Source organism: Antechinus flavipes, chromosome 4 (genome assembly GCF_016432865.1).
Source record: "Antechinus flavipes isolate AdamAnt ecotype Samford, QLD, Australia chromosome 4, AdamAnt_v2, whole genome shotgun sequence".
NCBI lineage: Eukaryota > Metazoa > Chordata > Mammalia > Dasyuromorphia > Dasyuridae > Antechinus > Antechinus flavipes.
Genome location: NC_067401.1, coordinates 464,202,189 through 464,456,092, shown reverse-complemented (window position 1 = coordinate 464,456,092; position 253,904 = coordinate 464,202,189). Strand labels below are relative to the sequence as shown.

The following is a 253,904-nucleotide window of genomic DNA, read 5'->3' as shown; positions in this document are numbered from 1 at the left end:
CTTATTTCACTTGGTATCAGTTCCTGTCAGTCTCTCCAGGACTTTCTGAAATCATCCTGCTGATCCTTTCTTACAGAACAATAATATTCCATGATATTCATGTGCCATAACTTATTCAGCCATTCTATAACCGATGGGCATCCACTCAGTTTCCAGTTTCTTGCCACAAACATTTTTGCACATGTGGGTCCCTTTCCTTCCTTTAAGATCTCTTTGGGATACGGACCCAGTAGAGACACTGCTGGAACAAAGGGTGTGCACAGTTTTACAGCCCTTTGGGCTTCAGAATGGTTGTAGCAGTTCACAACTCCACCAACAATGTATCAGTGTCCCAGTTTTCCCACATCCCCATCTTTTCCTGTCATCTTACCTCATCTGAGAGGTGTGTGGTGGTACCTCAGAGTTGTCTTAATTTTACCTGCCATAGTGTTGGCAGAACAGATCCAGGTACAGAGTGTCTATATATATTCCAAAGTCTCTGAGTTTCAATGATTCATAATGCATCATCAAAATTATCCTAAAAATGGCTTCCATCCTCTTCCGTGTAGGCTCTGTATCAGATGTGCTCTGCCCGTGGGATGGTCCCTGGCACACTTCCACTCAACACCCATGTCACCTGCCTTCTAGTGATGTAGACCCCACTGTCATTCTCTGCCTTCCTCATCAGTCACAGGGCCTTCCTCTAATCTGCTCATTCTAGGGGTCCATCTGTCTGCTGTCTCGTCCTTTCTGCCTGACTGACTCACTTCCTTTGACAGTTGTACATCTCAATTAAATGCCAGCTTCATTAGAGAGAAGGACCAGAAGGTATGAATGAGATAAATATTCTTCTGGACACGTTTTTTTTTAATTAAAAAAATTCAACTATTAAATAGTTATTTTTTCCATCTCTTCTCCACTGGTAAAGAAAAAGAAAAAATTTAAAAATAAGTAAATAGAATCAAGCAAAACAAATTTCTCTATTGGTCATGACTAGAAACGTGTCATATTCTACATGTTTAGGTCAGGTGATGGAGAGCATTCTTCACCATCGATCCCCTGGAATCTCTGTTGGGCTTTGATCAGTTCATAAGTCTTTCAAATTTGTTCATTTTTCTGAAATTGATGCAATAGTAGAAATGCTCAGTATAAATACCCTGATGACATCTGTCACAATATGGCAAGTGAAGACCAATGAGTGAAGAGCTTCAGGTTGACATCTCCCCATATTTTTTCCTCTCAGTGATATCTTTGAAGGCTCCAGATATATTTTTGTTCATTCTTTCTTTTGGCTCTACTTCTCTTCTTCTTGACTCAGAGCTCCGGGAAGCTGGGTTTTCAGCGGCGGCTGTGATAAAGAGCAAATTCTGTGTGAAAATGAGGATGGCCATGTCCAATCTGATTCTAAGGTTCGAGAAGCTGTCTTGCCAATCACACACATCTCATTAGTATGCCACTGGGGTTGTTTAAGAATGGAGTAAAAAGTCTTTGTCTACCCAGCTTTACCTATTCCCCCAGGTAGTTCTCTCAAATGATTTTATATTAACTTTATTATTTTTATTAACTAGTGATCTTCCTAAATTACAGATGTGCAGATCACTCCCCTCCTCAGAAAACCAGTGGCTCCCTCCTCCCTCAGACACAAACTGCACACTACGGTTTGGCAGTGAAAACTTACGATGTACCTTTCCAGGCTTATTGCACCTTTCTGCCCCTCATGCACTATTCTGTGGGCCAGCCAAACTGGCCTTCCTGCTCTTCCGAGTATTCCATAGTCATTACACTATCTTTCCTGCAAGAATATGTATCCTCCTGACCTCTGAGAGGAATTCTATGTTTCTTTAGAAGCATCTAAATGTATAGAGTGCTGGACGCAGAGTCAGGAAGCTGTAAGATTGGATTCTGCCCCGGCTTCTCTGTGCCTCAGTTTACGCATCTGTAAATGGAGATAATAACAGCAGCTTTCTCCTAGAGTTATGAGGATCAAATGAGATAATAGCTAATAATAATAGATAAAGCACTTTACAAACATTAAAGCATCATTTAAGTATTAGCTATTATTATAATACCATTAATATAATTATATAAAATAGAATATTATCACGACCAAATAATAAATTAATCTAATTGTTATTAACAATAACTAGCCTCTCTAGCACTTGAAGGTTTGCACTGTACAGATATTACTGCACTGGAGCCTTGTGATGACACTGGAAGGTACGGGCTATTAGCCTTGAAGATGGCCAACCTATGGGGCTTGGCTGGCAAAGTCGCAGGCTAATGCGCAGTTCTTCTTCCCCATGCCCACCCCCTAGCTCATTCCTGTACAGCTCCATCCCTGCCCTCTGGGATCCTTCATGCTGAAATGCCCTGGAGGGAGGAGGGAGGCCAGCTGTGGTTTACCTACTGTCCTGCAGGTTCAGCAGTGGTAGGCAAAATGCTATATTTAAACTGCAAACATCTGCATTTTTTATGTTGCCCGGAAGAGGGAAGACATTAATAAACTTTGCAGGCTGATACAGGGTGCAGATAATTAATATGGGCTGAACCTCCAGGGCTTGTTCAACAGAAAACTAGAATATTGAGAGCTGGGTTAATCCAGGACAGCATTAAAGGAAAAGGGCAATCAGACTTTATCAATAGAGGTACTTCTGCACCCAGGCTAGCTTTTCGCTTTCTGATAATTGTAATAATGGCTAGCATTTATACAGTGCCTTCATCTTATTGAATTCTCACAACAATCTTGGGAGAAAGTGCTATTATTATCTCCATTTTACAGATGGGGAAACTAAAGCAAATAGATGAAGTCAATTACCCAGGGTCACATGATTAGTAAGCATGGGAGACCAGATTTAAATTGCCTGCTATGAGCTGGGGCACTTAACTTCTCAGCAAACATTTATTCACTAGAGGAGGGGAGAGAGAGAAAGGAAGGAAGGAAAGAGGGAGGGAAGGAAGGAAGAAAGGGAAAAGAAAGAAAAAAGAAAGGAGGGAAGGAGAGAGAGAAAGTCCTTGTTCTGAGGAAACTTAGAAATAAATCATTATAAAACTATTTGAGGGAAGCCCCTGGGGGAATAAATAAAGGCCAGCAGAGGAGGTGGACCTGAGTTAAGTCTTCAAAGATGAAGAGGATTTGGAGAGGGATTCCAGACACAGAAAAGAATTTGAACAAAAGCTTGGAGGTGAGAGATGGGGTATTGAGCTCAGGAAAGAGCAAGTAGTCTGTTATGACCCAAACATAAAATATGTGGTAGAGTGACATGAAATAAGGCTGGAACAGTCAATGGGCACAGGTTTCAAGGGCAAGTTGAAGAGTCTATATGTTGTTCTAGTACAATAGTTAGCAAAAGGTCACTCAATCAGTAATAAGCACATAGTAGGCCCAATAAAAGTCTTTAAATTGAAGGCAGTCCCAGCCCTCAAGGAGCTTACAAACTAATGGGACAGACAAGAAACAAACAAATATGAATGAACAAGTTTTATGCAGGTTAAATTGGGCATAATCAATAGAGGAAAGGCACTAGTATTAAGGAGGTGGGTGAGTGGGGAAAAGCTTCTTATAGAAGGAAAAACCTTCGTTGGGAGCTGAAGGAAACTAGATAGAAAGTGCCTTACTTCTGCTTCTTAGAATTTGGGGATTCCCTCGAGATTCAGTTCCAGTATCCATCAGCTAGCATTTATTAAGCATCTACTATATACCAGATGCCATGCTAAGAGCAAGGATACAAAAAAGGAAAAACCGGTCCCTGCCCTCAAGGAGCTTCCATTCCAATATGGCACCTTCAGCATGACCCCATTCCAGATGGTCTTCCCTCCCCAACCACTGGTGCCCTCCCTCTGGAAGTTAGCTAGTCTTCATTTTGTATTTATAACCACCGGGGGCTCTCACAGCAGGTTGGCTTTATAATAAAGATGAGGGAGTGGTCCCCACTTGTGGAATTTTGGGATTTGGCCACTCCCCAAACCATCCCTTTCCCTTCTCAGTGGGTCCAGTGGAAAATAAAGGAGTGGGGTGTAGTGTGCTTTCTAGAGCCCCCATTGGAGCATCAAAATGCACTATACTTTTAGAGCCCCACACTGGGCACCAAAATGTCGTGTGCTTTCTAGAGCCCCAAGTTGGGGTGCCAAATTGTACCATCTGGACTAGCTCCCTGGAGGCTTCCGGACCAGCCTAAGTGCTTGGTCTTAGTGAAGGAGTGAAGAAGCAGGGACCCATGAGGATGGTCAGAGATGGAGTCTGTTCATTTCAAGTTCTCTCAGCCCCTACACATCTTAGTACCATTACATCACCACAGCACACTGAGCATGTGCTAACTATAAGCACCCTGATATTAATATGTAAATGCATCTTGACTGCAAGTATCTCAGCTTCAAATAGAACAGAAGTTGTCACACATCCCTGACTTCTCAGGAAGGCTGAGACGCCCCCAAGGGGAGATGAGAGCTGAACCAGACATTGTAAGACCATTGTCTGGGCTGAGGGGGTCTTATTCCTCACCGAGAGTTCCCCCACTGTCTGGGGCTCTCCACAGTGGGGAGTGGCAAGGAAAGAGTGAGTGAGAGCAGATACTCCTCCCTCTCTCTGACCCCCACCTTGGCTACCTGGTGGCTGCCTGGGCAGCTAGTTTGTAACGTGATTACGATACTGGTCCCAGAGTCAGAAAGACTTGTGTTCAAATCTAACCTCGGTCATTATGTGACCTTGGGCAAGTCACTGCCTCAATTTCCTCAAGTGTAAAATGTAGATGACAATAGCACCTCCTTCCCAAGGCCTTTGGAAGAACCAAATGAGATAATATTTGTAAAGCACCCTATGAATTTTTAAGCACAATATAGATGCGGCTTTTGTTATTATTACCTATTAACTGGGGATAGAAGGAAGGGGAAAAAATTGAGATCCCAATTTACTGTGCCTTTGGGGAAGTTTATAAAACATAATTAATAATCTAAATTAAAGATTGTTTTATCTTTTCTTCAGAGCCCCAAATCTAGATGAAATACAACTATTTTAGACCAAGGTCTAGATCTTTGTCCCTTTTAACATTATTTGTATTTCCTGCTGTTACCAGCAGCTGGCGATTCTACTGGCATCCTCCATCCTTCTCTACTGATCGGATTTAATACATATGCAAAATCATCACAAAGAAGGTATGGTTAGTCAGAGTTCTTGAATAACAAACTTAAGAAACAGAAACAAAGAAAAAGAGAGAAGAAAGTTCCCATTAGTGAGAGAGGAGGGGTTCAGAGAAGTTAAACTTTTTGCAGCCCTCGAAAAATAGTCACAGTCAGTGACTTTCTAGTGATACAGTCAGTAGTTTCTAATGTGTTCCAGTCATCACCCACAGAGGTGTTTCTGCATGAGTGGAAGTTTAGCCATAGAACCAAGCATGCAATACTTGGCTTTTCTTTCTCTCTTCCTTCTCTAGCTCTCTCTCTCTCTCTCTTTTTGTCTCTGTGTCTTTCTCTCTTTTGCACTCTGTTTCTCTATCTCTCTCCCTTTGTTTCTTTGTCTCTGTCTGTCTGTCTGTCTGTCTCTATCTCTCTCTTGCCCTTGTCTTCCTTTTCTATCTCTGTATGTCTGTCTGTGTCTCTGGATCTCTTTCTCTTTGTTTCACTTTTTCTTTCTCTACCTCTGCCTCTTTCTCTCTATTTCTCTTTTCTCTTTCTTCTCTATTCCTTTCTATATCTCCTTTGTCTCTCAAAATCTGTCTGTCTCTGTTTCTCCCTTTAATAATCTCTGCCATTGTACTATCCTCAGCTAGTGCTACCAGCTGCTCCCCTTTCTTATATCACAGTTCCAGTTCCAAAGTTCTGCCGTGACAAAAACTACACTTCTGGCAATAATAATTAAAAAATAGTAATAATAATTACTGTTATGTGACACTTCAAATTTGCAAAACACTTAACACACAGTGTCTTCCTTAATAAAAGAATTAACTGAATCTTAAAGAAATCTTGATTCACAGGCAGGAGTCAAACTTTGGTCTTTCTGACTTCATTCAGATAGTTTCATTCCCTTTCAGGCTCATAAGAAAAAGCTGCTTGTCTAAGACTTCATTTCCCAACATTCAAAGTTCAGTTTGAGACCTTGCCCTGGCCCATTGGAGAAATTAGTGTCTACATTTATAAATATTGTCTCCCTATTAAAGTATAACATTCTCGATGCTTTCCACTGTATTCCCAAGTTTTAGTGCAATGCCCACCTAGTACAGGCTTGGTTGCTGTCCTTCATCTTGAAAAAGATCACTATTCTGGGATCAAGATAATGTGCCCAACTGTGGCTGATCAGACCAATATGAGCTCAGGAAGCTCTACCAAGGGTTGGGCACAAATAGTCCATGTGAACATTGAAGTAGACCCTCTAAATTTGTGTACCCTCAGTTTCTTTTGAACGGCTTCAGTTCTGCTCATAGAGCACAGTGCTGCAGGCTGGGCAGTCCTAGGCCATTGTCTTCCACCTCACTCGATCATTTCCAAAGTTCTTTAAAGAATGTCCTGGTATCATGTCTTCTGACCTCCATGTGAGTGCTTGGTTGTGTGAATTCTCCATAAAATGGTCTTGAGATAAATCTATGTTTGACATTTGAACAAAGTGGCCAATGGAGCTGGGCTCTCTGCAGTAGAGTATGAATGTTTGGCAGTTTGGCTTGAGAAAGGCTCTCAGTGTCTGGAAGGTGCCAGGTGATTTTCAGAATCTTCCTCAGAAAATTAAAATGGAATTTTCTCTCAAGACACTGGTAGACTGTCCAAGTTTCACAGACGTACAATAGTGAGGTGAGCCCAATGGTCTGTAGACCTTCAGTTTGGTAAACTCTAAATTAGCTCTAGCAATAGGTGTCAACTTCATCATCTATGTATACATCTCTAGAAAGTACTGCCTGTTTCTATTGGGCCTGTATCCTAAAGAGATCTTAAAGGACAGAAAGGGATCCACATATGCAAAAATGTCTGTGGCAGCTCTTTGTGTAGTGGCAAGAAATTGGAAATTGAGTGGATGCCCATCAGTTGGGAAATGGCTGAATAAATTGTAGTATTTGAATGTTATGAAATATTATTGTTCTGTAAGAAACGACCAGCAGGAGGATTTCAGAGCAGTCTGGAGAGAATTAGAGGAACTGATGCTGAGTGAAAATGAGCAGGACCAGGAGGTCATTGTACACAGTAGCGACAAGTTTATAAGATAATCAATTCTGATGGATGTGGCTCTTTCCAACAATGAGATGATTAAGAACATTTCCAATGACCTTGTAATGAAGAGAGCCATCTGCAACCAGAGAGAGGACTGTAGGAACTGAGGATGGATCACAACATAGCATTTTCACTCTTTTTGTACTTATTTGCTTGAATTTTGTTTTCTTACTCTTTTATTTTCCTTTTTGATTTAATTTTTCTTGTGCAGCAAGTGAATTGTATAAATATGTTTACATATATTGGATTTAATATAAATTTTAACATGAATAACATATATAGTATTGTTTGCCATCTAGGAGAGGGAGGGAAGAAAGGGAAAATCTGAACCACAAGGCTATGCAAGGGTCAATGTTAAAAAATTATTCATGCATATGTTTTGAAAATAAAAAGCTTTTTAAAATGAAAAAAATAAAAGAAGAAAAAGAAGAAGAAAAAGAAAGTATACTATCAAAGTAAGTGAACTTGTCTACAATATTCAAAACTTCTACGTCTGTTGTCAATGGTTGCTAGAGGAGAACCTTTGTTTTCTTGGGTATTAATTGTTAGGCCAAAATTAGCACAAGCAGAAGAGAATCAACCCATATTTTATTGCAACTCAGCTTCAGAGGCAGCATTGAATGCACAATTATCTACAAAAGTCACACTCCAACAGTCCCTCCATTTTAGTCTTAGTTTGTAGCCTTTTCTAATTAAATAATTTACCTTCAGTGTGATAGCTGACTTTAATACCATATTTGTCCTCATTGAAAGTGTCCAATAACCTTGCTGAAAATATGCTTAAAAATATGGGAGCAAGTGCACAATCCTGCTTCACTCCACTGGTGCCTGGGAAAATGCAGGAACATTGTCCATTTTCCATTATCCACTCATGCCATCATGGAACTGATATATAATACTTATAAACTTCTCTGAGCAACCAAATTTTGCCATAATTGTCCATGAGCCCTCATGACTGACAGTATCAAAGATCTTGGTCAGATCCACACACACTGTACACAGACCTTGGTTCTGCTGTTTCTCCTGGATTGGGGGGCAGCAAACACCATATTAATCACTCCTTAACTCTTTCTGGAGCCACACGGGTTCTCAGGTAAATGAGCATCTTCCGGGGAAGGATCAATCTATTAAGAAAGATTGGTGAGAATCTTGTCAGCAATGACTGAGAGGGAAGTTCCCCATCCCCAAGTGCCCGTGACAGGATAATCTCTTTCCTTTTCCTCTATGGAGATGAACAATGGAGACATCCTTGAACTCCTGAGAGTTCACCTCCTCTTGCCATAAAACCTGGAAAATTTCAGTCAACTTTTGTAAGAGCAGTGGATCCCCTGCTTTGTAACTCTCAGCTGGAATAGAATCAGCCACAGGCACAAAAATGGGGTATGATGGCCCTCAAAACCTCTCCTTCGGTCGGAAATTTGGATAGAGAAGGACTGACTTCAACCTGAGGTGAGCAGTCAATGGCCTCAGCCTTGACTGACGATGGTCTGTGGAGAACACAGGGAAATGTTTGACCATCTCCCTAGGATCGGGTCCTTCTCACTAATCAACGTGGCTCCATTAGCACGGAATAGCTGAGATTCACTAAAAGTCTTTGGCCCATAAAGAGGCTTCAGGGCATCAGAAACTTGCTTTAGATTGTTACTGTCAGTGTAAAACAATCTCACCTGCTCTTCTTACTGAGCCAAGAATCCTACATCTCTCTAAGCTTTGCTTGCACTTTACATTGGATGGAGTCAAACACTGTCTTCTTGGAAAAAAGCAACTATCTTGGTGGGAAGCGCTGTGGAGCTCTTGTTTTTCATTTAGCGGCTTCCGAATTTCCCCATCAGTTCTGTCAAACTAAGCTTGCTGTCTGAGTGTTCTGGCCTAGATGGCAAACGCAGTGCTGTGCACCCCATCTCTGAATCCCTCCTTCTCTGTCCTCTGTTGCCAACCATTAAGGAGTTGGCTCAGCTCTCTCCAAACGAGCAGCGGCCCGTCCCCTCTCAGAGAAGTTCTCCGGTCTGGCGGCATTCATTCTTCCGGCGGCCGTCTCGCTCTGGAGATGCTCGGTTGTTGACTGTGGTTGTTTAGCTTGGAGAGTTTATGACGCTGCACCCCACTTTGCCTTTGTTGCTCTCCCATCCTTTCTGTCTCTTCTCCTTACAACTATTAAACCCCAAAGTTTGCTGCATGACGCATCCACCAAGTTTTATTGCCCTCAGATAAACAGAAGACAGTCTGGTCCTGAGAAGGTCATGAGATGCACAGGGGATCGCTGCCGTGGGTCTTTCCCGCTCCAGTCCTGCCAAGGACCCCTCCTGGGTCTGGCCGCCTGCGCCCACTCTAGTCGCCCAGAATGACAAACGAGCCCTTTTGGACACAGGGATGATGGAGGTCTCCAGATCCTTCCAACGTTTTCCTTGGACCTCCTCCCAGTGCATCGTGGGGCAGGAAGCCGGGAGCTTTCCTGTTGGGGCAGTCTCGCTGTCTGAGCCTCCTCTGGGCAGGCGTACCAGCTCCTTGGCTGCCTCACACCGCGAAGCCCCCGCCGGCCTCCGGCACTAGGCGAGCACGCGCCCAGTCCGGCTGCAGTGAGCTGCCCGCCGGGTCTCATTCAGGGCCGCCGTGGGGCGGGGGCTTGCCGAGCTCCCTCACGGGAGCCATGTGCCTTTCAGGTCTGGACTTCACCTCATCCAGATGCCCGTCTGCGCGCCACGCATGGAGGGTGAGTGTCTCCTGGGAAAGCGAGCGTCGGGTCTTTGTCCGATACCTCGGATGGCGCGGGATGAAGGGGCTCCGGCACGGCAGCCCCGGCTCCTGGCGCCCACACGGCGGCTTTCTAGAGGTGGGCACAGGGCCGGAGGGTGATCCGGAGACCGGCAGAACCTTGAGGGTTGACTTGGTGTGGTTGCTATAATGGTACCGACACCATGGATGTGTGTGTGTGTTTGTAGATATATTTTGTACAATATATCTACAAACACACATAGATGTACAATCACACATACATATATACAAACACACACACACATATATGTACAATCACACACACATATATATCAAGGTTTGAGACTCAGGGGCTTGACCTCCCTCGATGCTCAGAGAAGGGGCGGCGGGAGCAGTCAGTGCTTTGTGGCCCTGAGGCTTGGGGACAAGCCTGTCACTTTTGGCTGCAGCCCCCGGGCCAAAGGGCGGTTCACCACAAGGGATTGGCAGAGACAGGCCCAGCGTGGGGCTATGAGGATTATCAGGGCTTATGCGTTTGGATAAATCTGGAGTCTAGACAGATGAATCCAAGATGTTCCAAGTATGTTTCCCTTTCTCAGAGCCCGGGCTGGTGCCCTGAGGACTTGGATTTGGGCGCAAAATGCCTTCGAGCCGCTGTCTTATTTACTCTTGCGCCATGGTTGGATTTAGCTGATGTGGTTTTGCCTTCCTATTTAAGCCCAGTGTTCCTGAGATGCTAGAGAGGGAGATGTCCTTTAACAAGGCATCTCTTTCCCTCTCAGCACATAACTAACCCACCTTTTGTACAGACGCACGTTACTGAAAGAGCCCCAGACCATTCCTCTCTGCACTTGTCCCTTCTGATTAACCAGGAGAAACTAAATAGAATCTGTGGGTGGGGGAAGACTTTGATGGGGAGCCAGTCACCTCCAGAAACAGTCTCCCCATTCTTCCTCTGGACAGCTCTCATCATTAGGAACCATTTCTTCTTGTCAAACCCAAGTATTTTTTTTTAATACATCTGTCCTCTGGGAGCCAAGCAGAAAAAGCCACTTCATGGAGCCCTTTGTCTGGCCCCCCTTCGCCTCAGTTTCCTGATCTGTAACCCAAAGAGTGGAACCAGGTGAGCTCTGGGGTAAACGGTAGGGCTCTCGGTCTGGGCTTCTGTGAAGCCTCAAGGGCAGGGAAGCCTGCGGGTGAGAGCCTGGGGGGACCAGAATCTGAAGATCTGCCCCCAGGCAGGCAGGAAGACAAACAAAAGGGCCCAAGCACTCTTCCACAGTGGGGGATCCCTCCTGGGTCCTAGGGGTCTTTAAAAACTGGAGAGTGCTTAAAGATCTGGGTTAGGAAAGAGAATGGCCCTCCCTGCCTCGGCAGCTCCCGGGCTACCACCCCCCAAAACTACAAGCCCCAAGCTACTATCCCTCCCCCACACCCTCACCCCTATCCTGAGAATCTTGTCCTTGTGCTTGCAGAGGTCCCTGAAGAACTGAGTAAGCCCTGAGTACCCTGAGATCCCTGAGGGAGACCCACTGGGTGCCCTGAGATCTCTGAGGGAGACCCACTGAGTGCCCTGACATCCCTGAGGGAGACCCACTGAGTGCCCTGAGATCCCTGAGGGAGACCCACTGGGTGCCCCTAAGATCCCTGAGGGAGACCCACTGGGTGCCCCTGAGATCCCTGAGGGAGACCCACTGGGTGCCCTGAGATCCCTGAGGGAGACCCACTGGGTGCCCTTGAGATCCCTGAGGGAGACCCACTGGGTGCCCTGAGATCCTGAGGGACCCAAGTTGGAATATAGCCTCAGACATCCACTAGCTACTAGTCCCTGGACAAAGAAGTCTCTTCACGTCCATCTGCCTCACTTTTTTCACCTGTAAAATGGATATAATCCTAGGATTATTGTGAGGATCAAAATGAAATTATATTTCTAAAGCTCTTGGCAAACTTAAAAATACCAAATAAATGCTAATTATGATTTTTTAAATTATTATTATTATTTGGTCTGAAAACCTCTTTGCAACCTTAAAAATTATTAAAGATACCTTCCCCAAAGAGCTTTTTAAAATGTTAGTTATAGCAATATTTATGGCATCGGCCATTAAAATATCTTGGTTTTATCATCAGAACCTCAGTCTCAGACGCACTTTGAGAATCACGGCTCTAAAGCTTTGATGGGGAGAGTGCTGGGCTTGGCATCAGGAAGTCCTAAATTCGAATCCAATTGAATTCTTGGACACTTTCCAGCTCTCTGAGCAAGTCACTTTATTTTTGCCTCAATTTCTTCATCTATATAATGGGGATAAAAACAGCATTTACCTCCCAAGTTTGTTGTGAGGATCAAATAAGGCAACATTTGTCATTAGCATAGTATGGGTAATAGCAGGGATTGTATAGATGCTATCATTATTATTTTTATTACTTTTTGCAAGACAGTTAAGGTTCTTAGAGTTAATCATGGATTTAAGCTGGAAGGAGCCCCATAGGCCACAGACTTCAATCTCCTTATTTTGCAGGTGGGGAAGTTGAGACCTGGAGAATTTAAATGAATTTACCCACAGTCACCTGACATTTGAGCTACCCACTTCTTTTTTTTTTTTTAATAGTATTTTATTTTACCAAATACATACAAAGGTAGTTTTTGAATATTCACCATTGCGAAACCTTGTGTTCCAAAATTTTCTCTCCCTGCTCCCTTCTCCCCCCTCCCGAGACAGCCAGCAATCTGCTATAGATTAAACGTGTGCGATTCTTGTTTGTATTTCCATATTCATCATGCTTGAACAACACATTTCTCACTGCAATCCTCTGTCTCCTTCCTTCCTTTTCCCAGATTTTTCCCCCTCCCAGTGAGAATCTTGTGGTGGGAAACTTCGTTCTTTGACCTAAATTATCTAGATTAGGAAAATTAGCTTGGAAAGAACTTCTAAGTTCTTTTTACTTGTCTACGGACAAAATCTTGGGGTTTTTTGTCTTGTGTGTGTCATTTTAGAAACACAATTTGAGAAATCTTGTCCATACGGACAAAATCTTGTTTTTTGTTTGTTTTGTTTTGTTTTTTTGTCTTGTGCTATTTTAGAAACACAATTTGAGAAATCTGGTCCATCCCAGGAAAGCCCCTCTCTGAGCCTGTCGGAGTTTATTTTAGGACAGCTGGGAGGGGGCAAAAGAGGGGTGGAGGATGGGGACCATGTTCTTCCAGAGAGTGCGGTCGAATCTCTTTGTGCATCTTTTTGCCTTGGTCCGTGGTCCCACCAGGTGACAGAGTGATAAATACCCTGGGTCACATTTCTATTACAACTCAATGTGCCCGGACATTTAATTGATGAGGAAAGCTGCAGAACAGGGGAAGAGATGGACCGGCAGGGCCCCTCATGATGGCTGATTGGGCAGAGGGTCACCTAGAGGAAGGAAGTGGGAAGGAGGGCACTGAGCGGACCCCTCATCTCAATGGCTGGTGCGGCTTGGACAAGAGCCCCACAGGGTGGGCAGGCGAGGGCCGGTGAGGATCCCAGATCCTCTGGAGTAGTGACTTTTACTGGACATTTGCATAAGAGTCCTTTTGACTGGCTATAGGAATCTCCAAGGACCCTGGGAAGTGTGCTTCTTCCCTGCCTGGGAAGAGACAAAGCTACCAGGGGAGGAGAATGAGAGGCGGTTTTCTCTCACAGTGGCAATTTCCCCATTTCTCTAGAGAAGGAGTAGGGGAGAAGTGGCAGTGATTGACACTGCCTGCACATAGTAGGCACTTAATCAATGCGTGTTGACTGAGTAAATGACCTCCTCGATTTCCATTTCATTGCTCTCTCAAAAAGAGATCCTATAAATATTTTTATGCACTAGTGCCTTATCCCTCTGTTTTTTATCTTTGGGGGATCATATAGTTGAGTCAAAAGTTCTCTATTATTATTCTGTAGAACAATTTGGGGTTTTTTTTCCTGAAAAGTCACTAGAACTTTTCTATATCCTGGGGCATCAAAGTCGAAAGAGCAGGTGGGAAGTGAGGGGGAAACTCCAGTTGTCTCAATGGTCATCTTTTCCCCCCCAGAGTTATTGATCCCTTGCCTTTCTCCTTCCCAGAACTCCCTGTCCCGAACCACTGACAGTTTTCCCCTTAGGCTAGATGGGTTCTTGGACCCTGGACATTAGACCCTGGACTTTGGACATCGGACTTTTTCTGAGGGGGGCTGGTTTGGTGGGGAATTTTGTGGGATGCTGGGATGAAGGAGCATCCTCGGGGTACGGGTTTGGATCCGGCATCCACAAGCCATGGAAAGATTTCAGAGTATGTGTGAACTTTGTCCGGGAAAAATCCCATCTTTATTTTCCTTTCCTTATGCACACAGACAAGGAAACCTGATGGGGAGGGGTCTTCACCAGCCCTCCAGGGGAGGCGGGAGGCAAAGCAGCTTCCGCTGGGCCCTGTTGCTGCAGGAATGCTGAGGGCAAATGGCGGGACCTCCAACGAGCAGCCTTTAGATTGTTGTTGTTTAGTCACTCGGTGGTCTCCGACTCTTCATGACCCCAAATGGGGTTTTCTTGGCAAAGATACTGGATTGTTTTGCCATTTCTTTCTCCATTTACACTCGAGGAACTGAGGCGAACAGGACTGGGGCCCTGCCCAGGGTCACGCAGCTTGGAAATGTCCGAGGTAGGGCTTGAGCTCGGGGGCTCCTGACTCCACACCTAGGAGGATACCTGACTGAGATTTCCAACAGAGAAGACCCAGACCCAGTGTCTCGAGGGGGTCTACTATGCTCAGGGCAGGAAGGAGGCTCACCAGCGACATCCCCACCGAGGGGCTCTGAATCCTAACCTGCCCAGGAGATGTTTATTTTGGCCAAGGAGAGAGCAGCTGGGAATGAGTTACTGCGTTTGTAAAGTAGGTTAATTTTTTTTTTGGGGGGGGCAAACATTTCCAAGAATCAAACACTGAAAAAGGTTAAAGTTTAATTTGTTATCCCTCCCCCCACAACCATTGCCCAGAGGGAAGGAGGCTGCCAGATGCCCAGGCTCAGCTACTTTGTGCTTCCCCATGTCATGGGGGGAGCTTCCTCCAGGCTGCTGGAGGAAGGGTCAAACTGACCTCCCCATCACCGGTCACGTGAACATCTGTGAACATCTGTGAACTTTTCAACCAACATTCCTTCCTCCTCCTCCCTTTGACCGGGCGATACCCTGGCTCTTCCCAGAGGACACCGCAGACCTCACAATCAGCTCCTGGGGGGCCGCTCCTTTTCCCACTCCCCTGCCTCAGGCTGAGAGGAGAGGGGGCCCATCCCCTTCCCCACCAGCCCCCCCAACTCTCCTACCATTGTCCTTAAATGACTCTTCCTCTCCCGTCTTTTCCAGTGACTTCACACCTGGTCTTCCCTCTGCCCCATTCCTTGACATCAGCTTTGGGGCCGTCAGTATTCCTGATCACACAACTCCCCAAACTTTGAGCAGCCACCTCATTCTCCAGCCTTCATCAATCAGTGATACCCACCCTCCGGCCTCCCCACTGCTCACATAGGCTCCCTCCAAGAGCCAGACTTTGGAAAGCCCCCCTCCCAGAACCCCAGAACAGAGGCATGGGAAGGGGACTCAAGAGCCCCCCTAGGCCAAAGGCTCCGGACCGATTTTGTGACTTGGTCCCCTTTGGTTGTCACTCTTACAGATCCCTTCTGAGTCATGTTTTTCAATGCGAAAAATAAAATGAAGGAAGCCGATATTATTGAAATTCTGCTATTAAAATACTGCAAGCCCGGCGTTTCTGATGTACCAAGAGTCCCCCTTTCACCCGATCCAGCCAGTGAGCCTCCCGCCTTCAGAGTGGGCGGACCATGACTTCCTGAGTTTTCCTTCCCACTTTGCCATCACTGTGAGAAGCGTCCCCTTACATCATGCTTACATTTGCCGTTTTGTGGCCCCCACTCTCTGACCGCAGCCTCTTAGCCCTCTGCTCCTTCCCTCTCTCAGAACATAAATCTGCTTTTTGGAACCTCATGATGTAACCTCAGTCACCCAAGTCATCTCGGCTATTTTAATTTCACGGGTTCCCACAGGGCTCCCGTGACCCACGGTTCCCACTTCGGTCAGAAGAAACTGCCCTCTCATCCCCGGCCCATGAACCTTCAGACCCTTATCCGGTCCCTCTATCACTGTTCCAGCGCTCCTGCGAATGTCACGGAGGGAAGATGGTTTCATCCTCTGCCCATTCATGGTGCCAAAGCCTGGTTTGGTCTTCTTGGCTCCTGGGCACCTTGTACTCTGTCCATCCCTCCTTGCTCCTGCCAGAGCTTTTCACCTTTCCTCTATGACCTCAATTCTGATATCCCTCCCCTCCCTGTCCCCCACCTGTCGTGCTCTAGCCCTGAGAAGCTCAGGGTTATCTGAGGTGAACTGGACCTTATCCCACCAGGTCATCTTCCACATCACATCCCACCATGGACTCCCCATCTGGGCCAGCATCCATCTGCCCCTTTGCCCTGGTGGTGGCTTCCACCCAAAATGTTCTTCTTCTGCCTGGCAGCCTCTCGGACCCGCGTTTCTTCAAAGCTCAGCCCAAGCTCCCACTTCCACAGGAAAACTCTCTTAATCCCCCAGCTGACCTGGGTGCCTCCCTCCTAAAAGATCCATCTTCATTGTGTATGTGATCATGCAGTAGAGTAGAGTCGAGAAGACCAGAAATCGGATCTTCCCTCACTAGCCCGGCTTCCCGGGCAAGTCACTGAAGCGCTCTCAGCCTCAGGTTCCTGGCTTGTCAACTGAGGATTAACTATAAGACCAAGATGACTCACACGATTATTGTGAGAATCAACTGAAATAACATCTGTAAAGTGCCTTGAAAACCATACAATGATAGTTAAATATTTAGATTATTATATTAAATACTTAGATATTTATATTTATGTATTTATGTTATATAAAATTATCTATTATGTGACATAGTATATATTATGTAACATTAAGTAATATTTATATAACACTTGAAAGCTTGCAGTGTCTTTGAATCTTTTATTTCATTTGAGCCTTACATCAACCCTATGAAACAGGGGTTATTGTTGTTGTGTCCATTTTACAGATGAAGTCACTGAGGCTGAGTGTGCCTAAGAGACTTATTATCTCAGGATCATACATCTAGGAAGTGTAACACATCTATGCTATCCCCAGTTGCTACCTCTAGGTATAATGTTGTATCCCGGAGGGCAGCCATTCTTCCCATTCTGCCCTTGTCTCTCAGTGTCTAGCACAGTGCCTGGCGCTTAGTAGGTGCTTAATAAATGCTTGTTGGTTATTGATCCAGTAAGGTCCCTCCCCCATCTTTCACTCTTGATTCTATCCTTTCCCACTTCCTCCAAGACCATCCTGTGGGATCATCCCGGCTCTTTTTTGCATCTTCAGTCTTTCCTTCTCTTTCACTGACCTTGTCTCACCTTCCTGGTACCTTATCCCGCAGGGATGATCTTCAGAATCTTCCTCAGATAATTCAAATGGAAGCGATTCAGCTTGGCGCTGGTAGGCTGGGAAAGGGATTCTTCTTCTCTCTTTTTTTTTTTTTCCTGAGGCAACTGGGGCTAAGTGACTTGCCCAGGGTCCCACAGCCAGGAAGTGTCTGAGGCCAGATTTGAACTCAGGTCCTCCTGACTTCAGGGCTGGTGCCCTATCTACCTGCCCCAAAGGGAAACGGATTCTTCCACAGGCTGGAGCAATGAGGTCAGCCCAAGGGCTCTGGAGACCTTCAGTCTGGTGGCCAGTCTAACCCCTCTGCTCTTTACTCCTTCCTTCAGGGCCTCCCAAACACTGAGCCGGCTCTGGCAATGAGGGGACCAGCCTCGTTCTCAGTGAGGACATCCCTGGAAAGCCTCCTGCCAAGGTAAGCGGCCTCACCCACAGACTTCTCCATTTGGGGAAACCGATGGTTCCCCACAGGGCCCGTGCGGTGCTGGCTGATGGAGGACGGTGTTTTCTTGGTGTTAATTAGCACAGGCAGCAGAGAATGGCCCAGAAGAAATGTGAGATGAGCAGAGTCAGAGAGTACATCCCAATGTTCGTAGGGATGGGATGGAATGGCGCGCGTTTTCCCCCCTTCCCCATGTTTACTCACAGCTATGTCGTCAGAATTAAGATTTTTAGTGTTTCCCTATTTCTCCAGAGTTGGATTTTCTCCAAGAGTCTGTGGCCATGGAAGAATCTCTACCTTTCTCTCAGCTCCCTGAAATTTGATTTCTTAAAGTCCAGGCTTCCTTTCAGTTAGACCCAAGAAGCATTTGTTGAGCAGCTACTTCATTCTGGACCCTGGGGATAAAAAGGAAACAGGGTCTCCCTCAAGGAGAGTATTCAATGAGGGGAGAGCGCAGAGACACCAGTAAGTACGTGCGAAGCATGTTCAGGTCACGTTATTTCCATGCTGCGGTGGGGAAGCCCGTGGATGGGGTCGCAGAAGGTCTCCCGTAGAACGTGGCACCTGAGTCGGGCTTTGAATGAAGGTAGCAGTGAGGAAGAGGTGGGTTCTGGGCTGGGCAGGACCCGGAAGGTAATACAACAGCAAGGAAATGTGGATAATGGCCGGGAAAATGGCTCAGAGCTAGAAATGCCAGGCAGGGAAGCTTTTGTTTCCTCCTAAAGGTGATGAGGAGCCTTGAAAAGCCTGAACCAGTTCTGGCAAAGGAGGCCCCCTGGCTGTTGAGAAGAGAGCCGGTTAGCAAGGAGGGCCCAGCTCTCAAGAGGGCTTCGCTCGGACCCTTTCCCAAATGGGAGGTCCCATGGGGGATGGTCTTGTTCCATCCCCTGAGAGCGACCGCATGCTGCAGCACAGCGGCTTGTCCCATCGGTCGCCCGGCAGGGACCTGCAGAGAGCAAGCCCCCTCTGGAGCTGGGGGTCCCGGGCTGAGGGCACAGGACGGAGCCCATTTCCTGGGTCTCGTTCCAAGCCTTTTTTCTGAGACACTGCCTCTTCCAAGATGCCCTCCTCATAGGAAGTCTGACTGATTCATGAGAGCAGGGACCGAAGAGCCAGGCAGGTTCTCATGGGCCTCCCCAGGAGCTGAGAGAGGGGACCTCAGCCATTCCACAGACAGGACCCAAATGCGCAGCTACCAAGGGCTTCCCAGAGGAGCTCCCTTCATCCCGGAATTCAAAGGGTGACAGGTAAACTCGAGGGCTTCCAACCTCCCATAATCCTTCCTTCTTCCCATTAATCCCATTTATTGTCTTTCCTCTTGGTACAGGCTGGGCTTCTGTCAATAAGGGGAGCTCTCAGGAAGGAAACAATAGGAGCCCGGCTTTGTAGCTTCAAGTCTTAGGGAGCGGTCCTGAGATCCAGGACACACAGCTCGGTGGTGCAGTGGATAGGGCACTGGCCCTAAAATCAGGAGTTCAAATCCTGCCTCAAACACGTACTAACTGTGTGACCCTGGACATGTCACTTTGCCCTGTCTGCCTCAGTTTCCTTATCTGTAAAATGAGCTGGAAGAAGGAAATGACAAACCTCTCCGGTGTCTTCGCCAAGACATAGCTAACATGGGCTGGAGCGAGGACTCGAACCAGAGATCCCTGACCCTGAAACCAGTAGGTCTGTGACGTAGATCATGTTTTTAAATCTATTTTCTATCACCAAAATGGAGATTAAAGTTTCCCACAAATAACTGCAAGCAGTCACACAGCTGCATTAAATGCTTACAGCTTTAAAACTGCCATTGCTGGAAGAAGCTCCAGAACCTTAGAACGTTCTCCGGGAGGGCAGCAGCCTCCTTGGGGAGAGGGCTGGGGGGTCCCCTCTGCGTCTCTGATGCCATTTGCAATCCCAGGAAGAAATACCCACTCGGCCCTAGTACTGACCACCCTAATTGCTGTAATTTCCTGTCTCCTCTCTTTGGAGGTCCCCACTGGGTCTTGGCAAGTCCCAGAGCTAGAATTTTTAGAACATCTAAAAAGCTGGAAATTTGAGCTGCTTTTCTATACCCGTCGTAGCTGGTTTGCAATGGAAATCAGCCCTTTTTTCCGCCTGGGCTGTGGCAAGCAGCCATCACAGCAGCTCCGCTAGGTGACCTTAAAAAGGACTCACCCCTGCCTCAGACACGTTTCTGCCGAGCCAGGCCCCAGGGAGCCACAGTGTCCACAGAAGTTCCTCTCTGAGACAGGGCCAGAGGCAGGGTTCTGGAAGAACGTGGCCCCAGAAATCATTCTGGGGTACACACACAAAGGTAAGTGCTGGGTAAGGGAGAACCTCCCGGCTGCTCCCTAAAGGGAGATGCCCCCATCTGGGCAGTCCTGGGCTCCTTAACGAGGAAGAGGGATAAGGTCTCCCCAACCAGCTGACCAGAGGAGCTAAAGGGGTGGCCCGGGTATAGTGGACCTGAAGTCGGGAAGTCCTGAATCCGAACCCAGCCCTAGACACTCACTGCATAAGGAGGTCACTTAACCTTCTCTCTACCTCAGCTTCCTCATCTGTAAAGTGGAAATAGTAATAGAACCTATTCCCAGGGTTATTAAGAGGAGAGAACGAGATGATATTCATAAAATACAAACCTTAAAATACTGCATCCGTGCTAGTTATAGTCGTTACTGTGATTATCACAGTTCTAATCTGTGATTCCTTTGTAATATCAAGCAGACCGCTCCCTGTAGACAATGAGGGGAATGGTGTGGGCTTGGTCCCACAGCCAGCGAGCAGGACAGTCACGCCTTAAACCATGTCCCTGACTCCCAGAATCCTCTCTGCCTGCACTAAATCCAAAAATATATTAGCGACCACACATTCCACAGAGGAATGACTAGGAATTTTCACTTCTGGGAAAACATAGTGGAAGGTAAAGGGAAGGGAATCAAAGCAAAGAGCCAGAGCATGGGCAAAGGGGGTGGTCTGTCCCTTCTCTTTCACTGAACATCCTGCACTTCTGAGCTTCTGGCCCATCCTGTGAGCCATCCTGAACCCTAACCTCTATTGGGGCTCGGGAATAGAAGCCATAGTACATATTTCCATGGGAGAAACCTAGCCCCACCTAGAGGAAGACAACGGAACCTGAAGAAACTCCCTATTTATATGAGTCTGTGTGAAGAAAACAGAAAAAAAGGGCAACAAACACTGAGAATGCTCACTTTCCTAGCCCTTTTATTCAATTGTGTTCTATTCAATTTAACGGACATTTATTGAAGTAAATAGTTTTTGACGAGAGAACAAACATTAAATTCTTACCATGCTAAGAAATCATGTAAATAACTAGGTACCAATAAGATATATGGAGCAAATGGCAGGTAATCTTAGAGGGGAATTCCCCAGCAGCTGATTGGACTGTGGAAATGATAAACCACTTGGCCCGGCCAAAGATGGATACGTTCCAGTTGCATATCAGAACACTAGTACCAGTCGAATAGAGATACCATGACCTGTGGGTCATAACGGCAAAAATAGGAAACTCGATGAAGGGAGCAAAGGATTTACAGGGCCAGGAGTTAGGAGGTTCCCATTGGACTGACACTCTGCCCACAAGTATGTCTCACTATAACAATACTTTGGGATTTGGTCCACACTACTCATATCGAGGAAAAGAAAAATGTTTTGTACTAAATGTTCTACTATTCCTTTAAAAATAAATCCATTTTCTTTGTCAATTGTATCTAGAGAGAGAATTATGGGGACTGAATGTAGACTGAATGTAGATCAAAGCATAATACCTTTTGGGTTGTTTGTTTTTTTTTTTTTTCTTTTTCATCGTTTCCCTCCCCTTTGATCTAATTTTTCTTGTACAACATGACAAATGTGGAGATATGTTTAAAAGGATTGCACATATTTGACCTAGTTCAGAGTATTTGCTATCTTGGGAGAAGGAAGAGATAAAGTAGGGAAGGAGAAAAATTTGGAACACAAAGTCTTACCAAAAAATGGATGTTGCAAACTATCTTTACATGTATTTGGAAAAAATAAAATACTATTGAAAAAATACATTAATCCATTTCCTAAAAGTTAAGGCATTCTATTGATTGAGGAACACACTGGTGGGGGCCTCAAAAAGAAAGTGTTAGAAACCACAAATTTCTTGTAATCACTCCTATAAGTCTGAGGAGAAGAGTAGACAGCAGAACTCCTCAGGGATCCCAACCTGTGAGTATGAGTGGGGGAAGGGACTCTACAGGGGTGCTAGATTCTAATACTATCAAGGATTGCAATCAATCTCACTGTCTATAGATTCTTTTCTCCTTTAAAAAACTAGGATATTTGTCTATTTTACTTCCTCTTGCATCTGTCCCATTGTCCATAGAGATTCTGAGATCACGAGTGCAAGTTCTTTCAGTAACCTAAGTCAGATTTATCTAGGTCTGGAGACTTTCATCACAATTGAATTTAGTACTTTCCTGATGCCATGGGAGATGATGGAGTATACTTTTATCTTATAGACTCGGAGGATGTTGGAGTTTGTGAAGGACGTTAGAGGACAGAATTATTATTTTTATAAAGGATAATAATAATAATTATTAGAGGAGAGTTAAAAGTAGGAGGGCCCATAGAACATGGGATGTCAGAGCTGGGACAGCCCTTAGAATTTACGAGTTAGAGCTGGTGGGATGTGGTCCACAGAATATCAGAGCTGGGATGGACTTCAGAACATGGAATGTCAGAGCCAAGAAAGGCCCTGAAAGTCACCTAATCCAACTCTTGAGTCAGCAGGCAGGAAACTGAGGTGCAGGGAAGCTAACGCTTGGCCAAGAACGGCATGAGGAATTGTCTCCAAATCCCATTGCAAGCTGGTCCGCTCCTTCTGGACAGTAAAGTCCACTTGTGGCATATAAAGGGATTCATTTGTGTCGATTCTCCGGCCCAATAGCTGCATGTCTGTTAACTGCACAAATGCGGGGACCTTTTGGTCCATAGATCAAAGCTGGGCTTTGTCTTTGTCCATTTTGTGGTGCAAGGAGCAAGAGGAGAAATTTCTAATATATTTATTAGTGAAACACACGCATACACACACATACACACACCAATAAACACAGTAAGTTCTGACCAAGTTCCTCAGTTTATCAATAGAAAGTCTTGTCCAATCAATGGATGAAGATGACCGTCTAAGGATCAGCTGACTCCTCGGTAGCCTTAAAGAAAGGAAGCTGGCCAGCTCCAGGCTCTCCCAAGTCCATTCTTAGGTTCTTTGCCGAGTTCAGCAAGTGCAGATACAGGAGGTATCTCTCCTCTGACTTCCTTTGCAGGGTCAAGCTTCAGAGCCCTGGGACGGCCCAGAAGGAGACTGGGGATCCTACTTAGCAAGTTAACCAGCAAGACAGAGAGAACCCATCACCTTGCAAGGAACAGCTTCAGGTTCTCTGTGGGGCCCCATCCTAAGCCGAAGCTGACCGGCCCCCTCTGGTGTTCAGTCTGCAGTAGCTTGCCACTGATGTGTCTCTGCCTTCCCCTTAAGGAGTCCTCCAAGGTCTTTTGGCTCCTAGGCGCAGGGAGGTACCTTGATGATTGGGATGTTAAACTTGGGAGGACCTAGAAGATCTAGAACATTAGAACTGGGTGCTTTTTAGGATACACCACGTCTGGGAGGGACTTTAGACCACAGAACACCAGGGCTGGCAGGGACATAAGCACAGGGTAAGACAGAGCCAGCTCAGACCTTCGAAGAGACAATGCAAGGGGCTCTCTGCCCCCTCTGGTGAGTCCCACCTGGGGGCTGCAGCCTGGAGAACTGGCCTTCAAGCTCCCAGTGCCAGCCAGCGGGCATTAAATACAATTTTTAAAATGCTTTCCTTTAGCTGTGTTCTTTGAAATTTGTCTACTCTTCGAATAAAAGTGAGAACATTTTTCAACTCTCTTAAATTTTGATGCTGTCCCTTGTTTCATGGCATCTTTCATACATATATCCAGCTCATTTGGTATTCCTGAAAAGATGTAACTGCAGAAATGATCCTTTTTGATGATCCTCTAATAAAAAAGATCAGGCTGAGCTTAGTCGTTCATGCTGCACACAGCCCAGAGGGCTCACCGCAGTGGTGAGGGAGGAGACGCGGGATCTGGGTCAGCGCCATCTCTCCTTCCAGTGCTCCTGTTTGTGTGCGACATTATGTTGGCCGTGTCGAGTCCCGGAGAATCCTGTGGTCATCCAGGCCTGTTCATCTCCACAGAAATGACCAAGTAGATGGAAAGTACCTGTTGTCCAGAATTCAACCCTGATCTAAATGATCCCTAGAGGCACTGTCCAAACAATATGTTTACAAGTGGTCAACAGGCTTGGCTTAGAGTTGAAAAGGAAGATGAAACAAATACAGGGAGTTTATTTACTGTGTATACTTATTGGAAGAGCTTTTGCTTTGGTTTTTTTTTTTTTTTAATGAGGAGAAAATAGTTTTTGTTCATTAAAAAATTAATATTTGATCATATGATGATCAATTCTGATGAATGTGACTCTTTCCAACAATGAGATGACTCAGGCCAGTTCTTGTGATGGAGAGAGCCACCTGCACCCAAAGAGAGGATTGTGGGAACTGAGTGTGGACCACAACACAGCATTTTCACTCCTTTTGTTGTTCATTTGTATTTTGTTTTCTTACTCATTTTCTTTCCTTTTTGATCTGATTTTTCTTGTGCAGCCTGATAATTGTGGAAATATGTTTACACATATTGGATTTAACATATATTTTAACGTAATTGGATTACTTGCCATCCAGGGGAAGGAGTGAGAGGAAGGAGGGGAAATTTGGAACACAAGGCTATGCAAGGGTCAATGTTGACAAATTATCCGGGCATATGTTTTGAAAATAAAAAGCTTTAAAAATTAATATTTGTAAAAGGAAGAGAAAAGTGGGCTGGATTAATTTGTGAGAAAGATCAAGACACTTCCCTGCCCCTGACCTTCCCATAAGAATCAAGTTCTTATCTTTTCAGTACAAACATTTTACCCATGTTACGAAATCTGAGGCTGGAACCCCGCCACCTCTGAAGAGCTCAGGATGAACATCACACAGAGGGAGATGGAAGGTGGGGCTGGGGTGAGCTCAGTGAGGAGCTATGAAAAAAGACAGGAGTAAGGGCATGTTATCAAGGAAGGTAAGAGGCAGAAAAGTTGCATTAATTGTGAGAGGGCCATCTCTTCCTAATTTGAGTTTTATGTTTCATAAATCTCTTTTCTAAAAGTGACATTTATTGTTTTGCATTATGTGTCCTTTGGAGGCACCGTAATGGAGGGAAGAGTTCAAGTTTTCAAGTGAAGGATCTGGATTCAAATGCTGCCTCTGACATTTACTTCCTATGTGCCTTCAGCTTCCTCCTCTCTGAAATCAGTCAAATGGCCTCTGAGGGTCTGTGTTCTAAATCTGAGCTTCCTGGTGGGAGGTCCCCAGAAAAGCGACTCATAGTCCCTGGGATCATCCCCGCCTCCACCAAACCAGAGGTCTGATTAGAGAGCTCTCCCTCCATCCCCTGGGAACACTGTGGCCCTCATTTAGAGGCTACCATCCCTGCTCCCAGGACCCCTCTGGCTGCAAACTCACAGCAGCACTTCTTGAAAGCTCTCCCAAGGACAGGAAAACGGCTTCCTTATGGAAATAAAAGCGCTGTTACCTTTCCAGCCTCAGACTATTCTGATGACCTGTTCCCAGGCCCCAGGAGCCCAGAACTTCCTCACCACTGACCTACCCTTTCACTGTGCCTAAGGTTAGGGTAGAGAGAGCAAGGAGAGGGTTCAAAGAAAGAAGTGGGCTTTGGGCAAACCCAGCTGTGGCGAGGCTGCTCGGGATGACAAGGAAGTTTGCTGCAGGACTCAGCCCTCTGCGCACTTACCCTCAAGCATCACCTCCACTTTATCTTTTTTTTTGCTGAGGCAATTGGGGTTAAGTGACTAGCCCAGGGTCACACAGCTAGATCTCCACTTTATCCAGAGGAGCCTCCGGCTTTCTTGAGTCCATGGATTCCCACTAGATTTTCCTTTAACCCTAAACAGAAATTAGATTTAGTGGAAGACCAGCACCTTAGCTCCTGATTAAGTGAGAAGCCATAGGAGACAGAACAGGCAGTGCTGGGCTGGGATCCAAGGCCCTGGATTCAAATTCTGACCCTGCCAATGACTAGCTGTTCAACTTTGGAAATGACATTATAGCTCAGTGGGCCTCAGTTTTTGTTTCTGAGGGGTTTGGACTCTAGGACCCTGAGGGCTTCCTTTATTTCTAAAATCTATAATTCTGTGCCTAGAACCAAAGGAGACAATATATGGAAAGTGCTCAGCAAACCTTCAAGCTTTCTGTAGATACTAGTTACTATTACTGTTATTTTAGCATTTCTTTTAAACCATCTGGACCTTGGCTTTCCAGTCTCCCGACATCCACCATCAGAAACATCCCTAATGAGTCGCCTGGGACACAAAGACATTCAGAGACCTGTCCCAGCTACTGTATCAAAGGCAGAGCCTTCCTGACTGGGAGAGCCTGGTCTCCCCGGGTGCGCGGATTAACACGAGCATAGCGGCTGCCCCTCCGTCAGGGAATGGCTGGATAAATTACAACATATGAATGTTATGGAATATTATTGTTCTGTATGAAACAGTTGCGAGAGACTTATGACGGAGAGAGCCGTCTGCATCCAGAGAGAGGACTATGGGGACTGAGTGTGGATCCCAACGTAGCATTTTCCCTTTGTTGTTGTTGTTTGTTTGCTATTTTTTTTCTTTCTTGTGTTTCCCCCCTTTTGATCTGATTTTTCTTGAGCAACATGCTGTACATGAATACCTGTAGAATAACTGAAGATCCAAGGCTGAGAGTGGTCTGATAGAGCTGGAAGTGGTCTGAGTTCTCTGTCCAAGGGTACAGGATGATGGGTGATATTAAGCCTTTATTGGAAAGGCATTTAAGTTCTGAACCCTGACCCTTTGGGGAGAAAGAGAGGGCCAAATGACCATCCTTTTTACTGATAACCTAATGGCCTTATTAATAAAATATTAAATTACCCAGAATATTTTTGATCTCAATATCTCACATGCTTGAAAGTCCCAGATGCACTTATATGTGCATCACAGAAGGCGTGTTTGTCTGTTTATCTTGCTGAACTAATTAAAAGGAAGGAGGAAAAGGACTGGGCTTGGTGTGGAGATGGATTCAGAAAAACCGAGCAATAACTACTGCCATCCTTCAGGTCTTCAGTCCACAGGATAGAAAATGAGATTCTGTAATCCCCTTCCCGATTAATTTTCAGATCATCCACATAAAATAGGCAAATGATCAACACCACCAAGGAAAAACTTAATGGGCTAGAATTTGTTGTTCAATTGTGCCCATTTAAGGTTTTCTTGGCAAGTCTAGGGGAGGGGATGGGAAGCATGGAGGGGAAAAAAATTTGGAGCACAAGGTTTCACAAGGGTGAATGTTGAAAATTATCTATGCAGCAACATATCTAACATATATAGGACTGCTTGCCATCTAGGGGAGGAGGTGGAGGGAGGAAGGGGAAAAATCGGAACAGAAGCGAGTGCAAGGGATAATGTTGTAAAAAAATTACCCTGGCACGGATTCTGTCAATATAAAGTTATTATTAAATTTAAAAAAAGAAAATAATCTATGCATATGTTTTGAAAATAAAAAGCTCTAATAAAAAATACAAAAAAGGTTTTCTTGGCAAAGATGTTGGAATGCTTTGTCGTTTCCTTCTCCAGCTCATTTTGCAAATGGGGAAACTGAGGCAAACAGGGTGAAGTGATTTGCCCAGGATCACAGAACTAATAGGTATCTGAAGCCAGATTTGAACTCAGAAAGATGAGTGCTCCTGACTCCAGGCCTAGTGCTCTATCCATGTACCACTTAGCTATCTTTCAGTCAGTATTGTGTTTAATTTAATGTCATGGGTCTGTCAGGATGGAAGAAGAAACTCTGGCTGATGTCCAAAGTAAAGGAAGAATAATCCCAGAGATGTGCTTTTGTTTACCTTTGTGTTTTCAAGGCTAATCATGTGTTTAAACAAAGGCCTCAGCTGCCTCTTAGTACTACAAAGCTTGTTTGTGTTTCTCAAATTATAGATTTAAAAATAGATGGTCAAGATCTGAAAACAATTTGGGGATGAGAAAGGTCTTAATTAAGGAAAACTTCTCAATTAAATAAAGAATTCGCTTTGGGATGGGAAAGCAAATAATTGGTTGCTGTCCTCTGAAGACATTGGCCAGAATTTGTTCTTCAGTCATGGCAGATACATACTTGTCTGCTATATATAAGTAGCCTGTTACATAGGCTCCTTAGCCTGCGTAACAACTATGCAGAGACTGATGAAATTTTAGCTGCTGCCCCAGCCCCAATAATCCTGTCTCCCTGGGTGTCTCTGTCTCTTTCTCTCCCTCCTCCCTTTCCCTCTCTCCTTCCCTCCTCCCCTTTCTCCCCCCCTCCCTCTTTCTTCCCTTTCCTCCCTCTCCCTCTTTCCCTTGCTGCTCCCCTCCTCCTGCTCCTCCTTATTTTTCTTCTTCTTTCTTCGTTTTTCTTCTTCTTTCTTCATTTTTCTTGTTGTTGTTGTTGTTGTTGTTGTTGTTGTTGTTGTTGTTGTTGTTGTTCTTCTTCTTCTTCTTCTTCTTCTTCTTTCTTCTTCTTCTCTCTCTCTCTCTCTCTCTCTCTCTCTCTCTCTCTCTCTCTCATTTCTAGAACAAAGGACCTTTTCCAAACATACCTTATCTGAAAAAAATCCAATCACACAGAATTTTTCTGTACTTACCATATCCATGATTACCCAATTTCCTACTTTGCTCAAGTCTCCTGTTTTTTTTTTTTTTCTTTCTCACTCCTTCTTCTCTATACAAACCCTTACCCTGCTCTAGTGGGCTGCTACTCCTTCAAAGAGTACCTCCTTGACCATGTAAATCTCATCAAATGTCTTTACTTGATTTAGAGATTGGCTGAGACTTCATTCTATAGAAATCACATCAGCACACACACCCTGGTACCCCGACATTTTTGGCACATTGCACCATGGCCCTTCCTCATTGGACAGAAAGCTCCCTAAGAGGAACTACATTTATTTGTGTCTTTATACCAGTACCTGCCACGTAGTAAGTCCTTAATAAATCCCTGCTGTTAGACTGCTTGAGCTTAGATAAACCTGTGCTTGATTCACCTGTCCATGTGTGCATGTCTGAGGTTAGAGAGCCATGGTCCCCGGATTGCTGTGTTCCCCCCACTTGAAAGCTAATGTTCCATTAGCTCTTCCACCTGAGATGGATCCCTTCACTTCTTAAGAGCCCTGATTGCCTCCTCCATAAAATGAATGAGTGAGTTTTCTTCCCAGCATCAAATAATAGTCATAACTAACACTGATATAGCCCTTACTATGTGCACATGGGCCATTCGGACTCCAGGACATCATTTTACCTAACTGCTTCCTGTGGGGAAGTTTGATGATCCCCTGAAGGGAAAGATAAGATTCTGGTGAAGAAAAGTTACTATCCAGCATGCTTCTGGATGAAGTTTTAATGAAATTAAAAACCATTTCCTTAGATTAAAAGATGCCACTTTAATATTTCATCAACTCCATGAACCCTGTCAATGTGAGCGTAACAGGCCAGAAAGGTCTCACCCAGACTATCACCTTCTCATCCAGGGGATTCCTGACCCCTAGACTTCACCTACTCATCCCTGGTGATTCACCTGACTCTTCACGTGCATCTATCCTCTTTCTGGGACTGCCCCCTCCACTGGCAGCCCTATATCCATAGGTGGCCATCATAAGCAGTGAGAGAAGTTCTCTAAAGCCCCAATTTCTTTTTTTGTAAAATGAGGATCCCAATAGCATCTATTTCATTAGATTCTGGTAAGAATCAAGAGACATTTGCAAGCCCTAATCTCAGAAGGCAGCTGTGTGGAGAAGAGAAGGAGGAAGCCACAGCCTGGGGCTGCTCTTCATCCTCTATCTCCTGGTCTTTAGGTCCCTGTCTCCTGTCAGGAGCACCAGACAGGGAGGATGCTCCAAAGATCAGAAGGATGGAGAGGTGGTTCCTGCTAAAGAGAAGGATCAGTCTTCTCTGCCCTGTCTGGCTCAACTTGCTGATCGTTGGAAAGCAGGAGGAAGTGTGGAGTAATGGAAAGAACACATTTGGGATGTAGCGAGGGGGCTCTGCACTCTGACAGTCAGCAGAGTTTGTCATAAAGAAAAGAAGGTGGCAGACTTAACTCTTCCTTCAGTTTGCTGTCCTTCCAGTTTTGTCCTTAGGTGCCCTGTTCCATCTCTCACTAACTTTTCTTAAAAATGGCTCTACCCTTCTCTCTGCTTTATGAGGAATGTTGTGTGTAATCTTCCCATCATCCTTCATCAGAAGATTTAATAAATTAATTTATATTCTAAACCAGTGTCTCCCTAGGCTGTCATCTTTCTCCACTTGGCAAATAAGTCAAGTCTGCTGACTAAAGCATGGCACAGACTGCTCTTGTGGCGGTTAATTTCCATTGATTTTACTTCATTAGGAAATTATTGTAATTGGTGTTGATGTCTATTTCCTAAAGAACTAAAGCCATGTTAAAATATAACTATTAGTATTTTATTCTATATTTATAGTTTCATTGGTCTAGGGAGTTAATAACCTTTACTAAAATAGCTCAGCAACTGTTTCATACATTATAGATTTAAAGAATGGCCCAAACAGAAAATGACAAGTCCAGGGTTGTACCTTTTCAGAAGCTGGACTTGAACTTTAGCTTTGACCTCAGGCTACCTCTTCCATTAAAAATCCATCCATTACTTTATAGAGCTAAGAAAAGAAAAAAGAGAGTGATTCATTTGAAGGAATATTTTCTTTTTTTCAGGTGTAGAGGCAGCTAAGATGGTATCATTGCCACAGTGGGAGACAAGATTGAGGAAAGTCTGAGTTCACTTTTGCTCTGGATGTCAGTGTGATTCTGAACAAGTTACTTGACCTGTCTCAATTCCACTTTCCTCATCTGTAAAATGGTGACAATAATGAGCGTCATTATATAAATTATATATATATATATTTAAATTATGTAAATTTATAGTATACATATAATAAATATAAAATAAGATGAAATTATAAGTACATTATGTAAATTATAAATAAACGTACTATGTATTAAAACACTGTGGTATGGTTAAAAGACATAGAGATGGATTAAAAAGTTTAGGGACTATGAAACTTGGCAGGCCAATGTGGTGGTCCAGTCCAGGGTGATGCATAGTAAAAGACAGGTATAAATACCAGGTGTACACCTGACTCTCTTAGACTTAGAAGTCTCACAAAGCGGCTCCCCTGCTGGAGATCTGTCTCCTCGGGTGGAAAGCCACAAGTACTCAAGGCCAAGTCATGCCTTGGGTTGAGTCAAGTGGACTTCTTTTCCCATTCTCCCAGTTAATTGGGCCCAGTGATCAATGTGGTGATTAAAGAGGTTTGAGAGGAGAAAAAGGTCACTTCTTGATAACTTCATCATTTTATGAATAATACCAGCTTTTAATAAAAGGATGGTCATTTGGTTGTCTCTCTCTTGGACAAAGACAATCATGGTGGCAGATGCTTGGCTTATATGTTTTTCTGGAAGATGAGCGTTCAAAATGATGTTAATCAACTCTGGCTAATGATTAATGAGATGAGTTTTACAAAGAGAATCGAGCTCTAATGAGGGACAGAGAGTGACAGAGACCACCACCCCAGCCTTGGACAAAAGGGTCTATCTCCACCCAAGCTTGATTGAATGGATCTAGGCTGGAGATTTTTGGTAAGGTAGATGGAGTCAGATGGAGGAGGAGCTTAGTTCTTCCTTCAGAGACTGAGGTCTTGAAATGAGGATAGAAAAAGGGGGGATTCTGAATCTCCCCCAATCACTAGTTATTAATTGTAATGGGCTGAGGCTTGAGTTGATGCACTGAGGTCCCAAGCACATGAGGCTAAATAGTAATTGGACCATACTCTATTAATATATAAGCTTGGAGAAAGAATGGCCCCCGCCCACTCTTTATGCAAGTCCTGATGTGTTGTATAGGAAATGACGATTTTGGTGGGTGGAGGCAGGGGAGTAGAAAAGGAAGGGGAAGGAGAGACTTTTTGCATTTCGATTGGGATGGTTTGCGCAGCTCAGATCTCTCTCTGTTAGCTGGCTTCCTGTCTCAGCTGCCCATATTGCTATCGCAATCTTTCTTGCCCATATTGCTATCGCAATCCTTATTCATCTCTTCACTTCAATAAAGATTGAAGATTTTTCCCTTAACCTGAATTCCTGACTCCGGCTGATTTTAAATACGTGGTCATTACAATTAATAATTCTCTCACTAAGCTGGCTGTTATGTTCTGGCTAAGGTTGGCTAACCAGTGGACAAAATCTTGTGTTCTTGTTTTTTTTTTTTGGCTGAGGCAATTGGGGTTAAGTGACTTGTCCAGGGTCACACAGCTAGTACATGTTAAGTGTCTGAGGCAGATTTGAATTCATATCCTCCTGACTTCAGGGCTGGTGCTCTATCCTATATACCAACTAGATGCCCCAAACCTTGTGTTTTTAATAGGGTCTTTAGATGGGTGTAACCGTGTGTAAGAGATGGGATAGGAGGTTTCTTGGGGTACACTCACAGGATGAGTTCAGGTGTTCATCAGGTAGCCTTGGGGTCAGCTAAGCTTATCTCTATAAAGCTTATGCTTAAAGGTTGGAACCAGTGGGGTGTCTATGACTATGCTAACTTACACACTTCTTTATATTAAGAGTAATTTTGCTAAGCAGGTTAGGGAAGGGAAGCATCTGTCTTGCAGTTACATTCACACATAATATTGGGGTTTTAGCAATTTAATTAAGTTGTAGAAACAGCTGACAGGGTAACATCCTTGGCTTTATCCCTTCTGCTCTCTATCACTATAGTCCAGACTTTAGGGATGTTTTTTCCCTCACACCTGCTTGTCAATTCTTTTAGGGAAAAGGGGTAGGCGTTAAATTTCATGGGACTCAATCTCCAGAAGCACAGGAACCTGGTAGCCAAATGTTTAATAAACCCCAAACTGCCAGCTCCTGGGGAGAAGAATTCACTATTTGATAAAAACTGCTATTAAAAAATGGAAAACATTCTGGCAGAAATTGGGTTCTGGTCGATACCTCGCACCATAAACTAAGATAAGCTTCAAATATATACATTGCTCAAAATTAAAAGATCACATCAAAAATAAGCTAGAGGATCAAGGAAGAAATTACTTTTCTGATGCTATAGACAGGGAAGAATTCATGACCAAAAAAGGAATGGAGAGCATCACAGAAGATAAAATGGACACTTTTGATTACATGAAATTTTAAAGTTTTTACAGAAACCAATGCAGTTAAAATTTGGAGAGAAACAGTTGAATAAAAATGGAAAATCTTTGTGTAGCAAGTTTCTCTGACAAAGGTCTTATCCAGGATCTATAAGGAATGGATTTAAATTGATAAGAATTAGAAGGGGGGGAGGAACTTGTGCTTCAGGATAGGAAATAAAATGTTGTCTTTGGAGTTTCAGAGGTGTTTCTACTGATGTAGGCAACCATCCTTGCAAGAATGATTTAAAAAAAAAAGAATAAAATAAAAATGTAAAAATAAATGTAAAAAAGGAACCAGTGGAGTTCTTGGTAAGTTTCTTAAAATGCCTACAGCAATCTCATCATCTGGAAGTAGAAATTGCTCTCCTGAACCACCTCAATAGGATTATATTCTCTCTCTCTCTGTCTCTGTCTCTGTCTCTCTCTCTCTCTCTCTCTCTCTCTCTCTCTCTCTCTCTCCCTCTGTCTTCTCTCTCCCTTTTTCTCTTTCTCTGTCTCTGTCTTTTTTTCTTTTTTTTTTGGGGGGGGGGAAGGTGAGAGGGAAAGAAAATACATGTTAACTGAAAAAAATTTTTTTAAAATGTAAAATGATGAAAACAAGTTTCCAGCCATGGTAACAATTTGTTCAGAGTGCAATCTGTCCTCTCTTCATCTTCCTCTCTGCGAGGAAGGCAGGCTTCTTCCCTTCCTCGCCTTTCACTGTACAGGAAAACACGATGTACTCTCGAGACCAATATTGTTTTCAAGCTTTCCCGGTCGCCAGAGCTGCCTCCCGCCTTCGGAAGCCCCAGTTTGGTTTGCTTTGGTTTGGTTTTCCATCCGAAACCGAATGTAGCCGGTTCTGGACAAAGCCGGGCTGCTGCCGGGCCCTCTGACTCCCTTCACTTCCTAACGAGATCGCCCGATTAAAGCGCGGGGCGCGGCTTGGTCTGGAACACGTCACAGTCTGGGATACATTGTATCCCGCTGTAGCACGTGGCAGCTGCCCGCAATTCCAAGGTCAAAGCCGTCGTCCCCGCCCCTCTCGCCTTTCCTCCCACAACTTGGGCTCTGGGATTCCGCGGGCTTAACAGGCGAACGAACCCAGAGCCAGTCTCTGTGCCTTTCTGAGGGGAAATAAAGCGTTTTCGGGAACAAAAGGGACGCAGGGAAACAAAAGCTTCCTCTCCCCCACCCCGCGACGGATCTCCTTTCTCAGGAGACAAACGAACGTGGCTTTCTAAGCGACGGAGGGACGAGCACGTCCATCCAATCGTGGATCTGCTCTGAAAGTTTTATTCTCCCTCCCTTCTGGGCCTTCTCTCCACCCAGGATGGGACGAGGGCAAAGAAAAGGAAAGGAATTGGCTCCCACCTGACAGTTCAAAGCACAAACCTACCGGGCATTTTGGGCACAGATGAGCCATTTTTGGGGGGAAGGGAGTGGGGCAAGACAAGGTTCTGAGCTTTACCAGTGTAAGATTTAGCGTTTAAAAGAACCCCAAGCCATCTCTCTTATCTCTCTACCCTGTGTCCAGATGGAGTGCAGGGTCTGGAATCAGGAAGACTCACCACCCCGAGTTCAAGTCCGAACCCAGATTCTTATTAGATGTGTGAGCCTGGGCAAGTCACTTAATGTCTCAGTTTCCTCCACTTAAAAATGGCACCTACCTGGTGTAAGGATCGAATGAGGTATTTGCAAAGTGCTTAGCTTGGCTCATAGCATGTTAATGAATATTAATATAGGCTTCTTGTTTTTCCTTTAAAATCAAATACCCATATGTCTCCATCAGTGAGAAAGGCAAGGCACTTTTCTAATTTCATATATTTATCGTCAGTCTGAGATGAGTCCTCTTGCAATTCACTGCCACTTTTTTTTGCACTTCATATTTCTTTATAATTACATGCAAAGAAAGTTGTCAGCATTCACTTGATTGTTTTTTAAATTTATTTTAATACACATTGTTTTATGAATTATGTTGGGAGAGAAAAATTAGAGCAAAAGGGAAAAACCATGGGAGAAGGAAAAAAAAAAGAAATGAACATGTGTTGATTTTCATTCAGTCTCCTTAGTTTTGTTTTGTTTTGTTTTGTTCTGGTTGCAGACGGCATTTTCTGCCCAAAGTCTATTGGGATTGTTTTGGATCATTGAACTACTAAGATGAACCAAGCCTTTCATAGTTGATCATCACACATTCTTGCTGTTGTGTACAATGTATTCCTGGTTCTACTCGTTTCTCAGCATTCACTTAAGATTTTGAGTCCCAAATTTTTATTCTTCCCTTCCTTCCCTTGCCCCCCCCCAAAAAAAAAAAAAAAACCCAGCAATTTGCTGTAGGTTAGACGTGTACAATCATGTTAAACATATTTACACACCAGTCATGTTGTGAAAGAAGAAGCAGAACAGAAGGGGAAATCCCATGAAAGAAAAAATAAACAAAAAAAGTAAAAATAGTCTGCTTCTATTTGCATGCAGACTCCTTCGTTCTTTTTCTGGATGTGGATAGCATTTTCCATGACACGTCTCTCCAAATTGTTTTGGATCACTGTATTGCTGAAAAGAGCGTCTATCACAGATCATTGAACAATGTTGCTGTTACTGTATATACAGATCTGGTTCTGCTCACTTCACTCGGCATCAGTTCATGTAAGTCTTTCCAGGTTTTTCTGAAATTTGCTTGGTCATCGTTTCTTATAGAACAATGGTATTCCATCACAATCTATACCACAACTTATTCAGTCACTCCCCAATTTCCAATTCTATGTCACCATGCACACACACACATGTGCATCCTTTTCCCTTTTTTATGATCTCTTTTGGATACAGACCTAGTATCTATTCCCACTTCTTGCAGAAATTACATCTCACACCCCTTCCCTGAAAGACACTTGTATTATGCCCATGTGCCCTTTACCCTGCCCAGATCTCACTAGTCTTTGATTACACTTCCCAGGAGTCCAAGTGGCTGATAAAGGACTATACTAGGGAAAGTCAGAGAACTCACTTGCAGTCTTTTAGACTGTAAGCTTTATGAATGTAGAAACTAGGACTTAAATTTTCAGAGTCTTCCAAATAACTAACCCACTGTTTTGTACACAATAGATCCATATCTCACTTCCTTGTGAATTTGTTGCCTGAAACATTCTAGGAATTTCATCCTTCAAAAGGAAGAAAAGGAGGAAATACCCCAGGGGACATTCTATTCTGGATATGACCTCTGTCTGGATCCATCCTATGCACTGCTGCCAAAGGGATTTTTTCTTTCTTTTTTAACTGTTAGAAGCTTCATATTTCTCATTTTCTTCCTTCCTTTCTTTCTTTTTTTGGATTTTTAAAATTTTATTTTTTATTTAAAAAACAGAATAGAAAAACAGAAAAGGAAACTGAAACAAAACAGAATATTGTCATGTGTCCAGTAGAACATCAGGAAGATTCAAAATATATAACAATAACTTATAAGTTTAAGAAAGACTATATAATGGTAGAAAAAGTTATATTCATGAGTGTTCATCTTTTATTTGCTTCCTTGTAGGTTATTCTGTTCTCTACTGTGTACTTTTTTTTACTTTGTTCTTTTTTTCCCATTTCACCCCCCCCCCAACTTCCTTCAAGCAGGCTATAATTACGTACAGATATATTTATATATACATATATAGATATAGCCATATAGACACAAATACACATCTACAAACACACATACACACACACATACATATATATTCACATCATGTACTCATACATATATCTATATACACACATCCATAGAGCAACACACACACATATCTATGTATATTCAGCCACACACACACATACAAACACACACACACACATATACATATATACACACATGCATTTACTCATATGTAAACATGCATCTAAAATAATGTTAGTATGGCTGACATATAATGTAGATTTCTCTTTTGCTTGAATCTTTAAGTCTGACTTTGTCTAAAATTATTAGCCATACTTTTTTTTCCTAATAAATTCTATTTCTGATCCTTGTTGTAGTGTTTGTGTATATCTCTTCTTTCCTATCCCTGCTAACTCTTCTGCTTTATTTCTGCTCCTTAACTTACTTTGCTATTACTTAACCTCTCCCCACTCATGGATAAATCCCTTGTCTTTTTCCTCTACCCTTTGCTTCCCCCTCTGCCCATCCCTTCCTCCTCCTTATTTCTTTATAGATTTTGGAGGATGCTATACCCTTCATGGTATATATGTAGTGTTGCATATTTAACCTATTCCTGGTGTGAGTAGGGTTTCAGAACTATAAGCCCTCCTCCCCCCTCTAATGCCCCGTGTCTATTCTTCTTCTGCACCTCATTTGTATAATATAATTGCTATCTTACCTTTTGCTAGGTGGTTATGATTTTTAGAATCCTATCATACTCAACTCTGCCCCATTCTTTCTTTTGAGATACCTAGTTGCTAATGTCAATCTTAAACATTTCCAATTTCATGTAAAAAATATAAACAATTTGTTCATGCTAAGTTCCTTGAAACTGATCTTTGATATTGGCTCTTTTAAAATGTTAAATTTTCTATTGAATTTGAGTTTGGTTGAAAGAAAGTCCTGAAAATTTGCAAGTTTGTTGAATGTTCCTTATTTTTCATTCAATATTATGGATAATTTTGCTGGATATAATATTTTTGGTCGCAGGTCTAGTTCTTTTGGTTGCTGGTATATATGATTCCAGGACCTGTGATCTTTTATTGTGGCTGCTAACTCCTGTGTTGCTCTAATTGCAGCTCCAGCATATTTGAATTATTTTTCTCATTCCTTGCGAAATTTTCTTTTTGCTCTGGGGATTTCAAAATTTGGCAATAAAATTTCTATATGTTTTCCACAAAGGGTCTCTTTGAGGAGGTGATAGATGGATTTTTTTTTTCCTATTTTTACTTTCCCCTCGTGTTGTATCCTTCCAAGACAATTTTCTAATATTATTTCTTGCATTATTATGTCAAGGTTCTTTTTTTTTTGGTCACAGGTATCATTTTGTATTTTCTCTTTTTGATCTGTTCTCCAGGTCTGTTGTTTTTCTTATGTTTCACATTCTGACCTATTTTTTCATTCATTATATTCTGTTTTGTTATTTTTTGGATTCTTATAGCTTCACTGGCTTCCCTTTGCCCAATTCTAATTTTCAAGGAGTTATTTTTGTTTTTAAGACTCTGTTTCTTGTTTTATAATTAGTTAACTTTCTTTGCATAATCTTTTTGTGTTTCTTGGTGGTTTTTATCTATTTAGTTAGTTTTTCCTCAATATCTCTCACTTGATTTTTAAATTCTTTTTTGAGTTTTATAAATTCTCTCTGGATGGGGAACCATTTACTTTTTAAGGTAGAGACTTTTTTTTACTTCAGTGTTCTCCTCTGAAGATGGTACCCCGGTGTTCCCTATTCCTATAGTAAGTTTCTATGCTAGGGTTCTTTCTTCTTTGCCAGGTCTCTCTTTCTCTCTTTTTTTCACATGAAGTCTATTAGGGTAAGCATCTCTAATCATGGGGTTGGGAATGATGCCTCTAGCTTCACTTGAGTGCTCCCCTATGACCTGGAACCCTAATCCAAGAGTTCCCCCCTCCTTCAAGTGCTGGTAGCCAGAAGCATCCCTGCCCCCTGCTCTTACACTTCTGTTGTATTGATTCCTTTTCACCCAGGACCACATCTCAGAAACACAGCTGGACCTAGTGTTTCTGCTCAACCAAGTTTCTCTCATTATTCCTAGACTCAGACCCCCCAACTCCTCAAGCTGTCTGGGAGGTGAAAGTCTTTGTGTTTTCTGCTGCCACCAAATGCAAGTAGCCCCAGCGATCCCTACTTGGTGTTTCTGTGGAGTTAGCCCAGAGATTCTTCTATGAACAAGACACTTTAGCACTCAAGTCCCAGAGGTTTTACTGGCTGTTTCCCCCCAAACTTAGAATTCTTTCACTCCCTATTTCTACTTCTCAACTTCCTTCAAGTGTCAACTAAAATTTTATCTTCTACAGGAAGCTTTTCCTGTCCCTATTAATCAGAATCTAGCTATTCCTTTACACCATCTTGATAAAGATCTAGAGAATGCACGAGATTGAACTCTGATTGGGAAAGCTGAGAATTAACAATAAGCCATGTTTCCCTGTGCCTAGAAGTCTATATTCTATTCCCTCTTTATTGCTGTATTTTAGAATCCTTTCCTTCTTTCAAGTCATCTCATGCCCATCAATTGGGGAATGGCTGAATACGCTGTGGTATATGAAGGTAATGGAATATTATTGTTCTATAAAAATGATTTTTCTATAAATTCTATAAATGTTCTATAAAAAAGCCGATTTTAGAAAAGCCTGGAAAGATTTACATGAACTGATACTGAGGGAAACCTGCAGAACCAGGAATACATTGTACATAATAATAGCAAGAATGTGCGATGACAACTATGAAAGACTTGGTTCTTCTCAGTGGTTCACTGATCCAAGGCAATCCCAAGAGACTTTGAACAGAAAATGCCATCTGCAGCCAGAAAAAGAACTATAGAGATCAAATGTAAATCAACACATGCTATATTCACTTCTTTTTTCTGTTTTTTTCCTCTTCCATTTTTTCCTTCTGTTCTGATTTTTCTCTTCCAACATGTTTCATAAAGCAATGTGCATTAAAAATAAAAAAAAAAAAAAGAAAACTAAAAACAAGTCATTTCAAATGTCACTGCTTGAACCAAGCCTCTCCTGATCCCCTCCTACCCTTACTATGTTTATTCTTCTTTCTATTCTGATACTACTCTAGAATTTCTCTAAATTACATATGTAGATTACTCTAGATACATATCTAGAATTTCTCCTTAGAAGTATGTAATCTCTGTGAGGGAGGGTTTTTTTTTTTAATTTTCTTCTTTGCACCCCTAGTACCCACTCTCATGCTTGGCACAGAAAGGTCCTTAATGCTTTGTGATTAAAGCACTTTGAAATAACATTTCATCTCTACAGTTTTCCAAATAACTGGTCCTCCCTTAGAAGTAAAGACAACTTTTAGTGTGCAGTCACTTCTTCTAGATTATGGTTCCAGAAGTGACACTTTCTTCTTTTGGGAGACTGGCCTGGTATAAAATGAGGAACAGTCAATTTGTATTTTTACTTGCAAGTCCAGTCCTGTCAATACTCAGAAATAATAATTATTAAAATGTGCCAGTTGATATTCCTGAAATGCAGTCTCTGCAGAACCTTTTGGAAAGGAAGCTGAGGATATTTAATTAAATGCACTCTCTTTGAAGAGTTTTACACAATTGCACTTTTCACATAATAATAATGGCTATTGTTGAGATAGCAATATAAAGTTTGCAACTATTTCATTTGATCCTTCCTACAATTCTGGGAGGTAAGTGCTATCATTTTCCCCATTTTACAGATGAAGAAAACTTGAGGCAGACAAAGTCAACTAACTTGCTTAGGGGTCACACCACTGCTCACTGTCTCAGGCCATATTTGAACTCAAGTGTTTCTGACCCCTCCTATTACTTTGTTGCTTCAAGTTTTGCCGCTGAAGAAGCCATTAAAAAAATGATGGCTTTGTAGACTAATTTCTCTAATGAATATTGATGTAAAAATCTTAAATGAAATATTAGCAAAGAGATTACAGCAAGTTATCCCCAGGATAATACACCATAACCAAATAGAATTTATACCAGGAATGCAAGCTTGGTTCAATATCAGGGAAACCATTAGCATAAGTGACAATATCAATAACCAAACTAACAAAAATTATATTATCTTAAAAGATGCAGAAAAAGCATTTGACAAAATTTAACACCCATTCTATTAAAAACACTAGAGAGTACAGGAATAAGTGGAGTTTTCCTTAAAATGATCTAAATAGCATCTATTTAAAGCCATCAACAAGCAACAGATGTAATGGGGATAAACTAGAACCATTCCCAATCAGATCAGGGGTGAAACAAGATTGCCCTCTATCACCATTACTATTTAACATTGTATTAGAAATGCTAGCTTTGCCAATAAGAGAAAAAGAGAGATTAAAGGAATTAGAGTAGGTAATGAAACCAAGTGATAACTCTTTGCAGATGAAATGATATACTAGAATCCTGGAAAATCAACTAAAAAACTACTAGAAACAATTCACAATTTCAGCAAAGTTGCAGAATATAAAATAAATCCACACAAATCATCAGCATTTTTATATGTTATCAACAAACCCCAAATTCCATTTAAAATAACTGTAGCTAAGATAAAATATTTGAGTATCTACCTGCCAAGGCAGACAGGAACTATATGAACACAACTACAAAACAATTTCTGTAATGGGCCAGAACTCTGTACTTGAAAAAAAGATTCTTACAAGGTGCTAACTCAGTGGAATTGATGAAACAATGGTTATCTAGTTTAGCATGGTGATTAATAGTTCTCTAGTTCAGTATGATTGAATTAATCTTACAACAATAATGATTCCCTAGTGATATAATGATTGGCTTATACTCAGTATGATGAATGGATTTAACTGTAATAGGGCATATAAACTGGGACAAACTCAGTTAGAGACATTCATTCCATCTCTCACCACCATGGAGGACTAGAACAGACTTGGAGAAGACAGAGGATTGGAGACAGGAACACAAGCTCCCTGACTGAGACAGACTTCAAGACAAGAAACCATGGTGATCCTCCTGCTTCCCCCACAGAAACCAAGGCCCATCTGAAGGGCCTCCAGAAAGCTAGTCCTGGATTTTATTCCAAGCTATTCTCATGGTCATTACTCTGCTGAAACAAAGGCTGGTTCCAAAGATCTCTAGAAAACCAACCAGAACACTACAGATTTCCACACAAAGTTAGATCTAATTTCTTGGGGAAATATCTAGTTATCATGGGTAGGCTGAGCTAATATAATAAAAATGACAATACTGCCTAAATCAATCTACTTATTCAGTGCCATACCAATCAAACTTCCAAAAAATTATTTCACAGATGTAGAAAAAAATAATAACAAAGTTAATCTGGAAAAATAAAAGGTCAAGAATTTCAAGGGAATTGATGAAACAAAATGCAAATGAAGGTGGCCTAGCTGTACCAGACCTAAAACTATATTATAAAGCAGCAGTCATCAAAACCATTTGGTACTGGCTAAGAAACAGAATAGTCAGTCAATGGAATAAGTTAGGTACACAGGACAAAAGAGTCAACAACTATAGTAAGCTAGTGTTTGAAAAACCCCAAACCCCCAGATTTTGGAATAAGAACTCACTATTTGACAAAAACTGCTTGAAGAATTGGAAATTAGTATGGCAGAAACTAGGCATTGACCCACACCTTATACCCTGTACCAAGATAACATTGAAATGGGTTCCTGATTTAGACATAAAGAGCGATATTATATGCAAATTAGAACACAAGATAGTTTACCTCTAGATCTGTGGAGAAGGAAGGAATTTGTGGCCAAAGAAAAACTTGAGTACATTATTGATTGCAAAATGGATAATTTTGATTATATAAAGTTTTAAAATTTGTGTATAAACAAAACCAATGCAGACAAAATTAGAAGGAAAGCAATATACTGGAAAAAAATTACATTGAAGGGTTCTGATAAGGGCCTCATTTCTAAAATATATAGAGAATTAACTTAAATTTATAAGACTGCAAGCCATTCTCTAATTGATAAATGGTCAAAGGATATGAACAGGCAATTTTCAGATGAAGAAATTAAAATCATTTCTAGTCATAGGTGCTCTAAATCATTATTGATCAGAAAAATGCGAATTAAGACAACTCTGAGATACCACTATACACCTCTCAGATTGGCTAAAATGATAGGAAAAGATAATGATGAAAATTGGAAGAGATGTGGGAAAACTGGGACACTAATACATTGTTGATGGAGTTGTGAACTGATTCAATCATTCTGGAGAGCAATTTGGAACTATGCTCCAAACTATCAAACTGTGCATACCCTTTGACCCAGCAGTGTTTCTATTGGGATTATAACCCAAAAAGATCTTAAAGGAGGGAAGGGGACCCACATATGCAAAAATGTTTGTGGCAGCCCCTTTTGTAGTGGCTAAAAACTGGAAACTGAGTGGGTGCTCACCAGGTGGAGAATGACTGAATAAATTGTGAATGTTATGGAACATTATTGTTCTGTAAGAAATGATCAGCAGGGTGATGTAAAAGAGATCTGGGGAGACTTACATGAATTGATGCTGAGTGAAATGAGCAGAACCAGGGGATCATTATATACAGCAATAGCAAGATTATATGATGATCAATTCTGATAGACGTGGTTCTCTTCAACAATGAGATAATTCAGATCAGTTCCAATGGTCTTGTGATAAAGACAGCCATCTGCACCCAGAGAAAGGAAAGTAAGAACTTAATGTGGACTATAACCTAATATTTTTACTTTTTGTTGTTGTTTGTTTTGTTTGCACTTTGTTTTCTTACTTTTTTTCCCTTTTTGATCTGATTTTTCTTGTGCAGCAAGATATTTGTGGAAATATGTATAGAGGAATCGCACAAGTTTAACCTATATTGGATCACTTGCCAACGGGGAGAGAGGATGAGGGGAAGGGAGGGAAAAAATAGAATACAGGTTTTATAGGGGGAATGTCAAAAATTATCCATGTATATATTTTGAAAATAAAAATCTTTAATTTAAAAAATGTAAGCTTCTTGTGGGTAAAGACCATCTTGTTTTCTTATATTTGCAACTTCAGTGCTTAGCATAGTACCTGGCACAAAATCAATGTTCTCCTTGCTGTCTCTCTTCTCTCTTGTCTCTCTCTTATTTCTGTCTTTCTCTTTCTCTCTGTCTCCTCTCTCTCCTCTGTTTCTGTTTCTTTCTGTCTCTGTCCATCTCTATGTTTCTATGTCTCTCTATTTTTGTCTTTCTCTGTGTGGGCCTCTGTCTCTCTCCCCTTCTCTGTCTCTGTCTCTCCTTCTCTTTTTCTGCTTCTCTCTGTCTCTATGTCTCTCTGTATATGTATATGAAACTGTGAGTTTCTCTTATTGTACAACTTTTGAGGTAGCTCAGTGGATAAGCTTGGAGTTGGAAAGGCCTGAGTTCAAATCCAGCCTCAGACATCCAGTAGGTGTGTGATGTTGGGCAAGGCATTTCATGTTGCTCAGGCTTAGTTTCCTCATCTGTAAAATGGAGACAATAGCACCTTCCTCAATGGGTTGCTATGATCAAATGAGATAATATATGTAGAATGCTTTGCAAATCTTAAAGTGTTATAGAAACAACCCTCACTGGCTCCTTGGAAGGGCCCAACTCACATACCATATAAAGTGCTAAATAAATACCAACCATGTCATTGTTTGTCTTAAAAAAAAAAACCCTTTGATAAAAGGTTCATTAAGGGGAAAACATGTTAGTGCCAGCTAAGGCTTGATCCTATCACAGTCTTAAAAATGAGTGCAGTTGGAAACAAAAGTCCTTTGTGCATGTGAGGTTGCTGGTTTTTTTTTTTTGGATCCAAGACTTGACATGAGAATGTTCGGTGGAAACTCAAGACTTTGGAGGTGAATGTCCTTAAAAGAATAGTGACCTTTTTTGTTAAAGGGCCAATCCAGAGACCCGGTGACTAACTTGCTAGCAATCTCCCCAGTCCTAAGTTTCCTCCAATGTAAAATGGGAAGGTTGTTCTCCTTGACCATCGGGGTCCCTTCCAGTTGTAGATCTATAATCCTACAAAATGCACATCAGCACAGATATAGGATCTCACTTTGGCTTATATGAATGAGACACAGAATAGGAAGGAAAAATCATCCCCAGGTAAGCATCAAAAGTAGCTGCTTTCGCTACAACTTGGCAGTGAAGCTGTTCTTGTCATCCTGATGCTTCCATTTTTCTAGCGCTCACAATCGAGCACAGAAAGAAATCCCGGATAATTTTAAGGATGGGGAACAGCAGGGGTTGGATGGGATGGATGCTAGAAGTTGTAGAAGGAAGCAGATGAATGATCCTTGGAAATACCCTGAGAATTCCAAGAGAGGGACGGGAGCAGCTCTAAGGTCTGTGTGCTTTAAGGACGAGGGCTGGCTGGATTGTCCAGAGGAAGGCCACCAGGATGGTGAGGGGCCTGGAGTCCACGATGGTGGACGACTTGAAGAGAGTGGACATGTTAATCTGGAAAACCTTGGGAGGAGATATGGCAGCTGTGCTCCAATACAGTATCTGAGGGACTGGTCTGGTGAAGATGGTTGAACTTTGTGCTATTTGATCCCAAAGGAGGAAGAATGGGAGTCGGGGTGGGGGTGGGGATGGCCCAGGGTGAAATGGGAGGAGAACTGGGAAGAGGTCACTTGCACTTAGCTTCCATCAAAAATGTCCTGACAATAGGAACTGCTCTGCCCTAGGAGCCGATGCCAGGGTCTCCAGTCTTGAAGGTCTTGAAGGAGAAAAACTGAAGGCTCAGTTTTCCTGTATGGTATAGCGGGGATTGCTTTGGTGGATCTGTTAGACGAGCTGCACCTGGTGGTATCTTCAGGTGTTGAAATTCTGTGACTTTCTGAAGTGTCTTCAACACAAGAATAATCTAAGGGAAGGCAAAGACAAAGAAGGGGAAGGAAGGAAGGAAGGAAGGAAGGAAGGAAGGAAGGAAGGAAGGAAGGAAGGAAGGAAGGAAGGAAGGAAGGAAGGAAGGAAGGAAGGAAGGAAGGAAGGAAGGAAGGAAGGAAGGAAGGAAAGGAAGGAAGGAAGGAAGGAGGGAGGAAGGAAGGAAGGAAGGAAGGAAGGAAGGAAGGAAGGAAGAAGGAAGGAAGGAAGGAAAGGAAGGAAGGAAGGAAGGAAAAGGAAGGAAGAAGGAAGGAAGAAGGAAGGAAGAAGGAAGGAGGAAGGAAGGAAGGAAGGAAGGAAGGAAGGAAGGAAGGAAGGAAGGAAGGAAGGAAGGAAGGAAGGAAGGAAGGAAAGGAGAGGAAGGGAAGGAAAGAGAGGGAAGGAAAGGGAGGGAGGGAGGGAAAAAGAAAGTCAGGGAGAGAAGAAAGGAGGAAGAAAACAAGCATTTATAAAGCATCTACTATATTAATCAATATATCCAATTTTAATTCGTTCTGTTGTGGTTTGAGAACCAGAATGATGTGGTGATGTAGACACCAGATGATGGAAGGCACCAAAAGTTGGGGTCCGGTCATGTGAAGAATGCAGTGTCATTCCCCTGGCAAAAGTAGATTTATTTAGGGGAACGGGTTACGGACAAAATGAAGGGACTCAGTAGACACTGGATGGTGAATGTGAAATAGAGGGAAGAGGCTAGAAAGAGGTTTTCCTGACAGGGACAGAGCTCCTGAAAGAGCTCCCCTGTAAGGAGGAGTGGGCTTGAGCAGCCTCGTGGAGTCAGGGGAGAACACATGACTTGTTGGGGGAGTTAGGAGAGACACTTCCCGACTGAAAGGACCGAACAGACCGGACTGCGTGGGCCCGCCAGGGCCTCCCGGCTCTCGAAGTCTTGGATCCCACCGAGTCCCAGCCTTAGGGGCGACCTTGTCCAAACCCATCCGCGGCTGAGGGAGCTGGTCCAGGCGCGCTGCGAGCCCGGCTTGGAGGGGAGCCCGCGGAAGGCCTCTCCCGCAGACTTCTGTAGGGCTGCCAAAGCCTGGGGGGCCGGAGTGGGGGGAGTTCTGGTTCTGCTCTACGTCGGGGAAGGGGGAAAGGGGGGAAGGGCTTGGAGGGTTCCGAAAAGGAAATCGGGTTCAGAGAAAATAGGAGAAGGGGGCTCCGCAGCCACAGGGGAGCCGCCATTATTTAAAAAACAAAACAGCCCCCCCCCAAAAAAAAAACTTCGGAAAGCTGACCAAGTCTGTGGTGCGGGCGCCACCTAGTGTCGGCAAAGTCCGATGCAGCCCCGTGCAGGGCGAGGGACGGCACGCAGAGCAAAATGAAACGACCCCTACCCTCAAGAAGCTCACTTTTTTTTTTTTTTTTTTTTTTTTGGCTGGGAAAGAGGGGCCTCCGTTCTCCAGCCTGAATCACTGAATGGGTGTTGCCCCGGTCACTTTAAAAGGTCAGGGTCTCCCACTGCGTCGGGTCCTGCTCTCTCTCCGGCCACCGGGCCCAGAGGGCTCTGGAGGGGGAGGCCGGCGACCTTGCCCAGCCCCCCCCCAACCCATCCATGGCATCACCTCCCCGATGTCTGGGCCCTCTTCGAGCCGAGCACAAAGCGCAGCCCTCATCTGTTAAATGGGGCCGGGGATAATCCCACCCACCTCCCAGGTCATTCGGGGAAGTTCTTCGCGAATCTGAAAACCTGGTGGGCGCTGCGAGGATTTCCGAGTGTGGGGAAGCGACGCTAATAGAGAGGGGGGGCAGGGGATGCCCTCAGCCCGGAGTCCAACGCGGCCTCTGACACTTCCCAGCCCGAGACCCGGGGCTTCCACCGCTCCCCGCTTGCCTCAGTTTCCTCATCTGTCAAGTAAACTGGAGAAGGAAACAGCTTTCTGCCCAGAACGCCCCAAAGGCGGCACAAAGTGAGCCACAACTGAAAAATGACCGCGGAGCCCGACAAGCAGCATAGGGAGTTTGTAGGGCAAGGAAATCCCTCTAAAAACGCGCCCAGCACTTGGTCAGCCACCTGGGGGAGGCCTGGGCCCCCGCTCTGCAGCACTGGAAAGCCGGGTCTTCCTGTCTCCCTCCCCAGGACACAAGCCAGTGTGGGAGGGGGCGAGCCCCCGCATCCTGCTTGGGACTTGAAAGCTCTGTCAGGGACAGCTGCAAAGGAGAAAAGCATTCAACCAATACGGGGTCTGAGACTGCCAGAAAAGTTGCTTCCTGAAGCACCGGAGGCTAAACATTTATGATCAAAGATAAAAACAAACCAATTAAATAAAGGCCGGCCAAAGTACACAGGGCAAAGGAAGGCAAGCCACTTAAGCCAGGGAGGCTCAGAGGTCAAGGGCCATTTTTGTAATATTGGTGAAAAAGGTAAAATATTAACAGACAATTTATTACAAATTACATGAGAAGCTTCACCGTCGGCCTGGAGGCCGCAAGGCTTCCCACAGTCCTTCAGAAGAGCAGTATATAATCTAGCCCTTTGGGAGAAGGGAAACAAGCTTTTATTTAGTGCCCACTGTGTGCCAGACACTGTGCTAAATGCCTTACAAATATCTCATTTGATCCCGACAGAAACCCTGACAGGTAATTACTATTATTATCCCCATTTTGCATTTGGGGAAATCGAGGCCAATAGTTTGATTTGTTTTTTTAAATGACTTATCCAAAGTCACGATTAAATATGAGTTCACATTTGAACTCAGGTGTTCCTGACTCCATGCCCACTGCTCTATCTACTGTATCATCTTGCTGCCTCAACTAAAACCTTTTCCAATAATGCGGAATTTTTCAAAGAAGAAAAATAGTAGATCTGAATTCCAGTTCCACAAAATCAAGTGGCCCCAAAGACAAAGATTCAAAGGGATAACTTAAAGCTCAGAGGTCTTCTGGAAGATGCAGTTTAAAACCCCAAATAACATAAAGCAAGAAATAAGAAAATAATCTGGAACTATTGAATACAGATAAAAGAATAGATTGAGAGAATCCATATATAAATACCAAGAAAAACTAATACTTAATACTCTAAGACATGTAGTTATTAGATTGAGTGTGTGTGTGTGTGTGTGTGTAGCAAAATATTGCAAATGGCCTAGGGAAAGAACTTCAGATATGAAGGAAAAGCCATGTTAATACTCTAAACAGGACTATTCCATATTTATAAGAAATTGTCAAAGGATGAAAGAGCATATTCTTTTTTTGTTGTTGTTGTTGAAGCTTTTTATTTACAAAGCATATGCATGGGTAATTTTTCCAATATTGACCCTTGCATAACCTTTTATTGCAAATTTTCCCTTCCTTCCCTCTCCCCTCTCCCCTAGCTGGCAGGTAATCTAATACATGTTAAATATATTGAAATATATGTTATATCCAATATGTGTATACATATTTATACAGTTACCTTGTTGCACAAGAAAATTCAGATCAAGAAGAAAAAGAAAAACTGAGAAAGAAAACAAAATGCAAGCAAACAACAACAAAGTGAGAATGCTATGTTGTGGTTCACACTTGGTTCCCATAGGCCTCTTTTCACTGAACAATTGGAACTGGTTTGAATCATCTCATTGTTGAAGAGAGCCACGTCCATCAGAATTGATCATCATATAATCTTGTTGTTGCCATGTATAATGATCTGGTTCTGCTCATTTCACTCAGCATCAGTTCATGTAAGTCTCTCCAAGTATTCATCCTGCTGGATATTTCTTACAGAACAATAATATTCCTTAACATTCATATACTACAACTTATTCAGCCATTCCCCAACTGATGGGCAAACACTCAGTTTCCAGTTTCTCGCCACTACAAACAGGGCTGCCACAAATATTTTTGCACATGTGGGTCCCTTTCCCTCCTTTATGATCTCTTTGGGATATAAGACCAGTAGAAATACTGCTGGGTCAAAGGGTATGCACAATTTGGTAACTTTTTGAGCCTAGTTCCAAATTGCTGAAAAAGCATATTCTTAAAAGAAAAGGAACTCACACGTCAATAAAAGATGCCAAGTTGCAACTTGAGATACCTGAAAACTAGAGACTAATCAGGGAAAAGTGAAAGAAAAAGATAGAGATAGAGAGACAGAAAGGGAGAGGACAGGATGGAAAGAGGAAAAAGGAAGAAGAGAAAGATAGAAGAGAGAAGAGAGAAGAGAGGAGAGAGAGAGAGAGAGAGAGAGGGGAAGGATATTTAATAGGTGCATTTATAGTATTCTTGCTCTCAGATACACTGTCCCTTTTAGTCCTTTTCAGATTGAGCAGTTTAGTGGGGAAAGAGGCAAAAAAAATTTTGTTCAAAAGAAAAAAATTTTTATTAACTATCAAGGTTGTAAGATATTACTGTTAGAAATGAACATTTTAATACTTTAAAGGAATAGGAAATTTAACTTTGGGCTTGATTTTAAAAGTTAAAATAAATGTATGAAAAAACATAGTTTTCACAAATTCACAAAATACCTGAGCAGCTTTGGGCAGAAAATTAACTGTAGATACAAGAACTCAAATGACTTTGTGAACAATGTAGAATGGGGCCTCCCTTGTGTGTGCACAGTTAGATGGTTTAAGGAGATAACAAACTTTTATTTTTTTTTAAAAAAAACTGGAGAAATATGAATGCAAGGAAGTGCTTTCAAGATCACCACAAGGAAGTAAAGGACCCTGTTCCAGGCTTATAAGTGCAGGAGAGCTCCTGACCACATAGTCTAACTGCCGCACTCCTCCCTCCCCATTCACTGGTTGAGTCGGAGCATCCCTTGTGCCTCGTTGCCATTTACAGGCTTTTTCCTCAGCTACAAGATTCAGCAACCGTTCTTCTTTTGAAGTCCATTCAATCCAATCAAACTGGTGGGTTTTGTCTACAACCTCCAAAATGCTCTTCCTTCCTCAGTGCCTTTCTTATAGTCTTTCCCTCCTCTCCAACTCTTGCCCTGATCCCAGAGCATTTCAACATACATGCTGATATGCCTTCAAACTCCTTACTTTCCAGTTCCTCATCTTATTTCCCATGATCTACTCCTTCACCCAGCAGCAGATCCTTGAAGAGATGTTCATGCCCTTGACTTTGCCATTTCCACACGTTGCACATCTATGTGAATTCTGAATTCTTTTATCTGACCCTAATGTACTGTCATCCCACCTCTCCCTCTGTCTTTTCTCCTTCAAACACTATTCTTCATTCTCACTGGGAACTCCAATCCCTCTTTCATCTCTCAGTTCTTTTCCAGGCTATATATTGGCCACATTCTCTTTCCTTCCCAGTTTTGATCTTTGATGACCCAGTTCAAATCTCCACTATCTTTGTCTTGTCCTTTGTTCCTCTATCCCATCAAAAATTCTGACCTGACGAGCCTCAGCCTTGGAATACTCCCATTAACTGCTGCCTTTGCTTCTACTTACATGCTGCCCAAGAAAGGTGGAGAAAATTACAAAACACTGCTGACTAGTCCAATGTAGTTGTTCTTTTTCCCAATCCAAATTGTATCTACCTTTCTTTTTTTAAAATTTATTTTATTTTTAAAAAATGAATAGAAAAAAGAATGACAGAAAAGGAAAACAACATAGAACATTGTCATGTGTCCAGCAAGAACAGGGAGGATTCAAAATATATAATAATAAATGACTAGTTCAAGAAAGGATATATAACAGTAGAAGAAATTATATTCATGAATGTCCATCTTTTCTTTGCTTTCTTGTAGGTTATCCTTTTGTTCACTGCTGCATACTTTTCTAACTTTATTCTTTTTTCTCCCTTTCATCCTCCCCCGGGGAAAGAAAGCAAAGATTCAGCTTTCTTAAAAATATGTTTCATAAACAATCATAGTAATTCAAATTGCTGGACTATGACTGACAATAGTATACAACAACTTTCCAAGTTCCTTCTTCTATGGACTACCAAAGAGTCATCATAAAACTCTATAAGGATCTTCTTTTTTTAATTTCATATTAAGCATATGTTAACAACCCCTTTATGAGATGACTTTTACGCTAACGAAACTAAATGAAAACTACAGATTCTTTTAAAATACTATTTTTTTTCAATTACATGTAAAGGCAATTTTAACATTTTTAAAAATTTTGAGTTTCAAATTTTCTCCTTCCCTTCCCTCTCTCCTCCCTATAATTGTAAGCAATTTGATATAGATTATCAATGTACGATCTTATATTTCCCTATTAGTCATATTGTGAGAGAACAGATCAAAAAGGAAAAAACCACCACCAAAAAATAAAATTAAAATAATATATTTTGATCAGTATTCAGATTCCATCAGTTCTTTCTCTGGATGTGGATAGCATTTTCTATCATGAATCTTTTGGGATTGTCTTGGATCACTGTATTGCTGAGAAGAGCTAAGACATTCATATTTGATCATCATACACTAGTGTTATTATAGACAATTTTCTCTTGGTTCTGATCACTTTGCTTTGCAAATAGTTCACATAAGTCTTTCCAGGTTTTTCTGAAATCTGCCTGGTCGTCATTTCTTATAACAAGATATTTAATTACATTCATATACCACAACTTGTTTTACCATTCTCCAAATGATGGCTATCTTCTCAATTTCCATTTCTTTGCTACCACAAAAAGAGCTGCTATACATATTTTTGTACATGTAGATCCTTTTCCCTTTTTTATGATCTTTGGGATACAGACCTAGTAGTGGTTATTGCCGAATTAATGGGTATGCAGTTTGGTTGCCCCTTAGGCAAAGTTCCAAATAGCTCTCCAGAATGACTGGACCAGTGTAAAACTCTACCAATGGTGCATTAATGTACCAATTTCCCCATATCTTCCCCAACATTTTTCATTTTCCTTTTCTGTCATATTAGCCAATCTGATAGATGTGAGGAAGTACCTTAGAGTTGTTCATAGTGATTTAGGACATTTTTTCTTATGACTGCAGATGGCTTTAATTTCTTCACCAGAAAACTATCTATTTATATCCTTTGACCATTTTATCAATTGGGAATGACCTAAATTTGGCTCAGTAATCTATATATTTGAAGAATAAGGTCTTTATCAGACATTTGCTGTAAAAATTGTTTCCTAGCTTTCTGTTTTTCTCCTAATCTTGATTGTATTGGTTTTGTTTGTGTAAAACTTTTCAAATTCAAGATAATAAAATTAACCATTTTACTTCCCATAAAGATTTTTATTTGATGTTGGAGGTGATGGAGCAAGATTCTCAGCTGAGAGGGAAGGGATGGGAAGCTATAGGATGGTTGGTGCCTCCTTTCAGACTAAACACATATAACACAGACAAGTTATGAATCTTAATAGAGCTTTAGAAAAGGAGTCTATGGTAGACTTCTGGAAACTACAAAAGGGGAATGGAAAGGAGGAGCCCTTTCTCAGCTGCACATGGCTCCTATATAAAAACTGACCATGTGCCAGGTTTGGGATCCCAGGGATCCAACTTGAGGATGAAGAATAGTGTTTGAAGGTGAAAAGACAGAGGAAGAGGTGGGATGATAGCACATTAGCACCAGATAAAAGAATGTCAGAATTCACATTGATGTGGAATGCGTGGAAAGGGCAAAGTCAAGGGCATGAACATCTATCTCTTTAGGGATCCGCTCCTGGATGAAGGAGTAAATCATGGGAAATAATGAGATGAGGAACTGGAAAGTAGGGGGTTTGAAGGCTTCAGTATGTTTTCATAACTTTGGTCACAGGACCCTTTTACACTCTTAAAATAATTAAGGATCCCCAAAGAGCTCTTGTTTCTGTGGCTTAAAATTATCAATGTAACCTAGCTTGGCCTTTTGAGCACGCCCGGTCTGGCTAACATGGAGCCACTCTACTATATTAAAAATGCTTCTCTCCTTCCTTCCCTTGCTTCTCTCTGCTGCACCCAGCATTATGGGCACAAGATAGCATTTTCACTCTTTGTTGTTGTTCGCTTGCATTTTGTTTTCTTACTCATTTTCTTTCCTTTTTAATCTGATTTTTCTTGTGCAGAAAGAGAACTGTATAAATATGTTTACATATATTGGATTTAACATTTGTTTTAACATGAATATGGATACCTGAGCAGGTGAGAGGTGACCTTGAAGCCAGGAGTGCAGACTGGAAGAAGCCTGAGACATAAGAGAGAGGGGGATCCCACTTATCCCACTTATCATAGGGAGCTAAGACTGCTTATTTTGTGATTTTATCTCCTGAAGTAAATATTCCTGTACTGTAACACAGTAGTTACACCATCATTTACTGTATTAGAAACTAAATTTAAAACCAGCATTGTCATTCAGTCACTTTTCAGGGGTGTTTGATTCTTTGTGATCCCATTTAAAGTTTCCTGGCAGAGATACTGCAGTGGTTTGGCATTTCTTTTTCTAGCTCATTTTACAGATGAGGAAACTGAGGCAAATAGAGTAAAGTGACTTGTCCAGATCTGAACTTAGGAAGATAAGTCTTCTGATTCCAGACCCAGCACATTGTCCATTATACCAACTAGCTGCCCTATAAAACAAACTTATGAAAATAGTTTTCATCTCTCAGGTGTCTTGAAAGGATTTTGGGGACTTCTGAAGATCTCCAGACTACACTTTGATAATCACTGTGCTAGGACATAAAAACTTCAAATAACTGTGGAAATCAGAAATATTAAATACATTCTTGACTGACCACAATTCAATAAAAATGACAATACTTTTGAAAAAGGAATTCAGATTTAAGTGGAGATTAAACAATTTAATTTTTTTTTTTGGTTTTAGTATTTTATTTTCCCCCAATTATATGAAAAAAACAATTTTCAACATTTATTTTTAAAAATTGAATTCAAAATTCTCTCTCCCTCATTGAGAAGGCAAGCAATTTAATACAGGTTATACATGTGTAGTCATATAAAACATATTTCCATATTATGATGTTATTTAAAAAAATAGACCAATATAAAAACCCAAGAAAAATAAATAAAAATATTAAAATTCGGAATCTGTATTCAGACACCATCAATTCTTTCTGTAAGGATAGATAACATTTTTTCATCAGAAGTCTTTCAGAGAACAATTTAATTTTAAAGAACCGATTGGTCAAAAAACAAATCAAAGAAAACAAATGAGAATAATGTTTAAAAAATTAACAAACCTTTGGGATTCAGTCCCATTAGTTTTTAAGAGGAAAGTTTATACTGCTACATGTTCAACAAGAATCAATAAATTGGGCAGACAACTAAAAAAGAAAAAAAAACCCAACTCTACAAATTTTTAAAAAACCTAAATACAAAAATAAAAATTCTGAAAAATTAAAGGGAAAATAAAGATAAAAATATGTATCAAGTGCTTACTATGTTCCAGAAACTGTGCTGAATTTACGGGGAGAATACAAATATATAGAAGAGACAGTTCCTGCCCACAAGGAATTTAGGTTCTAATATAGAAACAAAGCACGTAAAAGGGAGCTGGAAATTGAAGGATTCTAGGCAAGATAAAACAAAATCTGAATGACCAATTCACATAGACCCAGGCATATAGTAGATGCTTAATAAGAGATTGTTGAAAGATTGATAGCATACAGCACTTGCCAGAAATTTCCAGAGAAAGGTGATAATGGTAGTAATTGGCCATTGAATGCCAGGCAGGAGGAGGGGGCTTGTCTAGAATAAAGGCTGCCATTCTGGAAAGCAATTTGGAACTATTCCCAAAGGGCTAGCAAATTGTGCATACCCTTTGACCCAGCAGTGTTTCTACTGGGCTTGTATCCCAAGGAGATCTTAAAGGAGGGAAAGGGACCCACATGTGCAGAAATGTTTGTGGCAGTCCGGCTTGTAGTGGCAAGAAACTGGAAATTGAGTGGATGCCCATTAGCTGGGGAATGAATGAATAAGTTATGGTTTATGGATGTCATGGAATAGTATTGTTCAGTAAGAAATGATTAGCAGGATGATTTCTCCAGAGACCTGGAGAGATTTACATGAACCGATGCTAAGTGAAATGAGCAGAACCAGATCATTGTACTCAGCAACAAGATTATACATGACTCTTTGCAACAATGAGATGATTCAGACCAGTTCCAATGATCTTGTGATGGATAGAGCCATCTACATTCAGAGAGAGGCTTTGGGGAACTGAGTGTAGCTCACAAGATAGCATTTTCACTCTTTTTGTGGTTGTTCCCTTGCATTTTGTTTTCTTACTCATTTTCTTTTCCTTTTTAATCTGATTTTTCTTGTGCAGAAAGAGAACTGTATAAATATGTTTACATATATTGGATTTAACATTTATTTTAATTAACATGTATAACATATATTGGATTGCTTGCCATCTAGGGGAGGGGGGTGGGAGAAAGGAGGAGAAAATCTGAGACACAAGGCTATGCAAGAGTCAATATTGAAAATTTATCCTTGCATATGTTTTGAAAATAAGAAGCTTTAAAATAAAAAAAATAGAATAGAGGTTACCACCTTCAAGAGAGACCAGGACCCCCCCCCCAAAAAAAAAAAACCAGAGAAACCTTTTGGATGACCACATTCCATTTAATTCAATAAAAAATATTAAAAGTCTATTATATGAATAGCACTGTCTATTACCTCTTTGCTAAACTTCTCTTCCTTACTATTTCTCTTCTAATTCCCATCCGAAAGAAACATTTTTAGAAGAAGAAAACTGAATTTCCAAACTCGGCAATCTAGTAATTTTTGCAATGATCAGTCATTGTTTATTTAATGTCTACTGGTTGAAGTGTCTATGAGGATGAATCTTGTCTGTGAAGAAGGTCTGTAAGCCTCTTTCAACCAATCAAAGCCACTGTGTTAGACTTTCATACACAACTAGTTGCATCTGTTATTCCCTCTTTAATCCAGTTCTGATCCTGAGCTGGTTAACTGATTTGCTGATTTGTGTGTTTTTCCTTAAAATCAATTTGCATATTAAAAATTGCTATGGCCATCTCACTATTTCATTTAAATATTCATTTCACTGCCATAAAACTGTATGTAATGTATATGTACAAATGGGAGACTCTATGGGGCAAGATTCTAAGCATCTGGACCAGAAAGGTTGGAACAAAGGGAGGACTGAGATGTTCCTGAGAAAGGGGAGGTCAAAGAGAATCACTGGCTCTACAGGTATGTTGGAGAGAAGAACAGAGGCTAAGTTCCAAGAAACAAAGCATTCTCCCCCCCCAATTATGCCTTTCCATTCACATATTTTACATCAGCTGCTGTTTCATTATCCAAATGTTTCAAGTTAAAGGAATTTTGCCTCAGCCACAAAAAGGGCAAATTTCTAATATTTAAAGAATGTAGGATTAGGAAGAGAATTTTCCTAACTGGGGGTTTCGAGCAAAAATAACTAACTTCAGATGTTTTCATGCAAAATAAACTCCCTAAAGCTTAAGAAGGGAAAGCAAGTGAATCTTAAAGTGCTTTAAATTGCACTTTAGCTTAAAATGAGTTGATCATTGTAATCTGAAATTTCCAATCCTTCATCTGGCCCAGGATTCCTTATCTTGGAAGCATAGAGAACATGAATAAAAAGCCGAAGCAGGGATCTGCTTTGTCTCCTGAAGTATACATGCATCTAAAGGTTCTGGCATGGACACAGAAATGAATATTGGAATATTACACCACTTCTCCACATTTCATTTTAACTCCCACAGTGACCTAGGCCTGGAGCCCTTTGAAAATTGAAGCTTATAGACTCTTTCTCAGAATCAGATTATTAAATGACTTTTTAAAAATGCATAACATTACAAAGGAAACCAATTATATGGAAATAAGTTATCAAAATAATATGCTTTTTTCCATGATGGCTTTTTATTTTTAAAACACATGAAAAAATAGTTCCCGGCATTCAGCTCTGCAAAACAGTATTCCAAACCTTTTTCCAAATTGTCATTCTTTTCACTGTAACTTCTGAATGGCCTCTCACATTTCACCAAAACTAGAATGTCAATCAGTTGCTTGATTTCATGTGGATTACAGCATTGTTCTCTTTTAAATAGGTAAGCCTGTTTGCTCACATCCAGGGTGGGCAATTGGTGCCTGTGATGCTCAGGTAAGCAGGGATCTCAGTGACATTTGTATTAGCCAAGTGATCCTTCTCCAGATATGTCCCGGGCTCTTCCCCTCCCAAGTCCAGTGAAGTACTTCTCTCTCAATTTTTGAAGAGTTTACATAGCATTGTGACTAATTATTCTCTAAATACCATATATTCTTAAGAGTAGTTTCTTAGTTTCTGCCATACTATTTTCCAATTTTCCCAGTAATTTTAGTCAAATAGCGAGTTCTTATCCCCAAAGCCGGGATCTTTGGTTTTATCAAACACTAAATAACTATAGTTATTGACTATTATGTCTGGTGAACCTAACCTATTCCATCGATGGACTATTCTATTTTTTTTTTTTGGTGTATGTTTTCTTTTGCAACATGGCTAATATGGACATGCATTTTGTATGACTTCACATGTATAATCAGTAACATATTGCTTGCCTTCTCAAAAGGTACAGAAGGAACAGGCACAAAGGAGAGAATTTGGAATTCAAAATTTTAAAAAACGTTTAAAAAATTTTCAACATATAATAGGGAACTATTTAACAAAGTAAAAAATATATATTTAATAAACAAATGTTTATACTTTATTGGTGACTTTTCCTCTGGTAGCTACTTCACTTATCTCCTATTTAATTTCTTTTTCTGATCCTGAGCTGGTTAACTGATTTGTTGATTTGTGTGTTTTTCCTTAAAATCAATTTGCATATTAAAAATTGCTGTAGCCATCTCTCCATTTCATTCAAATATTCATTTCACTGCCATAAAACTGTGTATAAGTTTTTGATCACTTTATTTCCTCTTTTGCCATTATGATTTTCCCTTCCATGCTTTTGATTTTCACAATCAATTTTACTGGTCTTTGCAAAAACAATTTTGTTTTTGCGGAAGCATGAAGTGCTGCTAGTCAGTAAATGTTTATTTAATGCCCCACTATGAAGCAGACACTGTACTAAGCTTTGAGCGTATTTTCAAATATAGAGAGGGGCAGCTAGGTGGTGCACCAGCCCTGAAGTCAAGAGGACCTCAGTTCAAATCTGACCTCAGACATTTAACACTTCTTAGCTATGTGACCCTGGCCAAGTCATTAACCCCAATTGTCTCAGCAAATTTATATAGATAGATATAGATATATTTATATCTATCTATCTATCTATCTATACTATATATATATATATACAGAGAGAGACAGAGACAATTCCTGTCCTCAAAACACTTTAACTGGGGGAAGATAAAACACACACATACATACACTGCTAAAAAGGGGCAAGGGAAGAAAGGCACCCGATGTGAGAGCATAGTGGAGAAATCACAGAATAGTACAGGTAAATAAAGATTTGGAGAAGCAGAGGGGAGTGGTGAGGTAGCATACCAAGATTGAGGTCACCATTCTGAGGGACATGGGGACAATCTTTCTCAGGAAAGACCTAAAGTAGTGCAGCCAAGTGAGAGATAAGTAAAAGGTCTCTTTAGATGTTATTTTAAAAACAACAACAACAACATTTTCCTCAGTTATTAAGCATTTGTTTTTTCTCTTTCCCATCTCATGTCCTTTTCATTCCACTTCCACCCTCCATTCCCGCGGTTGGGGGGAGCGAGAAGGGGAGTTCGGAGAAACAACCTTATGACTCCCATATCAGCTACATACCTCGAGAGGTAGATTGCATTTTCTTTTAAAGTCCTTCATAGTTGATTTAAATATTCTTATTACTCAGAATAGCTTAGTCCTCTACAATTACTCTTCAAATAATATTGCTGTACATAATGTTCTCTTTGTTCTGCTCCTTTGCCTCTGCATTATTTTCTGCAAGTCTTTCCCTGTTTTGTGGAACCTGTAGGTCATTTCTTAAAACTGTAGTATTCCATCACAATCACATGTCAGAACTGATTCAGCCATTCTCCAACTGATGGGCATCTCCTCAATTTCCAGTTCATTGCCACCACAAAAAGAGCAGCTGTGAATATTTTAGAATATAAATTATTTTCCGTTTTTCCTGATCATCTCGGGAAACAGACCTAATAATGATATTTGCCGAGCCAAAAGATATAGTCTTATAACTGCACTCCAAAATAGTTGGATAAGTTCACAATTTTACCAATAATGTATTAATGTGTCATTTTTTCCACAATCCCTCCAATATTTATCTTCCCTTTATAACATTTTAGTTAATCTGTATACAGTACTTTTAAAAATAGAAGTTTCCTTATCTCTTTATTAAATCTATTTTAACTTTAACTTTTTCTGAGATGATTGCTATTTCTACTTTTTTTTTAACATTAGCCAAAGCATAACAAATTCTACTCTAGCCCTTTATTTTTGCTCTGTGTGTACCTTTCATTTTAAAACGTGTTTCCTATGAACATCCTGTCAGGTTCTGGGTTTTAATCTATTTATGCTGCTTTTATTTTATGGGTGAATTCATTTTATTTACATTCAAATTCATACTAGTTGTATATTTTCCTCCATCCTCTTTCTTCCACTGTTTAGCCTCATTTTTTTCTCTTTGTACCTGATCCTGCCTCGAGAGTCTGGTTTACTTCTGACCATTGCTTTCTTAATCCACATCCTTCTAAGAATCCTTCCCTTATCTTATTCCTATACTCTCTTATTTCTATATAAAGACTTTCATACATAACTAGTTGTATATGTTATTCCCTCTTTAACCCAGTTCTGATGACAGTTAAGATTCCCCTATTGTCTGCTCTCTACCCTAGCCTCCCCTTCACTATAAAAGTTTTTTCATTCATGCCTGTTTGGTATAAGAATGATAACATCTTCAAAACTTACAAATATAATTTTCTCTTATTAGATACTAAATGGTTCAACCTTATTAATCCCTTATGATTAATCTTTCATGCTTATGTTTTTTTTTGGATTCCTCAATTTTAAAGTCAAAATTTCCTCTTCAGTTTTGGTCTTTTCTTCAAAATGTCTGAAAACCCTTTAATTCATCAAATATACATTTTCCCCCTTGGATATTTGGCTTTGCTGGGTAGATTATTCTTGATTGCAAACCTAGCACCTTTGCTTTTCAGAATATCCTATACCCTTGGTCTTTAATGTCGAAGTTGTTAAATCTTTTATTATCCTGACTGTAGCTCTACAATATTTGCATTGTTTCTTTCTAGTTGCTAGTAAAATTCTCTCCTTGACTTCAGAAATTTGAAACTTAACTATAACATTCCTCTGAGTTTCCACTTTGGAATCTTTTTCAAATTTTTCATTTTCTATTTTATTCTCTAGACTTAAAACTTGAGGGCAATTTTCCTTAATAATTTCTTGAAGTATGTGTTGACTCTTTTTTTTTAAATCATGAATTTCATGTAGCCCAACAATTCTTATATAATCTCTCCTCTATTTGTTTTCCAAGTCAGTTGTTTTTCTAATGCTATTTCACATTCTCTTCTATTGTTTGCATGTTGATTTTATTATTTCTTGATATCTTATGAGGTCATTAGCTTCTCTTCAATTCTAAGTGTGGTGTTCTTGTTCTTTTTTATAATATAAGATGGTTCTCTCTGAGAGCAAGTTTCTGGGGGAAGTTTTCTGGAGGCAGTCTTAGTTTCAGCTCAGAGTAATAATCACTCCAAATGCAGCCAGCTGATAAAATCCAAATTTTTATTTTCTCCTTCCTTGGGCCCACATAGCTTTCTTAGAGGCCTCAGCTTTCCTTGGTTCTGAGAACTCTCGTTGCTAGTCTTTTGCCTTTAGCTCAACTCCGAATGTCTCCAGCGCTCTGAGGTGAAAGTTGGAATGAATCTGACTCCACCTCCGAGAGTGGGCTTGTGAGTTCCCTCCCACAAGTGCTCTGTCACTCTGTCAATCTTCCGAAGTGACTTCTGGTTCTAACTCAACTCGGACTCGTGGCTTCTTCTGAACTTCCTGAAGCTCTAAGAGCTTCTTATATATGATCTCTTAAAGGTGTGAATCCAAAGGTTGACTCTTCTTCTGAGAGAGTGGGATTGTGGGTTTCTGACTTGTGAATCTCCCAAAAGTGTGAACTCCAATGAGTATTTAGATACATTAGTGAGCTAGAGAATTTGCTAAGTACCATGCTAAATTAGGCAACTGACTTATCACTTTGTAAGGATTTGCTCTAAGGTGTGAACCAATAAGCATTGTATCAATTCCACTGAGTTAACACTAGGACTCTAACATCTCCCTTGAGTTATCACCTTGCTTCAAGTTCTGGCTCATAACTAAGGAGTTATTTTCTTCAGTAAATTTTTGGATCTCTTTTTTTTTCAATTGTTCACAATTTTCTAGCATTACTCTTTCTTTCTCCAATTTTTCCTCTCTTATTTGATTGTTAAAGAATTTTTAAAGCTTTTCCAAGAATCATTTTTGAGCTTGTAACCAGTTTACATTTTTCTTTGAAGCTTTACATGTAGCTGTTTTAACTTCATTATCTCCTTTAGAATTTGAATCCTTATCTTCCCTATCACCATAATATCTCCAGTGAAATTCTTTTTCTATTATTTATTGTTTATAGCCTATTTTTTTAGCTGTTAACTTTGTTAGGTGTTGGGCTAAGTTATACTCCCAGGGTGTGGGAGATAACATTTTAGGCTTCATGTTTTTCATGTTATTTTTAGAGCTCTTTTTGGGGTTTTTTGACTGATAAGTTTTTCCAATGTTCCAAGGCCAATTGTGGTCTCTGCTCTTTGGGCCTCTTAGTTTATGAGTGACTTCAGGGACTTATTTCAGGGTTGCCAACACTGCTGCCACCATGAACACTATTGCTCCTCACAATCTCAGAAATGTACCATCGGCCTCCCTACTACCTCTGCCAAAGCATCAGTTCACCCTTCTATCCTGGAACTGAAACCAAGGATTCCATTTTGCAACTGACCACACCTGTCTATCCCAGAGCCATGAGGAGGACACTGCCTCTCTGCAAGCTCATTCATTTGCTCCTCCCCACTTGGGTGGACAGTCAGGAATGAAAATCTCCAAAGCCTTGACTTCCCCAACACAGCTGCCCCCGAGGCTTGCTATTTGTTGCCATGGTAGTACCCCTCCTCACTCCTTGTCAAACTACTGCCCCAGAGCTCAGATTCCTAACAGCCATCAAAGTTTATCTTAGACTAGATAACTGTTTTCCCAGACTTTGCATTATTTCTGCCACTCTAAATTTCAATTTAAGGGGTTGTTTTAAGTTATTTGGAAAGGAATTGAGGGGAGCCAGATAATTTCCTAGCATTCTGCCGTTTTCTTACAAGCCCTCTGTATGCTTAGTTTTAAATTTTCTTTTGCTGTTGGTCTGGCTATTTTTGGTGGGGTTCCTTTATTGTTTGATGCACAATATTTTCTCCATTTTTATTATAAGACTCTTCCTTCTGATTTATGTCTAAGGTACAACACTTATAACTGTCATAATCTCTTGATAATTGTGTTTGACTTTGTTGTTACTGCTCCTATTTTGTATTGTTTGAAATGATTAAACTGTTGAAAATATTCTGGCATTATAGGTAGCAACATTTTGGGATGGAAGAATTTATTTTGAAAAACACTGTCAGTTTATGGGAAAAAAAATACCCTCAACAGTCTACTGACATTTGTAACAGAGCATCTGTTTAATGAGGAGAATATCATAGACTTCATGAAGATCAGAGTAACAGAATTGAGGAATCATAGAAACATATAAGAGATCATGGTCAAAAGCATCCCATAAAGACGTGGTCTGTGAGTTATTATTACTCATTTGAACATTCAAGAATACTTGGAAAAAATCTAGATGGATTGCTGTACTTGAGTACTATTTGGGTACTATATTTGCAGCACTCCATTTAAGAGTCAGTAGTTATATAGTAGTTACATTAATGAATAAAGGCAGCTCAGCAAATGAAATATGGGTTTGGGGCTTTGACCAACATGGAATGACCTTTTCTGGCAGAAATGTTTAAGTGATGTTGAGTCTCGGTTCCATAGGGCAAGGCTGCTTCTTCTATCGCCACCTAGATGTCCATGGGAGCTGAGCTTCCCCAATTCAAACAGCAATAGAGCTGCAGAGAAAAATACCCAGGAGCCCACCATGGTGGACCAAGCCACCTCATAGTATGTTAAACGATGCCGAAGGCTCCAGAAATGGACAAGGGAACTTGACCAAGTTCTAAGATAGCATCTTCCTTTTATAGTCTCACACACAATGGCTTTGGTTGATTCAAAGAAATGTACAGATTCTGTTTATAATCAGTTCTGATTGATTCAGCGAAAAAAGTTCTCTTCCTTGCCAGGCACCAGAGTCAAAATGGGATGACTTCTTCCAGACCCTCCCAGTTAGCCAGAGCCAGGAGAGGGGACACTGCGAGCAGCCAGGATTCAGCTGAGCATAGCAGAGGTTTTCTCTTGTACTGAAAGCATAAGGTAGAGCCAGGTGGTTGCTGAGGCCTGGGCATTTGTACTAAGGGCAGCAGGAAACTAATCAATCGCCCTAGTCTTTATTCCCTTGAGGAGCCAGATCCTGGTCGCCATTATTTCTCAGCCTCCAAGGCATTCTCCTTCCTTCCTCTATGAATTTAGGGCTTAGCCCAATCTTTCTACCACAGCTGCTGCCAAGAAACTCAAGGACTTTGACAGAGATGCTGGGATTTCCTAAATACCCTAACTTCCTAATTCTTCAAACTACTCAAGCTGTATGACCTACTCCTTAACTCCACCCCAGTCCTTAACCTTGCTATGACCCAAGTGTTCCACATTCACTTATTTTATCTGGTCACAAAAGAGTAAGTTTTTTTTTTTTTTTGACTTTTTCATTCCATATTCATTACAATCCCTCTAACACTGTCCTTCAACCTCCTTATAACCTTCACTCCTCCTACCTCTCAGATCTTTTGCAGTTCATTACCCTTTGAACCAAATGCACTTTCCTTGTCTTGGTCAGTTAAATTTCACACTAACCTATACAATTGAATTCCTTTTACCTTTGTTTTAATGCCAACGAGGCCTTGCCAAACCCTGAACTTTGGATTACTTCCACGGTCTCTCTTTTGCTCCTATTTTTGTGCTGAATAGAGCGGGAGAAAAATTACACAACTGTGCTGACTGAATCCACTACACAATTGTTAAGATTTATCTCAACTGAAACTAGTCATTAGTATTCCAAACCTTTTTGCTTTTATACGTGCTAAATCTTGTTTTTGTGCATGCTAAAATCGTTTTTGTATACCTCTTCTCCCCTTTTCTCAGTCATTTCATGTAATAAAGGATACATGTTTTTAACAGAAAAAAAAAAAAAAAAAGCAAAACCTATTAGTACCTTGAAAAGAACCTGAAAACATCTGCAGTGTTCCACTACTGTAGACTCCTACCTTTACAAGAGTAGAGTGGAGGGAGGGGGGAGGGGAGATCTTTCAAAAGCTCTCCTTTGGAGCCATGTTTCTTTTTTTTTTTTTTTTGTCAATTTTGCAAAGTTCAGTTTCAAACTTTTTGCAGTAGTTGTTATTTCCATTTATATCCCATATAAGTTTTCTTGGCACTGCTCATTTAATGCTGTTTCAGTTTATGCACTTCTTTGTTCTGTATTTATCGTATTTTACAACACAGTAATTATTAATGTGGGACAATTTGCTCAGTCATTCCTGCCTTGATGGGCATCAACTTTGTTTCCAGTTCTGTGCTAGGTCACAATGTATTGCTATGTGTTGGCGTGTCTATAGGGACTTCCTTTTTATCAGTGACTCTTTGGGGTATAAACCTAAACTTTTTGTCACTTCATACTGCTTTCCAAAATGGTTGCACTATCAGTTCCACTACTGTCCCACAGATCCATTCAACTGGGACTCTTCCCGATAGTAGGACTGGAAAGTTCTGAATCCTTCCGTTCCCGGTTACTGTCATTTCTCTCATTTGCTTCCAAACTCCGTGGTTTGCCTTCTGATAACGGGAATTACTTTGCCTATGCAGTAGCCCCTTGTGAGCCCCAGTTATTCTCGACCTCTGGCCTCCCCTCCTCCAAGGGGGATCCAATCTAATGCCGCTTGCAGCGCAGGGATGAGCCCCGGGCTGCTCTTCCCTCATCGGTCAGCCCACAAGCATTTATTAGGCGCCTGCTTGCACTTGATTCCGGAAGAGGACTGGAATGACGTCACTATGTGGGGTCCGGCGCAGCGGATCGTCCAGTGGCCGATCAAACCCAAGGGACTCGGAAGACTCCACCACAGCCGGGTAGCCCGCAGTTCGGGTACAGGCGCGGGGTGTTCCCAGAGACGCCTGCTCTCGGCAAGCTTACAATCTAACGGGGACCGACAAGCTGCCGGTGGGGTTCGCGTGAGGGGACGAGATAATTTCATTGCTCCCCGCTTAGGTCCTGTGACCGCCAGACTAGCAGCGGAGCCGGCGTTTTACCCCCGAGGAAGAGGTAGTTGCAGCAGCTTCCGGGGCAGAGGGAAGCAGGCAGGCGCCGTAGGGGAGAAGCCGGAATCGTCAAAAAGAGCCCGGCCGCCTCACCCATTTCCGCTTCCGCACAGGCCAAGCCCCGCCCCTGTTCGGCCACCGTCCTTTAGGGGGCGCGCGGCCCCAGCTGCCGTTTTATTTGAAATCTGGTTTCCCCGGTAACGGAGCGGAGGGATCGCGGAGGGGACTACAAGGCCAGCCCTCCCGCGCCTCTTCAGTCCGAGGCTCGTCGCTCGGAACGAGGCACTCCCAGCTCGCGCCCACAAAAAGGCACCGCCCCCAGAACCCGCCCCCGGCACGAAGAAAGCGCGGAGAGAGAACGTGAGGGGGCGGGGCGCGCGCCGCGTCCTTTGGAATATTTCTCAGGCTCTCCCTTCCGATTGGCGGACTGTGGGCCGCACCGCCTTTGCTCCCGCCCTCCCACCTTTAGGATTGGCTGCTCGGATCCCGCGGGGAGGTGCCGAAGCCTGTCTTCCGTCGAGGATTGGCCTATTTGATTAACTGGCGGCAGTCTTCGTCCACTGGGGAGCTCCTGCCCGCCTCTCCGCGCTCTACGCTGTCTCCCGACCCGTACGTTTCGCCTTCTGCCCGCGCGCTCAGGGCCGGTGGGGGCGGGGAGAGAGAGCGCCCGCGAGAGCTTCGGCTGCTCGACCCCGGCGGCCAGGCCTCGGCCGGCACGCGCGCGCCCGCCCAGCGAGGACCCCGCGAGCTGCCCGCGCCGCCGCCTGCGCCCTTCGAAACCGCCCAGCCGCCCGTTAGGTGCCCGGGGGCAGCCGCCGTTCGAGCCGGCCCCGGAGCCTGGGCGCGCCGCGGGGGCTAGCGGCGGCGGCAGCGCTGCGCTCGGCCTGCCGGGGCCCGAGGCCGCGGAGCCCGCCCCGGCGTTTCCGAGCGGCGCCCGGCAGGGTCGCGGCGCCCGGCGCGGGGGTCCTGGCGCCGCGGAAAACGCGCCAAGTCTGCGCCGGCGGCGGCTGCGTCCGGACCCCCTGAACTCCCCGATCCGCGGATCCCCGCCCGGCCCCGCCCCGGGGATGGAGCCGCGCCGGCGGCCGCTGCCATGAACAGGTAAGGAAACTGAGGCCGGCCGCCCGCCCCTCCCCCCTAGCGGGGATGGGAAGGGGCGCGGCACCCCTCCCCCATCCTTGTACGCCGGGAGTAGCCGGGATGGGGGCGGGGGGCGTTGCCGGAGAGCGCTCGCGCTCCGCCCCGCCCCCTGCGGGGGTCGGGGGGGGCGGCGGGGTCGTGACCTTTGGGGCGCTCGGCAGGTGCCGCCGGTGACGGGAAGATGCCCGGGGTCGTGCCCAGCGAGAGCCAGGGGCCGCCGGCCAGGGGAAGCCCCAAGAAGGGCCGCTTGAGCCTCAAGTTCTTCCAAAAGAAAGAGACGAAGCGAGCCCTGGACTTCGCCGACTCGCAGGACGACGAGGAGCGCGACGCGGAGCCCGCGGGGCCGGACGTGTGGGTGCCCGCACGCGTGGGGTGGGTGGAGGCGGGGGGGGGGGGGGCCCGGGAGGAACACGGCGAGGGGCGGGGGCACGGCGTGGGCGAGGGGGGCCGGGCCCCGGGGCTCACCCGCCCCTTTATCTCCTCAGCGATCAGGTGGTGCCCGCGGCTGCGGCGCAGTCCTCTCCGCCCGGCGGCGATAAGAGGGACAACCTGCTGCCCTTCGTGGGGCTCAATAACCTGGGCAACACCTGCTACCTGAACAGCGTGCTGCAGGTGAGCGTGGCCACGCCCTCCGGGGGGGGGTGACGGGGAGGAATGGGAGGGCGGGAGGGCGGCCCCGCCGACACCCCTGCTCCTCCCCCGCAGGTGTTGTACTTCTGTCCGGGCTTTAAGACTGGGGTCAAGCATCTGTTCAACGTAATCACGAGGAAGCGGGAAGCCCTGCAGGAAGTGGGGGGGCCGCCCACAGACGACCAGGTAAGGGGGCAGCTCCCTCCGGGGGGAGGGGGGCGGCCCAAGGAATCCTTTGGTTTTTCAAGCGGCTCCTTTGTTGTGCTGAGCCTGGGCTTCCACAGCCAGAGGTCCCTGCTTAAGATGCTGAAACTTAGTTATTTTTAGAGCATCATAGAAAGTTACTTTATTTAGGAAGAAATAAAGAGAACACCCCGGGTTCAGAAAGGTCAGATCGGTGGGTTTGTTTCTCGCAGGGAAATTGCAAAGAGGACAACCTGGCCAGCTATGAGCTCATCTGCAGCTTGCAGTCTCTGATCATCTCCGTGGAGCAACTTCAGGCCAATTTTCTTTTGAATCCAGAGAAATACACAGATGAACTCGCCACCCAGCCCAGGCGGCTCCTCAACACTCTCAGGTAGGGGCCCGAGGGGGGCGGGGCCTCACCCCCTTCCCAGCCGGGTGACCCCTGGCAAGCCCCTCCAGTAGGCCCGCCAAGACAGCTCCATGTGGGGTCGTGCAGTGTTGGGGGAACAACAATAACTGCTGGGTTTTCTGAACAGTAGAGGGGGAACCCCAGGCCCGGTGCTATTCTACACTGGTTAGACAAAAGGGCCCCTACTGTTTAACATAAGCATCTGAATCTTGTTGTTGTCCTCATTTCATAGCAAACTACTGATGGAGGTGCTTGGCCACCGTGTTTGGTACTTAGGAGTGTTGACTGTGGTGTTCTGGGCAAGGGGAGAGATGTGGGTTTGTGGCCATTGGAAGGGGATGCAATTTGTTGGGAGGGGGTTGTTTAAGAATATCGTCCCCGTCGCTGGATAATTGTGCTAACTTTAAATTGAAAGAATTTTGTTTAGAGAAATATACATGCCTTTTAAGAGACTCAGTAGTTTCAGTGAAAACTTATTATTTACAGGGAACTGAACCCTATGTATGAAGGATACCTGCAGCACGATGCTCAGGAGGTGTTGCAGTGCATCTTGGGAAATATTCAGGAAACATGTCAGCTCTTAAAGAAGGAAGAACTGAAGAATGCGCCAGGAGGCCGGCTCCCTCCCCAGCCAGAGGAGAGAGAAGGCAGGGAAACGCACACCGCGCAGGATGATGACTCAGAGGAAGGGAAAGACAAGTTCCCCAAGGGAAACGTGAAAAGGAAAAGTGACAATGACGCCGGGAATCCCAAGAAGAAGTCGAAGCTGTCCAAGGAGCTGGTGGCGTCTGAGGAAAACCAGAGGCAGACCCGGTCCAAGAGAAAAGCCGCCGGTGACTCTCGCTTGGAGAGTTCCCCCGAAGCCGTCCCCAAAGGGGCCGCCGATGGGGACGGCGCCCGGCCAAGCCACAAGAAATCGAGACTCAAACTCAACTGGCTGAAGCCCACCAGCAAACAGCCCAGCATCCTCTCCAAGTTCTGCAGTCTGGGGAAAATCACCACCCACTTGGGACCCAAAGGGCCTTCGAAAGAAGCCGACAGCGATCACGAGGAGGACTTGAAAGGGGAGCCCAGGGGTGCGCTAAAGGAGGACCCCGAGGAAGCTGCACCCCCAGGGATGAGCATGGAGGACAAAGAAGGGCAGTCTTTGAGAAACAAAGGTCAGTGTTGACACCTTCCCCTATCCCCCAGATGAAGAAAGGAATTTGAATTTCTTTGGGGGTTCAGCCTCAGGCACTTGGGGTGGGTGAGGGGTGTTCAGGCAGGAAGTTTTAGAGGCAGTGTTTAAAGGCAGGCTCACATCATGGGCTCCCGTTGTAACTTTATCTAAGCATCTCCTACTACAAATAAAATCCTGTGAGAAAACTCAATTTTAAAACAGTCATCCTCGACTGAAGGAGAGGAGTGCTGTGGTGGAGGGGGGCTGGCCCCTGTGCTCTGCTGCCCGGCATGGTACAGAGGACATTCCCGATTTTCTGTAGAGCTTGTCTTAAAGACGGAGGCTGAGCCTTTGGGGTCTCTTCCTCTTAAAAGAGTAGAGAGAATTGTTTGTAGAGACATAGCATTTCCTCCCAGGCTGTGCCCTGTCCCTCATTTTATCCTGCTACTAACTCTGGGCTGAGAGAGATTGAGCCTGAACAAGAACAGCCCCAGTTTGCTCATGCGTTGTTCATTAGGACACTTAGTAACACAGCAGGCAGGGGCCGAGGAGCAGTTCTCAGCGGCCGTTTGACTCTGAGTAACCCTTCTTTGTAGGCATGGAACAAGTTTGTTTTGAGTTGGTGGAGAAATTATTCCAAGGTCAACTGGTTTTGAGAACTCGGTGCTTGGAGTGTGAAAGCTTAACAGAGAGGAGAGAAGACTTCCAGGACATCAGCGTCCCAGTCCAGGAGGAGGAGTTCTCCAAAGTGCAGGAGAGTTCAGAAAGTGAGTGTGCTAATGGCAGCGGAGCGGGCCCCCGGCCATCCTCCGAGCTAAAAAAAGGTGGCTCCAGCAATGTGGAATGCAAAACAATTCAGTTGTTACAGGATACATATAAATAATAACGATTCATAAAACCAGCCTCCCACTTTAGGGGGCTCCTCTGGGGGGCATCTCTACTTACGATCATCTCCTAAGAGCATTTTTCACTATAATGTATATCGGCAAAGTTTCCAGCCTGGAAAGACACTCTTGTCTGTGTTTGTAAAGTGGGGTATATTCCTAAAAGCATTAATTTGGAGGAAGTAAAAGATTTTTGATCATTGTCTAGAAGAGCGAATACGGTTGACTTTGGGGGGGATTCCTTGCTTTCAGTTCTTTTTAGGTTTCTCCCAGATGGCGAGTTACTTTTTTCAAGCTGTTCCCTGTTTTAATAGCATTGAGCCGCCTTGCATTTTTAAGAGCACATTGAGCATCTTGCTTTTTTGAGTTTGGAAATATATAAAATGTAATGTTCTATGTTATGCTACTATGTTATGCTACATGTGAGAAAGTACAGATTTCCTCTCTTCTTTTAAGAGTCATTCACTATTTTCAACAAAAACATTTAGCTTAGGCAAGATGTAGCATGCTGTTTACAGCTGGAGGCAGAGAGCTTCTGAAAGTGACCACGTTAGCCTTAGGAAATCCTTGAGCCCCAGAAACATATTCATGTGAGTGACAGAAGGCTGTTTCCTGCAGTTTCTCCCGAGCCCAAGACGGAGCTGAAGAGCCTGAAGTGGGCCATCTCGCAGTTCGCCTCTGTGGAGAGGATCGTGGGCGAGGACAAATACTTCTGTGAGAACTGCCATCATTACACGGAGGCGGAAAGGAGCCTCCTTTTTGACAAGATGCCCGAGGTGATAACCATCCATTTGAAGTGCTTTGCGGCCACTGGCTTGGAGTGAGTATCAGTGTCGTTTTGGTTGCTGTTCCTGATCCTTCTAGCATGTTGTTTAGCGGGCGCTTTTCCAGGGGGAGGGGCGAGGAGTGGATATCAGTCAGGCTGCCAGCCCGTGGGAGGCAGATGGGATTCGTCTGGCCTTGGACGTTTCCGTCACGAATCCGTCGGTCCTTTGGTGTCCTGCAGGTGGGAAGGGGAGGTGTTTTGGGGCTCCAGCACGGGTCTTCACGGTGCCGGGACCCTTGTTCTCCGGCAGGTTCGACTGCTACGGCGGCGGGCTCTCCAAGATCAACACGCCCCTGCTGACGCCCCTCAAGTTGTCCCTGGAGGAGTGGAGCACCAAGCCGACCAACGACAGCTACGGGCTGTTTGCCGTGGTGATGCACAGCGGGATCACCATCAGCAGCGGGCACTACACCGCCTCGGTCAAAGTCACCGACCTCAACAGTCTGGAACTGGACACGGAGAACTTTGTGGTGGACCAAATGTACGAGATGGCCAAGGCCGACCCGCTGAACGAGGAGGACGCCAAGGCCCTGGCCGAAGAGTACGACGACGAAGTGGCCTTCCGAGTCAACGGGGGCGCCCAGCCCAGCAAGGTCCTGAGCAAAAAGAACGTCGAAGCCGTCGGGCTTCTCGGGGGGCAGAAGAGCCGGCCCGACTACGAGTTCTGCAGCGGCCACCGAGCGTCCGGCGCGGACAAGGTCATCGGGGCCTTGGCTGAAAACCGAAGTGCCGAGGCGAGTGGCGCCAGCGGGGCCCAGGAGCTGGACAGAACCAAGGAGCCCGGGGGCCCGGCGGACCTTGGCGCAAACGGGCTGGAAAGCAAAGTGTCCGACGTGATACAGAGCTTGAAAGAGTACGAGGGGAAGTGGCTGCTCTTTGATGATTCCGAAGTGAAGGTGACAGAAGAAAAAGACTTTCTGAATTCTCTTTCCCCTGCGACATCTTCCACGTCCACTCCTTATTTACTGTTTTATAAGAAAATTATAGAGTGAGTGTATTTTCGTTGTGTATATAAAACAGATTTGGATAATCTTATAAATAGAGATTACAGCAAAGACTCCTTGAGGTAGAGGCTCATTGGCTTTTGGAAGCTCCTGGCTTATTACTGGTCTCTAGTTTTTGTATGAATAGTGAATTTGAATGACTGCAAACCCTTGTTAATTTTTAGAATTCATTTTCCATGTTCACTAACCACTCTGCTGGAGACTAGCAATATGTTAGCTTCTGAGGACAAACTTGTGTAGGTTCTGGAACAATTTGTCCAATTAGAGTTCTTTAAAAAACACTTTTTAAAGAAAGTTTTACACCTGTCTCTTGTATTGGCTTTTAAAAATAAAGTGCTGTTATTTGTATTTTCCATATTTTGGAATACTTATATCTACTGCCAAAATGTTTATAGATCGTGTGGATTTTGTAAATTAGGAGGCAGCCACCTCATTGCATTTAGTTTTGTAACAGTTATGAAGCAAAATCCATGAAGGCTGTTAAGACACACAGATTCTAGAACTTGCATGTTCACACTGGCGTGAATTCTGTGCCTTGGATCGCTTTGGAAAGGGGTATTTCAGAAGCCTTTGGATAGCATCCTTTGCCCATCACTACCTTAGGAAGGATTTTATAGATATATATACATATATATATATATTTATGATTATGATTTTGTACTTTAGCAGATCAGTCTAGGTTTGGACAGAGTAGTCTGTATTTCTTCATAGTCATATTGCTATATAATTTGTAAATAGGATATAAAAATTTAGAGCTATGACCTTTAGGGTTGTGTTTTGTTTTGTTTTGTTTTGTTTTTTTTAAAGCAGGGAGGGCATTCAATTTAAAATGCTTAGCAACTATGTATACAAACGCACTAAAGTTTTGTACTTAAACAGCTTTCTACCCTAAAGCATCTGGTTTCTTTTCAAGAACAGAATTTGTGTATATATGTGGAATAAACATTCATAATTACCTTTACAATATTATTTTCTTGTATGAAAAATAACGTGCTAGTTCTACCAGCCCTCCAGAGTCACCGTTTGAAAGGGAACATGGGAAAAGGGGAGGCTCTAGGCAGTAGCGTTCGGAATGAGCCAGTTCTTCGATTCAGAATTACTTGATCATTTGATGCAATAAGCAAACCCAAGAATTTCAAACCAGGTACTTGACCCACAACTAAACTTTATCTACCTATTTAATCTGTGCGGAAATTTTAAATGTATTAAACGTAAAGCTCACTAATTGGGGCAGACCGCTGTAAATGGTCAAATCTTTAAGACTTTATTTGGACATTGCTTAGTAATACCTGAGAAAACGAATTTTTATTCTAAGGAAATATTTTAAAGAAATAATTGGAACCACAGCACAATTTCAGGAGGACTATATTAACATGCAAGGAAAAAAATGGGGAATTGAGTCTTCCTTCATTAAGAAAAACATGATTAAAAGACCATTCAGATAGTTTTACACATGAGAGGAGAGTGAAACAGTTTCTGGGAGGTCACTGCTTCCCTGAAAGAACCCTAGAGACCTGGCCCCCACTTCAGTGGTTCTGATCTAGGGCAGGGGCGCTGAGCTTGGTCCCCCAGATGTGTTGCCCCCTCCACCTCTGGCCAAACCTTAATCCCCCCCTGCTCCCCCTGCTCCCCTCGCCATCCTCCCCACCCCCCAGGCAAAGCCAGCTTTTGTTCGGGCCCACAGATCCCATCGGGTGCTTCTGGCCAGCTGAGCCTGTCCGGACCCGGCCTCCCTCCAGAGTCCCCTCCCCGGCCGGGTGCTTGCCTGTGTGACACTGAGACAGCCTAGTAAAAGAGCCCGATGAGTGGGAAGTGTTCCAAGACCTTGGCATTTGTTCAATGATAATAACTGGGAAGAGCCCGGCTGGGCTAGGGTGTGGGGAGGGGGGTCATTTTCCCTTGAGGCAGAGGCCCCGCAGTGAGAGTCCAAAGGGACCTCAGAGGCCTGGACTGTTCCCGTGGCAACTCCGGGCTCGGACGCCGTGATCCCAAAGGACGGTCTGAGTGCCCAAGGACTCCTTCACCCGTGGGGGGCTCCACTTGCAGCGTGCCGGAGGGGGTTAAAAGTGGGGCTGGCCCAATCTCGGAGAATACGGACTGCGGGGAGGTGGACGTCCCAGAAGAGCTTCCACTCAGACCGGCTCAGAGATGGCCCAAGAGCCAACCGGACCTGGCGGGAACAGAGCCACAGGAAGCTGCAGCTCGGGGTGGGAAGGCTCAAGGGGGGTGGGCGTCCCCTCCCCGGCCTCTCCATTACAAATGCCGGTTCTCAGCGGCACTGGGGGACCCGGGCCTGGGGCGTCCTTCCCTCCTGCTGCCGGCAGAGGGGCTTCCACCCAGACCCTACGGCAGTCCCTCACCTGCCCTGAGTCACCAAAGGCAGCTGGTGGGGCAGCGGAGGGAGGGTCGGGCCTGCGGGCAGCAAGATCCGAGTTAGAATCCAGCCTCAGGTGCTCCAGAGCAAGGGCATTCACTTCTGCCTCAGCTTCCTCATCTGTAAAATGGGTAAAGTAGCACCTCCCTCAGTACTCGTGAAGAGTAACTGCACACAGCTTAGCTCAGTGCTGGCCCACGGCAAGCAGCTCAGCAGTGTTGGCTGCTGGGGACCACTGTCTTCTCCATCTCCACCTTCACCTTCATCACCATCATCTTCATCTCCATCACCGTCATCTTCACCTCCACCATCATCGCCATCGTCACCGTCACCACCTTCCTCCTCCCCCGGGCCCCACTTTGCCCGTTTCCTCTCTCCTCCCTGAGCCCGGGCCTGGGTGATGCTGACGGGCCGGAGCCCCCAGGAGGGGACGGGCGAGGCTCTTTCTGGGGCGGCCATCGGTGCCAGCCTCGGGCTGCCCATCCACGGCCAGGCCTGGAAGCCGCTCTCTCCTCTGCGTCAGTCGGACCGGCCACCACAGAGCCCAGGCCCAAATGGTTCTGTCCCCTGGACGCTGCTGCAGAATCTGGCTCCTTGCTGGGGGTCCCGGTGGAAAGCGGTCATGTGGAAACTTGCTCATTTCCAGACTGAAGAGCTTCCCCGGGCCCAACGAACGTCGTCATTCACGGGGACGAGAGGACGATCCAGAACGCCATCGGGCGCCTGCGGGTTCTCGGGGCAGACTCCCCAGGGTTTCTCCCCTGCGGGAGGGCTGAGGACCCACCTGCTGGACTTGGGGAGCCCCCGGTCCCCCCCAGAACTCCTTCCCCAAGGCCAACATGCCCGGAGGAGCGTTCTTCACTCTGAACGAGCCCAGCTGCCTCACGGTTTGTCCCCGAGGACCGACCAGAAGAGGCTTCGGACCCTCCCTCCCGGGGCTCGAGGCCGACGGTTTGGCCTCCGTCCCGTGGCCGGGAAGGGGAGCCCCGGGATTCTGCCTTCAAGCCCTTGCCTCAGGGGCGAGCGGCCCGTGTGCGACGGCGGGTCACTCCTGTCACGCGCAGGGGCCGGGGAACCCCCCTCACTTCCTCCACCTGACAATTTAACAAGCTCCAGCCTTCCGTCTCCAGCGTCTGGCCCTACGCGGTCATCGGGCGGGCCCTTCACTTCAGTAACTTTGGGAGCAACGGCCCTCGCCTGGCTTCCCGGCAGCCTCTGCCCCCACCAACAGATGGGAACGTTCACACGGGAATAAAATAAGTGAAAACATCCACATATTTAATAAGTACCTTTAAAATAAACATTACTACATTAAAATGGTTCAAAAATGCATCTGGAAAAGCTAATATAAATTAAATCTAGGAACTGGATGTAAATAAATTTAACATTAGGTATGCTATAAATAATAGTAAATGTATTTAGTGTACCTTGGAATCATAGAAATGGCTTTGAAAAAGCTCCCAGCATCTCCCAGGACGCTGGGAAGCCACAGCCATGATTCTTACGCAGTAACAGTCTACACTGGACAAGGGACGCGCATTCTGGCCCCTCAACTCTTCCCTAAGAGGGACTGGAGGCATCTGTCCAAACGAGGTCCCGGGCCTGGGGTCTCCGTGCGAGTCTCTGTGGACACGGCCACGGCCGGCTCTCCCGCCTGCAGCTGACGGGCTAGTCTCGCGCTCCTAGAGGTCCACCTTGCGAAGACTCATTCTGCTGAAGGAATCTCTGGGGGAAAAGGACGGGGGATGATCAGAAGCATCTTGTCTCTGGCCCGGTCCTTCCCATACACGTGCTCCGAGGTTCTCCCAACCCGGCAAAGGGCGTCGCGAGGTCCTCCCGAGCCGCGCAGGCTCCCACCAGCGGGGCCTTGCGCTGGCGTCCTGTCCCGCCGGGGGTCCTGCCCCCCTCCCCCTCGCTCACGTCGCTGTCCGGCCATTCCGACCGCAGCCTCCCCTACTTCCGGCCTTCTCCCCCACACCCGGTCAGTCTCCTCGCTTCCAGCCTCCCCCTCTCAGCTCTCCAAGGGGACCTTGAGGACGACCAGGACAGCTTTCTAGGGGAAACCCTGCAGACACCTCAGGGCTGCTCCTTTCCCAGATGGCAGAGGAGGGCTGGGGGCCCAGGCAGGCCCAGGGGCCCCCCTTAAAGACCAGAGGTTTACAGTAGCTTTTGGGGGCTTTTTGGACTCTATAGTAGGAGGCGCCTGTCGTAAGAGGCCCTGGGGTGACGATGCCGTGGAGGGCGAGAAGAGCAGGAAGGGGTCCAGTCCTTCCTTGGCTCAAAGATCTCCAGGATGGGGCTCGCCATTCCCCGTCTCCCACCGAGAACCTCCCTTCCTCCAGCTCACTGAGCCTCTGATTCCGCACTCCCTTGCTCTGTGTTGGAGCCCCCCAGGAGCCCCCAGCCCTATGGGGGCCCATCCCCGGTACCTGTGGCCGGCGCTGGGCAGCAGGGCCTTGTACAGTTGAGGGATCTTCCTGCTGATGAGCGGCTGCAGGGCCTCCTTGAGCCGGTGGTAGTTCCTCTCTAGCTCCCGCTGGTACTCCTTCTGGTCCGGCCCGATCAAGCTCTTGTTCTTCCTTAAGGCGTCCTCACACCTACGAGACAAGCCCCGCTGGTGGCCTCCTCCACGGCCGGCCAGACTCACACCCACCCTGCCCCCAGCCCCGGGTCCGGCCGCCCGCCCACAACCCACCTTTTGGTAAAGTCCTTGAAGCACAGACGCAGCTTGTTGTGGTGTCTGAAGAGCTTGGGGTCATGGGGTATCTCCGACAGGAACACCTGGGCGACTTCCAGCGGTCCCTGAAGGACACAAAGTTCCTGAGTGAGGGGCGTGTGAGGGACCCGGGGACCCAAACAGGGCCTGGTGGCCTAAGGGGGACGTGGAGGCCCAAGGGGGACACGGTGGCCTAAGGGGGACCTGATAGCCCAAGAGGACCTGTCTGTGCTTCTCTCCAAACAGCACCATAGGATGGGGAAGACCACTCCCAAGATCCATGATCTCACAGGGTCCTCACAACAACCCCAGGAGGGGAGATGGGGAAACTGAGGCAGCCTTGGAGCTTTCCGACCCTGGACCCAGGCTCTGTGCACTCTGGTGCTCCCGAGGTGCCACACGATCTGGGAGACACATACATTTGGTATATGGTCACAAAACTACTTTTTTATCAATGGACGTTTGATTTGTATGCCTATTTCCTCCATGCAAAAACCTGAGATCACAGAAATTCTTGGGCAAAAAGGGATCATAGAAGGAGAACTCTTTAAGTTTTGCTGGGCTGGATCAAAGGGCTTTGGGTCATGTGACTGTGAAATGGTGGTGGTGGGGTGTTTCCCTAGTCTGTCTAGCCTGTCACTTTTAGAAAAACCTGCGCCTCCGGTCACAGTGCCGCCCTGCATCCAGTCCCAGGGAGTGGGGCAGAAACCTCAGTCCCTGATTTGAGGAGCCTGTGCCCTTGCCCACCTGAGCAGCATCCGGCTCGGAGCAGAGTCTGAACAGGGGGAACCCCCATTTTGTAGCCCAGGCTCTTCAATCCCCTTGCCCCTGGACCTCCCCCTGCTTATCCACCACAAGCTTGCCAGACTTTGTCTCAGACAGAGCAAACGCTGTTCCATTTCAGAGGTCTGGACGCTGCAGACCACCCAGACCGGGGGTGGGGTGCTTGGGGAAGGGGGCCCTGTCTCTAGGGGAGAAGGTCTCCCCCGGTGCTCGCAGTCAGGCCGGCGCAGGGGTCCCTCTGTTTGGGAAGGCAGGCGGGAGGAGGGCGCTGGGCAGGTCACGTTGCTCCCACTCCAGCCCCCGCTCCCCGATTCCTTTGCATCCCAGTTGCATTTCCTTGTTCATGCAGCTGTGGTCTCTGTCTACTGAACTATTAGCTCCCTGAAGGGAGGGGCTGCCTGGCTCCTGGCAGGTGCTTAGGGAGATCGGGCTCCTGGATGGTCTGCAGCGGGGCCCTGAACAGCACCCATACCCTAAACAGCATCCATACCCTGAACAGCACCGGCACTCTGAAAAGCCCCCGTCCCTGAACAGCATCTGCCCCATAATAGCACCCATACCCTAAACAGCATCCATACCCTGAACAGCATCAGCACCCTAAACAGCACCCATAACCTGGACAGCACCGGCACTCTGAAAAGCCCCCGTCCCTGAACAGCATCCGCCCCAGAACAGCATCAGCACCCTGAACAGCATCCATACCCTAAACAGCACCCATAACCTGGACAGCACCGGCACTCTGAAAAGCCCCCGTCCCTGAACAGCATCTGCCCCAGAACAGCACCCATAACCTGGACAGCACCCATATCCTAAATAGCACCCATACCCTAAACAGCACCGGCACTCTGAAAAGCACCCATACCCTGAACAGCATCCATACCCTGAACAGCATCCATACACTGAACAGCACCAATAACCTGAACAGCATCAGCGCCCTGAACAGCACTCGCCCCTGAACAGAATCCATACCCTGAACAGCATCAGCACCCTGAACAGCACCATTACCCTAAACAGCACCGGCACTCTGAACAGCACTCGCCCCTGAACAGAACCCATACCCTGAACAGCACCCGCACTCTGAAAAGCACCCGCCCCTGAACAGCATCTGCCCCAGAACAGCATCCATACACTGAACAGCATCAGCGCCCTGAACAGCACCCACCCCTGAACAGTACCCGCCCCTGAACAGCACCTGCCCCTGAACAGCACCCGCCCCTGAACAGTACCAGCACCTTTTGGCTGACATTCTCTGTCCTGATGTGTGGTTGGAGGCGGCCGCAGCCAGAGCCAACAAGGGCCCTGGGAAAGCGGGCCCGGACCCGCCCAAGGCGATGGGGGTGGGTGAGTTGGCTACACGCAGGCCACAGACTCCAGCCTGGAGAGGTCCAGGGGAGTGCGCACCAGGCAACAAAGGGGCTGCAATCTGCCCCTCTGCAAGGACGGTCTAGTGACGGACTAAGATCCATCAACACCTTGTAACAACAGACTCTTCCTGCCCTTGCAGCCCTTACCTGGTTCACTGTTGTGCCCACGGACCCCTGGAGGACCATCTGAAGCATCTTGGGGTCTGCCGGGTCCTGGTGGGTGGCAAATGCCAGCTCCTGGGTCTTTTTTTGCATGTCTTCAATGGCAACTTCAATGGGGGTCAATATGATCTAAGAGAAACAACAACCATAAGATCAGCACTGAGCCAATTCACGAATTTTATTGGAAAGGACTGAATTAATGAAGTTAATGAAAATTAATGAATTTCACTTGGAACTGTTATGGATGGATTATCCCCGTCCATATCCAGTGTGGACGTAGCCTTCATCATAGGCAGGCTCCCAGCCAGGCCCTGGTCTCACCTCCTCCTTGTGGATGACGTTGATCCTGGTCTTAATGTAGGGAAAGGCGTGTGACGTAGTGAGGATGGTCTTCCGCTTGAACTGCTCGTGGAGCTCGCCGTGGGCCCGGCCATCTAAAGTGAAGGGCGTGCAGTACATGAAGCGGCGCAGGTTGTAGTTTTTGTCAAAGTAGGTGATCCTGTCCTTCATCTCATACGTGTCGAAGTAGGGCTCCACGTACGTGATCTGGATATATGCCTACGAGAACAAAGACCCCTCAGTCTCTCCCACCCTGGGGAGCATATCAAAGGGATCATTCTATCTCGCGACTATCGATTGTCACCGTACCTTATTAGGGTCTAATTTGCACTTGTCCACAGGGTTAGAGTCTTTGATTACTTCAACTACATCCTCTCCAAATCTTTCTCCATAAAACCCCTAAAATAAAGAGAAAAACATTTCACGTGAAGGCTCTATTTAACTCAAAATTAAAAGGGAAGAAAGCCATGTTGGAAGGAGCTTAGAGAACATGAGCATTTAGATGCTTTAATGTGTCAAACGGCCACGGGAAGCATTTGAAGAAATCATTTGTTCACATGGCAACAAAACAGGCTCTTAAAACTTAGTATTAGCTCTGTTCAAATGTTCAAATTTCCTCTTTCCCTCCAACTTATAAATAGTAAAAAAACGCAAGCAGAGGTATTTAGAAAATACACAATCCTCGATATGAACTTTCAAGAAAAACAAACAATAAAAGGACAGGAAAGAAGTGGCGTTCACATTTAATTTCTCTGAAGCCTGAGATCTGATTTTTATTGGAGACCATGTTAGAAGTAGAGGAAAAATTTGAAAGGAGATATTAGCCAAATTAGCCAAATACTGACTACTTATTAATCAATAAGCCAGACTTGTCCAGATGAGCTACTTTCCAGGTAAAATGAAGTGCTTTCAATGGTATACTTGGGGGCGGGGGGGGGGGGGGGAGAGGGGATCTAGCTGTATTTAACAGAAAGAGTACTGCTCCAGGAATCGCCAGAATTGGATCAAAAATCCCAGTTTTGTTAAGAGTGGTCATTAATTTCTTTGGCCTTCATTACCTGTTACACCTACAAAATGCACGATACACACCCCCTAACTTCCTTACTGGGATCCTGAGGGGCAAATGAAATGCCACAGGGAAAACTGGTTTGAATACTTTTGGGAAAATGGAATTATTAGCATTATTATGTCAGTATTGTAAGCGGGACTTGAAGGAGGCCCTGCCGAAGCCCCCGAGTAGCAGTTTGGCCTTTGCCACCGTTGCCTCGGTGGCAACGAGCGACCCAACCAGGAACACCACATACTGAGCACTCACCTCCAGTCGGTGCGAGATCTCGGCAAGTTTGGTTATCGCGGGCTCCTTATACACGAACTCCTGCTCATCCAAGTCCCCGAACTTGGTCCCATAAAAACCCACACGAAAATAGGTCCCGAACATCCGCTTGCCATCCTAGGCGAAGACAACGAAACAGTCTCAACACCAAGCTGTTTTCAGGCACGTACCACGTCCGCATCATGGTTAACTGATTTCTAGTTGCATCAGCACAAGTTTACAAAATGAAACATCCTATAGGCAAAATGACTGGGTGTTTTTTTAAATTAAGATTTAAAATAAAGACCGTTTATATTGTGCCCAAATTGCTACATGACTACGCATTTGTAAGGTTAGTACACAGAGATCACAGATGATGTCCTGGTTTAAATTTGGGCAACTGAACTCCATCCTCTCCTGGGTTACAGAAAAGGTGCACGTTGGACACATGCTTCTCAGGTGTGTGTCACATCAGTGACATCGGTGTTTAAAACGACAGTGACCCACGTGTCTGACAACAGCAAAAGCCATTCAGGGGGCCGCTCCGCCAGCACAAATGGGAGAGTCTGACTTAATGTTTGAAAGAGAAATGGGAAATAAGATGCCAAGAAGGAAAATCACTTTCTTAGGGGGAACTTAATTTATTTTCCTAAGGACCAAAAACTGTTCAACATGTGCACCCACCACAGGTTTATTTTTGGAAGAAATTATGACAAGCTCCCTTCTACTTTCACAAAAACCATGGAAAATGCAAAAGCAAAGTAGCTTAAAAAATCATCACTGAGGTACGTTCTCTCCCCCAGAAACCCATCCACCGTTCAGCTGCACTGCCGCATCGGCAGGCGATGGAGCCTCCACAGGGACACCAGCCGAGTTATTTCGCACCGCATCCATGTCTCATTTTTACGCTCTCGTTCGTATTTCCTCAATACCCATTCTCGGAGCTTGATACCGCCAGTTGTGAAAAATGGCGTACAAAGAATGGACGGGAGGTGAAGAAAATGTGGGCAGCCTGCAGGACCCTGCACTAACATCCCGCCCACCCAGAGGGAGCAGGGATTGTGACCTGGGTCCATGGCTAGGCTTATGGATATTCCATGAACCTGAATGGGAGGGGGAATTACATCTTCTTTTTCCCTCCAACTTATAAATAGTAAAAAAACGCAAGCAGAGGTATTTAGAAAATACACAATCCTCGATATGAACTTTCAAGAAAAACAAACAATAAAAGGACAGGAAAGAAGTGGCGTTCACATTTAATTTCTCTGAAGCCTGAGATCTGATTTTTATTGGAGACCATGTTAGAAGTAGAGGAAAAATTTGAAAGGAGATATTAGCCAAATTAGCCAAATACTGACTACTTATTAATCAATAAGCCAGACTTGTCCAGATGAGCTACTTTCTAGGTAAAATGAAGTGCTTTCAATGGTATACTTGGGGGCGGGGGGGGGGGGGGAGAGGGGATCTAGCTGTATTTAACAGAAAGAGTACTGCTCCAGGAATCGCCAGAATTGGATCAAAAATCCCAGTTTTGTTAAGAGTGGTCATTAATTTCTTTGGCCTTCATTACCTGTTACACCTACAAAATGCACGATACACACCCCCTAACTTCCTTACTGGGATCCTGAGGGGCAAATGAAATGCCACAGGGAAAACTGGTTTGAATACTTTTGGGAAAATGGAATTATTAGCATTATTATGTCAGTATTGTAAGCGGGACTTGAAGGAGGCCCTGCCGAAGCCCCCGAGTAGCAGTTTGGCCTTTGCCACCGTTGCCTCGGTGGCAACGAGCGACCCAACCAGGAACACCACATACTGAGCACTCACCTCCAGTCGGTGCGAGATCTCGGCAAGTTTGGTTATCGCGGGCTCCTTATACACGAACTCCTGCTCATCCAAGTCCCCGAACTTGGTCCCATAAAAACCCACACGAAAATAGGTCCCGAACATCCGCTTGCCATCCTAGGCGAAGACAACGAAACAGTCTCAACACCAAGCTGTTTTCAGGCACGTACCACGTCCGCATCATGGTTAACTGATTTCTAGTTGCATCAGCACAAGTTTACAAAATGAAACATCCTATAGGCAAAATGACTGGGTGTTTTTTTAAATTAAGATTTAAAATAAAGACCGTTTATATTGTGCCCAAATTGCTACATGACTACGCATTTGTAAGGTTAGTACACAGAGATCACAGATGATGTCCTGGTTTAAATTTGGGCAACTGAACTCCATCCTCTCCTGGGTTACAGAAAAGGTGCACGTTGGACACATGCTTCTCAGGTGTGTGTCACATCAGTGACATCGGTGTTTAAAACGACAGTGACCCACGTGTCTGACAACAGCAAAAGCCATTCAGGGGGCCGCTCCGCCAGCACAAATGGGAGAGTCTGACTTATGCTTGAAAGAGAAATGGGAAATAAGATGCCAAGAAGGAAAATCACTTTCTTAGGGGGAACTTAATTTATTTTCCTAAAGACCAAAAACTGTTCAACATGTGCACCCACCACAGGTTTATTTTTGGAAGAAATTATGACAAGCTCCCTTCTACTTTCACAAAAACCATGGAGAATCCAAAAGCAAAGTAGCTTAAAAAATCATCACTGGGGTACGTTCTCTCCCCCAGAAACCCATCCACCGTTCAGCTGCACTGCCGCATCGGCAGGCGATCGAGACTCCACAGGGACACCAGCCGAGTTATTTCGCACCGCATCCATGTCTCATTTTTACGCTCTCGTTCGTATTTCCTCAATACCCATTCTCGGAGCTTGATACCGCCAGTTGTGAAAAATGGCGTACAAAGAATGGACGGGAGGTGAAGAAAATGTGGGCAGCCTGCAGGACCCTGCACTAACATCCCGCCCACCCAGAGGGAGCAGGGATTGTGACCTGGGTCCATGGCTAGGCTTATGGATATTCCATGAACCTGAATGGGAGGGGGAATTACATCTTCTTTTTCACTAACTGAAACTGAGCATTTCTTTCAATTATAAAAGTGAACATCATCTCCTTCTTCTTCAGAAAAGGGGCTCTAGGTTTTAGCAGTCAGCCAAGGCTTTACCCAAGGCACCTGCCACAAAGGTGGCCCGGTGTACCTTCCAATGGCGCCGAATTAGGAGCCGAGACCTGGCTGCCCTTCTGCCTACCCCAGGGATCCTCGTTCTGACATCAGAACTGGTCTAGACCAGAAGCCGTCCAAGAAAACCCTTGATCTGTTTTGTACTGTCTAAGATTTCAGGGACAGGAGTGGCCACAAACACATAGAGAGCGAGTCTGAGTTGGATTTATCCCCTCACCTCTTCCTCCTCCAGGAAGTCTTTCCTAGCAGCCCAAGGAGCTTCCCACGGCCCACTTCTGTAAGTACTTCGTGTTTACTATGCATGCACGTGCTACTTCCCCAGACAGAACGTAAGCCCTCGAGGCTGAAACAGCTCATCTTGGCTGCTGGGTCACCCAGCACAGGGATTGGAAATGCTCGGGGAAGTGACCATAACCTCACATTCCCTCCTACAAAGGGATGTGTCATAAACGTGTCTTTGGGTTAAAAGAATCTAATTATAAATTAAATATAAAAATAAATATAAATTAATTAAATGAATAAAAATAAACTGACTTTCCCGATTAAAAAACCAAAAAACCTGTTGTCAATATGACAACAAGCTTGTCAGTGTTGACAATGTGTTGTCAATCTCAAAATTTAAGAGAATTCAGTCATGTAAAAACTCTCTTCCATTCTAATATGTGTTTGATGTTGGAATCTTTACAAACTGTTAAGCCATTAGAGTTGATAGAGACAATAATTATCTAATTTAGCACGGTTCAGTATGATTGATCTGATGCTACAAGAAGATGGTTTGGGCCAGAACCTAGAACAAGGTACTAAGTAGAACTAATCTCCCATACTTGTGAACTCCAGTGAGTACTGGTGTGAACACAAGCACTGTATCAATTAGTTCTACTATGTGAAGCATACGTGTGTGTGCACACACACACACACACACACACACACACACACACACTCCTACTCTACACACATATTTACAACAGTCCTTGGCAAATAACTGGAAACTAAGAGGGTGTCCCTTAACTGGGGAATGGCTGAGCCCAAAGGTAACAGAACACAGTTGAAGGAAAGAAGGGTCTCAGAGAAGACGCATATCAACGAAGGAACGCAGAGGGAAGCGAGCAGAAATGAGAGAACAAAACTAGCAATAATGCGAGAAGGAAACTTTTTTGAAAAGGCTGAAGATCTCTAATCCATATAATGATTAATCTTGATACCACCAAAGCATCAAGCATAAAGTGAGCTGCCCTTCCTGACAGAGACGATGACTTAAGATCCAGGGTGAGAAAGCGGCCATACAGGAAGTGCTTTTGCTCGATTATGCTCATTTGTTAAAATACTTTGCTTTTTCTTTTCCTTTTTTTATGTCAGGGGGCAGGTAGATGGAAAGAACAATAAATGTTTGATCAGGGGGAAAAATAGTCAAATGCAATAAAAGCCAATTTGGACAATCTGACCGAGGAGAAGAAAGCCTCTCCTCTCATTTAGATTGAAGCAAATTCATTCAACATGTTAAAAATGGAGGCCAGAAAATGGCCACAGACATTAGTCTGGTACAATCTGCAACTCACTGCCGGAATCGCTTCATCAGCATCCCCGAGCGATTCGCCGAGTACTGATTAGGAGCCTGTGCACTGGGTGTTGCAGGTAAAGACACAAATCAAACTCCCTGCCCTCCAGGAGCCTGCATTCTGCTGGGGAGGCAACATGCACGCAGACAAGTCAATACCAAATAATGGTGTTCAATCATGACCCCATTTCAGGTTTTCTTGGCAGAGATACTGGAGTCATTTGCTATTTCCTTTTCCATCTCATTTTACAGATGAGGAAACTGAGGCAGAGAGAGGGAAGGGACAAGTTCAGGGTCACACAATTAGGAAGCATCTGAGGTCTGAACTCAGGCCTTCCTAACTCTGAGCCTGGTGCTCTAACGATTGGGCCACCTAACGAGCTCCAATACAAAATATATACGAGATAACTAGGGGGAAGGAAAACCAGGGAGAAGGGTGCGGGCCAAGAAAGGTCTGGTGAAAGCTCTTGAGATGAGGATGTCCAAGGAGACAGAGGGAAGGAAGGAGAGTCTACTCGGTTTTCTTGTCACAGAGCAGGGCACGGCTGTCACTCTGCCCCATCTGTCGTCTCTGAGGTCCAGCTCTGCTCCCTAAAGCCCCAAACGAGAAGCTTCCCTGCACATCACCTTGTCCTTCAAGTGCCTAAAAAGAACGTCTCTGGTTCCACCTTGTCTCTCTCTGTTAATGTGAATATGCACACACAGTTCTGTTAACAGAGAGGAAGAGAAAAAGGAGAGACAGAGGCAGAGAATGAGATGCACACTAAGACAGAAAGTGAGAGAAACAGGGAGACAGACACACAGAGAGAGAGACAGGGACACAGAGACAGAAAGAGACATAGATAGAGAGAGACAGAGACAGACAGAAAGAGACAGAGAAAGAGAGAGACAGAGACAGAGAGAGACAGAGAGAGAGACAGGGACACAGAGACAGACAGAAAGAGACAGAGATAGAGAGAGACAGAGAGAGACAGGGACACAGAGACAGACAGAGACAGAGATAGAGAAAGAGAGACAGAGAGAGAGAGAGACAGAGACAGAGATAGAGAGAGACAGAGAGAGAGAGACAGGGACACAGAGACAGACAGAAAGAGACAGAGATAGAGAGAGACAGAGAGGGAGACAGGGACACGAAACAGATAGAAAGAGACAGAGATAGAGAAAGAGAGACAGAGAGAGAGAGACAGAGACAGAGAGAGACAGAGAGAGAGACAAAGAGAGAGAGAGAGACACACACAGAGACAGACAGAAATAGAGAAAGAGAGACAGAGAGAGACAGAGACAGAGACAGACAGAAAGAGACAGAGGCAGAGAATGAGATACACACACACACACAAAGACAGAAAATGAGAAATAAGCAGATAGACTGAAAGAGACAGAAAGACAGAGTCAGAGACAGAGCACGAGAGTAAGCACAAGGTTCTGTTCTCTCTGGAGCTTTGGGCTCCTTCTGCCACAGGATTTCCAGGTCTCCCACCTTCTGGGGCGTAACTCCCCTGGTCAGTCTTTCAGGGCCTCCTAAAACTGGCTGCGAATCGGCTGCTGCGCCAGGTGATGAAAGGACGTAACTGTCCCTCGTCCTGCATTGTGGGAAGACGACTGGGGCCAGCAGGGTGACGCGAGCTGGGTTTCAGGGAGGCAGAGCTGCGCCGAGCGGTCAGCCGCGCTCTCCCGCAGAAGGACCCAGGGCCGGCGGCAGCACAAGCGCCGGGATGGCCGGCGGTGACCGGGGTCCGGTGGCTGCGCCCTCGGCGTCTCCGGGCACTCCCCAGGCCCGCTCGGCCGCCGCCGTTCCCATCTGCCCGTTCCGCCTGGCGCAGGCCCCCCTCCTCTGCCACAATGGGGGGATCTTGTGCGGAGCGAGCCGTCTGCACCCAGAGAGAGGATGTGGGAGCCGAGTGGGGAGCGCCTCGCAGCATCTTCCCTTTTGTTGTTCATTTGCTTGGTTTTTTCCTTTCCCCTTTTGAGCTGATCTTTCTTGCGCGCTGGGACAAATGTGGGAATCGGCTCAGAACTGCACGGTTAACTTTTGTTGCTTTGCTTGCTGTCCGGGAGGGGCCGGGGAGGAGGGAGAGGAGCACTCTGGAGCACCAGCTTCTGCAGAGGCACACGCTGAAAACTGCCTTTCCGTGTTTGGGGCAGCGGCGGCGTGGGCGCGCACAAGCTCCGGGTGGGGCTGGGCGACGGCCGCGCTGTCTTCCCCACCTTCCCTTGGGCTCTGGGTGCCCCCGCCCACGGACGCTGCTGCGGTTTCGGCGGCGCGCGGCGTCTGTCCCGCCGGATCTGGGAGGGCCCGGAGCCCTGAGACGATGCCCGGCCCTGCCCCTCGGGCGCACACACCTCCAAAGGCCGTTTCTACTTCCCTTCTCACAGAGCTGAGGATGACCGGGTCCGTTCCCCTGCAACGCCGGCGCTGGCGAACTCCTGCTGCGAGCGTTCCCCTTCTGCTCTTGCACCGGCCCCCGACGCGGCCTGGCTGGGCCCTCGTGCGGGCCGGGGGCATTCCCCCACGGAAGAACGTCCGCTTCTCTCCTGGCCGAGGATCTCCTCGTCCTGGCTACAATCCCGGGCCCAGCCTCTCTCCCGATTCAGTTTCTAAGGCAGCAGAAAAAGGCGACTCCGAGAAAGCTGCTTTGGGCGTTTCCGAGCCCGGGCTCCTGCTTCCGGCTTTGTGGCACAGTTCCCATCACCCCCATGTACAGATGGGGAAACTGAGGCGAGAGCAGGGACGCGCCCGGGGCCAGGTCAGAGACTCGGCTCTTTCTGAGGATCTCACAGACCCAGGCCCGGTGTGGGCGCCACAAAAAGCATCTGCGACCATGGAAGAGTGGGAGGAAATGCTGGGGACGGGCCCGGTCAGGGTGGGGCAGGCGAAGGCAGGGAGATGCTGAGGTACGGAGAAAGGAGGGCACCCAAGCGGGCGCTCAGCTCTCTCTGGATCCCCCTGACCCAGCGACCCTGGGCCCCCTCCCGCCTCCGCTCATCGGCTGTCCTCGCGCCACTGCATCCCCCTACACGGCGGCTCTGGGGGCAGTCCCTGCCCGGCGCAGCAGTCAGCGCGCAGCAGGGGCCAGTAATTCTGACCGGACGGGGCGGCTGCCCGGGAACGTCACGGCCCAGAGTAGCCGAGTGACCCCGGAGCCGACCCAGGCCTTTCTGTCCGGAACTATTCCGTCTCCTCATTTTAGGACACTTAGGACACTCTCCAAAGGGAGTCACAGCCCCCGTGGGTGCGCGCCGCGAGGGGGGAACAGCCCGCAGGCAGGGGCAGAAGCTCGCCCGGGGTCCCCTCGCCCCCAGCCCCGGGTCAGGGCAGCCTGGCACCCGGGCCTCCGCCCACAGAGCCTGCGCCGCTCTCTGGACTCGTGACTGAGGTGGGGGGAGGAAGTCGGCTCGCTCGGAGGCAAGCGCACGGGCTCTCACTCAGAGAGACCCGGATTCCAGCCTCGGCCCCAGGGGCCGGGCGAAGCTCTTTTCAGTTACTAATCGGGCAAGGAAACAGGTAAGCCTGCCTCGGCCAGGGTCACAGGCCATCCTCTGCCAGCTGAGCCCCCCAATGCCCCCAAGCTCCTCAACCTCTGCCTCGGTCTCCTTAGCTACAAAGTGAGGCAATCATCATAACACTTACCTGGCAGCGTCGTCCTAAGGATTAAATGAGGCAGAATGTGGCCCCAGCTAGTGCCGGCACACAGTCGGCACTACATACATGCTATTCCCTTTCCTACACCAACGAAACCCCAGCGGTGATGTCTGTTAGCTCTCCTGTCTTATCCTCGTGATTTAGAGGAGAAACCACAACCAGCCTGCCCCCTGCTCCGGGAGATGCCCAGAAAGCACCAACACCAGGCCTGCGGATGTGTGGGGGTCTCCCAGGGGAGCCAGAGCAGGGGCTGAGGCTGGGAAGCTGGGAGGCGGAGGAGGAAGAAGGGAGGAGGAAGAGGAGAGAGGAAAAAGGGGGGGGGGAGGTACAGGCAGGAAGAGGAGAAGGAGGGAAAGAAAGGTGGAGGAAGAAACAGAAGTGGAGGGAGGGAGAGGAGCAGGCCAGGAGAGCAGCACCCTGGAGAGCGCCGAGGGCTGCACTGGGGCCAGATCTCACTCCGAGGAGCTGACCACTGCCTTTCCAAGGGGAGCTCCCCTCAGACATAGCAACCTGCTGATCAAAGGTTCCTGGAGAGCTCCGCTGACCTAAGCTAGGTACCCCCAGAGTCCACGTGCCTCCACTGGGCCTTGTTCCACACAAGGGCACAGGGAGGCTGGGGCATGAAGGCAGCCCCAAGCCGAGGCTGGCAAGCACCTGGAGGTCGCCCCTCAAGCCAGGCTGGGTTGGGGCTTGACCCCTGTGGAAGCTCAGGAGCCCCCGACAAGAGTCCGGCCTGAGGGAGCCCACAGCTCATCACAAACGTTTTAGGGAGAAGGAAGAAGAGGATTTGCTCTAAAAGACGGAGAGGGAATTTAAATGTGTTTCTTTCTGTCTTTAAAATCAACTCTGACTCCAAATGCTGCCAGACCAGCCAGGGCTTGGGCACCTGCCCCATGCGGACATGGCAGACCAGGGATTTATTAATCAGTCTCAGGCCAGAGCAGGGCCCCCGGTTACAGACGGGGATCCCAGATCCACTCCGCTGGGCCCACAGGAAAGACGAGGGTCTCCATCACTGACCCCCTCCCCTGGGGGCCTTAGGGGATCTGCCGATCCCAGAAGTAAATGCCGTAAGCAGTCTACCGAGAGATAGAGGCGACTCTGCATGCGGGGATGGAGGAGCTTTCTTGAACTGGACAAGACTCCACAGAGACAAGTTTGTCCGGCCAGAGAGGGGCTGCAGCCGGAGTCCTCTGATAAAGGGGCAGCGGGCAGCGACACTTTGGGCCAGGAAGCTTGGATCACACAATAAAACAGGAGAGAGAACCCAAATTTAAGAACAGCCTTGAAAACAAAGTACCTTGCGGGCACTTTTCAGGGGAGACAGGACCTCCTGTTTTGGCCACAAGCATCAGGTCTCCCTGCCGCCATTTGTCCCAAAGCTAACATTACTTTACTAGCATAGTAAATAGTAATAGCTGTAGCATATTAGCTGGAAGGCCAGGTGCCACCTTTCCAGGTCCAGGCCAGGTTTGATGAGGAGACGGCTGGCCGTAGAACCTCCACATCAAAGATCAGCCATCCACAGCCAGAGCCACCCTTTCCCCTGGTTACCCCTGGGCCAAGCAGGTACCAACCGGGCCTCCCGTTGCCTCTTGCAAAGGTAAGAGCATTCTCTTCCAAGAAATTGTTATGGGCCAGAACTCTGAACTTGAAACAAAGATTGAAACAAGGTGCTAAGTCAGGGGAATTGCTAGAGATGATGGTTATTTAGCACGGTCTTTAACAGTTCTCTAGTTCAGTACACGTACTTAGTACTTAGACTAGTTCTACAAGATTCACACCTTTGATAAGAGACCAGATAAGCTCGGACAAACTCAGCCAGAAGGAGAACTAAGGAAGACAGAGAAGTGGTGGCAGGCTCTCCTCCTTCGCTTCTCCACTAACCAAGATCTGGAAGGCCTCCAGAAAAACTAGCCGAGCCCCAAGTGAAGGAGACAAGACTTTGAAGGAGACAATAAAGGATTTGGACTTTAATCCCTGGCTGCATTTGTAGTGATTACTGAACTGAAATGAAGGCTGCCTCCAGAGACCCCAAGAAAACCCCAACAAGAGAAGATTACATTTTAGAGAGAATGTTACATTTTGGCGCCCAATGTGGGGCCAAGAACCTTCATCTGTGACCCGGAAATTAGGGTGAGTACAAAAATAGACAAGGAAACTTTGTTAAGGGTTCAAGTAGCATTTCAGCTAAAATGGGACAGATGTTTAGAAAACAGGCTTCTTTTCCAATTCAAGGAAATGAGAAAAAGCATCCTGCTGAACACTGGCTGTCAATATGTGGGGCTTCCGCTCTCTAAAAATGAGGGTAGTTTAGAAATCCAGACATGGGCTTAATCCTGTTAGATTCTACCAGGCACAGGAGAAAGAGATGAACCCCCACACTTTTTCCACTAGAAAATGGGGCCAGTTCACAGTGATTAACAACTGAAAGAGTCCCACTGGGAAGCACATTACCCACAAGTTATTCAGAAAGAACCCAAACGCCTTGGAAACATATGTTTCTGAACCAAAGCCACAAAGGCGTCACGAGAAAGGGAAGGTTTCAAATGGCATTTTCTTTTCTAGTATTTTGAGAAAAATAAGTGGGCTCAGGAGAGGAGAGGGTGAAGGCAGAGAGAACAGGAAGAGCACGCTGCAGCCGCCGGGATTCACGGAGAGCACGGGATCTGTTATCAGGTACGGCAAACCCCCTTCCCAAACTTTAGAGCAGGTCTTAGGGTTATCTCGGATACAGACACACACAGAGCCAAAAAGCCGTGCCAATCCAGGAAGCGATTTGGACCAATTCTGAGGATGGGGGAAGAGAAGCCTCCGACAAGGAGACGGGAGCTTCTCCGGCTCGAGTCGGCCCGGGAAGGGGTGAAAATGATTGTCCCTGGGCCTCGATCCGGGGGAAAATCTGGCCTTTAGAGCATCCGATTGGCACAGCTCTTTGATAAAATAGGGATTACTGGGGCTTCCACAGAGTCAAAAAGAAAAATATTCACAAAGTACGAACTTACCAAAACAGACAATAGTAAAAGTGGGGAGGAGGGTCAGCAACCAGGGGCAAGAGAAGAGAAAACAGAAAGTATTTTAATTAGGGAAATCTCAAAACAAATAAGCAGCAAATGGTAGCAAACAAACGTTGAAAATGCAAGCATCCACTAAAGTGTTTGTAAAAGAAAAGCAAAAACCAAACATGCAACAAACTGGGCAGCTACGAAGCCAGAGGTCCGGCAGAAGTGGACACGCGCTGGGCTCGGACAGGACAGGACAGGGAGGTGTCTCCGAACATGCAGGAGCACGCGATGACCGAGTGACACAGACGCTCTAGCTAACGAGAGGGTCGAGTTCAGGGGTCGATTTAGTGTCATGCCCATGAGAAACAATGGCGGCTCAGAGGCTCTCATTTTCGCCCTTTGAGATCCAATTTCTAGCTGCTCGATTAAGCCGAGTGCTCTGGGGGAAGAATATCAGAGGACTAAAGACTTCCCGGAAGCAAAGAAATGGGTTTCTTTTCGGGCTGGCGGTAACAATCCGCTTTTCGGCATCAGGCTACTGAATTTATGTCAGCAACAATTTAGTGGCTTCCTAAGGAAGAAAAATAAAGGGCAGCTCCCAATTTCAGTGGTGGAAGAAGTCTGTCCGCCACAGATTTTTCTGTTTGGACCCACGAATCAGGGTTATTCCATAAGGTCAGAGAAAAATCGAAGTCGCTCTATGATAATCCTGGGCGTACGAGTGGCAAAGTGAATGAAATGTCTCCAGCTGTCTCCAGCTCACTTTACTGGTAAAATCCAGAGTGGATTTAAATTTTTTTCTGGAGTAACTGGGGTTAAGTGACTTGCCCAGGGTCACACAGCCAGGAGCGTTAAGCGTCTGAGGCCAGATTTGAACTCGGGTCCTCCTGACTCCAGGGCTGGTGCTCTACCCACTGCGCCATCCAGCTGCCCGGATTTAGCTACTTTAAGGTATGTGGGAGGCCCCTGAAACGGAAAGGAAGTGCGGCTGAATTCCTTTAAAGCGCCCGCCTCTCCAGCATCTAAGACACGCTTCCCGCGCAGGGAGCTTTTCCCTAACCTGGATCCGTGTAAGGAAAGCATTTTGCCGGGAGCCCCGTCGGCCTCCGTCTCCCGCGCCCCCCCCCCCCCCCCCCCCCCCGAGACCTCTGAACGCCGGGCCCAAATCGACCTCTGGGGGTGGGGAAGCACCACGTGGCCTTAACGGAGGAGGGATTCTGGTAGGGCGACAACGCTGGGAGGATGCAGACGGATGAGGGATGGGCGGGCGGGGCTCATTCGCCAGGGATCTCATTAGTGAAACATCTCCTCCTCCATGCAGGCCCCGGCCGCCCTCCCGCTCAGGGTCCACCACGAGGACGGTGCTCCCGACAAGTCTCTGGTTAATGGTCAGGGGCAGACAGCGACACGGGGCCCAGCTAGCACAGGGGGCCAAGCAGGCGCGATCGCATCCACCTGGGAGCGGCTTTACCTCGCTCAGCCGGTACCTACCTCCCAGCCCGTGCTCTGTGGTAAAAAGCAGAAAAGGCCACGTCACACGCGCCGGCTCGGGCCCCACGCGTTGGGAACCACACAGACCGCGCCGCCGCGCTCCCCGAGACCCTGCCCCCCACCCCGGCCCCGGGGTCCTTCCGGCCGCTGCTGCGTCCGCTCCCAGCCCCTCCCTCTCCGAGTCTCACGTGAAGCTGGGGGGTTCTTAGGAGCATCCAAGACTCGCACACAGGCCGGCTCTGACCCGGGGTCTGCTTGGGGAGCCCTTCGGCCCCTGGCAGAGGTGGGACGAGCCAGTTACGAGATAGGATCAGGGTGGGCCGGGCCTGGGGAGCAACCGCTGGGGAAGGAGGGCGGGGGGATCCTGGGCCCATCCTGTGCTAAGGGCTGGGGGGCTTCACGGGGGGCTTCTCCAGAATAGACCCCAGAGTGAAGCACAAGTCTGGGCCCAAGGCCACGCCCGTGGGGACGACCCAGGGGCTCTAAGTCACGCCCTGGCACGGGGGTAAGGAAGCTCCCGGGGGCTCGCCCGAACCAGAAGGAGCTTTGTGTGTGCCGGGACGCCCAGCTCAGCGCCCACGTCCTGCCCCCTCCGGCCGCCACGCGGCAGACCGTGAGCTCTGTCCCCCGAGCTACTAAGCTGCCGAAAGGACCGGGGGGTCTGAAGGCCAAGTCGCGCCAGCTCGCGGCAGGCCCTGCGCCCACCCCGTGCCCTCCGCTGGCCCCGGGCTCGGATGCTGACCGGCTTCCTCTGTAACCCCATCACAAGGGTCAGCGCGGAGGCCGCGCTCTGGCCCGGGGGCGAAGGCCGCCGCACTCACGCCGCTCTCCCTCTTACCTGGTGAACAATTTTGCTGAAGGCCTCTTGGAGTTTACCATGAATGATGGACAGCTTCTTGGCGTCCCGGTTCGCTTCATGAATGGGAATGAGCACTTTGTAAACTTCGTTAACCGCCTCGTACATGCCGGCCTGAAGGGGAAGCACGAGGCTGGTCAGGACCCCAAAGACAGAGGAGGGAGCCGGTCAGGGCCCCAGAGATGGCCAGAGGGGGGAGCCGGTCAGGGGCCCAGGGGTGGCCAGAGGGGGGAGCCGGTCAGGGGCCCAGGGGTGGCCAGAGGGGGGAGCCGGTCAGGGGCCCAGAGACAGCCAGAGGGGGGAGCTGGGGGGGACGGTCAGGGCCCCAGAGACTGCGAGCTGGGGGAGGAGCTGGCCAGGGTCCTGACGGCCCGGCTGTGCTCCTGGAGAACACTCCCAACAGGGAGGGACATCCATCCGCCCCATCCCACTGCCCAGCCCGCGCTTCCCACAAGGCCCATTTATGCCCGGGCCCCCGGGGGGGCTCGGGGAGGGCAGGAAGCCCGGCCTACCATGGAGAAGGAGGCCGCCGCCTGCTCCAGCAGCCCCACCAGCCCGGCCTCCGTGAAGTACTTTCCCGAGCAGATGCCCTCTTCGTCGGGGGACACGACGTCGTCCGACACGGCCGACTCCTCCAGGACGTTGGACGAGATGTTCTGTGGAGGGGGGCTCGGTGAGAGGCATCCGCCCCTCCCCCCCTCATGGGACAGGGGAGAAACTGAGGGGCAGGGCAGCTGAGGGGGCGCTCCAGGTCACACGGGAGGCAGGAGCCCCCGGGATCCCCCCAGAGGCAGGTGGCCAGGAAGGGATCCCCGGGCTCCCAGCACCCACAGCAGCCTCCGGACAAGGAGAAAGGGCTTTCCTCCCGCTCTGAACTCCTGGCTCCCACTCGGGCTCAGCCCCAAAGTGCCTCCCACTGAAGGAAGCGCTGGCTCCAGTCCCGCCCCCGCTACCGGACCCTCCAGGAGGGGAGGTTCGGCCTTGGCTCGGCCATCTCTTCCTGCGGGCGGGACCCAGCACGGAGGGAGAGTGGCCGGAGCAGGCCCGCGTCACTCCGGGGGAAGGCAGAGGCAGAGGCAGAACCCGCCCCCCGCGCCCAGGGCCCCACCTGGAAGGTCACGCAGCCCACGGGCAGGTACTTCCGGTCCTCCAGCATGCTCAGGTACTCGGCCACCAGCGCGGCCGAGTGCACCAAGCACTGGGCGGCCTCGGCGTGGTTGCTCCTCTCCGAGTGCTTGCCGGCCATGTTCTGCAGCCAGGTCAGGCGCAGGTCCGGGGACGTCTGGTAGCCCTTGGCGATCCTAGGGGACGGGGCAGCCGCGGAGCTGGAGGGGGCCCTTCTCCCGCCCCCCTCACGCGGGGCGGGCTCACACCCCCCTGACCGTAAGCTAAGGGCGTCCTGGGGGCGGGGCCGAGACCCTGCTGGCCGGGGGTCCCCGCGGCGGCCCTACCTGTACATGAGGTCGATGAGCATCTCGGGGTCCTCCTGGTGCTCCTTCATCTTCACCGTGTCAGAGAGGATCATGTGGAGGTTGAAGACGAGGTCCTGCACCTGCGGCCACAGAGCGGTCAGGGAGGCCCCCCCGCCCCTGCCCCCGCCCCCAGGACCCTCCGGGCACCGACCTGGTCCGGGAACGTGGTCTCCCGCAGCTCCAGGTCCTCCTCGGCGTAGGTCAGGATGGTCTTCAGGGAGCGGCGCAGGAACTCCTCGTTAAAGCTCTGCGAGGTGCCCACCAGCGACGAGAGCGACATGGTCACCTGCATCTTGACGCGGGCAAAGTTCTGCGGGGGGAGGGGCAGCTTAGAGCGGGGGCTGGGCGGGGCCCGAGGGGCACATGACTGTGCCCCCCCACACCTCCCCCACATACACTCCCCCCCACAAACACTCCCCCCCACCCCTTCCCTCACGCGCCCACCCGACTTTCTTAGATCTCCTGAGCACCGTGGCCCTCCCGGCCCCCCAAAGGCCCATCTGTGAGCCCCCTCCCCACAACACGCTAGTTAAGCCACAGACACGTCCTTCCAGTCACGGGCAGCTCCGGTGCCTCTCCCGGAGCCACGCGGAGTCGGCCTAGCCCAGCGCAGGGCGGCCAGGGGCTCCACACGCCCTCAGCGCCGGGCCTGGCTCAGGAGGCCTCGGACCCTTCCGAGGGGACCCTGGGCAAGCCCCGCCCCCGTCTGCCTCCCCGTGCTCGTCTGCAAAAGGAGCCCCCAAAATCCCCCAATGGGGCCACAAAGGGCGGACACGCGGAGCAACTGAAATGAGTCCCTGAGCGCAGAGCCTGGGTGACCCCGCGCCTCCGTGTCACTGATGGGCGCACAGAGCACTGCCTGCCCGCCTCCTTCCCTCAGGCTGCACCCTCCTTGTAGAGTACGCAGTAGGCCCCTGGGGCCTGAGAGCACGCAGTAGGTCCCTGGGGCCCGAGAGCACGCAGTAGGTCCCTGGGGCCCGAGAGCACGCAGTAGGACCTTAGGGCCCGAGAGCACGCAGTAGGTCCCTGGGGCCTGAGAGCACGCAGTAGGTCCCTGGGGCCTGAGAGCACGCAGTAGGTCCCTGGGGCCTGAGAGCACGCAGTAGGTCCCTGGGGCCTGAGAGCACGCAGTAGGTCCCTGGGGCCCGAGAGCACGCAGTAGGACCTTAGGGCCCGAGAGCACGCAGTAGGTCCCTGGGGCCTGAGAGCACGCAGTAGGTCCCTGGGGCCCGAGAGCACACAGTAGGACCTTAGGGCCCGAGAGCACGCAGTAGGTCCCTGGGGCCTGAGAGCTGGGGCTGCCCCCAGTCAGTGGGGCTTACGTTGCCGATCTCGAAGTTCTGCCTCATCAGGAGGTAAAGGGAGGCGCTGGCGTGGGAGCGGATGGAGCTGACGCTGCTGCTGCAGTGGCGCAGGAGGCGCAGGCAGAGGTCGGCGCACTGCTCCGTCTCCTCCTCGAAGAGCAGCTCGGGGAACTGTGAGAAATGGAGACCGTCATGGGGCAGGGGGCGGCCACGTGCCCCCCAGCTTAGGGCAAGGGGAGAGATACATCCCGGGGGCAGCGGACCGGCCCGGCTGCTGCTGGTCTGGCAGGGTGCTGGCGCCCAGGGGCCACAGACCGTCTAGGTGAGGGAGCCAGTGCCAGTCTGACAGGATACTGATGCCCAGGGGCTACGGACCATCCTGGGGGGGGTCACAGACCATCCCAGTGGGGGTGCTGGTGCCAGTCTGGCAGGGTGCTGGTGCCCGGGGCCCTTCTCGAAGGCTGCATTTCAGCTGGATGCGGGGATGTGAGGAAGATGCCATCTTTTGCCCGGCCCTGTGGCCACCCCGGCCCTGGACGACCCTGGAAGCTCGGTCTCCTCGGCCCTGACCCCCTCAACGTGGGGCTGGCCGGTCTTCTCGGCTACCGCCCCACCATCGCCCACTGGGGGACCCCCTGTTGCTCGGCAGTGACTCGGTGACCCGGCTGGGAACGGCCCAGGGGGACCACGGGGGCAGCGGAGCAAAGCCACAAGGCCCCGGGCTGCGGGACACCCACCTTGGAGACCAGGGCCCGCTGCGTGGCAAAGCAGTGCTGCAGGTAGAGGGCGCTCTGGTGGCAGGCCATGCTGTGCAGGAGCACCTTGAGCACCCCGCCCAGGATGCTCTCCTTGGATTCCGCCAGGGACACGGTCTGAAACACAGAAGGCCCAGTGGGGGGCGCCCGTCAGGAGGGGCCCGTCCCGATAGAGCCGGAGGGACCCATCCCCACAGAGCTGGAGGGGCCGTCCCTGCCGAGCCGCAGGGGCCCGTTCCGATAGAACCGGAGGGACCCATCCCCGCAGAGCTGCAGGGGCCCGTCCCCAGAGAGCCGGAGGGGCCCGTCCCGATAGAGCCCGAGGGGCCCGTCCCGATAGAGCCGGAGGGGCCCGTCCCCGCAGAGCCGCAGGGGCCCGTCCCCAGAGAGCCGGAGGGGCCCGTCCCGATAGAGCCCAAGGGACCCGTCCCCGCCGAGCTGCAGGGGCCCGTCCCCAGAGAGCCGCAGGGGCCCGTCCCGATAGAGCCCGAGGGGCCTGTCCCGATAGAGCCGCAGGGGCCCGTCCCGATAGAGCCGCGGGGGCCCATCCCGATAGAGCCCGAGGGGCCCGTCCCGATAGAGCCGGAGGGGCCCGTCCCGCAGAGCCGCAGGGGCCCGTCCCCAGAGAGCCGGAGGGGCCCGTCCCGATAGAGCCCAAGGGACCCGTCCCCGCCGAGCTGCAGGGGCCCGTCCCCAGAGAGCCGCAGGGGCCCGTCCCGATAGAGCCCGAGGGGCCCGTCCCGATAGAGCCGCAGGGGGTCCCGATAGAGCCGCGGGGGCCCATCCCGATAGAGCCGCGGGGGCCCGTCCCGATAGAGCCCGAGGGGCCCGTCCCGATAGAGCCGGAGGGGCTGTCCCCGCAGAGCCGCAGGGGCTCGTCCCCACAGAGCCGGAGGGGCCCGTCCCCACAGAGCCGGAGGGGCCCGTCCCCACAGAGCCGGAGGGGCCGTCCCCGCAGAGCCGCAGGGGCTCATCCCCACAGAGCCGCAGGGGCCCGTCCCCACTGAGCCGCAGGGGCCCGTCCCGATAGAGCCGGAGGGGCCTGGGAGGAGCCTCGGAAGCAGGGCTGAGCCTCCCTCGCCACCGGCTGGATTCCGCCCGGGGACTGCACCTTCCTTCTCGCCGCAGCGACATTTACCTGCACGATGATCTCCAACGTATCCAGGATGATCAGGTTGGCTTCGGTCGCCAGGTTTCCATCAATAAGGGCTTCGTGTTCGATCTCTGCCCTTGACCTGACAAAACACGGGATTAAAGAGGGTTCTCTCCAAGTGTTTCCCAAAGCCAACGAAAAGGCGCTCCGACGTCCAGAGAAAGGACAACCCCAATGCAAAATGCACAGAAAGGGGGGACCCAAGGAGAAAAGGCCTGCGGGGGACCCCGCCACATTCCCTGTTGCACACAGAGGCCCAGGGAGGCAGCGGGCCGCGCCACCGCGAGCAGGGCCTGGCATCGGGCACCCAGAGGGCATCAGCCCCGCGTGCCCTGCCTGCTAAGAGGCTTATTACTGTTCCAAAGATTTTCAACCCTTCTTGGGGATAAAAGTGCTCGTCTTCCCTGAAGTTGCATCTATTTTCTCAGAAAACCCGATTCTCTGCTCACCGGTGAGCGGACTGGACGTACCCAGAGTGCCACGAAGGCACTTTTCGTTTTCATCCTCACAAATGATTCACAAAAGCTCTAAAGATCCTGAGATACTTTTATGTGCCCCGATGACGAGTGCTAGAGGCTGTTCCTGCGACAAGTCCAAGAGACGCGGCCCCGCCCCCAGTCCCCCTTCTCACAGCCCCCTCGTCACTGCTCCGTCCACACTTCCTCAGCGGGGGAAGGAAAGCAGAGCAACTCTTAGCGCTGAGGCGCCTTAATGATCCTGGCGGCGTGAGGCAGTACACCGCCCATCACGGCAATTTGTAAACTTTTCCCCCAAGTTTGGAGCCTCGAGAAAAAGTGCAAAACCAGCAGATGCAAGACTCGCAGCCTGAAGTTAAAAACCCAGCAAAGAAATGCTGAAATTAAGCAATGGGGCACCGAGGCCGGGGCCTGGGGGGTCTCCACGAAGCGCAGCCCCCCGTGGAGAAGCCATCCAGGATCAGGACAGAGGGGGGGAGGGAGAGCTCCCGGGCTTTGAGGATGTAAGAAATGAACAGAGAGGGGAGGAGTACGGCTTGTAGCTTCCACTCCTTCCTTCCCTCCTGCAGGCCTGACATGGAGCGCCTCCTTCGATGCTCTCCTTCCTCCTGGAACAGGGCGGACACGTCGGGATTAATTAGCTTATAACTGTGGGGTTTGGGGGGAGCCCAACCCGCCGTAGCAGATTCACGTCTTTTAACAGTTTTTGACGCCATTAACAAGCCGCGGCATCCCATCGACGGCAGCCCAGTCGACACAACTCCAAGCTCGTGGTGGAAAGCCCAGCCAAGTTCTTTGTGACCCAGAGTTAGAGACTGTAATCTCCAATGAAGGGAGACTTCTTGCCCTTCCCAGCTTAGGTTTGTGGTTGGGAAAAGCCTCCCGGCAGCCAGAGCTGTTTCCCTGGGGTGGGGCTGGGATTCCCCCCGCTGGGGGTCTCCCCAGGTACTCCAGGTGATGTCCGTCAGGCGAGCCATGCGAGGGAGCCTAATGACACGGCCCTTGGGCTTCCTCCCAATTCTAAGCTCCACGATTCTGTAAACACTCGCCTTCTCTGCGTTGGGTTTGGGGATAAGTTCCTTCCCCCAGGACTGGTGACTCAGTTAGACTCTATGCACTGGACAGAAAAGGAACTGCTCTGGGTAACTACGGGGGGTCCCTTCCCTCCTAATCCAAAGGCTCTGCTCTGAGCAAGCCTGCGCGCTGGATCCTACGAAAGCTTGGACTCTGCCTGGAGGACCCGAAATTCTGTGGTTGTGGGGCTGCCATCCCGCATTTTCCAAAGTGGGGGCTTCCAATCCTTCATCTCTGTCGCACTGCAGACGGAGCTCCGGTCCCCGAAGAGGCCCTTCAGCTTTTTAAGGCGCTCTGGGCCCAATCCCCACCCCCTCAAGCCCCAGGTCACGATGCTCTTGCTAAAAATGCTCCTTATGAAGTCGGATCCAGAAGCTGTGGCCCTCTTTGTCTCCCTTCTGTTACGTCTTTTTCTTGCTCTCCTTCCACTCTCAGAGGACACGGTATCGCTCTTCCCCCTGCCGTCCTCTACGTCCCGCTCCTTGTTGCTCTTCCCCCTGCCGTCCTCTACGTCCCGCTCCTTGCTGCTCTTCCCCCTGCCGTCCTCTACGTCCCGCTCCTTGCTGCTCTTCCCCCTGCCGTCCTCTACGTCCCGCTCCTTGCTGCTCTTCCCCCTGCCGTCCTCTACGTCCCGCTCCTTGCTGCTCTTCCCCCTGCCGTCCTCTACGTCCTGCTCCTTGCTGCTCTTCCCCCTGCCGTTCTCTACGTCCCGCTCCTTGCTGCTCTTCCCCCTGCCGTCCTCTACGTCCCGCTCCTTGCTGCTTTTCCCCCTGCCGTCCTCTACGTCCTGCTCCTTGCTGCTCTTCCCCCTGCCGTTCTCTACGTCCCGCTCCTTGCTGCTTTTTACGGGCTCTTGTTCCCGCAATGATTCCCTTCCCTTCCAGCTTCTCTACAGCATCTGTCCTGAATTCAGTCCTCAAACAGGCACAAGTTTAAGAGAACCGACCCCGGCCTGTTTTTCTCCTTCCTTCCACGACCAGGGTTCTCGTTTTCGCCTCCTACTCTGCAGTAAATTCTTCCGGCCTCCGGCTTCATGTTCTTGACTTGTAAAACGCTGCATCCAACGAGATCTACTGAACTGAAGCGCAAAAACACAGCAGGGAAGAACCCTTTGGAGCAAAAACTGGATTGGAGGGAAAAGCGGCCCCCAAAGATAAGGACAACTGCCCCGTGGGGCCGGCCTGATACCGAAGCGAGCAGGGAGCACGGGGATGTGGAAAAATCACAGAAAAAGGAGGCGAGGAATTTGGGTGAGACTCCGAGAAGACGGCCATCAAGAAGCGGATGACACTGTACTGGGGGCAAACGTGCCTTTGCCGTCGCTCCTGACCCTTCTCAGGGCTGGGACAAGGCTTTGAAAGGACGGCCCCTCCACAGGAAGGGGCTACCGGAAGCTATGAGGAAGCTGTTCTCCAGATTCGAGGAAGTGACTTGAACCAAGGAGCATTTCCCGGGCTGAGCATCTCCGTACCAGGACGGTCCTCGGGCAGCAGGACGACCGGCGTGGAGCCTCCCCGACCATTGGGGCCGAGCATCTCCGTACTAAGATGGTCTTTGGAGCAATAGGGATGATTTGTTTGGAGCCTTCCTGGCCTCTGGGGCTGAGGATCTCTGTGCCAGGATGGTCCTTGGGCAGCAGGATGACCAGGTTGGAGCCTTTCCGGCCTCTGGGGCTGAGGATCTCTGTGCCAGAATGGACTTTGGGGCAACAGGGATGACGTATTTGGAACCTTCTTGGCCCCTGGGGCCGAGCATCTCCGTACCAGGACGGTCCTCGGGCAGCAGGACGACCGGCGTGGAGGCTTCCAAACTGGAAGGACCTGTTCTGTGCCAGCAGAGGCTTGAGAAAGGTAACAATACCTATGCTGTAACGGGGCATCCGAGGGGGCCTAAGATGGACGTGAGCTTCCATTTCTCTTAGCACTGTTCAAGTTAGCAGAGTCGTGTGTGATTAGTATTGAAGCAATAAATATACTCCTGTTTTTGTTTTGTTTTTTCAGACAACAGCCCTCTCTGATTTCATTCTACACTAGCTGGGTGATCTTCTCTAAGCAAACACCTCTGGTAACAGGGAGGTTTGGGGGCCCAAGTGCCGAGTTCAATTAAATTGGCGCAGCTAAAACTCTGGAATCCCCCGGTGACCCCCCAAGGCTGCTCCCTACAGCAGACCCCTCAGCCACCCCCTTCCCAGGGAGCCCCTCCCATGTGGGCTCGCTCTCAGGATCTGGCGCACACGGTCGCCCTTGTAGGGAAAGGCTTCCCCCTCTCTCTGTGCCTTCAGATCTCCCCTCGCCCCAAGACTCAGCTCAATCGCCGCCGTGCCCGTGAGTCCGCCATCGCCCAGGAGTCTTGTTCTTTGACCGTGAGTCTCCCCCTGAATTACCCCGTGTGCGGGTGCCCTCCCTCCCGGGCAGATCTCGAAGTCCCAGAGGTCTGGGGGCCCTGCCATTCCCGCAATCACTTCCCGGATCACTTCGGCGCCCCGAGGAGAGCGAGGGTTATGGCCCACTTAGTTAATGGGTTTTGAAGGAGAGTCAATCCCCTCCCCCGAGAGACCCGGCCATTCCCTGGGGTTTGGCTATGGGGGCGGGGAGAACAAGAGCCGGGATTTCAGGACCAGCCCTCCAGTCGTGGGGAGCTGCCCGGGCCCACAGAGGCCAGAACCACGGCCGGCTCTCTCCACCATCCCCCACACCCCACAGCGGGGCCCTTAGGAGCAAAGCCCCTTTTCTCCCCGCCCCGCCAGGCCCCCGGAGGGAATCCCAGGCCTCTCTGAGGAGGGCCGGCCGGCCCGGAGCCGGGGCTCTCTTACTTGTCCAGTTTCTCCGTGTTCTGGCGCCAGTGGGTCATGTCCTTTCTCCACCGCAGGTTTTCTTGGCTTCCGAAGGCGCTTCCCGATGGGCTTCTCTCTGCCAAGCGAGGCGGAGAACAAGAAGGTCCGTGTCATTTCCCTGTGGCTCACCTACCCAGCCACTGCACCGGGAAGCCCCCTTCCCTCCTCCCCTCACTCCGGAGCTCTGCTGAAACCTGTGACCCCGCTGCAGGTAACCGCGCCCCCCGGGACCCCTGAAACGTCGCTCTACAAAGGGCATCGAGGAGGACGTCAGATCCCTGCGTTCAGCTGCCAGAGTCACAAGCAGGTTCTGACAGACGTCTCCCTTTCTAAAGGAGCTTGGTCAGATGGGCCGGGGCGGGCGGCCAGTCACGGAGGATCAGCTTTAGGTTCTCAGCGGGAGGGCACCACAGGGCCGGTGACCTCGAGCAGCTTTGGGGAATGAAGGCCCCGAGGCAACCTCCCGAGCGCGCCCTCCTTCAGACCAAGGGGAACGTCTTTGGGGGATTTTACCTTTTCTTCTCAGAATTTTAAAAAAAAAGAGGAAGCGCGCACCAGGGAAGAGAGACGCTTCCCCGCTCCTCGCCACTATCGCCTTCGCGCCCGCCCGCTGCCCGGGCAGACCCTCCCACCTCCCACCCGGACCGGGCAGGGTCTGGCAGCCTCGTCTCTCCGCACCCCGTCCTTCCCCGCTCAGTCACTAACGCTCGGCTCTGATGGCACCGCCCCTGCTCCATCACCTCCTGGGGCTCCCTATCGCCTGCAGAGCCAAGGCAAAGTGCGCTCTTGTCCCAAGCCCTTCCAGGCCCCTCGCACCTCCCGCCCGGCGACTCCGGCTGGCGAAGGCCCCAGAGCGCTCCCCTTCTCCTCTGCCCCCGGCTCCGCCTGGGACCCCGAGCTCCTTGAGGCGCCAGCCGGGTACGAGGCCGGTCCCTCCGAGACCTCAAGGAGCCGAAGGGACCAACCCGAGCCTCAGCTTCCAGAGGCAGCCTCGCCACAGGGCACCGGGCCTGCGGGCGGGAGGGCCGCAGACCCTTCCTAGCGGGTGACCCCGGGCAGGTCACCGACCCCTGCCTGCCTCAGTTTCCTCATCTGTAAAATGAAGCCCCTCCCGCAGCCTAACCAAGAAAGCCCCCGGTGGGTCACGAAGGGTGGGCACGACTAAACACGGCGTCTCCCCGTTCACCCCCGTCAGCTCGGTCTGGGGGGAGCCCCTGCTCCAGGCAGACGGAGGCCCCTGACCCGGGCGGGCCCTTGGGGTGCCCGGCTTCCCGCCTGTCCAAGCCGCATCCTGCCGTCCGCCCCAGGCTGAGTCTCTTCGAGGAGGGCTTCCCTCCCAGCATACAGTCAGCACTTCATAAATGCTTTTCTCCTTCACCCGCAACGGCTACACATACATACATGAGGGCCGTATGTTTACAACGTCTGAGTCCCTGCTCTGCTGCAGTCCAGGGTTGGAGCTGGGCTACCGGGGAAAGCTGACCCCGCGGGAGAGAAGCTCGCCCCCGCACGGGAGCTCTGGGCTACCTACCCAGCTGCCCACGGCTCCGGCGCACCATTTCTTGCCTGGCTCCGATGCTTCCGAGGATGGCTTCTTCGAGTTTGGCTCTCATGTCCTTCGATTTCTTAAAGGTCAGACTATTCATCCTTTCAAAGACTTTCTTCCCCTAAAATTGAAATATAAGCAATGGGGACCCTTGGAGGAAGAACTTCCTTCCTCTCTTCCTCTTCTCCCCACTCTTCTCCTCCCTCCTCTTCCCTTCCTCCTCCTTCCTCCTCCCCCCCCTCTTCTTCTCTCCCCTCATCTCCCCCTCCTCCCTCCTTTCCCCTCCTCCCTCCTCTCCCCCCTCTTTCCTCTCCCCCTCCCTCCTCCTCCTCCCTCCTCCCTCCTCTCCCCTCTCTTCTTCCCCTCCCTCCTCCTCTCCCCCCTCGTCTCCTCCTCCTCCCTCTTCTCCTCTCCCCCCTCCCTCCTCTCCCTCCTCTCCCCCTCCTCCTCCTCTCCCCCCTCGTCTCCTCCTCCTCCCTCTTCTCCTCTCCCCCCTCCCTCCTCTCCCTCCTCTCCCCCTCCCTCCTCCTCTCCCCCCTCTTTTCCCCTTCCTCCCTCTTCTCCTTCCCCCTCCTCCTCCTCCCTCCTCCTCTCCCCCTCCTCCTCTCCCTCCTCCTTCTCCTCCCCCTTCCTCCCTCCTCTCCCCCCTCCTCCCCCTTTCTCCTCTCCCCCCTCCTTCCTCTCCCCTCTCCTCTCCCCTCTCCCCCTCCTCCCCCTTTCTCCTCTCCCCTCCTCCCTCCTCTCCCCTCTCCCCCTCCTCCCTCCCTCCCCAGCTCTCTCTCTCTGGCCCCGCCCAGGGCCGCCACGCACTTTGTACTCGAAGCAGGACACGCAGAGGTAGAGCAGGTCCAGCAGCCGGTTGAGCTGCAGCACAGACAGGTCCGTGAACCACTTCTGCAGGACCGTCTCGTCCGCGTTCTTGAGGACCCACAGGAGGCAGATCAGGAGGCTCCGGCTCGATTCCGCCGAGAACATGGAGTGCTGGCGGCCGGTCTGGGGGAGAAACGGAGGCCGTGACGGCGCCGCCCGCGCGGGGTTTCCTGTCCCCAGCCACGCGGGCTCAGCTAAGAACGTTAACACAAATGCATCCGGGGCCCCTGATTCCCACGGCGGGGGCTTCCTCTGCTAAGCACAAATGGCGACCCAAGTCAGCGTCCGCTGGGGAGAGCCGCCCGGCGCCCAGGGAGCGACCTCAGCTCAGGCTTCGAGGCAGCAAAAAGCGAAATGGCACCGGGGGCTCCGCGACCCCCCCGGGGTCTCCCAGCTGGGGCCGGGTCTTCTGGTGGCCGAGCCAGCCCCCTGGCCCTGCGCCCCGGCTCCTGGAAAAAGCCTCACGCCCTTCACTTTTATTTGCTGCCATCAGAGGCAATGTCCGAGGGGCCTGGCCACGGACCTCCTGTCCCTGTGGGGGCCACCCAAGAGTGAAACCTCTTACAAAACGTGCGTTAGAACCCACGCCGCGGCCCAGAGCCTTGTCTTCTCTCCCCGAGGCAACAGGCCACGACAGCTAACCAGGGAGGGGAGCCCAAGGACGGAGCCCCGGGAAGCATCACGCTCCCTCCAGCCCCAAGGGGCGAAGGCGAAGCCCCGATTCCTGCGGGCCGCCCCCTGTCCTCTTCTCCCAAAGGGTCTGACGGCCGAGCCCCTGCTCCCCTTCCACAGTCGGGACCGGAAGGCGCCGGTAACACAAACTCATTTCCCACTGTGCTTCTAAGCACCGAGGGCGCCTTTGGGCCGGCCGTGAAACGAGCTTCCACCTCAGAGCCAAGAACCCGGGGGTGTCCTCGTTATCACAGGTCACAGCGGCTAAGCGGGGGAAGAGAAACCCACGCCCGGCCCCACCAATGCCCTAACGGGGGAGAGGGGAGGGAGGGCCCTTCTGGGAGGTGTCCGGGCAGGGGCTCCGGGCCTGCTCTTACTGCGAGCCTTGGTGTTCACGGCGGCCGTAAAATACCCACGGCGTGAACGAGCGAAGAACCTTTTTTGTTTGACAGGAAATCCCTAACCTAGCAAGTCTGGAGCTTTCTTCTCTTGGTGGGGTTTTATCTAGATCAATGGCAGGACAGTTTCCAGAAAACATTTACTTTTAGTAAATTCAATTACATTCTCTATAAGGGAAAAATGGTTTACAAATTTGCTTTAGTCCTCTTTTAAAGAGCAGGGAAAACACTACCTGGAGTGAATATATTGCTTTTTAAAAAAACATAAAAAAGTTATTTCTTTATACAACACTTCCCTCACTCAGACCTTCTCTTCCCAAAAAGGAATCTCAAAGCTGATAAAGACTAGGCCCTGCCAGGAGGTCATTATACACTTCGACAACAATACTATATGAGGATCAGTTCTGATGGATGTGACTCTTCAACAATGAGAGGAACCAAATCAGTTCCAATGGAGCAGGAATGAACTGAACCAGTTTCACCCAGGGAAAGAACTCTGGAGATGACTAAGAACCATTACATTGAATTCCCAATCCCTATACTTTTGTCCACCTGCATTTTTTATTTCCTTCACAGGCTAAATGTTCACTATTTCAGAGTCCGATTCTTTTTGTGCAGCAAAATAACAGCTTGATCATATATACTTATGGTGTATCTAATTTAAACTTTAATATATTTACTATCTACTGGTCATCCTGCCATCTAGGGGAGGGAGTGGGGAGAAGGAGGGGAAAAATTGGAACAAAAAAAAATTGTCAATGCTAAAAAATTACCCATGCATATAACTTATAAATAAAAAGCTATTATTAAAAAAAGAATAGGCCCTAACCAAGTATTTTTAGACACTAAGTTACTGAAAAAGGGCTGCACAGTATCAAGGCTCGGTCTAAATCTGACTATGGGACCCTGCACCAGGCCCCCCTGCGCCCCCCCGGCTCCCGGCAGAGCTGCCGTGTCCCCCGGGTATTTATTCCACTTAATAAATGTTTTTATACCGATGAAGTGAGGAGAAAGCTGCTGGGTCTCGCGAGCTGGGGGACCGGGGCGCCTGCGATCGCCATGGCCACCGTCTGGCTTATCATGTTTCCGCCCTCACTTTCATAATCCTCGATGGCCACACAGCTGGGCCGTCCTCGCTGGTTGTGCGTTTCTGGAGAGAATCCAAAAGGAGACAGCACCGGGAGTTACCTCCCATCCTCCTCTTCCTCACCCTGCTACCACCTTCAGGACGCTGAATGCTGACCCTCAGGGTATTTATTGATACCACACGTGCATTAATTACTGCGGAGCCTCAAATTCAAAGCTAAAATCACTGAGGAAAAAAGGAAACTCGCAGGAAGTCTGCCACAAGTCCTGCGCAGGGGTCAGCAGGCCCAAGGGGAGGTCCGGCACCACGGGCGCTGCTCCCTCCAGACGTCCCTCAGGCGGCAGTGGCCGGCAGGGCGCAGGCTGGAAAGCCCTGGGCAGCAGCTCCTGGGCCCTCACAGTCTCGGAGGTTAGGGCTGGGCTCCCGGTCTAGGCCAGTGAGCTCCTTGTCGGGAGCGGCCTCTGACTCTGACCTCTGCGGAGGTCACCAAGCCTCCGGGGCAGCTGGGGACAGGCCATGGAAATCCACTGATAAAGTACAATGCAAAAGCAGCGACACTGGGAGGTTCCTTGGAAAACCCCCAGCAATAAACCAGAGGAGGAATGAGCCTTGAGATCTACTTTTCTGGCCGTCATTTAAGGCCAGGGTCAGAACAACTTTGTTTGACTCTTTTGTAGAACTCGCTGCCCAACCTAAGAGAGGGGAGATGACCTGGATCACTTTTCTTTCTGCCTTTCTTCGGGCAACACAAATACAAGTATTCTGGAGCGCTGGTACAAAAGGGGGCTTTAAAATTTAAATTTAATAAAAATTAAATGCTATTTGAAGAAACTCCACGTGACGACGCTCACCAACACATGAAAAATCACCTCCTAACTTACGACTTGGGCGATTGTAGTTTTTACAAAGGATTCCTCTAAACTAAGGCACACCTGTACACGTGACCAGAACAACCTTAAATTGCAAAGCGCAATTTCAAGTGAAAGGTTGAACTGACAGCTTCACCACCGAGAAACAATAGGTTAACGGGCCACGGAACAGAAAGGTTTAATTTGGGGGGAAAAATGAACAAACTGCTTTCCTGCAGGGGAGGGATAGATACCTGTAAAATCATACAGCTGAGGCACAGTCTCCATGATGATGCCGATCAAAGGGAGATAGAGCATGGCCACCCGAGCCTTTACCTGAGGGTCAGAGTACCGTGGGTCGGAATCATGACTGGACAATAAATTGTGTACCATGTTGATGACCTTCTTATGCAATCCAAACAAACTATTAAAGAAAGCGAGGTCAGAGAGATTAGTGAACGGTCTGAAAACAAACAATACTCTGTCACAGAAGCACGCTTCAAAAGACCAGAAATAAATCTCTTTTCTCTCTAGTTAATATTCCACATACACGCGTGTGTGTCTAGATATATAATGCACACATATATAAATACATTACATATACAGATATATAATGCACATATATAAATACGTTATAGATACAGATATATAAGGTCATACATATCCATCATATATACAGACACACATCTATTACCCTTTTATGTGTCATTTCTAATAAAGAATGAAAACGGGCCCATTTACAAAAAAATAGAAGAAAACTAAAACAAAGGCATTTAACCCCAAGCATTTACACCGAGTGCTCATAAAAGGGCCGAGAGAGACCCCACGAGATCACCAGCTGGCCTGTGACCCTAAAAAGGAAGAAAGAGTTCCAATTAAGGGAAAATCACAGAAGCTTCTCGCTCGTAGACTTTGCCACATTAACCCAGAGTGACTCAGCCTGAACTCGGATGACCAAGCCCGGCCACGACAAAGGCTATCCGGGCCCAGCTCAGCTGCTCTGGACTCCTGGCCCAGTCGCCAAGTTGGGGCGGCTCCTGCTCCCACCCAGAGTCCCGAGGCCCCTCCATCGGGACCCCTGCTCTGAGGCCACACGAGCAGTACTCTGTTCTTGTCCTTGTCTACTGAAAGTAAAAAGGGGGAACAGCAAGTCCATCATGTCCACATCCAGACGCCATCTTTGAAAAAAGGCCCCCGTCCGCACAACAGGTTGCAGATCAGCTGAGCCTCAGAGGCAATCTCTTTTTGATTGGTTGGTTTTTTAAAATTATTTTTTAAAACTTGGGTTCCAAATTCTTTCCCTTCCCCGTGTCTCTTCCCTCTGCTTGAGATGGCAAGCACTTTGATTCTGATTATATACGGACAGTCACACCGAATCTATTACCACATACTATCAAAAAAGCCCCAGTAAACATAAAGTTGAAAAAAGTATGCTCCAAGTTGCATTCTCTCTGGAGGTGGACAGGATCGTTCATCGTGGGTCTTTGAAAATTGTCCTGGATCATTGTCTTGATTGGAGCAGCTCAGGCTTTCATAGCTGATAGCTTATACGATTGCTGTTATTATACACAATGTTTACTGGTCTGCTCACTTTACTGTGCATCAGTTTTTAATCACTCTTCTGAGGTTTTTTCTGAAACTATCCTGCTTGTCAACTTTTTTAAAATTAAGCATTAATTTATTAATTGGGACTGAAACTCTGAAATAGCAATGTACTACATGTAATATATGAGTTATCTTTTTAAAATTTGATTTCTATTTTATTTTCTCTCTATTTCATGTAAACAAAGATTTGTAACATTCATTTTTAAATTTTGAGTACCATATTCTTGCCCTGTCTTTCTCCCCGTCGTCCTTCCTTGAGAGTGCAAGCAATTTGATATAGAATCTATATACAAAATTGCATATTAGCCACGTCACAAAAAAACAAACAAACAAAAAGGGACCAAAAGAAAAAAACAAAACTCTAAAACAAAAAACAAACCAAGAATAATAAAGTAAAAAAAGTATGCTTCAATCTGCATTCAGACTCTAGCAGTTTTTCCCTTGGAGGGAGATAATTTTTTTTCATCATAAGTCCTTCAAAATGTCTTAGATCATTATATTTCTGAGAATATGATTGACATCTATTTGATACAGTTTCAATCACAGTTGATCATCATACAATATTGTTGCTACTGTCTATAAGGTTCTTCTAATTCTGCTCAATTCACTTAGCATGTAAGTTCACAAAAGTCCTTAGGTTTATCTTTGTTCATCATTTCTTACTGCACAATAGTATTCCATCATATTCCTATACCATAGATTGTTAGACATTCCTCTTATGGTCTGATGGGCATTCCCTTAATTTCAAATTCTTTGCCACTGCAAAAATAATGCTAAAAATATTTTTGTAAAAATGGATTTTCCCTTACTTTGGGTGATATTGCTGAGTCAAAAGGTATGCACAGTTTTAGAGTTATTTTATGGTTAAAGAGTGGCTGCATCCATTCCCAATTCTACCAACAGTATCTCCTCCAACATTTATCATTTTCTTTTTTGGCACAATAATCAATTTGATACTTGTAAAGTGAGATCTCAGAGCTGTTTTATTTTATACTTCTTTAATCAGTAGTGATTTAGAGCACTTTTTTTTGTGATCACTGATAACTTTGATTTCTTCTTCTGAAAACTGTCTATTTATATTCTTTGACTATTTATCAACTGGGAAATGACTTATTTATTTATTTATTTTTTTTTACAAATTTGCCATTCTTTCCTATATATTTAAGAAACGAGATCTTTATCAGAAAAACCTGTGCAATTAAAAAAATCTATTTGCTGTTTTTCTTCTAATTTTGGCTACATTAGTTTTGTTTGTGCAAAAGCCTCTTAATGTAAAAAAAATTATCTCCCTTACTTCTTGTAATTTCATCTATTTCTTGTTTGGTCATAAAATCTTCCTTCTCCTCTCCATAGAGCAGACTAGCATATTTTTTTTCATGCAAATTTATTTATGACATCATCCTCTATGTCTAAATCATTTATCAATTTTAATCTTATCTTGGTATATAGTTTGAGAAATAGGTCTGTGCCTAGTTTCTGCCAAACTGCTTTCCAATTTTCCCAGTAAGGTTTGTCAAGTGTTGAGTTCTTATCCCAAAAGTTTGGATCTACAAATTTATCAACACTAGATTATTATGGTCATTTACTACCATGTATCCTGTACTAATCTATTCCAGTGATCTACTTCTCTCTAGTTCTTAGTCAATACCAAATTGTTCTGATGATTACCACTTTATAATACAGTTTGAAATCTAGAGTTGCTAGGCTGCCTTCTTTCACAATTTTTTTTCATTGATTCTGTTGGTATTCTTGATCTATTCCCCCAGATGAATTGTTATTATTTTTTCTAATTCTTTAATTCTTTATACTCTGTTATGACACTGAATAAGTAAATTAACTTAGGTAGAATTGGCATTTTTGTGATATTGGTTTGGCCTATTCTGAGCAAATAAGATTCTCTATTTGTTTAGATCTGTCTTTATTTGCATAAAAAGTTTTGTAATTGTGTTCATATGATCCCTAGGTTTATTGTTGAAGGTAGACTGCCAAAGTAGTTTATATTGTCTGAAGTTATGAAATTTCTCTTTCTATTGCTTCCTGCCAGATTCTGTTGTTATTATTTCTGATATGGAAAATCATGCTGATAGTTTTCCTAATATTGAAGCAGTCCTGTATTCCTGGTATAAATCTTTTTGTCATAATATATGATCTTTGTGATATATTGCTGTTAGAATCCTTACAAAGTGGTAAGTCAGTTGCCTAATTTAGCATGGTACTTAGGAAATCCTCTAGCTCACTAATGTATTTAAGTACTCATTGGAGTTCACACTTTTGGGAAATTCACAAGAGTGGGTTTGTGGGCTTCTGTATCTCCCAGAGTGCTCTTTGGCCCTGAGAGCTTCTTGCTTATATGCTGTTCACTGAGTGCACATCAATCATTATATCACTGGGAAATCATTATTTGTTGTATGATTAAATTAATGATAAACTAGATTTAAATACTGTCTCAATTCCACTTAATACCTTGTTTCAAGTTCTGGCCCATAACATCTTCTCGTAAGGATTCCAACATATTGCTATAACCTCCTTGCTAGTATTTCATTAAAAATTTTTGCACTGATAGTCATTCAAGGAAAATGGTCCATAGTTTTCATTTTCTTCTTTTGATCTCCCTGATTGGTATCAGCACCACATTCATGTCATAAAAGAAATTTGATAGAACTCTACCTATTTTTTTCAAATGGTTTGAATAGCCTTGGGGTTGTTCCTTAAATGTTCAGTAGGATTCACATTTGAATCCATCTGGTCTTGGGGATTTTTTTCTTGAGAAGCTCAATTATGGCTTGTTCATTTTTTTTTTTTCTGAGGAAGTTACTTAAGTATTATATTTCCACTTTTGCTGATCTAGGCAATTTGTACTTCTGTTAATTTTCATCTATTTCACTCAGATTGTTAAATTTATTGGCATATGGTTTAGTATCGGCAATCTAACAATTGCTTTATTTTCATCTTCATTAGTGATACTTTCACTCTTTTCATTTTTGATACTAGTAATTTGGTTTCCTCTTTTTTCCTGTTAACCAAACTAACCAATAGATTATTTTGTGAATTTTTTCCCAATTTATTGGACTTTTCATAAAACCAATTGCTAGCTTTATTTTTTTTTTTTTTAATTTTTATTTTGCCGAGGCAATTGGGGTTAAGTGACTTGCCCAGGATTCCACAGCTAGGAATTGTTAAGTATCTGAGGCCAGATTAGAACTCAGGTCCTCCTGACTTCAGGACTGGTACTCTATCCACTGTGCCACCTAGCTGCCCCACTAGCTTTATTTTTAATTCAATAGTTTTTTTTTTCTTTTCTTTTACTTTCAATTTTATTAAAGTCTCCTTTGATTCTCAGGATTTTCTTTTGGTATTTAATTAGGGATTTATTCTTTTTCTAATTATTTTAGACTGAAAAAGTCAAAATTAATATTCCCTTGAGTTTTTCCTACAATTTAACTAATTTTATGTTGTACTGATTTTTATAATTGAGTCTACATCTACTTAATGTCCCTTTCTTTGTCTCTCAAGAGTTGAACCCAAGAATTGAGTTTTTGCCTTAATAGTTACAATTAAAAGAAGTTTTAATTAAAAGTTATAATCAAAAATAAAGTTATTAGGTTTTATGCCAGTAGTCTTGTGGATAATTACAGGACATCTATTTGTTATCTTTAAATCGCTCAAATTAACCTGTACCACCCTCAAAACATATGTTATGTGTCCTTGTCTATCCTTGTCCAACTAAGGTAGTTTTTAATCTCTTCCAAGGAGATTGTAAGTCTGGTAGTTTTGATTGCCTAGCAAATATTACAAAATCTAGATTGGTCCCATAAAACAATTAACATTCTTTAATTGTTTAAAAAAAAAGGTGTAATTAGCCTCACCTGAGACAATCATAATGTTTCATGCCTTTGCAAGACCCTTTCTTTCTTATATGTCAATAAAGATGGTCCCTCCTTCTCAATGAGGAAGCTGGCTTTACTAATGTTTCTAGTCTGATCTGCTCTGTTAACAGTTATACATTTCACTGTTAATAAAATGATTTTTTTCAGTCATGTACTTTGGTTTACCTGTATAGAGTTTATTTGCCACAAGTTACCTTAAATGCCCAATTCATTAATCTACTCTCTTTTATTGATATATGTATATCAATATATATATATCTATATATCTATATATATATCAATATATATATATATATGTATTTAGAGTTAAAATTTTCCCTAATTTGTCCCTAAATACTACTCTGGGTAAATCCCACAAATTTTGGAATGCAGTTTCATCATCATGCTCTTTAAACTATTGACAGCTTCTATGAGTTATTCTTTGATGCACTCGTTCTTTAGGATTAGACTATTTTTCAATCAGCTTTTTATCTACGCTCCTATGGCCTTTAATTAAATGTAATTTTTATTGCATTATGGTCTGAAAAAGTTACATCCAATATTTCTGCTTTTTTGCGTTTGGTTGTGAAGTTTCTATAGGCTGATACATGGTCAATTTTTGTGAAGTACCATGTAAAGCTGAGAAAAAGGTATACTCTTTTCTATTCCCTTTCAGTTTTTTCCAGAGGGCCATCATATCTCTATGATAATATTTCTATTCATTTCCTTGGCTTCTTTATTATTTGTTTTATGGTTAGATTTATCAGTTCTGAAAGGGGAAAGTTGAGGTCCCCCACGAGTATAGTATTTCTTTCTGCATTTCCTTTAAGAATATGGACATCATGTCATTTGCTGCATATATGTTTAGTACTGACATTAATTCATAGTCTGTGATTCCTTTTAGTAAGATGTTTTCCTGGTTATTGTTTTTCTGTTTAGTAGTTTCAGTTCTGTTTGACTCTTTAGGATTTTCTTGGCAAAAATCCTCAAGTGGTTCGCCATTTCCTTCTCCAGCTCATTCTACAGATGAGAAACTGAGGCAAACAGAGTAAAGTGACATTCTCAAGTTCATACAGATAATATGTGTCTGAAGCTAGATTTAAATTCAGGAAGTTGAGTCTTCCTGATTTCAGGCCCAGTACCCAATACACTGTGCTATCTAGCTGCCACTCATCCCTTTTAATTAAATCTTTTTTTTTTTTTTTTTTTTTTTGCTTTTATTTTGTCTGAGATCATAATCATTACCCCTGTCTTTTTTGCTTTGGCTAGAGCATAACAGATTCTGCTCCAGTCTCTTACTTTTACTCTGGATGTATCTCCTGTTTCAAGTGTGTTTCTTGTAAATAACATTGTTGGACTCTAGTTTCTAATAAATTCTGCTATACTGTTCTATTTAATGGGTGAATTCATTCCATTCACATTCACAGTTATGATTACTAATTATACATTTCCTCCATCTTCTTTTCTATTTATCCTTCTCTCTCTCTTTTTATCCCATCCCTCCTCTAATCAGTTTTGCTTCTGGCAATTGTCTTCTTTGTAAATATTCTCCCTTTCTCTTATACCCTCTCTTTCTCTCCCACTTCCTTATTGGGTAAGACAGGTTTCTATTACCAACTGAGTATACTTAGAGGTGGGTATATGTATGATATGTACACATAGACAACCAAGCATACTTATATATTTCTTCCCTTTTTGAACCAATTTAGATGAGAATGGGGTTCAAGCATTGCCCATCTCCTATTTTCCCCTCTATTACAAAAGCTCTTCCTTATGTATTTCTTTTATGTAAGATAATTTCCCCCATTCTTTTTCTCCCTTCCCTCTTCTCCCAGAGTATCCTTCTTTCTCATCTATCCATTTTTTTATATTATCCCAACATATTTTACTCACTGCTGCAGCCTATAGTTATAAACAATCTTTGTATCTGCCCTAACATTGATAAGATTCTTAGAAGATATATGTATCACCTTTCTATACAGAAAGGTTTACAATTTAATCATAGTGAATCTCTTATGATTTCGCTTTCATGTTTACCTTTTTATGCTCCTCTTGAGTCTTACATCTAAAAGTTAATTTTTTATTCAACTCTAGTCTTTCCATCAGGAATGCTTGAAATTTAAAGCCCTCTGTTTCATTAAATACCCATTTTTTCTTCTTGAAGCATTATACTCAGTTTTGCTGGGTAGGTGATTCTTGGTTGCAATCCCAGCTCTTTTGCCTTCTGGGACATCAGATTTCAAGTCATCTGCTCCTTTCATTACAGTTGTTGCCAAACCTTGTGTGATCTTGTCTGTGGCACCATGGTATATGAATGGTTTCTTTCTTGCTTCTTTAAGTATTTTTTCTTAGACACCCTTGGAATTTGGCTATAATATTCCTGGGGGTTCTCATTTTGGGATCTCTTTCAGGGTGATCAGTAGATTCTTTCAATTTCTACTATACTAATTCTAGGATACAGGGATGACTTTCTTTGATAATTTCTTGAAATATGACGTCTAGGCTCTTTCTTCCATCAAAGCTTTCAGACAATCTAATAATTCTTAAGTTATTTTTTCCATGATCTACCTTCTGGGTCAGTTATTTTTCCAATGAGATATTTCACATTTTCTTTTATTTTCGCATTCTTTTTGGCTTTGTTTTTAATTGTTTCTTGATGGCTCCTCAAGTCATTAGTTTCTATTTGTCTAATTTTAATTTTTAAGGTATTGTTTTCTTCAGTGAGCTTTTGTATCTCTTTTTTCCATTTGGCCAATTCCGGTTTTTAAGTTTTGTTTTTTTTTTTTAAGTATTTTTAAGTGAATTTTTTAAACCAATATATAGTTTTTTCATAATTTTCTTCCTTTGATTTCATTTTTTTACCTTATTTTCCCTTTATCGCTCTTATCTGATTTCAAAAATCATTTTTTAACTCTTCTAGAAATTCATGTTGAGTTTATGTCACATAACGTAGCTGTTTTGATTTCACAGTCCTTTTATGAGCTTCCCTATTACCACAATAACCTTTTATGTCAGGTCCTTTGTTGCTGTGTTGTTTGCTCACTCCCTGCCCTAGTCTTGATTTGGAACTTTATGCCAGTGTTGGACTCGGTTCCCAGCCTGGGGGTGGAAGGGCACTGTTCCAAGCTTCAGGCTTTTTCACACTGCTGCTTTCAGAGCTACTTGTATGGGTCTGGAAGTTTTCAGAGCTTCCAAAGCAGTGTGATCTGTGAAGAGGTGTGGTCCCTGTTCTCCTGATTCCTCAGGGCCAGAAATGATACTCCCTTGAGGGCTTCTCCTCCTTTGGAATAAAAGCGCTTCTCCTTTCTGCCCTTGAGAGGTGGCCCACAAGTGGGTACTAGCAATGGAGTTGCCAAACCTCCAGTGCTAGCACAGAGGTCCCATAGAATCCCCTTCCGACCATCTGTCAGACCTCCTTCCGCCTCTTGCTTGAAGATCCAGGAAGCTGCTGCTGTTATGTCTCTACAGCTTCGTCCCGCCACAGGTGTTTCACCCAAGCAGGCTCCCGGGCAGTCTCCTCGCCAGATCCCAGACTCTCTCGTTCTGACCTGCTCTGGTCTTGGGTCGGAACCATGTCTTCCTCTGCTCCATGTCTGCCTCTCCAGAACTAGACTTGAGGCGTTATTTTAAAGTTCTGAAGAGACGGGTCCAATGTTCAGCACCTCAACATTCAAGGAGAACCCTCATGCAATAGAGAAGTGTGGAGATGTTGGGGTTCACGCTGAGTCCCAGCATCCTCACAGAGGGCGTCTGACATTCTACTCGAGGAGGGCCCCTGCGTAATACATGCTCCCCCGTTTTTAGAAAGAAGTTTCTTCTGTTGGGCCTGAAAAAGACCCTGACTGGAAGGCAGAAGGGAGGGAGGGCTCAGTCTTCACCAAAGGCAGCCTAGAACCAATGGATGCTTTGTGGGCTGCAGAGATGAAGACCAAGTGCCAGGAGCAAGCTCTTGGCAATTCTTCCAGCATAGGACGGCTTTGACCCCGGGCTTCGGTCTCTGTGGCTCCTTCCTGACTGGCTGGCTTCTCCATTTTAGGGAGAGTGGGTCCCTGTATCTCCAGCCTCTCCTCTGACTCCCTGGAGAATCTCCATAACACTCACTACATGGGGGACCCTCACTGCTCTCCTTCCCCTCGGGCTCCCCTTTTACGCTTTCTCTTCGGCCCGATGAGTGGGACCTCCTTGAGGGCAGGGTCCGCCTGCCTCTGTTTCTCTTTGTCTTCTCTGTGTTTACCCTTGTACCTGGCACACAGCGGGCAGAGCCAGAATTCAAACTCAGAGCTGGACTAAAGAGAGAAGGGACATTTCTTTGGCCCCATGCCGCCAAACCCAAGGTGCCTGCAAAGAAGGACTTACCCATCTGCATCAGGGTCTAAAATGATGGCCAGCTCAGTCAACACGAGTCCTGCCAGGTAATGCTGCTGGCGAAAGGGCAGAGACAGCTCGAACATGTTTGCCGTCTTCTGGTCTTGGACGTTGGTGGAAAATCCAGAGCTCTGTGGAAAAAGCCCAAGGGGTGGTATTAAGAAATGACAGCACAAAGAACAGGGACCCTCAGAATTCTTCATTTGTTCTTTACCTTCTGAGTCTCAAGGTGAGTAAAAATAATAAGGAATGATAAAAAATAATAATAAATGAGGAAAAATAAGTTTGAGCTAACCACATCTCCAATATTCTCTTATTCTTAGAACATTTTTCACTTAAAAAAAAAAAAAAAAACTTTTTAAAGAGCAATATAACACACCCAAAAAGTTTTTTTAAAAAATCACAAACACCAAAACCCTTTTTGTCCCAGATTTGCTTATTGGTTTTCCTCAGAGAGCAAAAGAAATACCTGTGAAGACTGTGGTCATTTCCAGAAAAAAACTGTACCGTTTAACAGGAACCTCATTAACTAAAAAATCTGTTCGCTTCCTGATCTCTTCAGAGCACGTCAGTGAGACATCAAGAAATCTCATGATGTTTTTTGGTTGGTAAATAAGTTACAAATATGTTCAAGGAGTTTTACCTTCATTTGCAAAAACTTTTTATGGCTAATAAACATATTATTATTGTGTCACTAGAAGATTACTGGGTTCTCGATGGTAAATCCTTGAATAACTCCATCACTGGGTGTTCACGTCAGAAAACTGTCATACTGAATTTGCCATTTTCAACAAGTCAACACTTCTGCATTCCTAATTAAAATTAAAATGCAGTTTGGGTTTTGGTGCCTCCTGAAATTCAAATTTGCAAGGGGGTTTATGTGAAAGTTTAATTGGAGTCAATAAGGGGCATCTAGTTAGCACAGTGGATAGAGCACCAGCCCTGAGATCAGGAGGACTTGAGTTCAAATCTGAGCTCAGATATTTAACACTTGCTAGCTGTGTGACCCTGAGCAAGTCGCTTAACCCCAATTGCCTCAGGAAAAAAAATTTGTAGTCAATAAAAGGGAAAGGCTACCTAGACCCGTAAAATGTTAACTTTTATTTAAGTGAGGCTATGGGAATTTTCAATGATTCTCCAAGTTCCTTCTTTTAAATATTGCTCAGTTATTTGTATGAATTAAATATGGCTTGTTTCGTTTAGCAATTAAAAAACAACTATAGTAGTTTATAGCTACATATGTGAAATAAAAATAGCTGAGAAGTACAATAAGATTATTAGGCCTTCTCAATCTCCTAGGCAGCTGTCATTTCTCCTGTTTACTTCTGTGATCTCAACACTATCCTGAAAGACATAATGACAAAACTGGTTGCAGGGCTGCCAGGCAGACACATATTCACTAGCCAAATGGGTTAGAAAAGAAAATGCCATTTTATTAAACAATTCAAAGAAACACACAGGAAAGTGACCCTCTGTCAAGGAGTGGTTTCCAATGTGTGGGAGGTCTAAGCAAAGCCAATTGAATACATTTTCTCTCTTTTTTTTTCTTTTCTTTTCTTTTTTGCTAAGACAATTGGGGTTAAGTGACTTGCCCAGAATCAGACAGTGAAGAAGTGTTAAGTGTCTGAGGGCAGATTTGAACTCAGGTGCTCTTGACTTCAGGGCTGGTGCTCTATCCATTGCATCACCTAGCTGCCCCTATTTTTTCCTTAAAAAAAAAAAACCCACAAGTATATTTTCTTTTTCTTCGAATTCCTCCCCACCTGGAGAAAAAAATCATTGTAACAAATATTCCCAGTTAAGCAAAACAGACTCTCACACTGACCACGTCCAAAAATATACCAACATACATTTTAAAAACCCAGTTCTTGTGAGCAAGGAACTCCCAGACGCTGAGGATACAATCTCAAGGTTTAACATAACCAGTCCCTGTCCTCAAGGAGCTTCCGTTTGGGAGGACACGGCAGGTAAACAGACAAGCACGTCCTGGAGGTGTGGGAGGGTGTGGGCACTAACCTCCAGGGCAAGGACAATGCAACAGTCAGGGGGGGGGTTTCACAGGGGATGGCACAGACTGCCCGTCCAGGGTCAAAAACCAACAGGAGGTGGAGCTGGCCAGACTCTCCTGTCTGAAGTGGGGTCCTGGGCAATCAGCCTCTCTGGGAAGGGCTGGCTTTTTAACTCCAAGGCCAAAGTTTGCCATTGAGCTTCTTGAGGGGTCAGGCCTGGCCAGATTTTTACCTTAAAGGACTATTCTGGCAGAACATCAGAGAATGCAACTTGCTGGACGTGGGATCAGAGGGAGAGGGGAGATGAGGAGGACTGAGTTTGTGACCCCCTAGAATACCGAAGTTCAGAGGGGTCTGAGTGCCATCTTGAGTGGGGAATGCCTGCGGCACATCATCCAGCTGCAGAAGTGGTGCTGGAAATGGGGAGCGGACTCAGCAGAGAGGGGAGGAGTCAGTGCCCAGCTCTGGGAGTCTCCGGCATGGGGACAGTGACTGGGGACAGTGACTGGATCCGTGGTCACTGTTGAGGGAATGGAGAGACGCTGGGGGAGAGATGAAGACTCAAGCAGAGATGTGGCCGCCCAGGTAGGAAGCAGACCACGAGCGCTATCCCAGGGTGGAGGCTGGGTATATGCGACATCCTTAGGCAGAACATGCTCAGTAAAGCTGCGAGGCAAGGCGGATTAAGGAGCCCCGCCCACTGTAACTAGGGAACCAGTGAGGAGCCAGTACATGCGCAGGTAGAATAGAGGCAGGCGCACATGTACAGATAAAGCATTAATTGAGCACCTCTTGTATCCCAAGCACTGTGAGAGCCCGGGCACGATGCTTGGCACACAGCGGGCAGGTGATAAAGGTTCCCTGACTGACCCCTCCTCCAGGCCGGCAGCAGTGCCCTTCACTTGCCTGAGATGTTGCCGAAGATACAGACGGGGACGGCGAGGCTGGCGGCGTGAGCAAGCTGCAGGGCAGGTTGAGGGTGACGTAATGTTCGTGACTGCAAATGACCCTCAGGAAGTCCAGCCTCAAGGACACCAGGAGGCTCGGGTTTGGGAGCGAGTAGAGCTTCGAAGACACCTGGGGAGCCGAAGATGACCCGGCATTAGCGGGAGGGCCGGGAGACCGGTGGGCCAGCCGGCAGCAAGGGGCCGGGCAGGCTGGGGGGAGGGGAGGATGTCCCCCCGCGCTCCCCATTCTCATCCCCAGCCGTGCCCTCACATCTCACCTGTTTGTAGCAGGCCTTGATGAGGCTAAACACGAATCCTCGGTCCATGACGGACAAGAGATCGTTGAGGAAGAAAGCGAGACTCATGTTGAGCCGTTCCACCATTTCCGTGTCCTGGAGAAGAGAAGACCAGAAAAGAGAGGGGAGGTGGGGCACGTGGCGAAGCCCGGTTCGTCCCCTCGGAGCCGGGTCCGAAGGCCAGCGAGGCCGTCCTCACCTTCTGAAAGCGACCCACGATGTCGCCCGCGATGGTGCTGACCAGAGCCGCGATGTCGTCCATGAAGCGCTCCGGGAAGCGGCTCTTGCGCGGCGCCTCGAGTTTATCCGTAAAATATAAATGGTGCACCATGCTTTTCACCTGAGGAGAAGGACCCGCGCTCTGATACACTCCTCCCCAGCCTGCGTTCCCTTCCCTCCCGACTCTGCCCTACCCAAGCCCCGCCCAGTGCCCTGCCCCGGGGGATGCGAAGCCTTTCCCGGAAAGCCCCCGCGCTCACCATCAGCTCGAAGAAGAACCAGGCCTGCTGCAGAGCCGCCTCCCGCACGCTGCCGCTGCAGACCACCCACTGCAGAGCCAGCTCCTCGTGGAAAAGCTGCCCGGGAGGGAAGGCAGAGTTAGCGGGCACGGCCCCAGCAGGCGGCTGGGGGCCATGCCGACATGAGGACACAAGTAGGAAGGGAATAATGAAAAGAAGCAGGGGAGCGGTGACCCACGGGGTGCAGCGATGACATCCATTAACGAAACGACTGGTAGCCGCGTGAGACAATGGGCTGCCGGGAACTACGGGCGTCGGGGCATAAAATGGAACAGTACTGGCCGGATGGGCAAGGGCCTTAAATTGTGCCTGCAAACAGACAGCAGGACCAGCAACGAAAAGGCACAAGCTCTTGTTTGTGGCTTCAAACGGGGATGGCGGGAGCTTCTCACAAACTTTGCTGGTACAATATAAGTAGCACCTCTGAAAAGGCAGCCTCGATTTTTCACGTGATCGGGAGCATAAGTTCTTTTAAAAAAAAAAATATTCCATACTCCTTCCTCATTCTTAGAGCAAAATGGATATGTATACAAAGCAATTTGCAAATCGGTGCATATTTAATATGAGAAGGGACTAACAAAAAAACTGTGCACGAGGGAAGCAAATTAACATATCTTACTAAGAGTGATAATTTTTCTAACTCATCTTCCTTTCCCTGGAGATTTAAACACAAAACAGAAGGAGTTACAGAAGCAGTATTAAGGGCTGATACATTTTTTTTTTTTTTTTGCAGTGAAATTAAACAATTAAGCTTTAATTCACCAGACCAGAAAACCATCAACCCTAGTGCATCATGTATTCTATGTTCGACTGGGCCAGCAGAGTGGCTCCCCCGAGGGAAGGGGTCCTCTGGCGTGGAGGTGGCCGAGGCACTGCTGAAAACATTTCCCATCGGCCGGCTACAGAACACTGACAAATCGGATGGATTTCTCCCCCAAAGATCGATTGTCTCCACTTGAATCTACCTTTTTAGTTGGTAAACGTCCCGTTAATGTTTGTAAGAAACTTGACGTCTCTGTGTGCGAAGACATGCGATTACAACTCCGATCCATCGCCTATGGGGTGAAGATGAATGAATGAGGACAAAACATTAAAGTGGGCTGTGGGTGACTCTGCAGCTCAAGGACAATGCACAACTTGAAATACTTGTCAGTAATATGGTTTAATTTTTGTTGTCAAAAACCAGCCTTTTTTTTTTTTTTTCTTCCCAGTCTGCTATCCACCATCTTGAGCTGCTTCAAACAGACTGACAACAATGTATAAAAAAAAAGTTCAAATGTCTCCAATGGATTAAAAAAAGGTTTAAGGAGATGTGGGTATTTTTATGAAACTACATAGAGCTGTTGCTGCAAAGAATGAAACTTTCATAGTTGTAGTCTGTAAACATGCACATATCCAGTAAGAAAAAAACAAAACAAAACAAAAAACTTTTTGAAAGCAACATACTTCTCAATGGTCACAGGAAAAAAATGATTCTGCCCAATCAAAACCGAAGTTTATAGGGTTTTGCTTTTTTTTTTTTAATTTTTTTTGGGGGGCACAGTCAATAATCTACAAATTTTCGCATTGGGAATAGCATGCATTATTGCTTAGGCCATTTGTAATGCAAACCAAGAGGCAGGATTTGAGAATATTAAGTTAACTTTTCTTCCTAGATCGAAGACGGTTGAGATGTATGTTCCATGTCATGCAGTATCTAAAAGCAGCAGGCAACTAGGATTAAATAAGTGATTTCAACTATTTCAACTAAGTTACTACCAATTTCATCCTTTGCAACATATTCCAAATTAAAATATATCTTTGCTCTGGGTTCTTAATCTTTCGGGGTTTAACTTTCGGTTTAAATTCGGCTTTAGCCTATCACCATTTTTACTAGTCGGTGTTCCGGAGAGATGACGAGATACTAAATATTTATGGAAGTGGTAAGATGATCAGAGACTTGAAATCACAATGGAAAAGCGTGGTTTTGCAGATCGGAGTGAGAGCAAGCCCGCCGGACAGGCGCTAACCCTAACGACCACCCAGACTCCAGAAGCAGCATCCACGGAAATGTAGGCAGGAGTGGGGGAGGGGAGCGGTGGAGAGGGACATCACTGGGACGTTTGGCGGTATTCATGCATGCAGGTGGGGGAGGGGGGAATGTGCTAATTAAAAAAAATCATGAACTTTCCAAAATTGAGAAAAGCAAGCCACTGAAACCATAGTATGGACTAAAAAGTAACGTTCTAGAGGGAAATATCAGCAGCCAATAAAGAAACCTCCGATGCCGTAGACACCACCTGTGTTGACTCTGCACTTGGACTGGGGTTGGATCCCCATGGGGCAGCCTTTGGACCACCAGTGTTAACCCAGGAATTGGAGCGGTCTAAGCCCTAAGCATATAATAGAAAGCAGTTGGGAAAGGAAAGAAAGATTACATGTTGCATGCTGTAGAGTATTCTTAAAGAAATCCAGTCTTTTAAGAATTAATGTGCTCAATGCAAACATGTCTTTCATTAGTACTGTTAAAGGAACCCACATTTTAGGCACTTGTCAAGTATTTTATTATTTACATCCTACTATTACATAAGATACTATTAAAATTTTTTTCAACACCATCCTGGAATAATATTTTTTAAAAGTTCTCAATTTCTCTTTATGAAAAAAAAACAATCTGAGACACCAGTGACCGAAGCTTGATTTTTCAAAGGGGAGGGACCTAAGCAGTATAAAATGAGGGTTCAAAGTGTATGTGTAGGGGAGGAAGCTGGCAGGGCCAAGGGGCATAAAAGTACTGAACAAGGATATTCTGGTTCCTACTAAGTCCACAACATGGCAACCATTTCCACACAGGAAGCTGCCCTTTTTGAAGCTATCCTGCCTGTTCGTTCGCTTCTCCTAGTATAAAAAAGTGCTTCTTTGAAGTCTTGCTTTTCAATAGAGTCCTGTCCTCTCTTTTTGGAAGCTCTCCATTCCCCTTCCAAAGAGCTGACCAAGAAATGGCCTCCTCATGTCCCAGCCTAGCCTCCTTCTCTCCGCTCCTGCCTCTCCTGGGCCTAACAGTCTCTGAAGGCCGTCAGCCCGTCCTGGAGCCAGGCAGGAGTGGAGAGGGGTGAGCAGATAGGCCGGGGCATGAGGAAGGAGCCCTCAGAGCGCCTTCTCTTCTCCTGGGCCCGTGCCCAGCCCTCCGGCCCAGCTGGTCAGAATGCCTGGTGAGGTCGGCCAAGAAGAGAAAACCTGAGGAGGAAACGAGTGTTTGGCCGATCTTGTGATACATCTACATAGTGTATGTCATCTCCTCCCGTAAAATGCGGGCACTTATGCCCAGCCTAGGGCCCGGCACACAGGAGGCAATTAATAAATGCTTGTGGATTCATTGTTGCCACAATCAATGTTGGCGTGGGTTCACCTTTACCATGGCTTTGATAAAATTCATTAATAACTGACTAAAGTCTTCCATCCATGTTATGTGAATAAAGGAAAAGACTTTTGCTCTTAATCAATGAATTTGAAATACATAAATCACAGATAACAAGGGATATTCTTGGTGACACAAGGCCGAGTGTTTTTTGATTGTTTTCAAAAAGACCCACATTAACATGGTTTTGCAAGGGTCAATGCTGAAAAATTACCCATGCATATATTTTGTCAATAAAAAGCTATCATAATAATTTAAAAAAGAAGACATCTAAACAGATCATTATATTCTTGGAGTTCTACTTTAATGCAGGTTTTATAAAAAAAATAGGTTAAATATTTTGCCTCACATTTCTGATTAAGAAATTACAGGTCAGTTTAAAAATGACTGGTATGCAAGAGCATATCACGAAGGCTGGCTGGAGAAAGCATCGCTGTCTCAATGTGGAGGTACCAGCTCCAAAGCTTCTCCAGCCACACAAGCTGAAGGTCCCATAAACAAGCCTTTGGTAAGCACCTCCTATCTATTTATTAATTCCTCCAAACGGGATCTGTGAGAGGTAGCAGGGCTTCCCCAGGTCAGTCCCACCTTTGACACTCAGAGGCAGAGCTCCAGGAAATGCTATTAAACCCTCCATTCAGGGCAGAGACTTCTCAACATCAGGAGAGGGGGGATCCCCCCTCCCCCACAATCAAACTTACCATAATGGCATCATTCCCTTGAGTAATGCAATCATGCTATTTCCCCAAGCAAAGGCTACCCAAGGGACAAAAAGGCCAAAAAACCAGGCTTGGCTGGGAAGAGCCCACCTCAATTTAATGCAATCCAACAAGCATTTATTAACCAAAACACATTTCTCTCCAATGGTCACAGCTTTTTCTGAAAGATAAGAGTGCCTTGGTCTTAGGCTCAGGGCCCTAAGCTCAGAGTTGGTGTGGACACAGGAATAGGGCCAGGTGTGTGGTCTGCCTGACAGCTTTTAAATTAAAAATGAGAGATGGAGCTAAACTACAGAAGATTGCTTGGAAGATTTTGCTTTGCATTAGATTTACTTCAGAGTTCCTGGTCGAGATGACTGGGATTTGGAGAACAGCTCGGAGCTGTAGTCTACTGTCCACAAAATACATGAGGAAGTTCATAATAATAGGAATCTTTATCATCAACATAAGTACATTAAATTACCCACTCAGAGAACAATATTTAGACATGATTTTTAGCTATTTGCAACTCCACAGCACCTCAGAAATAAGACTATAAACAACTGGACATTTCCCCCCACGCCCTTCACGCTATTCATAAAATGTAAACGAACTTCAAGGCAATACCCGTCAGCTTACCTTGCTGCCAATGATTGAGCGTACTTCATCATCGGGAGATGTAGGGGTCCCACATATATCGGGATTGCTGTTGCTGAGGCTCCGGGAGCGATTTAAGTGAAGGCTGGCTGGTCTCACGGCCGATCGAGCCATTGTGGCATAGTGCACGGACCCTCCCAAACCCCCAGGGCCTTCAGGGGTTCACGAAACAGTACATAATCACACAAATGGAAATCCATCAGAAAAGGCTTAGGACCCCGAGTGAGCTTGGCTCAATTTTTACCCCTTCCCTCAGACTCCAGCAGAAAGACGATAACTCTGCATCTAAGGGAAGACCCCAAGATGGAGAGAAGGAAAAACAGAGATCCTTCAACCCTTGAGACCAAACGGGCGGTGGGCAGAGAACCTGCAGCTTTGCCGCTCGGGCAGAGCCACAGACACAGGAGGATGCCCCACGGCTGCACACACCCGTGCTGCCCACTATACCCAAAGTCTCTTGGTTGGAGGATGGGCAGAGCGTCTTCCCAACTGCAGGCCCTGTCCCAGACAACAGGGAAACTCTTTGCTGCCATTCACCCTTTTATCTACACAACCAGCTGAGAAGACTTCTTCTCTAAGACTTGCTGCAAAGATCCCTTTTTTTTAAAGTTAGATTTCAAGGAAAATAAAAAAGCTGTTAAAGGTCTTAAAGGACCTAAGACATTCTTTCTGGCTAAAGAGACTAAAATTTGCTGACTCGGGGGCTGCTGACATGAAGCTCACTTAATTACAAAGCACTGACTCTTGGGAGCTCACCCTCCCACAGACCATAATTACTGGGGCTCAGGGGCCTGGGGTAGAACACCCCCTTTTCTGGGAGCCTAAGGAGCTTTGGTGAAAGGCAAATGACAAATTCAAGGAGGCCGATGAGAACCAAGTAAGCGATCGAGCCTCTCTCACGCAGGATCGGGGGCATAAAACCCAACAGATGTGAAGTCCTTGGCGTGGACAGCAAGGCCCACTGCCCAGCCTCCCAGAGCCTCCGGGCCCACCACACAGGCAGCCCACCCGCCCGAGAACGGCAGCTCACGCCAAGCTCACCCCGCCGCAGCACCAAAGAACCAGTACCTGGTGATGGCGAGTTGGGGTAGGTATTGGGCAGGCGAAACACGTAATAAATGTACGAAGTCAGAAGGCTGTTCCGGCCATGCTGGTCCTGGTTCCCTTCCAGGTTTTTGTGCAGTCGATTAACAATGGAAGCCATGGCTTCAAAAGACGCCTGTCCGAGGTTCACTTGAGAAGACAAGGAGGAAAGCTTGTGTTAGGGGGTGAAATCTGTGCCCGTCGGCCTCGAGGGGGCAGGGGAACAAGAGAGAGAATCCTGACATCAGGGGCAAGGACAATCCCGAGGCTTTTCTCAACAGAGAAATTATCCATTATCGAGAACTGGGGCAAGCATGCCATCATGCAACTGATGTCATATTGACAGACTTCTTGGGGTGTGAAGGACCATGCCCAAATGTGAAGGCTGGTCAGTTCTCTAGAAGCCCCCCTCCCCCCCAGGTGTGAATTATAACACACTTGAAGGAATTGCAAATCAGTCTTTACTGAAGCAGATCTTGAATTAGAATGTCAGAATTAGATCCCCAGGAGTCACTAGTAGGTTGCTCCGGTAACAAATGGCGCCCACTGTGGGGCACAAGAAACACAAGGAGCAGTGGCTCTCAAGAGCTGTTTGTGAATAGGATCCTCCCAGGAGTGTTCCTTTGGTAACCCTCAGAGAAGGAAAGGAAGAAGAGACCCGATAAGACTTTTTCAGTTGGGGTAATTAAAATGGGCCAACATATCAAAGGGCTGAACAGGAGACTGATTAGAGACATGAAAAATACCTACTCTGACTACAATCCTCTTTTCTGTTTGTCAGAAAGTTTGCCTCCATGACATCTCAGAAGCTTCAACACCTGCTATAGCGTCTCACCCTGCAACCATCCAGAGGAATAGGATGGAAAAGACTTCGATGGTGCTGTTTGCATTCCTCAATATGTGGACTCAGATAACAGCTGCTTTACAATATTGGACAAACTTACTGATGATTGCTGTTGGGTGAAAAATAATTGTGACCCATAAAACAAAAAATGGGGAATTGTGTGAAGGGGGCAGGTCAGTTCTCTGAAAGCCCCCACAGCTGTGAATCATAACACTTGAAGGAATTGGAAATCAAATCAGCTTTTACTGATGCAAATGTTGCTTGTGAATTGGGAATGAAATAAATTGGAGACTAGAGAGAAGAGGAGAGAGATCAGAGAATGCAACTGCCTCTCAGTCTCCCTGTATCATTATCATCCTCTCACATGAAGGGATCTGTTCTGCTGGTCAGAATTAGATCCCTGGCAGCCATTAGCAGATTCTTCCCATAACATCAAGGCAACCAAATTTTGATTCAGTTTTCCACAAGATTTCACAACTGATGGTATAAAGGGCCTTGATCAAATCAATGAATATTGTGTACAGACTTCTGGTTCTGCCCTTGGCATTTCTCCTGAAGTGGTCAGGCATCAAACAGCATTATTAACCATTCCTGGGCCCTCTCTGAAGCCATGCTGACTTTCAGGTAGATGACCACCTTCCAGGTGAAGGATCAGCCTATGAAGAACTCTGACAAGCATCTTTAAACAATGACTGAGATAGAGACTCCCTTGTGATTACCATAGGACAATCTATTTCTTTTTCCTTTATAGAGATGGACAATGAAGACATATTTGAACTCCTAAGTGATAATCTCCTCTTGTTATATATCCCAGAATATTTCCGTCAGCTTTTTATGAGCAGTGGACCTCCCACCTTGTAAATCTCAGCTGGAATAGAATCAGTAGAACCCAGTGCTTTGTCACATAAGGGAAGCCTCTTCTTCAGTTGGAAGTTCTGTAGAAGTTCACCTACAGAGAGCTAACTACACTTGAGGGATAAGGTCAATGACTTCAACATTGAATAATTTGTTGAATATATTATGGAAGCATTCAGCCCATTTCTCCAGGATCATGTCCTTGTTACTAATCTTAGCACTGAGTACCCAAGATTCACCTTAAGTCTCTGACCCATAAATAGCCTACAGGGCACTATAAAAGTGCTTTGGATTGTTAGTATCCTCCTAAAATTGAATTTTGTCTGCATTCCTACTGAGCCAAGGATCCTGCATCTTTAACCTTTGTTTGCACTGTACTTCTGGTAGAGTTACATGCTATCTTCTTAGAGATGGACAAACTATCCTGCCGGTAAACTCTGGGCCATTTTTGTCAAAGCCACCTTGATGTCTGTTAGTGTTATGGCCCAGATGAGCACATGCAGTGCCAAACACCAGATCTCTGAAAGCTGCCCGCTCCTTTCCTTTTCCATGTGGCCAACCACATGTCAACTCAAATTTCCTTCCACAGCAATGAAAAGAAGTGTTCACCATGGGCATCAAATCTTCTGGTAGTCGTCTCGCTTTGGGGTCATGACTTCTACTGGATCTGGAGGGAATATGTCCACCATTGGTCCTGCCCTCTGGGCCACACCTCTGATCTATCTCATCAGATGAGATCCTCAGAGGTCCATCTTTGACTCTTCTTTGTAGCCTTGGCATCTGGCGTCCAGTATACAGCAGGCACTTAATGAATGCTTGTTAGCTTCTCTGTAGCAGGTGACACTGCTGATCCAGTTCCCTTCACTGGATTGCTATCCATACTGTGCACATGGTATTTTCCTGAGCCTCTTTTCTCAGTCTCTCTACTTTCTTGGGGATCTCTTCAGTTCCCACATGTTTAATTATCCTCTCAGAGTACCTCATGTTCTGCTGCTCCACTCGCAAACCATACATGTCCACTGGACTTTTCAAGCCAGACGTCCTGCATCAGATAGTCTAAGTGCAGCTTGATCAGAGAAGGACTTGTGGGCTTCAGCCTCAAAGAACACCCTTCATCCCTGTTCTGGGCACACTATGCCTTCAGCACCATGGCCACCTCCTCACTCCATGGATCCAACCAGGTCTCAAACCAGCCCTTCCTGTGTCCACAACATCCCTTCCTGTGTTCACAGCATCCCTTCCATGTCCACAACATCCCTTCCGTGTCCACAACATCCCTTCCTGTGTCTACAACATCCCTTCCGTGTCCACAGCATCCCTTCCGTGTCCACAACATCCCTTCCTATGTCCACAAGATCCCTTCCATTCATCCCCATCTGTCTCCTCCCACAGGCACTACCTTACTCAGTCGATGAGCATTTGTTAATGCCTCTTCTCTGACCTGACCTTTTGAGTCTTATTTCAAGACGTTCCAGTTAACCAAACTCTTCTCTCTCACTGGGTTTTCTGGTCTCACTCGGCCCTAGAACAGCCTTCCTAGGCTTCTTTGCCTGGTCAGACCGATCTCATCTCTAAAACCCAAAGGAAAAGCACGCCTTTCATATGAGCTTTCCTTGATGTTTCATCAGCAAAGCTCTTCCACCTGGAGCTTCAGAGAGCATGCTCTTATGCACCGACAGTGCATTATTTTGTATTAAAATTGTTTTCCCTCTTCCTTCACCCCAGATCCAGAACATAAACTGTGTTTCCCTGGGGGATGGACATAATTCTACCTTCATGCAAGGCCTTGAAAATGTCACTGCACAAATCGGTCTGTGGGGCTCAGGCTGCCTCCCCAAGGTACATTACCTATCTGGCCAGCAATGACGGGCGGTCGCACAACAAGAAGTATCAGTTTGTCAAGCAGGAGGTGAAGAAATCGCACCACTGGCTCCAGCTGAGATGAATTCAGCGCTGAAATACTGCTCTTCAATTCATTTTCCAAGTTATTTTCCATGATCCTCATGTCTCCTATCCGTACTGGGAACATGTGCTCATCCAGAGCATTAACCAGAGCGAAGAACTTGTCCAAGTAAGGATCCTGCAAGAGAGAAGGTCCCGAGAGCAGGTGATCGGTGCCTCCCCGTAGGCCTGGCTTCTGGGAGTCCCTTCCCTAACGCCTCCCGGGATCTCAGCCTGGGGACTTGGAAGGATTGGTCAGAGAGCTGGGGAAGGAAGGGAGGGATGGGGACAGGTCAGAGGGAAAGGGAATGCGGTCAGCCCATTGGCTTCCTCTGGGACATTCAGTCTAAGACTGTGATGTGAGGGAGCACAGGGGCAGAGCAGAGAAGGGGGCATATTCAAAAAAGCCCCAGGAACAGGGAGGATTAAGAGGGAAAGATAACAAGCTTAATTTTACAAATGTTAAATTTAAGATGTCTACAGGACATCCGGCTGGAAATTCTAAAAAGCTTTTGGAAATGAGATCTTAGGGCAGGAAAGGCAGATTGAGAATCTTGAGCATGGAGATGGCAATGATGTGGAAGAGGTCACCAGCAGGATGCAGGGAGAAGAGAAGAGGGTCCAGGACAGAAATCGGAGGGGCACGCAGGGTCAGAGGGCACGACCTTGAGGAGGATTCAGCAAAGGAGCACGAACTTCAAAGGAAGAAAGGGGAGAGCCTGGGAGTGGCAAAGTAGCGATGGATATTCCCCCTTCTCTGCCTCCTCTACCAGGGAGCCAAGGAGAACGAATGAAGGGAGGGCCAGTCCTGGAAAGGGTGATGAGGGAGGCTGCATCATCAGGAGGGAGCCAGGTTTCAGGGAAGTGGGAGAGGAACAGGTTCAAGAAAAGTCAGGATTCTAGGGAAAAGGCAATCAGGAGGACTCGTGGAAGGGCAGGGTGAAATCAGGATGAAATGGAGGGAGAGGGGAGCGAGGAATCAAGGAAGGGAGATGGGAGGGATCTGGGGTTTGGAGTCCGGAGGATGCGCCCCACTGAGATGCGCCAGAGGCTGGCGTGCTCTCCTGGGAATCCACAGCTCGGGGCATGCTCCCTTGGGCTGTCAGCTCCTCCCGCCCGGTCCAGACCCTCTCTCCTCCTGTAAGCCCCGTGAGGACTCGGACCACCTTCCACTTGTCCCGGCACTCCCAGAGCCCATCACGGTGCTGTGCACAGGAAGGCACCGCGTGTGCACTAACAAAGAGCTTTCTCTTCCCTAAGATCCTTGTCAACAGTGAGTCTTAGGAAGGCACAAATGAAGTTCAAGCTACACACTCACCTGAGTGTGGATCGAAGACACAGCCACAACTTCCACATTAAAAACGCCCTTGTGATTATCCACCCATTTCATGCCGGGGAGAGGCACCTGTAACAGGTGAGAAGAACACCCTCAGCCACGTTTAAGACACACAAATGCACAGTCAGGACTCCCTCAGCATCCCACCTCCCCTCTGCACCGGTCACGGCCCCAGGCCTGGCACTCCCCTCCATCTCTGAGCTGCCCCGAATCTCTGGCTGAAAGTGCCCCTTCTGCAAAAGGCCTTTCTTCCCCACCTCCCCCCAGATGTTTGCCAGCTGTGTCCCAGCAGAAGGAAGGCTCTCTCGGATCTCTGAGAGCGAGCACTGCTTTCACCCGTTTTCTGTATTCCCAGCACATCGCTCCTAGTGCGGAGTCAGCACCTAATGAACGTCCCTGGACTGGCCAGTGTGGGGGGAAAAGAGCTCCTGGTGTCTGTCTATCAGCTGCTCGCCACAAGGACAACTTTTTACAAAGAGAGCGGGAGTGACTTTCTCCTGTCACTCTGATGGGAAAAGGCACAGAGAAGCAAAGGGGCCGCTTTCTCTTCCAAATGGGGTCCAGATAAAACGATGTGCTCGTCTCTAAAGGAAAACAGGGAAACTAAGAAAAAGGACATGCTCTTGTAGGGATAATACCCACATGGGCAGGAATGTTTGTAGCAGCTCTTTGGGCAGTGGCAAGGACCTGGCAACTGAGTGGATGCCCTTCAGTTAGGAATGGCTGAATGATTTATGGCATATTCATGTAATAGAATATTACTGTTCTATTAGAAGTAATGAGTAGACTGATTTCAGAAAGTCTAGAAAGTGCTGAGTGAAGTGAGTAGAACTAAGGGAGCACCATATAATAACAAGATCATGTGATAATCAACCTGTGATGGACATGGCTCTTCTCACAATGCGGTGAATTGGGGCAGTTCCAACAGATTCAGGATGGAAATACCATCCACATCCAGAGAGAGAGAGAACTATGGAGGCGGAATGTGGACTGTAGCAAAGTATCATCACCTTTTTTTTTTTTTTTAGTTCATTTACTTTTTCTTTCTCATAGTTTTTTCCCCCCATTTGAACTGATTTTTTTTTACACAACATGAAAAATATGGAATTATGTTTAAAAGGAATATACATGTACATTATATCAGAGTGCTTGCTGTCTTGAAAAGGGACTGGGTAAGGGAAGGAGGGAGAAAAAAATCTGCAACACAAAATCTTACAAAAATGAATGTTGAATAGCATTTGCACTCTTTCTGTTGTTCTTTGTTTGCATTTTTATTTTTTTCCCCAGGTTATTTTTACCTTCATTCTAAATCTGATTTTTTTTGTGCAACAAGATAACTATGAATATGTATACATATATTGCATTTAGCATATACTTTAACATGTTTAACATGTATGGGACTACCTGCCATCTAGGGGAGGGGATGAAGGGAAGGATGGGAAAAGTTGCAACAGAAGTGTTTGCAAAAGTCAGTGTTGGAAAATTACCCGTGCATATGTTTTGTCAATAAAAATCTATAATAATAATAAAAAAAATGAATGTTGAAAATTACTTTCCATGTATTTTGGAAAAGTAAAATACTACTGTGGAAAAAAAAAGCACCACGTACTGGAGACAAGTATCCATTAGGCACCTGTAGTGTACCAGGTGCTGTGCTAAGCCCTTTACAAATGTTATCCCACTGCATCCTCCCAGCAAGGTGGGTCTAGAAGGGAGTGCTCTGATTCTGCCCTCTCTACTGAGGGGCAAAGATGAGCCTTCTCCCTTCTTGGCAGAGGGGAGCAAGCTCTGCAGGTGCAGAGATGGTATGCACACAGCATCAGAACTGACAGATGGATTAAGTTTTGCTGAACTCTTTTTTCCTTTTTAAAAAACAATTTAGTTCTTCACATACTAAGTAGAGAATGAGGGGAAAGGACATAAAAACAAAAAGGAGCAAAGGAAATTTCCCAAGATGAGCTCCACGTTGCCAACTGATTCGCTTTCCTCTCTGGAAGCGTCTGTTGGGTCAGAAGCGGGCACTGATTTGTCTCGCCATTTTAATGAGGAGGAAGTGTCTAAGAGGAGGCAGGCCAAAGCCTCGCGCCCCGCTTCTGATGTCCTCAGCCTGCCTTTCGAGAGCTGCCTTAGCCCAAATGAAGAATGTGTTTTCCATTTAAGGTTCTTTTGGTGAAGTACATGTTAGATGAGAAACTCAGGACTAAAAGAAAAGGAAGCTAGGAATTCGTTTCATGCAAAGGGATGTTCCCTGGAAATTAGGTTTCATAACCAATTATTTTATCGTTACCCATTTTCATTACGATTTATTTTGATTTTGGGTCAATCGCCAAAAGCTTTAAGCTCTTTGGCCCTTCCCACTTTTAGCTGACTCAGAAAGACGCAGACACGTAGGAGCTTGTGACACTTTTCTGAAGTGAACAGTCCTCCCACTTCTATGCTTCTCCCTGGTCAGAGTTTTCACAGACTGTCCACGACACCAGCCCGTGGCCCCGCAGCCCTGGCCAGCACAAAGTTTCAGAGGAAAAGCTTTCAGGATGAACCGAATGGCCGACCCAGGCCCCTCAGCCAGGGCAGCCGGCTCTCTGCCCAGCTTCCCTGTGCAGGGAAGGCCACAGAAACTCACTGAGATTGCCTGCCCGGGCAGAAAGGGGAAGGTTGTCACCCTAAGGAGCGGAGAAGTCCTCACACAAATGAAATCACACGCCCTCAGAGAATGACGTATCATTTGTTTCAGAATACGGCCTCCTTCAGCAAACAGCCAAACAGAAAACTGTCCATATATCCTGTAGATTTTTACTTCTTTCTTAACGTCTTTAGTTTATGGACATGAGAGATACTGACCTCAGGAGAGAGCACCGAGTAGGCCTGGGGTGGCTTTTCCAAGGAGACGGGCAAGCAAAACTGACCAGTCTTCAACCGCCCATTCTGAAGCATCGGGATCCACTTTAAAGGAAACGTTCTCTTAAATATCAGTCTATATTAGAATATATTTATATTTATACGACAGAGTATTATCTAGCACAAAGGAGATCTGTCTTGGCCTGACCCTAAAAAATTTTATTTAATGAAAACCCAAAATGATAGTTCTAAAATGGCTTCTCACAGGTGAGGAGCCTAGAATACGGTGGTTATAGATATAAGACTCATGACCTTGAAAAAAAGGAATCTTTTCTTCCTGAAAACATTATTATATCCAGTAATATATTTGCACCAAGTAATAGCTTAGATTTCATAATTCTTTTTTTTTTTTTTTCCCTGAGGCAATTGGGGCTAAGTGACTTGCCCCGGGTCACACAGCTAGGAAGTGTTAAGGCCAGATTTGAACTCAGGTCCTCCTGACTTCAGAGCTGGTGCTCTATTCACTGCTCCACCTAGCTGCTCTGATTTCATAATTCTTAATGCATAATACTTCTTCCTGGGTGGTAATTACTAGACAGAATGCACTTACTGTATAGCCGACGGGCGTCTCAAGCGGGGTATTTTGTTTCTGCTGACAGCTCACGTGATAGAAAGTAAAAAGCAGATGATGGTGATCAGTTAAGGTGGCAGGAAGTTTAACTTTAATTTCTTCATGGAAATCTGGGGATCTTAAAAGACAAACAGAGAAGCCTCCATTAGAAGTCAGCAACACAGAATAAATGCAATGTCTATTTCAAAGTCACTCCTGGTTATTCATATCATTTATAACAGTATTTCTATTTATATGTTGATCTTGACACAATCAAAGGACACAAAAGGAAAGACACTTTCTTATACACAGATATTTCACTCCTAAATTTTATTTTTATAGTGTTTGAACTTCTGAAAATTAAAAAAAACCAAAACACTACGATTTTAAAAGTATTCCTTAATATTCCTTTCAGAAAGAGTTTGGGGAAAGACATTTTTACCTAAAAGCAGCTTGGGTGAGGTGTGCTGTACATTCTTTTTTCTTCTGGAAGATAAGAGGCACTGTCGTCCCACGATTACTGTAAACTAATTCCTTCTTCTACAATGAACAGTTAAAACACCACAAACCCATCAGCTCTGAGGTCCTCACAGCTTAGTCTTGCTCCCAGTTGCTACAATAATCACCAACTTTCCTGCTAAGCTGCTATGGTGACTGGCCCGGGATTCTGTGTCTGAGAGGAGCAGCTTGGGATAGTTTTGAGCTTTGTTGACCTCCATGACTGTTAAGACTTCAGAATTTGGAGCAGATGCTGAACATCATAGACCTCACGTCCATGATCACTTCACTCTTTCGCTTCAGGGTTCACAGATAAAATAAGACTACTGTGGACTCAAGCAAGATTTCTGGTCCTAATTGATCAATACCCATCATGCTCCTACACAGGAAGAAGAGCCTCTTGTTCTGATCTTACCAAGACTTATTCCCTCTGGTTTCCGATGCTTCCATACTAGAATTGAACTGGGAAGAAACATCCCTTGAGTAATTCACTAGCTAGCGCCTTTAAAGGCCTCCCTGGCCTAGAACATCTTTTCTTCCAAACTGGCATTCTCCCACTCCAGATATCCCTCAACCTTTGCTTCCTCCACTCCGGCTCCCAAATTGCTCAGCATTCATGGAAAATGGTCATGTATTCAAACTGAGCACACCTGCCACAGTCTACTGAAATTCTCACTGGCCAACCATGAGTTGGCCACCATTCAAAATTCATGTCCACAAAGCTTTACTTATGAAGCACCCAGTAGGTAATGGACATTGTTAAGAGAAAAATCAACCAAACAACCAAGAACTGGCCCTCACTTTATGAATCCTTCTATTCTATCTATTATTATTATGACATTAATTAATTATTATAATAATATAATATTATCTATTATTCTATCTATTCTATTCTATTAATTCTTCTATTCTAATCCTTCTATCCACTTTCTCACAAGGTTCTAAACATTTTCCTCTCTTTTCCACCCATCTCTGGCTTGGGACCTTATCATGTACCAGCAGCAACCTGCACCCTTGGTCCCCCAGAGGACATCCCTCCATTCTAGCTGCAGGGCAGCCCCAAAACTAGATGCTGGAGATCCCACTTCCAAGACTTTGTTCCAATCATCTTGTCTTGTATATTCACTTTCTCACTCTGTGCTGTCTCCTTCCCGGACTTATAAATAAGCTCAAATCTAACGAAGCTCTCCCTTGACCTTCCTATATCACTGAATTTTTCATTCTATCTTTCTAACTCTGCACCTGATGTCTTTACTGTTGCATCTTGTAATATGGTTTCTGACCTTGCTCCTCTCCTCCCTCTGCTAATCACTATATTCACTGGCCTTTTGTTAGTTTTTATGTGCCTTATCTTTTGACTAACACAACCTCAAAGATCAACTAAGACATGGATCCTAGTCTTATAATAAAGAGAGGTTATCGGTCAGAGAAAAAAGACTATTTCTTATTAGGAAAAATCAAAAAAAGAACTTGTTGTCTCTGAGATGGGCCTGCAAGTATGGGCAGAATCCTCATAATTTAGGCAGAAAAACAGCAGAGGCAGGATATTCCAACACCTACTTAAAAAAAGAACCAAGACATGGCCCACTTGAGCTCAAACATGGGAGACAGAGAAGGTAGGGCAGGAAGGATAGAGCAGGGACCAGGCAATGCAAACTCTCCAATGTCAGGTGAAGGATTTTGGACTTTACTAAAAAAGAAGAGAATCTGTAAAAGTTGTTCCATTATGGACCGGTGTAAAAGCTGTAACCTGGAAAGACTAGTCTGACCACAATCCACTGGACAGACTAAGTAAGAAAACTATGGAAGAGTGAGTGAGTTGAGAGAAGAGGCAGGGGGGCCAGAGTTGGGATGGTGGCAGTGGGAAGGGAAAGGTGGCCATGGAGATCTGAGCCACAGAGGTGGTGGAACGGGCAAGTCCTTCTGCCCACGAATGGGGACAAAGGAAACGAGAATACCACAAAGTAACTGGTGGAATGAAGGTAAAATGAACCGAAATCTCAAAGACGTATCTCAAGCTGCTGGCACAGAAAGAGATGGAGAACATGAAACACACCTCCCTCGAGCTGCTTTTAGGAAAAGATGGTCTTTCCCTCCTTTCTGAAAGATCTACTGAGGAATACTTTTTAACCATTTTGAGAAAGGTTTTCACTGATAGGGCTGCAGGACACACTGCGATGGCTCGGTGACTCAGTGGTTAAGAGTGGTTAGATAAGTTCAAATCCTGGCTGTGTGATGATCCTGGTGGAGTCACTCTGGCTTAACTATAAAATAGGGATAATAATAGCACTGACTTCCCGGGATTGCTGTGAGGGCCAAAGGAAAACTCTGTTTTTACAAGAAGCCTTTCTCTATTCCTCGTAATGCTTCTTAGTGCCTTCCTTTTGTTTATTATTTCTAAAACATCCCGTTAAGGGCTGATTTCTACACTATTATTCACACTATCAGACCGAGCTCCTTAAAGACAGGGAATGCCTTCTGCCTTTCTTTGTATCCTGGAGCTCAGCTCAGTGCCTGGCACACAGTAGGTGCATAATCAATATTTGTTGACTATTTGTAAAGTGCTTTGCAAACCTGCAAGCATTACGTAAATGTATGCACTGGTGGGAGGCCGCTTGGCTCGGGAAGGCAGAAGACAGACTAGCACTGGGCCCAAGAGAATGAGCACAAGGACAGAAGGGATTTAGTGGCACAGAGATCCAGGAGAGCAGAGGGAGGGAGCCGTCAGGAGAGAAGGGGAGGGGCTGGGGAGGATGTCCATCGGGGGACAGGAGAGAGAAAGGACTGCAGCTGTGGAATCGCACAGGGCATGTGCCTTCGGTCTGGGAAAGGGAAGATCTGAGCTCTGAGAAGGAAGAGAGAGCATGGAGGAGCCCAAAGAAGAGAGTCGGGGGATGAGAGCATGGAGGGTTTCCACAGGGAAAACACGGGAGCTGGAAGAGTCTAGGGATTATCGGGCTCACACTGGGAACTGAAGGTCACGTTCTTCTGGAAGACATGATGTGGGATGACAACAGAGAAAAGAAAGATTAGGAAAAGTCCATTAGTATCCAGTGGTTCTGCTGCTCCCCCAAAGCAGAGATTGACAGAAGCAGAGGTGAACCCAGGGAGGGCAGGAACTGAGCAACAGACTCTGAGATGGGCGGGAATGGAGTCCAATTCACCATCTGACAAGTGAGGAAACTTAGGCAAAGTTGCCAAGGTTACAAAGCTGGGCAGTGTCAGAGGCAGCTCTTTCTGACTCCAAGGTCACCACTCTATCCAATGCACCACACAGTCGCTTGGAGGGAGAAAAGACCTTAAAAGCTGAGACACATGGGATGTGATAAATCTGACAGGCCGTTAACCACAGATGGATAAAAGATATGATCACAGCATCCAAGGTCCGGCTAAGGTCAGACAATTTGGACGTGGAGGGGACCTGGTAAGCACAATGTTATCTCCTCCAGCAATGCTCGGCCACCAGAGAGTGGGGGATTCAAAACTGCCGTGTGGGAAAAAAGGGAATCAGTGGGTACCTACGGGAGGGAAATCACAAGCATGACATCAACTTTCTAGAATCTGGCACATTCAATGAAGCACAACATACAGAAAACACAGGGAAGGCTGGATAATCATGTTAATGAGGAAGTACTTGGGAAGAAGGGGACTTTGAGAGAAAGCATCTGAATTTGTACCTGTTGTGATACACTACAGCTGTGTAGGCTTCCTTTGAAAATTCTGAACAGCTGGATTTGCCAAAGATCACCTGGAACGAATAACAATGGGCAGTTGAAATTGTGTCATCACAAAGCGGAACGTTTCACGGCTACGCGGGAGAGGCTCGCCGGGTCGTGGCTGCCGGGCCCGCAGCCTCGTCGTCAACACGAGAACATCGGACCGACTTACGAAACCTCGTCATCAGCTCACGTTCCTCCAAGTGGCCGTTCCCGGGCAATTTAAATGGCCACCAAAAATCCTTCGAGTCTTATTGCAATCTAATGAGGGGCAAGAAACTACTTCATCTTTTCTTCACTTTAGATTTCATTATGAAAGTAAGCTTTAATTTGTGTAACCAGATACGTAGGTTTGACTAGAAAGCCCATTCCAATGCCGTGACTCGAAACGCCGAGTGTGCCCTCATTTTGAGACAAATGTGCCCTGTTTTGGTGAGGTAACACCGAGGGTTACTGAGCCTACATAAGTGTGATTTTGAGTAAATTATGAATAAACCGGTGAGATAATAAAGGACAAGAAAGTTTCTGTGTGGAGCCCTTTAAGTACGAAGGTGGCCATCTGCGAGGGAAGAGAATCAGCTTAAAGAGCAGGGAATGCTGAGGCAGAAGGCCAGCCCGTCACCACTCACAGGCCACAGCCCATCAGGCCTGACTGCATCCAGGAGTGGGATTCGAGTCATGGAACTTTGCCGGTCCATTTCCTGGTCTACAAAAGGAAGGACGGGGCAGACGGCCTCTCGGGGTACCAGTCCAAAGTTCCCCTGCTAATTCCCACCCCTGCTAATGATGCACCCTGGGCAACGCGAGCAATCTGACTTGTACGTCTAAGTGCAGGTAACCTGAGAACTGAATGAGCAGCCAAGCCCTCTCTGGAGGGCAGCAGGCGGGATATCAGCACATCGTGAGGGGGGTGCGCACCGAGATCGGCTGGCCACGTTCCTGTGTGTCCCCATGACATCGGCAGTCAGCCAGGCGAGCTCTGTCTGGTGCCCGTGAGCCAGTGGGGAAGTGCCCGGGCAAGCACTAGGTGGAGAAGCGGCCGCTCTGTGCGGGTTCTGGGGACAGACTTCAGCCTCTCTGTAAACCCATGACCACTTACCTCCCCTGGAAGCCATGTGAATCAATAAACTATCCTGTCATGGGCTACAGAAGGAAAGGAAGCCACCAAGCACCGACACCAAAAGAGGGCAGGGACCTCGGGAGCGTCCAGCCAAGGGGAAGAGAGGGGACTGGGGGAGCCGGCCGCTGATCCTGCCTCCCTCATGGCTCCTAGGTTGGGAGCAGACACAACACACGACAACCCCACAGAATATACTTCCCCCCCAAAAGCCACATGCCTCCTATTTTACAGATGAGGAAACTGTGTCAGGGAGAGGGGATAGTGATGCTACTAAGAGGCAGAACCTCCAGAAAATGGAGTTCACACTCAGAGGGAGAACTCGCACTTGTATATATTTTCACCGGCACAAAAATAATATTCCATCCAAAAACAGGAACATAACTTAAACATAATTAGAGTGCGGTTAAATGGTTCTTCTGCGCATGCCTGCTTGGCAGGAAAATGGTGAACATGTCCAGGCTCACCACACCATGATCACACATGAAGGCAATCCTGAATGAATTTCTCTCCATCTTTCACCTTTAATATTTGCAAGATTACACATAATCTAGATATTATCTATAACAATATAGACTTCCTAACCCTGGAACTCTCAACATTTTCCAAATTAGTTAAGCAAACAGCAAAGTGATATGGATTTGAGGCACTAAAATAAATAACATTTCCAGACACAGGTCTTGCACATGAAGGTGTGGAATGGTTCCTACTCCTGCCTGTGGCTCTTTCTCTAGGAGAGTCTGTCCAGCTTGGAGCTGTCAGCCCCTGCTTCTCTAACCCTCAGCCTTCTACTTCAGTAGCGTGAAGGAACATCTGGCCTGGGCAGATGAGACAGGCTCAACAGCTGGCCAGAGTGAAAAGCAGCTTCTGAGCACAGACTACTTTCTCAAGCCTTTCCCATTCATTCATTCATTCATTGAATCTCTACTGACTGCTTCTAATGTGCCAAGCTGGGGGATCCAAAGCTCAAGACAATAGAGTTCCTGTCCCCCAGAGACCAGAAGCAGTGCAGAAATGGGAAGCAAAAGGGGAAGGGGAGAAGATGGAAATGAGGCAGATTAGGATAGAATGTCCCAAAGAGAGAACAGGGTTAAATGAAACTTGGTTACCTGGCACCCTGGCAAGAAAGGAGGTGCTGACCCTAGAGCTGACCCTCTTAATTCAGTTCCACAAACACTGAATAACCTTCTAGATGGTATGGGGCCAGGCTATAAGAGCCAAAAAGAACTAACCCAGGCCTCAAAGCTTCCACTCGTGTGCGAGGACACAAATAGATTAAAAAAAAAAAAAAAGCCAGGTCTGAACCCAAAAGAGGTAAAATGACTGACAAGAAAGAGAGCCTGGGACACTGGCATGAGGAAGGTGCTTGCACACCTGAGATTTGGGGGAACCATTGTGTAAGTTCTGTGCACAGGCATGGGACGCTGTAATTGAGGGGCAGCAAACAGGTTGGTGTGAAGAGGAAGGAGAGTACATGAGGGACAAAAGGGAGAAAATAAGATAGAGAATAAGCATTTATTAAGTGTCTACTGTATGCAAGACATACTGAGTACTTCACATCTTAGCCTCATGACAACTAGCACTCATAGGTACTATTTTTATCCCCATTTCATAGATAAAAAAAATTGAGGCAGAAAACAATGAAATGGCCCGCTCATTGTCAACAACTAGGAAGTGTATGCAGTCACATTTGAACTTGGGACTCTCATAACTCCAGGCCCAGCACTCCATCCACAACATTACTTATATATTTATAATATCTTATATTTATTACAATACAAACACATTTAAATTAAAATAATTATATAAATAGTGAAGTAGTGGATAAAATAGTTGGCCTGAAGACAGAAGACTCATTTTTTTTGAAGTCAAACACTTACAAGCTGTGTGAGTTGACAAATCACTTAACCCTGTTTGCCTCAGTCTTCTCATTTATAAAATGAGCTGGAGAATGAAATGGCAATGACTCCAATATCTCTACCAGGAAAACCCCAAGTGGAGTTACATAGATTGGAACACACCTAAAAAAGAACTCACTAGCAAATATTTATTTCTTATTTTCTTATTGGGAAATAATAAGAAATCAGACAAGAACAGTAAATGGAAGCTAGAATGTTAAGGGCTTTAAATATTAGGTTGGGGGTCATAATTTTATCCTAGAGATAAAGGAAACCATGAAAGATTTTGGGCAGTGACATTATCAGGAATGTACTTTGGGCAGAGATGGAAGAAACAGAAAAGTAGAAAGATGGAAAGGCTATTGCTAAAGCCTGTCATCTTCACTTGTGCAGCATCTCCGGTCAGTTTCACCTATGCAGCACCCCTGGTCAGTTTCACCCATGTAGCATCCTTGGTCTTTTTCATCTCTACAGCATCTCTGGTCAGTTTCATCCCTGCAGCATTCTTGACTGGTTTCACCTGGGCAGCATCTCTGGTTAGTTTCATTCTTGCAGCATTCCTGGTCAGTTTCACTTGTGTAGCATCTCTGGTTAGTTTCATTCTTGCAGCATTCCTGGTCAGTTTCACTTGTGTAGCATCTCTGGTTAGTTGCATCCCTGCAGCACCTCTGTTCAGTTTCACCTCTGAAGCATCTCTTAATTATGCCCCTTTCCTCCTCTGACACTGCCATTCCCCTGGTACAAACCCTCATTCGTTAACAGTTGGACTACTGCTATAGCTTCTGGGGTCGGTCTGCTCCAAGGCTCTCCTGCTCCAGGACATCGTCCACTCGATCATTAAAAGCTTCAGGTTGACCACGTCACCCCGCCCCTACTCAATAAGCTTCAGTGGCTTCAGTAGCAGTCTGGCATTCCAAGTCCTCCTCCTGTCTTTCCAGTCTTTTTACACTTCATTCAATCTACACTCTTAGACTGTGCCACTGGTCTCCTCTTCATCAATCAAGCTCCTTCAGCTCTTGACTCTGGGCATTTTCTCTGGTGTCTCCCCTGCCTGGAATGCCCTCTCTGCTTTGTTCTGACTACTAACCTCTCTGTCTTCCTTTAAGTCTCACCTGAAATCCCACCTTCTCAAGGAAGGTTTCCCCAATTCTTCTTAAACCTAGTAGTCTTCCTCTATTAATTATTTCCTATTAATTCTGTATATAATTTGTTCTGTAGATAATTGTGTGCATGTTGTCTCCTCCATTAGAATGGAAGCTTATTGCCTCTTTTTGTATACCGTGTGTTTAGCAGTATCTAACATATAGGAGGTGCTTAATAAATGTTGCCTGAAAGACTGAAATAGGGAAACCAGTGACAAGACAAGTAATTAGGTCTGAATTAGGATAGAGTGTAGAAAAGAGATTATAGAGGGAGCTTTGACAATACTTGGTCATTGATTGCATACGAAAGGGAAGAGGGTAAGATCAGGAAGAGATCCAGGGTTTCTACAAGATCACTGGTATCAAAAGAGCAATAATCATTATATTTTCATAGTTTTAGGATTTACAACATCTTTTATATGCATCATGCAATTGTTCTTTGGGAACATGTGACAAAATGGGGGCAACTGTCATCACCACAATGAAATTGAAACCCAGCACCCTACTCCTGCTCTGTACTGCCCTAAAAGGAAGAGATCTGAGGAAAAGATAGGTGGAGATCTGGTAGGTGACTACCAGATATTTAGTCTTTGGTGTGGGCCTGAAATTCCAGGAAAGAAAGTCCAGGCGGGTAGAAAATATAGGAGCAACATGGGACTTTATTGCAGGAGACAGTATAGAAAGAGCAGAGGTAGAAAGAGTGGTAGAGGGAGAGGGAAAGAGAGAGGGAAATGGAGAGGGAGAGAGGGAGAGAGAGAGAGAGAATGTGTAGAAATAGTGGAAGGAAGAGAGGGGAAGAGAGAAAAGTGGAAGTCCCAGGACAGAGATATGGAGACCAGTCACAGCAAAGGAGACTCCCAAGGAGCTTCCAGACAGGGAAGGAGAAGGGCATCAGAAGCTCCCTTGTGGGACAACAAGTCATCAGTCGGAACATTTAAGGGAAAACAGTCCAAGGACATGAAACTCAAATCGACAGATTAGGGGAGCCAGGATGACGTGCTGAAGGGTGAAGGGTAAGTTTCTGAGGAGCCAAATACCCAGAGGCTCAAGGGGAAGAGCTAGCTGGGGGAAGTATGAGGACCATGGGCCTCCAAGTCTGAGACAGGGGAGACAGCTCCCTGGCAGTGAGGCTCTCCTAAAGATCAGGTCACACTAATCTGTAGGAAGCCCACTCAGAGTATCTGGGAACCTCCCTGAGGGGCTTCCCAGGCTCCCAGGCATGAGCAGAGAAGACAGATGAGGATGTGAACCCAGAACCAAAAAGTGCTGAGAATGAACACTTCCCCAAGATTAGATGGAAGTGAGCTTCTCATGCTCCCTCCCTTTCAAAATGTAAAAGCACACACCAAGAAATTATGACCACTCAGCAAAAGGGTCCATTTCCTGTCAGCCTTGGGCAAGCGTGAATCCCCCTTCTATGGTGACGGCACCAGATATTCACTCTGAGGGTGACAGAGGCCTTTCTGAAGATTCACTCACTTAAAGCTTTCTCTTTTACAAAGGAGCTCACAGACTTACAAACCCCCTCCATGGAAGTAGAAGTATGATTATTCCCATTTTCCAGATGAATCAATTTAAGTTCAAAACAGTTAAAAAGTCACACAACTAGTGAGTGACAAACAGCAGGAGACCTTGAACCCAGCTCTCATTGTCCCCATCCTCCTGGTTGAAAAGGCTTCTCTGCCGACTGCCCACAGGCCGACACCTTCTGCACTGGGGCTGTTGCCACGGTTATTCCCTCTTCCCATGGAACTCCTCCCCGATGCCAAAAAGATTGTTCTCCTCCAGCACTCATGAACTTTTTTGGCTCCCATACACCAAGAACCCTCAGGAATACCTTGATTGGTGAACAAATGGAACCACCATTTGTCTACATGTTTCACATGTAAATGTTTAACAACCACCCCCTTTCCACCCCTTCTGCCCCATGTTTAAATTTAATCTGCAATACTGTCATTTTCTCCATGATTTTCTTCAGTCTGGACAATCAAGAAAACCAACATGTGCCAGTTTCTAGGATGTAAATGCTCCCACTGAAAATCAGACAGCCAGGAGCCGGTAAGGCTGGCTCCGGCATGCCCGTTTGGATAAGCCTTTCCTTCATGACCGAGTGCCAGTGGAACCCCAGAATCACGGGCTTTCAGCTTTTCAAGGACCTCAGATGACATTTGGTCCAGTATCACAGAATGTCTCACTGTGGCCTCAGAGGCTATCTGGGCCAAAGGACAGGCGACCAAGGACTCTCTCTAAGACAAAACCAATGTGAGGCCATTCCAGATCTCCCTGAAAAGCCTCAGTGGAGGGATGACCATTCCTCTATCTCTGGCCATAGCCTATGGCCTCATCTACTGCTCTATTCCTTACCCAGCATCCTTCAGTTCAGGCAAATAGAATCTGTCATTCCTAAATGTGCCCCTCACTTGGCGACCCCCCACCTCTGTTCCATTTGGGAATGCTCTCCCACTCTAACTCCCTTGACTGACCCTCTCCCTGCACAGTCTCAAGTCCTTCCCAATGTTCCTAGCTTACCCTTCGAGGGCACTAATAAGAGGCTGGTCTAATGGGCTCATGGCTACAATTAACTGCAGATAACTTCTCTCCCCAACTATTATAAACCCCTTGGGTAAGACGCCATCTACCATGGTCATCGCTGTATTTCCCTGCAGCATGTAGACCAGTCGATAAATATTTGTTGAATGAATGAATATTTAACTTGGTTTGGAAATAGACATGTCTAGATCCACACAAAAAGTTCTCTACTTCAACATTTGTGATGGATAATTTCAGTTTGAGTTTTTGGGCTCCTATCCAAGTGTGAGAAAACAAAACCACAGCTAGATAGCAGAGGAGGGCAAACAAAACCCACTCCTTACCGGCATAGCATTGCTGGGATCCTCTCCATACATGAACTGGACTTTTACAGTAATGTTTCTGGCAGAACCTTGCCGGTTGGCAAAATTGAGGCTTTGAGGGTACACGTAGAGGAGATTTCTGTGAAGGCAATGGTGCAAAAGACTGTGAGTTTTCACACAAAGAAAAAAAAATCACCAAGCTCCCTTAAAAAAAAATGACTTGAATAATTATAAATCAAAATGAGCAGGGATTCCTATACCAGTTTGAAGTTTAAGAGATGATTATGATTCCAACTAATACCATCTAGTAGTAAATGCTGATTTCTTAGAGTTATTTCTAGATCATTGCAAGTTCTTCAAAATGAATTTTCCCAAAGATCCTACTTATAAGATATACCATTAACTAATAATGAATAACTTCATAGGAAAAGATGATAACTTATCCCTTGAGCGATTAAAGTCTCATTTTCATTACCTTATTACAATGGGTTAAAAAAACCCAACAGTCAAACCCAGAAATCTGAGGCTGGAAAGTAGAAGTTTCCAAATGATAAGGACCTAGGTCATTAAAGGCATTTCTGATTTCTGCAGCAATATTTCAAATAATGTTACTTGTTACTTAGACAATGTTACTTGTTGCTAATGTTACTTGTTGCTTAGACAATGTTACTTGTTACTTAGATAATGTTACTTGTTGCTTAGACAATGTTAGTTGTTATTTAGATAATGCTACTTGTTGCTTAGACAATGTTAGTTGTTATTTAGACAATGTTACTTGTTACTTAGATAATGTTACTTGTTGCTTAGACAATGTTAGTTGTAATTTAGACAATGCTACTTGTTGCTTAGACAATGTTAGTTGTTATTTAGACAATGTTACTTGTTGCTAATGTTACTTGTTGCTCAGACAATGTTACTTGTTACTTAGATAATGTTACTTGTTGCTTAGACAATGTTAGTTGTTATTTAGACAATGTTACTTGTTGCTAATGTTACTTGTTGCTCAGACAATGTTACTTGTTACTTAGATAATGTTACTTGTTGCTTAGACAATGTTAGTTGTTACTTAGGCAATGTTACTTATGTTGTAATAATACATGTTATCTATTGTCAATAAAACAATTTTATAGATCCTAAGATCACAACTGAATCTAGGAATCTAGGAATGGAAGGGGAGAAGTCATTGGAGAAGTGCCATCACTCATTCTGAGAGGAGACAACCAAAAAGGAGCTGTATTGAGTTCAAGCGTCCCATCAAACCAGAGTCCTCAGCAATCGGGGTCAGGGTGGCTGTTCTACCTCCGTTCCAAGGACACAGAAGGGAGGGCTAGCATCAGAGACAAGGAAGCCAAGATTCAGAGAAGGGACAATGGTCCTAAAAGGTCATGGTCAGTCAGTGAGGAGTCGACACCCAGCCAGGCGCACACAGCCACCTTCCGCCCCCACAGAGGAGGAGCTTCTTGCTGTCCAAGGACAAATTGAATTCCGCTGTTTTCTCGTGGAGGGGGACTCTAGGTGGCAGCTGCTGGGGAAAGGGGAGAAGGGTCTTTCTCTCCATCCCCCTCTCATGCCCAGAAGGGACAGAGCGTGTACATGCAGCAGCTCAATGGAGGATACTGGGGAAAACCGGCACTGACCATTGGATAAAAAGCCCATGGGAAGGACCCAGACTGAACCCTCTAAAGGGGAGAGATTTTAGAAGCAGAGGCGAAAACAAGGGTGTGGATGTGGAGAGACCCAGGCCGGAGCCACGAGAGAGGGATCGGAGAGCACGAGAAGAGCAATAATGGTGCTCTCCACCACTCTTTGTGCCCACATGGGAGGGAACCAGAGACTTTCAGGGACATGCCTGGGCCAGGCTAAGGAGCCTGCCAGTCACTCCAGGGATGGCAACTCTTCAGAAGCTCCAGGAGCATCAAGCCCACCCAGGAGGGCCACTGGTGCATCCTCTCATAATCTTTGAGATGGTAAGCCCTGGGAAGACAGAGCTATCTTTTTATTCTTATCTGTATCCCCAAGGCTTGGAACACTGTAGGCACTTAGTAAATGTTTATTAGATTGATGAGCTTAATTGAGGGAGCAAAATTGCTACAGGTTGGGGACTGAGGTTCTCAGTGGAACCATTTGTTAGCAGAAATCCACTTAACTTTGGATTCACAAACTCCCTCTGGCCTCCGGTGTGTACAAGAGCAGTGCCGTCAGGGGCGCTCTGCTGTGCCTCTGTGTGTTCTCACTCCCCATTTATCCCGTCCCGAGCTTGTTTGTGCATAATGGCTGGTGTGTTCTGATGCCCCCAATCAGAACAAGAGCAGTCTGAAAATATGGACTATTCTCACCTTCCTTTGTATCCCCAGCAATTAACACAGTGCCCAGCATACAGTAGGTGGTTAATAAATGCTCAGTAGCTGACAGTCCATAAGAACAAAAGCAATAATTTAGATAATATCAACAAGTTTCCACATTTTTTTTGATTTAAGAATTTTTAAAAGCTTCTAAAAGCTAATAGCTGTTTTCATTAAACTTCACTCAATTACAGCTTTGAAATAACCCAGGATTTTCATATCATTAAATATTAATATAATGCTCTTTAAAAAAATCAATGTTTTTCCTGGGTTTTTTCCTAGTTCAACAGCACCAGAGAGCCCAGCTTCAAATTCAAGCTCTGACACTTAGGAGTTTTGCGACCTAAAGACAATCCCATATACTGAGTCTCAGTTTCCTCACTAATATGGGAATAAGAATATTTCTGCTACCTTTCCCCCTTCCAATGACTACAGATGCTGAATCTTGAAGTGAAATACACACACACGCGCACGCGCGCACAGGTACACGTGTGTGTGTGTGTGTGTGTGTGTGTGTGTGTGTGTGTTACAATGTTTCTCAGGCACATTAGAAACTTGGATGACATTGGCTTCCTTAACATAAAAGACCAGACGATTTTTCCAGAACTACCATGAAACAATCCCATGACCTTTGTTTATAGGCCCAGAACTCGGAGCACAAATGGCCTGGGGACCCTCTCCCTGACTCACACAGCGTTCCAGACCTGGCTCAGCCTGGCAGGGAGCAGATCCGCCCAGGACCGGTGTTTGTCAGCCCACCTGGCCGGGGAGCCGAGGCTGTGCCGTGCCAGATCCGTCCAGGGTTAAGCTGCCAGAATGTGGGCAGTTTGTGATTTTCACTCACCCTTTCACGCTGTGCCTCCTTTAAGCCCTTGGCCCCCCAAGAGAGGCAACCCCTCTTCTGCAGCCTTTCTGCTCATCAGTCCTGTCTGTGGCATCAGAGTCCAGTCATGGGGCCTGCTGGCCGTAACTCACAGCAGCTTCTCATCTAATACCTCTCTGCCTGCAGCTCTCTCTCTTGACCTCTATCACTTGGGATCCCCAGCTTCCTTGTAGTCTCGGCTCAAGTCTCAGCTTCCCCAGGATATCTTTCCTGCCTTCACCCGCTTATTGTGTCTTTTACCCAAATCCTTTTGAATTTACTTAAGATCCAGTTCTAACTACGGACAGAGAGACGCGACCTCTTCAGATGTCTCCTGGTACTTGGGCCTGTGCCTGCCCTTGACAATTATGTCACACACATTGTAACATCACTATCTGTGTCCTTGTCATGCGCTCAAGGCAGTGCAATAGTCAGGACGCTAACCTTCCCATCCTATCTTTCACACCGACCAGCTGTAGGACCACAGGTGAAGTCACCCCCTCATTCAGCTTCTGTGGGAAATGCAGAATGTGTCACTAATTTGCTTACTATATCCTACTGAGTCTTGATAATAATCATAATAGTCAAAACAAGCCACTAGGGAGTTCACTAAAACCCCCAGATCTTTTTCAGGCAAACTGCTGTGTGATCCCCAGCTCCCCATTTTACACCTGAAGAACTGGCCTTTTAAAATCAAAGATAAACCTTTTCCGTGTTGCCCTGGTAACAATGCCAGCTCACCTGATCCACATCCATTCTTAGCGAGCATCTGCCATGTGAGCAATCCCTCCCAACTCCATGCCTTCAGCACACTGACAAAGTATCTCCATGCCCTTATCCAAATCACAGGTAGATAAACAGATATTGTTTGCACTTTAGTCCCTTGCTGTGCCATTGAGCACACTTCAAACCTTTTACCCCAAGAACCTTGCACACAGAGGTGCTGGATAAATGCTGAATAAATAAATAATGGCATGGGTATGCATTCTAAAGGCACAGGTCTTCCCTCACATGTTTAACTATTTTTCTCAGTCTTTATTTCTAGTGACAAAAATTAGCCGGTTGAGGTACGTAACTGGCCAAGATTATATAGTTGTAAAGACAAAATGTCTCACTGAAATGGTCATCCTCCTGATGCAGACAGAGGTTTAACATAATTGTACACGTGTAACTTATATTGGATTTCTTGCCATGTTGAAGAGGCGGGATGGAAGGAAGGAAGGGAGAAAACAAATTTGGAAATGAATATAGAATGTTGGAAACTTCCTTTACCTGTAATTGGGGAAAAAAATACTGTAAAAGGGAGGGGGAAGAAGAAACCATCGTCCTCAACAATACAGAAAATATATTTCTCCATTTGTGTAGAAATTTGTGTATGAACAGACAGACAAAGAATAAAAAAAACCTATTGGTTATTGTTTATTTCTGGGTTGCGAAACTGAGTGAGAATGAAAATGAGATAGAGACCACAACACGGACAAGACTTAATTCATCATTATTTCATTAAGTGAATAGTGATGACCTCTCCTATTACTCTTCATCGTGCCATTAGTCATTATTTATAGGGACCAATGAGATCATAGCTTCTCAAACATATCCCAAGTCCCACGTTCTAAATCTATACGTCAGTAATCTTTTTCTGAAGGAAATCAAAGCAATCACTACCCATTTGATCATCTATTAAGTAAACAAAAAACCCTCATTCTTCTAGTTTATTAGTAAAGACAAAATACTATGGGAATCATGGCGGGGACATAATGGGCAGATATGAACCTACAGGAATAAGAGGAGGAGGCGCATAGTGACTCTAGGTTTTTCTGCAATCAGCCTCAGAACTTAATGATAGAAACCGTTCTTCTCATTCTCTTTTCAGCTTTCCTATATTGCATAAGGCTCAGCTAGCTATAAACATTAAGTTAAAGAATTTTTATTTAGACAAAAAGTACAATTTAAATGACAGAAAATTCAAATGCTCTTAGACAACAAAACCGATGCAAAATCAATGAAATATGAAGAAAAACTCACAACTTGGGACAAATCTTGACATAAAGTTTCACTGCTGAAAATGTAGCATCCGAAACATATGATGGATCGATGCAGAAAACACAGAACTACTCCCTTAAGAGGTGAGCTGTTAAATGATAGGAACAGCTTTCAGCCACTTTCTGAAGCAGAAAAAGTGGGATTCCAAAGGGAGACCATTAATTGTAGGATGGATAAATAATGTGTGATGCAAGAAGCACCGAACAGGAGAAATTCACAATACCTCATGAAGAGTTCAGTGAACAGATGTGAGGGAGGGGGCAGAAACAGGAGGAAAATACACCGGCCAAAAAGATGGGGAGACATAAATGAAGGTGTCCCTCGCAATCAACAGCTCAGAGCACCGGGGGGGAGCATCCTGACCTTGCCTCCCTTCTCTCTGGGGAGAGGCGGCAGGAGAAGGGACACAAGTTCCACTTGCAGATTAACTGTGGATCCCAGCTTTTATTTTTGCTGCCACTGTCAGGACAGAGTTTACCAAAAGGGGAAGCAGGATTGGAAGGGAAACGGGCTGATAAAAATGAATCACTAATTAAGTGTCTGAGTCGCATATTCTGGGTGTGCCTTGCTAGACAGTATTTATCAATGGCAGCCTCTTGGATGGAGGACTTTTATAAATACTTCCTTCCAGGGGGCAGCTAAGTGGCACAGTAGATAGATCATCACCCCTGAAGACAGGAGGATCTGAGTTCAAATCCAGCCTCAGACACTCAGACATAGACTAGCTGTGTGACCCTAGGCAAGTCACTTAAGCCCAATTGCCTACAGGAAAAAAAAAAACTTGCTTCCAGGAGGTCAGTGCCCAGCATGCCTTACCCTTTGAGCTGCCCTTCACCCTATGCACCCTTAGCATGCCATCTGCCCTTCTGCAGAGCCCTGGGTTTTACGCTGGTAGCCCTGCAATTGACCCCTCAGTGGAAACCTATTCAGGGGATGACTGTGATTTCTAAAGACTATGTCTTTCTGAGAAAATAGAGGGAGTGAGATCTGGTTTCTTTTTAAATCATATTATAATTCACGTTTGTAGATTTCTAGTGGAAAAGTACTTTGCAGCAGTTTAATCAGACCTTTTCAATGAGTATTGGAGGCTACACAAGGAACGTGTTACTCAACACAGAGATTTATAAGCCAAAAAAAAAAAAAAAAAAAAAAAAAAAAAAAAGAGGGATGCTAGAAAACAAAAAGAAATGAAATCAGCAGCAATATTTCCTGTGCTATATTAGGAAACCTCACCTTCACGGGATTTCACAATCACCAACCCCTGAACAACCAAGGGAGGATAAAGGACTTTGCTTTTCTGCTATTTCAAACAAGGATAAAAAGTATCCAAATATTTTAAAGGTCTGAGAGCTCTGGGTTGTTCTGAGGCTTCCAAAGTTAAGAATCGTCTTTTAACTTGCTCTCTAAATCTCCTAGTTTTCTTGAAAGTGGACATTTTTAGTGACTGGCTATTCTCTAAGATCATTCATTATAACAGTTTTATTTGGATAGAGAGAAGTTCAAGGAAAACAGAAATTCTGTTTCCCTCAGCAAATGGTGTAAGTCAAACAGAAGAAATTTAAAAAGACAAATGCAAAGAATACTTAAAATACCACTTTTATCCAACTTTCCCACCCTGAAACTCTTTTTCTAGCTTTTGCTAAATTGATAAATGACTTCCTTTGAGAAGCCCATCAGATATCAGAGGTAATTCCTGTCGAGAAAATAAAAGGCTAGAGTGTTCGCAGGAAGATGTGGATGCAGGGTGCTGATAGTCCTAAAGCACCATCTTGCTCGGACCATGTGAGGAATAAAATGTTCAGTTGGAAACTCCCCAGTTTAGGGAAGAAATACATTTTTTAAGTTGGAGAATGTGCAGAGAAGGGCACAAAACAGGGGCAAAGACCCAGGTTACAAAGTAGGAATGTTCAGCCCCAAGGAGAGAATAGGACTGTCATCTTCAAACATCTCAAGCTCTGTGCTGAGGTGGAAGGCTTACGTGGGTACTGTTTGGTTCGAAGGCAGAACCCGGGATAAGGAACAAATGATGTAAAGAGCTCATTTAAGTTTAAATCATTGGAGGGAAACACTTCCCAACAATTTCCTTGGCATTCAAGGTCTTGAAGCAGAAGTTCTAACAGGCTACAGGCTGGACTAGATGGCCATGACTTCCCTCCCGATTTACACCCCACACGCAAGCCCAGCAGATGTGCTCACTCACTCTGGGATCCGCTCACATGTGTGTCTGCGACTAAAGGGCCTTGACATGGGACAGAGCGAGTGGTTCCAAGCAGGGCATCCTGTCCAAGCAGCCCGCTTCTGGGAAATGGCTTCTATTATAGTAATACAAACATCTACCCTTGGTCTTACAAACTGAAATCTCTTTAAAACTAAAAGCCCTGAGCCCTTGGATCTATATCAATTTCCACTTCCCAAAATGGTGGCTGGAAAGGCAGATCACACAGCAGGCTACCATTAGGACCACTTTCTCTGTGGTGGAGGTCAGAACACACGGCCCTTCTCTTCCATGTGAGTTGACAGCAGCCACTGCTTCTGCCAAAGGTAAAAGAGGATTAAGGAAGGGAGCCTTCAGGAGCAGAATTCCGGAGCTTGTCCTTCTGTCTCACACCTGGACTTTCCAGCGCAGGCCCAGGGAGGCCCTTCTGACCCTAACCAAGTGCTGAATGGGCACACCCAGGCCAGGGCCTACCAAGTTTCATTGCCTTCTACAATCCATGGTTACAGGGACAGCCTCGCATCCTCTGCCCTCAGTACCCAGTCTATACTTCCCCCAAATCCATGTGGGTGGCTGCTTCCATGTCCCCTGGATCTAGAATGTCTTCCTTTACTCTCTTCACCTAAACATTCTCCAAAATTCAAATATATCCAACGAATCCTTTACGGAGCTCTTTGATTAAATACACAATATTTAATGGGTGACAAAGAGCTATACAACCATTTTCAAACAACAAAGACTTATTAAACCCTACTATGTGTCAAGCACTATGATAGGTGATGAAAATATAAGAAGTTAAACAGCCCCTATATCATCAGGAAGCTTTTGTCCTATGGTGAGAAATAACACGGACACATAGGTCTCAATAAACATGAATATGAATCCCATAAAGCAGTCAGATCATTTGAATTTATACTGAATATTTCTATTGGGCCCGGAACATATTTTAATATAACTTCAAATAGTGCAGACTATAGCTTGGGAATCCCTTATTTGCAATAATTGGGACCTGGCTGGATACAGAAAATAGCCACAAGTACCTACAAAATGGTTCCAGAAACAGAGGAGGCCTCCACATCTGAGAGGATTCAGATGCACCCCGTGATTATCATTTGAACCTCCCAACAACCTTATCCCATAAAGCATCACATATAAGTTTATCCTTTCCCATTCGGCAGGTGAAGGTTAAACGATTTCTTAATGACCCAACAAGTAGCCACAAGAAGCACAGTATGTTCCCTAAACGTCTAATTGAGCTGCAAAGCTATTTCTGCTCCCACAGGCTGACAGATCCTTGGGCTGGAAAGGAGCTCAGGGATCATCTTGTCCAAGGGGGAACTGAACAGAATCCCCAATGTGAAGTCATCCAGCTCCAGCCAGGGACTTTCAGTAATCAGCAGTTCACAGCTTCCTGAGGGAACAACCCCTCTCCAACACATTCCCCTGGAACTTCATACATTGCTCTCCTTTGTACCTGTCCAAAGCACTTGGCATTCATCAGTCTATACCATCATCCATTATCTATGAGTGGGTTTTATTTACAGAATAAAATGGGGCCACATCCCATCAGCTCCTAATTCAGAGCTTTGTACAAAGTAGATGATTTAAAAAAAAAAATGTTCCTCGATCCGGAGGGTAATTTCAGACAGCCCTGGAGAGACTTACATGAACTGAGGCTGAGTGAAATGAGCAGAACCAGGAGATCATTATATACCTCAACAACAATACTACATGATGATCAATTCTGATGGACGTGGCTCTTTTCAACAATGAAATTGATTGAGGCCAATTCCAATGATCTTGTGATGGAGAAAGCCATTTGTACCCAGAGAGAGGACTGTGGGAACTGAGAGTGGATCACAACAGCATTTTCATTCTTCTTGTTGTTTGCTTGCATCTTATTTTCTTTCTCATTTTCTTTCTTTTTTGATCTGATTGTTTCTTGTGCAGCAAGATAATTGTATCAATTCATATGCATATGCTGGATTTAACATATATGTTTACCATTTTAAACATATATTGGATTGCTTGCTATCTAGGGGAGAGGGTAGGGGGAAGGGAAGGAAAAATTGAAATACAAAGTTTTGCAAGGCTTTAGCAACATTCTAAAATGCATCATTAAAGAACTGACTCATGATCATCTGGAAAAGAAAGACATTATCTCCCCAAATCACTATGGCTCCATCAAGAACAGAATGTGCCAGATTCATCTGATTTCCTCTTTCAGCAAAGTTGCAAGACTGGTAGTTCAAGGGAACGCTAGAAATAAATATTAAATGGGTTTTAGAAAAGCATTCAATAGAAAAAAATATATCTCCTGGCTCTCTTGTGGACAACTTGGAGATGTGGACTTATACGCTGCTACCAGTGGAGCGCTCCAGCTCTCACTGAAGCCCAAAAACAGAATGGTCGCTGTCAGTGTGGAAGGAGGTCTCCAAAGCAAAGCCCCAGAGATCTGTCCCCACTTCACTCTGCGTTGTTTAACAGTTACGTAAATGGCATGCCTCGCAAATTTGTTGATGATACAAGGCTGGGCTGTTTGTAGTGGTTAGAAGCTGGAAAATGAATGGATGCCCATCAATTGGAGAATGGTTGAGTAATATTATTGTTCTGTAAGGAATGACCAGCAGGATGAATACAGAGAGGACTGGCGAGACTGACATGAACTGATGCTGAGTGAAATGAGCAGAACCAGGAGATCATTATATACCTCAACAACGATACTGTTTGAGGATATATTCTGATGGAAGTAGATCTCTTCGATAAAGAGAGCTAATTCAGTTTCAATTGATCAAGGATGGACAGAAGCAGCTACACCCAAAGAAAGAACACTGGGAAACAAATGTGAACTATTTGCATTTCTGTTTTTCTTCCTGGGTTATTTTTACCTTCTGAATCCAATTCTCTCTGTTCAACAAGAGAACTGTTTGAATCTGCACACATATATTGTATCTAGGATATACTGTAACCTATTTAACATGTAAAGGACTGCTTGCCATCTCGGGGAGGGGGTAAAGGGACGAAGGGGAAAAATCGGAACAGAAGTGAGTGCAAGGGATAATGCTGTAAAAAATTACCATGGCATGGGTTCTGTCAACAAAAAGTTATTTAAAAAAAAAAAAAAAGATGATACAAGGCTGGGAAGAACAGCTACCACACAATATGACAGTTAATATTTAAAATTATCTTGACAGTCTAGAATATTGAGTCAGCTCTAATATGATGAAACTTAACTGAGATAAACAAAGTTTTATGTAGGAGTTCAAAAAATCAATTTTGCACGTCTGAGACAGAGAAAGTACAGCCAGACAACAACATCCAGGAGAAAGCACGGCTGGAAAAGATCTGGTGTTTTAGCAAACTAGAAGGCCGAAATGAGTTGACCTCACGATATGGCAATCAAGAAAGTTATAGAATTAAGATAAGTCAAGAGTCTGAGTTAGAATGACAAAACCCTCCTGATGGGGACATTGTGCTCCAGATCTAGGCAATGTTTCAGGAAGAACATGCATAAATAAGAGAGGACCCAGGGGAGGGCAATGGGATGATGAAGAACTGGGATTTCACACCAAGGAACAGGGATATCTTAGCTGAGTGAAGAGGAGATGTAGAGAAGTAGTTAAAATTGTCATCAATTATCTGAAGGGTTAGTAGGCAGAATTCTTCTCTTGTTCTTAGAGAGTTAGAGATAGGGATAATGGGTAGAGACTAAAAATAGACAAACCAAATTTGATTTTAGATATTAAACAATTAAAGATATTCCAAAAAGGAATGGGCTGCCTTTGGAGGTACCTAGGTTCCTTCTTATGGCAGGTGTTCAAATAAAGTCTGATGCCTTCTCAGAGATGCTGAAGATGACATTCTTGTTTGGGGTCAGATCAGCTCAAACCGCCTCTCAAATCTCTTCCAAATCTGAAACTCTGTGCTACAGTTAACCCAAGAGCCTACGGCCCCCGAGAGCCCACATGGCCCAAGAAGCAGTGAGTTTACCTAACCAGAAGTCAGATAATCATGGGTAGACTCACAGTTTCTGGCTCTGGGGAGTTGGGAATTTTTTGGCCATAGTCTTTCTAAGGCTCAGTTTTAACATAAAATGAACAATGGGATCAGTTCTGCTTCTAGAATTCTCCAGAGACTAAAATTAACTGAGATAAAAAGTGAAAGTCCTTTAAAAATTGTAAATTATGGAAATCTAATATACAAATTAAGACAAAGACTGCAGTTGGGTGAAATAATTTAACAAGGCATGTATGTCTTTGTACATACATGTACAATGGTATATTCTTTGCAAATATCAATCCCAGGAGCATAAACTGAAATATCAGATTTTTACCCTGGGGTCTTCCTCTAGTTCATGAACACCTGGATATGCCCTTGTTAAGTCCCCTCAGGAAATCCTTTCTCCTCCTCCCCTCCTGTGACCCCTTCTCTTCCTCTCTCAGTGAAGATCACAAAATACCAAAGCGTCAATTGCAGCAGAAACGATCAATATGCCCATAACTGACTGTCTGCTTTGGAAGTCACTGTTTCCCCTGGTTTGGTGTTGCTTTTCTCTGGCTCTTCCTCATCTGAAGAGGATCAGAATTCACGCAGGGTGAGTGACCGAACAAAGCATTTGCCAGGTGCCACGCGCTGGTAAGCGCGGAGGAGGCAGAGACAGGACAGCGGCTCTGGGTCTCAAGGTGCCAGGGTTCTAAGGGCAGCAAGGAGAAAGAAGGACCACGTTGGGTAAATGTGAGAGGAGTGTGGAACAGAGCAGCATGGAAGAAGGGAAGGGCCCAGATAAAGCCACAGAGAGAAAAGGCCGATCCGGGGGTCCGGCAAAGCCTGTGCAGATGGCAGATTTCAACATATTTGCATGTGCTTTGTCTTAAAGGAAGAACTCCGTAGAGCAGTTAGCGACCACATGTCTCCTAGAGGATTCCTGTCCAGGTCAAGGAAGGCGGACTTTTCTATTGTGTTTCAAGCCACAGCAGCGATCTCGTACAAACAGAAATCAGCTTCCTCGTGTGGCTGGTTTTCCCTGGAGCTGGAGAGGAGCTACAGGGTCCAGCCTCTCCCCTCTGCTGGGACCCTCTGGATGTCTACCCATTTCCACTTTCAGCCTCATGCTGTGCCCACGGGAGCCTCTTGGCCAAGGAGCGGCACCTCCCTGCTGGTGACATCAGAGACCAGCACCGAACCAAGCAGGGCTGGCACTTGAGCCCCGGGCACTCTTCTGCAGAGCACGGATGTCCTCCTCACGGGCCAAGGAAGAAGTCCCTGGCGTTGCAGGAATGTGAAAAGGGCAGAGGGAAGGGAACACGACAGCGTCACGCCCAATGACACCGTCCCCCAGGATGGCAGGGGCTGCTCTACCTCTTCCCCACCCAATAGGCCCTGGAAACTGCAGGTTAGGTTACAAGTGGTGGGTCTGGTGGCTCTTGGGGTTTTGAAAACTGAAATCCCTCCTTGGGAAAGGCCTATTCCTCTTGACCAATGGTCCGTCTCCCTCAGCTATGAAAACCTCTTTATGGCAATAGTGTCATGGTCTTACTATAAATGAAACCCTCCTAACCACTAAATAATTTTTAAAATCTCAACATTTCCAAAAGCACAGATCTACACCTAAGTTTTATCCATGACTCTCTCAATGTCAACCGCATTCTATTGTCAGAGAGATGAAACGGCCCATTTCTGCTTCATAATTTACTTGAATATCATCCTAATTTAAAGCCAGATCTGGAAAACATAAGAGAAAAAAGGCAGTCACACATGTTCAACTTCTAACACTTTTATTTGATTATTTCCTAAAACCACCTAACTGAATAAAGAAAGGGTTACCTTCGTTCAGGTTTACACAGTTTAATGATCAACTATATCTTCTTCTGCTGCTCACCTTTTATGAAGCAACCAGGAGTATATATAGAGTTCAGCAATCTAGGTCAGGTATAAGAGGAAACTACTCCCCAACCTCTTATAAATAACACAAATCAGAAAAAAAAATGAGAGTAATTTCCCTCTTTTTTTTAATTGTCCCTCTCGTTATTTCCTCTAAAATTGACCAGGAATATTCCCCACTCGACTCTCCCCCTCCGGAGCCAAAATCCCGATTCGCTATGCTGGATGACGTAAAAATCTTAGCCAATGGCCTCCTTCAGTTAGGGCACGGTCTTAAAGACTTTGTTCACAAGACGAAGACTCAGATTAATGACATATTTCAAAAACTTAACATATTCGATAAGTCCTTTTATGATCTCTCGCTACAAACCAATGAGATCAAAGAAGAAGAAAGGGAGCTCCGGAAAACGACATCACATCTTCAAGCCAAAAATGAAGAAATGAAAAATTTATCCCTCGAATTGAATTCAAAGCTTGAAGATCTCTTAGAAGAAAAGATGCAACTCCAACAAAAAGTGAGAACATTAGAAGAGAAACTAATCACATTAATTCACAGCCAACCCGAAGGCCAGGAACATCAGGAAGTGACCATCCTTAAGGTAAGTACCCCAAAAGCCATTAAAAGGTGTCTTTCCTTTTGGTGTAGGTTTCTTTCCCCCCCAAAAAAAATGTTATCTGAAATAGGTTGGATTTGTAAATAAGCCTTTGAGGAAAATGGCTCCAGGAAAAATCAAAGCTTTTTTAATATTTCAAATCATATCTGTGTTTTCCAAACTTAATTATGTTTTATACAAATTTCCTTTTAAAGTAAATTAGCAAAAAAAAGGCAAAATGTCTTTGAACCATAAGTCATTTGTCAGCAAAATTATATAAGATCAAACAAGGAGAAAACCAAATAATGAAGTGAAAATGTTAAGCAATCACTAAGTGGGAAACATTTATGCAGACTTGTTTGGTTTTTGTAAGGTAGTTTTAAAAAATCCTTTCCTATTGAAATAATGCATTTTACCACATCCATTTAAGGAATTAGAAAACTCAATTTAGTGAAAGCTACAGAGAATCTACCATAAAAGCATACATGCACTGTTAAGGGCAACGATCTGGCAGACGTGGCTGACCAGGGCTCTTAGATCAGAGGTTAGGGACAGGGGAGGGGAAAGAAGGGGACCGCCAGACCCAGCTGGGATGACCACTAACCAGACCCCCCCCCCTCCAGACTTTTGTAGAGCAGCAAGATCACAGCATTAAAGAGCTTTTCCAAACAGTTCAAGAACAGTACCAGCAACTGACCAGGCAGCACGGCCAGATAAAAGAGATGGAAAACCAGGTAAGGCCGTCAGAAAGGACCGGGCTAAGGTACCAGGTGGGCGTTGCTGCTGTCTAGAAAAGTCCCTCAATCTCACAAGACCCTCTTCCTCTTCTGTAGAATGGGGATATGATTATTTGCACCACTTATACCACAGGGTGCTGCAAAGGAAGTCCCCGAGGTCACCATGGTTATATGTGTTGTTCTTCTCCACTAAGGCCTCCTCCACAGGTCAGCCTCCTCACAGGGCAGCAGGAAGGGTAGGGAATGAAGGAAGCCCTTGGCACCGGGACGTCCACTCTAGTAGGTCCCGGCCTCTGAGTGTGAGCTTGGGGACAGACAGAAGTCAGCTGCCCGAGAGCCCCGAGCTTCTGGACAAATGGGCAGGAAGGGGGCCAACTGTGCCCTGGTAGACCTGAGAGAGGACTGCCCACAATCATCAGTGATGGTCCTCCATATACTGAGAGAGGGTGCAGTGGCGGCTCCCCTCGGGTGACCGGAGCAGGAACACACCTTTCATGAGACTGGGGTGGGAAGGGTCCTGGGCACAGGAGGAGAAGGAAGGAGGCAAAGTGGGCAGCTGGGTGTCCTAGCACCCTTGCCCCACATGGATGCTTTTGAGGAAATCCCCTGGAAGGGGAAGGAGACCCCGGGGCCCCCACAGAGCACTCCCTGAGAGGCTGGGAGAGCCAGCTCACTCTGAGGTTCAGGTTCCTCCTCTGTCAGATAAGCTTCATGCTGTGGCTGTTATGAGTAAGGAGGCCCTGTGGAGCACCCCCGTGGGACCACAAAGAAGGCCCTATTGTTTCTTTATCGTTTGGGGGTGTCAGGGTGCTGTGTAGGACCCCATTGCACTTGAGAATTTTTTGGGCAACTTCAGGCACTAAAAATAGGGGTAAGAAAGGGCTCTGGGAGGTGCCCAGGAAGGCCAGAGGCATCCCTGAAGAGCACACTGCCTTGTTTTTGTGTCGGCGATGGGCCCAGCACCGGGCCCCCTTTCTCTCTCCCAGCACAGCCCCCCATCTCTGCCTCGGCACCGGCCCCCTTCACTGGCCACCTGACAGTTTTCAGATTAATCACTCACACATGTCCCTCCTCTCAGCTCAGAAAGACGGGTTTCCAAGAAGCCCCGGACAACTCCCTCTCTACAAAGCAGAGAGCGCCAAGGACCATTCCTTCTCTGCAAACCAATGGAACGAGGACCTTGGAGCACAGCGAGGAGCTGGGTAAGAGAGGCTGGGCTGGAGCCCGGGGGCTGCACAGCACTGGTGTGGGGGGAGCCCCAAGGAAGTAGTACCAGGCTCCCCAAACTAGCCAGCTTGTGGTTGGCCCCTTCCCCTTTGCCGGATCCAGTGACCCCTCTTGGGTCCTGCCTTCTTGGGTTTAAGAAGCCCCGGGCCGCTGTCCCTGAGCAGGGTGGCCAGGGGCGGGGAGTTCTCGCAGCAGAGACTCCCGGTGACCTCTGCTCTGCTCCCCTAATCCTAGACGCGCCGGCCAGCTGCGCGGCCCTGTACGAGGGAGGCCAGCGCTCCAGTGGCGTATACACCATCCGGCCGGGCCACTCCGAAGGCTTCCAAGTCTACTGTGAAGTGAAATCGGGTAAGAAGGCGAGGCTCACGCAGGCGGGAGGGACAGGGGGCGGGAGCACCGGCCTAAGCCCAGCCTCGGGCCCTGGGGGAGTAATCAAGGGCTAGGAGACGCTGCCGCTAGCAGGAGGGGCCAAATCCGAGACCTGTCCCCCTCCTCCCCCGCGCCCGCCGGGCCTTCTATGCCGTCCACGCCTCCTCTGCCAGCGCTTCTTTCACCAAGGAAAGATTTAATTGCGCCTCCTACGTGCCAGCCACGTGCACCAGGCTGAAACGAGGCACTAAAAGGCACGGATTCCGCATTTTATGGAAAGCCCTTGTCCAGGCACAAGGAAAGGAGAAAGGCAGCTCGGGAAGGCCCCGAAGCACAGTGGTTAGGCCCTGGCGTGAAGCCACCCGGATGTTTCCTTGCCCTGTGATCCTGAGAAAGTTCTGTAACCTCCCTTTTCTCATCCATGAAATGGGCGTGATAATAACCCCTGTCTCCCAGAGACCTTTAAAAAAGGTCAGAGGAATCCACAAACATTTAATGTGGGAAGTGTGTAGTGCGCTTCAGGTCTGGATGTTTCGGTTTGATTCTTTTTATATTTCCTTTTCCCACCCACACCATGAACAAAAGAAAAAGGACAAAGTGCTTGTGCACGGCCCGGTCCCTCCTTAGTCCTGGATCAATCCGCTTCTCTCAGGAGGGAGAGCGGGCTCCCTCCTGGAGGCTCCGGAATCCCAGGTCCCTGCACTGGCCTTCACTCCCAAGCTCCTCTGTACCTGCTGTTTCCCATAAACATGCCTCTCGGGCTCTGCTCGCTTCCCCGGCCCCCAGCAGTTCACACCTGTCTGAACCGCCCCCTTCAGCACTCGGACAGCTCACAGCAGCGCCCCCTTCCCCTGCCTCCCAGACCTTCGCTCTTTGCTCACTACCATGACTTCCGGGCACTGGGCCCGACTCCTGGCAGGCCCGCAAGGTGACTCAGCTGGCACCCTGGGCACTTGCTGGAGTCAAGGAGGGGAACCCAAGGAAACCGACCTGCCCTCACAGACTCTTCAACATTCAGCATGTCCTTTTTAGGTCAGTTCTGCTCATTGAACAGGTACAAGGTAGAACCCAAGAGCTGCCTGGACTGGCACCTGTCTCATTATTCCTGCTTTTTGATTGGCCATTCACAGCTTGGAGCTTTTTGTTAGAAAGCTTTCTGTTCACAACTTTGCCCATTTCCCAGCTGGGGCTCCTGGTCGGCCTCGAGAATGAGAGGCTCATCTGTGAGCAGGGACACGAGGCTGGTCACCAAATGAGCAATTAATAAAAGCTTAATGAACTGAACCGAAATGCCAATTAAAATGTATCAGATCAAAATGAGTAGAGAAGATGTGACGAGAGTTTTTCAGATACTCTTGTCCAACTTTTCCAGATGTCTGTAAGTCACGATAAAGGGGAAAGGACTAAGCATTTATATAAATGGCCTGCTATGGGTCAGTCCTTTACAAATCCAGTTAGCATTAAACCAAATCTCTAAATAACTGAAAATGTTTCTTCATCCCTCTCAGGCAGTTCATGGACAGTAATTCAACACCGCATGGACGGATCACAAAATTTCAATGAAAGCTGGGAGAACTATCAACATGGTTTTGGGAGTCTTGATGGTAAGGTCATGCAACTTCCTTAACTCTCAGAATTGGAAAGGGAAAGAAGGGCTCTTTGGGCAGCCATCCGAGCACGTCCGACCCTCTGACTGACATATTCAGACCATAGCAATGGACTTGGAAATTATAACAAATTCTGAGATCAAAAAAGCTTTCCACAGCAGCTTATGATCAAACAGGCTTATTAATGACAGCAACAATTCTCAAACTTTTGGGGCCTCAAGTTCCCTTTATACTCTTGAAATTTGAGGACCCCTTTCAAAAACATCTGTGTATGTGGGTTATACCTCAATATCTACTATGTGGGAAATTAATACTGATAAGTTTTGGAAACATATCAATTTAAAAATAACAAGTCATATGGTACATAAATAATATATTTTTATGAGAAAGCCTAATTTTTTTTAAAGCAAAGACTTAGTAAGCAAAGTGATATCATTTTACATCTTTTCGAAAATTTTTTCAGCATCTTTCAGAAAACAGCTGGATTCTCACATACTCAATCTATTTCAATAGAGTGCTTCAGTTGAAGTCTACAAAGAATCCAGTCTCACCCAGATATGTAGCTGGGAAAAATAGGGGATATTTCAATAGGCGAATAATATGGTATTATTACTCTAAAAACAGTGCTGACTTCAAGGACTTTCTAAAAGAGCCTCAAGGATCCACCCTTGCAGAACCTTTGACCAGGGACTGATTCAGGCAGGATCACTGTATGTGTCAAAATGTGGGACAGAACCAGGCTTACAGACCTGGGGCCCATTCTCTAGCCACACTGGGCCACAAATATCTCTTCCTATTATCACAGAACACACAAAGTCCAATAATGTATTTAAGGATTTTCAAATCTGGGATAACATTGGCTGACAGCAAATACATTTGTCTGAAATATCTATTTGAGGCAAACTTTCTAAGAACAAAAATACTAACCCTGTTGCTGGTGACCAAGGACTTTATAATTCTTTTTTTATGTCTTGGATGAAATTATAAAAAAATTCATTGTGAGTCAAGATTCCTTTTTAAAAATACCATATGTGATACTCCCCTGTCCTGAAATAGATCCTATTTATAATTTAAAATGGGGGATTATTACCCCACGATTATCTAATCTCACCAAGTATACTCCTAGGGCATCTACAGGACAGTCAAGGGAGGAGGGCAGAAAGACTTCTGGTTCTAATGTGGAAGGATCTGAGTTCTGATCCTGGGCTAATGTTCCCTACTGTGCTGCTCAGCCTTAGTTTCCATATGTGCAAAAGCAAGGGGTTGGACCAGATGGTCTTGAAGGTTCCCCCAGCCTAGATCTATTTCTTGGGCACGTTTTGGATACTAGTGACCTTCCTTACCCATTGCTAAATAAGTGTAACTCTGGGAATAAAGGATGGCCAATAAAGGTTAATGCCCTGTTTTATGACAGCGCCCTCTGGCTGTCATATTGAAAGCAAACACTCAGCATTTGCAGGTTAAACTGCAGCCTTTCTCCTCTAACATTCATGTGTAAAGAAACCAGCCAGAACTTACAAAGAACCACGGTCTTTCTCTCTTTTAGAGGCTTTATTTATCTTCAAAATGATAAGGCCTAATTCTACATACAAAAAGGGCATTTTCAAGAACACACGTCTAGATTTGGCCATGTATTATGTATTCTATGCCTACTGAAGAAATAGGAAGGTTTGTGAACTTTTAATTTAAAAAAAAGATTTAAAAATGTATTCCCATATAGTTTCAACTAGCTAGACAAAACATGTATCATTTCGAAAGACATCAGGCAAAAAGAAAGACCTAATTTGCATTTGAAGAGATAACAATGGCTTCATTTCAATTTAAACTAATCTATATTGCTGCTAAGTTGAAAAACAAAAATCTTCTGGTGGTGTTTGAAGTATTTAATCTCTTAGTAAATAACTCAATGTTAGGCCCAACTGTGCTCAACAATATTTGGAAATGAAGTGATCTGTTCCAGGGCTGACCCAAACAGCTTTCTGCAAAATGAAACACTTGGCAAGGTTCACCTAGGTCATACGCTGGCCCTCTTAAAAATTAAGTTTCCAACTGTATCTGCATATTTAAATCTTTTTTTCTAAAATGTAACGTGTCACATCATTATTGCAACCTCCTCGGTTTTATTATTTCAGAAAGTAAACGAGAAGGAATACTTCAAGAGACCACGTAAAATGATCAGAAGTTCAGAATATTAATAATAATGATTTAATTAAACCAACAAATCAAACTTTTTTAAAGAACTGTGCCCTACCTGCGATTCCTATTTACAGACTCACGAAACTTTTCTTTGCAGGAGAATTTTGGTTGGGCCTAGAGAAGATCTACTCCATAGTTAAGCAATCCGATTATATTTTACGAATCGAGCTGGAAGACTGGAAAGACAATAAGCGTTACATTGAGTATTCATTCAGCCTGGGAAGTAAAGAGACAGACTACACTCTGCACCTGTCTGAAATCTTAGGAAACATCCCCAATGCGATCCCTGAACACAAAGATCTTGTTTTTTCGACTTGGGATCATAATGCAAAGGATTATTTGACCTGCCCGGAGAGCTACTCAGGTAATCTTGTTCAGACTAATATTAATACTTTATCTGCACATAGGAGAAATGTTGGGCTAAGTGACACGATGAAAACAAAACCTAAGTATTGCCCACATGCAAAAATAAATGAGAAATTGGGATCAGTTTTACATTCTCTTGGCAAAATCTTGCAACTATCGATGAACTAAAAAAGAAGTTCATTTGGGGCAAGTTATCCTGAGAGTTTTGTCTTTTTCTAAAGCCCCAGGAATTCTACCTTTAGCATATTTGGTGAAATAAGTAATGTTTACTAATATATTACGGTTTTTAAAAATATTATCTCATTCAGAGAAAATAAAAGTACACTCCTGAGGAAGACACAGTTCCAGCATCTAAAAGATGAGCATAGAGTAAATAAGGGCAGTGTTGATAGGCGTGGGGTTCAGAAGTCAGCCGGGGGAGACAAATTCCTGTTCCCAGCATGATCACCTGCCTTTTCTGCCTCAGTCAGGCCCTCTGAGAACACCACCTGTATCTGAACTGCAGTTATTAGTGTTACTCAAACCCAAGGCCTAACAGGGAGGCAGAGCCAGAAGGACACTGCCCACAGCTTTAGACACAACCCACAGCACGAAGCCTGCTCCACCCCCTCGAGCCCTCACTAGGACCATCCGAGGCCCCAAATGTGGCCCCAAGGACGCCGGGCTTCTCAGCAGGAAGGCTGGGACCCAGGCTCTCCAGCAAGAGCAGGCAGGGCACTAATGACCAGCGGGTTCACGCAGGCTATCTTCCCTAGGTGGCTGGTGGCGGCACAACGTATGCGGAGAAACCAACCTGAACGGCAAGTACAACAAGGCCCGGGCCAAGGGCAAGCCGGAGCGGAGGAGAGGCCTGTACTGGAAGTCTCACAACAGGCTCTATTCCCTCAAGACCACCAAAATGTTAATCCACCCAACAGACTTAGAAAGTTTTGAGTGAACTCAGGCAAGTTTCCCAAAACCAATAAACTGAACATTAAACTCAACCCAAAGTTACTGTGGTTTAATAATCAGCAAGAAAGACCTTCAAGACACATTAAGGGCTCATTGATGTGAGGATGTCTTCTAGGTCAATAGCACATAAGCTTTTTCTTCTTTAATATGAATTTGGAATTGGAAGCGATTATAACTTTATTTCGAGGTCAAAACTGTCATCACGCCACCTCATGAACTTTATTTGTCTTTCTCAATCTGATGCCCTCTGACATCAAATGTGCAAACATTTTATGATGTTGTAATTAGTTCCAAATGGACTTTTTTAAACAACCAAGAACATTCCAGCAAGGGCACTTTTACTTTCCATTTAAGGATCGCCCTCTTAACTGAAAAATTATAAAAAGTCTTTTGTTTCTATATCCATAAACCCAAGTTCTTAAAAAACATAATCATGAGTAAATATGAAGGTCAGACAGCTCTACTTTTATGAAGTATTACTATATTATTAATTTAAAACTTGAACTCAATCTGCTAAGCAGCCCATGTGAAAATCCATAATGTAAAACTTAAAATTTACATTACCCCTTGCTGGAGAAAAATCTGTGTCACATGTTTTTATACTTTATTTATGAAATCAAAAGAAGCAAGATAAATTACTGTATTTAAATTGGCTCATGGTCATTAAGTAAATGCAACTGATCATCATTATGAAGTCATATTGACTTTTATATTTTATATCACTGTATCTTATTAATAAGTCTTTTGTACTTTATAAGAGTATATTAATTTTATAGCATTTTAGCACTGGCAGCTGTAAAATACTTTTAAAATGATCTTGTCAGAATATAACAAAAGGATAAATCTAAGCACTACACTAAAAGATGAGTGGAACAGGGATCTCAGTCCCCTAAAACAGGTCAATTCATGATGATGCTGGAAATTTCCAAGTAAAAAAAGAACAATTAAAATCTGGAGGAAGAAACAATAACATGGCTTTGAACGGAAGCAGTAAATCTGACGGGCCTGTGTATGTTTTGCAATTCAATAAATAAAGTGTCTCTGTCTAAAATGACTACGGCATGTCTAAAGAATATCTCTTAAGCACTGAACGTGGCCCCCTTCACTAAAAGGGGCGGGCCTCGTAACACTCACCGGCCATTCTTTACCTTTGCTCTCTCTGGGAACTTTAGCCCAAAGATAAACAAGGTTAGGAGAGTGAATCCTCTAAGCCCATGTTCAGGGGGACAAACACTGAGGCCCCAGAGGTCACTCAACTACAAGCAAGAATGGAAAAGCCAATTGTCAGGGAGTGAGTTGAGCTTTCGAGGGGCTTTGCAAACCAAAGACCCAAATGTTTACTGAAATACAGTTTTTAGAGTTTTTCTTTTATCATTATTTAATCAGGAGTCCAGGGAGTTTTTGAGGCAAGAGGGCTTTTATTTTATCACCATTTGCCAGGAGGCCAGTTTTGCTTGAATAGATCCATAAAAATAAAAGCATTTTGCAGCAAATTACTTTTTAAGAAGCAAAGAAAAAGCCTTCTTTTGATACTTATGCTGCCTCTTCAAATTTAAAATAACATACAGATTTGTTAATTTGCCAATTAATTTAGTGATTTAATGATTTTTATAGATATTATAAATATCTCCCCAAAACCCAAAAGGATAAGAGTTTGAATGTAGGACCCCCAGTCCTGAATTCCAACCTAACTTCAGACACTAACTAATCTCCCGTCTCCACCTGCTCTTCAGACCCCTTGAGCTAGATACACACAGACAACTTAAACTCCATGTTAAAAACTGACCCCACGATCTGCCCCCCAGCCCTTCTCCTCTCCTACTTTTCCAGTGACTGTCGAGGCACCCCATCCTCCCAGCCCCTCAAACTCAGGACCGAGGCGTCCTCGTGGATTCTTCCCTCTCCCCCGTCTCCTGCCCCAGATCCCAGACTGACCAAGGCTTGGAGATTTCACATAAGGCCCCTTGTCCCATCCTGATGCAGAACCTCTTCTCATGGCTGGATTACTGCAGTAATTACTGCTGGGAGGGAGGCTAAAGGCTCTCCCCTTCATTCAGCCACCAAAATGATTTTTTTTAAGTGCACGTATGACCATGTCACCTCTTACTCAGTCAACTTCAGTGGCTCCCTAGTGACTCCAGAATCCAATATAAAATGCTATGTGGCAAACCAAGCCCTTCCTAACCTAGCCTCCTGATCCCTTTCCAGTTTTCCTCTGGCCTCCTAGGCTCTGGGCACTTCCATGCCTGGAAGTCTCCACCTCCCTGACTCCCTCGGTTCCTTCAAGCACCTGCTAAGAGAAGGAAGCCTTCCCCTACTCATCTTGTGTTCTTCTATGTCATCTTGTCATATTTGAGAGCAGACACTGTCCTTTGCCTCTTTCTGTATCCTTAGAACTTAGAATAGTACCTGGCACACAGCAGGTGCTTAATAAAGAATTGTGAGATAACCTTTCTAAAGCACTTTGAAAACCTTAAAATTTTGTACAAAGTGAGCTATTTTATTGCAGAATTACTCATCTATGAATTCGCTAATTGTTTCTGTGACTTAACGTTTCCTGAATCTCTTTTCCCAAGCTCTACCCTGCAACACTATAAAAGCAGAGTATTTCTCTTCATGCCGTTGATTCTGTTCAGCTTGAATAGAGAGTGTGGTGGCTCTGAACGGTACATTTTTAGATGCTACAAAGTTAGAATGGATTCTGCCCCTGACAATCAGTAAGCACTTATTAAGCACCTGTTGCGTGCCAGGTGCTGCCTATAACTATGACCACCAATGAAATCCATTGTTTTGTCCCTGTCCTTTGACCTCCCTTCCTCATGAACTTGTATTTGAGTAAGAACATGACTTATTTTCTGAAAAATGCAGCAGTGGGTAAAAAAGGCTACTACTGCTTCCATTTGCCAAACTTTGTGCGCTTCCTCGAGGACACCCTTCATCTAGAAACTAATTAATCTCTTTCTGGAACAAAATAATGTATTCTCCTTGCTTCGATAGCTCTCTCTGGTAACATATTACTCACGTAGAAGCACGATCATCTCCATAAAATATGAAACTTAATAACCTTCACATCACATACCACAATTTATCAATGGTAAGGTTTGTTAACAGATTATGAGCATTTTACAAGAGAATTTTCTATAAGGAGGCACAAAATATAAGAAGGAATATGGTTAAAGCACAATTTTAACCTAAAACCAATTTGCCCTGATGAAAACTATTAAAATCTATAGCACGGGCTCATGTTCAATAAATGTTTAAAAGGAATATGCTTAATCTTATTGATGAGCATAGATGGGGCTGCTATTCTCTGGGGAAAAATTTGCTCACTCATGGGAAAGAGCCTTTCTGCAACATTTTTAATGAACCTAAAAATTTTTTTTTGGCTCCTCTACTGCAGTCAGTACTTAATAGTTGGGATGAGTGTCAGATTCTGCAATTAGCAGGACAATTTAGAGGCGATCATTACTGAATATAGTGGGATAGTCTAGATGACCTTTCAAGGCCTGGTCTCATGTTAAACTTCCATAAATCTACTCCTAAAGCTTAACGGTTTATTCACAAAATTATGTAGACCTTTAGTAATACAGTACTGGATGACATATAATGGTACCTAAAGTTCTTGATCCTACAATTTATGTTCTTTAAGCTATATACTCACATCACATATATCAAACAAATGAAAATAAAAATAAAAAAAAAATTTTACAACCATTTTGCTATATGGATCTTTCCAGCCCTTCAGTGAAGGCAAGACCCAGAATCCCATGGACCACTCAGACACAGATTCTTTGACCAATATAACTCATGTCCCACGAGAGTGGAAATGTTATTGATAAATGGACTCATTCATCTGCCTTTCCATTTATCATTTCTAAGCATGTCATCATTCCTGTTGGATGTTTTTGGCACTCCGAGTACCACAGTAACATGGTATGAAACGATAACCTGGGAAGGTAAAGGAAGCTAATTATCAATAACACATCCACTCCTATATCAATGTAAAAAAGATACATTACATATATTTTCTAGCAATGGGACAGAATTTACTTTTATTCTTCTACTCTATATGCTTATAAATTCTGAATGTTATTTTTATTCCAAGACACATTACTTAAATATTTTAACATCTAATATTAGCAAAAATTATACTTAATCAAATGACTACTTGTTTTTTAATCAGTAACAAGAGAGCAGAACTTCAGTAGACTAAATAATCCATGTTTTATATAATCAAAATGAATTAAAATAAAATCATAAATCATAAGACATTATTTATTTAAAAGCCAACCTATTTCCCTTTGCATTCTTCTGTCATCATTGGTAACTGAGGTTTTGAAACAATTCCTTTGAAAACTTTAGTTACTATTCTGTTCTAATCATTAATACTATTCTTAACATTAAGGAAAATGTCAATGTTTCTCAAGAGCATTTTTTAAATGTCTAAACTTTTCCAATAAGTAAAAGCTGAATGGAATCTTTGAGGAGTTTCAATTGAAAAGCAGACTGAGAGTGTGAATAGTAAATAAGATTCAAGGTGTCATGGGAAACTAATTATTACTTTTAAAGACGCCACATAAAAAGCAGGAGCATGTGTGGATGGCAACAGCTGGCTTCCAACCGACCTTGACAGTGCTAAGACCAAAAGCAAAGGTCAGTGTCACCTGAATATAGAATTAAGGAAGTATGGCTATAATTTACAAAATTACATAGTACTGTTAGTGATAGTACAATTTAACATTGTTAATTTGGTCTAGATATGGGATTTCAACAGGGGAAACTCCCTGTTTCGATGCAGACTGGCAAGTCTTTGGCAATATTCTAGTCTTACAGAGTTGGCCCTGGCGCTGAGAACCCGAAGGAGCATGAGATAGGTCACAGACTGAAGATATCTTGACTCAGAGGTTGGCCCTCGTTCATTATACCCTCTGACCCAACATTTATATGTGCAACCTGTTGGGTAACAAACTGATAATTTAATCCAAAACAGATATGATATTGACCTGCTAAAATCATGCAGAATGTCTGCAAACAGGGATCAACGACTGACTGTATGCTCCAGATGAGTAGGGTTTCTGTTTTAAGCTGCTGATTAAACATCTGTTGAACTCAACTTTTAACTCTGGGGGGCACAATTAATTTCATCTAAAGGAAAGTGGATGAGAGGATCTCTATGTCCTTTCTAGCTCAAAAACTCTACAACTTTTACCAAGAGGTGACAGGAGAATTCATAATGGGCTTCAAAGAATAGATAAAAGACAACGAAATGGTTAAAAAAAGGCTCTTGAAGAAAGGTTAAGATACTACAGTCATTTCACCCGGCAAAGGAAAATTTGCAGAACAATTATATTGTCTTTCAATATATGAAGAGTTATTACAGATAGAATAATAAAAAGACATTTGACTCATCTGGTAAAGATTGAACACAAGGAAATGAATTTCAACATGAAACAATATCTTTAGGTTAAATATCTGAAAGTGTTTCCTGGTTTAGGACATTTTTAAAGACTGAAATGGATTAAAAAATACATTCTGGAATTATCTTGGCAATACGCGTTAAAAAATTTCGTAAATTCCTGACTTCTCAATGTCCACATCTAATATTAAGATTTTATGAAGGCGATTTATTTCATTACTGCTAAAGGGTTCTGGGCAGAAGGCTAGATGAGGGGATAGCACTGTGAATCTGCATATCTTTGGTTCCTCCTTCACCTAAGTTCTACATTCAGGTCTTTAGGTAGCTAATTTTTAATTTCCCTTCCTTGCACATCAGATGAAAAGCTCTTACCTGTAAGTAGTGTTCGGGACATACACGTCCCTGGCAGGAAATTCCAGGATTTCTCTAGTAGGTCTAACTCTACTGTCAGGATAGAGTTTGACTTGCAGCAATTCAGGGGTTAGGCAGTAATGGGGATTCTCTGGTGCAGGTGAAATGTCGATCTTCAGTTGAGCTGCAGATTAAAAAATGATTACTCCAACAACTAAAAGAAAACAAATTTTAGAATCTATATTTAAACTTGCTTTTGTTAAACGAGTGAGCTGAATGTGTATTATTTCTTATCTTGAAACCTGGAGAGCCTCTAGAAGGAATAAAATGAATAACAGTCTAATTCTTTTCATTCTGCTTCATGACACAAACAAATTCAAAATCAAACATGTCACAATTCGATAACTATTTAACAATCATTTACTAAGTGATAAATATCTGCAAAGAATTTATTAATAACTGGGAAAGATAAGAAGATAATGAAGATATGAGTTTATAAACTATCTATTCAGTCCTCAGAGCTATAGAGGAAGGTATTCCGTGTTTGAAAAATTTGACGATAAATCCCACACTGACAAGAGACTCTTAAAAGTGCTTCCTAAGTAGATATGTTGACATTAACTTTGGAAGGAATAAGCACAATTGTATTCTGAAATGGAGAACTCAAGTCAATCCTATTATTATTTATCATGTTCATAATCTTTAGTTACTACAGGAACTTATTGAAAGATTACTTTCTCCGTGTGTGGGGGAAAAAATCTATTTTTCGGCATTGTATGAAACTATATCAACATATAAATAATTAGTTCCCCAGCAGCCTTGTGTTCAAGCCATATATTTTAAAAGATTAATGAGATGAAGGCGAGGAATTATAGGGCATATCTGTGAAATCAGGAAAAATGAATAAATAAAATGGTCATTTTAGCGTCTAAGGAAACAAAACAAAAATGCTTATAATCCTGTTCTTCTAAAACCAACACATACCTGTAATGGGTCTTAATCGCCGTAAGACAGAAGATGGCCTTCTCATATCAGCAAGAAACTTATAGAGATCCTCATCACTTAAGCGATCTCCTTCCTGTTTTGAAAACAGAAATCACATGTTTTATAGGGAATATAAACATAAGGGGAAAAAAAATTCTGATTTCCTATGTTCTATAACTGTCAGTGAAATGTTTCCTAAGTCAACAAAAGTATGATTATGAATTAACTCCATTTATTTCCTTTTCTGTTTATTTGTGACGTCTGATATTCTTTGAAGACTTTTAATTTTATGAGGGCAGATATTCCTTCCACTGACAGACTCCTATACCATCTCCTGTTGGACAATCCATCCACAGACATTTAGTAAGCACCAACTACACACTAAGTACCGGGCTCAGCATCAGGGAAACAGGGACAAAAATCAAACAGGCCCTGTCCTCCAGAAGGAGACCTTCATCATCCATACACACAACCCAGAGTAATTTGTTGGGAGAAGTCAGTAGCCATAGGGCACGAAGGAGAACAGATCTGGACCAAGTTCAGAAGGACGTGAGACTACGAGGAGGATGTGAGGGGGAGAGTATTCTAGGGCTGAGGACAGGCTGCAAAGACACACCCCTGGGAGACACTCCGGGGTGGAGGACAAGGGCTAGGCAAGGGAAGGTGGAAGAGGGGAAGAGCTCCTCCATGAAGCATCCTTCGGAACCTATCCTGGTCATCGCACCCAGACTTGGGGCCACAAAGGCCCCCGTTCTGTTGGCAAAGCTGTCCAGAATCCATGGTTAAAACAGAAGGTGAATGGATGACTACCGGAGAGTCCCAGGGACAAAAGACAAACTCAGACCAAATCACTGGACAAAACCGCGTCCGCTCCAGGCACAGGGACTCCAAGCCGTCTGGGACTGCTCGACTCATGGAGAGCCTTCCATTTCTCCTGCACGATTCCCTGCCTGGGGGGCTCCACTGCGCCCAACACCGCACGGGCACACTTCCAGCAACTCCCTTCCCTCGCCTGCTCTGCTGGCACTGGGTCCCAAAAGAAGGTCTTCTCACAGCTCTAACAGAATCAGTCACTCAAGGGAGCAGGGAGCCCCAGAACCAGGTCCGGCCTGGCCTAAGCGAGCGTCCCACCGAGAGCCTGCCTGGGGAGAGCCCGCGCCTGCTAATGGCAGCCCCCCCACACTGACAGGCTGGGACCCTTCCGAGGATATGTCTCTTTGGAACCTCCAGCCCGAGCCTCCTTCTGTTCCCTGGGACCAAGCACCACAAGGACTCTACTTCTCACATCAGACAGCCTTTCCAGTCCTTGAACATATGTATCACAGCCCCTGAAGTCTTTTATTTTCCAAGCTAAAAATTCCTGTTTCCTTCAACCCAGAGCCAAATGAGAGCCACCTGAGGCTTAAGGGACGAACAGCAGCCTCTCCCTTCTTCTCGCTGCCTCTGCAACCTCATTCTTGTAAGAGAGACAGCCCGGGGCCTCTTGGACATTATTACATGCATATTTCCAACCAGACCACCCTCTGGTACGTTCTCTCTGGAAGCCCCCAAGGGGAGTCTTCCCAGCAACGCCACGGCGGGGTCACTTCCCCAGACGGTTCTTCTGCCCTGGCTGAGCTGATCATGCCGACCTCATCTCCTCAGTGTCGCTTCCACTTCCTCCCAAGGCTCAGATGGAGGATGAGGGGCCAAATCCAACAGCTCCATTATCCTCAGGCACTTTAAATAAAATAAATAATTGATGGCAAATCTTTCCCATTTCTATTTTCTTATCTTCCCAGTGACACAAATAAATATTCTTGACACGGTCACACCGAGCTTTCTTGCCAAACTCCTTCTTAGGTCCACAGTTGTTTGCACTGTCCCTGGATAAGAGACTGTTCGTCATCTTGTACCACCTTCTTTTGGGCCGTGCGGAGACATCTGTGCCCTGCAGCAAGATTTCCCATGACTCTCGGCTGGTTCCCGGAGGCATAAGGTATCTCAGAGATACTGGGCCTGAGTGCAAACGAGGTTTCCCTTGGCGAGTTGTTCTGCCTTAGTTTCCTCAACAGGGTCTCGATGATATTAGTAAAGGGCTTAGCTCAGGGCTGGGCAGAGAGCAGGTGCTGATTAAATCGCGTTCCCTTTCCCCTCTCCTGGCCAAGACGGTCCCTAGATTCTTACAGCATCTTCACTGTCTTCAGTGAAACTTCTGTAAGAGCTTGGGATCATAAATGGCAGAAACACCTTTCTTACCCAGCTCCACCTGCCAGCAACAACAGCCTGTCTAAGGAAGTCAATGTCAAGTTGCCTTTGGAGGCTTCTTTTCATCTTCAGCCTTGCCTTGATCCTGGTAAGGGTTTTTTCATTTGCTTTCATGGGTAAATGGTGTAAATATACTGAGGCAGCCGATTCAAAGCCACTAAACTCAACGTTAAAAACTGATTAAGTTTCTATGACATGTGAAGGCACTGTGATAGTAAGCACTGAGTTATCTAAAATCAAAAATTACACTGTCCCTGACTTCAAGGGGTTACTCTCCAAGAAAGCAGGTACATGACGTGTGCAGATGAGTAGCAGATGATGTGAAGAGGGAACTAGAGGGTGTTGGAAAAGGCTTGTCAAGGGAAGTGCCATCAGGGCTGACTCTGGAAGAAATACAAAAATCCTCAAGACATGGGGACAGCACTCATCCCAGGCCATGAGAAATCACTGATACAAACAGGCAAAGGTAGGAGATGGACTACCAAGCTTCGGTTAGAGCTCGTTGTCCAGTTTGGTAGGAATATGGACTGCAAGAAGAAAATGGGAAATTAAGTGTTAAAATAGATCGGATTTAACTGAATGGTCAGAAGCAAAATATTGGTGGGGGCAGCCAGGAAAGAAGGAGAATGACAGAGAATTATAAATGGCAAAAATGGAATGGAAGGAATCCACAGTTCCTACTCATAACTGAATATGAATGGGATGGGCTCACCTATAAAATGGAAGCAGATATTAAAAAGCAAAATCCCATAATATGTTATTTACAAGAAGAATATTTGAAACAGAGAGACACACAGAGGAAAGATAAAGGATTCAAGTAAAATCTACTCTGCTTCAGCTGAAGTAAAAAGAGCAGGATAGCAATTATGATCTCAGACAAAACAAAAGCAAAAATAGATCTAATTAAAAGAGATAAGGAATAAAGTGCATCTAGCTAAAAGATACCATAGACAATGAAATTATATCAGTATAAAATATATGTGCAAATTCCAATAGACTTGTGATGCAAAGAGCCATTGCCATTCACATCAAGAGAGATGAACTACGGAGACTGAATGTGGATCAAAGCATAGTATTTTCAACTTTTGTTGTTGTTTGCTTGCTTTTTTTCCCCCTTTGGATCTGATTTTTCTTCCACAGCATGATGAATATGGAATTATGTTTGAAAGAATTGCATATGTTTAGCCTAAAATGGGTTGCTTGCTGTATAGAGGAGAGGGGAGAAAGAAAGGGAGGAAAATTTGTTTTGTGGACCCACAAATTTATTTTGTGGGGGTAAATGTTGAAAACTATCTTTGCATGTATTTGGAAAAATAAAAAGCTATTACCAAAAAACACAAAACATATGTATACCAAATAGTATAGCATCCAAGTTTTTAAAGGAGAAGTTAAATGCATTAAATAGGAAACAGACAATAAAACTAAAGTAGTGGGAGGACCTCAACTTTCCCCTTTCAGAATTAGATAATTCTAATAAATAAAATAAACAAGAAAAAATTAAGGCAATAAATAGAATTTTAGAAAAGAGATGTAAGAGACCTCTGGAGAAAAATGAATGGAGATAAAAGGAATATACCATTTTTCTCAGCAGCACATGACATCTTCATCAAGATTTATCATGTATTAAGGTATAAAAACCTCACAATCAAATGCAGAAAGGCAGAAATATTAGATGCCTCATTTTCAGAAAGGGGCATAGAAAGATAGGTTAAAGTTAACCGAAAACAAAATTAATCCTAAAGAATGAATGGGTCAAAGAACAAATCATAGAAAGAATCAATAATTTCCTTAAAGAGAATGACAACAATAAGACAACGAACCAAAATTTATAGATACCATCAAAGCAGTACTTAGGGGAAACTTCATATCTCTAAATGCTTACATCAACAAAATAAGAAAAAGCAGATCAATGAATTGGGCATGCAACTAAGAAAACCAGAAAAAGAACAAATTAAAAGTCCACAATGAAACATCAAATTAGAAATTCTGAAAAATCAAAGAAAAAATAAGAAAACCACTGACCTTATAAAGAAAACTAGGAGATGGTTTTAAGAAAAAAACAATCAAATAGATAAAACAATTGGTTAATTTAATTAAAAAAAGAAGAAAACCAAATTACTAGTGTCAAAAATGAAAAGGATGAATTCACCACCAATGAACAAGAAATTAAAACAATTGTTAGGAGCTATTCTGCCCAATTACATGCCAATAAATGTGATAATCTAAGTAAATGGATAAATATTTACAAAAATATAATATCATCAATTAATTCTAATACCAATAACTGCAATGTGACTCAGTCATCCATATTCCTGCTTTTCTCCTCTGACTCTCAATCTTTTGGATGCACTCAGTCAGTCTTATAGTCGGTTTAGCCTTTATGAAGCCACAATTCAAGGAGGGGACAGGCACACGCAGTGTCCCTCAGACTTGCTAGACCAAAAATACCTGCTTAAAAAAGTTTGTCACTGTGAGGGTTGCCGGTCGAAAGGTGGTAAGGCTACAAGCTTCATCCCCGCTGGTGGTTCTTTCTAGGGATCGTCTGCCAACCACACTGGAATTTCTTCTCTCAGACCATGATCCTTTGCGTTCTAACAAGGGAAAAAATAAAATGTACAGTGAATTAAAGCCAGTTTTAAGCCATCAGCTCTAAATTCAGAATCATCCAAAGTCGTGAGAAACCATGGAATAAGCAGTTATGCTAAAGAAACGACTCTCCTGCGCAGGAACTACCACGAGGCAAGGTCACACATGGGAGAGAAGTGGGCTCAGGAAGGAGAACGCTTCGCTGTGAACAGTCTCTCCGACCCTTACCGAGATTGTGAGCACAAGCAAGCCAATTTCCTCATCTATAAACTGGACATGTGCAGGGCTACCTCGCAGGGTTCCGGTAAGGACCAAAGGAGACACTGTATTTAGAGCACTTCACAACATATCTAAATGGCAGTATTACTCTTATCTCAAGGGAAGAGAGACCTGTAGCTTCACAATCTCAAAGCTAAATTATTAACTGTCACAAGTCTTTATCATGCAAGATTTCTATATCTCTCCTACGCAGGAAGACGAAGTTACTGGTTTGAAAGACACTCAGAATTAGCTAAAGAGATGTGCAGTTTGCAAGTGTCCACTCAGAAGGCACCCTCAGTCTTACCTGTGTGCTCTGAGATAAGGGCACATGACTTGCTTCCAAGCTGCCCAAGGTTCTACTGTCTACTACTGAATTACACTTCATCATGTCTGACTTAGATTCCAAGGACTAGAAAGGCAAGGAGAGAACGTCAGCAGTAAGAGCTGCACTTGGCCCGGGCAGACGCAGGGCCCGCTTCCTACCTCCAGTACTGATCTCTACGTCGGAGGAATCTCTCTCTAAACTCCCGGCGCTGCTGACGATGTTCATCAGGTGGATGGCCGTCCAGGCAAACGGCATGCGGTACTTCCCCAGTCTCTGACAAAACTGCTCGGCCTGGCTCCTCAGCTTCTCCAGCTTCTCCTTGTTCTGAAAAAATATGCCAAAGAATTCACTGCCACATTTGCACCAATAGCACCCAGAGATCGACCCACGACAGGGGATCGACCCACGACAGGGGACTCACACATTCAGCAACCACAGACATAAATAAGTGTGTACAAATACTATGGATTAGGTAGTTATTTTTCTTCTCCCTGCCAATAAAATGTTCAGCCTTAAAGGTATTCATTCATTCATTGATTCAATAAACCTTTACTAAGCACTTAGCCCGTGAGCACTTGAGGCAAAAGGAAGGAAGCAAAGATGAATCAAGTTCAATCCCTTGTCCTCACGGAGTTTATATAATCTAGTATATGTAGGAGATTTTTTTTTTTTTTTGATTTGACAAAGCTTCCAAAATGGGAAACATTTTTCCTTTCGCTAAAGGCTAAGGACAAAAGGATTTTGGACACATCCAATTTACAGTCAGCTATGTCAAAATTTAATCTCATAGCTGTGCAAGTATATAAGTAATTTCAGAAGTTAGATACTTATTACAGTTCCAAATAATTCAGAGTTTAATTTATTTTAATTTTTTAAAACTTATTTTCATTTTAAAAAAGAAATTTTGCCTATTTAGGATATTTTTTATGTATCCCTGAGTTGCCAAATTTTTCTGTGTTATCTTCTTGCCATTGTATATTACCTGAAACTTCCACAAAACTCCCCCAAATTCTCATTTAATTTCTTCTGCCAATCCACGATATATCAAAATCATGATGGAGAAAGTCATGATGTGGAAGGGATAACTATATTTAGGACCTAAGCTGAGAGAACCAAATGGAGGAGAAGAGGATGTCTCAGAAAATACTGGCTTCCCTGTCAAACAAAGAGGGCATATAGTCCCAGACTGAGGGACCACCAGTCATGGTTATTGCAGATGGGGTTCAAGACCAGGGTCAGAATTTGATGATTTCTGTAGTTCCTACCAATCCAAGATCTATGACCCTATAGCTTAAGTATTTATTGAGCTATTAATACTTAATTTATTAAGTATTTATTATGAAGCCAGTCTGAATTTCTACTTTAAAAAAAAAAAAGGAATTTTAGGGGCAGCAAGGTGGCACAGAGGATAGAGCACCAGCTCTGAAGTCAGAGGACCTGAGTTCAAATCTAGCCTCATACACCTAACACTACCTGGCTATGTGACACTGGGCAAGTCACTTAACCTCAACTGCCTCAGAAAAAAAAAAAAAAAGAAAGAAAAAAGAAAAGAAAAGAAAAATAAAAAGACAAAAACTTTTAAAGGAATTTTAAGACTGTTAAAATTTACAACTAGCACTATTTCCTGAGACCAAAATGAGGAGAGAAAGGGAATTATCACCTTAGTAGCATCTGCTTCTTTGAAAATCATATATGGCTCTGCACACTCTCCAATGTCCCCTTGCTGTAGAACTTTTTCTAGCTGAGAAAAGAAAGAGAGGACCCCAAATTACATTTACAACAAAATCAACTATTTAGCAATGCTACAAAAAACATGGAGTTCCAACACAATACAATTGGGAAAAAACACCACCACAAGCAACTGAATACTCTGCAATTATTATGGGCAACACTGGCCCTAGAAAAGAGAGGAGAAAAGGAATCTCTCTCCTTCCTCCAATACAGTAAGGAGAAGAAGGTTCTTAAAGAAATATTTGGGACTGTCAGACACTGTGAACCTGAATTGATTTTTTCCTCTTTTTAAATCATTTTCTCAAGGAATGGGTCATTGGGAAAGGAAGGACATATGTTAGTGAGAAATTGAGAAACAAATGTGAGATCAAATAAAATTCTGATGATTTAAGCTAATCACCAATCACCAATCTGTGATCATGATGTGATCTATGATGTGGGGTTTGCTACCAAAAGTTGGGTTTCGGTCATGTGAAAAATTCAAAAGGCCATTTTCTTTGGCAAAAGGTAGATTTATTTAGGGAAATAGGTTACAGTGAAAATGAAGAAATATAACAAGACACCAGAAATGGGAAATATGAAAGAGTTGCAAGAGCATATGAAAGACAAGTTCCAAAGTGGAAAAAAAAAACAAGCTTTGCTCCCATTCTCCTAGCAGAAACCTTTTTTGAGGAGAACAGGAGCAAAGCTTGGTTTCTTTTTTTAAAGTCTTAGGAAGCTGAGACAGATATACAGATAGGAGGAGCCATTGGACAAAGACCCGAAGAACAAGCTCCTGGAAAGGACAGTATCAGGGCCATTAGCACAGGGCTGGTCTTGGCTAGAAACTGCCGGTTCTCAGGAGACAGGCCAGGTGGCTCCCTCACTTCCTATGGTCAAGTGAGAGGCAAAGTCCTTGGTCGGGAAATGGGAGGAAAGAGTTAGTATAGTTGTTGCAGGGAAGAGCGAGGGAAAGTCAACCAGGAAACAGCATTAACATAAGACTCTCCAAGCACAAATTGGAACACGTCCCTGCTCTAGATAACAAACTTCATCTCCAGGATCAAAACTGATCTTTTTGCTTCTCTTCTGAAGCTCCCTGTGACCCAGCAGGCTCCACACCACCCACACCAGGGTCTGGCCAAACAGCCTTCCATTTCCCACTAGGGACTCCCAAGTTTCTTCCAGGGCTCTCCCTGTACATGAAGCCTTTGCTGCTTCCCCCAAGACACAATGTCCTCCTTCCCAAAACAAACTTGTCTTTGTTGTGTATAAGCTAGCTCCCTAAGGTCACTTCCATTCGAATCGAAGTTTTCTCAAGGATGGAACTTAAATCATTTTTAGTTTTTGTATCTCATTAACACAGTGCCCAGAACACACCAAACATGTAATCAGTGTTGCCAGACTGGTCTCATTTGATCTTCAAAACAATGTGGAGGGAGGTACTGTTACTACTGTCCCCGTTTTACAGAGGAAGAAAATGAGGCTGGAAGCAGGGAAGTGACTTCCAAGACCCACTTGTCTGAAAAGAAACCCTGTGTTTGAAAAAAAGACTCCGACGGTCTTCCTGAGTGTAAGACCAGACTACCGCGGTCCCTTGTAGCTGCCTTTGTTCTCCATACACAAGAGTCAAGAGAAGCTGTAGGGCAATGAGGGGCAAGTTAATTACATTTACCCATTTACTCTTGTTTACAACATTTGTGGTTGTTCTTTTTTTGAAGGCAAGACAACTTCTCTACCCTTGAACTGAAAATTGGGACACAGTGACTATTAGAGCAGCTAAGAAAAGATATTTTTACAGAAAGAAATCTGCTCAATGTTTTAAAAAGATAGTGATATAGGTTTTTTTAATTAAGTAAAACATTTCCATATTAATCATTTTATACAAGAAGACTTGAAATAAAAGGACAAAATGAAGGGGAAAAATAGCAATTAATCTATGCATTGATGTTCATTGATTCCCTTGATATCCTTGAGCTTTTGTTCTTCCAGATGAAATCTTTCTATTATTTTTTCTAGCTCTATAAAATAATTCAATAGTTTGATTGGCATGGAATTGTTTTATAACTGTGTTCATATAGTTCCTGGGTTTGTCTTGGCAGGTGGACAATTTTATATTGTCTATAGTTATTTTAAATGAAATTTCTTTATGTCTTGCTGCAGGACTTCATTAGTAATAAACTGAAATGCTGATGATTTTCTGTGGGTGTATTTTGTATCCTGCAACTTTGCTAAAGTTATTAATAATTACAAATGGTTTGTTGATTCTCTAGGATTTTCTAAGTATAACATCGTAACACCTACAAATAGTGAGAGTTTTGTTTCTTCACTGCCTATTTATTCTAATTCCTTTTAGTTTCTTTTTCTTCTCTTATTGATGTAGCTAACATTTCTAATACAATATTAAATAACAGAAGTGATAATGGGCATCCTTGCTTCACCCCTGACTGTATCTGAAAGACTTCTAGCTTATCCCCAATATATATAACGCTTGCTGATGGTTTTAGATAAATATTACTTATAATTTTAAGGTAAATTCCATTTATTCCTATGCTCTCTTGTACTTTTGATAGGAAAGCGTGCTGTATTTTGTCAAAGGCTTTTTCTGCATTCATTGAGACAATCACATGATTTCTGCTGGTTTTGTTATTGATAGGGTCGATTATGCTGATAGTTTTCCTAATACTGACCCAGCCTGGCATTGCTGTTATAAATCCTACCTGATCATAAAGAATGAACTTTGTGCTATATTTTTGCTAGTATTTTATTTTAAAATTTTGCATCAATATTCATTAGGGAAACTGGTCCATCCTATCCTTTCTCTGTTTTGGCTTTTCCTGATTTAGGTATCAGCATCAGAATTGTGACCTACAAGGAATTTGGTAGGACTCCTTCCCTGCCTATTTTCTTACTTTATATAATACTGGGATTGATTGTTCTTTAAATGTTTGGTAGAATTCACTTAGGAATCCATCTGGTCTTGGGGGTTTTCTCTTTCCACAGTACCCTTGCTAACTGGCTTATGGAATTCACAAACCTACCTTTTGAGCCCAGGAAGAAAACCAGACCCACACAAAGATAAATAGGGCCACAGGGCCCGTTCATGAGGAATACATCGTTTTGGTGTTAGAGGAATTTAAAATATACCCTGGAGATAAGATTAGAGAAGGGCAGCATATTTTAAACAAGTTTGATTCTTACCTTTATTACAAGAAATACATCTTGAGATGGATAAGTGATAGAAAAAATGGCAGATCTCGCCAAGGTGGTGATGGCAGCAGGGGGCACATGGGGTCGCAGCATGCCTTTCATTTGCTCAGAGTTAAGGTCAAAATAAAAATTCTCTGAAATCTAAAAGAGAGAGTAATTTTTTTTATAGGCAGTTAAGACACATTTTATTTAGCCATCAACTTAATAAAACTACATGTACTCAATCAAAAAGATTTTAGAAGCATTTATAAAAGTCACCATTAACATAATTTATGAAACACAGAACTACAACCAATCTTTTGATGGCCAACTCCAAAAATCCTGGTCAATGGGAGCAAAGTTAGCAAAGGGCAAGTATCTGTCATGAGAGGGGGAAGAGGGCGGAATCTGAAAGCTCTGAGTGCGAATGGCGCATGACTCAAGAGAAGAAGGAAGGAGGAGTCAAATACAAGCACAGAACAGGCGCGGCAGCCGACTGAGGCAGTCACGGAAGGACCCCAGCGGCCCCTCACAATGACCATCTCCCCAGGAGGGAGCTGCGACGGCCTTGGTGAAGGGAACTACCATGAATCCCTGAAAGACGACATTATGAACTAGCACTTCACGTGTACCTCCCCAGCACAAGACCGCGAGAGGTTCCGCCCATCCACCTCCAAAAGGACAAATTCAAATATTGACAGACCAACACTATTTCCTATTTGGGGGCGTCATCAAGGGTTCAATGTCCACTCGGGGAGAAAGCCTAAACAAACGTCCTGGGGTTAGGCACCTTTCGGCCTGGAACGTTTCATGTTATCATCATCTCTGCAGCGTTTGAGAAGGGTGAGCAAAGCAGGTCAGAATCCAAAAGGATCTTGGACTATTGGGCTGAGTCCGGAAACGGAGAAGATGGAGGCTGATGTGGTTTTGTTTTCTTATTGACTATTTACAAGTAATTTTGTCCTGGAACCATTTAGGGCGTGATTCTTTGTTTCTGAACTTGGTTCAGAAGTCAAGCAGCCGGTAATGGTTAATTTTAGAAATCCAGCTACCTTAGGGGAAAGAAGGAACTCTGCTCAGTTCTGAAGAACAATGGAAGAAGCTGAAAAAAGACAAGTTTTGGTTCCATGTAAAGAAAAACTTCCTAATAATTAGCAGTCTAAATGGTAAAATCCAACTGCCTTTGAAGGTCATAAACTCCACATCATTAGCAGTTTTCAATCAAAGCCTAGAATGGAAGATCCTGTTGAAAGTATTCTTGGGGGACAGAATCAAAGATGTCAGAGGGATAGGAAGTGCTCCAAAGGGTTCTAGAAAATGCATCCGACTGAATCCTGATGAAAAAATCCAGAAAAATGTTCCGTTAAGTTCTTTGTCCAGCTCAGCTCAGACAGCAAAAGAGACAGGGAGGTCTGCAGACAATAGGGATGGGACTGGGCTTCCCAGCACGTAAGGCACAGAGCACGCCAGTGTCCTGACCAAGTACCCACATACATTGGGTCCCTGAGACAGGGACAGATATGAGATGACACCTTTGTTACCCACGACCCAGCTCCAAGACACAGATCCAAGGCCGGCCAACCAGGAGACCTGCACACAGAGGAGGGGTGGTAACAGTCAGCAGGCCCTGGGCACGGTGCTGAGAAAGGAGGAAGATCAGAAGCCGGGAGCTGCTGCTGAGCTGTGCCTCAGGAACAAGGTGCAGAAGAGACTCTGACGCCAGCACCTGGCCCAGCCTACAGAGGAATCCTCAGGGCTGGAAGGAGCCTATAACTGTCCTTCTAACCCAAGTTTCCCAGCTGACTGACAGACAGGGTCCAGCCACAGTCAACCCTGGTTCAGACCCAAACCTAGGTCAGAACTTGCTGAGCTTAGATCACGGGGAGCAATCAGACTTTGCCTTGGATCAACTGCCTTTGGGAGTTCTGAAAGCTTGCAGGTCCCTGGACTGTCCCCGAGATTCTGGAGTAACCTGATTTTCAATACCTCAAGAAAGTAGCCAGAGGTCCAGCCTCCAGATATATACAAAGGCCACCCTAACATCAAGCCCAAAGTCAGAAATGAGCAATTGGCAAACAAAAATATTCCCTCATAAAAATGGTCTATGGTGGTAATAATGGATTATGGTGGCAGGGACACTCAAGACGCAAATACAGATGAAGAAAATGACTCCAAAGCTTCTACAAGCAAAGTATCAGAGAAAAACATAGCTTGACAACAAATCTAAGTAGAATTTCTGCAAGAGATGAAGCAAGAGTTCAAAAAATAATTTTAAAAAAATTGTAATGAAAGAAATGAGAGCTATAGAAGAAAGAATTGGAATGAGAATAGCTCAGCACAAAACATACAAAATCATGTCCAAGCAATAAAATCCCTGAAAAGTAAATATTCCAAAGAGAAATCGATGAAGCCACAAGGAATATTAAAACAAAGCAAAAAGACTGAAAAAAATAGAAGAAAATGTAAAGTATTTTGCAGCAAAAAAACTGACCTGGAAAACAGATCGGGGGAAAAAATTAATAATCACTGGACTATGTGAATCCCCAAATCAAAAAAAAAAAAAAAAAAGTCCAGGCATCCTATTTTAAGAACTCTTAAAAGAAAACTGTCCAGGTCTCTTAGATCCAGAAAGCAATGTGAAAACAGAATCAACTCAGTCACCTCTTGAAAGAAATCGCTCAGAAATTCACAGTAAAAATCCAGAATTTCAAGATCAAGGAAAAAATACTGCCAGCAGCCAGAAAGAAAGAATTCAAGTGAGGAGGGACCACAATCAGGATCATATAATAGTCACCTATATAATGGAACAGAGCTTGGATATTATATTCCAGAAAGAAAGGCTAGGGGGAATTATCTCATATATAATCAGGCCCCCAAGCACGTGAGGCTAAATAGTCATTGGACCATACTCTATTAATATATATACTTGGAGAAAGAATGGCCCCGCCCACTCTTTGTGCAAGTCCCGATGTGTTGTACAGGAAATGATGATTTTGGTGGGTGGAGGCAGGGGAGTGAAAGGGAAGGGGAAGGAGAGACTGCTGGCTGGCGTCTTGTTGCAGCTGCTCACATTGCTATCACGACCCTCCCCCCCCCTTTCACCTCTGATTCCCCTTCACCTTCTATCTTCCTTCACCTCTCCTAAGAATAAAGATCGACGATTTTCCCTAACCTGAATTCCTGACTCGGGCTGATTTTAAAATACACGGTCATCACATGGAGGGACTTCTGGATAAACCGAGAGCTATCTACACACACATATAGATACACAGGAAGATCTACAGCTACAGGACAGGTATTAGCTAATGGATAATAAACTGGGCAAAGAAAGAAAAAAGAATGGAGTCTTTTCATTGATTATAAGTCTTGAGTTGTTTCAAAAGTCTCTCTTTCACACTAGTTTTCTCTCAGAGACACTTGCCGTCTAGGAATCATGTGATTCCATGAATTTGAAAAAACCCAAATGCCCCCAAGCCCAAACGATAATGGAAAGAAAAGAAGGCTCTATAGTTTGAGAAGAGAGAGCAGCACATACACCCATGAAACTTCCACCCCAAGATCAAGAGAGAAGCTACGGAATTACATAATTGCTATGCTAAAAGGCTAAAAGCCATCCATATGACTGAGGACCCATCATCATCTAGCAAAAACTGGAGTCTAAGATGCAGCTGCCGGCAATCAGGATCAATTAAAAGTGCCAGTGTTGTCAGCTAGGCTCCTGGGTGGGGTTCCAGCTTTAACCCCTAAATATACACATTGAAAGGAGGCTCTCTGGCTCTTGGTCTTGTCATCTCCAAAAGAAAGAGGCTGCATTAGCTGACTTTTACGATACTTCCCCAAAGGGAATCTCTGATCATCTGTGCATTAATACCTTGGTCCTCTTGAGATATTAAAAGTACAAAAGTTGACCTTAGAATGGTGAGTATGTAACCTTCATGAAGCACTTATTTTTTTTTAAAGAAATGGACAAAATAGGAGTTAAAGAGATACCAATTTACATCAGTGAAAGAAGGAACCAAAGTAATGAGGTCACTGCTGTTAAACTGCTAAAAGAAAACATTCAACACAGAATTTCTCAAATCAAAAAGAATATCATTTTAGCTATCAAATGCAACAATGAGACTATTTGATGACTATTATTTTCTTATAATTTCCTTAAACGGTCTTTACTCTATGACCGATTTTTTAAACCTGACAACATATAAGAATTTTGAGATTCATATTTAATTCTCTATAGTTTACTTTTGACATGTTTCTAATGAAATAGCTAGATTACACTGGAGCTGACCATCAATTGTGCTTCAAAATAGAAAAATGCTTAACAATCTTTAGAATTAACATTTTTATCTAAAATTTCTGTTTGTGTTTTTTGGCAAGGTGGATCAAAAACCATTTACTAAATGACTACTATATTCTAAGAACTCTGCTAAATGCAGATAAAAGATTAATGTTTACCAATTACTTGGAAATTTAAATATTTTACATTTACCTTGCAAAATAATATTCTAGGAACATTTTATGACCTATGGCTTAAGATAAAAATATCAAAATAAGATTTCAGAAAATATTTTTAAAGTTACAAATGATTATGACTGAAAAATATGGCCCCATATTCTTCAAACTTACCTTTTTCTTTTCCTTGACATCATATAAAGCCAAACTTGCAAAAATGGGTTCAATTTCAATTTCAAATCTAAAAAAAATAACAACAACTTGGTGAATTCCTCACAAGGACAAATATTAAATTTTGACTGACGCATTTTTCATACACGACAAATCACTTCCCTAAATATTTAGCTGTATTAAGAGCATTTCCCCTTCCAGAAATGCCTGTGACTAACCTTGGCTGAGTGGCCATGGCAAGTTCCTATGGCCTTTCAGCCTTCACACAATTCTCTGAGATTTCTAACTTCACATAGTTGCTAATCTGCATGGGTGATGTCATTTCTACACAGTGAATTGCCCCACTCCAGTGAAATCTTAGATCTGACACAAAAATATGATTTTTTTTTTTAAAAAGGGCAACATCAATTGGGGAATGACTGAATAAGCTGTAGTATATGAAGGTAATGGGATTATTACTGTTCTATAAAAAATGATGAACAAGTTGATTTTAGAAAAGCTTGGAAAGAGTTACACGAACTGATGCTGAGTAAAACAAGCAGAATCAGAAATACATTATACTCAGGAACCGCAACTGTGCTATGATCAACTATGAAAAACTTGGTTCTTCTCAGTGGTTCAGTGATCAAGGTAACCCCAATAAACTCTGGATAGAAAATGCCATTGCATCCAGAAAGGGAACTACTGGGATTGAGTGTAAATCAGCACATGCTACCTTTGCTTCTTTTTTGTTTTCTCTCTAGTGGTTTTCCCCTTTTATTTTTATTTTTCTCTCCCAATATATTTCATAAATTTCATAAAGAAATGTGTGTTCTGAGGCAGCTAGTCGGTGGCAATGGATAGAGCACTAGCCCTGAAGTCAGGACAAGTTCAAATCTAGCCTCAAGACACTTAACACTTCCTAATTGTGTGACCCCAGCAAGTCACTTAATCCTAATTGCCTTGGGGGGGGGGGGTGTTTTAAAATATTAATATACATGTATAACCAGAAAATTTTTTAAAAAATTTAATAGGCAAAAGGCGCCAGTGACCCAAGAGCAGAAGCTCACAGAGGACAGGTCCTATGGATCTCACCATGAAGAACTGCCATTTCTGTGGGGTTTACATCATGGAAAACGCTGCCCACTGGATTCACAGAAGTCTGGGATGGAGGAGCTATAATCCCCATTTTCAAGAGGGGGAAAAGAGGCCGAGAAGTGCTCTTGCGCCTAGGCGAGGTCACACAGAAGGAGGGCGGCGTATGCGGGGACATCCCCACTTTCTCTCCCCCACCCCCATTTCCAATGAGCCTGAATGGGAGAGGTGACTTTCTGGCTGTCCAAAGATGAATCCCACTAACCCTAAAGAGGGTCCGCCACCAGTTACCATACACTAACTGGAGGCAGGGGCCGGGCACGGTGCTAAGCCCCGGGGCTAAAGTCAAACCCAGTCCTGCGCTCGAGAAGCTTCCCGTCCAGCAGGGATGGCACCGAGCAAACTCGCACACAGAGTGGGTTCTGAGAGCACCATGGGATACAGACAGGTGGCCAGCGGGGCTTCCTCGAGCCCGGACTGCCTGGGGCCGCTGATTTCTTGGCTAAGGTCCCTCTCATTAAGTGTGTCCCACGCAGTCGCAGAGGGACTAACCGGGAGAAGTCCGAAGCCCCTCAGAGAACTTAGTGACATCATGCGGACAAAGCCCCACCCCCTAAACAGAAACCTTAAGGGTGGAAGGGAAACCCCGGGGAGGAGTTCGGGAGGGGCCGGTGTCTGAGGCTAAACCCTTAATCTTATAGCCTCAGGCTCCTCAATGGTAAAATGGGCTACATCCTGGGCTGTAGTGAAGATCAAACAGCAAAGGGCCGGGCACACAGTAGGCGCTATATAAATGCTTGTGCCCTCTCCCTTCCCCCAAAATGCTCGGTAGAGAATTTATTTACAAAACTAAGTATTGTGGAATTATATCTGGACACCCACAGGCTGATCTTTCCCCCCTGAGAGGAGGGAGATTTCCACTATACATATATTTCATCAGTAAAAGGAATTCCCAATGTGGAAGCACTCTCTGTCAACGCATGACTCCCCGTAACTTTCGCCTCAGCGTCTTCTGGTGCAGCGGGCGGGGGGATGAGCCGCCTGGGGTCCCACAGAACTTGGGGGTGGGCCACGTGGCTCGCCCCGGCTCTCAGGCCCTCCGTGCCCCGGACACCGAGCTGCTCCATGGGCTGAGGGCAGTGCTCAGCCATCGAGCAGTCTGCAGAGGGATGCGTGTGTCCTCCTTTCAGTCTGCCCCGGCTGCGCCACCAGTGTGCGTGATGGCCCTTTTGGTTCCCACCCTGGCGGACTACAGGAATTGATGATCGCTCAGGGAGCAACAATTTGGCCTTTCCTCCAGAAAAGGGGCAGAGGCTCCCTCCACACGAGGGCTAATGGAACAGAGCAGGGCGACCACATGCTCTCTACGCCAGAGCGCATTTATGGTCATCACATAAAGCTCTGAGTCCAGATTCTGCTGGCCCCTCAGTGATCTTGCTAGTGACATCCCCCTCATAAGTAATCGGGTTGGACTAGGGGACCCCGAAGGCTCCTTTCAGCTTGACAGCTAATCTTCTGTGATCCATGAGATGAGTTCCTCCCAGGTGGATGTGAGGGGACCAAATGAGATGACACAAGGAAGGTATTTGGCAAATTTCTTTAAAAAGCACTTTTTAATCATGAGCTGTCATCATTGTTGTTATTATAATTACTACTATCTCCACTCACTATTCCATACAAGATTTGCAAAGGGGGTGCGCTCTGATATAATTAATTGCAAAAGCATTATTTTTAAGAATATAATTTTCTATACATGACTATAAAAATTTTTTCTGAATTTAAAACATATTCATGTTCTCCCTCACTTTGCCCTTTTATGAAATGTATGATGGAAGACGCCATATCTGTTAACACTGTTAGGACAAAGTGGACAGCAGAAGCAAAAGGGCTGAGCTAACTAGGGAGAAAATAGATGACTACAGCAGGTGGGAACTTTATTCCTCTAAGGAAGTAACAGTAAAATTTGAACCTATGTTATTAGGAAAGAGTTATAGCCCAGGAACTAGGCACAAGTAGCCTGATGTTCAAAAGCTCCAGCTCATTAAACTTGCCTAACAGGTTTCCAGTGAAAGGTCATTAAATGTATAAAATGTTTGTTCTTAAAGGAATATAGCTATGGTTTTCAAGTGGGTCCTTAAGCTCTGGATGCTTTTTTAATGCTCTCAATTAAGACATTTTTCTTCTTTTCTCTCAAATATTTTTTCTTTAAAGAAATAAATGACAAAATAAATAATTCTGGAAGAAAAAAAGGAAGATCTGTTAAAATCCTGTGGTTTAACAACTTGTTCTTCTGCAGACAAAGATGAAATCATACTCTAGAGGCAAAGAAAAATTCCCTGCAAAATTCTGAAGAGGCAATTTAAAAACTATGTACCCTACAATGGGAAACAGTGTGGGAAAGAATGACTTCCACCTGAAACTTCCAAACTACCAATAGCGACCTGCCCTGCATGTGTAATTGAGATGGTATCTAAATGGAGACCTGGACAGTCCATTTGTGAGCACAGCATGCAGGAGGGATGAGGACTAGAGCTGTCTCGGTACAAAGTCATTGCGGGAAACAAACCTGAACAGGAAAGGAAAGAAATACTTACTTGAGGGACAAGCATTTTACAAGAAGTCTTTGACCAAAATGTTCTTTGGGTATTTCAGGAATACTGAGTCGTTCTATGGGCTCTTCCTGCAAATTGAGAAACGAGATTAAAAATGAAGAAACCTTCCAAAGTTTAGCTGGCAAATAGAAACTTTCAAAAGTGATTTTACCATAAGTTAACATTATGCTATACTCTTTCATTTGTAGGGACAGCTAAAAAGATGATGATGTCTCAAAATTATGAACCGCAAAGCTGCCCTGAGCACAATTCAAAAATCACTTTAAAAAAAATCAACATAGTTTGGTCTAATAGAAATATATTCATTTCCAGCAATATAACTTTATGTTAAGCAACTGGGGCAAATTAAACTCCTTTTTATCCCACAAAGTTTAACACTTATTTTAATATTTTTGATGCAGTCCACTCAACAAGAATTCTCTGAGTACTTCCTATGCATGTGCAAGACATTATTCTGGGGAAAATAGATGACAAATAAAGCTTAGATTGCAATGGAAGAAAGCTACCCAAGCAGCCAAAATAGAGAATGAATTCTTAGAGCAAGCGAGCAGCACACTGTCGCTGCTGGAGAATGCATGGGAGACTTGGCTTTGTCTGTCTCTCTTCTAGGAGTTCAGCATACCTCATCTGGTGCCGGGTGCAATGCAAACAGCTCTTTATGACGGTTGGATTTTCTTTGGTCATCGTTCTGATGGTCAATGTCTTCATTTGGAGTCCGATCAAGCAGACTGGGGAGCAGCGCATCGGGCAGGGAATTCTTCAAGTCAAAGATGCTGCAGGCCCAGCTGCCCCGGGGGGTGTCATCGATTGACACGGACCGTCTTTTAAGGTCATCCTGTGATGTGGAACATCAAGCGTACAAAAGCCAATAAGCAACAAATACAAGTTAAAAGCAGCTTTTATGGTCAAATGTAAAGCATATTACTTGTTCATCCTGGTAGCTGTTCCCATCAGGAGCTTCATCGGACTCAAAGATCTGTTTGGGCAAACCTTTTTGCCTTTCTTTCTGTTTATCTAATGTGTTAGGATTAAAGCCGGTTCCCAGTTTGTGATACCTATTAAAAAAAACCAAACATTTAAACCCATTTTACCTTTGTCACACTACCAACTCATCAAAGTCATTATTGAAAAAGTACATGTTTCTCTACAATATTTCCTGATATTTTAAAAATAATAATGCCCAATGGAATGACAAATGTGTGTAGTAAACAAATGGCCACCCACCCAAGGTACCATAACATTTAATATTCATTTAATAACATTTACTGTTTTCCAGTTCCATTTCCTTGTCCTCTCACACATGTGTGACAGTGAGCCAGTCAATGAATATTAAGTGCCTATTATGTGCCAGACTCTGTACTAAGCACTGGGAATAAAAAAGAACCCCCCCCCAAAAAAAAAAAAAAAAAAAAACCTCTATACTCCAGGAGCTCACAATCTAATGAGGGAGACAGCATATAAATATATAAAAGGAAACTATACATAAGATAAACAGGAAATAATCAACAGTGGGAATTAAAAGGAATTGATAAAGGATTCTGGTGGAAGATGGGATTTTAGATGGAACTTAAAAGAAGCCAGAAGGCAGAAAGGCAGGAAAGCATTCCAGCCACAGGGGACAGTCAGAGAAAATGCCCAGAGTTGAGAGGTGGAGAGTCTTGTTCATGGAAGCCAGGAGGCTGATGTGACTAAACTACACAGTTCATGGTGAGGAATAAGATATGAGAAGAGTGGAAAAGTAGGAGAGTCCTATAATATGAAGGGCTCTTAATGCCAGAGGATTTCTGGATTTAATCCTGAAGACAATAGGGAACCACAGGAGTTTATTAATCTAGGGAAGGGGATGGAATGGACCTGTATTTTAGGAAAATAACTTTAGTGGCTGAAGAGAAAATGGACTGGAATTGGGAGAGACTTGAGGCAGGCAGGACTTCCCCCTCCCCTGGCAGTTACTGAAACAATTCAAGGGAGCCTACACAGGATGGGGGCTGTGTCAGAGGAGAGAGGGAGGTGTATTGGAAAGATGGTGCAGAGTGAAACTGAGCAGAGATGCTGGAGAGGTGAAACTGACCAAAGATGCTGCAGCCATGAAAAGATGCTGCAGAAGGAAACTGACCAGAGATGCTACAGAAGGAAACTGACTAGAGATGCTGCAGCCATGAAAAGATGCTGCAGAAGGAAACTGACCAGAGATGCTGCAGAAGGAAACTGACCAGAGATGCTGCAGAAGGAAACTGACCAGAGATGCTGCAGAAGGAAACTGACCAGAGATGCTGGAGAGGCGAAACTGACCAAAGATGCTGCAGCCATGAAAAGATGCTGCAGAAGGAAACTGACCAGAGATGCTACAGAAGGAAACTGACCAGAGATGCTGCAGCCATGAAAAGATGCTGCAGAAGGAAACTGACCAGAGATGCTGCAGAAGGAAACTGACCAGAGATGCTACAGAAGGAAACTGACCAGAGATGCTGCAGAAGTGAAATCCAGGGTTTGGCAACAAATTAGATACGAGGAGTGAGAGATGGTGAAGAGTTCAGGATTACTCCTAGCTTGGGAGCCTGAGGGACCGGGGAGAGCTGGGATACCCTCCACAGAAATAGAGAAGTGATGAGGGTGGAGGGATTTGAAGACCAAAAAATGAGTTCTGTTTTGGACATGTTGAGTTCAAGATGTCTAGAGGATATCTAGTGAAGTATTACAGAGAGAGAAGAAGGTCCAGGACTAACCCTGAGGAACACCCATGGTTAAAGGATGTGATCTGGCAGAGAACTAGCAAAGGAGACTGAGAAGAAGAGGGCAGGAAAGTAGAAGAGAGTGAAAAACCTCAAGAGAAAAGATGATCAGGGAGGAGAGAGTGACCAGCTATGTTAGAAGCAGCAGAAAAATCAAGAAAGATCTCCATGGCTAAGCATGGAGAAAAAGGCTTTACACTTGACAACTATTATTATTCTGGGTGTATAACCCTAATTGTACCTTCATCAGAGAAGGTGCTGTGCTCTATGAGCAAAGCAAAATTGCTGTAGCTCAAAAGAAATGCATTAAGCGCAAAGCTAGAGAATCCCCAAATGTTCATCTGCACTTCTGTGCCTGACCTGTGATAGAGCTTTCTAAGCTCATATTAGTCTGATCAGCCCGTCGGACGAATTGTAACTGTATTCTAACAGAGTGACGTCATTTTGATTCCCTTCAAGAACAAAGGACAATACTTGACATAAAACCCCAGAAGATCTCTCCAAATTCTAGTTTTATTGAATCAAGATATTCAATCCAGTCAGCTTGTAACCCAAGAAACTAGGAAAATAGAAAAGAATGATAGATCACCTGAGATGAATGAGATGAAGACTACACAGCAGATGTGAGGAAGACTATTTTAACAAAAGTATTCGGCAATGATGGTTGAAAAGCAGAACACTGAGAGGCCAAGATAAAAAAAGTGAAAAAAAAAAAAAATCGGACAGGAATCTGAAGTTTAAACCCAGAGCAACTGGGACAGCAAAGAAAATTTTAATTTCAGAAATTAAGAAAGCACTGCCAGAAAGACACTTACTCTAATGCAAATGGAATTATTATAGTTATTATTCACAAGCAGAGGATTTAACTCTGTTCTGAAATTTTAATTGTGCTGCTAATGGGCAAGTGTTGCTTCTATACCATTTTGATAAATCTAAAAAATGTTGAACTTTATTCCCCTTAATGCCTTTTATTTTTAAGAGAACTCCTGACTGGGCTGCTTAGGGAAAGCTTTGGAGTGAACAAAGTATCTTCCCCTTACACCTCCCCTGGGAAGCAGAAAGCAGAGCAATTATTAACCCTACAAAACAGCTGAAAGCCTATAAAAAGAAGCAACACGGGTGATATTACAATCAAATTAGGGAAAACTGGGAAAATTTGCCTTATAGATCTATGAAGAAAGAAAGAATTAATTATCAAACAAGAGACTGAGAGTAAAATGGATAATTTTGATTACATTAAATTTAAAAGTTTTTACATAAACAAAACCAATACAGCTAAAATTAGAAGGAAAGCAGGAAAGAGGGAAAGAAAAGCCTTTAGTGCCTCATTTCTCAAAAATACAGGAAACTGGGACAAACTTATTATAAGAGCTATTTCCCCTTTGATAAATGATCTAAGGATGTGAACAGAAAATTTTCAGAAAAAGACATCAAAAAGTCACATAAAAAATCCTTTACATCACTATTAATTAAAGAAATACAAAGTAAAACAACTCTGAGATACCTCCTTGCACCTATCAAATTGGCTAACATAGCAAAAAACACGGCAAGGTGAACAAGAAAAACAACAAATGATGGAGGAAATATAGGAAAACTGAGACACAAAAGCATTGTTGGTAGAGTTGTGAACTGGCTCAAACATTTTGGAGAATAATTTGGAATAATGTTCAAAGGGACATAAAACCATGTATATCCTTTGACCCAGAAATATCATTACTAGGTCATCATCCCAAAAAGATTTTTTAAAAAGGGAAATGATCTCTATGTACAAAAATATTTATAGTAGTTTTTTTGTGATAGTAAAGAATTGGAAATTGATGGAAATTATTGATGATTGTTTCAAACTATCTTTGCATGTATTTTGAAAAATAAAAAGCTCTCATTTTTTCAAAAATAAACAATAGAAAAATCTTTAAGATAAAAAAAGAAAAAGAAAAACCTGGAAAGACTTACATGAACCAGTGGAAAGTGAAGTAAGAAGAACTGGAAGATCACTGTATAAAGTAATAGCAATATTATACATTGATTAATTGTGAAAGACTTGGCTCCTCTGAGCAAGGCAGTGATTCAAGACAATTCCAAATAACAAAAATGCAATCCACCTCCAGAGAAAGAACTGATTATTTTCTTTTTCTTTTTCTTTTTTTTTTTTTTTATATAACATGGCTAATGTGGAAATATTTTTCATGACTTCACCTTTTTAATAGTTATCATATATTTTGCCTTCTCAGTGTCTAAGAGAGTGAAGAAAGAGGAAAGAATTTGAAACTGAAAATATTTTTTTAATCTTTCAAAAAATGCTCTTTTTGTTTCCTCTGTTATTAAAAATGTATTCTATCAGTTGCATGGAGCATGCTGATATAATAAACACTGTTCATGATGAGAAATCAGATATGACTACTATTCAAATCAAAACTCATCATCAACATTATGCCAGTCTCACAGCTTTTAATACATCTTTGAAAAACTTCTTTTAAGTTTTATTGAAGCTTCTCTTATTCTTGATCACTTTCACTCTGCAGTGACTGCTTCATGGCACTAGTGGCCCCCCCTTCCCCACAAAGAAGCCCAGTTAATTAAAACATACCTTTTCCTTCTATAGCACCTGTTCTGGGAGGAGAAGGTGTAAAGTGCTGAAACTCTGAGTAGTGCACTAAGGTTGGACAACCGAGCAATTAAGGCCAATTACATATTGGAGAAAACTCTATTAGCATATGATTGGAAAATGGCCCTTCCCACCATTCTGTGCTGGCTCGATCTTTTGGTGTATACAGAGAATTGTAGGAGGGACTAGGGGGTGGAGTAAGACAATGCAGAGTCACTTTGGTGGTAAATGAGAAGGGAGGTGGTGAAGATCCTGCCTCCATCCCCTTCACTTCTACCCCTGAAGACCAAGAATAAAGACCAAGGACTTTTGTTTAGCCTGACTGTGGCTGATTCTAAGGCATCCAGGGTGCTAATGCGGCCTTCACATCTGGTGCCCAATGGGTGGACCAAGGACCCTAATTTCACTGAAGAAGTCCCTGGTGTCCAGGAAATAGGGTGAGTATTTTAATAGACAAAACAGGGAACTTACTTTGTTAAGGACTAAACTAGTAACTCTCATTTTCTAGCTGAAATGGGGCAGATATTGGAAAAAGATTCTCCCCCCACTCCCACCCCCACATCAAAGGAGATCTACAGGAAGCATACTCAGACTGATAAAGAGAAAGCCTGAGTGGTCACTGAATTCCTTATACAAGCATTTGCAATTATGGGTGTGCTACAAGCAATAAAAACAGACAATGATCCTGCATATACTTCTAAACATTTTGCACACTTTTGTGCACAGTATAACATTTTACACACCACTGGCATACTCTTTAATCCTCAAGGATAGGCAATAGTAGAGAGGAAAGAGAGGAAAAACAGAGACATTAAGATGCTCCTCCAAAAACAAAAGAAAGGGGGAGCCACAGGTAAACCTAGAGAACTACTAAATCTAGCACTTTATACTATTAACTTCTTGATTTTTGACAAAGATGCACTGGCTCCGTCAGACAGGTTTTATAACCCACCGGAAGGGCAGTGTCCAGTGCGAGCAGCTCCACTATCTTTAGATAATCGCCAGGTGATGTGGAGAGACCCAGAAAGTGGTGAATGGAAGGGACCAGATAGGTTAACTGCTTGGGGAGAGGGTTTGCTTGTATCTCTACAGAAGGAGAAGGAATCAGATGGGTGCCAACGAGCCATATTCGCCTTGTCCATTGGAAGGATATGCAACAGACCCTTGAAACAAAGGAAAAGACCTGATGTTTTCAGGTGGTTCCATCGCTGACTGTGCCCACCACTGAAAGAGCATGGCAGTTATGGTGTTTGACTCATGGACATCAAAAATTGTTGGACTTGAAAATCCTCAGGAATCACTGGAATCCCTGAGGCATTATAAGACTGTTGTAGGACCTGAAAACCTCAGGAATCATTGGATTCTCTGAGACATTATAAGACTGTTGTAGGACTTGAAAACCTCAGGAATCATTGGATTCTCTGAGACATGATAAGACTGTTGTAGGAATCATTGGATTCCCTAACACATAAAAAGACTGTTGCAGGACTTCAAAAACTTGTGGGGATCACTGGATTCCCTGACATGTGAAGCAATGGACAATAGACTGGGTTTGGACTACAGAAGAAACTTCTCATTTAGATGCAAAAGCTTCTCAGATGATGAAGATTATTAAAATAACAGCTGTAAGAGAAATAAATGAGCCAATTGAAGATAATACATTTCATGCTGTGTAAGCATCTGGTTAGTCTGAGTACAGTCGAGGTATTCCTGAAAGGCCTAGGAAATGTTGAGGGGAAAACCCCCACCCCCACAGGTTACAGCAGTGATTAACATCGAGCTATAAATGAAAGTTTGACTAAATCATAATAAAAAGGGTTGGTAAATCTCGTGCCAGCCACCGCGGTCATACGATTAACCCAAATTAACAGAAGGACGGCGTAAAGTGTGTTTAAACATTCAACTCATTAAATCTCTTGGCTGCTGAAAGAGACATATGTGTGACTGTTGTTTATATACCCTCCTTCTAAGACTTCTGGAAATCTTTTACAACACCTTGTTGATTTATATTGTTTGTTATGCATGTACAATTCATGTTTGTTGCACCATGTTGAACCTGCACTGACTGCGGGGAGAGTCATCACTAAGAGCCTGTGCATTACTGCTATGTGCTTGTGCAATACCTCCCATGCTGATGGATACCTGTTTCTAATAAGACCCTTCAGCCTAGAAAGCCACTAGCAACCCCCACTTCCCTTTGGTGCTTTTCATCTCCCTTCCTGAGATGTCAGGGAGGGTGTGATCATCTCCTTTTGGGGTCTCTCACCTCCCTGAGAAGTCAGAGATGGCATGACCACCTGTGTTCTAAAACAAAAGAAAACGGGAGATGTAAAGGGCTGCAACTCTGAGCAGGTGCACTGGAGTCGGACAACCGAGCACTTAAGGCTAATTACTGATTGGACAATACTCATTAGCATATGCTTGGAAAATGGCCCTTCCCACTATTCTGTGCTGGTTTAATCTTTTTGGTGTATACAGAGAATTGTAAGAGGGATTAGGGGGTGGAGTAAGACAAGCCAGAGTCACTTTGGTGGTGGACGAAGAGAAGGAAGGTTGTAGAGATCCTGCATCCATCCCCTTCACTTCTACCCCTGAGACCAAGAATAAAGACCAAGGACTTTTGCTTATCCTGACTCTGGCTGATTCTAAAGCATCCAAGGTGCTAACTCAGTCTTCACAAGAAGGGAGATAAAGCCAATCATCTAAGCCCAGGCCTGAGCACCTCATGGGTCAGACTTCAGATATCTGTCAAAGTTGTTTTCCTTTACATTGTTGTAGTCACTGAATAAGATTATTCCATCTGCTTTTTTCATTCTATTATTTCAACTAAGTCTTTAACACCAAGTTTCTCTGAATTATTTATATTTACTTTCTTATATCGAAATAATAATATTTCCCAACTGATAGGCAAACCAGTTCCTATATGAGTAGGCAAAAAGTATGGCTATGAGACGTTGAGGTTCATTAACCTATTGGATATGAAGCTGTATGTACAGACTTTGGCATCATCAGCAGAGAGATGATCATTAAATTCACAGAAGTTGCCATAGTAACTAAGGAGAAAGAGCAGGGAAAGGAGAAGAAAGCCTTAAGGAATACCCAAAATGAGGAGGCATAACATGGCGGAAAATCCAGCCAAAGAGAATAAGATGGAACTGTTGAAACCAAGAGCACAACATCCCGTAAGCCCAGAGGACTCAGTCAAGGGCAATGGCAATTTGGAATACAAATTATGAAGTTCTGAGGAGCTGAGTGGGAAATTATGAGCAGGAAGGAATTATAAAGTGAGAAGAATCAGTCTTCTGTCAAAGAAAATGTCAGGAAATCAAAGTTGCATCTGAGTGGCCATGGAAAACAACAAAGATGAAAAATGGAAAAAATCTCTAAAGCTTTTTAAGAAAAACTTTTCATCAGTAGTAACAATAGAACCAACACATCTGGACTCCAGTGCTGGTTTCAGAAGCCCTAAGTAGCAAAGTGGAAATGGTAATGAAGAAGTTAAAGATGGAAAAAGTAAGCAAGTCTACAGAGAAAAGTCTGGCCTTCAAGCAAAGCCATCAGAGGACAGTTATTGAATTCTATTTAAATCCAGTTGCAATACTTACTAGTATGAGTTCAAGCAAATACATTAACCTGTTTTCTTCAATGTCATCAACTAAATGGGAAAGAAAATTTGGCACCTATCTCTCTGGGCTATTGTGAGGATCAAATGAGATGATATCTGTAAAGCATTTACCACAGCACTAAGCACAAAGGAATCACTTCATAAATGCTTCTTCTCTTCTCCCCACTTTGGGAGAGACCATCAAGGTATGAAGAAAGAATAATACCAAAAATTTGGGAAATATCTCAGTTCTTATTGTTATTTCCAAGATGAATGAGATATTATCAATAATTGCCTACTTTCCTACCTCTACAAAATTAATTGAAAATAAATCAAAATAATATCTTGATGAAGATATTAGAAAGGAAGGAATGGGAAGGCTTCCACAATCTACCTATCATCTCATTTGATCCTCACAATAGCCTAGAGAGGTAGGCGCCAAATTTTCTTTCCCATTTAGTTGAGGACATTGAAGCAAACAGGTCAGCAGACCACAACATTATAGATGCACAAATGGATGAAGATATAGAGAACATAAAATCTCACAAATCAATGGATGAATGATTGGATGAATGAACTTGCACTAAGCAGTTAGAAAGTGCCAAGGCTTAAGCTAGCACAGGGAATAAAAATATAAAAGCAAGAGATTTCCTGCCCTCATGGAGCCCACATCCAGAGAAAGGCCACACCAAATAAAGGAGTGATGGTCAAGGAAACATATGCCAACCAGAAGGTGGTACCTGCCACTATCCCTAAGCATATCCAGTGGAAAAAGAACTCCTATATAAAGTTAGTTCTTTTAGAGGATCCCGATTGTATATGACATTGTGTTGTATCTAACTCACTGAAGAGTCTACTCCTTAAAAAGACTCACAAGCACTCAAATGAGTTTGATCTAATCAACTACACGAGAAAAATAAAGAGGATGTTGAATGACTGTTTGCACATATGACTGGACAACTCAAAGGCTCATCCATCAAAATATATAAATTAGGCATGGCAAATATACAAAAGCTTGAGAACAAGAGGAGGAGAATGGAATAGAGCCTTTGGGAACTTGAACAGAGTTTTAACGATCCCATCATTTCCCTCAAACAAAAACCCAATTTATTTTAACATGACCATTTTTCTGGGACAAGTCATGAAGTACTACAGTCTCAGAGTCACCCAAAGAACAAGAGAGATGTAAGCAGTGGCTCTGAGTGTATGTATGGCATTACCAAGAAAGAATTTAGCTGAAATTTAAACAATGTCATTAGAGAAATAGATAACGGGGAAAAAAGATAGAACCTACAAGCAAGACTGAGGGACAATCAATGATCAGTCTATGTACTCTACTGGCAAGATCTACAAATATGCAAGCCCTCAGCCTTTTGGATTTATGAGAAGACCTGGCCACTGGTCACATGGGACAAGCAGGTGTTGATGGGTTACAATTTGCAATTCTGGAGGGAGTACCCACACTGATATGACCAGAAATCTGTTGAGGTGTATATATGATTATAATATAAAAGGCTAATTAGCAACCAATTACACCATTCATAATACATGTTTAAAAAATGTATTGTTCAATTTGAGGCAATAGTTCCAAGACTTTAGTTTATGTAAATAGCTTTGCTCTCATTTTAAATTATGATTGGTATTAAGTGTGGTTTACGGATAATTACACTAAATGAGAAGAGGAAGGTTATGTTAAAAATCTCTTTTAAGAGGCCCTTTGGTCAAAATCCATAATGAGCTAGTATCATTGGGTCTAAATACAACTACATCTCACATCTCACAAACTACATTTTCACACACACACACACACACACACACACACACACACTCACTCCCCTTCCTGGTTTTCACCCTTCAGCTCCGTAGCTAAGAGACATATCTGTCAAAGTTGCAAGCTAACAAAAGTAGCTCTTCTTTGCCATGGCCTTTAGCCGTGTTTTTAGTCAGTCACAGAAAACGCATGGAGCAACGCCCCCCGGGGCGCCTAGTGCAGCCCGGAGAGTTGTGACAAGCAGCCCAAAGGCAGGACGGTGACCGGAACAGCCCTTGCAAGATGTGCCCTCGCGCGGACTTCTGCACCATCACCACGTCACTTACTGTCAACGACCTCATTCTCGTCAGAAAGAAGCAGCACTGGCTGAGAGCTTCCCACAATATCTCCCCAGATTACAACCCTCATCCCAGGAGACCTCAGGGAGGGGGGAGCACAAGGACAAACGGACAAAGGCCTTCTTTTCCTTTTGGCCCTGCTCAGGGGCTGCCTGGCTTTGGCCAGCATCAGGCTGGAAGGGAGAATTCTCTCAGTGGTGAAGGGCCCTCGCTCCCACCCCACCCTCTACTCCGTGATGTAGCAAAACGGGCTCGCTAAGGAGAGCTTTGTTCCAAGGGCCCCTGCTTTTGTCAGGAGTTTTCCAGATCTCGGGGCGATGAGTAAGCACCTGATGCGGTGACGGCATAAAGAGCCGGTGACTTACTTTCTGTTCACGATGGCCCAGTCTTCAGTGTAGCTCCTCACGCAGTCTCTAACATGAGGGTCCATCTCACTATTGAAGAATAAATATCCGTTAGGGCGGCCGGGAAGAAAAGTACTTGGCTAAAAGCCTTTTCTGTGTGCGAGGGAATCCCTCCCCAGCCCCCGCCCCCTGGTGAAACCTATGGAACTCTTCTCTGAACCACGTTTCTAAACATATAAACTGAGGTTCCCAAAGCAAACAAATTGGATTGAAATAATCATCAAAATATATTTTAAAACAAATCCTAAGGTCAGAGCCCCGGTTTTGTATGAAAGATGCATTAGTGACACAATCGAGGGAGCTGGGTCCAATTACAGAATGGGCAGCAATTCCCAGAATCCAACTCTGGTTCTCCAAGACCGTCTCACCTTTCTTCAGGCACGGCCGACACGAGGGTTCGACAGTCCCTGGGATTATAAACAACTTCAATGTCATCTGGGGGAAATTCAAGCAAGTCCCTCAGAGGTCCAGACTCCACAGCCAGGGGGTGTGTAATTAAGTAATCTTCCAAATCCACCGGGTCCACAGCTTCACTAAGGGGAACCTGTTAAAAAAAAAAAAAAAAAAAAAAGACAATAATTAAGCTACATTTTCTTCTGGGTCTCCACGCATCCGAGGGCTGAGCCAACAACCCCTGCCCCAAAAGAGGCGCTTCATCCGGCTCACAGACCTCGCTCGCCACGGACTTGCGTCCGCCAAAGCAGGCCCGTCCATCCAGCCCAGCCTAGAGGCCCCTCCCCTAGAGATGCTCGTCATGCTCATCCCTGAGATCACAGGCTTCAGTTCTCCATTTAATTCAGTCTGGGACTTCTGCGTCAATCATACACTATGGTACTCGGCTCCAAACAGCAAAGATCAGAAGCAAAGGGACGCCTCAGAACCTGCTCCCTCGCAGCTGCTCTTGGATGAAGACAATCGGGATCCCTTAGGCACCCCGACCACAGGGACAGAGCTCTGTTTGCTGACTAACAGGGACCTCCTTCCAACTTCGATCCATTAGGGACTATAAAGGACTTCCTTAAGTCCTACAGCTGATTGTCCAGAGCCCAAAGACAGTCCTGTCCCCTTGTCTCCCAACCTCCATTTCTTCCCTATATTCCTTCCTCACGGCCCTTGCCCCCACCCCACACGGTTCATGTTAAGTCTCCTCTCCTGGGGATGTTCCATTATAAATGGCCTAATGCTTCCAGCATCACAGCTTTGTTCTAATTCTTTGTTAAACCCAAGCCTTTATTCCCTCTTATAATTTATTTGATTCCACCCATTCTTCTGAGATGGCAACCTTTGCAGATGTTGCCTTCATGGTCATCATCCGTCCCTCCCAGCTTGGTCATTTGCAGATTTAATAAGCAGGCCTCCTAGAGCTTTATCTAAGGCATCAGGCACAATAGGGAAGAGCAGGGGCCAAGGACAACGTTCCTGGAGCAGTGCGCCAGGGACTATCAGAATCCCCCTCCTCATCGAGGCTCTAGCTCAATCTCATCCAAAAGGCTGTCGGGAGAAACACTGGCAAATGCTTTTAATTCACTTTCATTCCCCCATTATTCATTAATTATAATTGCTAGGTATCTGTAGAGAGCAGGGCATTAAGCAGCGTTCCGGAACCGGGCCAAGAAGATGCCAGTTCAGGTCCAGAATATGGCACCTACCCCTTGGGTGAGGGCGAGACAACCCCAAGTCCCAAGTTAAGGCTGGGACTCCTCATGGAGCCATCCACGAGCCTCCTGCTGGAGGGTGCTCCCACATCCAGCCCTGACGATAGACATCTTTCTGGGACTTGGGTATTAAGCTTCTACTACAAACAAAAATACTTTATTGAAAGACAACACAAAAGCTATGTTCTTCTCCAAGCTGAAGGAGACCATGTGGTCCTTCAATCACATACCGGACAAGAGGTACCGGGGCCTCCGTCGGAACCTCCAGTGAGGGCCGAGTCACTTATGGCCGCCTGCTGCTCCCTGACCTGACCCCACCGAAGTGGAACGACATCGAGCCCCTTGGTTCTGTGTGACTTCCTTCTGGGCCACGTGGAAGTGGCTTGTACCGAGAAAATTTCCATAAACAAAGCTGAGCAGAAAAGGGGGATAACATGGGAAACATCGTCTCTATTACCTGAAATCTGCTTTTTAAAGTGTAAATTCGACATGTTTTTATGTCTCTGCATACTTGTCTACGTCTCTGTCTAAATGTCTTAGCTTCACAGACGCTTTTTTTCTCTTTCCTTCTTTTTTGAAAGGACACCATCGTTATCCTCACTCGCCCAACAATAAAAAAGAAACATGATCCTGAGAACGAAGATGCAGAGCCCAGCAAACAGAGCAGGCCCCGGCCTTGCCCAGCAGCGCCCTCAGTCTCCCGGGGCAGGGCCACTGCTCACCCCCCTGCCTCGGTTTACTCGGGTCTTCCCCGGCTTCATGCGCCACCCTGGGCTCAGCCATTCCCCGAGGGATGGGCCCCCTTTGTCTCCGGGTACAAAATGTGCCCCCGCCGAATACTTTGCACCCCTTTCCTTTGGGGGCTGGGGAGCCTCCACTGGACAAAAGGGGACAGAGGCCGGCCCAGTTCTGAGGCTTTGTTCCTTAACGGCTCTACCACAGGGTGCCAGGGAGCCCGTGCCCATCGCTAAGGGGCCACCCTGAGGCAGGCCCTCAATGCCCCGCAGGCGGCTGCAATGCTGCGCTCAGGCCTCCCCGACTCAAATCTCTCCCGCTCCAATCCCTCCTCTACTCCGGGTGTTCCTAAAGCACTCAGTCTGACTCCATCACGCTCCCTACTCAATAAGCTCCCGTGTGAAAGCCCGCCACAAGCGGGCTCCTTCCTACCTTTCCACCCTTCTTACTCTTTCCTCTGCCACAGTAGGCAGCTAAGGGATGCAGTGAAGAGAGTGCCAGGAAGGCAAGTTCAAATCCGACCTCAGACAACCACGACCTCCCATTGTGACTGGGGAAAGCATTTAACTTCTGCCTGCCTCAACTACAAAGTAAGAATTACAGGCCCTTATCTGACCTCCTCCCGGGCTATGAGGATCAAATGATAAAAGATTTGTTTAATAAAAAACAACACAATACAATAACACTTAGTTTGGTGCCTAATAAATGTTCTTCCTTCTCCTTCCCTGCTCCAGGCATATTCCCCACTTCTGACTGTTCTCTGGAGAACAGTCTTTTCCCAAATCTATACTTTTCACTGGTAGCCCCCCATACCCAGAATGCTTCCTGCAAACTTATTTCAAATCCCACATTCTGCAGGAAACTTTTCCCACCAAAATCCAGTGCTCCTTCCTTCCTTCCCTCTGAGATTACTATCTCCCTCATTAGAATGTGGGTGCTTTAAAAGCAGCCACCACATTGAGTTTTTGTATCCCCAATAATTGGCACACAGCAGGGGCTTAATGTTTGTTATCTTATTTCAGCCTTTCATATATTTTTCTATAATAATTTTCTAATTATTAATGATTTGCATTTTTATATGATTGGAGAATGATTTAATTTCTGTCTATCTATGGTGGGAATGATTGTCATTCTTAGATGTCTGGATCACAGAAATCACCTGGTCCCTGAGTTTTTATGTATGTCTCATATACTTTGCTAGGCATGCTGGGTAAAAGCATGATGAATTAAACAATCCCTATTCAAAAGGGGTTTCCATTTTAATGGGAAAGACAATTACAAGAAAACTGCTAGCAGCATAAATATCACATGAATAAATAAAAATATATGTAACCTTGGCAAATACCTAATGGTCTGGCACTTGAAGTTTGGGGAGTCAGAAAAAGCTTCACGCAGAAGGAGCCAAGAGAGCTGTGCCTTAAAGCAGGGTTTCTTCACCTTTTCCCACTCACGAGAACATTTTATGGGACCCATATGGGTACATAAAACAGGTACACAAATCAAACATTTACTGATAAGTCATAATTTCACAACCGCCACCATTCCGTGACCACATATGGGGCCACAAACCACAGTTCAGGAAGTTGGGGCTTAAAAAGAGAAACGTGTGTGTTCCAGACCTAAAGGACAGCAGTGTAAAGGGCAGGAGAAACAGAGGGAGGGCCGGTGGGGCTGGATGGGAGCGCAGGGGCAGGAAGGCTGGAGAGATGGGGGCCGGCGGCAAAGCCCGGCCCAGGATTCAGGGTCTGATCCTAAGGAGCCACACACGAGCCTCGGGAAGGTTCCTGTGGCAGCCCTTGGCGGGATGGACTGGAGAGGTTAAAAGCCCCAAAGCACAAGTATCACAATCAGCACCGACTCTGTGTCTGGGGGCTGGGCTCTGTCTGGGGGTACAAAGAAAGCCTCAGCTTAATGCAAGTGACAAAATCACATGCCAGCAAGGCACATACACGATACACGGAGAACGGCTTCTCGTAGACAATGGGATGCCAGCAGGGCCTTGAAGGCAACGGGAGACAAAGGCTGCTGCAATAATGCAAGAGCAGCTGAGGGTGGGTCGAGGCTGGGAAGGTACAAGTGGCAGTGTCTGGCCCCGGCTGCAATGTGTGGAATGAAGGACACTCAGGAGTCCAGGATGGCTCAAGATAATGAGCCCGAGACCCCAAAAGGATGGCGGTGCATCCAGCAGAAACTGGGAAGCTTGGAAGAGGGCGTAGTCTGGGAAAGATTACAAAGTGTGTTTCAGACACACTGAGCTCTATGTCTCTGAACACCCAGCCTGGAATGTGCTGAGATTTCTCCCTCCCCCCAATTATAAATTCTCTTCTAATTTTAACTGCATTTAAAAACGTTTCGATTCTACATAATCAACACTGTATCTTCTATGATCTTCCCCATGCCTTGTTTGGTCATGAATGTCTCCCTCTACCCATACTTATTAAAATGTCATTTTCTTTTCTTTTTTTATAATAGCTTTTTATTTCTCAAAATACACGCTAAGATAGTCTGCAACATTCACTCCTGAAAAACCTTATGTTCTCCCTCTTTTGTCACGTACCCCATCCCCTAGATAGAAGTAATCCAATATAAGTTAAACACATACAATTGTTCTAAGCATATTTCCACATTTATCATGCTGCACAAGAGAAGTCAGATCAAAAGGGGAAAAATGAGAAAGAAAATAAAATGCAAGCAAACAAGAAAAAAGGTGAAAACGCTATGTTGTGATCCACATTCAGCCCCATAGTCCTCTCTTTCTCTGCATGCAGATGGCTCTCTTCATTACAAGTCTATTGAATTGTCCTCAATCAACTCATTGTTGAAAAGAGCCAAGTTCATCAGAGCTGATCATCACATAATCTTGTTGCTGTGTACAATGATCTCCTGGTTTTGCTCATTTCACTTCATGTAAATCTTTCCAGGTCCCTTTAAAATCATCCTGCTGATAGTTCCTTACAGAGTAATAATATTCCATACACTATAACTTATTTAGCCATTTCCCAACCTATGGGTATTCACTCAGTTTCCAGTTTCTTGACACTACAAAAAGGGCTGCTCTAAACATTTTTGCACATGTGGGTCCTTTTCCAGTTTTTAAGATCTCTTCAGGATACAGGTCCAGTAAGATACTGCGGGATCAAAGGGGATGCACAGTTTGGCATTTTCCTTTACAAGACAACCATGTTTATATGTCAATTATACATTCTGATATATGGTTCAATATGTCCCAATAGCCTCTGTCAAAGAACAAGTGCTGACCCTCCAAACTTGTCTTCCAGTTGATCTAACACCATCTAACACGATTTGTTTGCTTCTGAACACAGAAGTAAATCTAATCCACTGATTAAATGAACTATTTTTCAGGCAGTTCTGATTAGAACTGCTTTGTAGCATGGTTTGAGATTAGCCTCCCTTCCCTTCCACTTTTTTTTCATTATTTACCAGAATCTTTACTTTTGTTCTTCCAGATGAATTGTAATCTTTTTTATGCTACCCAAGTTATCTTTTATCAGTCTGATAGGAGGGGCAGCAAGTAAATTAATTTAGATAGCACGGTCACATACTATATTAGCATGGCCTGTTGGGAACACAATATGTAACTTTGCTTTACCTCTGGTAGACCTTTTTTGTCTTCTTGTGAGAGGATGATGATGATCCAAAGAGACTGAGAAGCCACTGCTGTCCTCTGACCTGCCCACTGAGAGGCCATCTCGTTGTCTGACCTCTCTCCTCCTCCCTCTGCCTCCAATTTATTTTCCCAGTCCACAAGCAACACCTGTGTCAGTAAAGGCTGCCCCGAAACTCCTTCAGATGTTCACAGCTGTGGAGGCTCTCAGAGAACTGACCTGCCCCTTACACTGTACTTAGGCATGGTCCTTAACAATGGCCCAACTATTTATTTAAGTCAATCTGTCTTCATGTAAAGAGTGACTTGTTACTGTATTCATAGAATAATATTTTTATATTCTGTAATTCTTTTAGATGAAATTTCTCTTTCAAGCTCTTCCTACTGAGTTTTGTTGTAATTGATTAAAAAAGAAAAAGAGCTTGTTTTATATCTTGTTACTTTTCTCAAGTTATTATTTCAATTAATTTTTAGATAACTTTGTAGAATTCTCAATTGAATCATCTGCAAAAGGCAACAATTATATTTCTTCTTTCTCTGTGATTATTCCCTCAGTATCTTTTTTTTTTTTTTTTTGCTACAGCATGCATTTCTAGTACCATGTCAAATACCAGTGATAACAGTGATGGCACCTAGTAAGAGCTTAATAAATGTTTACTGACTGATTGATAGACATGTTTATTTTTCGTTGTGTTTTGACTTCTAATTCATCTTTATTAGATATAAATTAGGCTCTTTTTAAAAAAGCTAAATATTTCTTACTATGTTAAGAAAAGGTCTACTTAGTTCTATGCTTTGGGGTATGCTTTGTGGGAGGGAGGAGGAAGGAAGGAAGGGAGGAGAAAAGGGAAGAAGGAGGGAGGGGATGAGAAAGGGAGGAGGGAAGGAAGTTTCATAAAACTCATTTATAAATCCAGCTGATTCAGGGATCTTTTTATTTGGGAGTTCATTTATTATTGCTTGATAATTCCCTTTTCTGAAACTGTGTGATTTAAATTATGTGCTTACTCTGGATATTTTGTTTTCCCAAATTTTTTTCATTTCTTTTAAATGATCAATTTTGTTGGAATATAATCAGGCAGAAATGTTTCTAATAATTTCCTGGAGAAGACTCCATGTGTGCTGTTCTCTGCTTTTTCATTTTTTATATTGAAAAGAGCAAACAAGTTAATGGCTTATCAATTTTGGTTTTTTAAAGTGTCTAAGTGTACTTTTCGATTCAAGATTCCATCTGGTAACATTGTCTCTGCTTTACGTCTCATCCATCATATACATGTCCTTGCAGTTATCACAGTAATTTCCTGGAAGCACAAGTATAACAATAATAGTAAATAGCATTTATATAGCACCTATTACATGGCAGGCAGCATGCTAAGCAGTATAAATAACATCTCATCTGAATCTCACAATAATCCCGGGAAGCAAGTGTTTCTACTGTTCCCATTTTACAGATGAAAATACAGACAAGTGGAGCTGTTGAGTGGCTTGTCCAAGAACACACACTCAGTATCTGAGGCCACATCTGAATTTCCTGATTTAGGTCAAGTGCTCAGCCACCGGGTATTCAAGTTTAGCCAGGTCACTCTACTTAACAGCAACAGCCACTGCTCCTTATTGCCTTTAGGATAGAACTGCTTTGTTTGGCTAGGAAAGGACTTCAGAGTCCCGGCTGGGGCTCTTCCAGCCTTGTCTATCCTGGGCTGCTGCTCCCCTGGCAGTGCAGCCAGACCAGCCTCGCCCCTTCCTCTCCAGGTCCTCAGCTGGCCGCCCTTTAGAGCCTATGTTGGTGAATCCTTTCCAGAAAGGGCTGAAGTGGCCTCTCCAGGAAGCCATAAGAGGACTGAAGACATGGAAAAGTACTAAGTCTGCCCTCAGGCCCTGGGCTTTTCATATGGGAGCAGTTCGACCCAGGAGCCCCACTAAGGGTTCCAGGAGGCAGATTGCTCCCCTCCTCTCCTTTCTTCAGTTCTTTGGTCCTCTCTGCCCCAGCTCCTGCCCTTTTTCTCCCAAGTTTTATGGGTTATTTCATGGCTACAGTGAGGGAAAGAGCATACTATCTGAAATTATGTTTTGCCTAAAGAATTATAGGCCAAAAAGTGCATTTTCAGAGATCTGTAATGAAACATGACAGTTTGGGGTGATTGCAGGGCCCTAAGCCCATTCCCCATACCTTTCACAGCATGGTTTTCTTAAGTTATACTTATTTACATACAGATTATTTTCTCCCTCAACCTCAAGGAAATGTAAGCTCCTTGAGAGCAGAAGACATTTCATTTTGGTCTTTTTATTCCCACTCCCTGGGAGAGCTGGGCACCCAAAACACGGGAAGAGAGCGAAGGAGCTCCAACTCATCATCACCGTGTCAATCACACAGGCCTTGATTTCCCTAACTCCCCAATCCCGGGGCAGAGCAGCCTTTGCTAACACTTGACCTTTTCAGAAGATTCAGCTAAGCGTCTCCTTTGTTCTGCTCGAGGAGAACGGCCCATCGACCCTGAGCATCTTATTTTTGCCACAAAATTAAATTTGACACAAACGAAAGCAGGTTATTTGTCCTGAGCAGCAGGTCCTTCAGAGGCAGCTGCTCCCTCTCCTATTTGCCAATTTAAATGCAGCTGAGGCAGCAGAGGATCTATATAGGGAGCCCCAGATCTCCACCCAACACAGAAAGCACCAGTGGAAGCAGCATTAGGGTGACATTTCATAAACATGAAACATTCACAGTAAAATCTGGTCCTCAGCCTAGAGCTCACATTCGGGGGGTTCACACTCTTTTCTATCCAATTCTAGAGGTCAGGTCCTTTCTCAGGCTATCAGAGGAAGCCCATCCACTCATGAATAGGGCCATTTAAAGTGTCTAGTTCTTGTCCCGGTTATTGGGATATTTTCTATTTTAATAGATAGTTAACCACTACAGCTACACTATCAGTTCTGGGCATATAATTGGGCAAAATAATTTCTGATAATTTCTTTTATTTCCATCAAGAATTCAAGAAATATTAAGGGTTTAATGTGGTTGAGGTTTGTACCTGGAAAAATCTCCTACAGAAGGGGGCAACTGGGCTAAATCCTGGAGGCCGCCGGGGAGGAGAGAGAATTCAGACTTTGAGAAATGGGGGTTGGGTTTTTTTTTTTTTACTTTTTTTTACTTTTTTAAGTGGCTCATTTTTTGAAAAATCACATTACATAATGTATTTTGCTAATTTTTCTATTCAAAAAAGCATGACCACCTACAGGAAATATTTTTTGATCCTTCCTCAGCTATGATTGTCATCCCCCTCCACCAATTTTGATTCTGTATATATTCCGCCTACATACGTCCAGTCCAAAGAGTATCACCTCCGTGAGGGCAGGAACTGCTTCACTCTTTGGGCACCTCAACCAAAGCCTGACAGGAAGCAAATGCTTAAGAACCACTTTTTGACCCATCTGTTCCAGGAAAAACACTATCTTGGCTCTGTCACCAGCTGACTCGATCCAACTTTGCTGACCTTGCAGACGATCCACCCAAAACCATGTGTCATTCTTGGCAAGGGACACAGTCTTACTCCCCAAGAAGGCTGATGAAATTATACCTGCTTTTTCAAAGAAACCAGCTGACTTGACTGAGGTTGAACTGAAATTGGGGGAAGGGGGGGCGCACGCGCATGAGAGGAAGTACCAGACATGGAATCTGGATTTTGGCTGCAGATGACCCCAGTTTTGATATTTACTGGATGGGTCACTAGTGGCTACATTTCTTTTCTGAGCAATTCTGGGGCAGCTAAATGAACCCTCAGGAGCAGTGTGAACCTGGGCAAGTCACTTAACCCCAACTGCCTCACCAAACAAAAAGCAGAAACAAAACCCGAGTGACTCTCCGGGTTGGCAGCTCCCGCCATCTCCAATATCATTTATCTTGGAACGACACCAAGAGTGACTTCAAGTGATGGGAGGAAAGCCAACCACGAAACCAAAAGTGCCAGGGCAGACCCACTGCAACAGCTCCAAACACAATCACTCTAAGTCACAACAATTCAGCTCATCGGCAAACCAGCAGCAGCAAATAGAGCTCATCGTGTCAACGGAACCCAACTCGACTGGAAGTTCGGCCCGACGGTGAGCACTCTTCTGAGTTAAGGGCCAGAGCATCTCATGGCACCTTCTGGGCCCAAAATGAATTTGCTTTCATATTTTCCCGCAGGCCACACTCCGTAGCTTTTGTAGCGATTCTCGCCAGCAGTACTTGAGAGAACACACCGGAAAAGGGCGTTTTTTGGGTAATCTAAATGTGTATACATTTTAAAAAAGCAAACAACATCAGTGACTATCATGTGACCATAATTGTTTAGGTATCAGAAAGATCTAATTCCTAATATACTTTGCATATCTAACTGTTACAGGTTAATTTGCGAGTTCAATATTTTGTATAAGGCAAAAATTACTCCAAGCTTCTACCTTTTTTTGTTGTGTTTTTATGCCTCTTTACAGGAGGAGGGGCTGTGTGTGTGTGTGTGTGTGTGTGTGTGTGTGTGTGTGTACACATGCAAGGGAAGACATTAAAAAGATGGGGGGGAGAATGAAGTCCGTGAAGGAAGGAATAGGAAGCCCCTCGGGTCAGCTCCATGCCCACCCTCCCTGGGGTCACGGCGGGGCTCGGGGCATTTCCTCCCAGTTGAGAAGCCCGATATCTCCAAAGTGCTTCCCATACACGCTCCGGCCTCGCCACGACCGACCCCGTTTGCAGAGCACGACTTACGCTGGCGTGATGGGAGACGCCGCCCACGAGGCTGAGGTTCTTGAGAAGCTGGGGCGAGCCACTGTACTGGCCCGAGATCTGCTTCCTCACTTCGGCTGCCACCGTCCTAGGAGAAAGAAGGCAAGTCACGGGTGAGGGAAACGTGTGCAGGCGGAAAAAAGAACATGGGGCAGGGGGGAGGTTATTTTACACCAACGTGTGTAATATTAACCACAATTGGCTAAAACACGGCTCTGAGAGATGACTATATGGGCAAAGAGGTATAAGTAAAAGCAGAATATAGCAAGCCCCCTCCAGCAGCACCATGGAGAGAGCACTGCTCATCCCACCTTGGCCACACAGGAGCCTCATTCAACCTCAGTTTTCTCATCTATAAGATGGGAAGAAGGATAGCACTTACTTCCCAGGGTGCATATGAGGATCAAATAAGATCATTCATTCAAGCATATTTTGCCAACTTAAATACAAGATAAATGAGAGTTACTATTACTATCACTGTGGCTGTTACAGTTGTTTTATAGTCATATCTGACCCTCTGTGATCCCACTAGGGGTTTCATGGCGGAGACACTGGAGGAGTTTGCCATTTCCTTCTCCAGTTTATTTCACAGGTGAGGAAACTAATGACTTGCACAGGGTCACACAATTAGTAAGTGTCTGAGGCTGCATTTGAACTCTGAAAGATGAGGCTTCCCACCTCCAATCTGTGCACTATGGTGCTCCCAATTGTTTCCGTTATTACCATTACCCTGGACGTATAAATGAACTTTCTGAGTCTTCAAAATCAACACTAGAGAGAGAGAATAAATGCACTTTTAGACTTCCTGAATCTAAGACATTAATTGGACAACTGAAGGTGTGAGAACAGAGATCAGCAGGGAAGTTAAAGCTGGACTTGAGGATCATCTGCCCAGATGTCCAGGATTGCTGCTGAGACCTCAAAATGCAGAATACAGAGGGAGAAGAGGACAGAGCCCCAAGGGCAGCCATGTGAAGGTTCTGCACAGGGGACCAGGAAGAATGTTTGAGATTGTGCAGACCCTTTGGTCTAACCGCGGCTCTACTGGGCCTGTGTCCCAAAGAGATCTTAAAGGAGGGAAAGGGACCCAAACAAAAATGTTTGTGGCAGCCCGGTTTGTAGTGGCAAGGAACTGGAAACGGAGTAAATGTCCATCAGTTGGGAATGGCTGAATAAATTATGGTATATGAATGTGATGGAATATTATTGTTCTGTAAGAAATGATCAGCAAGATGATTTCACAAAGGCCTGGGGAGACTTACAGGAACAGACGCTGAGGGAAGTAAGTAGAACCAAGAAAATATTGTACATGGCAACAACAAGATTATTCAATGATCAATTCTGATGGACGTGGCTCTTTTCAACAGCGAGGTGATTCAGGCCAGTCCCAAGATCTTGTGACGGAGAGAGCCATCTGCACCCAGAGAGAGACCGTGGGACTGAGTGTGGCTCACAACATAGCATTCTCACTTTTTTGTTATTTGTTGCTTTTTGTTTGCATTCTCACTTTTTTTCTTTTTGTTCTGATTTTTCTTTGCAGCATGATAATTGTGGACATATGTATAGAGGAATTGCACATGTTTAACATACATTGGATTACTTGCAATCTAGGTGAGGGGATGGGGGAAAGGGAAGGAAAAAATCTGGACACAATGTTTTGCAAGGGTGAATGTTGAAAATTATCTTTGCATGTGATTTAAAAATAAAAAGCTATCATAAAAAATAAAAGAATGGTTTGAGAGGCAAAAGAAGCAACAGGAAGGAGGGACGTCCAGAGAACTTTAAGGAAAGGGCAACAGGGCAGCCAAAGCTGGGCAGCGAGGTCACTGGAGAAGCCAAATCTCAGGGAGAGCCAGAAGATGGAAGGAGGGCGAGAAGAGAAGCTTTAATATAATGGCTCACCTGTGACCTAAGAGACAGGCACTCAGGAGAGCACCGTGAATTGGCCTGGTTCCAGGAAGGACCTAGGGAAGACTAGGTGGGGATGGGAATGAGAGACCAGGTAGTGCATGTCAGAAGGGCTTCGTAATATCAAAGCACGATATCTGTGGCCAACTCCACTGAAACAGCATTGTCAAATATGAGTTGTCCGATCAATTATCACTCACTCTGCCGCTGTCCTTGCCCAGAAGGCCCAACTAGTAGCTATGTTCAAATGAACTCATAATGAGTCACCTTCCATATTCAAATCTATTTTTTTCCTCTTATAAATTTAATAGTCAGCAACAAAAACAGACATTTCAATATTCAAAGAATAAGAAAGAGGATTGTTTAAGAAATGGGTTTATTTCTGCTACACACAGTTTTTACAATTAACAAGGGAGTAAAATAAAATTGCTCTTTTGTCTTCCTTTCTAACCATTTTTCTTTTATATATTAAAAACAATTTTGGATGTCTTTTTACATCTATTTTTATCACGCCCCATCCACTCCCCCCACACCTCTCCTAGAAGTCTTCCCCAAACCCACCAATGCACTGGTGTTCCATGTCTGTAATCTGGGCACCCGCTGGTGGTAATTAGAGCAAGAAGTGACCTCAGCGATGACAGAGCCAAATCCAAACTCTTCTCTTTGCCATTTAAAGCCCTTCCCAGGCTGGCCTGCTTTATCAGACGTGATTCTCTGCCCAGACTCTGATCCAGTCACACTGGCTGGTCCTCCCACCCAACAAGCCATCTCCAGCCTCCCCATCTTGACATTTTCTTTTTCTTTGTTTTAAAAAACTTTTTCCTTTCAAAGCACATGCAAAGATAGTTTTCAATTATCAAAGCAAGCAGACAAGAACAGAAAAGAAAATACTAGGTTGTGATCTGCACGCAGTGTCCACAGTCCTCTCTCTGGGTATAGGTGGCTCCCTCCATCACCAAACCACTGGAATACATAGGACACTTTCAAAGGCGCCTTCTCTCAAGCATCTCATTCTCCACATCTTCCCAACAGCTAGTGCCGCCCCCCAAAATGCTCTCCTGTTTAAGTATCCATGTTGTGTGTGTGGTACGTGAACAGAAAGCTGGCTTCAGTGACAAAGGAAGGACTACAAGAGCATCTTGGATACAAGCTAGGGTGCGAGCTGCCAACATCACTGACCCCTCCACATCTTCAGCCACTGGTGACAAACTCAAGAGAAACAGGGCCACTTAACCGTATGTGAGAATCCCTGTACAACCACATCTTGTTTTTGAAACAATTACCTTTTTTTAATAACCCTTTTTTCTTATTTTAATAGTTATAATAATTATTATAATTATAATAATAAAAAATAAATTTATTTTTCCAGATACATACAAAAATAGTTTTTCATCATTCATGTTTTCAAAACCTTGAATTTCAAATTTTTCTCCTTTTCTTTCCCCCTCTCCAAGATAGCCAGCAAGCCAATGTAGGTTAAACATGTGCAGTTCTATACATATTTCCACATTTATCATGCTGCACAACAAAAATCAGGTCAAAAAGAAAAAAAAAATGAAAATGAAAGGAAAAAAAGCAAGCAAACAACAACAAAAAAGGTGAAAATCCTATGTTGTGATCCACATTTAGTCCTCATAGACCTCTCTCTGGATGCATGTGGCTCTCTCCATCCCAAGTCTACTGGAATTGGCCCAAATCACTGCATTATCTTAAAGAGCCACATCTATCACATAAACTCTTATTTTTTAAACTATTATTTATTTTTAACATTTTTTTTAAATTTTGAGTTCTGAATTCTCTTCCTCCTTCCAAGCCCTCTCTTTCAAGTAAAAAGATGATATCAATAATATGTGGGAATATGCAAAACATATTTCCATGTTAACCTTGTTGCCAAAAAGAAAAAACAAGAAAGTGAAAAAAGTATGCTTCCATCTGCACTCAGACCCCGCTGGTTCTTTCTCTGCAGGTAGATGGCCACAGAACTCTAAATGGGGGAGGATTCCCAATTACCCCCACACCCATGCCCATGCGACATGTGGACATGTGGTCTGGGCTCAGGGATGTGCTCTTTCTTGAGTCTGCTCGCCCAGCAGCTAGGGAACGCCTGGCACGTTGGGGGTGCCCCCAAAGTCACACAAGGCAGCAGGCTTCAAAGGCAAAGCAGATGTTCTTTCCCTGGACCACATGGTGTCCTGGTGTTAACAAAGCTAACCTCAAGGAAGCAGATACATTATTATGACAGTGTACATTAGTCACTTGATACTGTAAAAACTCAGTACCTGATCCCAAGTAATCTAACTAGCTTTTTTTGTCTATTTATAATAGAAAATCAAGAAGCTGTACTGAGATTCAAATGAGATAATATATGAAAAACCTTGTTAGGTTATGGATATGAGTTGTTGTTATTATTACTTAGAGAAGTAGCTCTCCTATAAAACCCTATACCCTGCACAAATTTTCCATATACATACAAAGATAGTTTTTTCATCATTCATCTTTTCAAAATCTTGTATTGAAAATTGTTCTCCCTTTTTTTCCCCCTCTCCAAGATAGTCAAAAATCCAATGTAGGTTAAACATGTGCAGTTCTTCTATACATATTTCCAAATTTATCATGCTGCACAAGAAAAATCAGATCAAAAAGAAAAAAAAAAACGAAAAAGAAAGGGAAAAAAGCAAGCAAACAACAACAAAAAGTTTTGGGCAACTAAGTTATTACTTAACAAGTGTCCAGGAGAAGAGCTACTACCTGGAACCATCTAACTCCCCTCCTCCCCCTGCACAGCCACAACAGAACCCTTTTCCTATTCTTCCCCCACGACTTGCAGGTCGTGCTCTGAAAACAGACAAGGCTGCCTCTCCATAGCTGAGGAGACTGTCTTATACTGGAAGGCTCCTTCAGTACTCTGAGGCTGCCAAGGGCACACACAGAGTCAGCTTCGAAACCTTCCGATTTAGAAAATCAGGTCAGGATGAGAAAGAAAGAAATAAGAAGCTTCAAGATGGAATCAGCCAAATAAGAAAATCTAACTGAAAGCCTCCAAATTCTGCAACTTTTCTAAAAATTGACTTTAGCTAAGAAATTCACAAATGAACAGACTTTCCAAAATATAAACAAAGACACAGGAATAGATTCCAAGGACTAAACTTGTCACCCGTGAATATTTATTTCTAGGGGAGAATTTTCCAAATTAGAATTTAAAATCAGGAAAAACTGGTAAAACTGAAATATTCATCACCCTTCATATAATAAATTTCCTCTATTATCACCTATTCTAAACTCAGGCCTGCAGGAGGAATTTCACTAAAAATACTAAAATGCCTCTGTCCCATGATTCCAAGGAAAATGCTGATGTAGCATCACGGACACCATCAGTCAGGAGGACATTGCTCACAGGTCTGTGAATGAAATCTTCTACTTTTGTCCAGCTTTTGTGTGGTCACCCGCAAGCTTTCACGGGGCTACTTTTAAACTAAAAAACAGGTTGCCAATAGCAGCTCTAAGGGGTCATTGCCAACAGCAGAAAACTGAATAAGGAAAAGAAAGGCTTTTGATTTCCTGGCGATTACAGAAGCCCAAATGGATCCTGATCACCAATAACAGGGTTAAGTGTCAGTCTGATCTCAAGGACGCATCTTGGATCTTGGGGATGGTGGTGCTGGCCAACATACAAGGAGACGGTTTAGCCAATAGAGAGTGTCGCAGGGCATCAGAGGCCTGAATCTGCCTGCTGAGTCTTTTGTTAAGAGAATGACATTAAATGTCATCTGCTTTTCTTCTCTCAATTATCTTACCTTGAAAAAAATCAAATTAGCCAAATAACAAAAGAGTTTAAAATTTTACATTTTGACATACCGGAGGTATTTGTCATTGGTGCCTGAAAAAAAAATCAAGCAAAAAAATTCCACTCTTAAAATATTCGTTTCCACATGCCCAAAGGGTATAAAACTGTATATGGCTTTTGATCCAGCAGAGTGACTGCTGGGTCTGTATCCCAAAGAGATCACAAAAGAGGGGAAATGACCCAGACATGCAAAAATGTTTGTTCCTTTTGCGGTGACAAGAAATTGAAAATTGAGTGAATGCTCCATTAAGAATGACTGAACAAGGTGTGGTATATGAAAGTAATGGAATATTATTTTATTAATTTTTAGTGATTATTATTTAATTATTAATAATAATTAATTAAGAAATGATGAGCAGGCTAATTTCAGAAAAACCTGGAAAGACTTATGTGAACTGATGCTGTGTGAAGGGAGCAGAACCGGGAGATCATTGTATATGGAAAAAGCAAGATTGTATGATCTACTATGAGATACTTAGCAATTCCAATTGGCTGAATGTGGATCAAAGCATATTATTTTCACTTTTTTTTTCTCTCATGGTTTTATCCCTTTTGTTCTGATTTTTCTTTCATAATATGACAAATATGGAAATATGTTTGAAATGATTGCACATGAGTCAGCTAGATGGGCGCAGTGGATAGAGCATCAGTCCTGAAGTCAGGAGGACCTGAGTTCAAATCTTATCTCAGACACTTAACACTTCCTACTTGTGTAACCTTGGGCAAGTCATTTAACTCCAAGTGCCTCAGAAAAAAAAAAAAAAAAAAAAAAGATTATATATGTATAACCTATATCAAATAGCTTGTTGTCTTGGGAAGGAGAAAAGTAAGGGAACTCAATTTGGAAATTTTGCAACTTAAAATCTTACAAAAAAAGAATGCTGAAAACTATCTCTACATGTAATTAGAAAAATAAAATACTACTAAATTAAAAAAAGAAATATTCAGTTCCAAATCAGAGTTTGGAATGAAATTTTTTGCTAAGTCTCACTGTTCACTCATACCAAAAAAGTAAGATTTTGAGAAGTTTACGTTTAGTAGTTTTTCTATAAGCGAGGATCAAATAAGATGCCATCTGTAAAAAGATGGGCAAACCTTAAAAGTATTATAAAAGTATGAGTTGGTGTCAGGAAATGCCTATGGCAGAAAGAAAAAGTCGTCTCTGTTCTAAATGAGTGGGGAAAAAAAAGAAAGCAGAGGTTCCATTCACTCACACACAAGGAGCAGATGCGAGAGGAAGCATTTTAAAGTGTGAACGCCATTATGTTCCAGCATGGCACATGCTCAGAAACCAAGAGAACTAGAAAAATGATGAGGAGTGTTTAAACATGGAGGAAGTCTGAGCCTTTCCCAGCCCTTGGGATGAGCATGCTATACGACGAGAGCCCAACTCGAGGTCCTGGCAAGGCTCAGGGGCGATCAGAACAGCAGAACAACAACTAACTTCCTTGGGCAAATGTTTGGCTTTCTCTATTTTAAGGATTCCACAAAATTACTATTTTCTGCAATCATCCTCCTTTCCTATTTAGCTGAAGTCAGTTGACAATACAATGATTATATCCTATCTTTTTGGGCTCTTAATTTTAAATATATATTTTACATATATAATTTTAAATATATATACACAAAATATATAATATATAATTGTAAATATATTTAACTTAAATATATAAATATATTTACAATTATATATATATGTTTATATTTCATATATATATTTTTTTATCACTGTAGTTTCATAGAATTGGTTTACTCTGAAATCTAAGATTCTGGGCAGGGGTCTGCGGGCACCACTGGATGCCAGAAGCCAGTGCCAAAAGAGGGGCAGGGAAAACTCTTGGCCTCTCATATTTGAAGTGCCTAGCACCCGGCACCCAGGAAGCTGTTATAAATGCTGCTTCTTTCAGTCATTCTCAAAGGCAAATGAGTCATTTATATAGGTCCTTATCTTCAAATATATCAATCTCCACACATCAGTCGATCATTAAACACACATTAACACCCACTGTGCGCAAGACACTGGGGATACCAAGAAAGGTGAAAAACTCCCATCCTCAAGAAGCTCACAATCAAATGGAGCCCCCCAAAAGGAAAGCCCCTAGCAATCGGAGGTTGGAAAAGGGTTCCCGTGGAAGGAGGGATTTGAGCTGGAAGTTAAAGGAGTACAAGGAGCCAGCAGGCAGAGGTGGGGAGGGTGCCGGGCACAGCGGGCATGGTGCCAGAGAAGACGCTCATTCAGGAGGGGAGTGTCTTGTGGGATGTAAAGACTGGGAAGGGAATAAGGGGGCCTGAAGACTAACAGAAGAGCTGATGTTGGATCCTGGAGGCGGTAAGGGCCACTGATGGGGTAGAGGGTGGACAGCACTTGGGAGAGATTTGTGGCAGACCCACAGACAGATGCAGAGACAGTGGAACTACTTCAGGGTCACCCAAGATAAAAATGTGCTTAGTGGCTAAGCAAGCTGCACTATATGACTGTAATGATGATTTCACAAACTCCTGAACGGACTTTCATGCATAGTGAAATGACAGACCCAGGAGAATGTTGAACAATCCAATGAGCCAAGACAATCCCAGGACTAACATTGAAGCCCACTAGCTACCTCCAGAGAAGGAGCTGATACTGACTGAATACGGACTGAAGCAAGCTATTTTTCAATTTCTTTCATTTTTTTCCTTTTGAGTCTGTACAAAGTAAATCAAATGGAAATATTGTACATAACTGTACATGTATAACCTATATATCTATGTACTCTATATACATGTACAGTCTTTATATCTGATTGTTTACCATCTCAGGGAGAGGGGAAGAAAAGAGAGGGATAGAACTTGGAACTCAAAACTTTAGACAAAAATGTTTTCAAAAAAAGATCACTGCCAACCTCTAAGAGAATAGTTTCATTGTCAGAGATGAAAGAGGAGCTACATTACACAGAATTGTGTGAAAAGAAAGTTGAGACAGTAAGCATAAGTCCCATATTCCAGGTGTTTCACAGAAAAAAGAGGGGAGGGGGGAGGAGGGGGAGAGAGAGAGAAAGAGAGAGAAAGAGAGAGAGAGAGAGAATATAAAGAAACAAAGAGGGAAGAGGAGGGAAGAGAAAGGGAGTGAGGAAGGGAGAAGGAGAGGAAAAGAGAGAGGGAAGATGGGAGGGAGGGAAGGAGGGAGAAGAAGGAGAAGAGCGAAGGGAGCAAGAGAGAAGAGGAAGGAAGGAAGGAAGGAAAATGATTGGATGGTCACAAAAAAGGGGAACAGAATCAAGTAAGGATTTTTAGTGATGAGAAAAACTTAAACCTGTTAAAGATCTAAAAGATAAAGTCCACATGAAAGGAAAAAATGAGAAGTGAGAAACAGGATAACTGTGAGATGGCCCAAGATCTGGAGGAAGTGGGACAGGACGGGATCCCAGCACAGTGCAGGCTCTCGCTTTAACAAAGATAATCTAGCCCTCTGAGACCAAAGACCCCAGTCACAAAGCAGTGGTAGAGTCAGCAGAATGTACAGTGACCGATGGAGATTCTTTAAAGGAGTTCCCCAAAATGGTAATGTCCAAACGACTAAGGTGAGCTGGTCTGCTAGGAAGCAATGAGCAGCAAAGAAATAAGGGTTTAAGGAAATGAGACCAAGTCTGGAATAACTACGCAATGAAAAATGTTAGGGGAGAAAAGGAAGATAAATAAACTCGCTTTAAGGGGCACAAGTTAGAAACACACCAGATGAAGTTACTGCAACATCAGCCCGAGCCTCGGGCTCCCGAGCCAGTCTGGACCAGACTCTACCACAAGCCAAGACTTCCCTGGAAGCACTTCTGGGGCGGCTCACTGTCCAGCGACGCACACAGACTGGCCACCGAGGCCTTGGGGAAGCTGACTGACAAGCCTGGGGCACCAAGCTCTGGCACAGGGAGAAGCTGGACCTCCCAGAAAGGACGGTCAGCTAGCTCGGTAAGCCATTTAACGCCGCCTACTGACCACTAAGGGGCAGACACAAGGAGTCACATTCTTCAGGAGCTGAGCATTAATCTTGGGTGGCTGACAACAGGTGGGAACGAGGGGCTCGCCTTCTCCACCCGGGCTTTGGGCCAGGTCGGAGCCCAAGTGGGCGCCGAGAGGGGGAGGGCTGAGCCAGCCCCATCCTCGGAGAGAACTCTCCATCGCCCCATCTCCTCTGAACGCGGCCTGATGATGTCCCTGTGGGGTCGGTGCCCAGAGCCGGGCTGGGACGTTGTCTCTGTGACCCCACACGGCACCTACCAAGGGCTCGGCACAGGGTGAGCAATCGCTCAATGTCTGCTGACTGTCAGCAATAGCTTCACGTTAACCAAAGATGTCAGTCAAAAGCCAAAGTTTGGAGGGAAATCTGGCTCCCGAACTGATCTTACATCCCGTCGTGGATCCCAATGGCCACTGAAGAACCTTTAGGAGGACAAGGGAAAATCCCATTCCCAGATTAAACAGCGAATGGAATCACCGGACACTGAACGACAGTGAAGAGCTGAGCTGGGCCAACCAGGCCCCGCCACCAATGAACAGGCTCCCCTCGGATGGGCTGAACATAACACGAACATAATTTTTTTTAAGCATTTTTTTTAAATTTTGAGATAATTTAGCCTAAAAATGTGCCTCCTTAATCCCAGAACCATTTGTTGAGTACGACTGTGCTGTGGATGCAAAGAAAAAACCCAATCTGGCCCGGCAGCACTCAAGCCCGGGAGAAGGCAGACTGTGTGCGCTAAGCTAACCCCCGTTTTCAGGAAGCAGGGAGGCCCAGAAGAGCCCCCACAGGAGACAGGGCTGGAGGGGCCCGGGAAGAAAGCTCAAGGTTCTGGTTCCAGCTCCAGAGAAAGCAAAACTGGAAAACAGGGCTGGCAGAGGGGACACCAGAAATGCCCAGGACCCCAGGGGGCCGGTGTGGCAGGAACAGGCAGCATCCCAAAGGGAACAGCTGCAATCAGAGAGGGGCTGGAGAGGCCTGAGCCCCTGGTGAGGCTGGGGGCCACGATCCCCCGATCTCTGATCTCTGAGCTGGTGCCCTTTCATCCCTCCACTTCCTGAGCCTTCTCCACAAACACAGACATGGTCCTTTCCACAACCCCATTCTTAGACTCGAAGACGACCGTCGCTCTCCCTAGTTTTCAGACTAACCAGCTGCCTCTCAGGGAAGCTTGGGGACTTGTCTATATTTCAGAACAGACGCAACCACAGCTAGGCCCATCAGGCCAGACTCTAGGAGAGCGGAGGTGCTACATCCACAGCCCAACTGGATGGGCAAACTGCTATCTCCAGATCCCCCAGAGGCTTCTTAACAAACTCCAATGCTTCCCTCCTCATCTGCCACAAAGCCTTCTCTCTCCTCCCTGCCCTATCATATCTAGAATTCCTCCAGACATGTGTCTGAAAGCAGAGTGGAGGAACTTCCCCATCCTGGGAGGGCTCAGACCAAGGGAATCCCAAATCCAGACCCCACCCACCTGGCCATCCGTGTCCATGAATCACTCATTGCTTGCAGAACCTTCCCAGGTTCCAGGCCCCCCAACCATCCCATTCCCTCACCTTCACCACACCAAGGCTTGTGAGTCCACCTCAAAGTTCCATCTCACACCCACCTAAAACCCTTCTCTCCTAAAACCCTTCCCAGGTCCACTAACTCCATATAGTCCCCAAGTGCCCCAGCACATCTCTTAGTCTTCCACAGATGCATTAACTGTCTCTGGGGTTTATGTATGACTTACACACCCCAGTGTGGGCATCTTAACCTGCCTCCGTTCCAATATAAATTTACACACAGCATCTGTATCTTTGGTAACTTGCCGTGTTCCAATGCTCAGAGAAACATTCTTGAAGAAACAATTTAATTAGAGATTTTAAATGTTTAAATGGGTTTTATTTTTCCTGAAAATGTTTATGTAATGGCATCACAAATCTATCCTAAAAAAAAAAAAAAAAAAAAGATTAAAGTTTTTGGAGATTGTGTTTTGGTTTTGTTCTGTACTTTTGTTTCTTTTCTTTTCTTTTTTTTTTGGCTAGAAATGAGACTTAGCAATTCCTGTGGAAAATATGCAAGCCACAGCAAGGGTTTGTAGTTATGGTTATCACAATACTCAAATGCACAGAAAAAGGAGGAAAGAAATCATAAAGTTTAAAATTAAGCTTCAAGACACAAAAAAAACTATGATTTTCAAATAAAAAGGACACAAATCCCCCCCAAAGAAGCTAAAAGATGAAGCATTAAAACAAAAAATAGGGGAAAAGGAAGCTCAGCTGTCAAAAAGAAATAGAGATCCTGACAGAAAGCTGAACACCAGAAGATGCTTGTGAAAAGTTCCTGTTTTTATTTATGCTACTCCCTCTGATTGGATCTTCGGGGTTCCCTTTTCCTTGACTAAATATTGTAGATGAGCTCTCTCTCCTAACCATTCTTCCTTTTTCATTTGTATAGCCTCTCTGGGTCTCAGTCCCCATGTCGCCTACCATCACAGACATTGAAGTCGAGGTCAGGACAACAAGGGAAAGCATCCCAAACACAGAGACAGATAGGAAAAGTGGAGTCACAGACGGAGTTATCTTTGAGGAACGTGGGACACAGGCAGATATTGCTGCATCATTACAGTGTGTGAAGGACAGCAACTGTACAAAGACTATAGACACATGGAAGGATCAGATGTTGAGGATTGAGTCTGTTTTTAAGCCAGGGGAATTTACTGAGTAAGGGTGATATGGCAGACCCCATGCTCTAAGTCACTGATAGCTGAGTGGGGAGAGATCTGAGGCAAGTAAACCAGGAGGCAGATGGGAACAGTTCTGTGAGTGAAGAGAAGATGAGTCTTGGGAAGAAAACGGGATGGCACCTTGGCAGTGAGCCTGGCTGACGGAGATGGTGGTGATACCCTCCACAACAAGAGGGAAGGTAAGAAGAAGGAAGAGTCTGGGGAAGGGAAGAGGAGTTCTGTTTTGGAAATGTCAAGTCTGTGCTGTCTATGGGACTTATCACTGAAGATGTCCAACAGGCAATTGGTGATATCTGACTGGAGTTTAGAAAAAAGACCAGGGCTGGAGAAACAGAAGAGATAAAGAAAAGATGGTAAGAATATACAAAAGAACAAACAAAGATTTTAACACACCTTCGCAGTGATGTGGATCCTGCTCTAGAGCCAGACATCCTGAAGAACGAAGCCAAGTGGCCTTAAGGAGTTTTGCTGGAAATAAGGCTAGTGAACATGATGGAATTGCAGCTGTGCTATTTAAAATCCTAAAACATGCCAGCAAATCCGGAAACCTCAATAACGGCCACTGGATCAGAAAAGATCCATTTACATCCCAATCCTAAAGAAGGGCAAAGCCAAGGAATGTTCAAATTTCCAAATAATGGCACTCATTTCACACACCAGCAAAGTCCTGCTTACGATCCTGCAAACTGGACTTCAGCAAATTGTAAACTGAGAATTACCAGGAGAGCAACTGAGTTTTTGAAGAGGCAGAGGAATTAGAGACCAAATTGCCAACATCGACTGGATCATGGAGCAAAGGAGTTCTAGAAAAACACCGACTTCTGCTTCATGGACTACACTAAGGCTTTTGACTACACGGATCGACTACGACAAAATGTGGCAAGTCCCCAAAGAGCTGGGAGCACCAGGTCTGTCTCCTGAGGAACCTGTACGAGCACCAAAAACCAACAGTTAGAACTGAACAAGGAACAAGTGATAGGTTTAAGACTGGACAAAAAGGAGGGTGAGGCTGTGTATCATCGCCTTCTTTTTTTCTAATCTCTATGCAAAATTCACCAAGTGAAAATGCCAGGTTGGATCAATCAAAAGCTAGAATGAAGGTTGCTGGGAGATATATCAATCTCAGATCTGCAGACCATACCATCTCTGATGGCAGAAAGTGAGGAGGAATTCAGAAGCCTCCTGATGAGAATGAAACAGGAGAATATAAAAGCTGGCTTGCTGCTTAACATCAAAAAGGAAAAAAAAAAAAAACAACTATGGTCTTGGCAACTGATCCCACCACTTCCTGGCAAACAGAGGGAGAAGAAATGGAAGCAGGTCAGATTTTATATTCTTGAGCTCAGAGAGCACTGCAGTGACACAGCCATGAAATTAAAGATGTTTTCTCCTTGAAAGAAAAGCTCTGGCAAATCTGGACAGCGGACTAAAAGCAGAGAAGGCCTCATTTTCCCAACAAAAGACCATTCAGTCCAAGTCATAGCTTTCTCTATAGTAATGTGTGACTGAGGGTTGGACGGTAAGAAAAGCTGCGTTCCACAGAACTGAAACTTCCCAATTATGCTGGAGCCGACTCTGGAGACTCCCTTGGGCGGCAAGGAGATCAAATCAGTTAGTTCTTAAAAGAAATTAACTCTGACTATTCACTGAAAAGACAAATACTGAAGCTAAAGCTTAAATACTTTGATCACAGAATGAGAAAACGGGACTCAGTGGAAAAGTCCCTGATGCTGGGAAAAATTGAAGGCAAAAAGGGAAGGGGATGGCAGAGGATGAGGTGAGAGAGATGTCAAGAAGAAACACTACTGAACAATTGAACAACTTCATTGAGTCCATGAGAGCTGATGGGATCCCCAAGCAAGAGAAGCAAAAGGAACATTTTGTGTTCCGGACACCCCACCTCCCAGCCCCAGAAATCTTGGTGAAGCTTAAGGACTATTCAGAACAATGCTCTAAAATGCAAAAAAAATACTTGGTATTATAAAAGAAATAAATTATATCAAAATAACAGTAACCAAAATATATTTTTAAAAAAGTAAAATAATTTCACAGACCCCATGTTAAGAACCACTGGAAAAGAATCAGGAGAGACCTTGGGAAATCCCCACATACAGTGGCCATGACCTGGAAGAAGATTCAGCAACAGACCAAGACAGGGCAGTCACAAGAGGCAGAAAGAGAAGAGAGTCACGTAAACCCGGAAAAGGGTCAACATCGGCCAACAGGCTGCTGGGGGTGAGGAGGAGAAGGATGCAGGAAAGGCCATTTTGGTTGCTGTTCAGGCGTCACGACTGACTCTTTGTGAGCCCACACGGATTTTCTTGGCAAAGACCCTGGAGTGCTTTGCCTTTTGCTTCTCCGGTAGAGAAAAGGCTATTCCATCTGGCAATGAGGAAATCCTTGGTAAACCTGGAGGGAGCAGCCTCAGTGGCAGGAAGAGGCAGAAAGGCAGGAGAAACAGCAGTCAGAAGGGAGGGAGAGCACGTGGAAGGATCTCTGGTACATGGCTCTGTGCACAGGCTCTGAGACAGGATGACGGAGAGCAGGACCTGGAGCTCCAGGAGGATCTGGGCCTGGAGGCAGCAGGGGAGCACTGGCGGGAGGGGAAGATATGGGAGGAGTGGGGACAGAGGAGGCTGTCAGCTAGAGAAGGAACCCTGCAGCACAGCTCACCTGGGCAAGGAGAAGGGCTGGGAGACAAGGGGTAACATGAGACATGGCTTCTGAGTGAAGTGAGATGGGGGGGCGGGGAGCAGGAGCTCCAGACAAAGAGCCTCAACGAGTAGTCGAAAGCAACCTTGGGGTGAAGGGCAGGGGGGCTGCAAACGGGTGGCAAGGTCCCTCTGGGGATGGCACAGAAGTAGCAGGGGCATGGCCACTGACTGCTGGAGAAGGTGTTACCATGGGGCACCCTGAAAGCGTGGCTTAGGGACTTTCTCCAGCTCCATTCAACAGCGTGTGACTATGAGGGAAAGACGAGGGCAGTGAGGGATCCAAAGCAGGATCGGTCCCAGGATGATGGGCAAAGGGCCAGTGTAGGGGATGGGGTAGATGTCCCTGGCTAGTGTGGGGGCAAGGCCTGGGGCAGGGAAGCTGCAGGGATGACAAGGGAAGGGGCCACGTAGAAGGAGGGTCCTGGGGTGAGGTGAGATTAGGGCTGTGACCAGTGCAGGAGAAGGGGGACAGGGGGAGATTGGGGAAGTTAAGGTGCTTGTGCTGGGGTCGAGGGTGTGTGTGCATGTATTATCCACAAACGTGGACACATGCTGAAGTCTCCTAGCAAGAGGGCAAGCGTGAGGTAGAAGGGGAGCCTGTGAACCAAGTGCAGACTTCAGGAAAAAGGAGGGTGGCCAGGCTCACAAGCGACTGGGCCCCAGAATCTTTGGCTAACTGACAGGTTTGGAGTGAATGAACCTCAAAGGAGGGGGTGCTGCTGATAGATGGTGATCAAGGGGGAACTACTGAGGCAGACCGTGAATACAAGAGCGGCCCTCAGAAGTGGGAACAAAGACAGAAGGAGCAGCCGAGACAAAATCTGCCCTGTCTGGGAATGAAGGAGGCCTTCTAAGAGTCAGATGAGAGAAGGGGACATTGCAGGCTCTGCCCTTGGTCAGGGGAAAGGGTCTGCCAGAAAGAGCAGCCCCTTCCTGGGCTCTATGAGCCTCGAGACAAGAAAGCCAGGGTTCAAATCCAGCCTCAGACAGACACTGGGCAAGTCATAACATCTGTCAGTCTGTTTTCAAACCATTGGACAAGGATCAAATGAGTCAACATTTGTAAAGCTCTCCCAGCATACAGCAGGCTCTACATAAATGCTTCTTTATTCCCTTCTCTTTCCTCCTCCATCAAAAAGAACACAGAAGAGGACAAAGCGGGAGCCCTAATTCCAGAACACCGACCCAGGAATCCGCATCCACTGAATGGAGCAAGTGGAGCGTCCCTCCTCCCCGAGTGCGCCCACCTTTCCTCCAAGGAAGCCAGAGATCATGTTTTCACTTTGGGAGGGATTTTGGCAAGTACCAAGTCCACCTAGAGTCCCAAAGTCAGATACAATATGTCCCATCACTGGCCAACGTCTGTTTTCAGACCGCCAATGAGGGGCAGCGCCTTCAGCCTCAGTGGTTCCCCTGTCCCTAGCCTCCTGAAGCAGCCCCGTCCACTTGCAGATCCTTTCTCCTCTTTGCCACTTGGACCAAGTACAGCTGCTGGTTCCGCCCTCTAGAACCCGGAGAACGAGCCTTCAAAGTCAACTCCCCCTCAGGATCCTTTAAAGGACCCTCAGAAGGCACCATTTTGGGGTCACTCTGCTCTTTTCTGGAGGATCCCCTCACTCTGGCAAAACACTCTCTGCTCTTGTTTCAAATACATCTGGAAATGCCCTTTATGCCAAGAAGCTACTCCAAGCTAGAGCATCTCCAGTACTGCTTTGTACACAGCAGGCACTAGATAAATGCTCGCCCAATTCCTGAAATAGTCACCAGCATTTTACATGTCACCACCACACTTACAACTGGCTCTTTTCACCTGCCTTCAGGTGGGCTGGAGCATTCCCACACCATCCACTGAGACATTGGGGGTGGGGGGGAGACAGCCCCTCGGGCTTGGAAACTCCCCAGCTGAGCCACAGAGCATCATGCTTGGGAAGAAGTCTCCATCTGGGGGATATCCAGCCTGGTGCCCCCTTTGCTTTGGTGCTCTCCCCAGTGGTCTCCCTCTCCACCACAGGGAACCCCTTCAAATCCCTGTTTAGGTGGCCTTCCATCCCCTCATTCCCCATCTCATAGCCCGGAAGAGTTCTCCTGAAACTATCTAACATTGAATAACAGTGTATTAATACACTCTTAACCTTAATAGTGTAATAAATAGTATAAAGTAAAAAAATCGTGTAAGACCTAAGTCCGCTAGCCTTCATTAAGCGCCTACTAGGTGCCAGGCGCTGTGCGCACAAACCAGCTCTAATAGCAGCGAAGTGGGCGAGAGGGCCCCGGGAAGGCTTCCTGTGGAGGGAGGATTTCAGCTGGGACTTGAGGGAAGCCAGGAAGTGGAGATGAGAAGGGAGGGCATTCCGGGGAGGGGGCACTGCCAGAGAAGATGGCCAGAGTTGGGAAGTGGCTGGAGGAAGAGTCGGGCAGAGTTCGGGGTGGGGAGTGGGGCTCACGCAGGCAGGAAGGGCTGGAGGGGGCCAGGGGATGCCCCGGCAGCGTTTTGTATTTATTCTGAAGGCCATAGGGAGCCAGTGAGCTTTAGTGAGCAGAGGGTGACGAGGTCCGACCTGGGCTCCCTCCCCGGGACGGCCCCTCCGGCGGCTACTGCAAGAGTCCAGGCGCGGTGGAGGAGGGGCCGCGCCTGTGGGAGGAGGGTCCCTTTTTGTCTCGCTGGCCCTGCCCTGCTGGTGTCCCGGAGGTGAAGGGTCCCTCCAGGGATGCCGTGTGCACGCCTCGGGCCGGCCGGCTCAGGGACTGCCCCGTCCCGGCCCCGCAGAGGCGCTGAGCCCGGGGCAGACGGAGCTGGTAACAAAGTAGCCTTCTTGCGGTCTGGGCCGCCGGGCCCGGCGCTCGCGTGGGGGCTGCGGGGAGGTCCCAGGGCTCTCACTGGGGGACGCTCCCTCCGCCTCGAGCTCGGGGTGGGGGAGACCCCCAGGGACCCCCGGGGAGCGCGGGGAGAATGGAGGAGAAAGGAGGATGCAGAGGAAAGAGGGACAGCGGAGGAGAGGAGCGGGAGGGGGGCTCCGGGGGCGGGGCCGCGCGTCCTGCCCTCCCCGCCCGTCAGTCCGTCCGCGCGTCCGTCGGTCTGCCAGCCCCCTCCCCCCGCTCGGAGACGGCGCCCCCCCGAGCCCCGCCCAAGCCCTCCTCCCCAGAGGCCGCCCCCCGCCCGGACCGCCCGGCCTCGAGCCCCTGTGGCCCTTGCTCCCCTCTCTACCTGCTGATCTTCTGCGCGAAGGCTCGGCGTTCCGCCATGGCTGCGGCGCCCGGGGCCCGGCCGACTAGGACTGCGCGCCCCCGCCCCCGCCCCGCCGGGCGCGCGCCGAGAGAGCGCCCCGCCCCCTCCCGCCAGCCTCGCGCGCGGCCCTACAGGACCTCTCTGCGCAGGCGCAGTCCGACTCCCTCCTCCTTCCCCCCCCCACCCGCCGGAGGGCGGGGCGGGGCGGGACTGCTGGGGAGCGCCCAGGCCTGGGGCGTCGGAACCCCGACGTGGAAAGCTGGCGGCTTGTTAGAGGGAGAGCGCTGTCCTCTCGGATCTTCCACTCCCGGGCCGCGGCAGCCCTGGCTCCTAATCCGGGGGCTCTGGGCGGGACGTTTCCCAGGAGAAGCGTCCCCGCCTCCAGAGGAAGAAACTGAGGCACGGGGCAAGGGATGGGCCCCGCCCATCTCTGGGTGTCCTGGTGTCTCTCCCGTGAGCCCCCCACCTGGGAACCCGGGAGCGTCCTCCGCGCTTGCACAGTGCCAGGCACTAGGTACAGACCTAACGTTTCCGGAGGGATTCATGGAATTGAATTAAATTGCCCCAGAAGTCCGACATCCCTCACAAGAGGCTGTCCAGAACCGATCTGAAACTATGGCCAAAAACTACTGAACTGTGCGGACCTTTAACTCGGCAATAATGCTGTGCCACGTGTATACCCCAAAGTGGTGAAAGAAAGACGGAAGGGCTCAGATGCACAAAACCGAATTAAACCGACTTATCCCAGTGGTGGCTGACCCCCGATCTCCAGGTAGCCCAATACCTCTGAAGTAAATCATCTGAAAAATATCATCGTCTGAAACTCAGGCCTCATCAGTGGGCCCCTCCCTCCCCGCTTTTGAGCTCCTCCCAGAACCTCTACCCAAGAAGGGTCCCGGGGCCCCCCCTCAGCATCCACCCCTTGGCTGACACCCCTTCCCAGAGCACTGTTTTTAAGTCAAGAGACAAGTATGTAATCTGACAAAGGAGCCAATTATGCTGCAATACAGTTAGCAAAAGGACTTCTTTAAAGTGCATGGACTTGAGGTTAAGAACCCCAGCCCTGCATCCTGTGGTCCCTTTATGAGATGGAAACCTCTTTGATTAGTTCTAGAAGGGGAAATTATGACTGGCTAACCTAGCATGTTAATGGGGCCTCTGGAGCTTTGGAGCAGGAGGAAGTTCATGGGGTAGGATTGGTTCAAATGGGGCCATTGGCTCCAGGCAATAGAGGCCATAGCTTCTTTCGCAGGATTCCTGAAGCAGAGAAAGAATGCCCCAGAGAGCCTGAGCGGAGTGTTGGCTCCCTCCGTCCCTCGGACAGGTTGGCTTGGTGGAAGGCAACATACCCAACCAGAAGCTGAGAAAAAAGCACAAAGCTGGGCTGCCTTTTCTGGTGTATTTCCCTTCAAGTCCGACCAGTTTCTTTGTGATAACAACCTTTGGCTGTTTGACTGCTTAAGTTCTGCTATCTGTGTCGTGGCTGTATGTACCCTTATGAATGTGAAAGCTAGATTGGGCTTTCGGGAAGTTTGCTTCCTTAATTTCTTTCCTAAAACTATACTTAGAACACTGTGGAAACTCATCTTTTTTTATTTTGTTTTAGTTTTAATTTTAAGCAAAGTTGGAATGCTGAAAAGTAAGGACATGCTATGAATCTAGACAGCTGTTCTAAGAGCTTGGTGGTCTTGGAGGTCACACAATCATAGAATTTGAGAATGAAAAGGACCCTCAGTGGCCATACACAAAAGAAGCCCCTCATCTGGTTATCTCCCAAGCGATTACCAGAAGTGATTTAGATCTATGGCCCAAAAACTACTAAACTGCATGCCCTTGGACCCAGCAATAATGCTACTAAGATCTATACCCAAGAAGCATATAGAAAGAAGGAAAGAACTCGCCTGCAGAAAAATACTTATCGGCAGCTCTTTTTGTCTTGGCAGAGTTGGAAACTGAAGGGGTGTCTGTAGATTGGGGAACGACGTACAAATTACTATTGTGCATAAGAAATCATGAAAAGATGAGTCTCTCAGAAAGGCCTGGAGAGACTTACAGGAACTGGTGCTGAGGGAAATGAGCAGTTCCAGGAGATCATTATATACTTCAACAACAATACTGTATGATGTACAGATGTCAATTCTGATGGACATGGCCCTCTTCAACAACAGATGAAACAAATCAGTTCCAATACAGCAGTAATGAACTGAACCAGCTACACCCAGCAAAAGAACTCTGGGAGATGACTATGAAGCACTACCTAGAATTCCCAATCCCTCTACCTTTGTCCACCTGCATTTTTTGATTTCCTTCACAGGCTAATAGTACACTATTTCAAAGTCTGATTCTTTTTGTACAGCAAAATAATTGTTTGGACATGTATACTTATTTTGTATTTATACTTAAACACATATAATATGTATTGGTCATCCTGCCATCTAGGGGAGGGGGTGGGGGGAAGGAGGGGAAAAATTGGAACAAAAGGTTTGACAATTGTCAATGCTGTAAAATTAACCATGCATATAATTTGTAAATAAAAAGGTACAATTAAAAAAAAGAAGAAGAAGAAGAAAAGATAAATCTCAGAAAAATCTGCATGAAGGGATGCAGGATGAGGTGAGTTGAATGAGAAGAGTAAGGAAAATTAATGTTAACTTGTATTTATTACCAGTATTCTACACGAATACATCCATTTCCATAGACTCCAACCTTTGAAGGTCAGGAAATAATAGAATACCCAGCTCCCAAGGGATCTGCTTATTCACTAGCTTAGGCAGGGCCTCTAGCCTCTGTTTATTATTGTTAGTGTATTGTTACTATTATTACTGCTTGAATTGGATGTAAATGAATGGCAGCGGCACAGAGTGGTCAGCCTCACTCTCCCAGAGATAGCAAAATCCAGTAGCAACACAAAAATCAGCACTGGCAATGGTTGTAGGAATGGTGGGGAACTTTGGTATCTTTGATGTCCCACCAAGCTCTAAGTTCTCCATAGAACCCACAGAGCTCTTCTACTGACCCATTGACAGAGGCAGTTTGAGAGGTCCTTCTCAGGGGATATCCTTGCTCCTCTCAACCCAAAGATGAAGCAGTAGGAAGGAGCTGAGAACTCTCGTTGCCCAGATGATCGTTAAAATATCCACCAATCGGGGTTGTCAGCAGAGGTCCAAATGATGTGTCGTCAGGCCAATCAGAACGATGAGACACACCTAAGGATAAAAGATCCTGTCTGCAGCCCAAGTTCCTGGAGGAAGCCCATGAAGCCATTCTGTTGCCAAGCTGAGTATCCCTGCTCATAAAGGATGCAATAGTTATATAAGAACTATAACATTGTAAAGATCAGCTTTGAAACTTAGTAACTACTTAACATACTGATCAACTACAACCCCAGAGGACTGATGATGAAACATATTCCCATCTCCAGATAGCGAGCCAATGGACTTGATGAGGTTCTAGTGGCAGTCAGAGAGTGGTGGGAATCCCCTTTGGGTTGGTACAGGTTCTTAGTGAAAGAATTCATGAACCCAATGAATTTCAGGGTGGCAAAAATGGAAGTTTATTGTTGGATGAGAGGTCAGCTTTGCTAAGACACTGACTTCCTAGTGGCAAAGTCCTACTAGGGAAATGGAGGCTGGCACTGAGAAGAGATTGTCTTCCCAGTGGGCAGAGTCTTGGCAGCCGTGCCAAAGAGGCAAAGCATACTACTTTGGACATTTCTGCAAAGAAGTGAATTTAAAATTGTCCTTTAATAGGGAATCTTGAGGCTCAAGTTTCAGGTTGAAAAGAAAGCCAATACCCTCGGGGATAGATACATGGAGTTTCAAGCCACTCATAGTATCAGACCCAGATATCCCAAAAGAATTTGAGAGCGGGGGGGAGGGATAAATAGATGGTGCAGTGGATAGAGCACCAGCCCTGAAGTCAGGAAGATCTGAGTTCAAATCTGGCCTCAGATATATAACACTTCCTAGCTGTGTGACCCTAGGCAAGTCCCTTAAGCTCAACTGCCTGAGCAAAATAATAATAATAATAATAATAAATAATAATAATTTGAATGGGGATCTGGCTATTAATGGGGGTGATTTGCCTTAAAGAGGTTCAGCCTGAGAAATATGCTCTCTCATAGACTCTCTGGAGTCTGGAAGACCCCAATCTTTCTTCTTTTGCAGATTAAAGGAGAACACAATTTCAGAGTGATAATTTTACAGATTAAAGGGAACACAGTTTCATACCCCATCGGCCTACAGATCAAAATTTGGGGGTTGTTTGTTTTTTTTTTTTTTTGGACATGGCTAATGGGGAGTTTGTTTTACCTAAATGTACATGTTTGTAACATGTTTTTCTTGCTTTCTCACTGGGAGAGAGGAGGAAGAGAAAGACTTGAAAAATAAAATAAATTTGAATTTTAGAAAATAAAATAAGATTGGAGAAAAATTAGTTATCCAGTTTCTGCTTGAAGACCTTTAAGGAAAAAGAAGTGTAGAACCCCCTGAAACAGCCCATTTTTTGAACAAGGTCTGATTATTATGAATTCCCCTCCTCCATGTGATTATTATGAATTCCCCAGCCTCCAAATGCTGGCATAATGCACCTGCCTTCTTTTCCTCCCAATTTTCTCCAGGTTAAACATGCCAATTTTTTCAGGTTACTTTAAATGTCATGGACTGAGAGCCCTTCACCATCAGGGAAGCTAAACATCAGCTTAGGGGTATTCTTCCACCATGATGTCAGCCCTGAATGTGATACTGCAGGTAAGATGATAAGAGCAAAGGGCAGCAGGATTGTGTCACCTCCTTCTTCCTGAAAATTATGCACTTCTCCATGAATTCCAGAAATGAGGGAAAGATCTGGGGATAGAAATTGAACTGATAAAGTGTCGGACAAAAATGAGGCTCAGAGAAAGAGAAAGGTCTTTAGGAACTAATTAGCCCAACTTCTTTCCTTTTGAAAACAGGCCCAGAGAGATTTGGTCAAAGAAGTAACAGAGGCAAGATTTGAACTAAGTTTCTCTGACCCTTTATCCAAGAGAACAGTTAGAAGAGAGGATTTCATGAGGAACCTAAGATCACTAAAGTTCTCCAGAAGTTTAACATTAATTCTGTGGAAACCAGCTTGTTGAGAGTTTGCTTTACTGGAAAAGGTGGATGAAGAACATTAAAGAAGAACTGATGAATTCTAGAATTTCATATGATTCCATTGGCAAACATAAAGTAAGTGAATGCACTGACTGTAGTTTTGACAAGGGGACCCCAAAACTCTCTCTCTCAGACTTTGGGGGGAACATTTCTCCCTCAGAGAAGCTCTCCCCTGAGAGACCACCCCAAGGAATCAAAATTTTAGAAAATAAAATAAGATTGGAGAAAAAAATAGTTATCCAGTTTCTGCTTGAAGACCTTTAAGGAAAGAGAAATGCAGAACCCCCTGAAATAGCCCGTTCTGCTATCTGTTTTCTGTTTCATTCTGTTATCTAGGTGGGACTAGTTGAGTCCAAGATACTCCTACTTAGCCTGAGCTCGAGATTGAGATTTCTATCCAACTTTATTGAGTTGGAGATTAGTCCAGCGATGCTCATTCAATTAGAAGATTCTCTATTCTGATTTCAACTAAAACTGCTTCCAGACCCCCACCAAGAGCTATCCATATAACAAGCTTCCTCCAGCTCAATTCCTTGCACAGGGCCAAAAGCAGGAATTATGCCAAGGAACCTCTCTCTCTCCTTGGCATAGGCTCCCTCTTTACCTCTCTCGTTTATTTCCCTAAGAGGACCTTATTTACCTCTCTGTTGGGCTTTCTCTGCTAGATCTTTACTTCTCCATCAGGATCTTGCTACTAAGGAAGGTAGACTGCAAAAGCTGACTTCTCAGTTCTAATAACAAATTTCTTTTACCAGTTTAACTTTTCAGGTTCATAAATTCATTTAAGAAGGACCTGCACCGACCAGAAGGAGGTTCCCACAACTCTCTGCCCTGAGCCGAACCTCATCGGTTTGAAGAATCCAAAAACTCAAGAGCCTCAGCCTCTACTGGAGAAATGGAACAGAGAGAGATAGATTTCAATTACAGTCCCAAATCATTGTCCATTTGCAGTGTCTGTCCAAGATACAGCTGCTGATAGATGAGCTCTGTAGATTGTCAAACTAAATTCACATTACAAGGTGTTTTAAGCACAAACCTCAGGGTTGGAAGCAGCAAAAAAGAAAAAGATTTGAAGCAGGGCAGACAGGAAATGGTAAGCTCCTCGAGGGCAGGGACTGGGTTGTTGTTGATTTTGCCCTTTGTATCCTCACTGTTTAGCCTTCCACAGGGCAGGGTATTATATAAATGTTTCATTGAGTGGATTAATGGCACATCAGCCCTATGATAAGGTTTAGAATAAAGTGGGAAAGAATCCCTTCCTGCTGCTGACATTGCTCCACAAGCAAAAAGTATAAGACAGAAAAAAACTCCAAATTCATGCTCTGAAAAGGATGGATCTAATTGGGGCAACTGCTTCTTTAGCTTTAGTTGTTGGGGAATTTTTCCAAAAATGAATGTAATCTGCTTTTCTGTACCTTAAGATCATGGGATCATAAACATTGAGCTTTAAGGGACCTCAGAGGCTGTGGTGTCTTGGGCTACCATTCCCATATAGCCCTTTATAAATATGACCTCATCTGATCCTTTCAACAACCTGGGAGGTAAATACTATTATTAATCCTCATTTTACTAGAGGAAACTGAGACAATTAGAGGCTAAAGGGAAAGTGAGAACAACCATACCTCAGCCTACAATGGTGCTTGGAATTCTAGCAACCAAAACCAATCTTCTAGCAATTCTAACAACCTGTTAATTGATTAGGAAGATGTTTTATATTACAAACCCGCCCCCATCCATTAGTCCTAGTCTCAATCTGTCATCAGCCCTCCTTCTCTGCACCTGTATTTACACTACAACCGCTAATCTCCAGGAATATCCTCTCCTCCCCATCCTCTCCCAAACCCTTCTTCACCCTGATTTGATATTCCTTTTTTTCATTTCATTTCATTTCTTTGTCTTTCCCCCCCTGAGTAAATTGGGGTTAAGTGACTTGCCCAGGGTTATACAGCTAACAAGTGTTAAGTGTCTGAGGTCACATTTGAACTCAGGTCCTCCTGACTTAAGAGCTGGTATTCTATTCATTGCACCATCTAGCTGCCTCGAAATTGTGAATCGCTTGGTGCAAATTAAACCTGCTTTTCTTTTCAAGTATATAAGAACCTCATGTTTTACATAATTTCATATGTGCTTTCTTAATGGGGGATGGGGATAGAAATAAAGAAGAGAATCTGGAATTCAAAATTTTAAGAACTAATGTAAAAATTTGTTTTAAATATGATTGAGGAAAAATAAAAATATTTAAAGAAATTCAACATGTAACTTTCAAAACCGTCCTCTTTGTCTGTGACTCCTTTTGCTTTTCCTTTTTATCTGTCTTCTTTTGAGAAGAGAAGGTATATTTCAGGGACAACGCTAAGGTTTGACCCCCAAACCTCTGACATCACTCTGCTTATTCCCTTTCCCTCAAGTCTACACACGCTTCGAGAAGCTCACCACTTATCTTTTCTTTCAATCAGTCATTCAATAAATGAACATTTATGAAATACTTACTATGTCCAAAGACAGTATTATAAGATCTGAGGAAACAGACAAGTAAGAAATTCCCAGATCTCTAGGAGCTCACATTCTAATGATTGATATTTTAAAATAATTTATATTTAATTTTATTAATCTAATTTATTTAATTATTAATTAATTTAAATAATTTATGAATGAATAAAGGCACCAGTCTCAAACAATGCTCACAATTAGAAGCATGCTGGATTTGAACTCAAGGCATCTTGTTTTGAATTCCAGCTAATTCTTAGTAATTACCAGATGAGTGGAAACCTCTTGGCTTCCCTCTTTTCTTCAGGTTCCAGCTAAAATCCCACCTTGCGCAAGAAACCTTTCCTAATCACCCTTATTTTGAGTGTCTTCCCTCTATTGTTTCTGGCTGATCCTGCATGTAGCATGTTTGCACATGTGTGTTTATGCATTGTGCCCTCAGTAGAACGTGAGCTCCTTGAAACCAGAGACTTTTTTTAGTATTTGTTTTATTCCCAGCAATTAGCACAGGAACTTGAGAAATACTTGTTGACTGATAAAAAAGCTCTCTTAGAAGCCATCCAAAAAATGTATTATGGGTCTTTTGTTAGCTTTGCCGGTGTGGCCACAGAGTGTCACATGGTTGTTTTTAAAGTAAAGAGAAGGGTCTATTGAGAGATACCAGATAATTCTGAATCAGATCTAAGCATAGTAGACAAGGGGAAAAGCACAGCTTCAAAATTCAGAAGACTTGAGTTCAAATCTCACCTGTAATGCTTTCAACCTAGGTGACCCAAGGACTCTCATTCACCCCCCTCTCCCTAGGCCCTAGCACAGTTTGAGTTTTCTCACCTGTAAAATGAGCTTGATTTTTGCAGTCTTTAATCCTCTTTCCAATCCTATTATCATCTGAGCACAGATCACCTCTCTCTATGTGTTCCTGAAGGCTATTCTCACTCTCAAATCTCCCTCCCTTTTCCTCAGCATTTTGTTTATTGTGAGTCCTCTGAAGGCTGTCACAGGTCATGATTTACACTCTGCCAGGACACTGGCAGAATCCGGGTATTTAAAAGGATGTTCTTGCCTTTCAGGGAGAAGTTTTTAAGGGAAAAAAGAAAGCCATACAAGCCATACGTGAGATCCATTCATTGGCTGTTTGCAGCGGGGAGGCAGCGACCCATGGTGGAGTCACTCAGTCAATCAGTATTTATTAAATGGCTTCTATTTGAAGAATCATGCTAATCTATGAGAATACAAAGAAAGCCACCAGACAATCCCTGTCCCCAGGGAGCTCACAGTCTAATGAGAGACAACATGCAAGTGGAGATAATCAACTGAGGGAAGACATAGAGATTTAGGAAAACAAGAAAGATTTCCTGCAGGGATGGGGCTTTCTCTGAGATTTGGAGGAAGCCGGGAGACGGGGATGAGGAGTCAGATGTGGAAGCCAGCCAATAAAACCTTCTGGAGTTCAGAAGTGGATTGGGCCCATTCCGGGACAAGTATGGAGGCCAGTGTTACTGGATGAACTACTGGCCTCAGACTCAGGAAGTCCTGATGCAATTCTGGCCTCTAACAAACTAGCTGTGGGACCCTGGGATATCTTACCCCTGGTTGTACCCTGAGGCTCCCAAGACAATCCATTCAGTGACAGCAGAACTTGGCCCTCACCAGGAGCTCCTTGTCTATAAACCACAGTTTTTAAAAAAAAAGTCTTCTGGAAATGTTTTCTTAAAAAAGTTGCCCACTCTCTTTCTTCCGGAGGGACCGGTGGGACAGGTTGAGAGTGGACAATCGTCTCACAGCTAAGAGTCCATTGGTTTGGTGAGTATAATCAAAGCTCATCTATGGGAATTGTCTCTTAGAAGCCATCCAAAAAATTTATTGCGGGTCTTTTGTTAGCTTTGCCTGTGTGGCCACAGAGTGTCACATGGTTGTTTTTAAAGGGAAGAGAAGGGTCTATTGAGAGATACCAGACAATTCTGAATCAGATCGAAGCTCTGCCATAGACCGGTTCTGATCCTATCTCCCAACCTCCCAGACAAAGGGAACAAAACCTCTGGTGGATTTTGTGTGGAGTAAATAATTCTGCAAAGTGGAGGCAAGGCCATAAACAGAGAAAGAGAGCGATGTATGCAGTGACATTATTAAAATCCTATTAATTTGGAAAATGCAATTAGATGGCATTTTTAACACACGAGCCCCTTTCCTTTTTTATTTTTTTCGGCTTAATTTATCACTGATGCTCGCTTTTCCTCAGTATGTTTCCTCAGGTCTATATTTCCCTGCCTCCAACCATGTCTTCATCACTTAGAGGCAAGCCTGGGCTTCCAAAGATCAAGGCCATTGAGATGCAAGTTCTGGTGGATCTTATCAAGCTAAAAAGGCTTTGAATGCAGCCTAAGTGTGTGCTCCAGTGAGCTACCCAATTAAACTCAGAGAGACCCTAAGCAGGTCAGCTATAAGAGGCTTAATTTCTCGTCCTTGGCAGCCTACCGGGCTTACCTCATAAGGAAGGGAAGGATTGCTCAATCATTGAGGGGAATGCCCCCACCAATGAAATCATAGCTGAAACAAGTACAGTAAGTATATTCAGAGTGGTTTAAATAGATTGTAAACCTGACTCCGAATCCAGAGATCTGAATTCGAATCCTAGATCAGGCACTAGCAATAAGAATAGCATTAGCTCCTCCTACTGGTTGTCTGACCTTGAGCAAATCACAACCATTCTGAACCTCAATTTCCACATCTGAAAAAGAGATAATTTAACAATAAGGACTCAAGTCCATGCCAGCTCCAGATCTAGGATCCTATAGTGTTTTAAGGCTTATGAAGAACTTTTGTCCCCACAACTATCCTCTGAGCTGCAGAATATCAGCAAGCACTTTATTCTCTTCATTTTATAAGGAAGAAAACATATTCAGAGAATTTCAGAGATTTGTATTTGTTGTGTAAGTTGAGTAAGTTGCAGAATAACAGGAGCTGATAGTTGGAAGAGACCCCAGTGCCCAGCCACGGTAATACATGCAAGGATTCCCCACTGGAATGTAACTGAGAAGTGGCGCTTCTTGAAGACCTCCAGTGAAAGGGAATCTCCACCTGTCGAGGCAGGTGCACTTTGGGACAGCTTGGACTGTTGGGAATTTATTTTTCTTTTTTCTTTTCTTGTCCTCAAGTCTAAATCGGAATCTCTGCCTCCCCCATTCAACTACCAAAGTTATTTTCCTAAAGGACTGTGTCACTCATCTACTAAATCAACTCCAGAAGCTCCCTATCACCTCCAGGACCAAATAGAAAATCTTCTGCTTGGCTTTGAAAGGCCTTCCTAATCCTCTCTGTCTTCTTACATCTACTCCCCTCCATTTTAATACTCTCTGATCAAGAGATCAAGAGATCTCTTATCTCTGCTTTTTCTCCAACCAGACACTCAATCTCCCAGCTCTGTAATTTTCATGCCTGGTAGGCTCTCCTTCCCCATCTCTGCCTCCTGGCTTCCATCAAGTCTCACTTAAAGTCTTCTCTTCTGTAAGAAGGCTTTCCCATTTGGGCTCAAAGCTTCTACCTTTTCTCAGATGATTTCTGATTTACCTTGGATGTACCTCTAATGCATCTCTAATGTTCTCAGCTTGCCTCCCCAATTAGAACGTGAGCTCCTTGAGAACAGGGCTGTCTGTCCCTTTCTTCTTATCTTTAGAACTCCACACAGCGCCTGGCACATAGCAGCGATGGTAACTGGTAACTCTCATTAGAGCTAACGTTTACAGAGCTTTAGGGTTTATGAGGCGCTATACATATGTTATCTCCCTTGATCGTCCCAACAATGCTAGCTGAGTCACTGATTCCAACTTCCTCCCCCAGCTCCTGATTCTGTTCTGTGGCCAGGCAAGTGTCCAGCTCCAGCCTCCTGACGCCAGATCCAGGGCTTTCCCTACCCTCCAGCACTTCCTCTCAAACTAGCTGTGTGACCTTGAGGGAGAAGACATTAATTAGCATTTAGCCGCGCTTCTGCTTTTTTATTGTGGGTACTAACTAAATGCCACCTTTGTAAATATGTTCACTCCATTTGCTTCATCAAATATGAGACCTGGGATTATTATCTTTGAGCTACTGCTCCCCTTAGTGCAATCGCTGATGAAATCCTGATGTTCTGCCTATGAGAACAGCTCCCAGAATTATTACTATTACCACTGGAAAGTTCTTTCCAAAGCACAAATGATCTGAATGATGTTGTTTGACTCTTAAGCTGGTTTTATTATGCAGCATTCAAATAATTGCCTGGAAACACTAGGGCCCTCCCTCCCAAACTACTTCATGTTAACTACTTTGCATCTATTTGATTGTTGATTTTCTACTTATGTCCTTATATAGGTATTACTTTTCTCCTCCATGAGAGAAGGGATTATTTCATTTTTTGTACTTAGATCCTTAGTACCTGGTAGAGTACCTGGCATATTCCTTAAGAAATACTTGTTAATTGACTGATTATGTGATTAGGAGTAGAACTTGAAGGCAAAAGTACTGCTACGAAGGACATGTACCCCAAGGAAGTCAAGACAATGTCTTTATATGAGACAACTGGCATAGCGGTTATAGTATGGTCCCTGAAATCATGAACATTGCAGTTCAAATCCTGCCTCAGAAACCTCCTGGCTGAGTGATGATGGGCAAGCCTCCTTAGCCCATCAGAGCTCCTTTTCCTCATCTACAAAATCAGAGGGTGGGACTTAATGAGTAATCTGGCAGATCCCTTCCAAGTCAACATCTGTGATCTTTCAATAAATGTCCTAAATCCAACAACAGATTTATCAGAGCACTTTTTTATACTAGCAAAGAAGTGAAAATAGAGTAGATTCCCATCCACTGGAGATTGACTAAACAAACAGCTGCACACAAATATGACCAATACAAGAAAAATGTCATCAAAAACAATGAACCTAAGTGCAGAAAGCACTAAAAGCTCGTATAAATTCATGTAGTGATGCAGAAGGAAGTGAGAAGAACCAAGAAAAATGTTGGACCCAATGACTACTCTGATGAAAATGGAAAGAATAAACAAAGATAATAAGTGAATGCTAGATACTTATAATGACTCCCCAAAAGAGATGGGACAACATCTCTTTTACTTGCATAGGTGGAGGATTATAGATACAGAGCATTATCTAAAGCTGTCATACTTTGTTGTTATATTGCTATATATACATATATATATTAGCTAATAAGGAATGGCTACAAAGGATGTCTCTCCGTGGGGCAGGGAAAGAGAGAGACAGAGACAGAGAGAGAGAGATAAAGTGAGAGAGAGAGAGAGAGAGAGAGAGAGAGAGAGAGAGAGAGAGAGAGAGAGAGAAATGGTAGGGGATTATGGATATAGAAGGAAGCATCCTAGAAATGAAGCAATGATTTTTATTAAAAATGTATTGATGACTTTTTTTTTAAACATCATCTCCATTTCCAGATACCTTCCTCCTTCCCCCTCAAAAGAGCCATGGCAACAAAGAATTAAAAAGAAAGAAAGATGAGGGAAAAGGTCAGCAAAACTAACAAACATATCTCATTTCATATCAATAGTTCCTCACTTCTGAAAGGAAGAGAGGGAAGTGCTTATTTAAAAAAAAAAGTCACCCTTGGGAAAACATAATAGAAACAACAAAAATAAAAAGTGAGTTTTTAAAAGTTACATTTTTTTAACGCCTGAACAGCAATTTCCAAGGATTATCCCACTATAGTTTTACCATAAATCATGAGAAATAATACAGGTATTATCCCCATTTTACAAGTGAAAAAAATGAAGCTTAGAAAAGATTAAACAATTTGCTCATGATTATCCGGGGTAATGACTATCAGGCAAGAATCTGGATTTAATTTTAATATGCTATTTTCCAGTCAAGGCTTAGGAAGGGATTGAAAAGACTCAGATCATAGGTGAGAGGTTCATTAGAGACCCATTCATAAGGAAAGATGAGAGATTGATGGTGAGCTAGATAGTTGTGAAGAAGGACCAGAATATTTCAAAGAACAAGTTGCATAAATTGACACTTTTTATTATTCGTAAGGCAAAGAAAATCGAGATAGGATGAAAATTTTCATTTCAAAGTAGAATTATAATGAAACTTTTGCATCAGTTGACATTTCTGGACCTTTTAGTGTTAAAGAATCTCTCCCCATATTCCCCTTCTTCCCCAGCAGATAGTATTGGGAATATGGATTTTCTTTGTTTATTGAAATTTTTTTATTTTCAAAACATATGCAAGGATGATTTTTCACCATTGACCCTTGAAAAACCTTATGTCCCAATTTCCCTCCTTCCCCTTAGATGGTAAGTAATCCAATATATGTTAAACATGGTAAAATATATGTTAAATCCAACATGGTAAACATATTGATACAATCATTTTGCTGCACAAAAAAATCAGATAAAAAAATGAGAATGAAAATAAACTTCAATTAACTGACAACAAAAATAGTGAAAATGCTATGTAGTGATCCACCCTCAATTCCCACAGTCCTCTCTTGGGTGCAGATGGCTCTCATCATCACAAAATCATTGGAACTGGCCTGGATCATCTCATTATTGAAAAGAATAATGTCAATCAGAATTGGTCATTGTATAATCTTGTTGTTGCCATGTACAATGATCTCCTGGTTCTGTTCATGTCACTCAACATCAGTTCCTGTAAGTCTCTCCAGGCCTCTCTGAAGTCATCCTGCTGATTGTTTCTTATAGAACAATCACAGAATATGGATTTTCTTAAAGATACAATCCCAGCTGTCCAAAGACAGCCAACATCCTATCCCACAATATTTTTAATACAATTTTTTAGAGTTTCCTATCTCATAGTCACAGAGTTTTATTGATCCTAGGGGTGCTAGTTTGGGTAAAATCCAAGAGAAGATATGGGCTAAGTATTTGCCCAGATAAGATTACAGTATAATTACAGTATAGGCAATTTCCTTTCTTAATTCCTACTTTGAGTGTTGTCTGCATTCAAAAGACAGGGAGAAGGAAAGGGATGCTTCCAAATACTCTTCCCTGAATTCCTACTTATTCCTACAGGGACTAAGATGCTTCTTCCCCCATTATGATGTCCTTGAATGCAAGAATTATCTTTGTTTTTTAATCTGTATTTCCAGCATTTAGCACAGTGTTTGGCACATAGTAAACATTTAATAAATTTTTGTCGATTTGACTTTCCTGATTGCCCCATGTGCCCTCCTCTTGGAATTACTCTATTAGTCTTCTATATAAACTTGCTATTTCTCCCTGATAGAATATAAGTTTCTTACCTTTATTTATTTATTTATTTTTTTAGGCAACTGGGGTTAAGGGACTTCCTTAGGGTCACATAGCTAATAAGTGTCTGACTGAATTTTAACTCAAGTCCTCCTGACTTCACAGCCAGTGCTTTCTCAGAATATGTGTTTCCTGAGAGTAGGGACTTGGTACAACACTTGAAACTCATTTCTTGTTCCATAGATTTAGAATTGGCAGGGACTTTAAAAATCTTCTAGTTCAATGCTCTCATGGAAAGCTTCATGGGAAATTACTGGTCTAAGATCACAAAGCCAGTGAGGAGCCAAACTAGGACTTCTAGCTCCAACTGTGGTCTATCTATCCAGGATGCTCTCTGCCGTGGGCTCTTAGATGCTTGTTAAAGTGAATATGATGTGTATTGGTCAACCTGCCATCTGGGGGAAGAGGGTGGGAAGGAGGGGAAAAATTGGAACAAAAGGTTTTGCAATTGTCAATGCTGAAAAATCACCCATGCATATATCTTGTAAATAAAAAGTTATAATAAAAATAAAATAAAATGATGATCTAAATGAAAAAAAGTGAATATGATAAATTGATGCTGAGCAAAGCAAGCAGAACCAGGAAAGCTATAGGAAGCAACAAGAGAATTGTGCCATGATTAAACATGATAGACTTGGTTTTCAGTGGTTCAGAGGTTCTGTGTCCAAGGCAATCCCAAACTTCAGATAGAAAATGCCATCTGCATCCAAAGACAAAAATATGGAGACCATACTATGTTTACCATTTTTCCCCTTATGTTTTTTTTTCTTTCTTGTGACTTTTCCCTTTTGTTCTAATTTTTCTCTCTCAACATAATTCAGATGAAAATATGCACAAAATGAATGTACATATATAACCAGAAAAATTGTTCCACAAGTAACTGCAGAAAATAATTTTTTTAAAGAATAAAGTGAATATGATATTCAAATGTTGGGAAAAAATCTGTTGATTTTGTTGCTCTAGAGTTAACAGTGAATTCAGGTGTAGAAATGTCCTTGGTTATCTCTTAAATTAACCTAGTTTTTTCTTGTTGTCATGTGGAAATGGTCTTCTTCTGAGTGAGTGCTTGACTCCTAGGTAGCTTTGTGTTCATTCACTGTTGGAATCTTTACAAACTGCTAACTCATTAGAGTTGATAGATTATTGATCTGATTTTACAAGAAGATATTTTGGGCCAGAATCTGAAACAAGGTACTAAGTTGAACTAATTGATACAATGCTTGTGTCTGCACTTTTACTCATTGGAGTTCACACGTTTGGGAAATTTCAGGATTTAATATGAGATATCTGAATTCACACTTTCCTTGAAGCTCTTAAGGCCAGAGAGCAATATGGGAAAAACCCATAATCTCTCTCTCTCTCTCTCATCCCACAATTTCTCTCTCTCGAATAAATAGAGCTTCAAAGGGTTAGGAGAGTTTTGAGAGGAAGAAGCTACGAGTCAAGAGTTGAGCGGAAGATTGAGAAGGCTCTCTGTGGTGGCTGGGCTCCTGCACTTCCCCCACTGAGACCAAGCTGGTCTGAAAGACTCACCAGAAAGCTGGCCAAGCCCCAAGTGAAGGAGACAAGAGATTCATTCCATCTTTGTGCTGGTTGGAGTCTGAAGAAAGCAGAGGTAGAGGCTGAAGGACAAAACCTTTGGATTTGGAGACCTTCGGAGGGAGCTCTTGGAACCAAGCAGAGAGATAGGCCTCTAAGAATCTAGCTATCCGGGCCCAAGGAAAGAGACAAGACTTGGAAGGAGAAATAAACGTTTGTATTTTTACCAGCAGGCTGCATTTGGGTGATTATTACTTTCAACTGCAACTAAGACTGCCTCCAGAAAACCTCCCCCGAGAAATGTACCTTCTCCCAGAGAGAACCCTTATTATATTAATTTAAAGAAGAAAAAAAATCACCACAATTCACAGTTCTTGGGACACTCCAGACTTTTTGAGCCAGCATTCCCAATAGTCTTCAATCAGCCATCCATTCCCCCCACACACACAAAATCTACTCTTTCCACTTGCTAGCGCCAAAGAATCTCTTTCTGATTTTCATTCTTTTGTTCCACTTTTATTGGTGGTGCTGCTTAGGCAGTGCATTTCCAGAAAGAAGGATGCAACCTGTGAAAAGCGCTGATGGAGGAAAGATAGTTTTCTGCCTAATTCTAAGAGCCTGCTTACATAGACAATTCCAAATATAAGCTTCCAAAGCAGTAACAGGGTTACTGCTAAAGGGTGTCTGGATAACTGATGGCTTAATCCAAATGACAGCCATTAACTCACCTTTTCTGTGGGGGTTATAGATAACCAGCTAACACATTTAGGTCCTTTCATTTGTTTGATCTAAAAATAAAAATCTCTAAACCCACTGAGCCTTAGCAAGAAAATACAAGAAAAATAATAAAATGTGTCAAAACTTTATTATACTCACACCCACACATCCACATATATACCCACACACCCACCCACACATATCTACAACACACAAAATGCTAGATACTATAGGTACAAATATAAAAGGGAAATACTCCTTGCCCTCCCCCCCAAAGAAAAAATCATGGGGAAAAAGAATTTAGTGAGATAGCAGAATAAAAAGGTGAGTGGAGGGAGTATTCTCTGAGACTTACTCCATGTATGGTCTTGGACAAATCACTAAACTTTTCTTTTCTTTTCTTTTTTTCTTTTTTTCTTTTTTGCTTGCTTGTTCACCTTACTGAAGTCTCTCTCTCTCTCTCTCTCTCTCTCTCTCTTCTCTCTCTCTCTCTCTCTTTTTTTGACAATTTATTTATTTATTTATTTATTTTTAAATAGCTTTTTATTTTTTTTTATTTTTTTTTATTTTTTTTTATTTTTTTTTATTTTTTTTTAATAATTACTTTATATTGACACTCGTTTCTGTTCCAATTTTTTTTCCCTCCCTCCCTCCACCCCCTCCCCTAGATGGCAAGCAGTCCTTTATATGTTGGATATGTTGCAGTATATCCTAGATACAATATATGTTTGCAGAACCGAACAGTTCTCTTGTTGCATAGGGAGAATTGGATTCAGAAGGTATAAACAACCCGGGAAGAAAAACAAAAATGCAGATAGTTCACATTCATTTCCCAGTGTTCTTTCTTTGGGTGTAGCTGCTTTTGTCCGTCATTTATCAATTGAAACTCAGGTCTCTTTGTCAAAGAAATACACTTCCATCAAAATATGT

General features: G+C 44.8%; 3 protein-coding genes across 14 annotated transcripts; 2 read left to right on the top strand and 1 right to left on the bottom strand.

Moving 5' to 3' along the window:
- Positions 1–66,877: 66,877 nt before the first annotated feature.
- USP1 (ubiquitin specific peptidase 1) lies at positions 66,878–73,133 on the top strand. Of its 2 annotated transcripts, none has more exons than XM_051999542.1 (9): positions 66,878–67,032; positions 67,233–67,443; positions 67,557–67,683; positions 67,777–67,887; positions 68,118–68,278; positions 68,783–69,456; positions 70,052–70,222; positions 70,958–71,159; positions 71,416–73,133. In XM_051999542.1, exons 2-9 carry the CDS (start codon positions 67,253–67,255, stop codon positions 72,155–72,157), a joined length of 2,379 nt encoding a protein of 792 aa, XP_051855502.1. In that variant the 5' UTR covers positions 66,878–67,032; positions 67,233–67,252; the 3' UTR covers positions 72,158–73,133. The 2 variants fall into 2 exon arrangements, with proteins under 2 accessions (XP_051855502.1, XP_051855503.1); XM_051999543.1 differs by having other exon boundaries at positions 66,879–67,032; positions 67,233–67,422.
- A 2,662-nt stretch (positions 73,134–75,795) lies between these two features.
- On the bottom strand, positions 75,796–235,892 carry DOCK7 (dedicator of cytokinesis 7). Of its 11 annotated transcripts, none has more exons than XM_051999529.1 (50): positions 235,809–235,892; positions 217,395–217,500; positions 207,010–207,185; positions 206,603–206,671; positions 196,113–196,242; positions 195,810–196,022; positions 195,170–195,255; positions 191,505–191,571; positions 186,891–187,040; positions 183,640–183,720; positions 182,138–182,303; positions 181,256–181,398; positions 176,561–176,654; positions 175,598–175,760; positions 148,443–148,560; positions 141,374–141,444; positions 137,199–137,337; positions 136,592–136,693; positions 133,733–133,819; positions 132,322–132,553; positions 128,760–128,924; positions 127,674–127,843; positions 125,219–125,311; positions 123,905–123,994; positions 122,901–122,996; positions 122,621–122,761; positions 122,404–122,517; positions 122,085–122,255; positions 119,161–119,300; positions 109,588–109,757; positions 108,394–108,548; positions 106,269–106,451; positions 105,444–105,579; positions 103,892–103,988; positions 99,515–99,611; positions 98,359–98,493; positions 97,640–97,792; positions 96,469–96,627; positions 96,297–96,397; positions 95,954–96,146; positions 95,358–95,501; positions 94,828–94,959; positions 93,990–94,004; positions 83,047–83,172; positions 80,217–80,306; positions 79,890–80,126; positions 79,554–79,697; positions 77,239–77,345; positions 76,973–77,140; positions 75,796–76,268 (listed from the first exon to the last, which is right to left on the bottom strand). In XM_051999529.1, the coding sequence occupies exons 1-50, from the start codon at positions 235,844–235,846 to the stop codon at positions 76,226–76,228; spliced, it is 6,396 nt and encodes a 2,131-aa protein (XP_051855489.1). In that variant the 5' UTR covers positions 235,847–235,892; the 3' UTR covers positions 75,796–76,225. The 11 variants fall into 11 exon arrangements, with proteins under 11 accessions (XP_051855489.1, XP_051855491.1, XP_051855492.1 ...); XM_051999531.1 differs by lacking the exon at positions 83,047–83,172 and adding an exon at positions 81,223–81,348; XM_051999532.1 differs by lacking the exon at positions 93,990–94,004 and having other exon boundaries at positions 83,047–83,181.
- On the top strand, positions 161,843–169,841 carry ANGPTL3 (angiopoietin like 3). The gene is made up of 7 exons (XM_051999544.1): positions 161,843–162,362; positions 162,980–163,090; positions 164,172–164,295; positions 164,555–164,668; positions 166,198–166,293; positions 168,590–168,856; positions 169,614–169,841. Exons 1-7 carry the CDS (start codon positions 161,868–161,870, stop codon positions 169,793–169,795), a joined length of 1,389 nt encoding a protein of 462 aa, XP_051855504.1. The 5' UTR covers positions 161,843–161,867; the 3' UTR covers positions 169,796–169,841.
- Positions 235,893–253,904: the final 18,012 nt, after the last annotated feature.

What these genes read in the sequence shown, in the direction of transcription:
- ANGPTL3 (XM_051999544.1), top strand. Translation starts at nt 161,868, where the DNA reads ATGAGAGTAATTTCCCTCTTTTTTTTAATTGTCCCTCTCGTTATTTCC. An exon ending in CTACTGTGAAGTGAAATCGG is followed by an intron (nt 164,669 to 166,197) that starts GTAAGAAGGCGA and finishes CATCCCTCTCAG; the next exon opens with GCAGTTCATGGACAGTAATT. An exon ending in CTGCCCGGAGAGCTACTCAG is followed by an intron (nt 168,857 to 169,613) that starts GTAATCTTGTTC and finishes TATCTTCCCTAG; the next exon opens with GTGGCTGGTGGCGGCACAAC.
- DOCK7 (XM_051999529.1), bottom strand. Translation starts at nt 235,846, where the DNA reads ATGGCGGAACGCCGAGCCTTCGCGCAGAAGATCAGCAG. An exon ending in ATGTCAAGGAAAAGAAAAAG is followed by an intron (nt 187,041 to 191,504) that starts GTAAGTTTGAAG and finishes TCTCTCTTTTAG; the next exon opens with ATTTCAGAGAATTTTTATTT. An exon ending in CAAGTGCAGAGTCAACACAG is followed by an intron (nt 123,995 to 125,218) that starts GTGGTGTCTACG and finishes TTCACCCCATAG; the next exon opens with GCGATGGATCGGAGTTGTAA.
- USP1 (XM_051999542.1), top strand. Translation starts at nt 67,253, where the DNA reads ATGCCCGGGGTCGTGCCCAGCGAGAGCCAGGGGCCGCCGGCCAGGGGA. An exon ending in ACCTGAACAGCGTGCTGCAG is followed by an intron (nt 67,684 to 67,776) that starts GTGAGCGTGGCC and finishes CCTCCCCCGCAG; the next exon opens with GTGTTGTACTTCTGTCCGGG. An exon ending in CGGCTCCTCAACACTCTCAG is followed by an intron (nt 68,279 to 68,782) that starts GTAGGGGCCCGA and finishes TATTATTTACAG; the next exon opens with GGAACTGAACCCTATGTATG.